We start from the raw sequence: 227,262 nt of genomic DNA on the forward strand, positions 1-227,262 counted from the left end.
CATCACAAATCATGGAAGCCATAAAGTAGCTTCTGCCATCTCACTGTTGTCTATCCAGTATCCTGCCATTTCCTGTTGATCACTTAATATGGACTCTTACTCATATTTGCATCTACTTTTTGCTGCCTTGCCACCCTCTCCGACACACAATGACTCACTAACACAGCCAAACGTCAGTGACCACATCTATCTTGTCTCCTCTGTCCCCAGAGTATTTGTGAATTAATAACGAAAAATTAGAACAGGAATTTTTATGCATAGGTGTTTATTGCAATAATACAATATTTAAACATTGGAAAGGAGAAAAATTGTTTAACAATAGATGAACTTCAAATAGTAGTATATTTATACCTTATTATGCATTCATCAAAATGCTATTTTAATAATGTTTTCAAATAGCAAAATATTTAAAATAAAATTTTGGAGGAAAAGGAGGGTTAAATCTGCATAGACATAATTGTGGTTATATGGTATACATAATTATATGATTAGCATGTAGCTATATACTTAGCATATGTATAAGACCATGAGACAGACAGTATGAATGGTCAGAGAGGATGTGAGCAGACGTCACATGCACCAGTATGGACCCCGGAGTCAGGCTGCCTGAATGTGAATCCCAGTTTTGCCCCTTAATGAGCAAATTACTTAACCTTGCTGTTCCTCAATTTCCTCCTTTGTGAAATGGGGAAAATAAATATACGGATGATGTTGGGATTAGATAAGTGAATTTCTACTTAGAACAATATATAACAGAGTAAATACACAATTCTTAGCTATTATGATCATCTAAATATACACACATGTTGTAAGTACACAAAATGAACTTAGGCATACACACAGACAACTGCAAAACTATGCAACATTGAGCAAAATGTTATCAGTGAGTATTTCTGACTTTTGAGATGGTGGAAAAAAACTTTTGTGTTTATTTACTTTTTTTTTCCTTTTTTTTTTTTTCCATTTTCTATATCTTTCTGGAATGAGTAAATGTTTTTATAATCAGAAATAAAAAAATTTTTTGTATGGTATTTAAGAACAGATGAACTGAGTTACACACACATATAATACATATACTTAAAATACAACATCTTATTAAAATATAACATTGCTTAAAATAGTGCTCAGCACATAGGATGCATTCTTGGAGCATTTATTAAATTAATATAAATGGTAATTGAGGAACTGGACACAGTAATTAGTAACTAGAGGATATTCAGCCCAAGAGATTTGCGGGAAAGGCAGTTAAAGGAAAAAAGTGAAATTGTAGAAGAAACAGTATCAGTCTAGCAAAGTTTGAGTTCTATAATCCTAAGACTTAGGTATGTTTGATAGGCAGCATTGAAGAAGCCAGTACAAAAGGAAAGTTAGAAAATCTATGAAGTGAGGAAATAGGCTTCATGGCCAAATTCAGATTCCAGATAAGCTAGGGAAAATAGAGTAAAATAGGATAAATTTGTTGTAAAGAGGAAAAACTTTGACACGATCCTAGAATAAGGAATGTAGGGCTGGGTGTATGTATGTAAAAGTTTGTATTTAAAAAAGCAAAAAAATGACAGTTCTGTTTTTGAGTTTTTGAGGAAGCTTCATACTGTTTCCTGTAGTGGTTGCACCAATTTACATTCCCGTCAACACCCTTTTCTCCACATCCTCACCAACACTTGTTATTTCTTGGCTTTTTGACAATAGCCATTCTGACAGGTGTGAGGTGACATCTCATCGTGGTTTTGATTTGCATTTCCTTGATAATCCAGTAATTCCACTCCTGGGTACCTATCCAAAGAAATTGAAAACACATTCAAAAAGATATATGCATCTCAGTATTCATAGCAGCATTATTTGCAATGGCCAAGATATGGAAGCAACCTAAGTGTCCATCAACAGATGATGGATAAAGAAATTGTGAGATACACACACACACACACACACACACAATGGAGTATTAATCAGCCATAGAAAAGAATGACATTGTGCCACTTACAACAACATGGATGGACTTAAAGGGCATAATGCTTAGTGAATAAGTCAGACAAAGACATATGCTATATATTTTTACTTATACATGGAATCTAAAAAAACAAACGAATATAACAAAACAGAAGCAGACTCACAGATACAGAGAACTGGTGGTGACCAGAGATGAGAATGAGCGAGGGGAGGGGCAAGATAGGTGAAGAGAATTAAGAGGTACGAACTACGAGGTGTAAGTTACAGGGAGGTACTGTACAGCACAGGGAACACAGCCCATATTTCATGATGACTTTGCATGGAGTAGAATCTATAGAAGTATCAAGTCACTGTGTTGTACCCCTGAAACTAATATTGTAAGTCAACTATACTTCAGTAAAAATAAATAGAAAATAAAAGGCACACATTTAAAGCAAACTTTGCTAGATTTTAATTGAATTCCAGCCTGATGGCTCTAAGTAACTACTGTGGGCAGTGGGCTAAGTAGTGGTAAAGACCCTCATCTATAAAGGTCCAGTGCTGACACTGGTCTAAACCAACATGCTTCAGAAATGATAACTCACGGAGGGGTGTGTGTGTGTATATACATACATATATGCACATACACACACACCACACACACGAAGAAAAAACATAAAAGCAAGGCTGGAATTTCACAGGGTGCGTCATTTAGGAACATTTCACTCCCACTTAGATTTCCCCAATACAGTCCTTCTGTAGCCAGTTACATAACTGTTTTCAGACTCAAATGATTCAATTAAAATCTAGCAAAGTTTGAAACTTTCTCAAATGATGATTATAATTCTAATAATTGATATTAGTAATAGAGTATAATATTTTTATAACAAGCAAAGAATCTATCCATGTATTTTACATTTAACCACCCCCATCCAAATAAGTTTCTCTAACGTGACTAATTAGGAAAGAATTTCAGGAACTAAATAAAAACAACAGTAGGACATCCACAAGTACCAATATCCTAATGTTATAAAGTCGCTTAGTCTCCTAACCAATGTTAATTAGATCTACAAATACAGTGCTAATAAAATCCACCAGACACCCATGGGCCCCTCACTGAAAATATTTGTGGGAATTCTTGTGTCCATGATGTCTGCAAATTTTATTAATGCTAAGTCAACATTTCAAATTTTTAAAAATTTAATAGTTTTAATTAAAAAAACCCATATACACTAAATTTCAGATTCTGTGGGAAACCCCTAAATTTTACCCTCTGTGGCCAGAATTAATATTTGACTATGTGATTTAAATTAAGGAAGACATTTATTTTTATATACCCAGAGGTAATAGACTCACTTGAATAAATCTAGTAAATAAAGCTAACTTTGCTAAAATGTGTCTTTAAAAGAGTAAGAGTTCAGGTGCACTTAATGGAATGACATGCACTATAAGCAGAAAATTTAATAGTGTAGGCTGATTTTAATTCTTCACTTTACTATCTTAAAGGATTTAAGTAAAAGCAACTTAGCAAATTTTTTCCTTCCTTCCTTCCGTCCCTTCCATCACCATGCTCTATTCTTTGTTTCTGCACTAGCAATTCTGTAACAGATAAATGAGGCATGCATATTATAGTAATTTGGCTGAATTTATTTTCCAGAAAGAGGTAAGAAGTAATAAATATAATAAAATATAATTTTGTGGGAGTTCTACCACAAATCACTTCAAGTTTGCATGGGTCACCGAGATTTTTCTTTATTGCTTAATGTTCAACATGCAAATTCTGTCAACTTCCTGCTTACACACATGCATATTTGTCTATATAACTTAGACTACTTTCTTTTTACTTAATACCAACATTTTTCAAAATGGGAATTTCTAAAAGTAGAAGACATTCTTAAAAGTTAAATGTATGTTACCATTAATTTTTGCTATTTGAGGTTGTCAACTGCATATGCCATAGAAATGACTGTCAAAATTTAATCATCAGAAGTAAACAGGGAACATCAACTGTGCTACTAGAAAATCATCTGTGATCGAATCAATATTTTTGTCCTCATATCTGACTGTGTAAGCAAGTTTTACAGCCAGAGTTCTATAGTGTTCTTGACAGACATGGCAATAAGATAACATTGCAAATCTTTAAGAACTGTGTGACCATTCTACTCAGTTTTCTTAAGCACCAACTCATATGTGCCTACTGATGATGTAAAACTCAGAAACATAAATTTGTAGTGGTGTAAATATCAAAGTTAAATATTAAATCATGAAAATACACCAACAATGGAGATCACTTAAAACGTAAAAATCAACAGATATTTTAGTTCATTGATGTAATCTGCATTTTCTCGTAATCAGGACAATTTTAGTAGAAATATTTAAATGATAATTGAAGTTATTTAACAGTTACAGCTATGGTAGGAGGAAAATACCCTCTATAAAATATTTAAATAAAGAAGTGGAAATCTACACAGAAAGAGCATTTTCAAAGTACAGAGAATGTATGGAATTTATCAGGAATATAAAATAAAAATTTATAGAGCTTCAGCTTAATTTTTGAAAGACAAAATATAATGAATAGATATTCACAGATATTATACAATAGATTACAATTTAATAATATACATTCTAGATGCCTTAAATAATAATAGAATATAATTGGGTGTAAATGGTTTCTTTGTATTAGAACAGAAGAGCAACATTGAATTAAATTGTTCTATACTCTGCATAATTTTTAGTTAGCTTAATCTGGTTATTGTGAAGGGCTAGACACTTACCCTTGAATTCAAGGCCATTTCTCTTGTCCTTAGAAATCACTGTGGGTATAAAAATGGGGAGATACTCCTTTAAGTCAATTAAATGCCAGCTTTCTTATGCTGAAATATATTTCTACGTAAAAATCTAGCAGTGAGCTAAGGTATTACTTTAAAATGATGAGGATAGTAGAGAGAGCAGAATTTAGAGGACACAAGTAAACAGGGATACCAACCAAGACAAAAACATGAATGAAAAATTAATCCATCTACAGAAATGTAAATTGTATACAAATAAACATGTGTGAAGATCTTTAGTTAAGTCAGTATTTTACCTGCTTCCTATCCCTCAAGTCTTTTTCACCAAATTATACTTAACTTTTGTATGTTAAAAGAACAGAAGTAATGACTGCATGTGTGTGTATACTTTTATGTCCGAAACCAGAACATTGAAAGGTGTTCTGGGGGGAGGGTATATCTCAGGGGTACAGTGTGTGCTTAGCATGCATGAGGTCCTAAATAAACAAACAAACAAGCAAATAAATAAATAAACCTAATTACCTTCCCCCACCAAAAAAAAAAAAAAAAAAAAAAAGTGTTCCGGGTAGCTGCATTAAGAATGCTATTAAAAGTGTAGCTCATTGTAACTGTGATTGTGAGGTACTTGGCAATCCTATAAAATAGCAATTAGATAAAATTTAATATGCAATGTGGTTATTCATTCATGGTTGATGAAATTTGGTTTTAGTTTCCTTTTCCCCCTGTACCATGAAGAACGAAATAATCATAGGATGGTTTTACATTTTATAATCTCATTCATAGAAAAAAGAAAAGATTTAGAAATACAGACTATATAGAAAAGAACAGATTTGTTCATTCACACTGAGATTTGTCTTCTCTAAACCCAAATAAAAGATGAAAGTCTATTGAGAAATCATATAAATCAATATTAAATGCAAATAAATATACGAAGTGATTACCAGATCATATTCTTGTAAATAATGCAAGCACAGGTGTGCAAAACATACCCCCAAGAAAGATTAGAATGTTTGTTTGCTGTCTTGGAATTCCATCTTTCAAAATGTCAGAGCTTCCCTTACAATATTCACCTTGCCTCCAAAACTTAAATGTAAGGCTTTACTGACATCTGCGCTTGGATTCTGGGCTCAGAAACAAAAAGGACAGAAATGGTGCTTCTGTTTCTGCAGATCTTGTATATACCATTACATTTTTCATCTGAAAAGTGTATGTTTCAAGGATTTATTAACTTACAAGTCTAGAAAAATTGGCAAACTAATACTTAACATTTCCTTGTTTCTACTTTCTAAAATGTCTTATTCAGTTTCCCACCAAAATACCTTTTGCAAATTAATTTGAAATATAAAAAATGACCCTTTTTACTTATTTGCAACACAAATTATCTAATCCAGCTGCCACGATAGTGAGCTTTTAAATAAAGGGAATACAGTTAAGAGGGGTACATACTTTATTTCTTTAATGAGAAACTAGTATTTTTCACTAAAGAAAATATTTCCTACACACATGGTATGTTCCAGACATTCTAAGTGTTGGTTATAAAGTTGAGCAAGACAAACAATATCCTTGACACCAGGGAGCTACCTTTCTGTCCGTCTGTCTATGTATCTATCCAACTATCCATCTATCTGTATCATTTATTGTAACTATTTTATCAAAACAGTCAACACATTGCGTCCAGAAAAAAAGACTATTAGTATGTTGGTATTTGGTTACGTTCGCTTTGTTAGTTCATTTTAAACGTAATATAAATCATCAGAAGATGCAATGCTCACTGCCTGATCTTGTTTTTAAATGTGTGATTTCTAAAATAGCTAAAAGAAACGTTCCTAGGGAAAATGTTACGGGCATTCTTTGGATGTATTTAACTTAAATAGGAAATACTAGTCAAAGGATGTTCATGAATAAGTTGAACACATTCTACTTGCTTGCTATACAACTTTCCACAAGATCAGAACATGATATAATATCTATGAAATCAATAGGCACTTGAAGCTATGATAGTTAAGGTAATGGCTATCACTATCTGATGATTGAAGAAATCTTTTTTTTTTTTTTTTTTGCTGTCAGAAGTAGCTTAGCTATTCCTAGAACCTTATTCTCTTTACTCTCTTCAATGTGAAAATCAATACAATTGGACAAGTTTCATGCAGATTTCTGTTGGTATCCTTATGAGAAATGCATACACTTAATTATTAGTCTGGAGACAAATGACATCATTATTATAACATATTACCCATGAATGTATTATAACTCCTTTTTAATTCAGGGCTCCTTTCAGGACCTAAAAGAACTTTATAAACTTCTCAAAAGGAATTTTGAATACTTGTTTTGATTTATTCAAAGATGCCTTCTAAAATTTTTGGAATTTTATGTCTTTAGTTTGAATTTTATCAAGAAAATTTATCTAAATTATTATGTTTTTATATTAACTGGGCTATACCTTGTCTTGGGTATGTATTTTGTCTGTACATAATAGCAAAATTGTCTCATTTTTCCAGTATTTAAGCTACTTTTTTCTTGCCTATTTACAATCTAGTGATACAAACTGAATAGCAGATTTACTGGTTATCTTTGTCTTTTGTTTCTGAACTCAATGCTTCCCTGTGAAGAATGGTATTTGATATGTTTAAAGTAGAAATTCTAAGTAGATAGTGGAAGTTCTTTATGTTCCTAGTTTTGATCATGAATATGGGTTAATATTTTTTGTTTTATTATTTTATTTCTCTCAATTGGTGTGTATATTAATGCATTTCTGATAGAGAACTTCTCTTACATTCTCAGAATAAACACCGTATGGTCATGATGAATATTTTATAACACTTCTAGATTCCCTCTGCCAAGATTAGCACTTAGAATTTTTCACCACTCAATCACAGATTAATCTATAATTCTCTTCTTTTACACTATTTTCATCAAGTTTAAGTTTCAATAATTTCCTATCTCATAAAATATCTTAGGAAATATGCTCTTTCAAACTTTCCTAAAACGTATTTTTTATCTGTTGCTGAAAGTTTTGATAAAACTCACCTATGAAAATTAGCTATAAAACTTGGTTTGTTTGTTTCAAGGAGGAATACGGAATTTGATGTGTAAGTTATTTAATAGCAATTACTCCGTCAGCTCTTTTTTTTTTTTTTTTTACTTTTTACTGAGTACTAGAAATTATTTTCTAGAAAATTTCAAATATCTCAATTTATAACTTCAATGGATTCAAGTTTTTCAGAATCTTCAATTGTATTTTATAAATATCAACTATAACTCTAGTTGTTTTTAAAATTTTTTAAATTAGTTGGTGTTTCCTCTTTCTTATTGATCAATTTTGGTAACAGGTTTTTGATGTGGTGAGAAATTTGGGGGATTCTTTGCTGTAAGGAATGTCTTTTTTCCCCTCCCTCCCTCCACTTTACTTTATAAATGGTAAGTTTGGTTTTTGCCACTCAGAGTCATACTCCCAGTCACCATGGACCACATTTGGATCCAGAGCCAGGCAAACTCTTGGCTGCAGCTGCACTGCTGTTTTGTGTTTCTGTGTTGTTTCTGGCCAGTGAAGAGTTTTATTTGTACCACTAAACATGCTTATGTTTCTTAATGACTTTTTAAAAATAGGTCTTATTTCTTACTGCTGCTTAGAGTGGAGGCAGGACAATCAATGCATCATCTCACTGTATCATCTTGACAAGGATTGCTTATATACTCTCATGTCAGCAATCATTTTACTCTGAACGTGTAAATTATTTGTACCATTAGATTGTAGTCTGATATCCAAAATGCCATTACATCATATGGTTTGTTTTTATTCAGCCAGAATCTTAAAAAGATTGGATAATTAAACCATCAAACAGTTCCATTTTCTCAGATGAATGATGATCCATTGGCAGCATTTTGGAAAGTGTAACTTACTGTGCTGAAACAATAACTCAGATGGTGGTATCTGAGTGACCCATAAAAGTTAATACAATTTTTGGAAGGGTCTAATATAGTCCCAAAGAAGAGCTGGGAGAAAGTAGGTCACTCTGTAAGCAAACCTCAACATCCCAAAGAATAGTGGAGATAAAAAATGATTCAGAAACAGGAGCCACAGTAACAGAATAATTCAATTGTGCAAATTGCTTCAAGCATAGAAAAGCAAGCAACTGTGTCTAGTATTTATTTTAGAAAATGTACCCCAGCTCTTTACCATTATTTATGATTACAGTGGGCAGTATTAGATCATTTCACTTAAAAACTTTTAAAGTGCTCTCACATGTATTTTCTCATTTGATCATATTACAGTTCTGTGCGATAGGGTATAGATATGTTTCTAAACCTACACACACACACACACACACACACAGCTAAGATGGGTAGATAGATGTTACATGAGTCTCCTCATTCAAAACAATTGCCCTGTTTACTATAATGCAGACATACACACCAAGATTGTCATTTCTTTTTTGACAATAAGAATTAATAGGCAATGTGAACACCATAAAGAATGTTTTGATGTATCTTTGTTAATGTTAGCTAGAAGAGAAAACATCTTTCCCCCATAAATTTTTTAAACATCTATATTTGATTTGAAGAAATTCAAATTTCTTACTTGTACATGCAAATCTGGGTCATTAACCATTCACAGGGATGAAGAAACAGGCCTAGTATACAGCTTACAGAAAGCCAATGATGATAGAGCATGCAACATGGCATGTCATTTTTTAACACCCAGTGAAATGTAAGAATAATTTTTATTTTTAATTACATCTTTGAGTAGTTTAATTTCAGAAGAAATCACAAAAGGAAAAAAATGTATCATTGTCTTCAGAATTCCTTTGGATAAATAAAGGAACTCTTGTTATAAACTTATAAGTTTAGAAACAATTCAATATTAGGCTTAAGTTATATTAAATGTAATGAGAGAAACTTTTTTTAAACAATAGGAATTATCAAAAAATAAAATAAAATTCTTGGTGAAGTAGTGAATTCCTAATTCTGGGATGATTTAAGTGCAGGTGGTTTACCAGAGGGATTATGACATCAACTTGATGATTGTGTAGGTGATCTTTGTTTCTTCCAATTTCAACTGTCTAAGATTCTTTGGAAATGTTGACTGTTAAACCTCCAGATGTTAATTTCGGAAACTCCTCCTTTTTGAAGTTAAATATGATCTATTCTTTAATTCAATGAATCTTTGTGTAACAACTAGTATATACCATGTACCACGCAGACGCACTGGGCATAGAGTGGCAAATAAAGAAGGACACGATCCCTGCCCTCATGATACTTATATCTGGTAGAAAATACAGATGTCAAACAAAAGCACATACCTGGATACCAGCAGGAAATCATATTTTGATATGTGACATGAACTAAAAGGTCAGGTTGCTATGAGATTAAGGGTAAAGTTCTATATGATCACGAAATGCCTCACCAAGGGAGTGACACTGAAGCTGTCACCTAAAATAAGAGAAGGAAGTCAGGCGAAGAATGATGAACATGTCATGGTCATAAAAAAAACCCAAAACAGGCTGTGCTAGAGGATAGTACGTGGGTAGAGCTTTGAAGATTGAGAAAATTTTAAAAATCAGTTCTTCTGATACATAACAGATGTGCAGAGAACAGCCTTGAGAATGCTGACATTGACCCAAGTGTCATAGGTCCTTGTAAGGAGTTGTTATTTACTGTTGGTTTAATGAGAAGCTATGGAGAAATTTCACCCAGAGAGGGATAGAATAAATACTGTGTTTCTAGAGTTCCACTCTTTAATGTGGCGTCTGTACTGAAACCGGAGAGGTGAGTTGGAAGCTAGGGTAGGAATCCAGGGAAGAGACTGTGATAATCTAGACCACAGTAGTAGCGGGCAAGTGGGGGAAAATTTAAAGATAAAAGGAGATTTAATCGAATTTTCTGATTTATTAGGGAGTGGCTGAAGTCGATGTGAAAAACTAATGGTTTCTGAACAAGACAAAATAGCTGCTAACAGACTTTTCCAACTGTGGTAAACAGTTATAAAAATGGGACAAAATGTATTTAAAAAATGTATAAAAACAAGTTTGAGAGAAATGGACCACACTGAATTTTGAGAAGAGAAGCAGATTAAACCTGCATTTCTCACTGGGGACATTTTTCAAACCGCTGTACAGAGAAACAGAGCCAGACAGAGAACCCTGGTCTCAATGAGTGAGGAAACAGGTCAGAATCTGGGGCTGTTGGAATGGCTGGGATTTAGAGAGTATCAGAGAGAAGAAAAGGAAAGAGAAGCCCTGCAAACATCTGCACAGAATATGCCCGAGGTCCTGTGGCAGGCCCTAAGCTGGCCATGTGCAAGGCAAGAATCTAGAAGGTTCCAGCGGAGAACAGAGACTGAGAAGCTTGAGAGGGCTCAGTACTGGGCAAATGCCGGGGTCCCTTCCCGGTTGTACTTGAGGCTTTCAGTTGAGACTCCAGAAATACTATTCCCTACAAGTAAAATCATGCCTTAGAGGTAAGAGCTCTGCTCTACTAGGGGGATAAGTTAAAATACATCTGTGCTAAAACGGATTAAAACCAAGCCCCAGCAGTGTCTCGGTCTGTTCAGGCTGCTGAAACAGCATACCGCAGACTGGGACGCTCCTAAACGAGGAACGTACATACTGAGGTAGCCCATGATGTACGAACATGATACAGTTGGAGGGGTATGCAATAAAATGATGAAATGGAAAATAGACTTAAATTTGAGTAACTCACAATTTAAATGATAATTCTGCATTTAGATAAGTATTTGTAAGCAATGTTCTGTAAAATGCTACTGATGTGTATAATTTCCTTTTCCATGCAGTATATTTCTGTTTTTCAGAAAATAGATATTCCAGAAATTCACTTGTCACAACTGAACAAATTAGAGCAGTGTTACAACTGATAGTTTTCAACAGAAATATAAGTAATCACAGCCTTTATTTACATGCTCCCATTTTGGAGGGAAGGCCCTAGAGACAAACCTTAGAAAAACGATGGTGGATGTTTTTAACCTGTGGCTTTGGGTAGAAAGTGACCATTGTAAGTAGTCCAGATGGAAGCCAAAAATAAGAATAATTAAGGAACATAAAATTTTAAAAGTCAGTCACAGCCAATAAACTTCCCAAATGTGAAGGATCAGGTTGTCAGACTGTGAGTCTCTCTTACTTCATCAGTCCTTAAATAAGGCAAAGTTCAGTTAAATCTGGATAGCTTAACAGAAAATGTATTTTTACTTTATATCTTAATGAGATCCATTTAATGTTGGTGAAAATACTTTCAACAGAAAATAATTAAGGGAAAAACCTGTAATAACATGATATCCAAAGATATATTCTAATTATGTTAAATAATTATTGACCCAGAAACTTATATCCCACATAACTAATACACAAAAAGGAACCAAAGACAATATTTTTCATAAATTCATTCATTAAACATTATTTTTTCAGTTGTTCTGAAGGTTATTAACATTAATTTATGAAGACATTGGTTCATTAGCTCAATGCATAGCCAACAACAGTGATTGCTATTCCTTGATTATTATTATAATTAATTATATATGAGATTTTCAAATGTTTTTCTACTAAAAATGCCTAGAAATACTATAATAATGTCAGAAAACCATTTAGATCTTATTTTTATGCCTAAATAGTATTCCACTGTATATTTACATAAACCACATTTTCCTTATTCATTCATCCATTGATGGACACTTAGGTTGTCCCTATGTCTTTGCTACTGTAAATAACGCTGCAGTAAACATGGGGGTTGCAGATATTTTCTCAAGTTAGTGTTTCCATTTTCTTCAGATAAATAATGAAGTGAAATTGCTGGATCATATGGTAGTTCTATTTTTAATCTTTTGAGGAACCCCACATTATTTTCTATAGTGGTTGCACCAGTTTAGAATTCTACCAACAGTGCACGGAGTTGCCTTTTCTCCTCATCCTCAGTGGCATTTGTTATTTCTTGTGTTTTTGATCATAGCCATTCTAACAAGTGTGAGGTGACAGCCTCATTGTGGTCTTGATTTGCAGTTTCCTGTTGATTAGTGATGCTGAGCATCTCTTCATGTGCCTGTTGGCCATCTGTATGTCTTCTTTGAAGAAATGTCTATTCAGATCTTCTGCCTATTTTTTAATTGGATTTTTTTTTTTTTGCTATTTAGTTTTATTTGTGTGTTTTGGTTATTAATCCTTAACAGATTAATGATCTGCAAATATCCTCTCTTGTTCAGTAGGTCATCTTTTTACTTTGTTGATGGTTTCCTTTACGGTGCAGAAGCTTTTGAGTTTGATGTAATTCCACTTGTTTGTTTTTGCTTTTGTTACCTTGCTTTTGGTGTCAGATCCAAAAAATCCTCGCCAAGACCAATGTCAAAGAGCTTACTGCCTATGTTGTCTTCTAGGAGTTGTATGCTTTCAGGCCTTACATTCAAGTCTTTCGTTCATTTTGAGTTAATTTGTGTGTGTGGTGTAAGACAGTGGTCCAATTTCATTGTTTTGCATATGGGGGTCCAGTTTTCCCAATACCATCTATTGAAGAGAGTGTCCTTTTCCTGTTGTAAATTCTCAGCTACTTTGTCATATCAACTGACCATCTATGTATGTGTAGGTTAATTTCTGGGCTCTGTTATCTGTCCATTGATCTATAGGTCTGTTTTTATGTCAATACCATAATTTTTTTTCCTCCAGAGGAGGAAACGAAACACCTGGATGGTGCTTGAGTTTGCTCACTCAGGTTCTGCCGCTTCCTGACCAAACCCTATCCTCTCTCCACACCCCAAAATTCCAGTATATTATTTTCCAGTGCTGCTGAATATTTTAAGACTTTGCAGGTTTAATAGGTATTTTAATGGGAAGGTGTGAGAGCATTTCTAATATTAACACAGTGCTGCCAAGTTGTTATAGATCTCATTGCTGAAAAACCAACATCTGGAACAAATTTTATTCTTACCCTTAGTCCCCATGACTCACTGTCTAAGTGGCCAAGGTGACTGTCATTTTGTTACAAGTATGAGCTAGTGATGTTTTCTTTATTCTATTAAGATCATGTATTACGAATGCTACAAATGTTTTAGAAAGTGAATTGGTAATAATGTAGGTGATTATTATGACTTGAATAAATCTCTTGTATAAGAAAAACTAAGTAGACAAAACACTTAGCAGAAAAAAATAGCAAGGGCATTTTATCAAAGAAAAAATATTGTATCAAAATAGTACTGTGAGAAGTCAGAATAAAGTAAGCCTCCAAAGAAAACTTAAAATTTGAAATTCTATGTGTGTGGGTTTCATTCTCCTACAAGATGTAATGTGAAATGGCCTTCAAGATGGGGGCATGAGATACTAGTCATTAAGTAAACATAACTTCTTATAAAGTGAAAAAAGAGCTAACAAAAGAGAAAGATAAAAGGAAACCTGTAAAAACAGATATTAAAATTGTCTTGAATGCAGAGTACTAGCAGCAACGAAAAATTATTAGACATGAAAAGCTACTGCAGAATTCAGAGGGAAAAAATACCTAAGAGTTTAAAATGCTTGTAGATAATATTGATGCGGTGAAAAAAAAAAAAAAAGCAGAGCAAACAGGTATTGCCTTTGCTGAAGGAATAACTGATGATCATGAGGAGGAAAGAAAACACAATAAAAACATGTAAGAAATCATAGTGCATCTGGAATCTTCCTCGACTGAAATGTAAAGGCTTGAGTGTAACAGATTAAATGTACTCTTCACAATTACATCCAACTTATTTGCTACGTATTTACATTAGGATCCTTTCTGTTCACATTCAAAGTCAGACTATGACTAATTTTTAGCACCTTTGTAAGAAAAAAGTGTACTGTCAAGTACACTGATGGCAGATAGCTCTTCTATGACACCAAGATGGTAGAGCAGTGTTTATTGTTGGCCAAAATTTGTGAGCCTAGAATTGTGTGTGATCCAAGTTCTTCACATGCCAAAGCAACATTGGACAGAATCACTGAAACGTGGATACGCATTGCTGAGTGAGGAGCCAAAATAAAGAGGTCACTATAGCAAGAGATAAAGTGTCAGTGAAGCTTTAAAACTAACTAAGAATTCAAATAAAAATACCTAAATATGCTTTCACTTAAAAATGCAAATACGAAAAAACATCTTAAAATTATGGACAACAAAGAAAATACTAATTTAGGTCTAATCCCTGCTAAATAAATGGATAAATCTGAATTGAGAGCATGACCCTTATTGTAAACTTAAATGTATAAGAAATTATGACTTTATAATTAGCTGGATGGAGGAGATAAAATACTCAAGGAATTGTCCCCCACACAAACAGACCTCAGTCACCTTAAAAGTGACATGAATTTAGGGATTCAGAAATAGGGAAAGGGGAATATGGGTTGACTACAAACAGCAAAGATGATTAGTCATTGATTTAAATCTAAAGCGTAACAGTTAAAAACTGGAAGTCAGGGTGAGTAGAATGTATGTAATAAAATGATTTCTACCTCCAGTTTATACATTTTTACTTCTGGAACTTGCAGAAGGGCAGGAAGAACAAAAGCAAATATTAAGATAAATAATTCTTTATATAGGAGAATAAAGTGTAATTTTATGCCTCATTTTAATTATAGAGATGTAATTAAGAGGTTCAAGATGGTAAAAATAACTTGAATGCCTCTTAGTGGAAACAAAATCAAGATTGTAGAACTCCCAAATCGGGGGCAGAAGATAAAACACAGAAGCAATACCGCACAGCATGGGCCTTATAGGCAAGCCCAGAATGCACAGGCCACATCAAGCAGGCAAAGGCCATAAAGAAAAGAAGGCATACTAAATTTTTATTTATGACAATTTTGTTAATATTTTAAACCTTTTTGTGAAGAATGAAACATTGACGTAAAGTAACATCCTTTTATATTCTCTATAAAAGAGGCATGGGTGTGAACCTGGGAAAACAGAAGGCAGTTTGAGCACACCCCGGTGCTGGTTCTTATCTCTGCCCTGCACCTGCTCCTCTCCTGCTCCAGACCCTCCTCTCTGCTCTCTGTAAAAATGCAAAACTGTGGGCGCAGATATGCAGCTCCCAGAGGATCTTCTGATGTTTTGATTTCTACCAGAATCAGGGGAGTGGAAACCTGTATGGGACCACGCGGTGGACGGAACTGGACCGATACAGCAGGAAAAAGATGCAGAGTTGTCTCTGACGGGGATTTCGGTCCCTGCAGCAGGTCCCAGCTCGGCCCCTGTGCATCCCTTAGTGGAGCTGTGTGTGCGCCTCACTGTGCCTCGTATTCCTAAAGGGTCTTTCTTATCCTGAGGGTCTGGTGAATTTACGGAGAACGACATTGGATGTTTGCTTGTCTCAGCGTCTCTTGGTTGGGAGATACAGCTTGAGTACTGGGGGCCGGAGAGCAGAAGAGCTTTCTCCCCGCAGCTCCCCAGCCTGAGACCTCCAGTATCTCCAGCATAACACAGAGCAGAAACCCCTGGTCAGTCCACGAACATCTGATTTGCCGCAGCTGAGGGACTTTAATATTTTCAAGGGAATAGCTACTGAACGGACCAAAAAAATCAATTCCAAATGGTGATCCAGAATAGTACTCTGATCAGAATAATCCCATGGGGATGAAACCAGGGTTTAAACATTATATTTTGTAACTAAAAAAGTGACAGCATTTTATAATTTTAAATTTAGTTGATGGGACTTCTGCTTGAAAATAAGAGATAAGAGATCACCCTAGGCTGATGCTACTGTCAGCAACTAGAAAAAAAGGCCAAATTTCAAAAATCATAACTTTAAAGGCATATGAAATGTGTAGACATAACAGAACTAGATGGACTAAACTCTTCAGAGAGGAGAGAACCATTTGGATGTGAGCTGATGACCATCTATTATTTTACTTCCCTGGAGAATATGCCACTTCTGCTGGCTTGACTCAGGTGGAGCATGGCTGCCGGGGGCTGTGGCCGGGAGGAAACAGGTGATGTATTTAGGGACCACGAGGGGCTGCAATGACAGACGCAAATAGAAGGCCAGCTTTCCCAAGACATTTGTGAATTCTGAGGGTGTTTGGCAGGCTAAAGAATTAAGCCAAAAGCTTCTGAAAAGAAGGGAAAAAAAGTCTCCTATTTCCCACTAGAGAAAAAGGCCTAGAAATACGGGAGGCAAGAGATGAGCGCCTCAGCAAAAGCCGGGAGTCACCCGAGGGCACGTACCAATCCTGGATGAAGACAGAAGCCTGAGAACAGCAGAGGCTAAAACCAACCAGCAGGAAAACTGCAACTGGGCGGAAACAAGAAAAAGAACAGGATAAAGGAAAAGTTAATATTTACCTCTTATCTTCAAAAAGGTCCAAAAGGACAAAGCATCCATAAATTAAAGATGATATTAAAGAGGGCAAGAAAAAGCTTTAAGGATTAAATTTTTTACCTTAATAACATCATTTTATTAAGCTATGAGAAACATACTATAATAAATGAATAATTAAGCACAAAAGATACAGACAAGGAATTTAAGAATGTTGAGAAATGGAACTTCCAAGATAACAGAGCTATGTCTAAATAGGAATCACTCCCTATTAGTTTACCAGATACCATTATTCATTTGGAATTAACTTACTGAGTCATAAAGGTGGCCTGAAGAAAAAAAATTAGATAGGTACACAGAAAATTATATAAGTAAACAAAAACAGGCAATTATTAAATGTTTAAAAAAGGAATAGGGGCACACAGAATGCTATTACAGTACACCACGGGGTTCTGCAGTAAACCACCTTAACATTTTCCTGAAAAATATAACTATTTAACTCAAAATGTGGCATAAACTATATTGACATGCTGAAACAGGTGAAGAGCTGCTGAGGCTGTGGCAATGTGAGAGTCAAGTCTTCATCCAGGAACCAGTTCTCAGAAATAATGTGAAAAGAACAGCAGGGAAAGCAGATCACGTAGAAACATGAGCAACTAGCAGGAAAAGCACCTCATGGACTTCAGAGCAGTTGGCGCTGGGGAATGAGTCTTGATTAAAATAAATTTTTAAATTTCATGAAATCAAATATGTCATAAATTATAGCTTCTGGGATTTGCGTTTGCTTAAAAAGGCCTTTCCCAAATGACAATAAAACTCTCACGTTTCCTTATAATACTTTCACCATTGACGTCTGTTATCTCTTTAAATTCTACCTGTAGCTTAATTTCATACGGTTTGTTATTGATGCTTTAACTAACTTTTTATCTACTTTCAGATTTATTTGTAATGTTGCTGATTTAGATAAACTCAGGTAGAGAGCTAATGGACTCATTCACTGTTCAGAATCTTAACTTCGGTATGTTATCATAGGGAAAAAATATAAAATTTATTTTTAATCTTTCAACGTTACTATAAAGTTACTAAGTAACGTTGAAATATCACAAATGCTACTGTCATCCCCAAATAGAATTTTGTTAAAGTTAACACATATTGTATACTTTTCTACTCTTTGTGGTTATTACAAAGTTTGAACTTTTAAAACAAAGGAAATTTCATCCAAGAGGAATTAGTAATCCTTCCTCAGTTAAAGACTTAACCATAGCTTTCAGTGGACTACTTGTATAAGTTTCTAGGGGGACTGTGACGTGTGGACACATATATTTTGTAGCCTCCAAATAAACTTTTTTTTCCTTTTCTAAAATAATGAGTCAGATTCTGGAAGCCTTAACCCGCAAACCCCACTGCAGGAATCATTATTAAAATTAAGTATGAAAACACTAAATTCTATTTAACAATTAAGCTGAGTCACTTCTTAGATGCCACATTTAATATCAGAAGATGCAGTCCAAAATATATCTCATACTTAGAGAAATTAGGCTAATAAGATCTATATATGAAAGCTGTATTTCCATTCAACTGTAACATTCTGAGTTATTGTCCACTCATTCAGAGAATAAATAGACCTAAAAGCAAGCTAAAGAGAACTGATATAATCTGATTTTATGTAACTGAGTTAATCATAAGTCTAAGAATATAACAAAATGTTCTTTCACAAAATTCCAAGTTACTGATCTGATTACTTTTATCTTTTTTTTTTAACACTTTTATTGTGATTATGATTCCTGTACAGTAAACGACACATTTCAGATGTACAAATTGATGAATTTTGAATGCTGTTACCTCTTTATCCTAAATTACAGCTTGATGTTAAAATAAAATGTCTTACTTTTTAGTTTTAAGTTCATATTCGTCTACTTAGTCACCTCTTGCTACTGAACAATTTGTTGGATGCTAACAGTTAAATTGGAGCAAACGTTAAAAGTAACAGAACCTTAACTCTTTTTGGGAAATATTCTGCACCCTACTCATCACTGCCATTCCTACGATCCTTCATTTGTAGTGACAAGAACCGAAAAGTATTGTCAGATTTAAATATTAAAGAAAAATATATTACATTAAATGAATAAATTGAAAAAAATTATGAATGAAATCCTGGCCAATGAGAAACACTTTATTGGTGTATTTCTCTTCTTTATTTAATCTACCCTCAATTTAAGCCTCATAAAATAATCATTAAACATGTCGGACTTCTCTGAAATGGCACTATTAATCTACACTAAATTGTAAGGTATGGTGGCAAGCTCATAATTAAACAGGAATTGTTAACTCCATGTTACAGGTGAGAAAACAGACTTCAAGGGATCAAATGAATTGCTTAAATGTCTTATGCATGTCTGGAAGTCTCCAAACCTCTTCCTCTGTAATTCTGGCAGATCTAAAGTGACAGGTCTTTTCCCATCCACAGACATCCATATGACACTTAGGTAAATATAGCTATTGAAGCCACTATTTCTCACCTGTAAAATGGAGATTCTAATTTCTATCCTATAAAGCAAGTAAGGTAGTGCCCACATAGAGGGAAAAATGAGATCCAATGTTAATATTATATGTGTTCCAGTAGCCCTTTCTTATATCACTATGTTTTTATTATGTGAGTTGTTCTTTAAAATTTTTCCTAATCAACTACATTCTATTTAGAACCCAATTTTATTTCTACTTCTCTTCTAAAATAATGTAGAATTATATATTTGCTTTTCCCTGCTTCTTTATCCGAGTCATCAGCGTAGCTCCTGAATAGGACAGATTTCTTTCACGTTACTTGTTGTGTGACTGTGGGATTGACACCTCACTCCAATAATTACGGTTCAAGTTGGACTCAGGAATATTTTTTTCCAAAGAGAATACATACAAACATGAGATATGTTCAAATAAGAACAATATTACATTCAGCACAGAAGCTGTTTTCCTATTTAAACTTGCCAAGCTGTTACTGCAGAAAATAATTACATTGGTCTGTTAGCATTTACTTTTGAATAGATCTTTGTAGTGTTCTGGTTTCTTGGTGGATACAGTGTGTACAGATGTATGAACACGTCTCTGAAAATTATTCTCTTCTTAGGAGCAGAATCCTCCTCAATGAGCAGAAATTTTCAAATGTTCTTTATTAGTTATGTCCCCAAGTGAATATAAAATTTAGCCTTCATTTGAAGATACAGAAACCAGATATTTCAAAGTGATTTCAGAAAACATTAGTTACTATCTTCCCAACAGTATAACAGAAAGAAAAATACTGTGTGTACTTCTTTAGAAATGGCTCATGCCAACACGTTGAAAAGACATTAAGATTAGAAATAATACTAAGATTAGAAATGAGCACCCTTCTGCTTTCCACTGCATCGGGCGTGATGTACCCGAGGTTCAGGCACCGTGGAGAGAGCTGCACGCCCACTACCAAGGTGAGAATGCTTTGGAGGAGATTCCATTTCCCACACCAGTCACAGCCTACAGCTTTATTCCCAGGAGTAAGGGAGCGCCAGGCCGGGTGGGACACGGAAGGCCTTTGCGTTCTGGAGGGAGAGTGCACAATGTGTGCTACCTCAACGCTAATCTTTAAGTCTGTAACAGCTCCCCTTGGGATGTGGAGATGACACCGTATTTTCAACAGTCTGACTTAAAGTCAGCTAACAGCTCCTTTCTTCCATGTATTTTTATAAACCTTTGTAAGAGCAGCAGTCATAAAATAGGCATTACTTTTTCTGTATCTATTCCTTCATATTTTACATGAATCGGTGGCACTTTGCAGTATAATACCAAACACTCCCCATTGTGGTAGCATTTCTTTAGGTGGTTCAATATAAAGTACGCATAAGTTACTATAGTTCTAGTATAAGATATTTCTGTTTGAAACTGGTTAATATAACAATGCCGAGGGGTACTTAAAACAGTATTGGGGTTTCTTGATTAATGTGGTTATGAGTATTCTCGTTTAAGAAAATATTTATATTTATATTTTCTTTTATTCTCAGAGTTTTCTAATATTTATAATTCTAAAGATTTTCTTTAAAGTGACACATAACATTTAAAGACAAAAAATTTGACATTTAATTTACTGGTTAATGATTATCTTTTTATATCACATTTTCCCTGACTTTTTTTAGTCTAATATAAAGGAGTTTTGGGTGTGTAACGGCAGGATTATAAAATGCTGTTTAGTAGAAGGTGTAAATTATCTTACCAAGAGATTTTAAAACAGATAAGAAAACATACCCAATAGGAGGTTACAGGTTTAAGGAGTTGAAGTCAAAGGCAAGTATTACAATTCAAAAATTTTCTGGGGGGCATTTCCAAGATTTCTTTAAAGTGATTTTTCCTTTTTCCACAGAAAATTTGCTATCTAAAAGTGTTTGCTTAAAGGAAATTACCTCCTAAAAAGCAGAATGCAACAAATAAACTAATATGTGTTGCATATTTATTAATGTCGTTTGCTGTGTCAGACACTTACACGTTCTTTCATCCGATCTTTATTAAGGGAGTATTATATAGTTCTACAAGTAACATACTCAAGGTCACAGAGATAATAAGCAGCAAAACCTCTCTTCTGACTTAGCTGCAGAAATAGGGGTCGGAGTAAAGCCTAATCAAAAGTCACTGCGTTGGTGGTACCTGCATTGCCTACAAAGATGATGACAGCAATCGTCATGTTTGTAAAAGACGTGAGCAACGGCTATGTAAGGTTATAGGGTGTCTTCTTTTTTTTTAAAGTAAATTTCTTTATCTTAAAAACTAAAATATGAAGCAGTAAACTATACTATATAAAAAGGTCTTAAATAGTCCTCTACATACAATTTTATATTTTGCTTTGTTCATACAACTCAAAGGAAATCACAGCTTTATTTCCACCTGATTTATACTTAGACACTACTTTCCAATGCTCGTGGGCTTTCCTATGACTTTACTGCAAAATGTCCATTCTTAGTTTCTGAGGTGCTTGTTGCTTTTCCTTAACTTCAATCCCAGGCAATCTGTTTGTATTAATTGGAGAGCAAATCTTAGCTGGGTCTCCTTCAGTCTCCTTATAATGCAAACCATACTGTTTGACACTTCTGCCCACTTGTGCCTTGTATGAAGAATTATGCCAAAATTATTGTTACGTCTCTGGGCTGAAAACATTTTCCACACAGCGTGCCACCCCTACCACATAGATTTGTGCATATGTGATTTTTTGCTTATCAATTACTTAAACCATTACTTAAGTAAGGTGATTCTCTTGTCAACTACCCAGCAAATTGTATGGTTTACAACATATATTTTCTTGCAGATATTATAACTTTTAGCTCTATATGAAATGTATTCTGAAAGCTCCTTTTGCCTTTCAGAAATTTTATACCTTTAGAATTAGTTGTTCTTAAATGATATTTAAATTGTCTTTATCATAACATGCAGTATTTATTGAGAAATAAGAGCTAAGAAGCCCCTAAATATAAGTATTTTGTACCTGTAAGTTCGTTTTGTTAGTATTTCTAGTTAGCAAAAAGGTTATGGATATTTAAGAAAATATGAGGGGAAACAGGACATCAGGGTTTCCTTATCTAAGGTCCCAAGCTTGAATTCAACACATTTTGTGAAATAATTGCCGGTTTTGTTAGTGCCTGAGTTTAATTTCCAAGTTTTCATTTGTTTCTTTCTGTTCATCTAAAGATCTCTGGAGCTTATGAATCTGGCTCAGGAAGTCATCAAGCTGAAAGCAACATAGAAAACGCTTCAGTTAAGATGACTTTCAGATGATGACTTGTTTTCATACAATCTTCTAAAACTGGACAATTTGTATTAATGTAAAAATATGGCCTCATGCATTATATATATATATCGGGCATGTTTAAGTAATTTGCAGGTACTTCTATATTTGATGCTCAAATTACCTCAACTTTATTCGATGACGTCTGTAAAATATACAGTGCTATCTCCTTGGTTTCTTCTTTTTTTTTCTTTTAGGTCAAACAGGATCCCTTCTAACTGCCTTTGGGAGGTAAATTAGTAAATAATTTTACAAGATAATGCTTTTATGTACATAATCCAAGTTTACTTTCTTACCATTAAAGTTCTCCCTCATCTAACCTGTGCAGGTTTTTTTAAACTTCACTTTCCTCTAGTCTCTACTTTAGACCGATAAACATGGAACTAGAATTTTTTTTTTACAGGTCTTGCTATTTTTTCTGCATTTGTTAATATATTAGGCTTAAGTTGCATTGTAATAATTATACTTTACTTGAAGTTAGCTATTCAAATCAATGTCTACTTTGTTAGATGTTACAGAAATATTTTAGAATAAAAAAGTATCCCATATAATTAAAAAATTCCTGTAAAATTCTCGCAGGCTAAGCATACAGACTGTTTTTTCTTCTTGGGGTACAGTCTTGGATCCAATTTCAGTATTTGGGGAGGAAGCAGAATGCTCAACATTCATGGCTCATTAAAAATTAATTTTCAGAGATAATTTTATTATATACAATTCAAGATAAAAATTAGAAGAAAAAGGTAATAGGCTAATAATCAGGTTTGGCTAATATTCTGGAACAGATTATTTCACATTTTCATCATCTTTCAAGTACCTACAAAAAAAAAAACAACCCACTTATGTGGCATTACAATGCCAGGACCTAGAACAGTTCCTAAATGATTTAATTAATGAGAAATGTTATCTTTTGGGGTTTTTTTTCTTCGATTTATATATTTTCAGCTTTTATTCTATTGTTTTGGATTTTAATATAGGAATACCAATATGGGATATACAATAACTATTTGGAAAGCTAAATCACAGATAGGTATTTAAGAACTATTTGGTACAACTAGATGAAAAAGAGTTTGAGTAGAATATGATACTTAAAATAGGCTACTTATTATATTCAAAATTGGAATAATTGGACTAAATTTCATAATGCATTTTGGAAATGTATACCAAAAGTTTTAACATTCATGTTTTGTAATGTCTGAAAGATAATATCAAAGACACATAAAACCTCTTTTTGCACAAATATTTTTCATTACGTTCACGAAAAAGTCAAATTGACCTGAATGGTTACTGAAAGTTGTATGTTTAATTACAGTCCATCACTCTGATAGAACATTCGGCAGACATTAGAATGTTTAATTAGATTTCATTATGCTGTTTTACGATATTTAACTCCAGAAAAAAGGCTCACGGTAAGTAAGGGGTGACATTTCTGATGTAAAATAATATATAAGGAAAAAGAAAAATAACACCAAAATCCTGGTGGAAGTATTTTTTTAAGGTTTTCCTATTTTCTGAATTTGTGTTAAACTTTTATAAAATTTACAATGAAAAAGAAACGAACTTTGAAGTTACCTGTAAGGATGTTGTGAATGCGGTGGAAAAGGTGTAACTCAGGCCTTCACAGTCTCTCATCTGGGCGCCCCAGAGACCTGGCTGACATCCAGGTCTGATTATATCGCCCACTTGACAAATCCCTGACCAGCTCTCAGTGCCCAGAGTAGCACATAAACCCTCCTTAATTTCCTCTGTCGTATCACCTCCTTCCACAGTGATCCTAGACTTTAGTTCAACCCTGAACCTTTTAGTTTTCAGGCCACAAAAGACTGGGTTCGGTGGCAGGGCTGGTGCTCATGTGATTTGTTTCTTTCCCATGCCTTTGCTCACATTCTCTTTTCTCTGGAACGGACCACCCTGCTACTCCTAAAATCCTGTAAAACCGGCTTCTTAAACTCTAACATTCTTATGAACCACTTTAGAATCTTGTTAAAAATGCCAATAATGATCCAGTCGGTGCCATGCAGGGCTCCAGACTTTTCTACTTCTCAAGTCGCCAGATGATACTGATGCTGCCGGCCCCGGGAACACACTGAGCACGGGTCAGTACAACTGCCCTGTCTCGAATGATGTAGCTTTCCTGCCATTCTCTCTCTCTGTTTTTTTTTTTTTTCCCCCTTGAACTTAAACTTACCAGACTAAATTATAATAGTTATTTTCTATCTCCTGTAGATGGTGAGCTTCTTGCAAATGCTACGGATACATATACACACAGGCACACACTTTAACCTTCCCTGCCCCTGCTCCTGCGCCAGATCCCAATCTCCATCTACCCCCTCCCCCAACCCCCGGCCACCACGCAAGGACATACAGTGTATCCTCTGGTTTCTTTTTCTCTTTGGTCATTTCCATCACTGGCTTTGTACCGACTGTGCTTTCTGCCTAGAACTTTCTTTCAACAGTTATCTGAATGATTAACTTTCATTAACATCTTGCATGTAATTTATTCAAATCTGAGGCCAGACACCATACTTAATATTGCAACCTGTTCCTAAAGCAAAAACATTGTTCTTTGCTTTTTTCTACCAGTTCTATGACTTATATATTAATTGTCTCGGTCTCTCACCACTGGAATGCAAAATTCATTTTATTCATGCATAGGTTTCAAGTGCTTGGAATAGTATCTGCATTTTTTTCTTTAAATGGATACTGGATAGGCTGAAGCAACAGATGCCCTTCCACTTTTGCTAAATATCTTTGCCAAAAAGCAGGCTGTAATTGGAAAATTTCTATACCAATAGTATCTTCAAACTTTCATGTGCCAGATAAATCCAATTCAATATTTACTGTTGAGTACAGAATAATTGCTTTGTTCCTATTGCGACTCTGGTAAGATCCCAGCCAGTCTGGCTGAAATCTGGGTTGATACCCAAAAACTTACGATTCAAGAAAAATAGGTATAAACCATATATAATAATCTGATCAGACTGGCAATATAATAAGGATAGTCTAAGACTTGCTGACATGGAGACAGTGACTTCAGCCAAAAAGGAGTTGTGATTCCTGAAAAATATTAATCTCCATCACTGAAAAGAATGGAAAATGAAATAAGAAAAGACTAGAAAAGGAAGGCCCTGTTAGATGCTACAGACAAGAGCCCATAAACTCACTTTTATCATAGATCCTTGTCTAAATCTAACTGGAAACCACTGACAATAAGTTCTGATACATCTTTTCTATTAGCAACTGAGCAGGACCCATCCCTGTCCCAGAAATTGAAGTGCCATGTTTAGCATCGGCTATTCTGGCAACTCCTTCTGGCCAGTCAGCTCCAACTCTGCTCCAGGGCGTCCGCAGTGGGGAGCCTTTATCGTCTCTTCACTTCGGAATCTGATTAAAGTAATGAGGAGTGATGGCACAAATGCAGGTAAGCGTCCTGTTCACAAGTCCCCTGAACCCAACTCACGTAACACAGAGCCTTTGTAAGGAGTAAGTGAGCGTGACAGCTTGCTGACTTCAAGTGATTAGTACAGACTAATTTTGCACAGATATTTTTAATTGGAAGTGAAATATTCTGAACCATTTTATTTAGGATTATAGCACAATATGCTCTTCACCGGAAAAAAAAAGTCACAATCACTAGGAGAATTTTACTAAAACTGCCTGGTGCTCTGATGGAAAGTGGTTGCCTTTGGAGAAGTTTGCTGAATATACAGAGTGTGCTCCACGATTCTACACATTTTTCAATGTCAGAATTAATTTCACACTTTTAAATATAGTATCTTATTGCTACCTATATGGAAATTATTGGACAAATACATATTTAATGACTCCAACTAATTCTAAGATATGCAAAATTAAAATGAGATCTCATCATTAACTGGGTAGAAAATGTCCTGTGGTCTTGTGATCCATGGTAAGTGTGATTTATCAGAATTACTTACTAGTTTCCTTACTGACCTTCTTTCTAAATACACGTCATTGAACTTCACAGGACTTTCATGAAACTGGCTGCTAAATTTCTTCCAAGTACTTTCCGTTTAAAGTGAGTAGCTTTATTGCCTACCAGACAATTGTTAAAATGTTTAAGAACTGTTAAACAAGCAAGCACTGTATAAATATTGCTGAAGTAATTTATCGAGCATTGAGATCTATAAACTAAATTTTCTAAACGGTAGCAATGTGATTGTTACAGTTACTGGGTTAATGAAACTCCTGTGAGTATATCTTGGTTAAATAACTGGGTCAAATTCTTTAGAGCAAAAGGAATATATTTTGCCTATAAGTGAATGGTCTAACTGAGTTATTCTATAAAGAATGACACGAGGTTCAAGTTGGAGAGTTTCCCACTTTAAAACAGCTATATTTTGGGAAAACTGGAGACAGTTTTTCCTAAGTGGACTTTACAGTGAATGCAAAATAAAAATTACATTCCCAATGATCTGAATCAATGATTTCCCCTGAAGTCCTTATTGTCATCTTAAAGACAAAAAACAAAAAAAAGCCAGAATAATTTTTCAAGTGGCTGTGTTTTAGTGCCAGTTTTTCTTTCACTTTGGGAGCACATGTGGATAAATCTGATGAAAGTAAGAAGTGAAGAATTAGAAAAGAATAAATTTGGGGAATTAATGCTTCCTAATTTCAACACCCACTAAAACTACAGTTTTAAGACAGATGTTTAGGTCAATGGAATAAAAGTATATCTAGAGTCCAGGAAAAAAAACTGTTACATTTAGGGTCAACTGGATTCGAACGTGGATGCCAAGACACTTCAATGGGCAAAAAATCCTCTTTTCAACAAATACTTCCAGGACAACTACATATCCACAAGCAAAAGATTGAACTCTAGCCTCACTTCATTTATAAAAATTAACTCAGAATGGATCACAGACCTAAATAAAAGATCTAAAACTAGGGAACTCTAAGAAAATGTGAAAGTACATTTTCATAACATTGAATTATTCAGTGTTTTTTAATACAAAACACCAAGAGCACGAGCAACGAAAGAAAAAGTAAAATAATTGGATTTCAATTTAAGTTTTATCCTTCAAATGAAACTATCAAGAAATTGAGAAGATAATATACTTAATGAGAGAAAATATTTGCAAATCATTTATCCAAGAAGGGACTTACACCAAGAATACCCAAAAAACACAACTCAGCAGTTTTTTCAAAAATGGGCAAAGGACCTGAATATATGTCTTTTTCCCAAGAAAATATACAAATGGCCAATTTTAGTACATGAAAACACGATCAGCATTATTAGTCATTAGGGAAATTCAAATCAAAACCACAAGAGATAGATACAGCCATCCTCGTGGAGGACAAGTGGTAATAGAAAAGATGGACTCTGACAAGTGTGGGTGAGAATGTGGAGAAACTGGAACCCTCAAACATTGCTTGTGAGAGTATAAAATGGTGCAACTACTTTTGAAGAGTTGAGTAGTCGTTAAAAATGTGAATGTAAGGTTACCATATGATCCAGCAATTTCAAGGGAAATAAAAACACCTACACAAAAGCTTGTACATGAACGTTCACGGTAGTGTTACTCATAGTAGCCAATGAATGCAAACAACCCAAACACCTGTCAACTGAAAAATGAAGAAAAATATGGTCCAACAATACCATGGAATACAAAGAATGAAGTATTAATCCCTGCTAAAATGGGGATGAACCTTGAAAACATACTAAATAAAAGAAGCCAGTCACAAAAGGCCATATATTCTATGAGTCCATTTATATGAGATGTCCCAAAACAGGTAACTCCAGAGACAGAAGGTGGATTAGTGGCTGCCGAGGGCTAGGGGTAAAAGAAGAATGCAGAATGACTGCTGATGGTATATGGTTTCTTTTTGAGATATTGAAAATATTTTCAAATTAGGTTTTAATTGTTGGGACAACTCTATGATTTTACTAAAAACCAATGACTTGAACACTTTAAAACAGTTTTATAGTACAGTGAGATCGCCATGATGTAAAAATAAACAGACAATAAAAGTAAATATGACATATATTTCAGTTGCTATAACGTTTATATATTAAGCCAGATCAAGATTAATTCTAGGGTGTCTTCAAAAGAATTAAGTCAATTGAACATATCCAGTGATTCCAAAGCTCTTAAGAATATCTTAAGTAACTGTATCACTTGAATCTAGAGTATTTCATTGCTTTACCTCTATCTAATGAACTTGTGAAATACTTTAAGAATTGGATGGACATTGGTGCCTTCATAAGTCTAAAAATTACTGGTATTGCTTTAAGATGCTCTAGATAATCTGAAGTGACACTACTGATATTTATATACAAAGCATGCTGTTAAACAGTTGATTTCTATCAGAGCTATTTTCCTTTTCAATAAATTAAACCAGCACTGTGGTCAGTGGGAACTAAGTACTTAACATCCTACAGCGCTGATGATTCTTAATTTGTGCCCGGAGGGACTAATACCGAAGACTTGTTCTGGGTGCCATAGCAACTGCAGAATCAAAGCAATGATGTGATGAGGCAAGTTTGTAGATGAGACAACACTTCAGGATTCCACTGGGTCACCTGGGGCAGCAAGATTGCAAGTGTTTCTGCTGTGGCGTCTTGATAAGGGACACTTAATTGGTGTTAATTTTATCCAAATTAAAGCAACTATAGAGCACCTCTTTCCATAGAGTAGAATAGTCCCATGGAGATGTGTGATAAAGTGCGAAAGGTGTGTGATTTGTAACTAGCATCTCCCAAGGGTTTTGATGTGGCTCTTTATTAAAACTGACTTCAAGTTGCATTAACCTGACCGATATGCTGAAGTGTCTGTGCAGAGAATGAGGTCTTGTCCAACATCAAAGCAAGACAGAATACTGTCAAATATTAATTTTCATGACAACAGCACTTGTATTCGATCAGCACATGGCACGCACACTAGCACATTCCTCTGAGACTGAATAGTGGAGAACACTGACAGAGCACCCAGGGAACGGGCAGCCTTCCCTCCCCTATTTTATTTCACTCAGTTAACACACAACAGATGTCTGCCTTCAGAGGGAAGCTGTTTAAGAGCAGTGGGCTAAGTGCCTCTTTGCCTTTGGATATTGGAATGAATTCCAGCATCATGAAACTCGGCGCAAGAAATGAAATTGCCATTTTTGTCCCAAATTACAATTTTATCACAGGTCTCGAATCACCAGGCTAAATCTCCAACTAATGTTCAAGATGGGTATAAAATGCCCTGTTTCTCATCATTTTAACCAAAAGAAGAGGAAATTGCAGCAACAGTCACAAAAATGCAAAGATGAAAACCCAAAGGAATGTAAACATTAAGAACAAGAGAGTTCAGTAAAAGACTAGTCAGCTTTACTTATTGTAACATGATTTGGAAATTCTTCCTCATGGCTCTGTGCCCTGAAAATTCAGCCCAGTTATTGAGACAGTGCCTGTCACTCCCAGCCAGCTACACAGGTGACAATCTACTAGTGAGTCAGAGAAATCTGCTTCCACAAAGATACGGTGAAACCTTCATAAAACAGAGGAAATGGCACTCTTATTAAAAACCACAGGACCTGCATCCAAGAAACCAAAAACAAAGGGAAAACAAATTAGGAACTAAGGGAATATTTAAAAACCAACAAGCTTAAGCTATGATCGAAACAGATACCCCAAATTAGAAAGAGAAGCAATGCTATTTTGAAATAAAATTCATAAGTAGAGAAGAAAAAGTCTTCAAAAGATGTTTTATAAATAGACCATAAAAATACAGTATGAGATATAAATTGAGAGGAGAAATAAATGATATTTTTATGATTGGCTTATAAGGACTAATGCTTAATTTCCCACAGAACAAAAGGAGGGTGTCATAATCTAATCTTTTTTTAATTTGGAAGAGAAACATTAAGTGTCTAAAAAGGACTACAATGATATGAGGGCTAACTAATGATAAAAGGAAGAAGTGTTTTCCTCTGATACAAATATCTTTCCAGATTACAACTGGTATCTTAGCTCTTTCTCCCCTGTGTGTGACTATGGTCGTGCCATTTACCTACTCAAACCTCAAATTTCTGTAATTACTGTAATTATAGTACCTAATTTCAGGGTTATAGTAAGACTTACATGAGGTAACATAATTACATTAATTTTTATATTAATAAATTACTGTCATAATAGCCAACAGTTACAAGTTTATAATAAAGATTAAATATTATAACATTATGTTGAATACTGGAACATTCCATTAAGCACTGAACATTCAATCTGAGACCTAGGTAGATTAAGTCTGCATAATTATCATATTTTAAGATACAGTTTCTTTACTTTCCTCAAAGGTTTCATTATATCAACTCCACACATTTTGGTGGTTGAATTTATGTAATTCCACACATTATTCATTTTACAGATGAGAAACAGATAACCAGAGAGGCTAAATGTTGCCAGCAGTAAATGCACACATCAGAGCTTACTTCCTGATCTGACCCCAGGCCTTTATTTTGCCCACTCTACCAGACATTGTGTCAAATATTCAGAAACTAGATTGAGTTTATATTTTTCACTTGCCTTTTCTAACACTGCTGAGTCATGTTTACAGATCAGAAACATATTACTTAAAGTATGTCCTGCATCTGTATCTTTTTTCACTCAGCATGATTTTTAAGATCCCTCGGCATTCTGATGTGTTTCGAAGTCTGTACAGTAACCCACGGTGCACATCCTTAGATGGGATCCATCCAGCCTCCCCATCACCAAAGGCCCAGACGCGGCCACCTCTCAGCCCCCAGGAATAATCCTGCATCTGATACCCTGTACCTGTCCCCTTATTCTGTGTGAGAATCTCCCTGGGATGTGGACCAGGTACAGGGTTAACAGAAATGAAAACATGTAATTAAACATGTACACATAAAACAGAGACCATAATGTGCAAAAACACATTTGAACCAAAGATCTCCTTCAAACGGCTGCACTTGGAGAGAGGGGGATGGGAGTGGGATGTCAGTGTAAAAGGGAATAGAGAAATAAGGAGAAGGGATTTGCATGAAGGATGAACGGTGCCAGCAAACAAGTGCGATTAACTCAACTCAGCACCAGAACACCAAGGAGGAAAAGAAGAAATATTCTTTGCTGAGTTGCCTATTGCCAGTTTTTTTCCTGAGGTTTATATCACTTCCACTTTTCAGAGCATAAATGAGTGGAAAGAGAACTGATGAGGAGAGGGATTAAACGATTAGATATCATTCAAAAGAAAAAATACATACTGTAAAAGTTAAAGGATGGTGGTCTAAAAATGTTGCCTAGAGTTGAGAGAGGAAAAACTAACAATGGAGCATGCTCTAAACCTGCCCTGAACCCCACCAGAAACAATGTAGGTGGGTGGTAAAGGAAGAACAAGATCATGATAACTGATTGCAGGAAATGGTGCCCTTCAAGTCATCCACGGAAAGTGGGACAGAATTGTTAGGGGGATTTAGATTAGCTGAGTACGGAGACCAGGTTGCTGGACTTCTGCTCACGGTGTCCTGCTATCACCTCTTCTGTTCAGGGGCATCTGAGACAGCTCTACTGAATGCTGGCACAGACTGGGCTGGTCCTAACTGTGCACTCCAGTCGGGGTGTCAGACAACAATTTTTTTTTTTTTAAATACAGTAATTACAACTAGCCCTTAAGCACTGGAAGGAAAAGAAACATGGCAAATTGTTTCTGCTGCACCCTGTGAATACCACCATCTTGACATTTATTTTGCTACATTTAACTAAATACACCTGTTTGAATATCCCCTGCCATACTAAAAACCTCTTCTTGGGAAGAACTCAAATATATTCTCACATATAACCTCTAACATAGAGGTTAGGAAGTAATACATATTAAATGAACTGGGCTGGCTTTTACAGTGCAATTCAGATCCTGGGTCTGGTGTCCCCAGGTGAACCTGGCTTCTTATTTATTTTTAACCTTAACCTGAAACACTTACCACATCTTTTTCATAGATAAATGTGAATTTCAGTCTATCGCTCTTCTCACAGTCTTAAAATTAGCAAGGTGTAAATTGAGATTTCACCAAATTGTATTTAGGGCTAGGAAAGGATTTCTGTGTCCTTCCAAAATAAAGGCTTGTTTAAAAATCAGCTGTTAATTTGGATAATTCATGTTCTGTAGGTTTAAACAAAGTGTCTCTCACATTCATTATTGCTGATGATACCAGACTTTTTAAAATATTCACCTTTTTGACACCAGAAGCATTAAAATGTGAGGACAGAATTAGCTAAGCTGTAATAAGGTGATAATTGCTAAGTGTAAAGCCACACCGCCAATGCATTTAGCAAAACACTAGCGCTTTTAGTGTGAAGTTACACGGCTCAATCGTATCTTATTCTTTCCATCTGTTTAAGTAACTCTTCATCTTTTGAATTTTCCTCAAAACAAGAAGACAGTATCAATTAGCTTTGCACATTACCATGCTACAGATACAGGGTACAGCGGAGTGAGAGGCTCACTTCTGTAGCAAGCCATTTTATTTACACCCTGCTGATAAAATCTGTTATCATGAATACATGTGTTCAGTGGGGCCAGAATTATGATTGTGAGTCTCAGTGGTGGCAGCCTTTTCTCATGAGACCAGTGGTTCTGTATTTCACTAGACATTAGAAGCATTTGGGAAGCTTTTTAGAAATACTCGTGCACCGGCCCCACCGCTAACACCTGATTGGACTACTGGAAACGAGGCTTGGATATTAGTATTTTTAAAATCTTCCAAAGCATTTCTATGGTGCAGACAAGTGAGAAAAATCATCGAATTAGACTTTGACCCTTATGTTGGGAATGTATTTTATCCATCTCTGTATTCGATGTAGAATTGTACTGAGCGCTTAGATCAATCAATCTTAGTTCAGTGAAGAAATCCATGAGTTACTGAAAACATGAATGTCACCTCAGTTTGGTGGTTCTTCCTTTCCTTACCTTAGAACTTTTATTTGTCAATTATTATACGCGAACCCATCATCTGCTGCTTCGTTTGCGAATTACAGGCATCAAAGACCTAGAAACTACTTGACCTCTGATTTATATCTTTTAACACAAACACTGAATATTTTCAAAGTCCTCTTATTAATAGAAGCTATTATGAAAATTGAAATAGAGAAACAAGAGTAGGTATTGAGTTACACTAAGGGAAACCAGTTGGGCCCACTGTCGTCCTTCAAAGTCTGGCCCCCACTTCTGGGCTCTTAGATGTCTGCCTGTGATCCCTCTCAGATAAAGTTCATTCTTTACTGGGTGTGTTTCCTCTGACAAACCAATAGCTGCAGGTAATGCCTACCTTTATCAGAGTCAAACCCCACCGCCCTTCACAGACCCTAAACCTCTGACCTCACCTACAAGCAACCAGAGACTTGCCGACAAGCCGATCCTACCTGATGAAACACCCCAACAACCGGCCCTCGGAGCTCATGCAGGCACCCCTCGCCTGGTGGCCCCTGTTGTCTATGGCAGTGCACCCTGATAAACACCTTTCTATTCTTATACTTAATCTCTGGTAAATTCTTTTACCAGCCCGTGTGTCACTGGCTCACCAACCGGCCATCCCGTTGTACCACACAACAAAAATAGTTTAACAAAAGGGAAGAGACTGAAATTGAAAGTAAATCCGATTAACAGCCCAGCAAACTGAGTGATTTAAGCTCAGCTTTATAAACAAATCATTTGAGTTTTAACTTACTTTCACATCAGTTAAGATGCAGTTAAGATTTTGCATTTATCATGAGTCAACATTTCCATGATTTGACCTATCATTGCAAAGAATAGAAAATTGGTAATTCTGTATATACCATATTATATTCATATCCTTTAACCAAATAATTCCACTTAGAAAACTTTTTTTTCCCCACTGGGCAAAAAAGGTCTCTACAGAAGACCATTGAACAACTTGGGGGTTAATCAGCCTATAACTAACTTACAGTCGGCCTTCCCTATCTGCAGACTCAAACAACCATGGACTGTCTACGACGGTAATATTTGCTATCGAAAAATATATTTGTATCAGTGAACTTGTGCCATCCCACGTTCAAACCCACGTTGCTCAAGGGCCAACTGTACAACAAAGTCAAAGTAGAGTTAAGTTGGGGAAGAAAAATAAATTTATATCCAAGCAGATAAAGAAATTTATATCCAAGGAGATACACCACATCTTGAAATACCAACTATGAAAAGTACATATCAGCCTGAAAACTGACTATGGAAACTGATAAAGCAGAATGTATTATTTGCAAATACTGACTGCTATTCTGCACAAAATTGCCTAGGAATTTAAAGTCAATGTACTAAGCCACATGATACAATGGTGAGTGATAGTTAATTTTTTCAATTTATTTTTTCTTCTTTATGCGATATGATAATTGCTTTATAAAATTTAAAATATTCTTTGGCAAACCATGTCTCATTCTGTCTTTAGTCTTCCTGAGACTAGCTGTATAGTGTGGAGCACCCTGTGTCTTAGTAGATTATGCTCCTCGCTTCTTAGGTACTGGAGGCATCAGCTTGTGAGTTTCAGTCCACATCCGTCTCTACCCACTTTGCTTACTGCATTATTACATTATTCATTAGACTGTTCCTACTGTATCTATTAAAGTGGGTCGTATTTGGCATTTTAAGGGATTACATGTAATGGTTCTTACGGTAACTCTCAATAAATTTTGCCATCTACTCTATACAATCACAGAAAGACGTCAGAATATGAAAAAGATGTTTAACTTCTAAAAATTAATCAGTTAGATTTTTATGTAAATTGGAAAGCACTAACAAAATTTTTTAACTTGCTCATTTCTCTAATCAGACCTGAGTTTTCTCTTAGGAGCCCCCAAATATCTATTTCTCTCTACAGTATAGAGGATTAATATCTCATTTTCATTTATTTAAAATCTGTTGGCTTATGGGAGTTAGAAATTTTGTATTTGACATTTCCAATTAAACCGTAATTTCAGCTAATTGCAATTTGAAGAATTTGCTACTATTAAAAAGCTCAGCAATGAAACTGATAGCATTTTCTTTGCTTCTCAATGATAGGTGAGATTATCATGTTGACTGCTATCTAATGCAAAACCTTATTTCCATGAGGGATATTTGCATTCCTAGCCACCAAAAAAGAGTAATGACCTTGAATCTGAGAAAAACTGAAAACTGACAGCTACAATCCAGATTATAATACCCATATGAGTTGATAATGCTTTGGCCCAATCTTGTCTTATGATCAACTGATTGGATATAGAGGTACAGAACATTAAAATATTTTGTGTGTTGTACATATACTTCAATGCACCTATTTTTAAGCTTTAAAAATCCACAGATTGCCAGCTTTTCTGACTGAAGCACCGTTCCTTTCTACAGACACTTGCCTCTTGATGGCCGGCTTTTATGAGCGGTGAGCAGCTGAACCTGACTTCAGTGACACACACACTCCCTCACTCATTCATACTCTCACACGCAATATAACACAGCCCATCCTCGTGGTCACAAACTGCTTGTTTTTCTCCCTTCATTCAAAATTTTTCACCCTTTCCCCATAACAAATTACCCAAGCAAATTTCCAGTCACAGCCTAGGTCTCAAAGATCTCATGATAATACCGACATCAGAGCTCAGTATGTCTTCTCTTGCTCAATGGAAATCTATGTACTCAAAAGGCAAGTAATCTACAAACCCCCCAATAGACACTCAGTGTGCTACAGTGAAACTAGAATAAGAAAAGTGCGATAAAAAACTTCCATGTAGAAGAGAGAAATAGAAAATATTTATGAACTCTAACTTGGCAGGTGTTGCAAGGGGCTCCTATTCTGTTCCTGGACAATGCTCCTTTATTTGGCCCGAGTTCTGCTGCCTGAGAATAGTGGCCTAATCTGCAGTTTTCTATGGTCCTTGGCTTTGTTCTCTAGGTGGTCTGATTTTTATTATATTCCGTAAGATAGTCCATCATCTGAGCTACTTGCAGCTATCTTGAATTTGTGACAAAATCTCATTCTCTTCTCCCTGTGCCATTTTGTTCAGCCTCAAGGATTTATAGAAAATGACCCTAATTAAGAGTTTTTAACAACAGACTTGGTGGTTTGATTTGATCACTGATTTGATCCTTGCCTAAAAGCTCCACCTTAATTGATGTTTATGTTCAAAGCATCCTCAGTTTTATGTATTACCATTTGCAAATGAAAACCAGACCCTGGAAGTTACAGAACTGCTTAAATTTCTGTGTTACCTTATGTATTTCTTTGAAAACACAAGTCTTTTCTGAGTTTATCTTTCTTTTAAGCCCTTGTCAGATGCACCGATAGCAAACAAGAAATACTAGCTACACACCTCCTAAAAACCACAAGCTCATTCTGCACATCAGCTTTCCAAGGTGTTACAGGAAATAATGTACTAAACTTCTCAACACTCCATTACAATGGGCGGCCCCCATTCTAAGCTCCAGTAAGTCTTCTTACCACCTGCTTCTGGCACTGGAGCCAATGTAATTTCATATAATTTTAAAATGTTGTTTTGTTTGAATAACCGTACCAATCAGTTTAGCTAAGTTTTCCTATAGCAACGAACAAATACCACAAGAAATAGTTGTTTTTTTTTCACCCACATGGATCCATTTGAGTCAGCAAAGGCTCTGCTCCATACCCTTTTCACTACAGAATCCATGCTGAGAGAATAAAGTCTGTATTGGACCTGCTGGTGTCCCGACATGAGACGGGGCAGAAAAGGAACATGGGAAAAGGGGCGGCCGAGCCCTCCCAAAGCCCCAGATGCCTGATGGTAAGTGGCGCACGTGGTGTCTGCTCAGCAGGCTGTGGCGAAGCCATCGGCACACGTGCCAACGCTGATGACGATGATGGGGGAAGGATGCTTCTCCTGCAGGGAGGGGCAGTAGCATAATAGACCACGGCCATTCTTAAATGCATGATTACATGGCTGAGTCAGATCTTTGGGATCTGATACCTCATTAGTCCTGGAACCCTGCATAATATCACAATTTTCCTTCCCAAGCCTGTGTTGGCAACCACAGAGGTTTACTTACCACCGCCTCCAACAAATACTTACATATCAAAACTGTTCACAGGAATAATGGTTATAAAATAAAAACCCAGAACCGTCCTCTCGAGCCTTCCTACCTTATTGCTTTTCTGACTTACACTTCCACAGCCCAGCCTCACTGCACGTGAACATCATTAAAAAGTGCACCTGTGTCTCCATTAACAGACACGTCAGCGCTAATACTATCAGGGGACAATGCCTGAGCCCTCACTGGTCAAGTGACTCTATTTTCACGTGATGTTATTAGATAAGAAAATCTGGTTTGCTTGACTGGAAAGGTTTTGACGAAAATTAAATCTTAAAATGTGGAATATGTCCTGTTATTGAATTACCCCTGGGAAAAACAGTTCTGTTTTCTTTTTTAAATTTCTGACTGTTTGGCATTATCTGGAAACAGTCTTTCTAGCCAAGGAACTAATTACTTTTGCCTCAAAAGTTGTCCAACAGGAGCAGATGTGGTGCCTGGAACACCGATCGGAAGTAACTGCTGCGCATGGGGTGACTGTCGCTATCACGGTGACGTTTGAGGCTCTGTTTCTTTCAAGAAAAATCTCTGTTGTTGGTAACTGCAGCTGAATCATACCTCCCTGTGGCAGGTGCGCCAAGGCATCACACCCAGACTTCGACCTTCCAGAAACCTCTTAAGCATGCCATAGACCATTAGCAAGTTGACCTCACCCCACAAACAAGATGCCTGCACTCCTAACACCAGAGAGCCCTGAGGAGAGTATGTGTCACAACATATATCATGTTTCTCCACTATACAGGAGTAAAGCTTAAAACACCAAATTTTAATTATACCACGCCCCCTCCCACACACACACTCACAGGACCAAGCAGAAACGTATTTGGAGCTTTAGAGAACAACTTTAAAAATGCACTCTCAGCCCCGCAAAGATGAGTGCGTTGTCTATGTAATGTTTTCCCTCTTCCCTTACACTTAGGTTTTTATTGATTTTAGTTTTTAAAATGTGAAGATTTTAATCTCAACGAACGCCATATGATAATAAAACAAGAAAACTCTCTATCTGTGCTCCTAAAGGTGACTCTGAATCTATCCAACACATGCTCTGTTGATACGGTACCTTGTCTTCTGTTTGGTGGAGCCCCTGTTTCAGTTCTTCCACGCGAAGTCTCAGTTTCCTGACTTCGGCCTCACTTTGCCCCATGAGGTGGTGTGCATGGGCCAGGTCTGCTGTTTTTGCCTGGTGCTGTCTGCTTAGCTCATGGTAGGCGTGTTGAAGGTCCAACAGTTCCTTTCAAAAGAAAACAGGGATTTCGTTATTTATAATTTACTCTGATAAAGTCAGAAGAATGGCAACTTCTTCTGACAAACTAGAAAAGCGTCTTAGGAAGAATTCAGAGGAGACATCTCTTCTTCTGGAACTCTACACTTCTGCAGTTAAATAATTATATAACATAAAAGTGGAAGCACGTCACTCTGAGTGGAAGATGCATTTGCGTGTGGCTAAAATGGCTGAAACACAACGTGACTCTTTATGTGCTTGAGGGAATGACCCATTTTTCATGTTATGCAAATTGAGTTTTTATGTATGCTTTCCAAAAAAGGAAACCTCAGATCCATAAATGGAGAATAAAGTAAAATAAAAAGAATTGCAAGAAGAATTGTTTATCTGTGAAATCAGCATAAGAACTAAAAGTGAAGCAGGCTATCTACTTTTAATTATTTTTCTAAGAACAAAGGTTTTAGGCTGTGAGTGACCCCCTTCTGAAACCACAGGAGTCTGACCAGGAGACCCAAATAAGGAGCCCATCCTGTCAAAAAAACAGAGTGACTGCACCATGAAGGGACTGGATCGCCAATCTATCTTGTTATAACCACCACCACACAAGATACGAATTAACAGGTTACATTAATTGGCCTCAGATTATAATTAACATCGCTTCTCATTTTTAGTTAAAATTTGCTGTGCAAAATTAACAATACTATCATTGTCGAAAATATATTTATTAAAACTATGAAGGAAAAGAAAACCTCTATTTCCTCATAATGTTCTAATGCTTTAAGAAAGTCTAAGGATATTTCTTTAATTTCCTGAAAAATACTGTCATAATACTTTATGTATAAAAAAATCACAGAAAATGGCACTAGTTAAAAACACATAGTTAAAATTTTGGGGGAAAACTAGGTAGACAATTGGAGATGAGATTTTACTCCCTTCTCATACTACTACTATTACTAACAGCAACAATAAGAAAAGAATCAGATTTAATGTAAAAAAATAAAGCCACAAATCATTGAGAAATACTGGGAGACACCCTAACGTTCGTGCTCTACTGCTTGGTCTTTTGCTCAGGGAAGGTCACCTTATTTTCAGGCCCAGGAAGTAGGTATGTGTTAGTAAAATTCTATTCTCTGCGAGTGGTCCCCAAGCATGCACCATCAGCATCGCCTGGGAACTCCATCCAAGACCTACTGATTCAGAAGCTCAGGGGCTGGGCCCAGCAACCTTGGGTTTAACAAGCCCTTCAGATGCTTATGATTCGTGGTGAAGTTTGAGGACCACTCGCATATGCCAATCATAGTGAGCTTTACTCTTGCCAGTGATTGTTTTAGGAACGTAGTTGTAATCTAACCGAACAATGACATGTGAGAAGTCTTCTTGGGTGGGAGGAGGTGGTCTAAATTTTTTTTTGCCCTTAAAAATACACAAGGAAGACTGTGCGCCTGGAGGTACAACCGTCTGGGCCAACAGGGGACTCCTGCTTACAGCTGAGCTTGGCAGACCTGGGCTGGGCACATTTCGTTACAAGAAAATACATCAAATTTTATCTATAGCCAAACATAGTTTAATTATATTCATAGGATACCTTTTACTTTCTATTCTAAAAAGATGAAAACTGCATTTCACTTTAGGAGAAAAAAGTTATTTCATTAATAAAGATTTTTTAAAAAACAGGTTAGGGTGAAAGGGCTTAATATTAGCCAAGTATCTACCCTCACTAAATGCTTCACATACTTTCTCTCTCTCTTGTCTTTTCCCCATTCAGTCTCAGACGTTATGCAAATTGATTATGGCCAACCTAGCTGTAAGGTACTCCTGCTCTTTTCATTTTATCAAAACAATATCCCATGGCTTCAATCTTGTTATCAGGCCTCGACTTCTAAGACTTCACAAGTTGTTTGACATATTAATCCATTAATTCATCAACACCCCTATTTTACTTCCTGGAGAGAGATGGATCTCTTCTTTAACTCTCAAAGCTATGGCCTTTGCTACCATACACTCATTTTTGTTGTTGTTATTCTTGTGATGAGATCAAGCCTCCCCAACACACGCATACTTTTCTTTGAATACATGTTACAGTAGAGAATAAAGGCACTTAGGATCACAAAACGTAATCCCATGCATATCTTTAATGTTTTCATCTGAAATTCAATTTCCCCTGTAGCTTAGTTACAGACCTCCTGTTGGAAGGCATCCAAATGGATGTTCATTTAAAGAGTTAAAATCTGCATTTGAGAAGAGAATTAAGTAGATAATAAAGATCCATATGGACTTTTAGAGCAAGTTTATTCTAGTATATTTTTAATGGTGAAATACATGAAACTATGTGATATATTTGTATTTTACTTTGGCAGAGAAAAATCTGAATATAAATTAAACATATGTATAAATAAATAGTACTAAAGATTATTTGTTAGTGTGTAATCCTCTATAAATCTAAAGCTATTCAACTGAACAGTAAAGAGACTTCACAACCTTTTTATAAGTCGATACGAATAATAATATTGGGTCTTGGTATAGAAAATAAACGAACAGATATTTTTGGTAGGCTAATATTAGTTCCTCAAATAGATCAACTCTGTTTTTTAGTGATGTAAATGAACTGAGAGCAGGTTTTAAGTTTTGTATGTGGCTCATGAACTCATGCATTAGTTTACGCTTTTATAAGTAAGGATATTGCTTTCCACCTAGAATTAATATTGTAGCTGATACATCAAGTATTGAAGCGTAACTGATTTTGCTTGTGCCAAGCTGACAGAACTAAAATACACTTTCTTACAATTTGAAATGACGGAACGAAAGGCTGGTAAAAATGAATCAAGTAAGTTTATATGTATCTCTTTGAAGGAAAAACAAAATGACATAGAGGAAATTTAAAAGTATTATTATATGTGTTATTTCTGTTTGTTCAATTTTTAAAAATCCTGTATAAAATTAGAAATTTCCGCATCTGTAATTTCAAACCTGCATAACAATAGTGTATTGATATGGGAGAGAACCTAAAATTCACAATATATGATTCAACTCTATTTAATGGAGAGAAGCACTTAGAATATTGGAAATAACTTGCTCATGGTCTGTTGATGGCCTCGTTAGACTCCAGCTGTGAGGGGCAGATTTTCTCTTCTGCCAAAGTTGACTCAGACACATTGGATGGTTATTACAATCAGATCTGTCTACTTGAATACATTAAAGAACTCAGTCTCATCCAGATTAAGCACATTATTAAAATATCCTGTACTACCTGTTTATTTATTAGGATAAATGTCAATATATATTTATATCATCAGTTCTGACCTCAAGAAATGCAGAAAGCAAAGGAATGTATAAGAGCTTTAAAATGAGTATTCTGGTGACCTTAAGTAGCAACTTTAAAGGGTTTATTCAATATCTTTAGAGTAATTTTAGTGCCAGCTATAGAGATGACATGTTATTAGTCATCCATTCAATAAGCATTTGCTGAAAGTCTGCCATGTGCCAGTGACAGGGCTGTACATGCTATACATAAAAGTAAACAGGACACAATCTTTAAACGTACAGAGGTTAGACTCCAGTAGAGGTAACAGGTTGAAGACTATCAAACAAGCAAGTTTTCCTACTGTGGCAAGTACTAAAAAATAATCAAATGAGTTAACACGATAGGGAGTAACTCATGAGGGTGGATGATAAGCAGGGGACAATCTGGTTGAGGGGATGCAGCCCTGTGCCCTCCAGATCCTCCTTCAGGAGGGAGGATGTATTCCACCAGCTGCTAGAAATGTCTGGTCACAACCCTCTCCCCCAGGCTGTAAACAGCCTCCTTCCTGAGTCCACAGCCCCTCTGTGAGGCAGCCGGGTCATTTTAGAAGTACGAGGACTGCTCTTCTTACTGCACTGCAGGACGGCCCCAGAGAGCCACCCCAGCCTCACAGGTACCCAGAGGCACAGCTGTCATCGCTGCTCAGCAGTCCTACCTCTCCCTCTGCCCTGTGCTGCTGGTCCCTCTCCCACAGGTGTTGCAGTCTGTAATGAACACCCTGCATGTTGATACCTGCCTCAGAATCTGCTTCCCAGTAGCACAAATGGCAACTTCCAGTGTCCCACGGCTATCACTTGGGGAGGTCTAGCCCACAAAATTAAATAGCAGAAATGCCGTGGATGGAAAATAGATGATGGAAACTTTACTGAGAAAGTAACATAAAAAGGGCACAAAGCCACAACATTGTGACTACCTTGTGGCATTTATATTGTGTGTATATGTGTGCGTGTATGTGTGTGTGTATATATATATATATAATTCCTAAGTGATTAATGAATATACTTGAGTTTGTGGAAAGCAATTTTTGAACACAAATTATAAGAATTAATTGTCATGCTAAGGCACTTGAGAGTTATCCCATAAGCAGGAGAGTGTCAGATTTTTGAGAAAGAATAAAATAGTCACACCAGGGTTTCAAAGATAAATCTGATGAGCGGTTGAGGTGAACAAAATGACAATAAATATATACCTATCAATAACTGGCTAAATGGCCCCAATCAAAAGACAGAGTGGCTGAATGGATACAGAAACAAGCCCCACGACGTATCCTGCCTATAAGAGACTCGCTTCAAATCTAGAGACACACACAGACTGAACGTGAGGGGATTAAAAAGGTATTTCATGCTCATGGAACCTAAAACAAGCTGGGGTTGTAATATCAGATAAAACAATTTTTCTATTTCTTTAATTTTGTATCTGTATGAGATCATGGATGTCTAAATTTATTGTGGTAATCATTTTATGAGGTCTGTGATTCACATCATTATGCTGCATGCCTTAACCTTATACAATGTTGTATATCCATTATATCTCAATAAAAGTGGAAGAAAAAATACATATTGCAGTGGTCAAGGTGAGAAATTATAAAACAGTCAACTGGAGTAGGAAGATGTAGGTAAACAGCAATGGAAAAATATTAGAGATGTTTTTCAAGGAAAGTTTCACAAATATGTTGGTTAGTTTGGGGTAAAGGTGTCAAAATTGAATTTCTTTCCTATAAGATTAGGAGGAAGTTGCTTAAAATAGCTCAGGCAAAAACAGTCTTCAAAGAGGTATTTTGAGAAAAGGTAGTGAGTTCAACCTTGCCATGCTGTTTGAGGTATGGCTGTTTACATACATATTTATGTCAAGAGATAGGAATTCTCATCTTTAATTCAGAGGACAGAATAGGAAGAGATAATGCTTAAATAGGTGTGAAGTGAGTATGGTAAGCTGAAGCCCACAGACTGAAAATCAAATGTGGGAGTTTTTGTTTATTAAATGCCATTTGTGTTTTTTATTCAGTGCTTAGACAACTAAGCAACTGACCAAAGAAGGTTTGTTCAACTTGACCCACTAATGTCTTACAGTCAATAATGTCAGTTTTCCCACTAATATTTAAGTTTTTAGAAAATATAAAAAAGCTTCACTAACATGAACTTCTTTCTAAGTCTCATTTTCCTCATCCATTAAAATACACATAATAGCAATTCCACAGAATTGTAACCTTTAAACGACACAGTATGGGTAAGTCATTTCTGACACGTTAATTTAACATAACAATAGACAGGAACTGGCGAGAATAGGTTAGTTATTTAGTTAGTTAGCTTTTATCAAATGCAGTAATCAGTTAAGGTGTCAGTAATCCAGAGGAAATAGATCGTCTCAGCAAATGCCACCAGGGACTGGGCTCTTTTCATCAATCTGCTCTGTTACCCTTAGCTCGTATGTGGTCTTTATCCTTAAGCTTGATGTGTTACAATCACAAATTATCTGCTGCATCTTGCAGAGAAGGAAGTCGGAGGGGAAGGAGCAGGGATAAAAGCAGTATTCTCCAAGGGGTGGGGGTTTGCATTTTTGTTGATAAGGCAACCTCTCAATGCTATGCTATAGGGAAAAAATGATAAAAGCAATACACAAAATATTGAGGATACATAAAACTATAAAAATATATTCAAAGTCAGACATATTGTAAACATATGAGAAACAATAAAGGCTAAGAAAGATTATTAAAGCATAGATTGTGGGAAATGAAAACATATAAAGAAGTGAGCTAACAGAAACAAGAAGAAACAAGAAACCTTATTAAATACAGTGATGTCTTCAGTTGCTGAGTAACCTAGAATTGTAAGCCCAGCTAAACTAATATGTGCGAGGCAAGGCAAAATCCATCTCTGTTTTAGGCAGAGGAAGGATCTTCCATTCACATAATCTTGATGAAAGAACTCAGACAGGATATTTTTCAGGAATTCATCTTTCTACAGTTCTTTAAATTCATCAAATCCTTTCCTGTCTCAGTATTCAGACGTGCTTTTCCTTTTGCCTACAAAGGGCTTTTCACAACTCTACACTCATCTGATTCCTAATTATCATTCGGGTCCTAGTTTAAATATGATTTCCTCTGACATGCTTTCTTGATTACCCACATGTGAATAATGATTCATAGTATTATTTTTAATTATCTTTTCATATACCTGTTCATTTCCTTCATAGCCCTTATTGAATGTTGAAATTTTTTACCTGTTTGTGCATTTACTTAAGATTCTTTTTTCCTACTAAGTACTCAATAAATATTTCATGTACCTATATGTGCAGAGTCAAAACAATTTACAGTCATGTGGAAATGTAAAAATTAACCTAACTGGTTGTCAGGTCAATAGAAAACTAGAGCTATTATTGTAAAATTTTGGAATCATAATGAAAATACAGTATGAAATTTAGAGAAATAGTCAAAGCTGTTATTAGCAGAAAAGATCTCAATTTATCTACAAAAAGATATATACAGATACCTCCTCTATATAACAAGCATTCAAATCAAGCTGTTGGGTGAAGCATACCAACGCTATCTGAGGAAAATTGCAGGAATGAATTATTAAGGATAGAAACACTTTACTAAAATATAAATACAAGAAATGAACTGACGAAGAATGTCTTTTGGAAAACAAGCAGAATATTGCAGAAAAACTATGAGCTAGCCTAACAAAGAACACCTTGAAAAAGTACAGAATTGGACATGAATTAGTATTGACATCAGATTAGTAAAACAGGAGTAGTTCTGTTAGCCTTGCCTTTCAACAGGACACGGAGACTGAAGTCTGGCCAATGGAAGGTAGGAAGACCTGGATTATATCTTTTCTAGACCTAGCAAGCAGACGTTCTATGGGAACTTCCGTGTTGTCCCATTTCCTTATCCCAGTGCCTGTAAGGAAGGACTACAAGAGGAAGCTACAAGCTGAAAAGTATAAATCTCTGAGTCACCACATGGAGAAGAAACACTAAGGAGAGCCTCCTGGCTGCACTGGATCAAGAAATAAGCAAAAAATAAACTTGTGTCAGCTGCAGAGTTTGGGAGTTGGTTATAGTAGTCTATCCTTACTAATAGGCTAGTACAATTATATTTAACATGCTAAAAAAAATTGTTTTGATTAATTCATTGACAATTTTAGTTTACTACACCAAAGGTTACTGGTCTTTAGTTTGAGTGGTAATCACTTTTAAATTGACTTTTTCTCCAAAAAAAAGATTTTTCTTTGTCTTTCTGATATACCATAAAGGCTTTTTTTTTTTTTTTTGTCTTTTTCTTTTAACTGTATAGTTCATTGATCATGTGAAATGTGTAAAATAGTGCCTGGAACATTGAAGGTGCTCAATAAATGATCATTGAATGTATGAATAAATGGATATATTTATAACATGTCATTGATTGCTGAAGCAAACATGTGTCTATGATTCTAGACCGTATGCAGGCTAGACTGCACACTGCATGGGAAAGGGAAGAGGTTTCTTCAGAGAGTGTGAAGCAAGTCAACATGGAACCAGTTGTTTGAAAGAAGTGAATTAAGGACTGGAACTCAGTAAATGATAGTAGAATGACAAACATATTGGCCTATTTTCAAGCACCATATTTATCAAACAATTATTCTGAGGCTGATCACTTTTACAATTTTCCAGTATATAATTTAATGTTATTGTCTAAAGTACTGATTATTTTTTGCTTTTTAAACTAAACTTACTCTTAAATTTTGCCTATCTGTTCTCAGTTGTCCTAATTTTGGAATTACCTAAAAAGAAATTTTGAAGTCCATGACTGTTTACAATTACTTTAAATAGTTATTCTTTTCCAGTGTCCAAAATATAAATAACATTTTTGAAATATGTTTTTGGGTAGAAAAACTGAATTATGATTTTTCAGATAACAAATGAAATGAACAATTATATTGATTGAATTATGTCCTTTGTGTATCATTTAAATCACCATACATCATTGAATTCCTACTAAATTATGAAATCATAATAGTATTCTTTTATTGTTACATATGAATTATTTTGGCAGGTTCTAGAGTGAATTTGATCTAAAATACTGTCTTCATGGAAAATATGTTGAGATAGATGCTTGGGTGGGGTATATTCTTAACACATATTTTTTATGGATAGGCTTCCATTAGAAGGCGAAAGGCTGGAAGACAGAAATGAATACAAGATGACATGAAGTAGACATACTGGAGGGAGGGAGGTATTACAGGCATGTAGGAGAGCTTTCAATAGAGTGAAAAAAAAACAGCATTAAGTATGGAGGAAATGGAAGAGAACAAGTAATATAGTTATGGGCAGACTGGGTAAAGGTCTTAAAATCCTGGTATCAAGAGACAAATTCTAATTTTTTGTTTTAATGGTGTGATAGGGGCATGGAAGGTAAAGGAAAACATTGATCAGAAGAATGAAATACAGTTGATTCTTGATTCACATGGGTTTGGACAGCGTGGGTCCATGTATACAGGGATTTTTTTTCAGTAGTAAATACTACAGTGAGACGTGATGTTTTGGCCAATTCAAGACATAACCTATATCGCTACTCCCCTTCAAAGCAAAACTTTCTAAAAGAAATTTCTGTGGTGGTTTTCCCTACTTCTCCATCACCAACTATTTAATGCTTTCCATTATTACTTCATCACATGATTCCAGAGAAGCCGCTCATGTCAGGGTCACTGATGGCTTCCAGATAGCCAAACACATTGCTCCCCTCTCTGCCTTTATCTACCTTTAACTCTCAACAGTGTTCTCTATTCTATAAGGATTATGATTTTATTATAATATATAAAATACTGAATGCCAACTCTAGACTCATATACCTGACTACCTACTTGATATCTACATTTGGGTGTCTAATAGACATTTTAAATGTAATAAGATTTATTATACTAATAATTTCAATTACATGGGAAAATTAACCAACACCATGTTGCTACCAACACGTAGAAAGGACGTTACAACCTGAGACAGCAATGAATAGGACCAAGATATAAACCCTAACATTTATTGGTTGGATTTTAATGCTCATGTTAGTACGGGAGATATAATATTAAGCCCAAGTGAAAAACCAAGCTTGCTTTTACCCACAACAGAGTATAGACAAATGACTTTCATTAAAAAAAAAAAAACCTGAAAAATTAGGGTGAGCGCTGATATGGAGGAGCTAAAGTAACCACTAAACTGGAAAATCTACCTAATTGCCGAGTGAAACCGTTAGGTATGCAGAACAAATGCCCAGTGACCCAAAAGCCCAGGGTACATAGGTTCCCAGAAAAATCAATCCGACAGGAAAACTCACTCAAAAACAGCTTTACATCTTAAGAAGTACTGATTTAATGTGAGGAGGAGTAAATAAACACAGTAGCAAAATTAGCGTCTCAAGAGCTACACCAATCTGAAGATGCTATAAAACCATTATAATATCATTAAAAGACAAAAGGTCTTTTAATTATAGTAAAATAACAGTAAACGGTGAGAACAGAAGAGGCAGATTCAAAAAATAATCAAGTAGAACTTGCTGAAAAGCCAAGTTAAGTTTTAGAAATTAAAAAGTCAATGGATAAATTAAATAGAAGTTTAGGTACTGCTGAGGAGGAAATTATCTAATAGATCATAATTAAGTTACACAGTAAAGGCTGTGAAGAAATTGTAACTAGGATAGAAGGGTTAAGAGACAGTTACTTAGGTCCAGACTTACATACCCCACTGTCTACTTGATACACACACTACAGTAACATTTTACAAGCCCACAGTACCAGGCCTGAAGAGCAGGTCTCTCTCACCCACATTCCTTTGGCCACAACTCGGGCACATGGTCACCTAAAGTGAAGGTGACTGGGGGATTCAAACCACCTCTGTGCCCAGGAAGCAGGGGAAACAGGTTCTATATGCACCTACCAGTCTCTGTCAAAAAACAACCAAATTAAATAGTAAATATATGGGAGATCTGAACGGCAATTTGTAAAGTCTGATCTACTATAAAATATATGTATAGATGTGGGGATATGTCCATATATCTCCAAAACTTAACCAATAAAAAGGGAATATATTCTTTTTAAACTGTATTTCAGTTCATTGAATATCTACAAAATTGTCAATATAGTCACAAAGGAAGTCTCAACAAATTCCAACAAACTTCCATCTCAATAAATTTCAACAAATTGTAGATGACATTTTACAGTAACAAAGTAATTAAAGTTAGAATTCATTAAAAAAATTTTTTTAATTATTTGGAAATTTATATGCCTTAAAGGAAATCACAATGAAGGTTACAATAAAAATTCTATATACACTCTTTAGGATTCAGGTTTTAGAGGCCAACGTAGAGCATTGGATATATTTAGTGAATGAAATGAAGACTGAAAATAAATGAATTAAATTAGAAATCATGAAACCTGAGACAATGAAACAATAGATTAAAACTGGAAACTATAAAAATAATAAAGGACAATGATAAGGTGAATAAACAGACAAAAAAGTTATTTTGAAAATTACACAGATATTGGGTAAAACACTATTAATTTGAATAAATGAGACGAAAGAATAAATGATGTCAGGAATGGATGTAAATATTGATAAATGATTTGAGAGCATTATGAAGTACATTATGCTAATTAATATGAAGACATAAAACAAATGGCCAATTTTTAGGAAAATATACTTTATCAAAAATTGAACTGAGAAAAATTGAAAAATTAGAATGAACTATTTAATGACAGCTAAAATGTTAAGCAAGTCTCAGGAAACATTTTTAGTTAGGTTTTACCAAACCTTAGAGGAATAGATAATTTTGCTCCTATATAATCCTTTATAAATTATTTCAGAGACTACCTAAATATCTATAGGAAATTATATTTAAACTATATATACACATAAAATATTTTAAATACCTGTCAATATATTTATATGTAGGTAGATATAAAATATCTATAAAATGTTATTTAAAATAGAATAACCAGTGTGGATGCACACTACTGGGATGTAAATTGGCATGAGATCTTGGGGGAGCAGTTAGGTGATGCCCGTGACCATATCTGAAGTGGTACTTACACAGCAGTTTGCAGGCCCAAGTGAAAAGACATCAGAAGAAGCAGAAATGGAAATACAGAGTCCAGTCAGAAGGCTTCTGAGCTAACCTAAGAGGTGACTCTGATCATCTCCCTGAACTCACGATCGGTGTGTATTTTACTTGGATTGGCAAAAGGATAGTGACTGATAACCATTCGTTGTCTGCATGAAAGAAACAATGCATGAGTGTAACGGTAGTCTTCAGGGCTCTGTTCCACACAGTGGAGTCCAAATGGGAGGTCCCAACTCCATACCCAAGCAGCTGCACATGTAACTTAGATGTTGGTACGTGACTGCTGATTATTTCCTTTTAGTCAGAGAACCAAATCAAGGAGAAAGTAGCAAGAGGGAAAAAAAAAAAATTAAGACATTCTATCTGGCAAAAGTAAGACTTCTGCACTGGTGTTCAAATGTAACCCAGAAAAGCTGCAGGGAACAATTGTAGGTCAAGTCAGTAAGAATGTACTTCTTTCTACATCGCCTTTATGTGTTTACATATGGACATCCTGAGTGTATCTCAAATGTAGCTTGTGCACAGATATACATTAGTTCTTCTGACATAGGCTAAGCAAAAATAATGTCTCTTTAGACTTCTTTTCTTTGATTAATAGGCATCAGTCACCAATTAAGCTTCCACATAATAAAGTTCTGTAATAGTAGGCAATACGTTTCATCTATTATAATACATATCCTGACTCTGATATTTAAAGATTTCTAAAGAATTGCAAATATGGCTATTAACCCTACAGCTAAACCATAACTATAAGTTACAAATATAATTTAGTACTCATGTGGCATTCTGTGTCTCTAGAGAACAGACAGATATTAAGTTAAACCCTTAATGGTTAGTCACCAAAATTGCAAATGGAATCAGAAGTTCTTTTTCTATTTTACAGGCCCCCATGGGGGAATAAAGAGAGATCACTGACTCACGCTCAGTGGGGAAGGCATCACGCCCACACAGTTCTTCTTAAAGCCACGCACACTTAGCTAAGTAGTGCTTTATAACTAAAGCTTCCAACCTTCTCTCTACCCGCACTCAGAGCCCTGTAACTGCGCAAAGCTACAAACGTTCAGAGAAAACTTTTTGTGGAAAATGCTTAATTGCTTTTGATAAATCAGGTTTTTTCCACATCCTTCATGCAGCCTTTTAAGATGATAGTGGCAGCCTTTTAAGATGATAGTGGCACTGCACAGAGCAGACTCTCCCAGTAGATAAGGCTATTTAGTGTTTTTGCTCATAATTCTAGAGGAATAAATAATTTAAACAAAATAGACTTGTGTATTGAGTTTTACAGACCCAATTGCCGAACAATTCCTACTTCCATTCGTGTAAGAGAAAGGGCAGGAGGGTCAAGGGGGAAAGAAAAAGTGATCAGAAAGGCCAACGGAAATAAAACCACAGTAAATCATCACAAAAATTAATAGGAAATAATCCAGAGGTTAAGATAAAGATAGACAAAGGAAAGAAAATTGTCAGAAGAGGAAATACAATAATCCAAGAAAGAAAAATATCTTAATAAGACTGTCGATATCAAAATGGTAAGAAAGATGCTCTCATATACTGCTGAAGGAAAATATGAATGTTCATGACACTTTTGGAAGAGAGGATAATTTACCAAAATATATCAACAGTTCTTAATCTGTACTAGATTTTACAAATTAGAAGAAATTTTGGAAGAAAATTATTCTAGTAAAATATCAAGATACAGATATATTTATACATATATATATGAATTAAAGTTTTATGCTTAAAAATATTCACTCTGCATTACCTCTAGTAACAATACTGTCATATTACTGCCATAATCTATATGATTGGGCTCTGACTGAATGCAGTATAATTATTCCTTATATTGTAATATTTTAAGATTTTAAATTATGTGAGAAGAAGTCTGATGACAGAAAAATCTTAAGGCTAATACAATGCGGGCTAACAAAGCACCATTTATTTCAGTTATGTACACCACACAAACACACACTAACAAGATCTACAAGAAATGGAGTTTTTCTTTTTGTCGCGTTTTACCTAAGACCTCAACACTGAGAACAAAGGATTCTTAAGCTCTTCTCCTTCTAAAACAAATTAAATGATGACCAGAAAGAAAAGTAAAAATGCGAGAGGACAGAGAAATCTGGTCCTGCACCCACTGGGCCTTCCGGATCTGGAGGGCATGTAATGGGAGGAGTACAGGTGGACTGGGAGACGGTGGGAACCCCAGGTCAGTTTCTCTCCTCTTTACTAAGAAACAGAGTGAAGTCACCTGCCTTGGAGCTTGAACCTAAATCAAGGGGGGCCCAGAGAACTATCTTAACCTGTGTCATCTGGAGTTTGGGGGACAGACTGATGCCCCACTCACACTAAACAAAGTAAAAGCAGCCTGTGGCTACAGAGCAGGGAGTCGGGGCTTCACTGGTCATTGCCTGCACTTTCAGAATTTCTTGGAAAAAGGCATGAATGAGTCTGAGTGGATCCTGCAGAGAGAAGCTGGACTTGCATCATTTCAAAAAAAAAAAAAAAAAAAACAGCCACTTTAAAGGACCAGTCAGATGGGCGAGAGGATACCCACAGCAGCATCCTCTGTGGAGGGGACTGTGGGAGGACTTGGGGTGATGCGGGCGTGGTCCGCGGCTAACTGAGGAGGAAAGCTGTGGCAGAAGGAGCCAGCCAGCGTAGATACCCACGGCTGACACAGCGTATAGGGCTTCTCCTTCCTCTTCCCGCTCTTCCAGCGCTCTACTCCAGCCCTGGGAAGTGTGAGCCGTGGTGAGTGGGGGACGGAGCGGGCAGGCAAGGTGAGAAGCAGGGACGCAGCAGACTTGGCCCACTCCCCCTGCGGCCCTCCCCACCTGACGCCAAACTGAGGAAGCGCAGAAGCGTTGACCCAGAGGCCTACGAACAGTGGGGATTTTACAGAGCATTTTCCGCCTACTCGGCTGGGCCCTCAGGGATGCACGGTGCATGTTTTCCAAGGGATGTGGTTTCCTGTTGTTCACTTTTGTATCTTTTCCAGCACCTACAGTGTATTACATGTGGGTGACATTTCAAAAGTAGCATCAAGTTCAAATATGAATTGTTGATGCAGAAAAGACTGAAAAGGGTTTCTTGCGACCGCATTCCTAAAGATATTGTGCAATTTGTTACTAAATAAATATTATCCTCTGAAATTTTACTCTTCCCTAGAAGATGAGAGAGCACAGGTGTACAGAGTTTGCTTTTCAGCCTTTTACTTTCTGTTGAAATAACTAAACTTAGACGTAGAACCACAAAGCTTCTTCACTTTTCCAATCTGATCTGAGAGAGAACACATTTCATTCAGAGCCTCAGATTGTCTCAGGACTCAGGAATCAAATACCTATACACAGCATTTACTAACATCTAATTCTCCACATAGCCTCCATCTAGAGGAATCAATATCTATTACTTATATGAAATTATTGAAACTACCCTATAGGTTAACATTAATTGGCACATTAAGCTGCTCTCGTAGGGAGTCTGGAAATATAAAAGAGTTTAATGTGGTGATAAATTCAGGCACACAAATAAATCCTTCAGTGTGGAATAATTGAATTTCATCTGTCCCTCTCATTCTGAGAGAAGCATTAGAGGCCAAAGTGAGGTAAAACATTAAATAAAATTGAGAAAACAAGTAAGTTAGTTTATCTAAAAGTAGCCCCATACCTAATACCAAAGGCTGTCTTTTGTACCAAGTGGGTGCGTTGTGGCTGCCTTCATTGGTGATGAATTTAACAGTGTGCTATTGCATGGGTTAAGGAACAGAGTTTCTCAGGGAAAGAACCAAGTTAGAAAGCTTGGATCAGCAAAAGGAGAAAAGGCATGGATCCGACATACGCCCAGGAAGACCTCCAGGGCCGACGCGCGGCCAGAAACACTGCTGGGACCTGTCCTCCGGGGACGCCCTGCCCGCTGCTCCTTGGAGCAGTGTCTGGAGGTCAGAACTGTGTGCTAGCTGTCCACGCAGATTGTAAATGCCAGTTGCTTGGAACCTGGAAAGTCTGTGTGGCTCACAGAGCTTTTCAAAACGTAGTGAGCTCCTGTGTTACACGAGGAGCACATTCCTGCCTTGGGAGCCCACGTTCTGCTGGAAGAACTAGACGGGTTCACACGCTAAAAGGGCATGTGATGGGCGTTCCGTCAGGGCGGGGAATGTCTGCTAGAGAGAAATACAGTCGAGAAGATCTTAGCAACCTTCCTGCACAGAGAACTGGTTCTAGCTCTGTTATTCATGTGAAATTTACTTGTGTGACAGGTAGTAACTATAATTTCATGTGTTCTTTTTAAAATTCTGATGCTGAAATGGGAATTCAAGAGACTTTAACATCTGCTCTCCCTATCTGACAAGAACATGTACCAAAAAGGGACATTTATCATCTTTGCAATATGAACAGGCCTGAGTCTCAGGAAGGAAAAAGTGAATCTACAAATATATTCTTGATTTTTATTGGCAACTCTACGTATCCTCCCAACTTTGTAATGGAAAATAAGGCCACGGATATTGTTTTTATACCTTTTTGTATTTTCATGCTATGGCTATTCAAGAAAAATCATTCCTGCGAAGCTTACATAACATACTTCTAATTAAAATCCTTTGCATACAAAGTTGATAGGTTTAAAGTGTCTTACATTAAACATTACACAAAGTACTCTGAGCTCTAGATATTGCTTTATCTACTTTGTCTATATGGCATATCTTAAATATACACTGCAAGAAAGAGCTCCTTCCACCAGGAAAACAGTGCATTTCTGCCAAAGGCACAAATGGAATTACAGATGCAAAAGTAAAACAATAATAAATGTAATTCTGTTATACAAGAAGGCAGTTTTCTTCATGTGGAAAATTTTCTTGAAAATGCTATCAAGTCGGTATCATTGGAATTTGTTTTGATTATGACTTTGTACTGTTATCCAGAATCATTTTTCCACTCCTTAAAAATACAGCTGTAATTGTTCCCCAACAGCTAACTGCACAAGATCAGTTTCATACCATCTGAAAATCAGACGACTAATTATCTAACATTTTATTAAATTAACTTCAACCTGTAAACATGAGATAAAGTTCGCCTTAATTCAAAAAAAAAAATGAAAAAGTTTCCTCTTATCAAAAATAAATATTAGCTTCTAGTAAACACCTTGTAATGAATATTTTAGCTGATATCTCCATAAAAGACTTTTTTTTTTAACATCAAGTCATGTAAGTAGAGGACTCTGTTATTATGCTGTTGCACACGCAGTTGAGAAAAATATGCATATTGTTGCATATGGAGTTGGGATGGATCCAATCCATCTGATCACAGGTTTGTAAATTAACAAAAGTTGAGCACAGTTGTTTGAGTTCAAATGCCCAACCACTCCCATCTTCTGTGAATTTTATAGGGTCAGTTCATCCAAGGTGAATAAACTAGCCCTGCAGTTGCATCAAACTATTTGGTCCATTAAGACTTTACTTAAGCTGCCAAGTGACATTTTTCCTTGCATAATATTGTTTGGCATCTGCATTGATCAAATTAACTGGTCACTTGCCAAATGTCCACTTCACTTCGGCATATAGATAAAGATTATGAGAGTGAATGATTTACTAAATGTCTATAATTTACTCAGTGTCTGAAAGAGATTACATATTCACCCAAATTATATAAATTATACTCAAAAATAACAATCACCCTTGAGTGTTACTCTCAAATTTATGAATACTTCCAATAAGGAAAAAAATACTAAAAATGCAAACTGAATAATTTAGATACAAAAAATCAGATGATAAAAGCACTTAATTTAAAAATTTTATTTTATTGCTGGTGCAAATCTTTGTGGTTTGTGATGCTAACTAGAAAAGACAGGAATGCATTTTAAACTGTCTCTACAGAATAGTTATGTACAATTTTGAAAGAAAACAGATGTATAAGATACATTACATTTTAAGATTAAGAAATACGTTCTTAAATAGTTACTGTGGTATTTTACAAGGTTCTTAGTCACTTAACAAACGTTTTTCATTGGATACTTTTCTCAAGACACTATTTATTCCTTATGGAAGGACAATCTAGTCTAGAAGGAAAGAGAACATATTCTAATGACTAAAATACAAGAAAAGCAAATTGGCCTTGTAATGAAAAGGACGTACCATTCTTATCCATACAAAGTTAAAGTATAACTATCTAGTTTTAATTAAAAATAAAAATTTTAAGTGCACTAGAAAATTTTAAAAATTGCATTAATGTGGCTGGAGAAGAGAATTAGATACATCTGTTGTCTTTTAAGGGGGGCATGTGGTCCAAGGGAGTGTGCCTGGTTATAGCTGGAAGAAAACATCACAACAAATGGGTTTAGATGTGTGCATCTAAAGTAATGTGCACACATACGTCTATATATATGTGTGTATATTGACTCTGATATTTCAAAGTATCCATAGATTGCATTTAATTTTTTCTTACACTGTTGGCAATGGATGAGGATAAGGTTTTTGAGAATATTGGACTATAGCCATTAAGCATCATGTATTTCAACCAGAGAAAAGTTTGCTTGGATTATCCTCTAGAATAGGCTGTAATCTTATCAGCAGATAATGGTGGTATCTCACACCTCAGTACCTCTAGTTCACTGGCTTTGTTTTTCATACTCAAAAGAATCTTCTGTTGAAAAGTTCTTTGATCTACCCCATTTTTTTTTCCCTAAATGATTCTAGACCCCACTCATTCTAGAGCTCCAGCTTAAATGTCCCTTTCTCGCCTCCTGGGCAGGAGGAATAGGTTAGGATAAAATCTCAGAAATCTCTGCATTGGTTCCGTAATACACCAATGAAACACGAAGCCTCATGAAGCCAAGGGTCTCGCGTGTTCCTTCACTGCCAAGTTCCTTTGCTGCCAAGTTCTTTCACATAACACAGAAACAGCTATTACAGGCACTAAAAGATGCTTGTTTTGTTAATGAGTTAATGGCTTTGTCATAATAAATCTTGATTTCAAATTCCTCTGGTCAACAGGTCCTAACTTGAGTACAGCTTGTCTAGAATTCCCACGTCAGCAGGTTTCTGTCTGTATCAAGGCCTCCAAACCATCTGTCAATAATCAATCATTTTTCCTTTAAGTCCCTGTTACCCTCACATCTCTTCTTAACCAGCAAAAGCACAAATTGGTTCAATAAAACTTCTCCCTTGCAAACAAGGTTTTTCCCTGAGTCTTTCTCACCACTGGTTTCACAAAATGTCCAACCAACTGCACTGAACACTATCCACTGCATGTTACTGGTAAACACACCTCCTCAATTTCTAAGACATTTTCTCATCAAATCTCCACTCTCACTAATCACCTAACTGGATAGATCACAGAGGAACGGAAACAGACGAGAAGGACCTCATCTTCCTGCCCTTCTCCTTGATTTCTAGGGCAGCTCATTTGCCTAGTTTTTCTCTGTTCCCACGTTCCTTTCCCATTTGCTCTTTATTCTTTCTCTACCTAAAATAAAGGTTGCAGTGCTCACTAAATTTCCCCCCTTATCTCGCAGTCAGTCGGGGCATCTGACCGGCCTGGTCTCATGACCTGTCAGCCTGGCTCAGAGGCAGGTGCCTGCAGCAGGGAGCCCGGAGGAAATGCTCAGACGGTGCAGCTCAGAATGGAATGGGGGCCCCTCTCACAGGGTCCCTGAGTGAACTGAAGAAACAGGGCCAGCTTCCACAGTGAGTGTTGAGTGAGCAAGAAATAATCCTTTGTTCTGGTAAATCTCTGAGATTCTAAGGTTGTTATTATTATTTTTTTTTTTTTACCAGCACAGAGGGTGTCATTACCATATAAATGGCTAAGTTTTGTGGTAATTGCACTTAACTGTTATTATAAACTTCTCTCATCTCTTCCCTCCCTCCTTCCTCCCTTCCTCCAGATGCTGTTAAATTGGAACAAAATCTTCCATTTCCTCCAGCCATTTCCCCTCTATCTTTAACCAGCTGTAAATTTTAATTCACAAAAGTACTGTTAGTATTAAGGAAAGCATGACTCTTGTAGAAAATCTGAAAGCACAGAAAAGTAAAAACAAGAAAATTCAGTCATCTGCTGATAACCAGGGTACCTCCACTGCTGTCACTCATCCTGGCTTCCAAGCTCTCCCCCCAAAAGCCCAGATCCCCACAACAGCCTCCACCCTGGGAGTGATCTCAGCTGGTACCCAGTTCTGTACCATGACCACAAGGCTGGAGCTGCTCACTCCACAGTGCACTCCCAGAAGTGGACTAACTCAGACACCTCCTCAGGTAGAAAACGGACTGCACTTCTCGTTTATGCCACACCAGCAGCTTTGTGGCTTCCACTATTTCCATTTGGGCTGATCCAGACAAAACAAAGAGTGACAGATGGCACAACAGTGTGCTTTCACTAGATAAACAAGTGACAAGATCCCTCAATGCCCATTTCGAATTGTACATTATTTCAGAGTTTAACTGCATCTATATTTTCATCTAAAGCAATTGTAAGTTCCAAAGTCCTGTAGCTAATCATAAGAGTCTAAAGAAAATCATGTTACATTAATTCACTAATTTACATGAAAATCAAATCATAACTCTCCTTTTCATAAAGTCTTCAATAGATTAAGGGGCCAGTATAAATAGCACCTTACACACTCTCACATCTGGAGTAAATCTGGCTGTTAATGTGGTGATAAAATGCATTTTCTAAACTATTCCACAAATATTTCAATACAAATAAGCTTTTCAAACTGTATATGGAAGCAAATTAAGTATAAATTGATAAATTCAAGCTAAAACAGGAGCAAATTAAATTCATCAGGAAATTAATATGAATAATAAAACATGACAAAGAAGCACTTACTCTCAGACAGAGGTTATTTATATAACGTATCCTATCAAATGCTAAATGTGAGGAAAAAATTCTAAATCTTCTTCACATAAGCCCAGGGGCTTTTGATTACTTTTTAAAAATATATTCTAAAAAGTAAAAATTCAGTCAATTAGAATGAGCAGGATATTCAGACTCACATGGTCGCCATGATCAATCACCATCATCGTCACTGTCATGTGTGTTACGACATTACACCTTGCCTGCAAGATCAGAGCAGAATCTAGGGTGCCTGTTTTCAACCCTATTTTCTAGTGCTGCCATTTAAAGTTTGGCCAATAAAGCATTTAAAAAGATTTAAAAGTTACAAATATTACAAATATGGGGACAAAAATCACCATTCTTTGCATAAGAGTATAAACAAGCTAACTTTAAGATTATAAACTGAGTAGCATGAAAACACATTAGGGACAATCTGGTTATATGCCACAAAATAAATATATACAAAGCATAGCATTTCTTATAGTCCAGAGTTGACCCGAGAGGAGCTATAAAACACGATCCAATTAATAGAAGGTAAAAAAATGTTTAAATATCTTAGAATAAACTAAGTAGGAAATTCATAGGAAGTTTATAAAGAAAATAAAGAAACTTTTCTTAAAGGAGAAAGACGACCTGAATGGTGTAAACTTATCAATTATACATTCAGCTAATCTCTGAATTAATTCACAGATTTAATGTCACTTCTATCAGGAGACCATAGTAGGATTTCTTTAGAAATATGAAACAGTAATTTGAGAAGTTAGCTGCCAATATGAGCGTGATAAAAGAACCAAGAAAACTTGGAAAATAAATACACTGCAGTCCTCGCTCTACAAAGTACAATATAGTGAAGTTACAGTATTAAAACCAGGTAGTATAACAGAAGTAAACAGATGAGTTTAAAGAAGGGAGAAACCCAGAAATATGTCTAAATAGTCATAGAATTTGTAAGTCACTTGTCCATTACTAATGATGGTAAATTTATACTACTTTCTTTGAGATAATGTTGGCAATGCAACTATAATAATTAATCAATAAAAATAAAGAAGGCATGCATTAAAAAAACAAATACAATAATTAAAATGTGACCAATTTTTGACCCAGTGATTGCAAAAGTAATCAGGCATGTGCTAAAGGTAACCTAAATACCACTTATTGGGCCTAGTTAAATACATTACTCTGTATACATAATTCATCCATTAAAATTATTTTTAGAAGAAAATATGATTTTATAAAATATTCCTTTTAATGTTTGTGATATTTTCTATATTTTCCAAAATTTCTTTGTGAATTCACATCATTTTTGTTGTCAAAATAAGACCATTTAAGAAGTATTTTGAAATAATTACTATTCTGAGCATACTTAATTTTTAATATTGACACTTTATAAAGATTTGTAAAAATTTGTTAGATTCTTTGTGCAATTTTGAGTTTCATTAGTCAAATAGTTGGGATTTTTTTGGTACAGATTATCTACAAATAAATAGGAATCTAAATATCAATTACTTGAAGTCTAAACCAAACCTAAGAGAAAATATTTTATACTTTATAAAATTGGGTATAATTTTAGTAATGAAGAGAAAATGCCATTTAACTGAGAAAAGGAAATATTCTCTGGGCAGTGTCTCTTCAAAGCAAACTTCTCTGCAAGACAACAGGATATCTATTGAATCCCATGAACATAAAACTTTAATTATTGCTAAATATTCCTAGGGAAGAGAAAGAAATACTGATTGGGAGAAAGTCTGGAGAGCTGAGGTCCCAGGGGGTCGGTCTACACAGATTCATGGAGGGACATTTTAAAAAATGAGTCACTGCAGAAGAAGGGCTGGCTTTTCCTCTGCACATGAAAGGTACAGGGTTGTTGAATTATTGGATGAAAGAAATCACTTGTAGAATGGTCTGAGACAGGAGAGTGCAAAGCTCTAGGCAACTGCTTATGAAGTCGTATTATTAGGTAACACTGACGGTACACAGAAAGCCAACCAACCTCAGAAAATACTCTCAAACCACGTACATCAACTTGGAAAAAGACCTGGAGCTCACTGCCTAATTTAACATTTGTTTGTATCCTCTCAATGAAACACACACCCAAAATATCCAAGCGATAACACTTCCAAAGACTCAGAGTCAATTTGACCATCTATGACAGTAACTGCTGGAGATTAAGTTAGAAAAATTAATTCACAGAGAATTCTCAACCATTATTACAGACTACACAGGAGATACCAGATTTCCTCCTCCAGTATTTGGTGAGAGTCCAGATATGCAATGAATTGCTCTATAATCTCATTGTTTCCTTAAGATGAAAATAGTAAGTGAAATATTTAATAAGCAAACTTCTGCTTTCCCTTGACCTGTTGAATGCTCATAAGAAAATAGCCATTAGAAACCTTAGCCATAGAACAGGGGCATGCAAAATCCCCAGAATAATTAATCATGAGAAATTAATCTCAGAGTATAAAAGTGTAGACAGAGTCGGCCCTGGCGCCTTGGGTGGAAGACTACAGTTCCCGTTTGACTTTGGGCATTGCTTCTTGGAATCTTTTCCACAATGACATGTTTTAAATTCTCAACTAATCTGTATGTCCCTGGAGTGACTGTGATGTCCTATAAATCTTTACATTTCTCATAGCTTTTAGCACAGTGTTTTTCAGCATAGTATAGGGTTGAAGGAGATAATTTTCACAGATTATATTTTTGGTTTATTTCAAAAAAAAAAAGCTTAGATAGGTTAAATGTTTTAAATGATTTCTGGTAAATTTTATATTTAATGATGATTTTTGGAGAAATATCTGATAGTCAATTTATTTCAGGTCAACAACTGTAACATTTTCCTTTAAAAAAAGTTATTTAGGAGTTGAATTTTATTTTAAATTTTTTAAATCAAATTGCCAACATAATTGTTAATGAAAGTTTGTAAAATCACTAGTGATTCATGGTTGGTTCCTTTATATCAGCTTGAGTATTTTTTGTGTCATTTACATGGAGTGGCTCAGGCCTTACAAAGATTTGATGCTGTGGAAGTTAAAGATGCAACAGATTGAAAGTTTGTGGATTTTGCAAAACAGCGAAAAGCAAATCTGTGACTATTCTGTGTTAGAAAAAGTATCAGTCAGCATTTAAAAACCTAGTTCCAAAACAATAAGCATCTTTTCACGATTTTGAAGTTGTTTTTTTCTCAAAAAATTGCTATTTATGCAAAAATAAAAGGGCTGAAAGAATCGTAAGTAGTATATACTTGTGAGAGCTAACAATCCAATGTCTTGTGAAATAATAGTAAAAAGGTTTTAATGGTGCTTTATAATTATTGCTAAGAAAACAGTAGTGATTTACTATTTTGTGGCTGGGTAACCATTTATATGTTTCCGTGAACATTTGATCCTTATCTTCCAGTTTGCTTTGTATCCAGAATTAGACATGGTCTGAATAAATATTTGTTTTGAATTATATGTGCATTATATAAATAGCCAGGCTGTTTCAGGTTAGGCACTTCATGTACACTGCAGCAATAAGCAGACTATGATTTGAGTGTACTGCCAGGAGACTGCCTACTATCCAAATCTCACTAAAAGAACATTAGAAGTCTACTACCTGGATAGGTAATCCTTCCTAAATGAAAGCATTCCAAAATTGTAGAATAGATAAACAAGATTATACTGTATAGCACAGGGAAATATATACAAGATCTTATGGTAGCTCACAGAGAAAGAAATGTGACAATGAATATATATATGTTCAAGTATAATTGAAAAATTGTGCTCTACACTGGAATTTGACACAACATTGTAAAATGATTGTAAATCAATAAAAAATGTTAAAAGAAAGAAAGAAAAAAGAAAGCATTCCATGACTGAGGAACTCATGAATGTCCTATATGAAATTGCAAATAAATGTTCCTTTTTCTTTACAATTGCAGATCTTTAGAAGTTATCTTTAACCTTTAAACAAAGCAAAAACATTTTTGTTCAAAGAGCTGAGAAAACTACAAAGTAAAAAGATACTGCTTTCAAAAAGAGCACAATTCACTGTCAATACTTCTCTTTAACTTTGAATATAATCATTAAAGAATCCCTAAAATTCTCATTATTAACAGGGAGTTAAACTTACAGTAGTATGTACTGTGTCACAATGTCTAATGTCTTTTCATGCACGTTTCTGAACCAAAGGTCAACTTTCTGAAATCTATCAACAGATTTGTCCAAAAATATTTACTAGCTTCTGTTAACTCTCTTGGGGATTTTTAAGGAGTCTAATGATAAACTATTTTCCAATAGTTCAGAGCCAGTTGAGACTGAAAAATTTGAATAAATTGAAATCAAAATGTTAGAGAATGCTGGTAGGGAACCTGGTGTAGCTGAAGGACAATAATAGAATTCCCAGCATTTGTGGAAGCTGAAGCCCAGTGTTCCCTTGATCTCAGGGAAGTGTGAAGGCACGCCCCCTTCCAGCACAACCCAGAGCTCAGCGGGTGGGGTGTGTTCTGCAGGCACGTCACGGGGAAAGGCAGGGACTGTGGGTGCCTTTTCCTCCTGCCAAAACCCATCAGATTATCCTTCTCCTCTTCTATGACTGAAGAAACTTACATGGACACATAAAGCAAGAATAAAGTCCAGACCCCAAGTTCCAACCTTGTCTTTGAAGAAAAAAAAAATCAGGATATAATTCCAAAACCTAGTGTGTTTTTTTAAAGAAAATATCTACCTTTCTATTTACCATTCTAATATTTCTAATGACTTTGCTCTGTTACTAAAGACAAGCATCACCTGGATGTTGTCTTGGCCTCAGGTAATGGACACTAATTTTATCAGGTATATTTGGAGGAGACAATGTAGTGAAAGGAATAGAAGAAAGAGGAGAGGAAAAGATAGAAAAAGAATAAGTATTTTTACAGCAGGTGATCATATATCTTAATAATTGGCCAGTCAAATTTCAAAGTATTGACTTTTGCTCTATAAAAGTACTTGTGTACATTTACATGCGAATGTAACTTCACTAGATAATTGCTGCGGGGACAGGGAGACAAAAATGGATGAACATGTGAAAGAGGAATTGTGAGGGCGTAGAACTGAACGTAAATCTGTGAAGTGACAGTGAGTGAGAACCAGATGCAAAAAGCAACTGTAAGATGGAGAAGTGATTCTAAATTCTATGTAATTTGAAACTACTTTTGTGAGCATAGATTTAGGTCCATATACCAGTAGAAAAAATGAGTACTGAAAATTTGGAGCTAATCAAAATGAATTTGATAAAAACCTTATTGAGAAAATCTCATAAAAGATATTTTAATATGATTACTATTCCTAAACAAAGTGTTCTCCCTGGAAGCAATGTTTTTGTGTTCTACATACATATTTCCCATTGTTTTCTTGAATATTGCTATCATAACTATAATGAAACATTTGTGTTCAGATTTATATATCTATATTTTGCTGCAAAATAAAACCACATTTAGTTTACTTATCCCTTGAGTCAAATTAGGAGACTCATGTACATAACAAAATATTTTTAATATAGCACCTTTAATCTAGGATGAAAGCAGTACCCTAGGTAACAACTACCAACATTACTACAAGTTCCACACATTGCATTTAACTTATTGAAGTGTTTCACATTAGATAATTTTAAGAATAAAGTGTATTGCATTCAGAAAATGTTAACATCAATATGTTATTAATTACCACAGGCTAGAGGCTATTCTGTGTTAAGAACAAATGTGAAATCATCTAATACTCAAAAAAAAATCCAGGTACTATTGTATCACTATTATATCATTTTACAGATGAGGAAACAGGTAAGAACAAGTTGCATGTTCCCAAAGGCACACTGCAAGTATGTTGGAAGGATGGGACTAGAAACCAGGCAGAAAAAAATAAAAGTAAGTAATACAATCAGAATGATGGAGTCCATGCATACATATTTTTAAACAGTAACATAAGAATCTAAGCAGATCATTTTCCCAAGTCTGGCGTAAAGCAGAAGCATCAGTTGTTTTCCTTACAAGTTATGGAAAAATATTTTTAAAAGAAAAATTATGTAAGACAAAAAAAATGAATATTTATGCTACTTCTAATTTATAGAAGTTCTTGTTCTTTGTTTTGATTTATTTAATCTAAAAATAAACTCCTAGCTATGTTCTTCTCGTAAGACAGAAGTGATATCTGAAAAATTTGAAAGAAAGAATTAAGTGCTCTTTAAAGATTTACTACTAACGCTGTATCTCTGTTGGCTGTTGAAATACAGTCAGTCTATGATTACCACAGCAATAAATATGCTAAATATTTCTCATTTGCTAATATATTTTATGAAACTCTCTTATTCTGACAGCTTAAAAGGAACCTAAATTTCTCATTCTCAAATTCAATAAGGGAAGTGGCCAGGATTGATGGATTTACATGATGTAAGATTTGCTGAAAAGTAATGAAATTATATTTCAAGGCTACATAATTTGCTCTTACCAGAATAAATATGTATATGTAAATTACAAAATATTTTTACTCTTGTTGAATTAAATAATAATTTTTATAACCATTGATAATGGAGGGTGCTAATATTTTGATAATTATGCTTCTCACATTGATAGATGAAAAAGGAAAGAGTATCAAAAAAAAAAAAGCCTTGTTATGCAAACTGATCATGCAGAAAAAAATTCTAGTTTAAAGTACTAAGAATAGGTTTTGTCAACCTTATGCTGGAAAAAAACTAAGACCCTGAAAAATAACACCAAAAAAAAGTGTATTTTGTGGCACATAGCTTATCTTTGTGTTTATCATGGTAATTAAGATATGCTGTTTATTTACTAGGTCAACATTTTCTAGCAATGACTGTGTGCTAGGCCCTGTGTAGTTATGAACAAAATATAGAAAATGACCTTATAGAGCCAATGTTTACTGAGAGGGCATCAAAAAAAGAAACAAAATGAAAAATTCTGCTCCTGTGGGAGAGGCAGGAATACATGCTACGTCCGTCTGGAGAAAAGGCAAAAACCCTTGAAAAGGCCACTCCCCTGATACGGAGTTCACGGTGCCTGCCTGGGACTGAGGCTCAATCAGAACATCCAGGAATATTTCACTCTTCCATCCCTGAACGCTATGCTAACAAAATAACAGTCAAACACAGCAGGGGGCGCTCCAGGACACAGATTCTCCGTGGGGAGCAGTGCAGCGGGATGAACCAAAGTCGAGTCAGTCAGATGTCGAGGTGAACCCTATGCCACATTAACCAGCACCCAAAACACCCCACATCAGGTTAGATGAACACTAACTCATACCCTAAAGGAATGACCGAAGGAAGGCCTGCTCACCTCCAGACACAAACAAAACCAAACCAAAAACATATGTGTTTATTGTGCTACACAACTTGTCCAGCAGTCAACAAAAGACTATGATGTATACAGAATGGCTAAAATGGCAAGAAAACACAGTCTGAAGTGAGAAAGCAAGCATGAGAATGAGACTTGGCTATGAATGGCTGAGTTATTGCAACTCTCAGACAGGGACCGCTGGTAGACTCTGCACAGGTATGGAGAGAATCATGAAACGGAAAATAGGTCATTAGAAATTAATTGAACTGAAACAGAACGATTTAAAAATCAGACTATCCAAGAGCTATTAGGAAAGCATCGAACAGTATAAAACCACCCCAGATGTCAGTGGAGATCACAGAGAATGGTATGTAGTAATAGTGAAGCCCCCCACCTGTCAGTGGGATACCACAAGAGGCCGACTGGGGAGCCTGAATTTCTACCCCTGCCCAGTAGTAATGAGGAACCCGTGGGTGATAACAAAGGCTGAATGGGGAAACTGGACTTTCGCCAAAACTTAGACATACCAGGATGGTATACCCCTCTACCTCCTGAGATAGTGCCAGAGAAAGCCAGATAAAATAAAAGATTTAAATGTGATCCAGAGTCTTATTATCTGATACCTCAAATGTTCAGATTTCAATAAAAATTATCCATCAAACCAAGAACCGAGAAAACTCAACTTGAATGAGAAAGGGTAATTAACAGACATTAGTCCTGGGATGGTGAAGATGTTGGAATTGTCTGACAACGACTTTAAAGATACCATCAATAAAAATATTTCAGTAAGTGATCACAAACACTTGAAACAAATGAAAAAAAATAGAAACTCAAGAAACAAAGTCTTAATAAAGAAATAAAATATGTGAAAAAGAATCAAATAGAATTGTAGAAGTGAAAAGTACAAGTAAAATTTAAACAAAAAAGCAATAGGTGGGCTTGATAGCAGAATATAGGGGACAGAGGGGGGAAAATCATTGTGCCAGAAGACAGAACAATAGAAATTGTCCAAGGAACCAGAGAGTGGATAGACTGAAAAGAAGTGAACAAAGCCTCTGGGACTCGTGAGATGAGCATGGAAGGTCTAACATTTGTATCACTGGGGTCGTAGATAAGAGGGGAAGATCAGAGCTGAAAAAGCGCTAGAAGAAATAATGGCAGAAGTCATAAACTCCGATTCAAGAAGCAGAGCAAACACCAAACAAGCTAAACTTAAAGAATTCATGCCAGGACGCATCATAGTGAAACTTCTGAAAACTAAAGGCAAGGAGAAAATCTTGAATGCAGCCACAGTAAATAAGCCCTTGCCTCTTGGGGAAAAACCACTCAAATGACAGCAGATGTCTCAAAAGAAACCATTAAAACCGACAGGATACAGCTCAGCATTCTTCAAGTGCTGGGAAAAAAAAAAGACTGGTCAGTCCAGAATTCTATTTCAGGCAAAATGATCCTTCAGGAATGATGAGGAAATGAAGACACTCATAAATAAAAGAAAACTAAGGAAATTTGTCAGCAGCAGACCTGTGCCAAAAGGCGGCTAGTGAAAGTTCTCTGAGAAGAAAGAAAAGGATTTAAGAAAAAAGAAATCTTAGAATGTGAAGAAAGAAGAAAGCAAAGGGAAAAGTGTGAATAAATACAATAGACTTTCCTTTTCCTTTTGAGTTTTCTAAGCTGTGTTTGATATTGCGAGCAAAATTATAACACTGTCCAGTGAGGTTCTCAACTATTATAAAGAAAATATTAAGATAGTTCTATTATAAATGGATGACAGTACAAGATGTAAAGGTGAGGTTCTGTATCAAGTGGACTGGTTCAACAGTGACACCAGAAGACTATGTCATGTCGACGTGGTTTTACTAGATGGTAACACTTTGTCCTCCAAGTGAGGCAGTTCCCATTTCTCTGCATTCTCATCATGCTTGTACTGCTAGCCTTTTAATTTCTGCTAATCTAATAAGTATGGAAAGATACTGCATAATTATTTTAAGATGCACATCCCAGCTGACCACTAAAGGTAGGCACCTTTTCATGAGTTGGTTGGTTAGAGTTTCCTGTCATGCAGATTCCACTTTACAAAACATGCTGAAAGGGTATTTGTTGCCTGGGTGCTATCAACGCACTGGTAGCTCTAAGATCTGAAAAATAAGTTTGGGATTTTTAATAATTTGCATAAAGTTTTTGTAACCCTGAACACCAGGGCACTGTGCCTCACACTGGGGTTCACAGCAGCATTGCACATTTCCTGACGAAACTAATACTTGAGTAAGGTTACATGCTTCTGTTGGTTAACAGATTATTTTTTAATGCTGTGCAAATTATAGTACAACCTATGATTAATGATCCTGAAGAAAATGAAGGAGCTGGAGCCCTGAACTGGTGGTATCACAAAGAAAACAGGCATGGTAAATAGTCTAAGCTTATTGATTAAAAGAAAATATTATTAGATTGGTTACAAAAGCATGTCCCAAGTATATGATGTCTACAAGAAATTCACCTTAAATATAAAGACATGGATAGGTTTAAAAAAAAAAAAAAAGGATGGAGATAGAATGCCACAAAAAAACTGAGCAAAAGAAAACTGCAGTTAGCTACATTACTATCACCCAAATAAGATCGTTATGAACTGAATGTTTGTGTGCTCCACTGTCCCAAATTCATGTGCTGCTGTCTTACCCTCTAATACAATGGTATTTGGAGATGAGGCGTTTGGGAGATAATTTGGGTTAAATTAGGTCATCAGGGTGAGGCCTCATGCTGGGATCAGAGGCCTTATAAGGAGAGGAAGATCTGCCCCACTCCCTTTCCCTCCCTCCCTCCACCTCCCTGAGCACAGAGGAAAGGTCACAGAGGACAGGTCACAGAGGACACAGGAAGGCAGCTGTCTGCAAGGCAGAAGGAGTCCTCACCAGAGCCCAGTCATGCTGGCGCCCTGATCTCAGACTTCCAGCCTCCAGGACCGTGGGAAACCAACTTCTGCTGTCTGAGCCGCCCAGTCTATGGTACTTCCTTACGGCAGCCTGAGCTGCTTAAGACAATGACATAACTGGAAATCTTAAAAACTAAACTCACAACCAAAATTCAACAAACAATTAAGAAGCTCCAAATCATATAAAAGCACCACATTAAACAGAGTATTCCATTCAAAGAAATAGAATTAAAAGAAGGACAAAAATTCAGGTATTATTAATAACCTCAGGGAAGATGCAAGAGAATTTTTAATCAATGAAAAATGTTAACCTGAGATTAGGGAAATTAGGATTTGGTCACAGTGATTAAAATGATACAGTGAAGTGAGCGGACTAACCAAGTGTTCACTCAAGTATCAAGTCAAGGGGCTCCCCTAGAAGTACAGCCAATGACAACCTAGAGAAAAGCGTACAGGAAAATGTAAAAGAAACTGAGGGCACACAAACAACTTTAAATGTCTACCTAGTGAATTTCCAGAAAAAGAAACATCTGTGGTTACATAAGACGTGAAGCAATCGCGATGGAACTTCTAACTGAAGACAGACGTTTCCTGCTCTGAAAGAACCAAGTTCCAGATGTGACGTCTCCGCTGCAACATACCTGGTCTTCACTCCCTAAGAGTCATTAGCCCTCCCTGCGGGTTCTTGGAGCTGTCATTCATTTTTTGGGGGTCAAAAAAGAAAGACCTTTGTAAATACATACATTATTATCACACAGGGTAATACTATCTACAAAGTTTATCCAGAAAAAGCCAAAGAAGATTTACTGAAATAAGCATATGTGTACGTGCGTGTGTATATATAGATCACCAAATATAGTCGTGAGATATTACTGAAACATCTGCTATTTTTTTTTACTACTAAAAAAATACTCTCTAAGTAGAATCCCAGATGATCTGATTATGGGAAGCAGCACAGAACAGATGGAGACAGGAAAGGGGAAGACGTGAGGGTTGTCTTGATGGGCAGGGAGTATACATATTAATTAACCTGGGGTAAGAAAAATATACCTTTTATATTAATATTTAAAGGTTATCGTGTGTATATATATATATCATATGCCTGTTTTAAAAAAATCTATTCTATTCCTATCTTCTTTTCTGGTTAATTTATAGGAATTCCCTATAGACTTTTCTTACTGACTTTAAATTTGCAAACACCTTGTCCCAATCTGAATTGTCCTATAACTCTCACTTAAGTGTCCTCCATCCAAAGAAAGCTTTCATTTTTATTCATACAAATAGACCGTGTTTTTCTTTTGATTTTTGCTTTCGAGTTTTAAGAACTCCCTCCTCATTACAAAGCCATGAACATATTCACCTAGATTTTTATAACATAGTTCTGCTGTTCATAATAAGGTCCATGAAAAATCTGGATTTTTATCTTCATATATTGTCTGACTTCTTGTATTTTTCTCCACACCATCTATCAAAGACTCCTTTCTTTCCCCATTTCTGCAGATGGGTAATGATTTAAAATGATGGTACACTAATAACTAAAATGTTTTGAATATGGAATAAAGGAGACTATTACTGCCATCGAAAAGGATGTTTTGCTTGGAAATAGAAATAAAGAGTAGACATTGTACTGAGATGTTAGTGAGTCATCCAAGGGCATTCACTTCTTGGATAGTTGGAGGCAGAAGGCTGAACCAAACATGAGAGAACCAGGCTAAACACATAGACTTAACGTTGCCCACGTAGAGTCCAGAGCTAAATCCAAGTAGGCTCAAGAGTGAATGGAGCAAAGCTGTAGTTGCTTTTCAAAACTACGTCACAGAACTAAGGAAACATATTGCCTCAACATAATTAAAAGACACTAAAGTAAAACAAATCTAAGGATGGAATATATTCTGGAATATATTAGAACATATTATGATTCTTAGGATGATATTTCCAAATACCAATTTGGCTCCTCCTTGGAAAAGCAAGAACTAATTCTCCAGGATGCATTAGCAAAAACATCTAGCAAAATAAATGTTTATTTTATAAGATATATATCAATATACAAAAATAACGTCTGGAGTAAAATGCTCAGAGAGCCTATATCTTATGAAGTTAAAAAAAATAAACTTATAGATGCCTACAGAGAATGGATATATAAAAGCAGGTACAATTCTATTAAAATCCATAAAGAGGTATGCTAGTTGGCATCAAATTATACCCTTTTGGAAAACTTAAATTACCACAATATTTCTACAAAAATACAATATTTATATGTGCATACACATAACACCACAGGCACAGAGCATCTAGTATGAAAAAAAGCTACAGCTTGTAGAATGATAAAGTGTAAGATGAATTTCAAAGCTTCCTCATTCATTTCAAAAATGTATTTTAATTTTGTTGGCAGAATAGTTTATTTTATAGGTATGTTCTAACTTTTTATAGTAAGTGATATCCAAAAAATTCTTATAAATACAATCATATACTAAGAAAGTATGATGTAAAAAGTGTTAATTTTAAAGAAATATAATATTTTGTCTTAATAAGTGTGAACATTTATAATATCTAAAAAATTCTCTCAATCCCATATCTAATTTTGTTTGAAAACATAAGATCACCATTGGTTCCACATTAATGTGAATTATTTTGTATATAAAACAATTCTGTATGAAAAATAGTCATTTCATACTTTAAAAGTTACGAGAAAATCCAAATTTGCAATTGTGTCTATGCGTGGCCACTTACACATCCCTTCTAAATTAACTTTAAAATACATTTGTTTTAAACCTTATAAAGCAGTTAATTCATTTGTTTGTTTTTAGTGTTTCAAACTGAGATAAAAACTTTCACATCTTAAAAGGCAACAGAATAATTGTTACTGGGCTTAGCTCAGTGAGGTGAACTTTGAAAAAGGAAAATGGTGTGTCATCATGTTTTCCTCCACTAATGGAAGATATGGTCTTGTGCTCCTGCGATGAGAGGCAGGTGAGGGTCAGTGTCCAGGAGAAAATTCAAAAGCAGGCATTTCTGTCAAGATCCAGGGCAACGCAATATTCATCACTAACGGACCCAGCAATTTAATTAACATTTCACTTCAAAGATGTTTCAAGAGTTCAGTGAAATCTATGAGAATATTTTCCATTTAAATAAAAATGTAAAAATTACCACAAAACCCTAACTAAATAAAATATCTATTATTTATAATATTCAAATATAAAAAGTTGGGGGTAGAGACCTGGAAAGAAGTGTTAATTTCCCACATACGTAGCCAACTAGAATCCATACGTTCTCTACATGAAACTTAGATGTATGCCCTATTGTATAAAAAGAATTGGTAACTGATGATGTTATACACATGCAGGTTTTTAATAATATAGAAAGCTGACTGAGTCTAAATTTTAAAAATATTTCTCATTGATTTTAGACACATTTCCCTCCACTGTTCTTGACATCTTCCCAAGTACTCAAGAAAGCGTTACAGACAGAACTCACACTCTTCTGGAAGAGCACGACAGCGTGGACAATGTTAAGTGCATTTAACTCCATTATATACTAGCCCCAAATGACCAAGGATTGCTTTTCCAAAGAAATAAATCTCCTGTTTTCAAATCAGAGACAATAACTCTAACCCGCCAACAGAAGCAAGCTGTGAGGTAGTTCTATGCAGTGTGTTAAGAAGCAGGAGTTTTCAGAGGCTTCACAATTGCCGACATATTAAGAGACTCGGCAGCAAGAAAAATAGTGGGTTTTTTTTGTTAGATTCCACGTATGAGTGAAACTGACAACACTGTAAACTAACTATACTTTAAAGAAAAGAAAAGAAAAATAGTCTGTCCTCTGCCTGGAAGCTAATGGTTTACCTTCAGCACAGACAAATCACTGAGGGGCCAAGGATCAACCTTTTTAGTTACATCGAACATGAAAGAAAGAAAATTAAAACTGCTGCTTCCAGCACGCGTTAGGTAGAGAGGAACAGAATAAATAGAGGAAACAAGTAACAGAGATGAGGAGGCAAAACAGTAGGATACACTCTTCACCACTAGAAAAACAGTGAATGTATTTTAAGTTCACCAGTTTACTGAAACACACTCCACTGACTTTCCTGCATTGGCTTTAAAATGGGAAGTAATCACCTCTCTGCCACCCTCCACAATCTTCTGAATATATATAGATTTCTATGCAGAATGTTTGCCTAAAGTATACCTCTGGGGGAATGTCTAGCTACAGGGTCCCTATTAAGTAAAATCATTTAAAAATAACATTCATTTTAAACCACTGATAAAGGGGCAACGTGTGCTTTTAAGAAGGTTTCTAAATCAATGTTTGCTTTACAAAGAGGTGACTTTTCTAATTCTAAATTTCCAAGCCTGATACTATCAGCACTGTTTTTCTGATGAAAAAGAGGAGAGAGACTGCTATTAGAGGCATTTGTTTATTTGTCGTACGTAAATACAAACTAACCTAAGATACAGATACTGGAAAAGTATTCTATGCAGCAACAAAAATATCCTCACAATGTTCAGAAAGAAGATAGACAAATTTTGGTCACTAATATTAAAGTCTTCATAGATAAATTATGAAGTCTTTCTTTCATCAGCATTTGGAAAGGCTGAACTTTAACAAATGGTTTCCATGGTAGGATAGATGATAACTAAAGCATTAAAAAAAAAAAAAAAGCTGAAGAAATTTAAGTTTCAGAACTCCTTAATGAGAAGTGAATTCCAACAATGTACATATCATGCTCATGGAAATGGCCCGGATGGTTTTCTGTGTCCAATCTCTTCCCTCAATGGCATGGTGAGCAGAATCCTAACTGGCTTTAGTAGGAAAGATTTCATTCAAATTATTACTTTTTCCACTGTGTGACTGCTGTTGGCTTAGGTCATTAAAGTCTCTCAGTCTCGCTCTAATTCTAGCACATGTGCTGCCGAAGCGAGCACTAAATCTCAAGTGTTCCTTTTGTAAATCAGTTATACTAGTTCTACAAGGCTGCTGTAGATTCGTAAATATTAAATTATGTATGTAAAATGCCTAGCACAAAACATGGAAAATAATGGATGTCTGAAAATGTGTCTTTTAATTTTTTCCCCTCCTTCCACGTAAACACTATTTTTTATTATTGAAATGTAAATTTGCCTTTGTTATTATCTTCATGCCTACAAAAGGAATAAATTAAGGTTTGTACTTGAATAATTTTAAGCTAAATATAAATACAAATAAATGTATGCAACCATTTGAAAGCAACTATATTTGATGTTGAGCGCTGTAGCTATTGTCCAGCGTGCTTTCATTAGGTAGTTTTCAGACAAATGAAAAAAGCAAGATAAAGCTGTGAGAGTAGTTCTTTCTCTTGTTGGTTTGAACAGCTGGCAGGATGTTTCTGTAGATGAGCCTTTCTCGCGGCTGCAAAGCGGTACTTCGCGTCAGGCCTGTGTCACTGATGAGACTGTACCCGCAGGGTAGGATGTTTTCATACTGAAAAGGTACATAGGTGCCACTGCAAATATTCGAGGAAAGAATGCCAAAGACGAAGTGATGCAGTCCTCAGTCAGACGTTAAAGGAAGTAATTTAATGAAAATACTTGAGCATTTTAATGCCACATAAATAGATGCAAATAATCCTCCAGGAGTTATGAAATTATCCTAAAAGTCAGTTTGCTCTTTAAAGCTTTCATGAAACCCCCAGTGCTAAACAATGGAAGATATTTGCAGGAAAGTAAGATTTCTTCAGGTGTCACTGGGTATCCTTTTCCTTTGCATGTGATAATTAGTTCTCTTCAGGAAGTATTTTTATGTTCACTTAACTAATTCTGCACTAGCAAATAAAGGAATGCAAAAGAAGATTTTTTAGACAAAAATTATAAATCCTGCTGGTCTAAGCAAAGCCTATAATATAGATCCCAGAACAAGCCTTTTAATTACTTATTTCATTCTGTTTCTTTCCTTGGACAGGAAAATTGCTCATTTAAACAAAAATCGATTCCTAAATTTAAGCATGAATTCCCTTTAGTAAAGACTATTACCCAGTAAATGAAATTCTCTTTCTTCCACATAAAATGACACATAGATTCATACAACAGTCTCACGGCATTTATTGTGACACAAAACTCATGTAATTTTTCATCTCAATTTTTAATGTGATATTAGATTTTCTTCAAAATATTTGAAAAATCTGAAGCAATAATGAAATGAATATCCATGACCCAACAAGGAGACCTAAGAACTAGAATGTTACCAATCCTGTTACGTCCACCTGTCTGTTGTCCCATATCGTGTCTGTCTGCCTTCTCCCAAAGTAAACACAATATTGACTTTTATGTTTACCATCCTTAAGGGTTTTTTTAAGCATCAGTTAATCTCATATGTACATTACATGCTACCAATATATGTTGTTTTGACTTTTATTTGTCTTTGATATTTGTAAAACTAGAATTATCCTGGATGTGGTATCCTGAGACTTGCTTTTTCACTCAGTATTATGTTTCTAAGATCCATCCACATTGGGCTATTTTGTACAGTATTTCCAGGACTTCTGTCTCCACGTACGAGGGTCTTGGCTTGATGTCTAATGCTAGAATTGTTGATCCATGAGTAATGCAGATTCAAACAAGATAATCCAAGATTTCTCCCAAAGTGCTTGCACCAATTTAGCTTCCCAACAATGATGTGTGGCAATTTTTTGTTGACATAAATCCTCACTGGCACTTATCAAGCTTTATAATTTTTACCAAGTAGTGAAAATACTGTGGCTCACTGGGGTTGACCAGGAGGTTACCACTGCCCTTTTTTTTTTTTTATCCACTGAACTTCAGCTTGAGCAAACTTCAGTCCAGATGCTCTTGTCACTGCAGGCCCTTAAACTTGGGCTTGTCACCAAATTTGATCAAGCACCAAATCACTAAGGGGGCAGATCAACCCTCCACACCAGCTCATCCTAAGAACTTTACCTCTTCCTTCCTGATTCATTTACACCAGACAGGTATCTAGTTTATCATCTATTCCTGCTCATTCTTGCCAATGTCTTAACTGGTAAGTAATACAGTGATAAAGGGCTTCGAAGTACATCAAATGTATAAAATCTTAAACTTCACCAAATAGTCATGGAAAGAGAGAAAAAATAAAACCATGAAAACCACTAAGAAATTACTCTGAAAAAAAATTTTTTAATCTATAGAGTGGTTGATATTTCTTAATAATGGAGTCCAGTTGTTAAGAAGATTGATAATCAGTATTTTATGGGTTGATGAACCTAATCCTAAAATGAATTGGGGTTAAACAAATTGCTATTAAGCAGGAAGACACTTACGTCCTCTTTTTTATCAAACTTGGTTAATTTCCAGTTAGGGGAAAAAATGCACACAGTATCCCTTTAAGAGAAGTTCAAGACGACCTCAATTTTTCAAAAGACGAGCTAAAATTATAATCCAAACTCATATACAATAACAAAAAACTGGTGGGAAGAAAGGGGTTTACAAAGGGACCTTGTTCTTTCCTTAATACTTTTGCAGTTTAAAATTAAAATTTGGATATTTCAAATTTCTGAAATTGGGGTGATGAAATATTTTCTTTGCACACCTAGAGAGTGACCTCATCACTATGTCAATCAGACTTCAGATTTAGAAGATGAAAATTGGTCCAAGACCCTTAATATAGAATATTAAAAATTATTGGGTAAAATGGATCCAACATCTAAAACCTAATTTAAACTATAAAATAATTTTTATTTTATAAAATTTATAATTTTCAACATATTTTAATTATTTATTAGATTGTCAAAATTTTGAAGAGTCTAATTTAGTTGTGATTAACCCCATCTTAAAGAGGAACATACAGTTTGCCATCTTTAAAGTTACATAATTTGCCAAAAATCACTTCATGAGTCAGTGGAGATGCACAATTGAAAACCGAGCTGCCTGCATTCAAATCTAATTGATCCATTACAGAGTAGCATAACAGAAAATAATCTTTTTCAAGTTTACATATATCTGTGGATACTGATGGAAAGGAAATTAAATGGTGAGAATCAGTGCCTTCCTCTGACCAAAAACCAGAATTCCAGTAAATTTGTGAAGAAACCTGCACCCAGTGTTGCCTTACACGAGTAGAAAATTACCTGTGAATTTTATGGTATAAAAAGAGAACATTAAATATTTCACTTGAGAACTATTTAATCTTTTCAAAAATGGGGTGTCAGGAGACTTGAAGTCATCCTTGTTTTAAAATATTTTACCCTTTACAAGTGAACCACGTTGAGTGCTTCTGAGTGCTGCATCCACTAAGTGGATAAATAAAAATCTGAGGTCTGCTTACCACTCAAATTTCATTTCCCAAGAGGGACTCTAAATCCTCAGCCAGGACAAAACCCTCAGTCAACTGCTTCCAAACGTCCTGTCTGAATTTCTCACTTCGGCTTCTTTCCTTGTATTGTAAGTTATTTCCTGGGACCCTCTTCCCATCATCTGTGCTTATTTAAGTTCTATGTACCCCTCAGGCACAGCGAACACTGTCTCCTGAACAAAATGTTGCAGCTAACTGTGTGCTCCTTCCTTCCCTCCCATGTTTGAGCTCCACGCCATTGATCTCTCTCCATCTCCATCTGACTAATAATTCTTTGAAAATTTTAACCCCATCCCATATGTTTACGTTTCCAATACGAGGACAGTATCTTCACCTAGTTAATGAGGATGTTTTTCTATCATACACTTTATTCTGTGAAAGTACATAAATAACTTGAATTAGCTTACGCCTTATGTCCATAATTTATCATTAGCATGCTTAATTTTCGCATAAAAACATACTAATTAAAAAATGAGTTTGTTCTTTTAGGTGATTAACACATCACTTCCATAATAAATCACCTAAAATCTGTTGTTATATTAATAAACATATGAAGTTTATGGATAATTTTTTAAGTAAACAGGCTGCAAGGGAGATATTTCTTCTTTTACTTCTCCCACACATTTCTTTTTAAAGAATATATACATTCAAAAATTACATAATCTATAATGCAAAATAATCTGAAAAAAATTATATGTAACTGAATCACTTTGCTGTACTAGTGAAATCAACACGATATTGTAAGTCAACTATAATTCAATAAAAAGTATTTTAAATTATTGTGAATGTTCTCATCATCTAATGAGCCACGTAGAAAACTGATTTAAAATAGTGAAAATGCCATTACATCGAGATATAACAGAAATTCCAGAAAAGACCAAATTAAAAAGCAAACATTTAAAAATTATTATATAGTTCAAATACATTTGAAAAAATCTGGCATCTGTCTAATTGTATATATGATGTTATACTTTCTTCAGCTTATTTTCATTTTTTACTAATTATATTACGTAAGTTATATTACTAAAACTTAGTCTCCTGGGTATAAAGTAGAAAGAAGTTCTGCAATTTTCAAATGCAGTGAAAACACACAGAAGCTCAGGTCAAAAAGCCTGTGGACTGAGGCTTGTAGCTCTTGATATTTTGAAATGTACTACTTCACACACATTAATACTTCTGCACATTGCGATGTGTACATTCTGAAGTACTTCTTGAGTTTGTAAAACGTTCTCATATCTATGTTAGATAAAAATATTTTAGAATAAAGATACGAGCAAGAGTGCCCAGAACGTTCTAGGCACACTCCAGCCCTGGAAGTCAGCACTGTTAAGACTTTCTATCTTACCTCCTGCATAGAAATCAACAACAGACAACTGTGGAATCCACACAGAGCAAGGGAACTTCTGGATTAACAATCAACCAAAGAGGAGTGACCACCTCTCCTGCCTCCCTTTATTTCTCAGCTTCCTAAGGTAACTGGAATGCCCGTCAGCCACCGCATCTTGGGCCCTGTGGGTAAGCACTGGGCATACGGCAAACAGGAGCTGCAAACGCCATTCAGTCTCCGACCTTAAATCTCTTTCCTTACTCCACTTATTCTACGACTTGATTACCTTTATCAATAAATGTATGTAAATGATAGGTAACTACACAGATGAGACAGCTGTGTCAGAAATTGAAGGTCACTGATACTCTTTAGGGGGAAATAAAAACACCCTAAGGTAATGGAGAAATAAATGCTTCACTCCACATAAAAATGGTACACCCATACTCACTCCTTATCTCAAATTGTTTCAAAAGCCAATGTTAAAATAATGACTACTATGATTACATAATACTGTGATTTTTTTTTTTCTTCCTGAAACACACATCATGTATCCAATTCTCCATTTTCTGTACAAATATTGCATTGTGTACTGTTATAAGAACTTTGCTGGCACATGGTGCATCCACTGGGGATTATTACTATAATAATTAAATACATGGACACAAAATTACTGAAGCACGATTCCAGTCACAGAACAATGCAACTCCCAAGTAAATGTTGTATGACTGGGTGGTCCAATTTGGAATGAAAATCTTTATCCCGGCAGTTAAATTAGTTTTAAGAAACCATACTGAAATACAATTTAACAACTATATTACCCTCCAAGCTCTTAAGTTTGACTAAATAACAATTTATCAGATGGGAACACTTTACCACCAGGATATCCAAAATGTAATTTTGCCATGCTTCAAATAATCAATAATATCTCGTTTCAATCAATGATACAAAAAATTAAGAAATTCATCTCAATTACTTAGCTATACACAATCTGTAATTTATAGATTGAGATAGAAAATTATTTTAAATGGTATTAAAATAAGATGGAAGATGATGTTTATGTGTATAAGTATATATGTGTGTGTGTGTATATGTGTGTGCTTGTGTGTGTATAAAGCACTCACAATGAAGTAGACGCATGAATCATGGTTACAGGAATGTGTGTTGCTAAGTAGAAAACAGAGGCTCAACTTTACAGTGCTTTTTGACCATGTGCATGTGTACATGAGAGATAATCTGCATGCATAAACACAGAAAAAGTCCTAACAGCGTCCATAACAAGTTTAACAGTGGCTTGGTCTAGATGGTAGAACAGTGGATGAATTTCAGTTTCAGTTTAATATATTCTGATTTTTCTTTTGGATTATGAAAAATAACAAAGCTATGGAAAAGCTACAAAATGCTTAGCAGCCAATGATATTTAAGAACAACTAAGCCACTAAAACAAAATTTCAATAAAAGGTATTGGGAAAAAAACAAATAGGAAAATGAATACACACAATGTATGTTAGAGAAGCAGAAAATAAAATGATCATTTTGGAGAAGGCTGTATTTAAAAATGCCTTTCCTCCAAGGCAATACTATGCAAGGTCAATTGTTTTAATATCTATGAAACAGATCAGAAAATGTCGTGGTATCAGCAGTAACAGGCTACAATTACAATGTCAGCATTAAAAAGGACAATTCTTAAAGGATCCTATCATAGGAACAAAGTGTATGGACGTGCTCTCTGGGGAATGAACAAGGATAAATTGCCTTACTGCTGTTCTACAAGAGATTTTCCACAACATTTATGAGGGATACCTTGAGGTTACATTGTAACTGCATGCTTCAATAACCAACACTATTAAAAACAGTTTCAATCCATTATCTACTAAGAATCAACAAACTATAAAATACTCTGCCAAGCAGCAAAACAAAGTCAGGTCAAATAAACTAGGTGGCTAACTTTTACATGAGTATTTGTTAATTGTGGAACTAAACTTGTCAGTAAGAAATGATTTGTTCTATATCATAAATGTGAGTGATTAAATGAGGATAGGATAGCTTTTAAGGTTTTGATTTGCTCATGATAAGAAAACCATACATCTTTTGTGACCTTGAAAGTGTTTATTTTGCAATTTGAGTTTGGTTATTTAAACTGTTTATTAAATTTAACTTAAACTAGAGCTTACAAGGTAGACTATACACTGAGTATTTTTTTTTCTTGAAAAGAAAGTAATTTTATCATGTTTTCCCAGGGTAAGTAAAAGAAAGAAGTGATTGACATTTATTTTCCTACTTATTTAAATCATATAAACAAATGCCCAAGCTTAGCTGCGGGGGCTGGGGGGTGCTGGGAGCTGGGTGAGCCTGGGTGTTTGCATGTACACCTATGAGAGACAGCAGGACCTGGAGAGGAGGGAGGGGAGTGAGAGGGAGACAGAGAGAAAGGGAGGGGGTAGAAGCAGAGGGGAGAGAGAAGGGGAGGGAAAGACCAGCATCTGTGGCTTGTGTATCACTGTTTGTGAAACCAAGACTTACTGCAGCCTGGCAAGTGCCCCTAGAGGGATCAGAGAAATTTGGTGAAACTGGAATCACCAGGTATTGCTGGTGATGACTTTTATAAAGCAGGATGGAGAGAAAAATGAGAATTCTGGTCTACTTAAGGACAGGCTCTTGGGGAACTGGTCAGGACTAGAGGCTTTGGAGTCAGAGATGGGTCTAAATCTCACCTAACACCTGCTTTAAAAGTCGTATTTGCTCCTAAATGGAGGTTAGGTAATAGGCCCATGTTTCTAGGTTTTTATTGGTTTATTTTTCTATTTAAATTAGATATAAATATACATGAAATCAATTCTAAGTGTAGGCTACTGTGACTAGTGCTATTACTTGATGCAAATATTTCCTCCAAGTTTCAGATTTATTTGTTAAATGTAATATGCTTGTAATGATTATAATGCTCTCTGGTCAGAAAAAAAAATGACTTTTTAAATTGTTAATCTAACCTAGATGAATCATTAATTCCTTGAAAATATGGTTCATCCTGGGGAAATACACTGACCTCTGAGGTCAGTTTAATTCTGTTCATTCAGTTACCTGTGCCTTCTAGTGTCTGTAAAGGGACTTCATTAACTACTATACGCCAAAGGAATTGCCCAATTTACAAGCCTAATAAAGTTGGATTGTGTACTTTGAATTCAGCCTTCAATATTTTTAGTGCCTTACATATCTATATGTGTGTACAAATATATATATACACATACACATATTTTTGTCATTATAAAAGTCAGTGCATATCCTGCTTTAAATCCTGGCTTACCTACAAAGCTTTTTCAAATACCTAAATGAAATAATAGTTAAGCTTTCCTCCAAGTGTATAAAAGCAAAGAAAATTCTTATGTAATGAGGAATGTGATTAACTCCTAATGAAAACGCATTAACTGCTATATCACAAGCTTCTTTTCTGAGACGTTCCAGAGCAAATTTATATATAATCAAAGAGTTAGTAAGCATTTCATGTAATGGACCATGAAATAATGTTAGCTTTCACAAGACGATTTTCCCTATGTGAAATGTGATTCATTAATGTAAAGGAACAGTCTTGCAGAAGGATGGAGTCATCTACGGGTTACTTTTTGGCTGCTGCGGGAAAAAAGGACAGAAAAGAAAGAAAAACAAGTATGACAAGCCTTGTTTTCTGCTTTACTTGTAGCACATTTGAAAATTCAAACACTTCACAAGTGTGTATTTCAAGTAGCAAATATTTATGATAATAAAAGCTTAACAGCTAAAACTACATATTTTATATACCAAGCAAATATTCAATAAATCATGACTGAATGTACTCAAGAAGAAAACATTATGGCTTTTTGTAGAATACTTATGTCACTAATTTTTTTCAAGTATTTCTAAATCCCCTTAGTGTCATCTTTTTTTCTCTATCCTCCAGAAAGATCATAATATCTAAAAGATGGAATACTGAAAAAATAGTGTTTCAGATTTGACCTGGAAAAAACAGAAACCAAACTTATCAGAGTATGTCCGAAATAATGTTATCAATAAGATCACTGAATAAATAGATACATTTCGTGTGAGGCAAAAAAAAAAATACACCCAAATTGATAAGCCCTCATATTCAAATGATTCACTATCACTCGGATTTATGTATCCTAATGGAGTGAATTATTTAATATTGCCACTTAGAGAATATTGAGTCTGCAAGTTGAGTGCATTGGGTTAATTTCCTTAGAGTTTTAATTTGTTGAAAAGGAAACAAAAATTAAAAAATAGGACAAGGAGACATTTCAAACTCATGAATGACTGCCCCAGTCTCAAGGCCCTGTGGATTTGGCTACATAACCCATCAAAATTAATACGCTTTCCCAAGAAACTCAAATATTTGTTCGCTAGTCAAAATTTTAAGAGAGAGAGAAATTTCTTATGAAGAAAAACTCAAAGTATAGATTATTATGTTTAAAATTTAAAACATTTGGTCTCCAAAAACTTTGGATAAAAATGATAGGTAAAAATGAATTTATCTCCTTAAAATTCAACTTTAAATTGTGAACATATTAGCAAAAAGAAACATGAGAGTTTTCTTTAAATGCTTACAGCAAGGTTATGGGCAAACAATTCAGATTTATGGGTGCAGTGACCTTTGGACTCAATCAGCCCTGGAGCCAAACCTCACTCTCCTCTCTCAAGCTTTGGGTCTTCCTTGCACCTCAGTTTTCTCCTTCATAAAATGGCAATGGTCAAAGAACGACCTTTCCATAAAGTTTTGTTAAGAGTAAGTAAAATTAATACTTTTAAGTGCTTACCAGTAGAACTGAGGAAATTTTAATCACTCCACATACATTGGCAGAAATGCAAAATAAAAAAGAATGGACACTACATTTTTAGCTGAAAATACTGGAGTGAATAACTCACTCAGGAAACAAGACGAAGTGTCTCTTTGCAAGATGCCTAGTGGACGTTAAGCTTATTTGTGTTATCATCCTAGAGCAGAAAGGAGATTTAGAGAGAGGGGCTTTTCTGTATCACTTGTCAATAAAGCAGAAGGGATTATAAAGTTCACCCAAGGAAAGCCCTCCATCTATTTGAGGAAATTAAGACAGAGATTTAATGATCTGTATGTTTCATGGTGAAGAAAGGGCCAGAACCAAAGTTTATTGCTTCTCATAACAGTGCTATTTTTTTCCTCCCCAAAACCCATTACCTCAAATCTCATCCTGAACTAAATTTTTTTTTTTGAAGTGGATAGGATTAGTCTCTAAAATTATTTTTGGAAGATTGTATTATGTAAAATAGAATAAAGGAGCAAGAAATACTAACCTAAGTAATACATTAGAAGTAACCGAATGTACCAGTTTGCATTTTAAGGTAGTCCAGGTGTATTTATCCACAATCTTCTCCAAAATAAGCAATCCAAAACTACAATGTAGTATAGAAATTTTTATCATTTGGTTATCATAAAGTACTGCTTCTCCATTCAAAATAGTTTATTCTATGTCTACACAAAATTATTCAAAAAGTATTTTTTAAAAGAACTTAAGATGTTTTAGATTAGTAATAAGAGAGACTTTATATAAGATAAATTCATATTTAAATGTCAAAATAATATCATACAAAAAGAAAAGACACAGTAAAAACCTAGACTAAATTCATAGAAATACAGATAAATTATGTAGTATCAACACTGAATAAGGAAGAACCCCATAAAGATAAAATGGACTCAGTTCTCCATAGTTGGTCAAAAACCCACTGACAAGATACAGAGCTGGGATCTAAATTATCTTGGAAGGAGCTGACACAGATCTGCACATCAGCTCAGGAATATTCACTGAACATCCACCCTGTGATACGTACATGACTATGAATTAGAATTTACAGACCGCTAACTACTCACTAAATTCTGTTTTTGTCTTGTTCCTGCACACAGCTAGACTACATTTCCCAGCATCCCTTGCACTTAGCTACAGTCATGTGACTCCATTTTAGCCAATGGTACAAGTGGGAGTGTTTCCCACCACTTCCCAGACTGGTCATAAAGCATTTCTACACATACCTCTCCGCTCTCTATCATCTTCAGTCAGATGGAAGCAAAACAAAAACAAAAAGCCAAGAGCAAAGCCCTAGGGTATGTTCTGCAAACACTCCTTCCCATTATTCCTTCCCCCAAGGAACATTTTCTTTCCTGATCCTCCTCCCCTAGGAAATTTTAATACTATGGATATACTATAAATCTGTTTATATACTGTGACTTTTAAGGGTCACAGACTATCATAATATCTAAAACTGTTTTCACTCCTGCCCCGTGCCCCCCCCCAAAACCCCCCAAAAACCAATTTTCACCTCCTTGGGTGATGTCCATGTTGAGAACACATACTTTAGGGAATCATGAAACCACAAAACGGAAGGAGTCAGAGTTCAAGTTAGATGTCTATGAGCATGACACACACCTCAGGACTTTAGGTCCAATAATGTTATAGCAGCATGGCCTATCCTAAGTAATACAAAGGTCTTTAAAATGTGTTTATATAAAATGCAACAATATGCCTTGCCTGCTTAGCTATACAATCCAGCAGTTGGCCAGAAATAAATGGTAAAACCTATATATACAAAACGAAAAATTAAAAAATTTCTCTAGGTAATACTGAAGTGATTTACAAGTCATATTTCCCATTAAAAGATAAAGTCTGACCATAATGTCATCAGGCTATTAGTTGATCCATTTAAACACAGAACTCCCTTCAAAACAAACATATAGGGACAGGGGAGGAGCAATGAAGGGCTTAATTACTACTGGTAACCTTATTAATCTCACCGTCCTCAGAGCTGTCTCTCGAGAAAGCTAATCATCATTTCACACAGTATCCCAAACCCAAATATTTCTCACTTTAAACACATAGTAACCATGGTAGTAAGAACATTCTCCAGTCCAAAATAGTTCACTTTTGTGCTTTCACAAAAATATAGAAGCTTATCAAAATGAAGTAAACTTAGAATCCTTTAAGTTCACATTTATATTAGTTTTGGAATATAGAATAAATGCAACATTTTATGTAGATTATATAAATGCAGAATAACATAATTATTTTTATTTTAAAATTTTAAATTAAATTGTATGATATAAGTACAATGAATGCCTCCTGAATACCTCCTGTCCTCTGATTTATTTAACTAGGTAATGAAATATTACATTATAATTCTTACTACCTTTGACAATAAAATTTGTTATTAACATTTTCCTCCAATCACTTTAACTTTTCATATATATAGGCAACTGAAATTTCAGCTCAAATTCTTTCAACTAATGATAATATATGCATTTTTTTTAATTGAAAGAGGGATGGCAGATTTCCCAGTTCATCTTTTATGGCTTCACGAGTGTGAAAAACATTGAGCTTAATAGCATGTGTCACTTAAGGGACCAAATTTATTGAAGAAAAGTGATCCTCTGATTTGCCAAGGATACAAAAGTAGTGTCAGATTAAAATAAGCATAAGAAAAGTCTCTACCAAAAATTTGCATTATGACTAAGAAAACTAATAATCTCAAAAACAAATTGTAAAGTCTATCTTAAATTTTAAGATGTCTGAATTACTGGAATGCAAAAAATTAAATTTATTGATCATGCTTCTAAATGAGATGTGATGTAAAGCAAGATGAGAGTCATTGGAGGGTTCTCTGGCAGCTGAAATAAAATAGGCTTCTCAAATAAATCACATGTTTATTTGAGGGAAAAAAGTCTTGTGTTCCTGCAGACAATTGCTAATGTGATCTTGTGATTTCTATAGATTTCTTGACATTGCATCTAAGCAACATTTACTTTTTAACTAGGCTTTGCTAATACAATATCCCCAGATGTAACGAAATAGGCATTTGTGGGATATAGAAAATTAAGGTAACCATCCAAAATGCCGATTCCTGACGATTTTCAAAGGAAGTCCCTTAGTCAGTGCTAAAATATCTTGACCCTTATATTTACACAGTTTGACAGTTATGGCAGCTAGGTCACATGCTGCCTTCCCATAGATTAAAAAAGTTTTCTCCAGCAGATACAGAGCAGAAGCTCAGAGTCCATGACAAGAGGAACTCAGCACATCCTTAACTTCAGCCCACTCATTCTCTGGTCCAGGCTTCCTTCTGCATGATCCAATCAGTACAGCTGCACAGCTGACCTGACTGCTTCACATCGTCACAGATCTACAGCAGTGACATTCACTGAACTGTTTTCCTTGTGATATTTACTGTTACTGATTTATCGTGTATCAAACTATTAGGGGAGTAAGTCAGTGAGATTTGCCTTTACTAGTGTCCTGAGAACACCTATAATAAAAAATAGCCTGTAAAAATATAGGCTGTAACAGCTTGCATACTTAAATGCCACGTAAACATGAATCAAAGCATCTGGGTCCTTTACAGCTTGCATTGCCCTATGTTTGCCCGTAGATCTTTCCAGCAAGGACCTGTGTGATTATCACACCTCAGTCCTAGGAAACTTCTGATGTTTGAGGAGAAATTAAAGAAAACAAAATGAAAACCATAAACTAAACAAGTAAAAAAAAAAAAAACTAATGCTGATACAGGAGACAACACAGTTACTCTTGATTTTCAAAACTGTACAGTAACTACAGTAATAAATTTTGTCATAAAACATTAGAGTAGATTTGGTGACTCTAGGTATGTTACATACACAGACACACACACAATTTGTTCACATTTAGTAGCCAAATTATGTTCCATATACTCCACCTCTTGGTGTGATAAAAGGTAGGACCCCCAAAATTTTTATCAAATATCAGAAACTCATTCTCTGAAACACATAGAAGCTATTGAGATGATTCATATTCAGAAATTTAAAATCAAATTAAGTCAACGTAATAGACCCATTATTTTCCAGAAATTCTCAAGCCAGTCAGAAAGAAGAGTTTAAGCTGAAATACCAACTTAAATTTTGTACTGTTTTTAATGCTGAAAATGCTCAGATCCCCTCATGTTTCTGCCTTGCTCAGAGGGGAACGGAAACTTCGGAGAGTCCACCAGCAGGGGCTTCCCTAAAAGCCACTTTCTTGTCTCAGTAAAACCAATGCAAAGGCAGTCTGATGGAAAACTAATGCTTTTGTAAAACGGAAAACTCAGCAGAAGGTTAAAATTGTTCCATTTCAAGCAGAAAACGCTACACAGCCTTTCTACCCATTTGGTCGAAATTGAAGTTTTTAGTCTTAGGAGACACTGAAGGGTGAAATTAAGGCTTTGCTAACTTTCACAGCCCTGCTGTGTGGAATTTCTGAGAGAGAAAAGGTGCCCAGTAGGCCACATGTCCTGCTCAAATTAAAGACTTCTGCTCCAATCCAATAAAATTGACATCGAGTTTTCAGTGGCTTTTCCAGTGTCCTTTACAGGTGTGAAATATCGATAACTTTATAACTACTAATCTTTAGTTGTGATGATTTAAAATGTATTTGATTAAAATCCTAAATAACTCACTAATCACAAATTCCTCATCTTCTGGCTGATCCGCTTTATTGCTCCCATTACCCCCACCTAAACACACAGCTACTCTGCCATTTCCTCGTAACCTCCAGCCCATCACCTTGTAATTCCTCCATCACTTCCTTTTCCTGGAATCAGTGTTTTCCAAGCAACGCTACCTTCTCAGAGTTTCTCCTCCTTGCCTTGATGCTCATTCTCAGCCTCCCTGGCCAGCTCCACCCTCTCCAACTATGTATCATATATGATTTCTATGGGATCAGTACCGCACTCTTAATCTTGCTTCTTCCACTGTCAATTATTAACCTTTTCATCTTCCCACAGAATCGATTATCACCTGTGAGTCCAACATTCTGAAATCTGTGCTTATAATCCAGGCAGTCCTTCTGATGTCCAGGCCCACATAATATTCATGATGGTAACTTAGTCACTGAAATGTTTTGAGCCCTCACTCTGCGCTAACCTTGAGGATAAGCACTCTGAATTATCTCATTTAATCCTCATGAATGCCCTATATGGTAAATGCTATTATTATCACGACTTTATAAATGAGAAAACTGAGTCTTTGATCAAAGAGGTCCTCAAGGCTACACAGGGAGCTGGTGGAAAAATCAGAATTCCAACAGAGTCCCAAGTTAGAGTTCTTAACATTACCTAACTGCCCACTTACTGTCTGCACCTGAGATGCTGGGTGCGCTCCGAACCAGACACACCTGAAAGATTTGGTGAATTCCTTGATTCCCCGTTCCCCATTCCTTCAGAAAAGCTCATTGCACACCCAGCTCTCTCCAACACAGACCTACTTCTAGTCCTTCGATCTTCTGCAATTATGTAAGACCTTGCTTCTCCAGCAGGCTTTATAAACCATTAGGATATTTTCTGTCCTGGTCACTATTGTATTCCCAGAGGGAGGGGAGACATTTAGAATTATTTGACTTCCAAAAAAAACTAGTTAGCTAACCAATGCGCTAATTGTATTTACTATTGATGTTATATTATGTGTAATTATAGAAATTTAGAACGGCAAACCTCTTGTCATTTCTGAGAGTTACCAGTCAGCTTCTCAGGTAGGAAAATTCCTACTCAGTATATTATATACTAGATACAACAGACCAGTTACATGAGGACAGGGAACAGGGGAGGTAAAAACCATTGAGCACCAGCATCTAAACTCTGTGAAGCAGACTCTAAGTTTATCTCAGTAACACAGGGCTTTTTGTGCCCACCAGAGTGCATTTGAGGTGCTCACAAGATATTTGCTGAATAAGTGAATAAATGTTTAAATAATTCGGTGAAATGACTTTCAAGCATTATCAGTGTGTTACAGACATGATCTTATTTAATGCTCACAATATTTTATGAGGATTTTAAATCAGGAACCAGAGCCTTGATGAGGCTTAAAAATCTATCCAGAACCAATATATACTGTGTGTATGTATGTGTATATGTGTATGTGTGTGTGTGTGTGTGTGTGTGTGTGTGTGTACATATATACATATTCCAGAACCAATATATCCCTGACTCTGAAGTCCACACTCTCTCACACACCACACTGCTTTCTATTCCACGCGCTGACTCCATTTTAGGCTCAAACATGCCCAGGCAGTATGAACGGCTGACGCCTCAAACACACTCTAACTTTTGTCTCATTTATGGTGTGAACTTTGTACGCTACCAAAATAGCTGAATTATTAGAACAAACACGTGTCCACTGCAATGATGCTCCCCAGTTTACCCCTTTGCCAGGGGGCTTGTGGTGGGGGATGGTCTCTGGTAGGTGTGCTTAAAAACCAGTGTCCTAACTCCCAAACGTCCTGGCTCAAAGGGACATCCTCCTGCCAGTTTTCAAAAATGAATGCCGCTCATCTGAATTAGTCACCAAATATAAATATAAACACAAGAGGAAACAATGGATGCGATCGCCCTGGAAAGCACTGGCACAGTCGCTGCTTAGGAAGCAAAGCGATGTTACCCACACGTCGGAACAGGAGGCGGCTTTGTGGTCAACCGCATCCTGAATAGAAACCGGTGCGAGGGGATGACTTACCTGGAGCTCCACTTCGTTTTCTGACTTGACGACACCGCCATCCCCCAGTGGAGGATGCGACGAGGAGAGAAAAGAAACCCCGGAGAGAAATGAGCGTCCGGAGGAGCCGGCTGGAGAAGGACGAAGACGGAGAGCCGCGTCCCCAGCCCTTTCAACTCCGCCCGCCCTCGCTTCCAACGAGACCGGCGGGTATTCTGATGGGCGTGGCCCTGGGATTGTTAAAATCACAAACAAACGGAGGCCAGCCTTGACAGCCCCTTGAGCAGGAGAAAACAATTGAGTCATTCAGAGAGGCTTAATGCAGCCTATCTTGCCAGACCAACTTGACCTGGGTCACTTCTTGTTTACGCCTCCGGAACCCATGAACAAAACTTAGACTGTTCCCCAAAGTTGGTAAGCGGTAACCGCTAACCAGGTCCCTATCATTTAAGAAAATTCTGATGTTACCACCAACCGCTGTGAAGAATTTACAGTCACTGCCTCCTTGCTAGAGCTGCTTTCTAACAACACCCCCCTGAGCCTCGTTCCATGTTTGGTTTGAGGGCTCCTGGCTCACAAACTGTCTTTTTGGGGTGCACACAATAATCTCTCACTAATCACTACTTTGCTGATGCACAGGTTTTCTTCTGTTTCTGAACTTTCCACCTGATACGTGCTTACATCTCAGGTCAGCTCTACACTGAGCAGAGGGGTAGAGTCACATCTTGAAGTCACTCACTGTATCATCATTTAGGGTAGAAGCATGTCTAGGCAGAGAATAAAGAAACAAGTGAACAGACCCTCAGCTTGGGGAAACCCTGGCTCTTTGGGCCAGTGATGGGAGGAGACCATAAACGTGCATCCGGAATGAGGGATGAGAGGGCTGGTTGCTGGATGCCTGCCTGTAAACTGAGGTCTCCTTTTGGGGGTTTTCAGTGGTTCTACATCCTGGCTGCAAGCTAGAATCACTTCAGTGGTGGTAGGGGTGCTTTAAAAAGAAGGATGCTACCACAGCAGGCCAGACTGATTTGATGGGACTGGTATCTGATACTTCTTAATCATTTCTCCAGGTGAGTCTAGTATGCAGCTAAGGTTAAGAACCAACAGCAGACAGTACTTTCTCAGAGAGGCTGTGGGCGTGTGTAGGGTGGGAGGACCTATGGAATGCTTACCCATAGAGGATCAGAGAACTGTCATTTTGGGGAACATTTGTTCTTCCCAATTTTTCTATGCTTCCTTTCTCAGTACTTCAGCTAAAACAGCGGTTCTTAATGTGTGGTTTTCAAACCAACAGCAGTGGAACCACCTGGGAACTTGGTAAAAAGGGAGATAATTGGGCCCTGCCACAGGCCTACCCCATCAACCAATCCGGGAGGGGGATCAGTGATCTGTGTTTTAACAAGCCCTCTGGGTGCTTCTGGCAACTTGCTAAAACGTGAGAACCACGGGCATCAGTGAGCTGTTGCTACAACTCAGCTAGGTTGAGGGGGTGGTCACAAGACTAATTCATTTCTTCAGTGCTTGACCACAGCCTTAGGCTACAGACTAGCATGAGCCAACAGGCAGACGGCGGAGGGACTCAGTGGAAGAGAATACAGTGGGGGCCCCAGGGGCGAGAGTCAGTCCACCTGCTTGCTTCCTCTCGCATGAAAATGTTCTTTCCAACTTGAAGACCTGCAGACGCTGCACATTTTGATGCTGTACTTTTGTTGATATCTCCAGCCAAATCTGGTGTGCAAGGAAAAAGTGAGGGATGGGTCAGAGGAAACAGAGATCTGGTAAGTATTGGAGGGCAGGAAGGAGATGGCAGGGGGTGGCGGGGGGGAGACTGTACCAGAAGCTATAAGACTAATTTTAGTAAAACAGAAAGTTCAGTCCCTTCACTCCTAGGAGAGATCCTTGGCTGGTTATGATGCCACCTACAGCAGTAAACATGGAACAAAACAAGCCTTCACAATGGTAGCTCCGGGACCAGCAGCAGGTTTTGCTGATAAGCGCTTGTCATAGTTAGTAAATTAAAAGCATCGCCCCAGCCCCCTGCCCCCAGGGATCCATTATCACGATTCATTATCACCCATCCATCCCCAGCAAATGCAGGCAAGTCATGTCCCAGGGTGCCAGGCACTCTCTGTTAGTGGCTACTCGTGTGGCATTATTTTCTAGGTGATATGAAGACTGAAGCTTGATGCAATTCTGTTTCCAAGGCTGCTTCTAGTTCTTTAATTTCTGGTTCCCAGGAAGGCAACATGATTCAAATAAATTTTTTTTTTCACCTTTCAGTGCAAATCTGTATCTGAATACAGACTCTCTTATTTATTGGCTGTGTGACTTAACCTCATAGGAATTCACGTTTCTCAGCTATAAAGGGAGAATGATAAAAACATCTATCAGCAGATTTGATATGATGCTATGTGTGCACCGTACCGAGCCCAAGGCGTGGGACATACTATGTGCTCAGTTAGTGGAAGCTGTTTTCTGCATATGATTTTAGCATCGTGTACACTTTGTATAGTTTGCTATAAGATGTATCTTTATTGTGTAATACAGAAGTGAGTAAGATCTAGCAAAACTATTTTGGGAGTCAAATAAATTATTAAATGATCCCCTAAGTTTTTATTAAAACAAGACAGAATGGGGAAAAAAGAGAAAGAAAATGATGTGTGGTTTGTATTTTTTAATTTAACAGAGACCTCCTACCCCATTTTCCTTTCTTTGGATTAGAAGGCTGTATGACATTAAGGATGGGCCATGGGGTTTTGAAACATATAGATATGTGTTGGTCCCTGACTCGGTCAGCTTAATACTTAATTTCCTGACTGGGAGCTGATTGCAGAGACTGGAAGCCTTGGCAGCACCAACCTTGAGCCTCTGGCTTTCAGCATCTGCTTTTGTAAAATGTCAATAATAAAATCTCTATCTCCAGATTATGGTTAAGGTAAACGTACACTGCCAATAGAAGCAAGTGGCACATGGCAGGTGTTTGGTAATAACCTTCCCCCCATGGGAACCTTGTTTGTGCTCCAGCTCCCACAACCCCCGAGTCAGCTGGACAGAAGGTGCAGGTGCAGGAGAGGGATGGTTGGCCGGAGGGGGAGGTAGCAGTTACTAGGTTTGGCTAAGTGGACTGTGTGGCCCGGGAGAGCAGCGACCCCAGCACCTGGCAGGGAGGGAACACCTGAGACCGCGGAGGTACAGGAAGGTGGGGTGAATAGCCCCACTGCAGCCTCGCAGAACAGTCGCCTGGTCCCCAGGCACCAGGCAGCAGCTGCAGTGACACCTGACTCACTGCAGGGTTGTCTCCTCATCGCAGACCTACGGGAACAGAAAAGCCCGGCGGGTACAGCAGGACTGGCTGAGCCTGATGCCCTCAAGGCTGTCCGGGAGTGCAGACCCCCTTGTCACGGGCAAGTGCACAGGCTGGGATGACTGTGTTTCATTTAGACTAATACCAGTTCAAATACTTCTCCTGGCCCCCAAGCGGCCTTGAGTTTTGCAATATGTGGCTATGGAAGCTGCAAAAATTTGGTGACTGCTCTTGTGGCTTAATCAACCAATATAAAACTGATCCAAAGCCAGTTTAGCAGCAAATCCCAGACTGAAGTAACCTGTGTCCCCAGTGAGATGGCACAAGCCCTAAAAGATCATCAGCTCTTGTATGAGTTGTAATGATTAGCCCTGAAGCTACGTCCTGGCTGAACAAGAAGGAGGTGTGGGGGGGCCGACACTTCTGTTGTGTCTGGATTAACACCACTGTTGGGCTGTAATGATGCTGTGATAAAAATGGTTAAATGCTTATCTGAAATAAGACCCACTCGTGCCCTCTGGGGCTGATTCAGTAGGTGGAGGGGGAGGCTGGCATGCATGGCTGAGGTCACCACTGCTGGCTGCCCTCATCCTGCCTCCTGGAAGTCTATTGATAACAGGACTAATCAACTGACATATGAGACAGGTTGGATGGCACTGACCCAGCCCCTGTCAGAACTCAAATCTGAGTGCAGTGTTAGTTAGCATGGTGTGAGTTCCCTGTTGTTGCTGTAACAAATTGTAGCACACTTGGAGGTTTAAACAACACAAATTCATTATCTTAGAATTCTAGAGGTCAGAAGTCTGACATGGGTCCCACTTGGTCAAAACCTTCACTTCGAACTTCTAGCCTCTAGAACTATGAGAGAATAAATTTCTGATGCTTACAAACATCAGGTTTGTGATGATTTGTTATGACAACCCTAGAAAAGGAAGACAGTCTTCTTTGGAATTTTGTTACTGCCTGGCTATCCTACATGATGTTGAGGTTCTTCCTCACAAAGAATACACACTTATCTACATATCGTATGTCGTTATCTCTACTGCTCACCACAGGGCAACATCCGTGCAAGTAGGGATTTTACTATTATTTTTATTATTATTTTGCTTTTCTTTCTACAGTACTTACAAGAAGAACTGGTGGCTTTTTAAATGTCTAATAATATCATTCCTCAGGACACAGCATCATTCAGATTCTTGCCAAAATTCAACTACATTTTTGAAATACCCATAACCATCTTGGTAATGAAAAACTTGTTATAAAACAGTGCAGGGATAAATGCAAAATTTACCACAACAAACATTGAAGTTATATTCCCTTTCATATTCTTTTTCATTATAGGTTATTATGAGATATTGAATATATTTCCCTGTGTTATACAGTAGAACCTTGTTGTTATCTATTTTATATATAGTAAATAGTATTTGCAAATCCCAAACTCCCAATTTATCCCTCCATACCAGCCCCATAATCTCCATGGACTACTACTCAGCCATAAAAAAGAATGAAATCATGCCATTTACAGCAACATGAGTGAATCTGGAGATTGTCATACTAAGTGAAGTAAACCAGAAAGAGGAAGGAAAATACTATATGATATCACCTATATGTAGAATCTAAAAAATGACACAAATGAACTTATTTACAAAACAGAAACAGATTTAAGACATAGAAAACAAACCGATGGATGCTACCTGACTTTAAATGAAATTTATTTTACTAGATAAGACAATTTGAACATTTTATAAAAATTATGTCTTAATATTCTTTTATTCTTCATAAATTACATGTTACAAATACATGAAATAAGTAGTGAGATGGATTATGACATGTGAAAGCTCATACTGCCTACATCACAGAAAAAACTGAAAATCCGTTTAACTCATTTTGAAAAAAATTCTTCCTTTTATACTTCCTTTATGACTATTAAAACTAAAAGTGCACTGAAATTGATTTTTTCTTAAAATAGATTACTTATTAATAAGCAAAAAGTGGATAAGACAAATCTAATAAGAAGGAAATGAAAGAGACATTTCTAATACATTACAAGTCAGGCTAATAAGCAGTGACTCATTCAAACATAAAGACCAGAAAACATTAAAACTCAGAGAAGTTTTAATGGAGGGAAGGACACGTTTGGGTTTTAAAAATTTGTAGATCCAAATTTTCCTTCTTTTTTTCCTGTATTGTATTTAGAGCCAAAGGACGTAACACTAATTATAAGATGCTCATTAGTATGGGTAAAACCTTTCCAGCTACATTGTCCCCAAATGGTGCCAAATAAACAGTTTTGGGGGGAGAAACTGAATTAATTCTATCTGGCTTAAGGTAGGATAATTAATTTTAACTGGCTTAAGGTAAAATTATTCTCGTAATACAGACTCAGCCAGCTAATTATTTCTCCATATGTTACTGCCCCCCCACACACCTGCCTCGCCTTGGCAGAGACCTCTCACATTTCTCCACTCATCCCCCACACTGCCAAGGACATGCCACTAAAACAGACACCATCCTGGTTTCAGTGTGATAAGAACGGCTAGTGCAGAAGATTGGAAAATAAATTTCATTTGTGATATTAAACATCCTGGAAAATAAATGATTAAAAATTACTGTTAACAAAAGATGTTTATCCTAAGCCCTGTCCTCCCCAGAGTTACGCACCACCCACACCCTTCAATGACGCCAAATCAGAAACCACCTGGAGTCATTTACAGATATCGCAAACATATTATAAAGTATTCTGGGAACACTGATGTTAACTTGTGGTTTTTCAAATTTCAGTGCACATAAAAATCACCTAGTTACTTATTTTAAAATATATACATTCCTGGTTCCCAAGTTACATGCCTACTAATTCAGAAGTTTTATTTTCAGACAGCACCCTATTGGGTACAGAGAGGAACAGGATCCTAACTTTAAGAAACAGTGCTCTAGGAGATCAGAACATCTAATCTATTTTTAAATTCCTTCATTTCACCACGTAATTTCTACCACACATACGTGGAGTAAGATGCTTTCAGAATAATGGAAAAGAAGCTGAATAGGGAACGATGAAGGTGATTTGTAATTATTATTTCTTGTTTGATTTCCTATTCACTTTGCACTAAAATAGAACCATGTTCACAAAAGAACAAAGAGGAATCATGCGATGGAAAATTAAATCAACACTGGTGAAAAAGCAAAGAGATGATTCTTGTTAGCTCCTGACGTATCGATGCTTCCTCTCCTCTGTTTGCCTAGAATTTAGACAGAACTAGAAAGGCTGCCGAATGCTGTGGAGATTTAAATACCGTTAAATTAAGCATAATAAAATGATAGGGAAACAAAGTGATGGCCAGTAACAGAGAAATATGAAATGAGAAATCCCTCAGTTATGCCAGCAACCATATTAAATGTAACTGTGTGAATTAAAAAGAAATAACTCCAGCAAGTGGAAAGAGTACAGTAAGCTGGACCAGGAGCCAACAGCTATTTTAGTGAAAATAGACTGAAATTCCAAAGAAATATTACAGTGTCCTCATGAACCCAAATTAGTGTCTTCATTTAAACCAGTAACTAAATTTTGGAAAATATAATAGGATCATGGAATTTTGGTGCTGGAAGAATCTCAACTGTTTAACCGAATTCTTCTTTTAAAAATTAAAAAGTAAAGCACAAGGAGCAGTCAGCCAAAATCACTCTAATGTTGAGCGTGGATCCAGGATTCGAGTTTCATTCTTTCATTCTTTAACCTCTGGTCCTGTTTTCCTGTTACATGTGAGTTGAGCCGCACCTTTAGCAGTTACCACTTTCATTGACTAATAATGCAGCTTGCTCTCCGGACCCTCTTTCATAAAGGCACTAACTGTTCATGGTGGCTCTGCCCTCAGACCTAGTCACCTTCCTGGAGGCCTCACCTCCAAACGCCATCACATAGGTTTTAACGTCTGAGTTTTGGAGAAACGCAAACTCAGCAAATCTCAATGTTCCCAAAAGTCATCTATAGATTCAACAGAATCCCTATCAAAATCCTTATGGCAGTTTTTGCAGAAATGGAAAAGCTGATCCTCACATTCACAAGGAATTTCAGTTGGCTCTGAATGTCCAAAATGATACAGAAAAAGAGGAACAAAGTTAGAGGACCCGTGTTTCCTGATTTCGAAAAGGTAGGTGAATTCTCTGGCAGAATGATAAACACGTAGACCAATGGAACAGACTGGAGAGTCCAGAAAATAAACCCATACATCTATTAACAGCTGATTTTCAACAAAGGTGCTAAGACCATTCATTATGGAAAAAAGTAGTCTCTTCAACAAGTGGTGCTGAGGCAACTGGAAATTCATCTGTAATATAAAGAAGCTGGACTCCTATCTTTCAACCATATACAAAAATTAACTCAAATTGGATCAATGATCTAAATACAACAGGTAAAATTACAGAAGTCTTAGGAGAAAACATAGAAGTAGATCTTCATAAAGTTGGATTTAGCAATTGGATTCTTAGCAATGACACCTTAAAATCACAAACAAAAAAAGAGAAAATAAATTGGAATTTGTCAAAATTAAAAATTGCATGCACCAGAAGACATTACCAAGAAAGTGCAAAGACAACCTAAAGACTGGTAGGAAATGTTTGCAAATCATAAACCTGAGAAGGGTTTAGTACCCAGAATATGCAAAGAGCTCTCATAACTCAACAACAAAAAGGCAAACAACCCTTTAAAAAATGGGCTTTGGGCTTGAATACACATTTCTCTGAAGAAGACAGACAAGTAGCCAAGAGCACACGGAAGATTTTTCAGCATAATCAGTCACGAGGGAAATGCAAATCAAAACCACAACACGATATACCACCTCACACCCACTAGGATGGGTATAATTTTTAAGATAAAGAAAAAAAGCCTGAGAGAACAAGTGTTGCTGAGGATATGGAGAAATAGGAATTCTCATACATTGTGTTGGAAAAGAAATGGTTCAGTCAATGTAAAAAAAAAAAAAAAAGTTGGTCCTTCCAAAAGCTATACATAGAATTATCATTTGACCCAGAAATTCTAGATATATACCTAAAAGAATTGAAAACAGGTACCCAAATAAATACATATACATACATGTTTAAAATGGCACTGTTCAAAAGAGCCAAAAGATGGAAACAAGCTAAATGTCCATCAGCATATGAATGGATGAACAAATACATCAATGCTATTCAGCCAACAAAGGAATAAAGTTTTGACGCTCGCTGCAATGTGCACGGACCCTGAAAACCCTATGTTACGTTAAGGAAGTCAGGCACGAAAGGTTACTTGCTATATGATTCCATTTATATGAAATAGCCAGAACAGGTAAATCCATGGAGACAGGAAGCAGACTTGTGGTTGCTGGGGCCTTGGGAGGGGGCAGAATGAGAAGTTACTATCTAATATTTACGGGATTTGCTTTGGGGATGATGAAAATATTTTGGAACAGGTTAGAGGTAGTTGTACAACATTGTGAATGTGTTAAATGCCACTAAGTTACTCAATTTAAAATGGTTCATTTTAGGTAATGTGATTTCACTTTAAGAAAAATAAAGGGGAAAAAAAGAGTGAGTGTCTCAGATCTATTAAAGTTATCTGAGTTTTTCACTAATCTTTCAGTTTTATTTAAAATTTTAATTTTAAAGAAATATAATCAGAGTCTTGTCATTTTAAATAAGAAGCTAAATATTTTTTATCGCTGCTTTAAATCAAGCTAATATAAATCAACTGATGACACCTGGGGCACTGCCAGTCATTTTCTAATAATACAGTGAATTATTAGCAGCATGCTAGTCATATCAAATACAAAATGAGGTATCATTTCATATCTGAATATCATAATTTATATTATAATATTTCATGAAGTTCTAGTTCTGTTAAATATAAGTGACCTAAAGTGTCAAAATTTGCATCTTTGTTTTAATTGGCGGTGGGATAAAATATCCTTTATCTGATACACGTGAAGGAGATTTTAAAAGATAAGCCTCCAAAAACCCTACAGAGTTTCTTGCTCTCTAACATTTGCCTTGTAACAGAATAAAAGGGAGAGCATAAGACTGAACCATAAATCAAAATGTACAATGCAGTTTTAGTAATGAAAATCAAAGCATGAACACATACATTTAATTATTAATTTGATTATGAGGATGTGCCAAACACTATAGTAGGAGCTGGGATTTAATATTCATCTTTTTAATTTAACAAGACATGACAGCATTCGGGGTTTAGTAAGAGAAAGTGAAACTCCATCCAGCAATAATTTATGCCTAGAAATAAAGCTTCGTGCACACAAATCTTACTTGTGTAACGTTGCTCCAGTGGAGAATCATAAAACAGGAAGAAAAATAGTACTTATTTTAGAATTAAATTTGTAGAAATCAATTCATTGTGTGTGTGTGTGAGAGAGAGAGAGAGGAGGTTAATATTAAAGTAAATGTCACCCTATTTTGCAGCATATTGATTTATTTCAATTCAGTTGGGGAACTTTCAGTACATACCTTCCTTATGACATCAGTGAATGGTACTTATGTGTCTTATCTCTGTTAACTTTAGAAATTCTTCGGCAAAAGGACATTGTTCTGCTCAACCCACACAATCCCATCCACCTTTGTTAAAGTTTGTACAAAACCATGATGTGTTTCTAAGTTTCATGAAATAAACAGCTTACTTTGAAGAACATCTTGTGTGAAGCCTAGTGTTTTGCTATAAGCAAGACATTCTTCAAAATTATTCTTATTTTTATAAACAAAATGTTTCATTTATAAAAAAGGGTTATTTTTTCATGTGTCTAAAAGTACAGTATAAGTTTATACTAATCACTACATTAAAAATGGAAGTTCCTAGTGTATCTCAGAGAGCAAAGCTATGTAAGAACAGTTGGGGAAAAACATAAAATCACCCTGTCTAATAACCCCAAATTATAGAATTCTAAATTTTAACTATTACCATTTTACAACAGTAAAAGAATAGATACAATTATTGTTTATTTGTAAATTATTCAATAATTTTATGAGTAGAAGAACACCTTGGAGGAACACTAATGAATGGGAAAAAGTTACCAAATCCATAGGTTTGCCTGCTACACCACTGAATAGGAATTAAAATATTTTTGAAGACAAAGTTACTAACCAGAATAAATATAATGTCATTCCTATTCAAGGAGTGGACACTGGCAGTAAAGTAAATTCATTAGGAATTGACTTTGATGGCCTTTCCACTTTCAGATTAATTCATCATTTTCCTAGAGACACATCAATTACTACTCTGTCACATTAACTTTCTGAGAATGACCCACTAGGTGACCAGAATGAAGGGAATCAGATGCCAGAATGACTTGGGAAAACAAGCTCCCCAAGTGTTTCAGTGAGAGCCATGTTGACGCATTCAGGGGGCTTTGCTCAGTGGACCACTGACTGCTTTTTCCAAAACCCTCTCACTTGAAACAGAATTGTTTGCAATGGAAAAATACATGCATTGCCTATCAACAGAATCAAGGCTTTGCAAGCACAGGAATCTGCCCCATACACTGAAGAAAGCAAATCAGCATTTATAGGGTAGATATCATATTTTTTAAAAATCATTGGGAATTGTAATTCTACTTTCCCCACTACAGCAAAATCAGGACATATTTTGGTAGGTATTAGGTCATACGTGTTTGTTCCGTCCTTGGTTATTTGTTATGTTTTATCACTTTATGGTGAGGTGAGCACAAATCCCACTTTTCACTTCCTTTCCTCTCATTTGTGTTCTCTTCCTTTATCCTCTGTCCTGAAGTTCAGAGAGGTGAACAAAAGGAGGAATGGGAGAGGTCAGAAAGGGGTTACAATTAGGGAAGTATTTACAGTTGTTTATTTTTATCTTTATCTTTTCACTAAGCCCTGGGGAACATGTTCTTTTTTTAGCCCCAAGATTACATTCTTTTCCCAAACCTCCCTTTCCTCTGTGCCTCTCATAGGCATGGTCCCACTTCTCATAATGAATATGAGATGTCTGTTCATGCTGATTTCTAGAGTCTAGCTTTCTTTCTCTTACTGCAAATTTATAGAAAGCTCATCCGCCCTTAAATCTCCAGGACTATGTTTCAAACAGACAACCTAATGTACATATTACAAATTCCTTCATTCTTTCTTTTTTAAATTCACTCATTTCATCTTACTATTAAATAAAACAATTACAAAAACTGCAAGAGAGATCTGATCTAGTCAGGAAGATCAGAAAAGGCTTTCCAGAGGAAGCAGAACATAGTTAATACCTGAAGAATTATAATGACTTAAGAAAGCAAATGGGAGGTGGTGAGGGTTGTGGGGGGGCAGATTGTAGCAACTCGAACAAGGAGGGCTGCTGGAACCTGAACCCAGAGCAAGTCTTCACACAGGTACACAGGCTGCAGCTGTCGGAGAGCGCTGGGGTCAGAAACACTGTATGCTGCCCCATGAAACATGGTGCCAGCTGCACTTCAGATGTATCCTGTTCAGCTGAACACAGTTATTTAATATAACTATTTATTTTGTATTTAGGAAAAGGGCCTGAATCTATCTAGAGGTTGTCAAAGGGAGAAAGTGGCTCAAAGCACTGGCCAATATGATGTTTTAAGACTGAGAGAGACCAGGAAGATGTGCTGCCCTTTGAATTTCCCATCTCTGCACAGTTGCAGTGTTGCCTAAATGGATATGCCTACACATATCCCTAAGTTCACTGTTGGCTTAACTGACAGGTGTGTAAGCTTGATGATCTCAGAGAAATCTGGTGATGGAATAAATCTACATAGGAAATGAGGGTGTTTCTCCCTAGAGTGAGAATTCTATGCAAAGGTCCTGTGGTAGGAGAAAGCGAACAAGAAGTTCAGGGACTATATACTGAGAGCAAGTAGAGAAAAGTAAGCAAGGAGGAAAAATAACTCTGGTAGTAGAATTGAATCCTAAGAGGGTGACTGGCTACAAGGGTGCAGAGAAAGCATGAGTAACTGCCGCAGACCGGGTCCTCGCTCCTCACAAGTGTGGTCTGTGGAACAGCAGTGTCCGCATCCTCTGAACGCTTCACAGAAATGCAGCATCTCAGGCCTCACCCCAGACCCACCAGGATCAGAAAGAATCAGAAACGTAGAGATGCTTTTTCACTAATTTAAAATATACAATAAGCCATCATATAGTGGAAACTTCAAAAAGTGTGAGCTAAAAATAATGTATTTGTCATTTCTTTCCAGACCACAGTGTATCATGAACACCCCACGGTAGCTATCACCATAACTTTTAATACACTTCAAATTTTTAGTGACATTGATCATGTGAAAGAAAAAGAAGAACATTTTTTAACAAACAATTCAGGTAACTGAATTCAAATTTGCTGAATGCACTGAAGATGTTTTTAAAAATATGAAATTGCATTACTGATCCCAACATGTATGTTTCTGCATATTAATGAGCATAAGTGGATTTTTTAATGTTGGGTGGAGATGCACAGACTAATGATCGAATGTCACCAGTATAACTAACTACTGGCTGTGAAGTCAGAGTTTCAGATGCAGCTCCATTGCTCTCCTCTTAAACCATACACTGATTCCTTTTCATTTTCCAAAGCTATTCTCAAGCATCTTTGCTGTCAATTTAAAATGCAGCTTCATTCTGAGATGAGGACTGAATACTGCCGCAGAAGTTCATCACCAGACGTCAGTTGTTCTGATTATATTAACGTCACAGAACGGTGCCACCACTATCCAAAGCAACAACAAACCAAAAGATCCACATGTTGAAGCTGTTCTAGAAAAGTCTATGGCAGTGGTTTATGGTTTAAAAATAAACTACCTCTATAGTGGTAATCTGCCAATCAATCCATTAAAAATTCAGGTGCAGTGCTATTTTCTTTTTAATTGTAGAAGACGGATGCACACACAGCCTTAAGCATAAGCTGTAAAAGCAACTACCAGAGATTTATGTGATGGAATCACTCGTGTGAAGAAGAATCTTTGTCTTTAAATTAATAGTGCAATTTAAAATTGAAAGGCATTTTCTTTGCAAATGCATTCCCTATTACGCTAAAGCCAAAAACACTGTGTAAAAGTCCTCCCCCAGGAATTTATAAAAAATTTCATTAAACAAGGAGATTGTTCAAACTCAAGAAACAATCAGTCAATTCATTAACAAAATGAACTAATGTGGAGATTTCTATGAGCAGCAAATAGACTTGTGTCTGCCACAAATATTTGCTAAAAGTAACGTGGTAAGACACTTCACATCTCTTCTGGAGGCTGACGATGAGTGGTGTTTACAGTTCTGTCTCCTACCTGCCAGCACCTGCTTCTCTGGCCTGGCACATATGTAGTAATTTTATGCATACAGATATCTGGTACTTCTAAATGGTAATTATATGCTTGTTACTTGTTACTCCTATGTGGTACTTATGCACATAATTTTTATACGTATAGATTAGTTTTTATTGAAATAATGTTAAAAGTACAATTCCGCTTTGTGTATAATAATATCCTCGCTATTCCCTGGAGCTTGGCATGTTCTACATGCAGCTTTGATCAGTCTGCATCTGGGGACATCTGAATCTTGATATTTTGGTCTGTGGGGCTCTCTGTGGCACTAAGGATTTTGACCTGCAGCTCCTCCATGATACGTAGTAATTATTTTGGTTCAAGTAGTGGGTCTGAATTCTTAATGAAAGGGTAAAAGGTCACTAGCACCTCCTCCCTGCCATTAAAAGGATGTACACTTAAGGAACATTCTTCCGATTGATGAGCACACTCATCGTTCAGACCTTAATCTCCCCAGTTCTCAAGTTCTGTCTAGTTCTAGGCAAAAGAACTGCACTGGTCCCAAAGAGCCCAGGTCAAAACTTGCCCTGTTCGCAGGACAAGCCTGCTGACATATGCCGGCTCCAAACAGCCGCCAATCAGCCCTCGTGTCTCCTAACTGACATACTTTATGCCACAACAGTTTGATACGACTAGAAAGTCATCAGAATGGAATAGAGTAAATTACTCTTTCATCTGTGTTCTCATTCCACTTTATTCTTAGCAAATCATCGCAACGTATTACTGATAACAACTTCCGTGTTCATCTGCCTAGACAGACTCGAAGCCCGTGCTGGGCAGGGATGATGGCTTCATTCGTCTTTCACGTCACCAGCAGCTAGAGCAGTGACTGAACAGAGCGTAATATAAATAAATGCCTGTTCTGTTCAAGGTGAATCAAAGAGAAACAGACATTTTGATGATCACAACTTGTTCCATAACTGAAATAGTTTTGTGCTTTCACAAGTAGCAATCTGCAAAAAATTCTCTATACATTTATTATTTGTGTATATGTCAGAACTAGAAGCCATTATGGATGGTTTATGAATCCATATAATAGAAAATTATGATCACTCACTATAACATTTAACTTTAGATATTTGCATTGCCAAGTCATGAAACACTAATGCAATTTAATCTTGCATTGGCAATAAATCCCTAGAATCACAAAGAATAGGGAAGAGTGATACGGAATTCAATTTTTCTGCCTATTTAGCTTTTAGAGCTCATATGAGTATTAACTACTTATCTGACTCAAAAATACGAACTTTTCAGACATATTTTTAACTTACTGTTAAAAGAATTGAGTGAAAAAATAGAATTGTGCATTAAGATACTACAGATAGTTTAATGGAAGAAATGGAAATAAGATGAATATGTTTTGCAGTATACTGACACACACATAAATTATAACTGCAACTAAGAGAATATTTTAAAAATCTAAAAGCCATTTATCAAAAAAAAAATCCCATTGATAACAGTAATTTATGTCTATTGACTTCAGGATAAACAATTCCAAAACAACCTAAATTTCCCGAAGTCAAAATTTGCATTTAATTCTAGTTTTAACATTTATTGCCGTAGCCTATAAAAGCTATTTGTAACACAATGTGCTTAATTGCCTCAAAAATAATTTTTCTGAGGCTGAAAAGAAACCAAAGAGGAGTAAAACCAGCTACATTTAAATGTTTACGCAGATAACCATAGTGGCTGACAAATGCTTATTGTCTCGTTGCCCAAACTAATGGAAAGACAGACTTATCGAAAATAAGATCAATTGTCACTTTCTCTGGAAAGCCTTCCCTGAAACCCACTCCACACCCAGACTCAGATCTCCCCTCTACCTCCTATCAAAGAACACTCTATTTTTCATCATAGAATTGGTCATAACTGTAATTAAATAAATATGTGCATTAAAACTTAATGCCTTTCTAAAAAAAAAAAAGAAAGAAAGAAAGTAAATAAGATCAATGGCTTAGAAAACACAAAGACAAAACTGTAACAGGAAACCAAAAACACAAAAGTCCATCCCTTCGTGTTCTGGAAAAGCTTGAAACCATCAGATTGTCATATTCTAACAGTTTCATACAAAATTCATCACACTCTCCTATGCATGAACAGCGTTTTTTATGTCTCTTTACTACAGTGGGAAAGATTAGGCTGTCAGATATTAGACAGCACAACAGGAGGTACTCAGATGTGAGGGGCGCAGAAGCGAAGGCAGCACCCAGGAGACGCCACGGAGGGAACGCACAGGAAGTGGCAACGTTTGCTCCCAGGAGCGCCCGCCCGCAATACACTCATACCTTGTTTTTCTCCTGCAGTTCAATTTGTGATGTCTTGAAATCAGGACCTTGAGAGTTTGCGCTTAATCTATTTTTTCTGTCCAGGAGCTCTTCCATTTCTTTCACCTGGACCTTTAGCCTTCTGTTTTCTCTCTCCAGTCCTCGTCTTTCTGCTTCGAGTGTTTCCCTCTTGTCCGACTCCGATGTATTTGCAGCCTGCAATCTCCCCAGCTAAACACAGGAAACACAGAAAAGCAGTGTGTAGCATTTGTAGTCGCCCAAAGGCCAGGCACCCAGCAAACAGGCCTCCACTAAGAAAGGTTCATGGATATGTCCATTTATACAATTTTTAAAAAGAAATTCTATTTATCTGAAAAGTTGAGAACAATACAAAAGCCCTAAGACCAGACCATGCCCTGGATAAATACACACCTGTCTTCCTGGTTCATTTGACTATCTCTAGAACCAAACAGCCCAAATTTGTCAAGTAAATACGTTAAGTGAAAAACTGATGGTATTTTGCCAACAATCTGCACTCAATTGATGAACATGTCTCAGTTGAGAAGGCACAAAATCATTTCTTGGGCAATTTTGGTTGGATGGATATAGTTCATGTATTCATTTACTCATTTATTCACTTATTTACTGTACCTTTCAACTTCCAGGCACTATGCTAGTCTCTGCAAATAAAGACAAGTGAATGTCATAAAATATCATATACGCTGTGATTAAAGTACTATACAATATAGTCAAACTCACCTGAGCGAATGGCCAATTTGATTTTCAGGGAATAGAGGTTGGCAAACCATGGCCAGTGAACCAAATCTGACCATCGATTTTAGTAGGTCCCACACTAATGACTGAATAAAAAAATCAAAAGAATCCTATTTCAGACAATTAACATTATATAAAATTCAAAATTCCGTGCCACAAATAAAGTGGAATTGGAATACAGCCATGCTCATTTGTTCACAGATGTCTTGTGACGGTTTTCACGCCATGTCAGCAGAGTTGAGCTGTTGGGACAGAGACTGTGCGACTGGCAAAGCCTAAGATATGGCCCCTTACAGAAGACTCGCTCGCCTCTCCATTCCTTCCAGCGTTCCCAGCCAAGGCTGCATATGAGACTCTCTTAGAGAGATGTTTGTAATGACCAGAACTTGCCTCTAGAAGTTTTGATTTAATAGATTTGGGGTCATTTCAATATCTCCCTGGGTCAATTTTTATTATGTTAACATTTTTTGTATTTAGATTTTTAAGAGGCAATAACAAATGCGTTTATTTTCTGCAGTGTTGTTACGTTTTAATGTTCACTTATTATTAAAGTGAGGTTGAACTATATTTGCCTGTTCCCATCTTCCCCTTGCTCTGGATGCTGTAAGTAGACGTGATTAATAGCTCTAACTGCTCATCCTGAGCTCTGAATTCTAGTCCTAACTTCACTATTGATTCTTTGGGTAAGCTCAGGGAGGTAACTTCACCTCCCTCATGTGGACAATTTACTCTCTTACCTGATAGGATCTGTGAGAAGTAAAATTAATTAAATTGATGGGAAAGCATTTTGTATAGCAATGTACTACTTAGAGAAGAAACACCGTGGTGATATAATTTAAGGAAAAATATACGTTTATCCCCTTTGGCATATGTATACCCAAATGTCCAGGTAACTTGTGGCATTAATCTCTCCAATGAAGCCACTCTTCACAAGAGAAAAACTAGTGGAACCTAGTTCTGGTTCTGTCACTTACTATTGGTTGATTCTAGACAAGACATACACCTTCTGTTCCTCAGTTTTCTGAATAAAATTAGAATGAGAACACCAAACCCACCAAATTCAAGTTATTGTAAGAACTGAGTAAGATCAATCATTTAAAATGCTTCCTAAACTACATAACATGATAGTTATGTAAAACTATTTGTTACAGATAAAAATTGGAAATTACTTATTTTTACATTAGTTGGTTTTAAAACCTAATGGCTAATTTAGTTTAAAGTACTATTCAAAGTATTGAATAGTATTATACTGTTATAAAGTATTTTTATTGACATTTTAAGTTCTAAAAGAGAAGTCAGCATTAAGAAAATGTTAGACTTCAATAATATCATTGGAAATGAATTTTGATTTTAAAAATTCTAAAAACTGCTTTTTCATACGGATGTAATTGTGCTATTATTGTAGAAAATGTTCTGTTCCCAAATCTAAGAGAGGCTCCAGCTTCTAAAAAACAAGAAACTAAAATTACATTCTTGGCACTAGACCTTGTTTATCAATTAAATATAATAAACTAAGGGATCAAATTTTAGATGATGTGGTTTTGACATTTGGGGTGCCTATTTGGGATGTGAGGTGAAAACAGTATTTCACAATCCAATTTAGAACATGACATTACTTTAATTATTAAGATTAATGCTTAAACTTTTTGACTAACAGCACATCACTTATCAGAATGAAAATAATAAAGCTGGAATAAAAAGTCATCAACTTTGAGATGAAAAATTAATTTTAGGAGAATAAATGTATTTTTGGTCAAGGACAAATATGATGCTGTGTCAAGTCTTTATAAAACTGTAGGCATTTAAAAGAAATTGCTGAAGTCAATTTTATACCTAATAACAGATAACAGGTAGAAATAAGATTTTAAATATGTAATAGATGGTTTGAATGAATAAATTCTAAATCTTAAAAAAAAAATAATTGAAGAAAGAATTCTTTTAACAGCATAACAGCAAAGCTTAAATAATGATGTGTGATTATTTACTATTTGAAGATTTTTGTTGCCATACCAATTACCTGATAAATTAAGGTATATAACACACATTAAAAAGGTAAAGGTTCTGTGAAAATTGGATCATAAATATAAGCAGTTTTGGTTTTGTTTTCATTTTATAAAATTATTTTCTGTCAGATTATTCTTTTCCAAGAATCATATGAAAATGTACCACCTTAAAAGCCATTCAATTAACTGCAAGTTAAAATGATGAAAGAAAGATCAGGTAGTATTTTAAGCTATCAGAGTTTACTGTAAGCAATTCTAATAATGATTGTATCAAACTGAAATAGAATTCCATTGATTTGCTTCCAATGCTCAAGGAAAAAATCCTAAAACATTTTAATTTTAACTCTAATATACTGTGAATTTTAACTAATACTGGGTACTAGTCTTAAATGAATTGCATGCAATACAGGCAGTATTGAAAAATATTTTCTAAAAATTTTTAATGTAAAAGTATATTCTAACCAAGCAAACACTAAAATATTTATTGATTTAATGACCTCCAATTTTATGCATATTAAACATTGAGAAAAATATATACATGTCCTACTATTCAGCTATTTAAAGAGTAGTTATTGAGTATCTTTCAGACACTGAATATACTGTTGTCAAAATAAAAATAAACATAAGTATAAATTGGGCAGCAACTCATAAAGGAGAAAAGCTGCCGGGTGCTATGGGAAAGACTTGCAGTGCATCAGGCAATCAGAGGAGGTTATTGGAAGAAACGATGTTTAAGCTGAAACCTGAAGCTTAAGAAGGCAGGGGTTAGAATCAAGGCAAGAATGTCTCAGTAAAGAGAAGCAGGACGTAGTTTTGAATGTAAGAGCCAAGAGCTCGATCATGAGGTGTTAGGAGTTGGGGAGAGTGAAGTATGAAAGCAAGTTAAACAAGTAGACACTGGTTCTCAAACAGTTCTTAAAAGCGCATATAAGAATTGTTTGAGTTCCTTGTGAAATATGTCGTAATTATTCCTAAGGATAAATATTGGGTCATTTCTTTTACTTGTATATTTATGCATTTATTTACTTCCTTCCTTCCAGTTTATGGAGACAGAGCTGACATACAGCACTTTATAAGTTTAAGGCATGCAGCATAATGACTGGGCCATTTCTAAACATACTCATCGGCCAGCTCAGTCTTCATCGATTGTCACTGCTTGACACTGCTCAAAGGATGTCAATGACAGGTTGCAATGAGTGTATATTATCTAGAAAGTAAGTTTTACAAAACCGGAACGGTGTCACCTGACACGTTCTATGTAAATGTTTTGTAAGGACCCTTGGAGGAAGGAGTAAGTACCTAGCAATAGTCTCTGGGAAAAAGCTTCTCTGTATTTCAATTAAATTAGGCACAAAGTGACATTAAGATAGCAGCCTAGAAGAGCCAGAGATTTAACTCACCATTACTGAACATCAATAGAATTTCTCGGTACATTTACTCTTAACTCTCTTTTGCTGTTTTCATAGCTGCATTGCATCTTGTGATAGGTGAACACAAGGGAGGTAAAGAGAGGATTTTCAGTAAAATGACCTAGAGTTGAGTACCAATTCTTTTTATCCCGGGAGACTCCATTTTTCATTTATAAGATACGAAAAATATTTTCTACAGCCTACGGTGTTTTGAGGTAGGAATTATTTAGTAGGGGGAAGTTATTAAACTTTCAAACTCAACACAAATATTTCTTGTCATAAGGGTTTTTTTCTAAAGAACAAAACGCATCAACGGCCAATTCAAATAATGACAGGAGGAAACAGTGTATTATTTTTCATCATGTTTTACCAAGATAACAATCATTTTGTAAATGGACCTTGTCAACTGAGAAAAACGCCAACAAGATGCACTATGTGGCATTCTGCAGGCCAGCAAAAAGTCACCTAAGATCAAGGTGGATGTTCCAGGAACAGATTTGCAAATATTTACAATTTTCATTTCAGACAAGTCAGTCATAATAAAACCCCATGACAAGCACTGCGATTTTGGAAGTAAGAGGTAAAAAGGCAGGAAGCTTGTTATTTCCTTGCAATGAGAGATGAGTATCCTTTTGCAGAGGACCTAATATATTCCTGGTAAAGAGCTATATAGGTTTTTCCTATCTTTACAATACTCCTGTAAGTTTGTTTGTGCTACACATGAGGAAAGTGTGGTTCTGAGAGTAGAAATAATTCTCAAGGTGGGCAAACAGTCCAAGGCATGGTTCACCTAGAATTCGTCTCTGATCCCAATCCTGAGTTCACTCCCCCAACACCAGGCTAGCAGAGAGCCAGTGATGTATAACATATTCATTTGCAATAGCAACCTCCACATTCTGGATCCATTGTACTACACTCTACCAAAGGTTTTGTTTATGTTTTTATTTTGTTGTGATATATTTGGGGGCGGGGGTTGACCCTTGCTTCGTCTCAACTAGCAAATTAATTCGGAGGAGAGGTGATTCTGACTCACATTGAAAAGTCTGGCAACTGAAACCTAAATGCAATGTGTATATTATTGATATCACCCCCCACCCCTAGATCTTTTAACACTCTTCCTCTAACCATGTCTTGGAATCAAAAAGTAAGAACTGGAGAAATCCCTTCCGAAGTCAACGTCTACTTCCCTCTCGTCCAGAGTTAATGGCAGCTCAGTGATAGCTCACTCCTTCTTACCAGTAGTCAACAGAGCAATGAATGGTTTTAATAATAGACAATGTCACATGTATTTTAGTTGCTTTAATTAGTGAAGAGTCCCAGAACTAATTTGAAACAAAATGTGTGCGAAACTTTAGTACAGGAAGAGGGATCCACATGAAAATAATAAATAAATAAATAATCTAGACGCAGACACTACATCCTTAACAGAAATCAGCTCAGAATGAATCACAGACCTGGATGTAAAGCACAAACTATAAAGCTCGTAGAATGCAGGTAGCCTAAGAGAAAATCAAGATGACCTTGGGTTTGATGATGACTTTGAGATGCATCACCAAAGAAATAATTGATAAGTTAGACGTCATCAAAATTAAAAACCTCTGCTCCGAATAGACAATGTCAGGAGAGTGAGAAGACAAGACACATACTGAGAAAAAAATATTTGCAAAATATGTCTGATAAAGAACTGCACCCTAAAATATACCAAGAATTATTTAAATTTATTTAAATTCAACAGTAAGAAAACAACCCAATTAAAAATGGGTCCAAGATTATGGATAACAGACATCTCACCAAAGAAGATATAAAGATCTCAAACAAGCATATGAAAAAGATGAAGTCTAATAAAAAAGTTCTAAATAGAAATTTTTTTTTATATTTTGGATACCCATCTTTTATCAGATATTATGTTTTTGCAAATATTTCCTCCTAGTTTTTGGCTTGTTTTAATCATCTTAGCAGTGTCTTTCACATAGTAAAAGTTGCAAATTTTAATACAGTCCAAATTAACTTTTAAAAAAAGGAGGCCAAAACACTGTGTCTCAGACTGAGCACGAATTGAAAGCAATGCAAGCAAATTTAAAAAGGACAGTGAGTGCATTTATGTCTGCATCAGTATATATTATGACAAACTGAATGATAAGAATGAAAGAGACACATATTTATAAAGAGCTTACTTATGCCCTGGTAGGCAATACTTATAAACTTCACAATTAAAACTCTAGATGGTTATTTTGGATCCTTGATTTTGCAACAGCCAGGCAGTCTTAAAAATTCTTAATGGTATTACAAAAATTTCATACGTAAATATTTTTCTCACTTTCATGTAGAAGTTAATAATCATCTATATATCTCCTGTGGTTATTACGATAAAAAATGTGAATGAACACATTGCTCTTATCCCAAATGATGGTAATTGTTTTACAAGTGTGTCCAAAACAACCAGAGAAAAGCTTTAACGTAAAACCGAAACAGTGAAGACATGCTTTTCTGCAACTCTCCTGCCAAAACTTAACATGCTGCAGTGTATTTATTATAAACTTAGTAAGGCATGAAACTTTACAGAAACAGTACTTACAGAATTTGAGAAGTGAACCACAATAGATGTTTTAAAATGTGGATCTTGTTCTAATGATACTAGGAACCAGAGGTTTACATATGTAAAACCTACATGTAAAATAAAATAGGAATTACTTTTGCCATGTGCTAACTCCATCCTCAAGTGTCCTCTACTACTAGGAAACATAAAATGCTTAGTAAGATCTGCATTAGAAAATTAAGCAAGCCATAAAGGGTAGACCCTCTTTATTTTCGAAATCTCTCCTAAAAGTAATTTTAACAGTAGACAAACTATCGTGGCCCCAGGGGTGGTCGTCTCAGAGACTGCCAATGGCTCTCAGTATCTCAAGCACATAAAATCTGCCAACACTAACTAAAGAAAGGTTTCCCACTCAACTGAGATTATGTCTTGTGTTAATCCATATATTTACTTTTTCTAAAGGATTAACAACCATTTTAATTAGAAGTCATATTTTCTAACTGTGCTGGACTCTGATGATTCAGATAAAATAGAAAGTTAACCTCAATTATTAACACCGAGCTGTAACTGAAGGAAAAGTACATATTCCATGATTTACAGGGGGAGAGTGAATTAGATCTAGAGAATGATGATGAAAATGAAATGGTTGCAAATGGATTAAGGAGAGCCCCCTAAACCAACACTTTACATCCAGAATGGCTTAGTGTGACAGTTTTATGTTTTAATGTTGCTTTTCTTAACATCTGATTTTGGGGGAAATTTGACACAAGAGATATACTGATGAATCGTTTCAAAAAACTTACTGAAGAATAAAAAATCACTTTGTATTGTTGATCCAGTCAGAATCACAGAAAATTGTGAAGCATTAAAATAAGATTTTTCATTAAAGAGATTAATATTACAATGAAGCAGGTTAATCCCTTCCATTCATCTTTAATCTGAATTCAGTAGTTTTACTGGATCCTCTACTTACCACTGGCTTCCAATGACAACTCTGTTGATAGAGCCACTGTCCCTAGGTGGGGGACTCTGATTCTGGGCTCTTATTCTGTTGTTTCTTTGGTCTACCAATCATTGTACAAATACTACCCTATATATAACACATATATATTAATGTATAAATATAATTTTTTCTGGTGTATACATATTTGATTGATCATCTACCCATCAGTATCTGTGAACTGTGATTCCTAAGTGTGCTGAAATGTTTTTCCCTATAATCACAAATTGAGTTGTAGCAACTGTTTTTTCAGCAACCTTGGAGCTAATCACACAATTGATTTTTTCTGGTACTCTGTTTAATGTGCTGACTTACAAAATAAGTGATGTAATGTTATAGTATACTTTGCATTCCTGTAACAAATCAAAATTTTTATTCGCTGTGAGATTGAGACTACTTATATTTGGTTAACATTTTGCCATTATATTTATGTGTAAGTTTGATTGCAATCTTCCTTGCTTATATGATCTTTGTCTAGATGCATAATAAGGATTAAACTAACACAAAGGAAAGAATTGGGAAGTTTTTCCTCTTCTCTAGAAGCTGTCCTATAAAACTGGAGTTATCTAGTCTGAATTGTAGGACTTAACCCTAAGGCATCCTGATGCTAAAGTTTTATTATAAGAAGAGTTTTAATTCATTAATTTTTAATTTACTTTACTTAATGTTATAAATCAATTCAGGCATTCTATTTTTACAAGAATCATACTGGGTAAGTTATATTTTCTGGTTCACTTCATGTAAGATTTTATTTTTATTAGCATCATCTCTTCATAGTGGTTCCTTATCTCTGTAAACCTCTGCTCTATCTAAAACTGTGTTCCTTTTTAATTCTTAGTGTTTTCTAATGATAGCCCTTAATTAATTTTGCTTGAATTTCACTTTTTCCCCCAAAGAACCAACTTCAGGCTTTGCTGACTATCTGTTATAATTTTTTGTATTATATTAATTCCTAATATTGTCTTTCCCTCTTTCTACATTTATTGGGGTTTTTTTTCTTCTTCTAGAATTTAGCTTGCTATTTTTTACTCTGTTATTGTGTTATTCTGTTTACTTTAAGAAGCAACTCTTAACAATCTGCATTTAAAGTGTAATAGATTTATTAGGGGGAATGTGAAGAGAGGCGGGCTGATGCTAACACAAACTAACGCTTAAGAGTTTTGAGTAACACAGTTACTTCCACTACCACCAGCATCGCAGTCTTTGGTAGACTGTATTTTCTCCAACAAAAGCTAGTAAAAAATTATGGTTAGAGAAACTAAACTTAGCTAGCAAACTTTTCCAAAGACCCAGATACCAGGAAAAGCTACTGCTGTTGAGATATCTGAGCAAAGGCATTTTAAATACTTTATTCCACTCCACGTAATTCAAAACCCTTTCTGAAAAAAATACAATCTCTTACTCAAGGCACTTAATGCTTCCTGGATAAATGACTGCAGGCTTTCATCTTTTATTCAGTTTTAAATTTATCAGTTTTCTGTAACTCTAGGACAAGTGACAGGTTTCATCTTGGATAATTGGACTATTTAGACTTACATTTGTCTAAATGACCAGAATGCATATCTATGTGTGACAGTTGATTTTCACTTTCCCGAGAATATTATTTTTCTCTAATGGTTTACTCACATCAAATATCTTTTTATAGATTGTGTTTCCTGAGTTTTGTCAATATGAACTCAGAATGTGCCAAAATGCTTAAATCCGTATCACTAACAGACTTCTAAATTAACCTGCTTGGAACCACCAATATCCTGTTTCAAAGTTATACAACCATTTCCAGTACATTCATACGATCCTCAGTAATCTCTCTGTTAGAACACGTAACGTCAATACGAACTATGAGGGACAAGCGATTTAAATCAATTCAAATCAACACCTATTGTGGCAATTTCAGAAAATTAAATTATGATGGTACTGGATTTCTAATTATACAACACCTTCTCACTAAGGAAGATTCTATTTAACTACGTCAGTAAATAAAACCTCAGGTATCTCTTCATTCAAAATTTCTGACTGGGTCAACTCCCCCAGCGTCGTGCACAGCTGCTGGGGGCAGCCCCAAAGCGGTGAAAACATGCAATTAACTGGATGATTTTTGATGGCTCCTGGGCCCCTCACTGAAGGCAGTTCTCTGAGGGTAAGTCCATTTCTACTTTGGACACTACTGAATGATTAGATCCTGGCATGGTAGGTCCTACACAATATTTGCAGAATTAAAGACTGAATTTATAATATAAGAAAACACCTTGAAAACATTTTCTCTTTTTAAACAGAGAAGAAAACATTTTTCTGCCCTCTATATTTTCCCCCACCTCACCCTAAAAATCATATCTGGTAATGAATTGTTCCCCGTTAGACTATGTTGCTTTTCAAGTGATCAAAATAGTCTCCCAGATCGATGGCTCCTGTTGTCCACTGCTGAGTAAGAGGGGAAGGAGGAAGTTTTGGCTTTATTGTCAATATCCCACTATTTAAACAAAGAAACAAACAAACAAACAACCTTTTCAATATATTCTCCTACTCAACAGAAATGCTCTAAATGTTTTTTACAGGTCAGACCTTTCTTCTTATTGAATTGACTTTCTGGTAATACTACACTCTCTAGCTGTCTCACCTGCTACTCCCTTGATCCCGTATGGTCCTTACCTCTCCCCTTACGTGGCGAGGTGCTGTTCATCCTTCACACCTCATTCTCGACATCTTTTCTATGTCCTTGCGTAGATCACTATACTTCACCCATCAAAGTACATGCTGTATTTAACCATCTGGGTTTGTTTGTTTATTTCCCGGGTGGCCATCACTCTGTAGAATCCTCAGTGCTTAATTCTTGTACCAAGCACACTGCAGATGGCTGACAAGTATTCGTTGAATAAATGATTTAATAAGACAATGACTACTTATTTTGTTGTTTTGTTTTGTTTTTCATGTCACTACCATTTTGCCTGCGCAGAGAATCCAGTTGGAGAAAAGTTTCCTTAAACCCCAATAATAATACAATTTCTGGGTATGAAAAAATTTGTTACAAAAATGTTTATGTTTTATCTTGCATAAGCAAAATAAAGAGGACTACTATACAATCACAAGTTAAATTTAACATGTTACCCATCTGGGTCTTTTTTGTTCTTAATTAGGAGGCAGAATTTTAAAAAAGTGAATAAATATAGACATTCTGAAAGAGAGAAAAAATGAATATACTTGGTTCTTTCTTAAATTTGGAAATTTTTCACTCTTTATTTCTTTGAGTAATGTTCAGCCCCACACAATTTCTCCTTTCAAACTGGCCTCCAGTAGCATCAGTGTTTGATCTTTTATTATCATCCCACAGGCTCCTACCTGTTAGCAAAGGCTTTTTTTTTTCTCCCCAGACTATTTTCTTTCTGTTACTCAGATTGGGTAATTTCTATTATTCTATCTTCAAGTTCTGTTGTTCTGTCTTCAAGTGCTTTCCTCTGTCCCTTCCATTCACAATTTTAAAACATTTTACTTATTGTGTTTTTCCTTCTTAACTTTTTCATTTTTCTTCTTAGTATCCTCTATTTCTCTGCTGAGACTTTCTATTTCCTTTACTGAAAATTTCCAGTTTTTTTCCCACTCATTTCAAGCATGTTCACAATTGCTCGTTAAAGCATTTTTATGATGGCCACTTTAAAATTACTGCCAAGAAATGAAAACTTTCCTGCCTTTTTGATATTGGCATTTGTTGATTGTCTTCTTTCATTCACTTTGAGATATTTTGGTTCTTGATATGATGAGTAATGTTCTACTGTGTCCTGGACATTTTGGATATTACATTATGAGACTCTGGATCTTATCTAAACATTCTGTGTTTGGGCGGGTTCCTCTGACACCCCAGTCTGGAGGGTAAGGGGCAGCACTGACTTGTTCCTTCCAAGCTCCTCACCGACCCCCCCCGATTCCCAGTTAGAGGTGCTCTTTGCTCCTGCTGGGTGAGGATGGGAGCTCCAGCTACCCACGAGACCTCCTTAGTTGGCAGAGCGTAGAGGTGAAAGTAGAGACTCCCTGTGTGATTTCCACCGACGCCCTGAGGCCTAGGGGTCTCATTGCTGCCCAACCGGGGTGAAACTCGGGCTCCAACTCAGCCTCCTCTCTACCATTTCAGAAGGAAGGACTGGGCCCCTCTCTGCTGCTTAGCAAGGGTGGAAGTCTAGGCTCCCACTCAGCTGTACTCACAGGAGTTGGGTGGGGCACCACTGCTTTCTGGAGGATTTGGCTGGATTACAGCAATTATTGTCTGAGAGTTTTTTTTTTTTTTTTTTTTTTTTTGCTGAGCTGACCCATCCCTAGTCCTTTGAATAGAGCAAGCCGACTTTGGTTGCATTTTGTTTTTGTTTTTGTTTTTATCTGTGCATGTTGGTGTTTCCAGGCTGCTGGCATCTTCAGCTGTAGCTCTGGGATTTATGCAGCCAAAAGAAAACTCAGGAGACTCACCACCATGTTATTTCTTAGGTCCCAAGGTACCCAGCTGAACGCCTCTTCTCTTCAATTTTGAGAGTCCTTTTATGTTTGCTTTACATATAATATTCTGAGATTTTAGCTGACTTACTGGATTAAGTAGGGAAAAGTCTGTCCATCCCATCTCTCCAAAGTAGAATAGAAATAGGATACAAATGTGTGGATGGGTGAGAAGAGAAAAGAACAAAATGCAGATAAGAAATAAGAAACCAAAATTCCAGACAATTTGATACTGTAATGATATATATTTTTTGGAATAATACCAGAAAAACTAATTATCTCCCCTTGGAAAATGTTTGTCCCAAAAAGTCTGGCCCCTAAAATGAGTGTTTCCTGAGTATGAGTTTGCTTTTGAGCAGCAGTAAGATTGTAGAAAGAAGTAATGATTTCTTCACTCAGGATGCCAGTTCATTTCCATTCTAAATAAGCTCATTTCCAGTTCAAGGGGTCTTGATCTTAAATGTGGAGAAAAGATGAAATGTGTCCGCTGTGCACATGCGTATATACGTATGTTGAGACATATTCATCTATCAAGTGACTTCCTGCTTGGAGAATTCACCTCATTACCATTGGCCAGAAGAGTGAATTATTTAAATAATCTGGGGCCTTTTTTTTTTTTTCTATCAGACCTGCATTTTGAATTTCCTTGACCAATCAGATTTCCCAAATGGGAAGATAATCATCAAACTACTTCGGAGACAGGGCAGTTGAAGAGATAAGTAAAGCACACTCTTCAAGGGAAAAGTCTTATCAATTGGTGGGTGTTAGTAACAGTTTCTAAAAGGTATCCATGATGTATGGAGATCATCAATGGTTAGAAAATTGTAATGTTTGATATTAAAGTACCATTTAAAAATATTCCAGCTATATTGTTTGAAAATCTATCACATTTCCAGAGTCGTCGCCTTCAGTAAACCCACAGGGTGAGGGCAGACCAAGGTAGTGACATCAGATAGTGACTGTGGCTTCGGGATTTCACTCATGACCTGGGTGCCCTTTGGTAAGTTGCCTGCTGAACAATCTGAACTTGAATGTGTCCCTCTGAGAAATTGGAACCCAATGAGAACATAGGTAAAATAATGTTTGAGGTTATTTTGTAACCTTGAGCAAGGTAAGTTCTCTAAGATTCTTTCCATTAAATGTAGACAAGAATACACAGATCATAAGAATGTCAAAATATTAAATGAGATTTTATATTTCAGTGGCCTGGAAATGTATATGTGATGTGTACTGTAAATCTCAGTAAATGGTAGCTATTATAATAAAGATGATATGAATAAAAATGAGCAGACAACTAGCAGTGTATGTTTAGATCAATAAAAAACAAATTAAAATGATTGTTTTGCCTATCAGCTAGGAAAATATTAAAAACAGTAATATATACTGTTGGCTATAGAATGAGCATGTTTATACATTGCAGGTTAGTAAGAATGTAAATTGATACAATTTTCCTAATGGACAATTTGGCAGTGTATATAAAATGTTAAAAAACAAACATTCTCTTGAAAAAGCTGTATCATTTCTAGGAATTTACCCTGAGCCATTTTTAAATGTCCAAAGATGTATACGCATACACGTATTTACTGCAGTGTTGGTTATAGATCTAAAAATAAAAGTAAACAGATTTTTAAAAATAGGTTACATTTTAATTAATTTATGACACAATTGCCCAATGACTTTTATGCAAACATAAAAAGCTATAATATGATTTTAAGACCTAAACATAACCGGTATAAAAAATAAAATAATGCCAACAAAGAGTATATGTTATGTTTTTCCCCCCAAGGAAAGGAAGTAGCTTTTATCCTAATTTAAAATGTAAATGAACATATATATTCACATATACAACACACACAGAGACACACACATGCAGACACACACACACACACACACACACACACACACACACACACACACACAAGCTTACTGTTTCTATAAGAATTTGTCCCAATATTGGTTTTCTTTTGAAAAAAGCTTTCTTTACGTAATTTAATTCAATTTAATGTACTATTCAAGTGCACACAGTAAAAGAGAGCTAATTCATGTTTACATTTGCTTTCAGTGTTCAGTGCTTCACTAAGAAATTTAAAAATAGGAAAATTATGTATCACAGTGCTTGAATGTCTTATGGAAGAGTGACTTTAGGGGGGTAAGATGTTTGTATCCTAATTTAAAAACAGAATTGAGCTCTATAGATATAAACTAGCTTACTCAAGGTCACATAACTAATAAATGAGTCTCAGAACTTTTTACTACATCAAACTAAAAAAGTCGCACATCAGAGACCCTATGTTGCTATTGCTCCCAATGTATCCTAAAAATGATGACATGAGACAATGCTCTCGACTCTGGGGGACAGTAATAACAGCCATATGTACCTTTCTCTGTATTTGTCTCTATCTCCCAAGTAAGCTCGTATACAGCATGTTGTACGATGCTTTATCAAAGATGCTTCTCAGATCTCAGGGCCAAGAAAAAGCGGTACCTACCCTGATGGTTTAGTTCCTCTTAGAAAACGAAAGATATATGAGCACTATTTTTTCCCTTTTGACTTAATTGTTAGGAGAGTTGATTTCAACAGTTCAATCTTACTCATCACCAATCTCTCCATACGCCCACCCTCACCTTTATATGACTCATAGGGAAGAGCCAATTAGCTCAGGAGGAGCTAGTTCTTCTGAACATCTTAGCTAATTCCCAAAAGTAAAAGCACTTTGCCTCAGACAATGTTTCCCCTGAAGTATGTAATCTTTTCAAAAGTCTTGTGTGACAACTAGTATTACTCTTCCTTCCACTATTACAACCTGTAAACTGAGCCTCAAGAGAGGCTTAACGAGTTGACCAGAATAAAGTAATCAGTGAGTGATGAGCCACTTCTGCTCCCAGATCTATGCATTTTCATTTCCACTATGTTCACCTGATATAAAACATACTGTGGTGTGAATTCAGTCCTTGCAGAGTTTTATATGGAAGAAACCTTCTAAGACAAAGTACTTTCCTCTCAGCTTATATTTTTCCTAACAATTCCATTTCCTGAATTGTTTCTGCACATTTGTATCTAAGACATCTTCCAGAATTATCTGCTACAAAATAAATAATTTATGATTTTCCACGTTTAATGCACTAATACAATGTTCTAAAAAGTACAAATAATTCAATCCCCCTCCTATCTCCAAGGACGGTAATTTCTCCTTTATCACAAGACAAAGAAAACAGAATGTACAGTCTGTGAAAATTAATTTGTTGTTGTTATTGGTGGGAGTGGAAAATAGATGTTTCCACTATTTTGGTCGATATACCTAAGAAATGAACTAACTATAACAAAAGTGCGGTTGCTCTGCCTGCGGCTAGTTGCCAACTGCCATGTTAATTCAACCAGGATCTGCATGTAACAAATCTTGGATGTCATTGTTCCTGATTATAACTTAATTCATCAGATCCAGCAGCTAATTAAACTTTAATAAGTATGTATTCATAGTAACACTTGTATCAGCTAAAGTGTGCTTTTTCAGTCAAATAATATGTCTTTATAATACTCAGATAATTCAGATATAATATTGGACCAATACCATTCCATAGCATTTTAAATCCTATGTAATCTGATTACATGATTTTTGATTTTCCACAGCATTCTTTAAAAGAAAGTAACCAAAGATTCTCCAGTTACACTTCTTAAAATAGTATACCATTTAATAACCTTCAAATACATTGTATTACTCTTTATCCAATATCTTACCTCTGCTCTTAACTCATAGATCACCCTGTCCTTGGTGTTTTGAGATTTAGGTCCTTCCTTTATATCTCCTGGTATTTCTTCCATTTCATCTTTATGTTGACCATGAAGAACGTTAAACTGAAAAAAGAAAGTTAAAGTTATAGTCACATGATATTACAAAGCCTGGCTGCAGGATAATTCACATTAATTAGTCTTTCATTTTGCTTTCAGTTATTTTTGTTTCTATGTGGAGTTTGATAGGTTTTGTTGTTGCTGTTATAACTATTGTAGTTGAACCATGTATTTTTTTTTACACCTGTAGTTGAAAAAAACCCTATGTTGTTGGAAGACAAATCAGCAAATCTCCATTAATCCAAATTTGCCAATTGAAAATTGGGCAGAGGTGGGTTACCTCCACAGATTCCTAATAATTAGCCAGTTGGATTCTAAACTAATCCAAGTAATTGTGGCATATGGGGGCATATGGGAAATCTATGTACCTTCTATTCAATTTTGCTATGTACCTAAAACTGCTGTAAAAAACAGTCTATAAAAAGAAATGTAGGAATGAGAAGAATCCTGGAAATGCAAATGGTGATTTTCCCCCAGAGCTGTTCTTATGATTGGAAGTTTTCAGTAGAACCACGACATTAGACGTGTGTGTGTGTGTGTATGTGTGTGTGTGTATATATATATATATATATATATATATGTATATATATAACATAAAGATAAATACCCATATGCTATTCTGTTTTCTTAACTTATGTTTTTTCCCCTAAACTATGTAGGTGAATGTTTCCAGAATTAAAATTATGTAACTTGTATGTAATCCTACAATAAATTAGAATATAAAAGCTATCACTATACCATCTAATTAAAATTTTAAAATAATATTACTCATGTTATTATCGTTAACCGTAATATTAAGCATGTGCTAGTCTCCAGGAACTGGACTTGATATGTATTTCTTTACTCAATGCTAACAGTAATCCTATGTGTTAGGTATTATTATTACCCCAACTTAAAGGAAAAAAAGCCGTATTTTTACTAGGCTTAAGTAACTTTCTCAAATTCACAAAGCTAATAATTGGAGAAAGAAAATTTGAGAACATTCTTGAGAAATTCATTACTTGAGTTCTTAATCATAAACCAATACTGTATCTATAATAATAAAGCTAAGTGGCACAAAAATTTTCTGAAAGGCAACAAGCTTACAGAAATACATAACAGAGGGAGCATAACAGAAGATACCACAGCCCCAACACACTAGAAATGGACCCGATGGCGGGAGGGGCTGATTTGCCAGCTACATAAAGGCTCCATGTTCAGAATGGGTAACGTGGAAAAAGGTGGACATCACGCCACAAAATTCACTGAAAGGTTGACTATGCATATTTCACTTTGTTTTCATGTCAGTTAAATAGACAGTGTGGTGTAGAACTCTGGCCAAAAGAAATCGAAATAAAAGTTACTTTGCTAAGGAAAATAATGAATTACAAGGGTAAAATAAAAGCAACAGGTTTTAAGTTGGGCTCACCAAAATAAAATTCACTCATTCTGGTAACTGAATGCCCTGAGCTTAATTTCTGAATCTTGGTCATTACTTCTTAGAGAATTAGGTCAATAATAAACTCGTCCATTGTCGACAGAACTTTCAATAAACCTCACCACTCAAAGGAGAGAAGAGGCAGGAAAACAAATTTTCCTATACAAATGGCAGAGAGAACCCACACCAGTTACCTTAAATAATTCCACTTCTTACTCATCATTGTAAGTGGAAAATCAAGGATCTCTGGACAAAGGGAGAACCTCAAGAATGTGAAAACTATGACCAAGATTAAGTAACAATGTCTGATAGGAAAAAAAATGAAACAGAAAAGTGGTGCAATTTAAGATATGAAAGAGAATTTTTTTTCTTTTTAAATCTAATCACAATCTTCAGGAAAAATGAATATATAATTGCATTCACAATTTAAGGACAAAGCAACTTCAAAATTTTAAAAAACAATAAAAGGAAACTTTAAAAATGTATCTATTCATCCTTCCTTTAGAAAAACTTAACTATAAAAGTTAGAGGATAGAATTGAATGTTGGAGGGGTACCTGTTCCCTTGATGCATTCACTCCTTTGGACAGCTCGTGTGCACCCATAACTATAGCATTGCATAGGAATCAAAATTCTGACAACCTCCAAGTGTCCAGTTCCATCCTGAAGGTCTCCCCTGAACTCCCTGACCCACATACCCAACTTCCTTCACTTCTACAGGCATCCAAAGCTTAGCAAATTGAGAAGACAGATTGAGTACTTCTTAAAATCTGTTTCTCTGCCAGTCTTTGCATCTAACAAATATCAACTCTTCCTTCCCTTTGATCAGGCCAAAAATATTAGTCTTATCCTTCACTTTTTTATTCTCTGATATGCCACATCCAGACTAAAAACAAATCAACTGAACTTAGCCTTCCAATGATTCAATAAATCCAACAACTTCACCACCTACACCACTGCCGCCCTGATCAATGACCATGATCTTAGTGACTTTAATAACTTCCACACTCTCTACTTCTCATCAGAGGTCTGGATTCCCTTTCTCAAAACAGCAGTCAAACAAAGCCTTTTGATCATGCAATGTCCCTGCTCAAATCTTTCCAGGGGCTTCCCAATCCATTTAGAGTATAAATCAAAGTCCTTATTAGCCGCTTGGTCCTATAACCTCTCAGTTCTGGTCTCCTATTCCTACCCCTATTCTAAGCCAATCCCTCTGGCCTTCCCACGGTTCCCACCACTCCAGATAGGCAAAAGCAAAAGAGAATATAAAAACAATAAATTAAATACCGTACAGCTAAAGCAATTAAAACAATATAACAGAAAAAAAAATTGATGAACAGATTAATCCAATATACTCCCTCCTACTAAAAACTGAGTTATTTCGATCATTTTCTAAATTATATTTTGAAGTCAGAAACATCTAAATGTTGCCACTTACCTCAACTTTAGTTTAGATTATGGATGTAATTAAAATCTGTTTAGCAACTGAAAATGTGAAAGCCATGGAGGGGCAGATGCTAAAGATTATTAATTTAGCAGAATTATAAACATCATCCATAAATGATGTATACCACATTAGTTAAATTGAAAATGACAGAAATAGGAAGTATCTGATAGAGTGAATGAGTCAGCATTAGAAAGCATTTTCCAAGTTCATGTCCTTTTATTTAAAATTCATTTAAGTATAGTCTCTTGCAATGCTTTTTTTTTTAAATTGCATCATAATATAATTCCAAAATTCCTCTTTAAAATTCCTCTTTTCGTACTGCAGTATCTGTGAAAGGTTAAGCCAGGCAACTTGTCATATCTCTGACTTCAGAAATATCTGCCATAATTTGCTTCTGGAAAATTAGTAACATTATGTGTAAATATTTCCTTTAATACATTTAGACTAGGAAAGAGTGGAAAAATTTTCTAGAGATAATGTCTAGAAAACAAAAAAACTGTGTAACAAACAAAAACATTTTCTTATTTAATCAGATAATACAGGAGAAGAAAAATGCATTCAACATTCAATTAATCACCAAGCATCATGATCTTTCACTTGTGTATTTCTCAACTCTCCAGATCTCTCCACAGTCTCCTACCAGTCTTAGAGCAGCTGATTATTTCTTTCTGGACCTGGATTACCATGACAGACTCATAACAGGTTCCTCATCACCCACACCCTGACAAATCTTTTATTTACACCGAAGTTTCAGTCATTTTTTTTTTTATTGTAATCAGATTGACCCTGGTCAACACACTTCAATGGCTTTTCCCACTGCCTTCATCTGGAGACAAACATTTATAATTAGGTTTGGGGATAAGTATTGACTATCAGTTTAGAATATACGACCAAATGTTTAAGAGTCATGCAGGTTCTGGTAGGGATACCATATTCCTATAAAACGTGAGGACTATATGAAGAAAATGGGCCCCAACAGAAGGCTACCCAAATGCAGAGAACCCAAGCAGAGCTAACAAGATTCCATTCATTCAAATACTTTGCATTAGCTGTAAGTGTACAGAGAAGCCCCCAAAACTTCATCACTTACAGCTCCAAAACTTAGCTCAAAATTTTTTTCAGTAAACTTTACCTAATTCCTTCCCTCAACCTTACAGAATGGTAGTAAAGACACTAAAGAATATTTCTACTATGGTTAATGCAGATTTCACTGTATCCTTCAAGCCAAAATAAAAACACTAAATAACTGGCTTTTCATGGCCTTTAAGCTCTTTTGCTTTCTTGCTGATGTATTCTTTACCTTTTTAAAGTTTGTCTTAAACTAGTATATTTATTTAGACTCAAAGAATAAAATTCCTGGTGAATTTTAAATATTGATACTTTAAATAAAATAGTTCACACTTTATGCAATGATATCTAAAAACCATAGAAATGTGCTATTCACTACCATCTATTCAAAAATATGTATTGTTAATTTTATTTCTTGGATTTTTATTTCTATTCTACCTCCTCCATATCATCAAACTTTAATATATGTTTATACTTGAAAACGTTTTTACTCTATAATATACAATAAAAATATGTATATAAAATGTAGGTATATATTTAGGCTGTAAGACTCCAAATATTTAAAAGTTTCTTTTAGATTGAATTGTCTTAACAATTATTACGTGTACGTGGTTGCTTAAAAATAAGACAGGACAGCACATTTTGTGGTAGGTAACTGTTAAATACAAACTAATCATTTGCTGGAAATGCATCTCTTAATGAGATGGATAGATACATTTTTTTCAATTAGTTTGCGTATCCATGGATGAAATTACTTATTGATAGAATTAAATAAGAATTATGTCAGTTTTATTTATTCTTTTTAAAACTGTGGGCACAGAGAAAGTGGATCACACATGTTGACAGAAATAGAAGATATTTTGTTATAGTAGTCATTGTGTTATTTTTTAATATCCTACTAAGTATATGGCAAAGCCACACTTTGATCTTATACCAAAATTTGTTTTTTATTATCTAAAAACAGGCCAATCCATTAAGCCCTATTCCAGTATTTTTATGAAAAGGAAAAGTAAAACCCTCTCAGGTGCAAAAGGTTTGGGGACCCATTAGTAGCTGGTTTCTCAACACCAGTATTTAAAAATATCTTGTTTGGTTCTCCTTAGTTTTTCTGACTCTGGAAAAATGCTCTAAAATAATACTGGGGTTTGGAAAGAAATATGCCTTTCACTTGCGAAGTGGATAGAAAGTAACGTGGGAAAAGACAACTTGCTTGCAAAGTACTTCCTCAGGCAGATGGATTTTTAAAGGCCACAATGGAAGTTGGAAATCTGGAGTTGAAAGCCACACTGCTATCTCTGCAGGGAATGTGAGAGGAAGTCAGTGGTGTGGTGGTGGTAATTATTTTAACGATTGCAAACCTCTCCATGGAAACAGACACAGCAATGAGAATAAGAAAATAAAAAAATCTACAGATGCCAATAGTAAAATTAGGTGACGAGTCTTCCCGGTGAATCCTAAGATACAAGTGGGTTAAGACAACCCACTCACAGATTCAAAAATTGCGGTTATCAGCACCTTGCTTGAGAAAATTAAAGGGAAGCACCAAACTTCCCTTTGGTGAACAGGAGAACCCCAAACTTACAACAGACATTACCTGGAAAGTGTGTTGGGTCAATGTAAAGACAGTAGATGAAACTAGGGGAGTTTTACAAATTCTGCTTGGGAAGCGTATGCAAGGGGCCCATTGTAAAGTCTGAAGAACTGGAGCAATCTCTATCCTATGCACTCTTAAAAAAAAAAAACCCAAAAAAACAAAAACAAAGCTTCTTTCAAAAACACTCTACACTCAAAGGGAAATGCTGAGAACACAATCCATATTGAGAGGAACATTGGCAATAAAGGCAAAGAATGGATCCTTATAAATATGGTCTAGGAACAGAGCCCAGAGTTCTGGGGAAGGACAAGACCATAATCTGGGGCACATTACACAATGTTAAGAGTAGTGAGCACTAGAGAAGTGAAGCTAGAAAACATTTCTTTATTCACCCACTTTCTATTATACATACCAAAAAACACCTGAATCCGTTTATGAATGAGCAAGAGGATCATAGCTGAATCATCTGTAATAGTATATAAGGACAGAATAACGAAATAATCTTAAATACAATGAGAATATGCTATAGATGAGAACATTCTAGAAATACATGCCCAGTAGAGAAAAACCAAACAAAAATCAAATTTTTCAATGGGATCTAAACAACATCAATAAAATTATAAATAACATGAAAGAACAACTCAGTCAAGAACTTAAAAAATTCAGAAAAGTTCAGTAAAACAAAACGACAACCTACGGAATGGGAGAAAATGTTTGCAAATGATGAAACCGACAAAGGCTTGATCTGCAGAATATATATGCAGCTCATATGACTTAATAAGAAAAAAACAAACAACCCAATCCAAAAATGAGCAGAAGACCTAAACAAGCCAATTCTCCAAGGAAAACATACAAATGGTCAATAGGCACATGAAAAAATGCTCAATATCACTAATTATCAGAGAAATGCAAATCAAAACTACAATGAGGTATCACCTCACACCAGTCAGAATGGCCATCATTCAAAAGTCCACAAATGACAAATGCTGGAGAGGCTGTGGAGAAAAGGGAACACTCCTACACTGCTGGTGGGAATGCAGTTTGGTGCAGCCACTGTGGAAAACAGTATGGAGATTCCTCAAAAGACTAGGAATAGACTTACCATATGACCCAGGAATCCCACTCCTGGGCATATATCCAGAAGGAACCCTACTTCAAAATGACACCTGCACCCCAATGTTCACAGCAGCACTGTTTACAATAGCCAAGACATGGGAACAGCCTAAATATCCATCAAGAGATGACTGGATAAAGAAGAGGTGGTATATTTATACAATGGAATACTATTCAGCCATAAAAACTGACATCATAACGCCATTTGCAGCAACATGGATGTCCCTGGAGAATGTCATTCTAAGTGAAGTAAGCCAGAAAGAGAAAGAAAAATGCCATATGAGATTGCTCATATGTGGAATCTAAAAATAAAAACACATAAATACAAAACAGAATCAGACTCATAGTCATAGAATACAAACTTGTCGTTGCCAAGGGGGCAGGGGGTGGGAAGGGACAGATTGGGATTTCAAAATTTATAGATACTGACAGGCATATACAGAATAGATAGACAAGATTATACTGTATAGCACAGGGAAATATATACAAGATCTTGTGATAGCTCACAGCGAAAAAAAAAGTGAAAATGAATATACGTATGTTCATGTATAATTGAAAAATTGTGCTCTACGCTGGAATTTGACACAACATTGTAAAATGACTATAACTCAATAAAAAATGTAAAAAAAATTCAGAAAAGTAATTGTATTCAGGAAAGAATTAGAAATAAAGGAAAAATAATTTCTGAATAAACTAAGAGAACACAAGAGCAAATTAATAGGTGCAACAGACAACGCCACACGAGACAAAGTAAAGAAAGACGCTCAGTATCCAAAAGTAATGAACCAACTGTGACAAACAGAGGAGAGTGACTAAGATTCAAAGTATTTATAAATTTCCCAGTTTTCCCCACTGCAATGGCCTGGAAATAACGACTATCTCAGCAGCAGTGCCCTTATTTAGCTATGAACAGACTGTGGTCTTGAGGTATTTCCCACTGTAAGAATCCAGGACTCTGAAGTCTGGCTTGTTCTAGATATAAAACAAGGATAATCCTGGTATATCTTGACATACCACGGATTACGGAAACTATAAAGGTCTGCAAGGATTGTGTCACATGTCCTCAGCGCCAGCACAAAGAAGCTTCTGTTCTCTAAATATCGGGATTTTTGAATATCAGTAGGGATAATTACAGTAAGTTAAAGCACACTCAATAAGCTTAAGTTCATGAATTCATAATGATACAAAAAAAAAAACAAACCATAATTTGATTAACACTGGGGAATGCTAGTGAACTAATTCATTATTCTGTAAATTGGTAAAGGAAGGGAAAATAATCTGTCTTGTGTCCTGACCATATAAAAGCACACAAAGCATCACATAAGAGGAGGTTCTCTTCATATAAATATTCCAACGAACAACCTCAGCAGAAATAACAGAATTAGAACATCACAACTTTGCAGCTCCTAGTTGATCATTGGTTCTAGGCAGTGAGCACCCATCTGCCAGCACCACAAAGAGACACACAAACACCACGTGCTTCTTAGCAGAAGAACAAGTCATCTAGGAAAAAGCTCTGAAACTGAATCACATCAAACCTACAGATCCAGATACCATTTTATGGGGAATAGAAAGGACAGAGACATACTGAATCACACCCTAGGCTGCCGTCTCCAAAATCCAAAATAAAACTTCACAGGGCAAATGCCTGGCTTTTTTTTTTTTCCTTTTTTAATAAAGGACAGGAAGAAATAAATATAAAGAAAAATCTACATATTAAAACTTAAAAAGACATATCCAATGAAAATGTCTAAGCTTTATTTGAATTTTTATTCTAATAAGCGATCTGTGAAAATAAAATTGATGTTTATTAGAAAATTAGACCTTTGAACACTGAATACTTGATAAAGCAAATTATCGTTAATTTTTTTAGGCCTGAAAATGGCATTACTATGTTTAACACAGAGGAGTCCTTATGTTTCGAGATACATATGAAAATACTTCCAGATGGAATAATGCAAAGTAGGAATGGGGATGGGGAAGTAGGGGTAGAAAAGATTGGCCAAGAGATAATAATTATTAAATATAGCTGATGGGGTTCTTTGGGGCTCATCATAGTATTATTTCTACTTTTGTATATAGCTGAAATTTTCCATAATCAAGTCTAAAAAATAGCAGTCCCCTTGCTTATAAGCTCTATTTCCTGCCCCTGTGCATGAACCTACTTGGAAAGTAGTCCAGTATAAGGATTTCTGACTTCTCTTAAAGTACAGACTCTATTAATCAATAGTTTTCTTGTTGTTAGTAATTCAGTAGCAGAACCTGTATCTAGTAAAGACATAATCAGTCTTTTATATGGAAATCATGAAATGTACATGTAATGGGAAGCTGACTTCTTCTTCTGCATATGGTTGTGGGTGTGCGGATGACGATGAATGGTAGCCCATCCAAGAGTTACATCAAGTCATAAAATTATAAACCGAAAGTATGAAAAAGAACACATCCCTATCGTGACCATTGGAAATTATTCAAAAGGTCATTTTGGAAACCACCGTTTTGTCATACAACTTCATTCTCCCAGTAGCATTTCAGTGCAGGCTCAGTACTTGCTTCAGTTATCCAAGGTTATACCCTTTAGCTGATAGCTGTTTTCTGTCCACAGAGTCACTCAAAGGCTAAGGGAAAGCCAGTTCGAGTCCCAAGGAATTATTTATTATTTTTAACATTTATCCACGAGGTTATAAAGGATATCGCAGTGGTCAATGGGGGATTAGTCATGACTTGCAGAGAATATTCATCTGAGAAATTTAATTTGTATTTCATGAAGAGGTTAACTAGCATATTTTAGTTCAAATAAAACACCTAATAAGAGAATACAATGGAGTATAATTCTTTATGTGGGTATTTTTCAATCTGTATAATATATATGTAGAGAGAGATGTTTATGCCAACTTGTTTGATCAGTAGAAAGAAGTTATTTTGTACAATGATTGACAAACGGGAATTGGTCACTTTCCTTTATTCCATTTTCAATCTAGAAATGTTTTCCTTTTTTCCCCCCTGACTTTTGAGTTATCCACTTCTAACAACTTCAGATACTAAATCAAAACAAAATAATTGTATTTCTTCATCATGTAGGCTCCAAATACAATTTCTAGCCTTTTTATGAAAGAATAACAGCAGAGTGATCAAAAAGATACTGGAAAAGCATCAGGAAAGCTGTGTTCTGGACCTGGTCCTGCTAAGCTTTTCTTAGACAGTCTTTCAGGTCTCAAATTATTTTATTTTATGTAAAAGGAGGGAGATACACTAGATTTTAATCTAAGTAACCAATTTGACTATTTATGTGAAAGACTGAAATTATTTCCCTCTTGATAAATTAATAAAAGGAAGAAAGATTAACAGCTTAGAAATCATGTGAAAAACAAAATATTACAGGACGAAAAAGGGTAATGTCCTTTGTTCTCTTAATTCAGTAAAATGGAAAATATTTTTAATAAAAATATAAGATTATTCTTTTAAAACAGATTATCATGACTTATCAAAGCATTCACAAAGCACATATAAACCCAAATTCCATATAAAAACTGCTTTTTAAAATATTAAAAGGGAAAAAGATGAAAAAATCATATTTCTAATATATAATCAAAACAATACTGACTGCTGGCTAAGATGAAGTAACAATAGCCAAATTTGCCCACCTGAAACCACTAAAAAGCAAGAAAAATAGAAGAAATAATTGTAAAGACATTGATTATCAATCAATCCCTGAGGAAATGGAAAGCAAACAAAAAAAAAAAAAGCCCTAGAACTGCCCAGTTTACTACGTGGAAAGAGTTTCAGTTCACAGAGTAGGGAGGGAGAGCAAGGAAGCGGCTGATGGTCTCCCTGAGGTTGGGTGGAGCGGGGAGCCATGGGCTGAGGGTTACCTCCCACAAGAGCACCAGAGAGGAGGGAGCAGAGCGGAGGGGAAGCCTGGAGGTCTGCGGAGGACTCACCAGGGGGTGATCTGAGCATAACTGAAAGAAAGCTAAACCTCAAAAGAATGAAAAGAAGCACTCTCAAGAACTCAGATATGGCCAGTAATAATTCCCATTCCCAACTGCCGATGTGGAAGTTCTCATAATTCACATTTCCATTAGGAAATGACTCAGAATGGTTTGCCTTCGTAGGAAAATACAGCCCTAGACGAAATGCTCCTGTGGTCTCACCTAACAAGGCTTAAAACCTTAAAGACAAGAAAACATAAAAATATCTCCAAGTGAAGAAACTACATCTCAGGACAAAGCTCAAAAATAACTTTAGAAAATTAAAACATTCAGCACCACCCACAAGATATATTTTCTAATGACAGGAGTCCAGTCAAAAACTGCACGTCATGCAGACAAACAGAATACAGGGTCCCTAAAGAGGAGAAAAATCAATCAGTTGAAACTGGCCCAGAAGTAACAAAGACGACAGAATTAGAAGGGACCAAAAGGGCTTAACGCTTCCCTCAGCCTGACTAAATTTTAGAAGGCTTTATTTGTGGCTACTGGTTCTTGGCTTTCATTGTCTTAGAGTGTGTTTATTTTGAAAACAACCAAAATGAATAGTGATTGTAAGTTCTTTCTCAGCCCTTTGAGATATCAATCTTTTCCCAGGCTTTTGCCAGCTTTATAACCCAGGGATGTGCTTCTTTAGGACCTGCAAACTCTCTTTGAAATAAAAGCACTGAAGGAGACAGCACTTGTCCAGTCTCTATGGGAAGGAAATTAGCAAACACTGATAATCTAATCAGAGAGAAGAACATTTGAAAACTCAGGAACAATCAAGGTGTTCCATGTATGCCCTTCCGAGCCCTCCAGCACATTTCCGCAGGCGCACCCCAGCAGAACTACAATGGGAGCCAATTAGCAAACAGTGGGACAACTTCAAGAGGCTATTAACAAGTTTATAATCCGTGTCTCTGACAAAGAAGTGGAGACAAATATTTGAAAAAAAAAAAAATGACTAGAAAATTTCCAAATTTAATAAGAAGTATGAGCACATAGATCTAAGAAATTCAACAAACCCCAAGCACAAAGATAGATAAAGAGATCATATCCATACACATCAAGATCAAATTGCTCAAAGCAGGTAATGAAGAACAAGTCTGTTTTTTCCATCATTTATAACTATCAAATGTGCCTTAAAGTTTTTTTGTATATTTTTCCAGTTTATTGAGACATAATTGACATGTAACATTGTATAAATTCAAGGTGTACAGTGTGATGATCTGATACATATACATTTTGTGAAACGTTTACCATAATAAGATTAGTTAACACAGCCTTCACTTCACATAATTACCACCTTGTTGTTATTATGGTGAAAACATTAAAGCTCTACTCTCATGGTAACTTTTGAGTATACAATATTGCTAACTACAGTCACCATGCTGTATTCCAAAGTGGCTGTATCATTTTGCTTTCTCACCAGCAATGAATGAGAATTCCTGCTGCTCCACATCCTTGCCAACATTTGGTGTTGTCAGAAGCGTTCTGGATTTTGGCCGCTCTTGGCCACTCTAACAGGTGTGTAGTAGTACCTCATTATTACTTTAATTTGCATTTTCCTGATGATATAGGGTGTGACAGCATCTTTTTCATATGTTTATTTGCCACCTGCACATCTTTGGTGAGGTGTCAAAGTCTGTGGCCCATTTTTCAATCTGATTTTTTGAGTTCTCATCATTGAGCTTTAATAGTTCTTTGCATATTTTGGAAAATGGCCCTTTATCAGATGTGTCTTCTGCAAATATTTTCCCCTAGTCCTTGACTTGTCCTCTCCTTCTCTTGACAATGTCTTTAGCAGAGCAAAAGTTTTTGATTTTAATGAAATCAGGCTTATCAGTTGCTGCAATCAAAATCATGCTTTCGCTGTATCTAAAACAGCATTACCATACTCAAGTTACCCAGCTTTTCTCCTACGTTATCTTCTAGGACTTTGATAGTTTTGTGTTTTACATGTAGGTCTATGATCCGTTTTGAGTTAATTTTTGTGAAAGTTGTGAGGTCTGTGTTTAGATTCTCTTTTATTTGTTGGCACGTGGATGTCCAGTTGTTCCAGCATAACAGGTTGAAAAGTCTATCTTTGCTCCATTGCTTTTGTTTCTTCTCAAAGATTAGCTGACGATATTTAAGTGGGTCTATTAAGTTCTCTATTGTATTCCATTGATCTATTTGTCTGTTCTTCTGCCAGTGTTGCACTGTCCTAATTACTGTAGTTTCCTAAGTCCTAAAGTCAGGTAGCATTAATTCTCCAGCTTGATTCTTCTCCTTCAGTATCGTTTGTCTCTCTATATAAACTTTAGAACAGTTTGTTGATATCCATAAAATAACTTGCTCAGACTTTTATTGAGGATTGCATTGAGTCTATAGATCAAGTTGGAAAGAACTAGCATCTTGACAGGATTTGAGTCTTCCTATCCATGAATAGAAGCATCTTCAAGATATACGTTTGAATGTTATACCATTGTAATCATTCCTTTTAAGCCTTTTAAAGTTCACAGAATATTGTTCTCTAAGTTCTCTCTCTCTCCGTTTCTGTTTCTCTCTCACACATACACACACTCAAAGAGTCCCAAGTCCTTTAGTTCACAAAGAACGAGAAATTATAGAACATCAAAGTTCTTGGGGAAAAATATGTGTTTTCAATTTTTACTTTTAGAAAAACAGAGTTTTTAAAGGATTAGCATGGTTTAATTCTTAATTAAATACTGCCTGTAGCTGCACATAATTACTATAGTATAAAACTAGGAAGAATTAAATACACATGTTTGCATACATTTTATTGGAGCTAAAGTATGTGATTGAATGTCACCAAGTAAAAAATTAGTGCCAACTTTGGTATTAATGAAAGAATGTCATATTTCTGCAAAACCTTAGAAATGGAAATGCTTTTGTTATCCAACTTAGTTTTAGTTTCTTAATAACCTGCCCTTCTATCAAAATCAAAGTTTCATTTAAGGAAAATATTACTTTAAAGTGTTTACCTCTTGCTTCAGACATGCATAAAGCCCCTAAATGTTAATATTTTTTATTATGGGAAACGGAAAATTACACGTCCTAATATGTTTCTTTTCCTAAATGAGGTTGCCATAAAATAGTTAGCATGTTTATGTTCTTAACCAGTTTGGGACAGGAATAGTTGGTAGGCTGGCAGATTATGGAAACTCTACTCAAAGACTTACATAAGTTGAAAGAAGCCAGTCACAAATTTCCACTTATACGAAATGTCCAGAATAGGTAAATCTATAATATTACATTCATGATTACTAATAAGTAATCACTAATACATAAGAAATGAATGCCAAGGGATCTAAAGTTTCTCTCTGGACAGATGAAATGTTCTAAAGGTGACTGTGGTAACCGTCACATAGCTCTGTGAATATATTAGAAACCACTGAATTTTACTCATTACAAGGAATTGTTTGGTATGTGAACTATATCTCAATAAAGCTGTTAAGATATGCAAAAAACAAAGATTATTTGAATTAAAAGAATGACAGCAATTATGCCTTCTAATTTAATTTTACATCACAAAGGGTTTCTGTTAGGAGTGTCCTTAATCGAACGATCTGAAGGACAATGTAAGCTCTCACCTTGTAATTTGTCTCCCTGGAACCCTTATTCTGGGAAGAATCAAAAATCCTACTCACTCACTCCTGTGTATTTCATAATTTAACAGTGAGAATGTGATTCCAAGTGAATCTGAGCATTTCACACTTAAACTCTCTCTGTCAATACTGGTGCTGGAAGTAGGCATACGATGCTGTCTGTAATGTAATTAAGTTACTCTTGGAAACATTCCATCTTATATGATTTTCCACTAATTTGGTGACTTGAAATTTAATACACTCTTACTCTTCCCTAACATATGGCGTTCTCTAAATCATTGGAGATTGGAGCCTGACCTGTACAAACCTTTCCCACAACCAAAGAGCTGACAGAATTGCTTTTCTTCTTTGGGACTTTGTGCCTTTTTTGTGCAAACAATGCAGTATCTAGAATCAGCAAAAGCCATCTATACAGTGAAAAAAAAGTCAGAACAACGGAAAATTGGCCAAAAGTGAGCAAAGTCATAAAATATATAAAGTATTACACACTTCATTTGATAACTGATATTACTAACTAGGAGTACATATAGCTCATTTGGTGCCAATAGTGCAACTGGCAAAAGGGGAAAAAAATCATTGAGTGGAAAGAAACCAGGACTTGCAGAGAGCAGATCTGGTCAGGTTATGGCTTTTTCAGTCAGGCTGGTGTATTAAGGTTCTTTAGAGAAACAGACCAAGATACACATAATTTCATATATTTTTATTTTTCAAAAAGATATTTATCATAAGGAATGGGCTCACTTGATTATGGAGGCTGACAACTCCCAAGATCTAAGTCTAGTCAGCAAGCTGGAGACCAAGGAGAACTAGCAGTGAAAGCTCTGGTCTGAGTTAAAAGACCAGAGAACCAGAAGGGCTCACGAGAGCCCCAGTCCAACAGGCTCAAGAGCCAGGAAGAGCTAATGTTTCCATTCAAGTCTAAAACAAGGAAAAAAACTGATGCCCAGTTCAGAGACACTCAGACAGAAGGAATTCCCTAACACTTACACAGGAGTCAGACTTTTTGTTTATTCAGGCCATCAGGTGATTAGACGAGGCCCACCCACATTAGGAAAGGCAACGTGCTTTACTCAGTCTCCTGATTCAAATGTTAATCTCCAAAAACACCCTCACAGACACACCCAGAGTCATGCTTGACCAGATATCTGGGCACCTGGCGGTGGCCAAGCCAAGTTGATCTTTAACATAAAATTATCACAGTTGGTTTTTAGGGGTTTCCATGGTCACCCACCCCGTCTAGCTCAAGTTTTAGAGCAAAAGTATCAATTTAAGGTGCACAACAGAATAATGAGCTAAAAAAACACAGATAAGGAATAAGCACTCCTAACCAATTAAATCAAAATCTTAAAGAGAGACCTGGACATGTATATTTAACAAAAATTATTTTCAGTTGAATCTAATGGATTCTGTGAATTCAGTACAACTGCATTAAAAGATTATTTACTATTTTTAAAATAATATTCAGATGATCCATGTGAGAACTCTCATGAGATTTCATCAGCACCTCAGTTTGTATGTATTAGAAGATATTTCGTGTGAATATAGAATTATATCTTCCATTGGCTTTGATTGTAACCTCAGAACTATATTACAAAGGAAAATTGCCTCAAGTGACAATTACACATTCTAAAGTGCATTTCAAAGAATACTCTGTTCCAATATGTCATCTGTGCCTTTTCAGTTCTCCCATATGATCCTTGTTAAAACACCAGCTAAAGGAGCCTTCTGTCTTTATGATTTCCTAGCTCTCTTTAAAACTCCTGGTACTAATCAGGAAGCACCACAGCCCTGGAGAGGAGTCAGTGACACTCCGAGTCTCCACCACATCCATCTTCAAAGCAGCTAGACTCATTTCCTTCCCCACAACTTGCTGCACTTGGAGCTGCTATCCTGGACACAATCCCAATGATGCCTCATTGAGATGCTGCTGTCTAGAGGGTGCTCAGTGATCTATGAAATAATCTAAGACAGGAACCCATTTCAGCAGGGGGTAATAATTAAATGAAAAGAGACTGAAAACCACACAAAACCCTGCACATAGACATTTATGGCAGCCTTATCCAAAACTACTAAAACTTAGAAGCAACCAAGATGTCCTTCAGCAGGTGACTGGATAAACATGTGGTACATCCTGGCAATGAGATATTCTTCAGAGCTAAAAAGAAATGAGCTTTCAAGCCATGAAAGGACATGAAGGAAAGCATATTACCAAATGAAAGAAGCCAGTCTAAAAAGGTTACATACTATATGATTCCAATTATATGACATTCTAGAAAAGTCAAATCTACGGAGATAATTGGAAAAAAAAAAATCACTGGCTGCCAAGCATTGGAGACAGAGAGGCACAAAAAATGATTAGGTGGAGCACACAGAATTTTTAGGACAGTAAAAACACTATATGATGCCATATCAGTGGAAATATATCATTATACAATTGTCTAAACCCACAGGATGTACAACAACAAGAGTGAATCTAAGGTAAATGGTGGACTTTGGGTGATCATGATGTGTCAGTGTAGGTTCATCACAGGTGAAAATGTATCATTCTGTTGAGTGATGTTGACAGTTGCGAAGGCTTGTGTGTGTGTGGTTAAGGGGGCATATTGGAAATCTCTGCCATAGAGAACAGCATAGGGGTTCCTCAAAAATTAAAAATATAAGTACCAAGTAATCCAGCAATCCCACTTCTGGGTATATAGCCCAAATATCTGAGATCAGGATCTTTAAGAGATATCTGTACCCTCACATTTATTGCAGCATTATTCAGCAGCAGTATTATTATGCAGTCAAGATATGGGAAACAACCCAAATGTCCATTGACAGGTGAATGAGTCAAGAAAATAAGGTATATCTATGCAATGGAATCTCATCTAGCCTTAAAGTAAGGAAATCCTGCCATTTGCAATAATGTGGATGAACCTAGAGGAACTTATGCTAAATGAAATAAGTCAGTAACAGAAGGACAAACACAACATGATACCACTTGCGTAAGGTATTTCTACAATCGTCAGATTCACAGAAGCAGAGGATAGAATGGTGGCTACCAGGGGCTAGGGGGAGGGCAAAACAGGGAACCATTTTTAAATGAATACAAAGTTTCTGTCATACAAGATGAGTAAGGTTTAGATATCTGTTGCACAGCATATTCCTTGTAGCTATCAATATGGTATTGTGCACTTTAAAATACTTGGAACTCCCCCCAACCCCCAAAAATGCCACTACAAAGCCCCCAAAATCATGAACTCCTAACTCCAGAGTCCTTGTCTTTATATATTTGGAAGAAAAATAAAAGGGTTGTTTATTGAGTGAAAAAATGATACACAATGTATATGAAAAGAATGGACCATCTTAAATTGATCATTCCAGGTTTCTTATACCATAGAGAATTTTTTAAATGGTGTCCTGTACATTCCTATTCTACAGCGGGTTCTCTCCCTCAGGTGTGTACACTCAGCACCTTTGGTGTCAGTAGACGGCAGGGGTGAGGTGAGCAGAGTGCCTTGATCCAATCTCCTTTTCAACATGAAAACCCTCAGGCAACAAAACCTAATGCTGTCTACTGAAAGGAGGGTCCTTATCTCCAGAATGGTGTTAACTGAATATCTTTGTATAGGGATCTCTCATAGGAAACGATAAAACCAGAATCTTTGGATTTATGAGGCATGCATCACCAGAAAATGTCCTACAAAATGTCCTGGAATTATAAAATAAAGATGTTTCACAGACAGAACGTCCCCCACTACGTGGAGCCATCACCATTGTGTAACTCCCATGGAGACCTTATCTTTTATCTCTTTTCCACTTCCTTGTATCATCGTTTTCAAACTATTCATTTGATAGATTAAGTATCAGCTGACTCCTTTGTGCTATGTTTTACATTTTAAAACGGTGTTGCTTAAACTAAACAGGGGCTAAGCCATCCGACTTCAGCCGGTCTTTTTCTTTATCGTTTTATGTTTCAACAAGGAAAGTGGACTCTGTAGCCTAATTTCCTTTCATAGTACTTACAAAAGCCTTAGAGTTAAGTAAGCCATCTCGGTGTTCTTAGCGTTACCTTGGCAATGTCTATAAATTACCCACTAGTAGTTCAATTAATTCTGACGTAGATAATTTAGTGCTTACATTATTCTTAATTACGTTTGTTTAAAAAGGTCTTGAAGGCACTTGTGTTAGCAGAGCGATGTCCCATATGCTTCATTGTTCTCCTACATTTATAGAATTCTAATGTGGGATTTTATCAGCCTCACTCTTTGGCCTGATAAGCTAATTTATGTCTTGCAAAGAACAAGCTGAACGGATTTTCAAGATGAATAGGATGTTAGGGGTGAAGTTCACTCCAGTGCCCTGGAAAATCTAAAATCCTCAGGGATGTGGAGCTGTGGCCCCATCAGGTGATAAAAGACAAGACTAGGATTTCAACGAGAGCCATAGCCATGATTCAGAAGTATAAGCATACAGAGCTAGAGACAAAAGCGCTGGTCATCACAAATTATAACCACGATTGTCACACTGCATAGAGGGAAATGGATAAAGCGGATGTGACCTGTTTCATCGTGAAGCTGACAGTTCAATGGGAAAGGCAAACTTAGCAAACACAAAAATAACTACCTGGTTGATAAGGTCTTTTGAAACCTTGTGCATTTCCTTGAGGGAAAATAGTAAAGGAAGCTTTTTTGGATTAAAACCATTCCTCTTTATAAAGTGAAGCTTAAATTGAGGTTAATGGCAAGATGTGACTGGTGGACGGGGGTGGAAGAGTTGCTGTGTGACTGCTGTAGACCGAAAAAAGCCAGCACGGACCAGAGGTATAATTCAGGGTTTCCAGGGAAACAGAAAATATAAACACAAACACACACACGTACGTATATGGAAATGAGTACTTGCCTGTGAGTTATAAGTGAAGCAGTGTGCACTACTCCCAAGCTGGACCCGTGTAAATCATCCCCACAGGACCCCCTATTCTTTCCTTTTTCTAATCTCTGGTCTGATGCAGAGTGTCCAGCTGCACGACCTCTGAGCTCTCAGGGGAAGCAGGGTCACTGGGAGAAGGAGAGGCTGTTCTCTGAGAAATCACGTGAGTCAAAAATAATTGTCAGCTGGGTCCTGTCTGCTGGAATTTGGGGCAGTGCATGTTAGAGCAGTTGGCATAGAAAGCGGGGCTTCATTATCAAGTGCCCACAGATTGTAAACATCCAGTGGTTTGGCTGGCTGGACCCGGATTTCCTTGGACTTCCAAATTACTAGGAAGACATCCATGCTCTACAGAAAAGTCACTGAAATGATATTATGATCTGATTTACATTTTTGAAACATCACCCTTGATACTTTGGGGTGGAAAAATGAATAGGTCTGCAGTGCTGAGCAAGAAACCTGGAAGGAGAGGAGATGGGATGGCTCCGTCTTGGGAAGGGAAGATGGGAGCTACGGTTTGGAGTCAGAATTGACAAGAGGCATTAATGGTTTTCATCATTTGTAGGGAGTATTTCCTTTAAGCCACACACACATACACACACAAAAGCAATATGACACCGCTTTTAACTAGCTTTGGGCTAACAACTCTACTAATATTCTACCATACACCTATTTTAAGTAAGTATCTTTAAGGACCCTCTCTTTACCTATGCAGAGTAGCTCCCATAGGACACAACCTTTTTTAAAGTGAAGGCAACTGTGTCGAATTTTAGCTACATGTAACTCTTAAGTCTAACCTTTTTCACCCAAATCAGAAAAGCGTTTGCGGTGTTTCAGGTAAGGCTTTCATGTCAGCTATTAGCACCATAAAGAGGCCCCATGAAGCCCGTGTCTCCATGTATATTTAATATAAATATTTATTTTAAAAAGACAGTAAATTTTAAACTACTAGGAACATTGTTATTATCACAAAAAGATAGAAGATTTCTTAATAAAATGCTTAAAAGGATATCAGGTACAAAACAAAAAGCACAACATATTCAAAGAAAGATTTAAGAGTTACATTTCATTTTTTAGCTTGAGACCAATTTAAAATGTTAGCAGTATTCTCCACATGTGATAAAAAGAATCTTTCATTATGTAAAGAATCAGTCATTTATTGTTAAAGCAAGGTATCATAATTACTTGTAATCGATATTACTTACCTGAATATTTGATTCTCTAGATCATGAGATTTCATAAAAATGATCATTACAGTGCACCTGGCATTCATAATCTAATTCCAAATCAATATTTACAAACTTGCAAAGGAAAGGCTGATTAAGTATTAAAGTCCGCATGGGAACAGCGTTTTGAATATAACCATCTCTACTACTCATTGTCTTGGTTGAATTTTGAATACTTATTAGATTTTACAATTAAATTCTCATATTTACTCTTCTCTAAATGCCAGTGATTTAATATGAATGATTCCCCTCTAAAGAATACCAGACTTTCAAATACATTTTTAAAAATCCTGGTCTATTAAGCATATCTGTTGCTAATCTTTCCATCAGAGTTTTTAGCCAGGCATGTATTTGTTTGTAAGTTTCAGGCATCTAAAAGAAGAATTACACTGCACTCAAAGATTTTTGTAGATGAAAAACTACAGTGAAAGGAAAGGTCATTGATCAGAATTTTTGAGAAGCACAGAAAGAAAGAGAATTCACATGAAGTTCCAGAGGATTTATTATGACAATATTTTCTGATTGTCAACCCACTGGATGGGAATTTTGAATACTTCACACCTATAATTACTGTACAATGCCATTTCTAAATGTGCCATAAGATCCTTGTTCTCTTATAATCTATTCTAAAACAATTAAACAAAGCTATATTAAAAGTACATGTGACTAAGTATTTTTATTTATTGTTTAAAAAATTTAAAGCATTCCATAATATCTTATAAACATAGCTTGAATATATGTATCTACCATGTATCTTCTAGAAGGTTCTATGACTATCACAAATTCCTTTCTGGAAGTGGAAATAAATACTTTTAATAATATCACAGAAATAATTCAAGCAATGATTTTTTTAAAAATTTCTGTTAAATTAACTTTCCATCATCTACAGTAAAAACTCTTTCTCACTCATTCTCACTTTTATTCATTGTTCAAAGTTGTAGTACATCTAACTGAAACATGCATTCAAAAGTTTAAATAATTGACTAAATTTCCCACAACAATTTTGAGGTTTTCTGTGTCCCCCAAACCCTATCCTTTTATCTAGTAAAAGGATCACATATGCATTAATATATATTCCTATATGGACATCAAAATATATACCTAATTTACACTGTAAAATGCTATGTTTGTTTTGTTTTTTATCATCTATAAAACTTTTTAAAGCAATTTAAAGTAGACATTTACCAATTTGAAACCCCAAAATATCATCTTTGAATAGAAAACATTTAAAAATATACATACCGATTTTTTAAAACCAACTCAAAAACCATGGCTTCCCGTTGCTTCGGAAATGTTAAATTGATGTTATCAAGTCTGCACTGCCCACTAGTGGCAAAAGACTGTAAATACATGATTTTAATTAAGATAAATTCTATCTTAAAAATTACTTTTCTTAGTGAGATTTAGAACCCGTTATATTGTAAAGAAAATACACATATAATCTAAGCATAACATCATTTTTGTGTTGGGAACTACTTTTCCTGTGTAACATTAATTTACTGTCAACGTTCACACCCAAAGACATCGTGTTCAGTATGGTACCTGTGAATATAAATACCATGAATCCATATGTAAGTGCAAATGTGTGTGCATACGCACGCATTATATATATACCAATGTGTGTTCACACACATTGGTATGTATATACCAACACTTCAAGCTGGAAACAAAAGCACTCTGACAATATAACATGAGTCCGTAAGTGAGAAATAAACTTATCTAGCTTGTTAGCTTTGTTTAATTTCCCCCTCATTGAGAAATGTTCCCAAACTAACCTTGAGTTTTTCTCACTGAAATCAACTTTCATTAATAAATGATTTTTAGGCAGGAGATATTTGTCTAAGAGCATTAGGAAAGTTCCCCCTCCTTTCAAGTCTCAGTGGTCCACAGAGTCGACACAGCTGACTAGTTCTGAACCCGTGGGTGATGGTTACTGTGCTCTTTGAACACTGCGATGCCTGCAGAGAGCCATCGGTAAGGCAAGTGCTGGCAACTAAGGTTCTTGAACACTTCCTCATGTGGTTTCAGCAAACTTGAGTCCATGACTCTACACTGTATCACTTGCTGGAAACAAACCTGAAGCAGCATTCGTATGGAACTTCATAAACCAAGATGCACACCACTTACCACTGTTTACACAACTGGTGGAAGAGAGTTTTAGGTTAAGGCACAACGACATGATGGATTTAGATACACAGCTTCTTTAGACAGCTGTCAGCATTCATACGGTTTGCACGTGTGCATACATGTGTGTTTACACATGTATGTGCGTATAGAGCACACACACAAACTAAACAACTCATTTGAGAGTGTTTAGCTTGCCATTATTTTTGCTCAGTAGTGTGCTTAGCTTTGCTCACCATTCTATCGCATAAACTAACCTAGCACAGTGCATTAGAGCACAGAAAACACACAATTAATATGTTTAAATAATGAAGATTAATAAATCATTGACATGGAAAGTGCTCATGACAGCATTTTATCAATGAAAATGCAAAGGAAACATACAAAGTCTAGTGGCTGATCCTAAGTAACTATAATGCCAAAATGCAAAGAACCGAAATACACCTAAGATAAATGAGTACTTTCAGGATGCTCTATAAAAGAATGAGAAAAAGTTGTTTATCCTAGATGCTATGATATAATGACATGTTCTACTGTCTGTCCCCTCACATATGCCTGGAACGGACGGTTAATTGTGTCATGCGGTTGATTGTTGAAAATATGTGTTAATTTATATATAAAAAACAAGGATTTGCTGAATAGCATAGGAAACTATAGTCTATATCTTGCAATAGCCTATCATGGAAAGGAACCTGAAAAAAAATATATATATATACACATACACATATATATGTATAAATGAACCACTCTGCTGTACACCTGAAACTAACACAATATTGTAAACCAAATATAGTTCAGTTTTTTAAAGTGTGTTATATAGAACAAGATTTCTTATGGCCTGAGTTTGACTGAGTCCACTATTGATATGTAACATCAAATATTCCTCTTATGGGGAGAATTCAATCTTTTAACCTCCTTTCCTCTTGTCTATTCAGCCCTCTGCGCACCAGGTCACACATCTGAACAGAGAAGCAGCTTTGTGCTTTCTCTGTGTCGCATGTCTCCGTACCTCCTTCACATCTGTTGTCTTTAATTCTTTCAGTTCTTCATACCTCCATTTCCACACAGACAAAGCTGACTCCAGGCGCTCGATTTCTTTTTCCAAAGATAAGCGCATCCTAAATTGAGAAATTAAAAGCAAAAGAGCCTTACAATTTAAAAATAATTTTAGGAATGCAATCAATTCTAGGTTTTTCTTTTTTTTAGTTCTTTTTTAGATTTTCTACTTTCCCAATTTTTGATATTTGCATATGATCATCATCCTGACAGAAAACTTTTTCCAGCTTACTAAAAATTACAAATATTAGAGTTGGTTTAATTTGCTATTCTGCTACTTGGCTTTACAGTAGCTTAAGCATATTTAATTCAGCTTTGCCAGTAGCAAAATAATGGGCTTTCTGCCTGATTTCTCGTGTATTATTCATGCATTTTTTTCAATGCCTCTTATTCCTATTGTTTCCTTACATAGGAGGATATTTATGTTTGCAATTTTAACATGGTTTTTATCCAACTTCACATTGTGACTGTATGTGAATGAAGAATCCTTTGATACAACAGAAAGACCAAGGAGCCCACCTAACAATTTAAGGAGTCAATCATTTATTGGAGATATAAAAACACTTTTTAAATATTTGCAATTTTGTTTGAAGAAAGCGATTCCACAGCGATCTTTATTTCAATTATTTAAAATAATTGAAATTAATTTTTCTATTTATAGAATAAGTGTCAGAACTAGGATTAAAATCTAGTCCTTTAATATCTCAATCATTGATTTTTTTTTCCCATGCCCACAAATCTATTACAGTGAGTCACTGAAAATAATTGCTCATTTCTGGTTGTTATGAGCATATATTGACCTTTGCAAATGGCCAGTCCTCATCTGTGTGGTAGACTAGCTTACTGTTAGAAAATACTCATTCTCTTTCCTCTACTTCCGTGGACAGAGCTGCTTTCCCCATCTGTGGATTTTAGGCTTTGACAACGCGACATTAGCCAACGTGACAGATTGCAGAAGTCTGAAAAGAACTTGTGTGGTGACGTGTCTCTTATGCCTCAGCCATTAGAGTGAAAACAGTTTCTCCCAGGAACTGCTGTCCCCAGATAAACATATGAAGCAGATCTGAGCCCAGCCTCGCCCAGGAGCCAAGCCCTGTGGAGGTCAGCCGACCGGACCTTCCCTGCAGCCACCTGGGCAAAGCACACGGTTGTCTTAAGCCACTGGATTTTTATTATTATTTTTTTAATGCAGCAAAAGATATCTGATATAGAAAACGATATTTAAAAGGGGATGCTGCAAGAACAAAAATGAAAGATACGTAGACTTAATTTAGAGACCAGATGGTGGACAGGGGCTGGAAAAACACAGTGATAAAATATAAGAAATTAGTAAAACAGTGATACATGTTAGTTAGTGGTGAAACACATGGTGAAATAGAAAATGTGCCTGACGTTACCAGTGAAATGCCAGTGGGTGCAACGTGGCCGAAGGCTTGAAAAGCATTTGTGCAGCTGCACTTACTTGCTTATATTTAGGCCATTACTATAAGAAGTACATACCCACGCTGGCCCATTGCTCCCCGGGGGAAGGAAAGAGCCCTGAATCATAACTGAGTTTCCCCTGCAGGACCTCGTTCAGAGTATCCAAACCTCAGAGGCTCACAGGCTTCAGCTCAATAAATTCTGATTGTTACATGTCTCTAAGAGTCTGTGGTTGTTAGTCACAGCCTTACTGTATTTATAATCAGCTGATACACACATGGATCTATTTCAATGATTACGTCACTAGAAAGATCTTAGGAACATACCCACCAGGCTAGAAGACACACCCAGAATCAAAATTGAATGCCATTTGCATATTTATAAGAAATATGAATCTTCTAGGTAGCAATTGTATGAAAGTAATTTAAAGTAGAATTAGGCTGCAAATATATTAGTTTAATCCAATTGACAGATAAGCAGCCCATTAAGGTGTTACATAATTATACTTGCATGAATCAAGCCATAAAATTGAAAGGGGATAAAAAAGAATTTGTTGTTACAGTTTAACTTCACGTCAAAAGACCTGGGTTACAAAAATTACCAGCACTGTTTATAGGACCAGAATTTGGAATCCCTTACTAACACAGCAAATGTATCAGAACTAACAAAGGAAAGGCTCAGTATAGAAGTCTAGGTTCTAGGAACACTCTTGTAGGAGTCCAAGCTCCAGGCTAACAACCGTGGCCAAAAATTCTGACAGAGAAACAAACTCAGCCAGCTGATGACATCCCAGCTGCTTCTCACGGTGTGACTTTTGTCCTGAGTGACTGTGTTTGGGATTTCAAGAATTAAAACATTAAATATAGAAACAGTGAAGAAATTGGATTAAGTACAGAAATAATGAACAGCCAAACACTAACATTTTGTGTTAAATATAGAAAGAATATGTAAAAGCTATTGTACATTAAAATACGGTTTATATTTGGCATTTGATTTTTAAAGTTTTGGATAATAAGGCATATTTGAATATTTAAAAGAAATTGAGTATTGACCTGAACTTGTAAATTCAGTTGAAAAATATAACAAAATTGTACTGTTTGGGACTTCATTAGTATGTTTAAGAGTCACCGTATTTATGATTTTGATTTATTAGAATAACATGAGCAGAACAAGATAATTTTTTTGTTAGTGATTGAAAATCTTAAAAAGGAAAAGGAATATGTTAAATTAATAAAATTATTTTATTAAAGGATATTAATCAACTACATTGTGTAATGAAGGAAACACTGATAAATCTTCTCAAAATTAATTTTTAGAATTATTATATTTCTAAATACACTAATATAAAAATATACTGGAAAATATGAGAAAAGTCTACATTTTAAAATTTACAAATTCAAAATTATGCATGTTGAGAAATCAGTGTCAAGTTTTTAACATTACACGCTAATAAACCAAATGATGTTAGCAAAAAAGCTGAGATTACCATAAAATGATTTATAATTACTGTAGGATAAATGCTGATCCTCAAAAATGTCATCAGAATTACTGGGGTAACTATTCCCTCAAGGGTTTTATAAGAAGTTCAAGAAAAAAATTTCAAACCATCTACTAAATTTTTAATTTTAGTTACATATAAATATAGATACACTCTAAAGGTATAATTATGTCTAGATTCCATCTAAACTTAGACTAAGTATTCAAAGCCAGTTCACAAAATAATAATAGAATTTTGCAAAGTATATTCAAGTGAACAGATAATCAATTGTATTTATTGAAAGGAAAATTAGTAATATTTAAACTATAGCATTATTTATCTCTTTAAGCTCACATCTTAATAAAATAACATTGATTCGTTTACTAAAAGAAAATTATGCATTTTATTATTTAAAATGGTACAATTTAGTCAGAGAGTGACAGAATGGTCAACTCATAAAAATGTATTTAATAGCAACATGATGCATGGATGTTTTTTCATACAGCTTTATAAAAAAGGTTTATGACTGTTTATGCAAGGAGTCATTAGGACATAAATATGCTGCACACTTCAATTTATGCAGCGGAGGGCACTCCTAAATCCTTAATTTTGGTCTAATAAATTTATTCTACATTTTAGAGAGATTTTCAAAATTCATTAATTATACAGTTAAGTTTATAACTGAAATTTAAACTATCACCATATTGTTTGAACTACAAGAAGGCAAACAAAATTTTACTCTAAAGGACATTGAATATTTTTTGCACAGTTTCTTTAAAAAAACAAAATTACTAAGACGAAGTTCAGAAAAAATAGAATATTTTAAAATGATGATATAAACTTTTAAAAAATTCTTGAAACATTATTATCTGGCAATAAATATTAATCATTTTGAACTGTGGGAAATTTCATTGTAAAATATCTAATCTTTATTTTCTTAAAGGTCTATTAATGTCAAATGCTTTTGCCAGACAAAAATAACTAATTTATAGTAACATCTAGATATTCATTTTTCTGTTAGTCCAAAACTTAGTTAGTATTAAATGATAACTAATAATTTTTTTACAAATATATTTTTAATTAGCAACATACTTGTCATTTTGCGATTTCACTCTCAACTATTTACAGCTACATCTTTCAGCAGTAAAGTCTTTCAATGTCTTTCATTTTCGGCATCCTTCAGCATTTTCAGCATCTTTCAGCAAATTTGCCAAAGCCATACATAGTTAATTTAATTAGAAAAGAGATGACTTTAAAGAATACTGTTAAGCTCGTAACAACCAAAAAAAAACAAAAAAAAAACAAAAACAGGTTTTGCACAGAAAAAGAAACAATTAACAAAACGAAGAAGCAACTTATGGAATGGAGGAATTATTTGCAAACCATATATCCAATAAGGAGTTAATATCCAATATATATGAGGAACTCACACAACTCAATAGCAAAATAAACAACCCAACTAAAGAATGGGCAAAGGACTTGAACAGACATTTTGGCTAACAAGTATATGAATAGGTGCTCAACCCCACTAGCCATCAAAAAATAGCAAATAAAAACTACAATGACCTCATACTTGTCAGAATGGCTGTTACAAAAAAGACAAGAGATAACATGTTGGTGAGATGAAAAGGTAGGAATATTAATTGGTACAACCATTCTGGAAAAAGGTATGGCAGTTTCTCAAAAAGTTAAAACCAGAACTATCATGTGATCTAGCAGCCCACTTCTAGGTATGACAGCCAAGGGCAATGAGCATCTCCATGTTCACTGAAGGTTTAGTCACAATAGCCAAGATGTGGAAAGAGTCCACTTGTCCTTCTGAAACTAAATGAAGAAAATGGAAAAAAAAAAACTTTCAGTCATTAAAAAAAAGGAGGAAATCCTGCCATGTGAGACAACGTGGATGAGCTGGAGGACATCAAGCTAAGTGAGAAGCCAGCACAGAAAGACAAGTACTGTGTGACCTCACTTACATGCGGAAGCTTAATGGTGGATGCCATGGACTGGAGGTGGGGAAAGCGAGGAGACACTGGCCAAGGGGTGATGAGCGAACAGCATGGTGACTGTAGTTAGCAACACAGTACTGTATACTTGAGATTTGCTAAGAGGGTAGATCGTAAGTGTTTTTACAACACACACGCACAAATACCTATATGAAGTATGTGTTAATTCCCTTGACTGTGCTGCCCATCTTTCACAACGTATGTGTGTATCAAAACATCACGTAGTACACCTTAAACATACACAAATTTTATCTGTCAATTAGATTTCAATAAAGCTAGAAAAATAAATAAGTACTGCAAATGATGTTTTTAAAATGGCAAAGATTTACCATCTACACCATTAGTAACAGTGAATAAAGTAGACCCAACTTTCTAGCCTTTAACCACGTTAAATCAAGTAAAATTAACCAGACTTGCATGCAATTTGTTCATTATGTTAACTGAGGTATGTATTATTTCTATCTTATGCAATCTATGAGTATTTTCAATTTGCTGTACCGTCCAAGATTTCAAAATTTCACTTCATTGAGAAAAAAAAAAAGACACAACATTTAGTGAAGCGAAGCAATTGAAGCTTACTGCTCTAATACCGAAAACAAATTAAGAAAATAAAATTGAAGGAGAGGTTAAAGCTTAGATTAACTGACACAAAGCAAACATTTTCTAAGGGATGTGAGTATCATCTGTAGTTTAATTTTAGAACTAATTCGAAATGTTGAAAGAGTACATCAAATCAGTTTACCTCACCGTCCTCCTTCAGATCTGATCTGGCCAAAATTCCTCTTCCTAAATGTTTAGGTACACCTGGCTCTATAAGAGGACCAGTTTTCACACCCCCACATCAAATTTTCTACCTGGGAAGTCTTCTTTTTTTTTTTTTAAGAGATAAGGAGTACACACATTCTCCACACATGAACAGTTTCCAGATACTGGGTAATTATTCACCACACTGAACACTACTCAGAGTATAAACCACAGATAAACGTTAGTGTTTTCGATGAGGGGGCTGGTGGAAATGATTCTCTGAGTTCTCGAGGTTGATTCATGTGCTCTAGTCAAGAGAAGTTTCCCACTAGCTGGGAACAGAGGGAAAATTACATTCACATCTTCTCAGCTCCAGCCACCCACTTGCGGAGATTCCAGGGGGAAGAATTGGAAAGATTAGACAGATTTATAGAAGCAGCCCATACTGTATCCTTGGGAAACATCCTCTTGTGATAGAAAAGAGGCTTTCCAACCGCCTCCTGTGGGTTGCAGGCTGATGTTAATTCATGGACACGTCACACCCGTGGGACTGTTTCCTAAAGAGCGAGAAAGCGAAGTGGAAACAAAGGGCCCGTTTCCCTCTTATTCTCAGCCCATCTATGGTTTATGCACTGAACTTGCTGAGAACTGGAGGAGTTACTTACTATGTGAATTGTTCATTTATTCCAAGGAAGTCAAATACACATGTCTGTGTCCATGTATATGAGTCAGAATGTAAAGATACATGTGTGTATCATTAAAACTGGCTCCTTGGGGAGTTTACCCATAGGAAATAGCATTTTCACCTTGCTCCGATTATGTTATGTCAGTGTTGTGAAGAGTGGGCTGGAGAGAAGTCTGTAACTCCTAAAAAGTTAAATCCTTCAAGAAATGAAACCCAGAGGTTAGAACTTGACTGAGACCTGTAGTTCCAGATAAAATTAAGTGTTAATATGGGTACAGGCATAAAATTGAATATGTTTTTGTTCTCTTTTCTACTAATGGTGATTGCCTCTTTTAGGAAATTTACACTTGATGGCAGAATAATAAATATTTATTGTATACCACAGACGCTTGTGTTACCACAGCCTGTTCACATGATGAAGCAGAGACGAAGAATCTGAAAAAGGAAATTAGTGGCATGAATAAATTTCAGGGGGACTAGTGAGAGACTTCTGGCTAACAGAAGAGAATTGGCAGATAAAGAGCTTACATTGGGAAAGGCTTGTGTGCATACCATCACTATTTCAATCCACTGGAAAGCTGAAGCCATTATATAATATATAATTATATTCATGCTTTGTGATAGATATCCATCACTCCCAGTTTTTTTATTCTGCCCCTTAGAAGCCTTATAAATAAGGAAATGGACAAATAATGATTTTCAGATTTGAGGATCATATTTTGAAGGACATCAAATATTCTACACAATGCCGATAATTTTCTAGGGAATCATGAAGGAACAACAACAACAAAATAACATAATAAGTAATTCATATTAGTGGCCACTTTCCCAGACATTGTTTGTGTTTGATCCTCATGAGAATTCAGTGAAGCAGGCCAAGTGATGCTATGGGACTTCTGAAGCAAGGTCATTAAAATACCATATATTTCTCTCTGTGCTCTTAAGATATTCACTTTTAGCCAAACCATGATGCTGTGAGGAAGCCAAGTGGCCACACAAATAGGCTACATGCAGAGGTTCTGACTGAGACCCCAGATGAGAAACAAGATGAACTGCCAGACACGGGAGTAAGATGGGAGTCAGATGATAACGGCCTGACACCTGAAGTCATGCCCAGCCTTGAGCCATCCCAGATGAAGCCACGTGTAGCCAGAGATGAACTGTCCGCTCAAACACACACTCAAGATTCATGAGCGGAATACATGGTGACTGCTTCAGTAAAAGCATTGTTTGGGAAACTTTGTTATAAAACAATAGATAATTGGAAAACAGTCATCACTATCCGTATTTTCACACAGTTGACAATAGTACACTTTTGGCCAAACCACTATCATAGCTAGAATATGTTAGAACTAAGATGAATATCCAGGTGATTTAATCTCAAGTCTAGTTCACCTTCCTCTATAACACAAATGGTCTATGAATAAAGCATCTTTTTTTGCAATTAATACATTGCAAAATTGTGAGCTGTCCTTTATGAATATTAACATATCTACTCATTTTTATTGACTCACTGAAATCTACTAATGCTGTAAAAGTTAGATAATACACAGGCTATTGAAACACATACATTAATATTTCAAACATAATAAAGGTGAAGCTACCAAAGATGATGAGAACAATATAATGATAAAAGAATGATTAAACACTAGGTATTATAAGTTACTTTTTAAAATTAAAAAAGTGAATATAAATTTCAAACTCATTTTTAAATATTAGTACTTAATGACTAACTATAGGTGAAATACATTATCAAAGGTCCAGTTTACTAGACTTAACAGTTTCAAGTCTGAAAGTCAGACTTAGTTACAGAAGACAATGATTAGTGCTTACTCTCTTTCTTTCCATAAGATTTGTTGGAACTCATCCAGGTGCACCTGCAAAGCCGAAATTTCAGACACTCTATTCTCCAGAGGCAGATTTATTGCTTGCAGTCTTAATCCAGGTCTCATTGCACAATTTTCAGAACCACCATTCTTGAATAAATCAGGACAATCTAGATTGAGTTTCATCTCATTTAATCTTAGTGGGTCAATAACTGAAACTTCTTCCTGAAAGACAAAAAATACAAAACAAGTTTGTTGAATTTAAAAATCTAATGTAGAAAAGTCATGAAGAAAACATATTTTTGGCAGAAAATTAAATGTAATGATTCGGAATCAAATTCATATTTTCATTTATTTATCGTTCTCGAATAGTGTTGTATGACCCAACTTTAACTTATATTCTTCAGGCTCTTTTTTCCTTTCTATGTTCTACTTTATTGTAATAAAATACAGCTCCCTGCAGCCTTTTAAAATTTTTCATTTACAATGGATCTATGTTATAACTACCATAAATCCCTTACATCACGGAAAGGCTTAACATTTTAGATGGAATTATATAAGAGCAAGATACCGATTTTATGTTTTTACAGATGGAATTAAATAGAAAGGGGTAAAAATATAAACTAATTTAAAGAGATAACATGAATTCCTAAATTTTGCAAAGTATATTTCATGAGTTGTTAATAGTATTTACAAGATTTTAAAAAAATATATGGCGGATGTTTCATCAACAGATAAACGTACAAACTGCTAGATTAAAGTTTTAAAAATTCTATCGTGTACAAAACTCTCTGAAACTTCAAGATTCAAAGTATACCAAGAAAATCCAGGAGTGGATGGTGTGAAGTGTTCCCTAGATGCATTTGCCTATGGTATGCATTTGCCTATGGTACCCATTTTACAGGAATTCATTGTGAAGCCAGAGTCCCAACCCTTGGGAGATGTTTAAACTACTGTATGGATAATTTATTAACAGTAGCTTACTACGATAAACAGAGAGAAATCTCTTTAAACATTTTCTTCTAACATAAAAAAAAAATACAGGGTTAATTTTGGCTAAAATATTAGTGATATCAGTAATATGGGCTGAATTCTGTCTCCCCTGAAACTTACACATTAAAGTCCTAACCTCCACCCTCCCCATCCCGTGCCTGGAAATGTCACAATATTTGGACATAGGGTCTTTAAAAAGTAATTAAGTTAAAATAAGATCATTAGGGTGGGCCTAGTGATGGTATCCTTGTAAGAAGAGGAGATTTGGATGGCGACATTCACAGAGAAAAGACGACGTGACAACACAGGGAGAAGACGGCCCTGCTGACACCTGGATCTCACACTTCTAGCCTCCAGAACTGTGAGAAAATACATGTCTGTGGCTGCCCAGCCCGTCCGTGGTACTTAGCTACCGCAGCCCAGACAGGCAAGCACAGCCAGCGCTGGATGGCTGTTTCCCTCCCCTCCCCGTTACCACGTGTGGCGTTCAAATACACACATAGTCCCTGGGTGCCTCTGGATTTTTTTCTGACCTTACTATTTGTGTTCTCCTTTGTAGGAAATTCTCTCTTTCCCAAACACTCTCTGATGGACTCACACATTTTGGGACCAATTTGAAATGGGTCTCTCTGTGCATACGCCACGTCTATGAAACTAGCAAGCTTCGGATCCTGGGAAACCCTTGCTTCCAACTCCTCCTTTTGATGTGATGGACTTTGCTGCTTTTTCAGGGCACTCAGTTCCTTCATGGCCAACTCTAATTTCATTCTGAGTTGTCTTCCTTCCTCTCTGGCGCTGTTCCTTTCAGCTCGAACTTTACTCCACTTTTCTCTCCAGTTGGCAGTGCAGTCTGACCACCACCGCATGGTCTTCTCCATCTGAGCCGCTCTGGCCTTGACCTCCTCCAGTTCCCGCAGACGGAGTTCTTCACAGAGATCCCAGTCGCTGGTGCTGCACCAGCGAGCACAGAATTTGTGAGCGGGATGAGATTGCAGCCCATAGAGTGGGAAACAGGAGCTACAGGTGTCCCTGGGGGATGAGGCAGGCGCTACCAGGTCACAAACTGGCTTAACTGATGTTGGCTGCATCTGGAAGATCCGTGTCTCCTCAATTAACCGATGAATGGAATCTAAATTCATATTTATCTTCTCAGGCCTAAGAAAAGACAGAGAACATAGTTACATCTGAATTTCCTCTGCAATTATAAGAGCAAGCCCTACATTTAAAAAAGAAAGCTGATGAAAACAATGCATCTTTTCAATATTGCATATTTTCCTTCCCACTGGAACTAACAAGGTAGAGCAATTTATGCATTTGCAACTAGATGCAAAGAATCAGAAATTGCTCATATTTAATTTTGCCAAACAAATACAAATAAATATATAAAGATGCAACTGGGGATAGCATATGACATGAATTATTCATTTTAACAAATATAGTTCTTCCCAGGTAAATATTTATTGCAACACATATTGTCCATTAACTACTCAATGGTCCCATTCCCCCTGCTAGCTGAAGCACAACTTGTTCAGGTGGAAGGCAGAATCTGTTGATCTCTGGGAGGATAAACCCCTATTCCCACCCCAGGGGCTAAATCGTGATTGTTCTAAATCTTCCTTGATTCCATTTAATTCACCATTTCCTTCCTCCCTCCATTTAATTCACCATTCACTGGTCTTAAAGCAGCATAGGACCTGGTTCTGGCTGACGACATGTGAGGGCAAGTCTACTAGAGAAGTTTCCCATCTAGCAAAATGTGAAAACTTCAGAATAAAAAAACCCTTTTTTCTCTGCTTTCCTCCTGCCCAAACAGAGACACGATTCCAGAAGAAGGCAAGTGCAACAGCCACCCTGTAATGTGAGAAGTGGTGAAACGGAAGGATGCAAAGAGTTTGAGGGCCTGGGTTCAATTTCCAGTACTGCCATTAAAAAAATAATTAAATAAACAAACCGAACTTACCCCCTCCTTTCCCCTCAAAAAACAAAACTAGAAAAAACAACAAAACTAAAATAAGCACAAACGCAAACATTTTAAAACATGCATATTTATGTTTTCCAAGAGTCATTATTGAATTATAAATTGCATTTATCCCATCAGATAGAAATTATCTTTATCTTAAAGAATTAGCATGGAATTCACGTGATAAGCCCTGCTTTTTTCTTTTAGCTGACTCTTCATTCCTTATCTCTTTAACTTATTATTATTGCCAACAATTGTGGAAGCCATGTATCACTGTTTTAAATCAATGTGATGTTTTTCTTTAGTCTAGGTTTTCAGGAAAAATTATTTGAGAAAAAATAATAGTTTCTTAGTTAATGCTCATTAAAAAATTAACCTCATTTTTTATAAAATAAACTATTTCAGAATAATCTCTCCTCATAGCATCTTGATGTTACCGCTACCATTTCCAGACAATAACGTGTTTTCTATACTTCAAGAAGCTAAAAAGAAAAAAGGTTCACTACATTAAAATATTAACCTTTTAGGTCATAGGTAAAAGTGATCAGTCTTACTTCTTTGGAATATGAGTAAAGGAATAAAGAAAGATCCAAAATCCACAATCCATTTTATTAAGTACCAATGTATCATTTGCAATGAGCCTTAGAAAAATAAAATTTCTGTTTTCTGGCAGGCTGATCATCTTGAAGCTTTTATAGTGCTTTGCCTGCCAACCACAAATTTAGGTTCGGATAATTTAGAATTTCTTGGAGGATGTAACACAATTTAACTGCTCTTATGTAGTACTTGGGGTGGCAATCAAGTTCAAGAAATTTCTGTTTAAAATATCCCTGAAATGTCTTACCACTGAACAAATATTAAGACATAAAGATTTTTATCCAAGATTGGAGTTTACAGCTTAAGTATATTTCTTCTAATAATACAGATTAAGTCTATGTTACTTACTACCCGTTTGTATGGAAGCCTGGCACTTGCTGAATTCCTTAGCATTTTTTAATATTTATGTTTATTTCAAGGATTCAGTGAACAAGGCCACAAACTATTCCAATTTTCTCATGCAATCTAATACAACTTAATGGTGCCAAGTAAGTATGCCAAAATATTCCTTGAGACCTTAAGCCAAAAGTTGAAATTAGTATTAACTGTGGTGAAACTATAAAGCCCAGTTGAATCTTATTTTCATTTAAGAATAACCTTGCTCCTATTTCCAGGTGCCTAAGAGTCAGAGCACACATTTTATTGGAAAAAATAAAGCAAAAACCTGGTCATGTCAAAGATGTTGTCACTTCCCCGATTCGGACAGGTGATCCTGCACCTGGAATTTACATGGCTAGGTATATACCATTTTGTATAATTTCATAGAGATTAAATAATATAGAGAAGAATGTAACTGTATACATAAGTACTAGTTAAAAAGAAATAAATAAAATTCAGAAGAGCACATAGCCAACAACTCAAAATTGTCATTAAGTCAGAACATGAGGGCAAATTACCCTGTGAAGTAATTCCTGTTGCAGTTGCACAGCAAACCAAGCAGCGCTAAGTGAGAGGAGCTATTATGCTTTTCATGTTCCCCGCTTGCTCTTTACATAAAAGCTGTTCATTTGTTAAAATCATAGATTTTCTTTAATATTGAATTCATCAACATTTTCCAATATTTATGTCCACTTTAGGGTTCTGGTGAACAAAACCACAAACTATCCCAGTTTTTCTGTGTATTTCCGGAGCAGAATTCCTGAGCCATTTATCCCATTCACACTTGCTCTTAAAGAGCGTGCGCGGCTAAGTCAGAAGTTCTCCATGGATCTGGCTACACTTTGTCCTGAACCAGAGGACGCGTTTTCATGTCAGTGTGACTCAGCCATGTTTTCTTACACCCGTTTGATGGAACCTGTGCAGTCACCCAGCTACTCTGTGTCAGCTGACTGGCAAGTGTTCACAGGCTTAACAATGGAGTTTGGAGAATACAACCCAAATGACTGTCATATTGACTTCTGAAATGCGATTATAAAATTTTTTAATACGGATATGCATTCTAAAGTTTTGTTTGATTTTCCCAACAGCACGTTCTTTACATTAACAATCCAAATTGGCTAAAATGTATCCCACAACAAAAAGCAAAGAGAAAAAATTGAAATCGGAAGCAGAGATGCTATAATTAGAAGTTTGTGAGTTGTATCTATGCATAATATTTCAAATTCTTTGCCTCATTCACCCTACTTCTTACTGAAGCAAAGAAATATTCAAATAAAGGCATATATGATACTGTTTGTTAAGCTTTATTTCTTACGCATGATCTGGAATTTAAATTTTAGTGTAAAGACTAATACGGGGTCAAAGATTAAACTCGCTTCAGTTTCACATGGTCTGGCACCAGCCTCCCTCCCTGACCTGGATTCCTACGCCTCGTCCCTTCCTTCCCCCACAGCTCCAGTCATGCTGACTTTCTTCTTGTTCTTTGAAGTGGCCAGACTCATTCCTGCTTTGGGACCTCTAAGTGGAATTCTCTTCCCTTGGTTCCTTGGATTTCAACATGTTCTTCTGCTCTGAATATTTAAAATTGTAAAGGCACTGAAGGTTGAAACTAAGAGGGTAAAATGCTAACAGAAGACGTTCAAGCATCAAACTCCAGGTCTATAATAAAATCTGTGTAATGAAACTATTTTAAAAACAATTTTTAATGTATATTTTACATGATGCTCATGGGAGTGGGTAGGTATGGACCCTTCTTGTGCTTCTTATAATAGAAAAATCTAAAAGCCAGGCAGACTGGGTAGAGAGAGAAAGGTAGAAAGGTGGCAGGAACACTCCATGCCCCATCCTCACATTCTTAGTCTCAGAACAAGGTTTTCTTTTGGAGTCTAGTTTTCCCCCATCGATACAACATTATATAGCTTGTCCAAAAGGAGAAAATCAAAGAATTAAGGTCTTAGTACCCTACAGGTGCCTTCTCAAGCCACTTCAAAAAATATATATATGATACATACATGAGTATGTATGTATATACATGTGTATATGTGTGTGTGCACACAATGTATGTATACCTATACACATACAGAAAACACATAATTTAACTGGGTTGTATATGATTTTAATAGTATTATTTAGCAGATTGAACTGCACCTTGGTGTATATTTAGGAATGTCAACAGCACTTGGAGAAAATAATTCCTTCACATCAAATCACTTCTCTGTTTAATCTGTTTTTGCTACAATTACACAGGAACAAAGACTTAAGAAAAATTAGTTATTTTCAATGTATTTTGGATGTGAATTTCTTTTTCACTATTCTTTCCAAGGTTCATGTCACATGTAGAGTTTTTTTTTTCAGATTCAAAAAATAGAAAGTATCTGCATAGCTTATCAAATTCTCAATAAATGTTCATTTTGTTGCAGACTATAAATTAATCATCACTAACATATGTTAAGATTATATTTTTACATCCAAATCATACATGTTTACTATGCATGGTTTATGCTATGACAGAAAAGAGCAGGGCCTATTTTTAAAGTCTAGACTTTTAAAAATTATTTGACAGATTTGGTGAAGTAGAGGAAGACATGTGGTAGAAATAGTTCATTGAACATTCACTATCATTAAATGGTAAGTGGTAAGGTAAAAAAAATGTGAAGAATTACTAGGAATACTAACAATGTTCCAAAATCAAGTACAATTTAAGAATAAGACAATTAATTGACTCTGAGTTAACATTAACCAGAATTATTTTCAATGTCCTTCAATGCCACTGAGTAATCTGAGTAATGTCACTTTGTGTTTATGGCATTTAGATTTGAAATGAGAAGACTTTTTGGTATTATTCAGAATCTACCCATTATTGATGTATGTTGAAATCCAAACTGAAATTTTGGGTTTGTAACTTAGTGTAATCTTGCCAAAAGTTCCCTGAAAGAAGCAGCTCAAGAGAGTTCTCGGGCATTAAATATAAAAAAGAAAAGAAGAAAACAGCCTAACATATTAAATTATAAACATATGTTTGGAATTTCCTTTGAATTACTCATGAGTCTAAACCTTAAGGGTAAAGAATTTAACAAAACACATTTGAGGTTTCTGTAACGCAAAACATTTGAAAAGTTAGCCAGTGAAATCAACCACCCCAAAGGCAGAGGAGATTTCTACTCTTAATATTGAGTAAACTGAAACTTCTCCCCTACTACTGTGAAATATCTGTACTGTACAATTAAAATGTCCATCCTTGTTATGTACCTTTGTAATAAACATGAATTAATCCATATATTAGACAGTTGAAGGTGGAAGACAGTTGAAGATTTTTGTTCGTTTTTACATTCTGTAGCCAGAAAAACTAGGAAATCAAGAGAAAATGCAACATAAGAAAGACAATATTTAAAAATAGGAATTCTCCTAGGCTTTGACTTACCCTTTCTCACCTAAACCATAGCAATTTTTTGTATGATTGTGCTGTTGACTAGTATTTCAGAGTACACAGGTACCTAGAAGCAAGGGACATTGAAATATTATTCAGAAACTTAGTGCATTTTTATGCTCAAATTCATTGTTTTTTCCAATGTTTTTCTGGTGTTATCCCCAAAATAATCATGTTTTTTGAACAATGCCTATCAATGTTATTAAATAATAATTTAATTTTAATGTTGAAAAATATAGATAAAATATTAAGGTAGCAAAAGTTGCATAAAAATATATTTTTACCTACCTAATTTTGTTTTGTTTTGTTTAATTTATTTTTTTAAACAATTTTTTATTGAGTAATAGTCATTTTACAATGCTGTGTCAAGTTCCAGTGTAGAGCACAGTTTTTCAGTTATACATGAACATATATATATTCATTGTCACTTTTTTTTTTTGCTGTGAGCTACCACAAGATCTTGCATATATTTCCCTGTGCTATACAGTGTAATCTTGTTTATCTATTCTACATTTTAAAATCCCAGTCTGTCCCTTCCCACCCCCTGCCCCCTTGGCAACCACAAGTTTGTATTCTATGTCTATGAGTCTGTTTCAGTTTTTTTTTTTTTTTTTTTTTTTTAGATTCCACATATGAGTGATCTCATATGGTATTTTTCTTTCTCTTTCTGGCTTACTTCACTTTGAATGACATTTTCCAGGGACACCCATGTTGCTGCAAATGGCGTTATGTTGTTGGTTTTTGTGGCTGAATAGTATTCCATCGTATAAATATACCACCTCTTCTTTACCCAGTCATCTGTTGATGGACATTTAGGCTGTTTCCATGTCTTGGCTTGTAAATAGTGCTGCTGTGAACATTGGGGTGCAGGTGTCATTTTGAAGTAGGGTTCCTTCTGGATATATGTCCAGGAGCAGGATTCCTGGGTCATATGGTAAGTCTATTCCTAGTCTTTTGAGGAATCTCCATACTGTTTTCTGCAGTGGTTTTCCTTGCTTCCCTCTCCCACTGTTAATGATTTAGATGTCTTCTTTTACAATTTTGTGTTTATTCTGTTTGTAGTTCAGGGAGTTATCACCTTTCCAGTTATGAGTTTCTCATTTTTGTAGAATCTTGCTTCTTTTCTATTTAGAGTTCACCTGTTAATATTTCTTTTAGCATGGGTTTAGTGTTGCTAAACACTTTTAGTTTTTGCTTGTCTGTGAAGTTCTTTATCTCTCCTTCTATTCTGAAGGATAGCCTGGCTGGATAGAGTATCCTAGGCTGCAACTTTTTTTCATTCAGGACTTTGAATATATCTTGCTGCTCCCTTCTGGCCCCTTAGTGTTTGTATAGAGAAATCAGCTGAGAGCCTTATGGGGGTTCCCTTGTAACTCACTCTTTGTTTTTCTCTTGCTGCCTTAAGGATCATTTCTTTATCCTTGACTCTGGCCATCTTGATTATGATATGTCTTGGTGTGGGTCTATTTGGGTTCTTCCTGTTTGGGACCCTCTGAGCCTCCTGTACTTGGATATCTGATTCCTTCTTTAGGTTTGGGAAGTTTTCAGTCATGATTTCTTCAAATACCTTTTCAATCCCCTTTGTTCTTTCTTCCCCTTCTGGAACCCCGATTATGTGTAGATTGGCATGCTTTATATTATCCCATATGTCCTTTATATTGTTTTCATTGTTTTTTATTTGTTTTTCTCTCAGCTGTTCTGATTGGGTGCTTTCTGTTGTCCTGTCTTCTAGGTCACTTAATCGTTCCTCTGCATTATCTAGCCTGCTTTGTACAGCCTTTAGGTCAGCTCTCATCTCAGCAAATGAGTTTACTAATTCTACTTGGTTCTTCTTTATAGCTTCTATTTCATTTTTGACATATTTTATATCTCTAAACACTATTTCTTTTAGTTCCTTCAGTACTTTGATCACTCCTTTTTTGAAATCTTGATCTAGTAGGCCATCAATGTCTATTTCCTTGATTGTGCTTTCAGGGGATTTCTCTTGATCTTTTAATTGGGAGTGGTTCCTCTGCTTCTTCATATTGCTCATATCTCTCTGGCACTGTGGCCAGTGGGCAGGCGGGTCTCCCCCCTCCCGATGCTGCAGTCAGATGCTGTGCTCAGGCGAGGCATTACCTACCTAATTTTTAAAGCAATTGTAATTTCAGTAAAAAAAAAAAAACTTTGAACTTTTAAGAGTGATTATATCTAGATTCTGTGTGATTTAATTTTCTCCTTTATACTGATTTCTAATATATATAGTGTATTTGTTCATATATATAAACATACAGGCTTATGTATATATGACCGTACATTTTCATATGACTTTATAAAAATAAGTTGGGACGTATTCCTTCTTTTACTTTTAGGAAGAGTATGTGTAAACTTGGTGTTGATCCTCTAAATATTTGGTAGTGCTGTGGTCTGAATGTTTGTATCCTCCCCAAATTCATATGTTAAAATCCTAATGCCTCATGTAATAGTTTTAGGAAGAGAGGCCTTTGCAAGGTACTTAGGTCATGAGAGTGGAGCCCTCATGAAAGGGATTAGTGCCTTTATAAAAAAGACCCCAAGAGCTTACTCACCACTTCCACAAGTGAGGACACAGTAAAAAAGCACCCACTATGAACCAGACCTGATTCTAATGAATATAATATTGCAAAAGTGATGGGATGTCATTTCTGAAATTAGGTAATGAAAGGACACAACTTCCATCTTGCTAACACTTTCTCTATTGTTCCCTCTCTTGGTCATTCTGATGAAGCCAAGAGCCATGTCCTAAGCTTTCCTGTGGAGAGGCTCCTGCGGCAAGAACTCAAGCCCCTCATCAACAGCGTATGAGAAATTAAATCCTACCCACAGCAATTGTAGAGAGCTTGGAAGCAGATCCACCTCAAGTTGAACCTAAAGACCACCAAAGCCCTGGCTAACACTTTAACTGAGACCTTTGAGGGATTCAGAGACAGGACCCAACCAAGTCACACCTGATTCCTATCCTACAGAAACTAAGACAACAAATGCTGTTTTAAGTCACTAAATTTTGGTGCCATTTGTTATGCAGCAATACAGAAAGACAATCCACTACTCTTAAAATCCCTCCCTCAAATTATCAGTTATCATTGCCACTCATCACAGTTTAGTCTAACTTAACACAAAAGTGTGAATATTTAAGAAATAAGTGTTAAAAGTTACAATTAAATTCATACCAATGGAAAAGTTAAATGATATAAAAACAGGGGATAGGAAACAGTAAATCTCAATCCAAATGCCAATCACAGGATTAAGAGAAAATAAATTTTATGGTTTCTTCAGATAATGTTAAAATGTAAAAGGTACATGGCACTACAGACATGCAGCATTCCAGGAAATAAGTGCAAAAAATATTATATTATCTTGTTTAAATTAGCTATGTTGGCATTAATCAAAATTGGCTAGTCTTTTTGAGAGCCATCACAAGAGAAAGTTACTCATGCCATTAATTTATAGGAAGAACATTGTGTAACCAATCCAAACAAGTAGAAAACCCTCACAAACCAAGCAAATGAAATATGTAATTAGAGTGATCACCACAGATTAACAAAATTACCTTTCATTGGTTTTGACTATTATACTTAAGCTAATTGAAATTCAAATACAACTCTAGAGTTTATAGACAGCTTCAGGTTATTAATTACTCTTCTAAAATTTTGATATTATTTTGACAGCAGAGAAGGTTCTTTACAGATTATGCTGAAATAGCTAAAAGACTCCAGTTACCACACACACAAAATTGAATTTTCAGAAAAGTCCATTTTTAGTCTCTGTTGATATTTGGGAAATCAAAAACCACAAAGGAGAAATCTTTTGGGTTTTCATGAGTATATTTTGGCTCTTTCAAGAGGTAACAGTAACAGGAAATATAAATTGACATTCAACAACGCCTTTAACAACTTAAAATTAGAAAATGAGGACGGTGTATGATTCACTTTCCTAAAATGCTTCTCAAGAGCACATGACTATCTACAATTACAGAAGACGTGAAGTTGCTCTAGCATGCTTAATTTATTGCATACGATTTTCCTCTCTAGTGATAAGTGAAAATGAGCATGCTCATTGTTGTTAATTTTTACATTTTAATATTCTGATAGATTAATTTATATAAAAGTATTTTTCACAACTTACAGCAAGATATTGCTTTGCTTTTGGAAAACTGAAAACTGTCTACTAGTTATTTAGAAATTTTCTTTCCCATTTTTGAATGTGAAGTACAACCATATGAGAAAAGCTTTCTATTCAAACAGCACTATATTGAAGTTCACTAGTGCTTATCTGGGACACATAAGGTGGTGTTAAGATCATGAAGTCCTGCAATTTCATCAATCAGATTTGACTTGAGGATGATTTGGTTTTTAAGTGCTTATTAACTAGTATATTTTATAAAATTTATATCTTTAGATAAGAATAATTTCTGCAAATCAAGTGATAGATAAACAACTGTTTGCCATCTTAAATTGAAATTTGGAGACAGAGAGAGAAAAAGAAAGAGTGAAAGAAATTGTCAAGCATTTTCCTAAGCATTTCATATATCTTAACCTTTTGACTTCTCACCATAACCCAAGAGGTATGTCTGGTTGTATTTCTGTGTCTGTGCCTCTCTATTTTCTATTTATTTTGAGTCCGCATGTGAGTGTGTGAGAGTGTATATATGCATAATAGACAAATACATTCTTCAGCTCAGCAAAAACCTATCTCATATTTTTATTATTATATGTTATTTTTATAAGTTGTAATTTCACAGAGCCTCTGGCCTAACAGAAGAGTTTCAAATATTTATAATTCCACCTTAGTCTGGTTATTCTGTATTATTCAAATGATGACTTGTGCACATTTCACTGTTTTCACTTCTCTGGGTATATTTTTCCCAATAAAATCTATTTTAGGAATGTGATTAAAAATCATTTAAAAAAAATTCCCATTTCAAACTAAAATACCAGTTTGACATGTTAAACATTTATCCATTTGCATCTGTAAAATCTCAGTTTTAAACAATAAAAAATTCCATCGTTGGAAAACTTTACAGCAGTTTTTGTGATATTTAGAATGGGTTCCAGTTTCACAGTTTTACAACTTTCTAAGTTGAAGTGCTATTTGACCTAGCATACTTGGTAAAACCGCTACACCCACTATGTCCCAAGTAGAACTCAAATCTTGAAACTCTTTGACAGTTGACTCCTAAAGGAATTTTGAAATTATTTTTGGATATTTTATTTTTACCCAGAACTATATTAAACAGTGTTTATTTCTTACTCAAAATGGTAGATTATGTGTTTTTAAATTTAAAATGGTGTTATTTATTAATTAAATACTACTGATTTTTCCCTAGAAAATAAAAAAGGAACTTGGAAACGTATTGTGTGTATTAGCCTGCTGCCTGTATTTGGCATGGTTTCACATTACACTAGCTAGCTTCCCATCTAGAAGACTTCTTATTTTTCATTATCGAGAATAATTTGGAAGAAACAAGGTTTGTTTTCTCTCTAGGGTATTCAAGTGCTGTATTTGAGTTCAATAAAAGAGTTAGGAAAGAGATTATAACAGTGCATTCCAGCAACAGTTAATGTAAGTTATAAATATTATATTTATGAAATTAATACATAAAAAGTTTATAAAGTACAACATCCTGGAAAGTGCAAACTTAAATATATTTTTAAACAAGTAAAAATAAGAAAAATGACTACACTGAATTTAAGACAAGCAGCAAGTATTTAGTTTAGTCATTGCTATTAAGGGCCCAGTGAGGCTTGTTATTGCCTGCATTTTTTCTTTTTTGACTTAAACATGTAGTCTTTGTGCCAGATTTTCATTTAGTGTGAAGGACAAAAATTTGCTTCTGGAAACTTCTTTAGGCTGGGAGATCCTCTACAAAACACAGAAAACGAACCACATTGGATAGTCAGTTTTTCTCATTTACTTCATTCTAACCATATGAATCAGATGTCAGTTCTAATGAGAGAAAGAAAATTAACTGATCTATTTCTGACTATTAGCTTCCTCAGGAAGACTCTATAATCTTGACTTAGATTAGGTCCCCCTGCTGTGATCTCTAAACGCTGATACTCATTCTTCATAAATGTCTAATGGAGTTGTGATCCATGTTTTAAAATCATTTGATTTCTCTCTATCTCCCCCCCAACTAGCCTGTGAGTTCAGCGTGGGTAAGGACCATGCTTGCTTTTGACCACATTCCATCCTTGGGGGCTAGCACAATGCCTGAGTTAGAGTAGACATTAAGTAAACATTTGTTGTGTGAATGAATGAATGAGAGATATATAAGAGAAAAGAGCCTCTAAAATCCAGCAAGGATTATTTATAAAGAATTTAAAAAGAAAATATTTTCTTATTACCAGGAAATTATACTAACTTTTCATGAACTTCTCCAGATAAAAGAAAATAAGTGAACATGCCCGAATTTATTTTATGAAATCAAAACCTTGATACTAACAACTGATAAGAACTTTATGACAAATATCTCCCACTAACATACACATAAAAACATGAACAGAAACACTAGCAAGAAAAATCTGGTGGTGAAAATGATTAATGTAACACAAAGGAGTTGAATATTTCCAGGAATTTAAAATTGATTCAGCGTTTCATTATCGATCATTGAAATTCACTTAATAAACTATATTAAAATAAGAAAAATATCAGTAGATAAATAAAATGCATTTGAAAAAAAACTGACCAGTTTAGAATTTTTTTTAAAATTTAGCAACCAAAAATAGAAGGGAAAATTTGTGGTATGATAATAGTTATCTGCAGAAAACCTAAAGTAATAATTCCTAGTGGTGAATTATTAAAAGCTTTCCCCCAATCAAATCATAAATTAGAAAAGGGTAACTGATAAAACTTCTACTGCTCAGTATTGTACAAGAAGAGTGGTCTTAACCAATGAAAAGGAAATTAAATTAAATAGGAATAGAAAGGACAAAATAAAACTGTCATTTTCTTACAGTATGACTGTGTAAGTAGAAAATTCAAATCAACCCACAAACTATTAGAATTAATAAGTGAAGTTAGCAAGGTTACTGGGTATAAAGACAACGTACACAATCATGTTTTTCTCTATCTTAGAAACTAATAGTTACATATCAAATATCACATGTTAAAAATGAATGCTATTTTGTAATGGCATTAAATACATCAAAACAGTAAGGGCTGGAACAGAAGACAGCTAAATTGTGTTCTATAAACTACAATATGTTACTGAGAGAAACTAAAGAATAGCTAAATAAATGAAGGGATATATCATGTTTATAAATTGTAAAGCTCAAATCTGTAAAAATGGTGCATTTATACAAGTTGACCTATAGATTCAGTGTAATTCTAGTCGAAAACCTCAGGTTTATTTTCTGGAAATTGAAAAGTTTGTCTAACATTCATTTGGAAATACCAGGAGTCAAAAACAGCCAAGAAAATGTTAAAGGAGAATAAACTTAGAGGAATTATCGGACTGGATGTTAAAATAATATAAAGCTACAATAATTATGGCAATGAGGTGCCGGCATGAGGAGAGACAGACAGACTAATGGAAGAGAACAGAGTCCAGACCCAAACCCACATCAGTGTGGTGGCTGATTTACGACGGTTCAGGATGGGAATTTTCCCCCCTTTTTTCAAAAAACAAAGTGCCAGCTCAACCATATATCCACATGGAACTAACCGCTACATCACACCATGTAAAAAGATCACTTCCAAATAGAGCTCTGACATAGGTAAGTGTACGACAGAAAAATAAAGCTCTAGAAATTAACTAAGAATAGTCTCTCATTACCTTGCAGGAAGCAAAGATTTCTAATCAGGACAGCAAATATTGACCATAAGGTAAATAGTTATAAATAGAACTTTATTAAAACTAAGGATTTCTGTTCAAGAAAAGACATCATCATTGGAATGAAAATGCAAATAACTGCATGCAAGAAAGTGTTAGCCATATGCACATTCACTGAGGATTCATATCTAGAACATACACAGAATTATTACAAATTTTCAAAACAGTTAACACCATTTTTTAAAAATGTGCTAGAAATTTTAAAATGTACTTCACGAAAGATAATATTCACACAGTCAATAAACATGTGGAATGTTCTTAGATTATTCATTATCAAGGAAATGCAAATTAAAACCACAATATAACACCACTACCCATAAAAATTGTCATAGCATTATTCCGAATAGCTCAAAAGCGAACTTGTCCATTGTCTGTAAACTAAAAACGGATACATGAATTTTGCTATAGTCATTTGATTAGAATGCTATATAACAATAAAAATGGATGCTAGAGAGAGATGCATCTCCAAAATGATGACTGAAAGAAGCAGGTACAAAATGACACATTTATAATAAGCTCAAAAACAGGCAAAGCTACTCTCACAATAGAGATCAGAACAGTGTTTACCTTTGGAGAGAGTGGTAATGACAGGGGGCAGGCATGAGGGAAGCTTCTAGAATGCAAACAGGGCTCTATCATTTATTTGACCTGGGTGGCAGCCACATAAAATGTCCTTTCTATACGTCATGAACTGTGTGCCCTTTTTAACAATTCATTGAGGGGCTGATGCTTAACAGTTTGTTCACTTTACATGAAGCCATCAAGGCTGAGCCTCATCACTTAAATAAGCAGAAAGCAGCCCGTTGGCAGGAGCTGTCTTTACAAATATTTCATCTACCCCGAGGTCTACCTGTCAAGAAGCTTTCAGATTAGGCAGGTGAGGAGACAGGATAAAGAGGATGCAATCATCACAGTACAGTAACACGCGCTCTGATGGATGTACAGAGCACAGGGGGAGCAAAGGAGAGGGGACATGTCACTCTACTTAGTGGCTGAGGAAAACATATTATAAGAAAGAATGTTTCAGTCACACAAGGGGGAAAACATCGTAACACGGACGGTCCGTGTGGTTCATGGTGCTCAGCAAATCGTAGATCAACTGGCTCTGCTTGACAGGAGATCTGATCCATGGAAAGACAATACCTTGCTTGAACTCAATGATTCCCAATTAGTTGTGGTGAAATAGAATGGTGTATTATGGTGATATTAAATGGGCTTAAAATACGTAAATGTCCAGTAAAGTCACTGTGTTTAATTCCAATAAAGCAGTCGATAAAATTTGCACATATAATACGTAATTACAATTTTAGCTTTTTTTTCCCTGATTATGTCTGTTTACTACAAGGAAACATACCATAATGCACTAGCTGATTCATACTTTAGTTACCCAACCACTCAGATAAGTTCTCCAGAAGTTTCCTTGTCTTATGAAATTAATGCTAATTAAAACAATCATGTTCAGATCATCAGAATGTCATTATCAAATATACTTCTCAATGCAAAGGCATGAGTCTCAGCAAACAAATGGTTTGTAAAGCCCTTAACAAGTCTAATGACAGAATAGTTCTGTTTGCGCGCAGAAACACACACACACACACACACACACACACACACACACACACACACATCCCTATGATCATTTGCTTGATAACATCTCCATAGTCATCTTTCTTGCATTTTTTAAAATGCTCAATTGATAACCAACAAAATTCTCTGGGCCTGCTTCAAAATAATGAGCATTAACAACACAAAGATAATCGGACTGGAGGGAAAAAGAAAAATGCAAGCTCCACTACTTCCTCTACCTTCTTTGAACATATTTCCATTTTCAAACATTTGGGACACATAAAAACAGAATCAAGATAATTATTTTGCTATTTAAATGTTGAAATTAAAATGGAAAATGTGAAAAAGAGAGTAACTGATATTTTGGAAGAAGGCTAAATTCAAATGTCAAGTTCCGCTTGTTCATTATGTTTACGACAGCCAGACCTACTTTTAAATTTCTAACAATCGTTGGCAGCATAAAAGATCTGACCTCAGAGTCCCAAGCCTCCCATAGCTCTGTTGCATAAAATCTAAAACAAACCCATATGCAAATTTCTTTTATATTTTAAGATTATCTGTACCATTATAAGTGAAAAGAATTCTTAAATATATTCATGTCAATTAAGCATTTCATAAAAGTAATAATAAACTGAAATAATGGAAAAACACATGTAACATTTTATAACAGCAGATTGTCCCTAGTAGTAAAAGTAAGTTGAAGATAACAGTTTTTTTTTTTTTTCCAAACAGCAAAGGAGTAAGAGTTCTGATTTCCTTGGGGACTGTTCTGGCTTGAATACAACCCACAGCCTTTTTTCTCCCACGATAGAAAAGACAGAGGAAGCAAACACATCTTGTTAATCATAGCAGAAGTTAATGTGAACACAAAAACACTTTCTTTCTCATTTTGGTACATGTTAAAGTAAAACAAACTTATCTTTCTTTTTTCCTATTTTCTGCTTTTAGCCATTATCCCTGATTTCAAAACAGGGCTAGTTCTTCAAAGAAAATTTCTGTAATTTCTCTTGTTACTCTAAAAAGTAAGAAGGAAATAGGCAGAAAGGTATAGTGAAAAGGGATTTGATTTAACTTCTGACCAGGTATAAGAGTGTGCAGAAGTTAACTTGTCCCAGAGTCAGTTTTAACAATAAAGCTGGAGTAATAATGCTGCCTACCTTATTAGTTTGCTGTGAGCATGCAAGGCTATAATATACATAAAGATCTAGGCACGATGTAGACATTAAATGAAGAGTAGCTGTCATTTTATGATTCTTTTCATTACATAAAATGTCCTTCCTGTACGTCATGAACTGTGTCTGAAATTAAAATAGCCAGTAAAAACCAACGTTCACACGTTTCTAATCATGAGGACCAAATCTTCAGTGAAGCTAGGGGATATTTATCCTGAGAATCAGCTCTTTGAACAATCTGTTTTCTATCCCCTCTTTGGTCAGTACAGTATCTGCTAAAATGAAATCAAGGGAAATGTGATTTATTAAAACTTAGAAAGTGAAGCACGTAAAGATAAAAGAAAGAACAAGATAGAGGAATGTAAACAACTCCACTTCCAAATTATCTGAAGCTATGAAGACAATGACGTGATAAATTGAAGTAAACAGCTCAAAGGGATGCCTCCTTGGTTCCTGCCCACACAGGATGCACATTTCCCAGAGCCCAGAGAGACAGGCAAGTCTCCTCCAGCTCTGTCCTCAGTCTTAGCTTACACCTATAGTACTGAAAGCAGCTTGTGGCCCCTTTCCTGTTTACCCATTTCTGATATAAAGAACCTAATTATAGGAATGAGATCATTAAGCAATTGAAACTAATTGCTGACTTATGCTCTCCTGTATGCACACTGTACATTGTCTAACCTGTTGATTCTTTTCCTTAAAGAAGTAGGAATGAAGAATTAAGCAGTTAGAGAACGCCTAGCTCTCTGTCCCCACCGGCCCATTTGGCAATCCTGCAGGCAGCTCAAGGGGCAAGATAACATCTGAAGAGACAGTCAGCCGGTCTGCTCACAATGGAGATGATGCATGGAGATGATGCAGACCCTAACCTCCCGCCTCAATGATTCACTGAGATTCTTCCCCCTTTTTTCCCTTTAAAAACTGTCCTGGCTGAGCAGAAGCTTCGGAGTTGGTTTCTGGATAGCAGTCCGCCAATTCCCCAGATTACTGGTTTTTCTGATGAAAGCACTTTACCTGTCTATTGACACTTGCCTCTTGAATTACTATTTTTGAACAACAAGCAGTCAAACCTGAGTTCGGTAACAGTATATGAGGTACACAATCCAGATAAAAAGAGATCTTATGCCTATAGAAAGATGGTGTAGAAACTATTTGAAAACCAAAATAGAGTTCGATTTGTTCATCTGTACGTGTGTGTAATATGGTGAAGGCTGGTCAATAACGAAAGAATGATAGATATACACTATGCTTCCTTCTCAGTTTGTTCCTCCTTTATCTGTGGCCCTGTGCTCTGGTTAATTAATTTATTCTGGATTTATGATACCATATAATAATTTTAATATATCTGTTTTTACCACCCATCTATCAGTTTGCATCTTATTTATTTTTCTTCTCACAGTGACTATAACATAGAAGACACTCAATTAGTTAATCTAGAGGGAACTAAAACTACCATTCAGTTAAAATAGAGTTTACAGCTGCCAAAATGCATACGCATGCAATTGTGTTTATGTATGTCCATTGTGCCATAACAAATTAATCTTATTTCATTAATCTGGAATCCTCAGGCTTGTTGGGAATGAAAAGTGTATTTGTCATGTGTGTATGTATGTGTGCACTTATGTGGCAATGGAAAGCGTGAATTTTGCTGTTTCAGGGAATTTAGAGGAAACTTTATATTTCTCATTCTGTAGAAGATTAACTCTGGCTTTACTCCATTTTTCCTATTAATAAAAGTCACCAATATCCTTTCAGTTGTATAAGCCCAAAATTTAGGTTTTCCTTACTAATCATTCTTCATCATCCTTTGTATTGAATCAGTTACCAAGTCCTCTTCATTTTATGTTCTAAGAAGTTTTTAATCTATGTTCACCTTTCTCCATCTCAGCTCCCTTAGTCCAAGCATAGCCATCTTACTCTTAGATAACTGAAACAGGTTTCCAACTGTTCTCTCTTCCACCACCGTTCACCACGCAGTAACTGGAGAGGCATTTTTATCTTTTTCATTTAATTATTTCATCTTTGCTGAAACTCTTTCAAGTTGCTTTCCCATTATTCTTAGGATTAAGTTCAAAGTCCTCATTACAGCTGCACCAGTCTTACCCGCTGGCCTCTCTCTACTCCTCTCCTTTTCAGCATGCCCAAGTTTCTTCTGCTTGGATACCTACAAACTTTAATTCTCATTCTACCAAGCTTTTAGTCTTGGATTACCAAAACAACTTCCTTTGGGTGTCAATACTCTATTCCTACATGTCAGTTCTTCAGAAGGAATATTTCTTCCCTGAAAAATGCAGAAATTCCAGCTTGAACTAAAATATGCACATTTCATATTTTTAAAATAGAAAAAATAGAAAATTATGCATGGATATGCATAATTGTTGCTTTATTCTTGCTTTTATGCGTTTCCCCAAATATTCTGCAACAAACAAAACAGTAGAAAATGCTTGAATATTCATTAGTCTGAATTTTTTCTTCCTTGTGTGTTTTCCTTCCTCCTGATTTATTCAAAACATCAACCTACTCAATATTACTGAATATCTGAAATACATAACTTAGGGTCTACAGATTTGTAACACTAACCTATAGAGAGGCTATTCATATTTCTCATTATGTTCTTTAAAAATTCTTCTATTAATTTTACTGAACTACCACATGAAAGTTGTTTTCTACTGCTTTATAACTTCCATCATCCAGTGATCACACACAACCACAATTTCTACATGATTATAAAGCTCAATAAACCTAAAAGGAAAATTTTTTTCTGAAATAAACACCTTGGTTAACATTTAAATGTTTATCATAACATACATTTAAAAACAAATAACACTTTTTGTAAAGTAGAACAAAGACTATTTGACATGTTACTGCATTGTGAATTTTGAATCTTTTTAAATAAAATTATTCAAACATATTTTCCCATTAAAATACTGAGAAGTCCTAATGGAAATACGAAAAGCTTATTTTCCTTTCTGTAAACCCCAACCATGACTTAAAGCTTTTGCAATCTCCTTTATTTTCAGCAATAGAGTATTTAACAATAAAAGATCAAGCACTCATCACGTAAGGATGAAAATCTAACATTGTAAGTATATTTTTGCTTATATTTTACGAGAGTTTAACCTCATTCAGTGCCAGGAGGAGAATCTTAAATTTATTTCCAATATGTAAAACTTAAAAGTTACCTGTATTTGGTGACTGAATCATTTCTCCATTTAAGTGAACATGCTCAGCTCATTAAAGCCAAACTCAACATTTGTCTCTTCCAGATCCATTCATTTTCTAACTCAGCTTCTCTCCATGCCTGTGAGAGTCAGACAGCTGTCCTTCACACTTCATGAAACCCCAGGGTCATCCCTCCCAAAAGTCCTTCTACCTTTCAATCACTTAACCACCTGGGCGATGCCTTTTAAAACTCCCTTTTTCGTAAAACTTTTCCTGCCTGCCTAAATTACTCCCTTTTCTTAAAGTTTGCATCACATCATCACAGAGAGGAAACTGTTTTCTTGAATGCTTCCATGAGGCTCAGTATGCTTTTATATGTAGTCTTCTTAATTTACAAAATTATTAGAATGAGTCTCTAAAAATCGCTAAATTTACAAATACCCAGAGAGTAACCTGCCCTCAGCAAGCATCCAAAAATAATACCGACTAACACACACTAACACTAAAGGTTTTATTTTCAAGATTGTTAAGGCAGATTGGGGTAAATTTCTCTTTAATTTTTTTTTCTAATGGTGTAGAGTTGCAAAAACAAACAAAAAAGTTCGGGGTTTTCTGTTGCTGCATTTTAATTTTAACCAGACAGAAGTCATATGTGTGACGCATAGCAAAGTACACCTGACCAGGGCTTTACCACCTGCTGAGGAAGTTGATGCAAATGACTGTCCATTTATGAAAGTTCTGCAGTTAAGTTTACAAATAACTTCCTTCCTGGTTAAAAAAACAAAAACAAAAACAAAATGGGTAGATGGATAAAAGAATCTAAGTCATCTGAAAAACGCTGCTCACTACCTCTTTCTAAATTTTTGGTCCTATTAGGTTTTTGTTTTTTTTTTGTAATTTTTCAGACCAACGTCTCTTGTACCTAATGCACCCTGTTTCAAGATGAACACTCTCTTGAAAATCTCAATATAGCTCTCAGTTGGACTGGAATATTATCCCACAAACTAAAATATACAATTAAAGACAAGTAGTGTTAAATATCTAGTGTTAAAAGAGAAAGTGAGGCATATATTAAAATTTTAGAAGTTTATTTCAGCAAAAATTGATTCCAGTCAGGTAGTGCCAAACCAGACGTGGTTAAGAACACTCCACTGACAGGGGCTGAGGGGAGACTTTCGCAGAGAAAGGTTGGCAGCAGAGCAAGGAAATGATTGATCAGCTAGCTTCACCCCTGGTTGGCCGCTTGTGATTAGCTGCCCTTAGGTTTCAGTTTAGTAACCTTGAGGCACCTGTGGGCTTAGGTTTGGTTTTGTTTCCACAGACGACCACAGCATTAGCGCCACCTCAGTCTAATGACCTCCTTATTTAATTAATTTAACAATAGTAATTTTAAGATTTTAAAGTATCTATATTTATTTCCATTTGTCTTTACTTTTATTTTCACTCAGTTTTGCATTTTAAAATTATGCCTGCAACTCATGTGAAACAAAGGCAAAAAAAAAAAAATACACAGTTCAGGAAATGCATATGAAACAGTATATTTTGATGACCATTTTATTAAAAACATACACATGCCTATATGATAATGTTTACTCACTTCTGCATGTTGCTAAAGTAGAATAAGGGTAAACATCTCTTAGCTTTTGAGTCTTGAATATTCATGCATTCATTCAACTAGTATTTATTGAATTTCTATTATGAGCCAGGCACATTGTTCCAGGGGGTGAAGGTGCGTCAGTAAATAAATAGATTTAAAGGTCCATCCTCATGCAGCTTACATTCTGATTACATGTGAAATATAACCCACAGAAATTCAGGTCAGATTCAAATATATTAAACATTTTTCTCCAAAGGTTCCCTTGTAGCAAATTACCTACATGTTTTCACGTTTTTAAATATAACAAAAATTGGGTGATGAGTCAAACAAAACAAATTACTTTGAACTAAAAATAAAAGAACTGCACAAACTATAACACAGACTAACCCAATTTTTGGAGTTGAATCACATATTCCTGATTAATCTCCCAAATATAAATATTTACACATGTTCAACTCTTCTTCCTTTATGGAAAATGAAGGAACTCTGGGCTGAGAGTGAATTGGACTTTCTAAAAGTCCTCAAAATATTTTAAACAGGAAACCAGCTGCCTCCACCCACCCAGGCAAAATGTCCAAAATGCAGAACTGCAGGAGCCGAGTCAAGCTCTTGACTACTCCAAATTACTACAAGCCAGATTTAGTCCTTGAATTATATGCCTGTGTGAATATGATTGAAGAGGACACTGAGAAAATAAAGTGATTAGTGAATAAGGACCAACCCAAGTTTCACAATTATGTTTTTTTCCCTTAAAACACATGATTAATCTATTTTAAAATCACAAGGCTACCTACCTCTGAATAGGAATAGGAATAGCGTAAGTTCCAGAAAGCATATTTTACCTCTTATGACATGAATGGAAAAAATATAAAAGGAACATGTAAAATTGATTTTGTGTATAATTAAAAGTATACATTTCTAGTACTATAAGGATATTAAATCAATTATTTTCTCTTGCCTTCCCCCCCCTCCCCCGGGGAGGAGGTAATTAGGTTTATTTGTTTATTTAATGGCAGTACCAGGGACTGAACCACGGGCCACGTGCATGCAAGGCATGTGCTCTACCACTTGAGCTATACCCTCCCCTCTTGCCTTTTTTTAGTGGAGGTACTGGGGATTGAACCTTGGACCTCATGCATGTTAAGCATGCACTCTACCATTGAGCTATGCCCCTTCTTCGCCCCCCCCCCTTTTTTCATTTTCTCTTGTCAAGGAACATTTTTATTCTAAAAAAACTGAAATGAAATAATATAGAAAAAGCAAAGGAGAATAAAGAAATGGTTCAAAACTGGCTATTCTTACGTAACAAAAGGAGAAATATTTATACATACATATCATCACACATTACCAGAACACTAGCTAATAAGATGTTAATGTTTAGACAAAATGTTGACTTCTTATCTCAGTCACTGACACTAGATTTACAGCCAGGTTACATTTCTACGGACTCTTCTAAAATAAAAATAGTATCAATTATACAAGTTTTCTAATTCTTTAAATTTTAATTGCTATAAAACAAGTAATCAGTTTTCAGATATATCACTGGGAGGAAAACACCTTATCCTAGAAAACAAAGATGGTGGTTGTAACTTACTTAAGATACTTCTTATGATAAGAGATGCAAAATCTTGATTTCACTGGAAAAATTTCATTTGTAAGGTTTTATAATCTTAAGAAAGAAAAGACATGACATATTTGAAGATGTCAATGTTAGATTTTGATTTGAATATCAATTACTCTATGTGCTAGTGAAATTTCTTCCCTGGCCATACTTCCTTCATTTTAGCCAAAATGTATTAGTAATTTGTTTAGACATAAAGTCTCTCAACTTCTCCAGTCATCTTTTTAAGTGTTGATATTCTGGCTTTTGTCCTTTGGAATAAGAATAGATAACACTAAAGAAAAAAGCAATTTAACTATAAAGCAGCACTCTTAACGTAATTGCTAATTGATCTGGAATCAGTTTTCATTTGTTTGTTTTTATTGTAGGCACTGTTTTGTAATTTCCTTATTAAAAGCAGTTAAGGAATTGGATTAAAAATGTCAAAATAACAGGAAGTTAATAGCCAGTGTTTATATTTCTCAAAAGATAAGGCTTTCCAGACCCTAAAATAGAAAATGTAAGTCATGTGCAAGGAAAACGGCAAAGAGCTGAAGACCAGATTAAATTCAGATTTTTTTAAAACTCACTTTGTTTTTATCTACCCTCCCAGTTGTATAAATATTTTTTCTTCAACTCTTTCCCAAGTAATCCCTATAGTGCCACAGTTTCAAAGCTTTCTCAAAAACGTTATTTTTACTTTTTTTCCTCTCTCTGCACTCCCAAATTTGTATCTTTTGTTTAATTCATAAAAAAACTAAGAAATTTGTAGATTTCTAGAAATTGGGTTTTATCATTTTCATCATTGCCTGCTTTTCATAGCAATGAGGTTTTCTTAAATTATAGCTGGGAGAGAACCTATTGGTGCCAGTTATTTCCACACGTCACCATAGGTCACATATTCTCAGTATCAGTATAACAGAACTGTATTAATTTAACATCATCAGAATGGTATAGTGGAACCCAGAGAACTCTGGGTTCAGAATCAGAAAATCTGGGATTACTCTGCAACTTGGGAAGGTTGCTCAAACACGTATCTTCGTTTACAACACGTAGATAAGTATCATGCCTAAATATGATCTATGGTTGCTGTGAGAATACTTTGTAAGTGTATATATTTTGGAGCCTGTGTTGTCCAATATGGTAGTCATTATGCAGATGAAGCTAGTGAGCTCTTAAAATGAGGGTGGTCTAAACTGAGATGTGCTGCATGTATGAATCAGGCACAGTATAGAAAATAAAATGTAAAATATCTCATTAATGATCTGATATTAACTAAGTTTTGGAATGACAATATTTTTAATATACTGAATTATGTAAAATAAATTATTAAAATTGATTTCATGTTTATTTTTAACTTTGTAGTGTAACTGTAAATTGCATGTGCTGCTTGAATTATATTCCTATTGGACAGCTCAACTCTAGAATATTTAAAAAAATTATGGGGGTTTCTTTTTATAGAGAATTTTACAGAAATAGAAAACCATGTTTTGATTTTTTAAAACAAGTTCTGTGCGTTTTTGCAATATTTCTTGTCTCTATTTTACAGAGGCTTTCTATTGGTACTTCAAATTAAGATGTTTATTAGTAGCATTATTTACAAATATATGCTTGGCACCTGCATTTTACTGACTGGAAATACAGACCACAGTAGTCATGCCTGTTACTTAAATATAAACAACATGATATTTTAATTCTCTGCCTCCTGGTCACATAATGCAGAAGAGGTGACGCTGCACTAGTTGCACCAAAATAGAATGGACATCATTCAAAACATGGGATATATGTCTGGTCAACCTTCTCATCTAAGCTTTAACAAAAAAAATCCATTTGAATGTCTTCAGTCACTTGCCAAAAAAAAAAAGGAAAACAAAAGAAATCCGATTAAAATACATTTGAAAATATATTTGAAGCTATTTAGAAAGCTTGGGTTTTTAGACAAAAATGATTCTTCTTTTTAATTGATCAATAAACTTTAATTTTTAGTATAACATAGTGTTTCTTCATAGAAATACAAAAATGATTCTTAAATTTAAAAATACATGTAATTGCTAAAATATTAGTTGTATTATAAACTGAAGCCCAAGAATACTAAATAACATGATTAATTATGTAACTTTATTTTATTTTTATCCAAAACATTGGCAAAATAAGAAGCATCTAGAAAAATTATGGGCTTACAATTTGTTAGATGTGAAAAATTGTCTAGATCTTAACTCTGCCTAAAGATTGTTCTCTTAATACAGTCTGTAAGACCAATCAAAGCATCACGAAAAATAGTAAGAAGGCAAATGAATAAAATCACAAACAAAAAATTAGTCTCAGCAGGGGAGTGAGCATTAAAATGAGTGTCTACTTGTAGATGTTTATGTTTTGCCACAATAAAAGCTGTATATATATATATATATATTACATTATGCTTTTCTATGTATTTTTATGAAGACTGTTTTCCATATTTAAATAAATTTCAAAGTATTTATTAATAAAAAATAAAATAAAATTTATTTAGTAAAAACAGTTGTTAATTGATTATGCAGTAGAGGGATGAAATATGTTTTCAGGAACAAAATCTTAATGTCCAAAATATTTTCACATGCATTATCCTCACAATATTCTCATCTTTCAGTCCCGGTTAATTCCAATGATTTTACCTCACCCAACCATTGGTTGCTTGTGTATCCTAGAAGCCATGACCGAATTATCAATTCTTCCCCATTTAAATGATAATCACCTCTCTGATTATATTCTACTATTGTCCCCATAACTCTCTTCTTTGACCCAACTTGGACCTCCTGTAAATCAATTCTGTTGCCTTCTGTTTCTCAGCTGCTTCATAGAGACGCTGCCCTCCCTAGTCTGTACTCCATTATTAGCAAATTACTGTCAGCTAGAATGGCGCCCTCTCCACTTTACCTTCCTATAAAACTCTAATTCTGGTTAATTCCAGCTACCTTCCTGTTTCACCTATGTACCTGGTCATACTTAGAGAAAATATACCTTGCTATCTGGTCTCAGTTCAAATTCTTGACTCTGATATCAAGCCAGCCTTTAGTGCCGCCACACCAATTGGATCAATTCACACTCCCATTCTTCTGAACAACCCCACACATTTTCTGTCTTCAAACTCGCCATGTCTTTCTCAACTCCTCCGTCTCTCCTGATGAACTTGTTTTTTCTATTCCACTAAGGAAAGAAAAGTTACCAAAGACAACTATTATCCTCTGGTTCTACCAGACCTGTCAGTCTCATTAAAACCCTTACACTCTGCCTGTTTCTGTGGAGGGATCCTTCACACCCTTAAGGCCAAACTTCCCATTTGTATGCGCCATCTAATTGCATCTTATATACTCATGATGATGGCTCCTCCAAAAACCACCCCCTGTCTTCCCTTTAATAAGTTTACACCTCTCTTCTAGATCATTCTCATCAGCAAATAGGCATGCTGGGATACCTTCGACCTTAAAAAAAAATTATCTTGATCCCCATCCAGGGGCCATCCTATTTCTGGAATTTTTTGTAATGAAAATCTTTACACACATTTTCACTCATGCAATTCTCTCTTGAACCCACTGTATCAATATTCAAACGTAGGTCTCTATAAAAACAAATAATCAATGACTTCTACATGGCTAAATCTAATTAATGATTAACTCCTAGGCTTGATTTTCCTGTCTTATTGATCAGCCAGTAGCATTTACGTAACTGGCCATTCCATTTTTCTGAAATCAGCCATTTACTTGGCTTCTGGGAGCCTCCTCTCTCATGGATTTTCTCCTACCTTGGTCATTGCTGCTTCTGATTCTGCTTCAGTGGCTCTGTCTCACCTCACACCTCTGATATGGAAGTGCTCTGCTGCTCAGTCTTCACACAGCTTCTCTTCCCCAATGGTAATCACTCTGACTGAATGCATCCAGTCCCTTTCCTTCAAATCCACCTATTTCCTAATGTTTACCAAAATTATCTCCATTCTGAAATCTTCCTTTAATTCTGGACTCACATATCTGGCTGACAACGTAACACCACTACTCCAAGATCTAATTGGCATCTCAAATTTCACATGTCCAAAAACAAATTCTTGAACACCAGCCCCCAATCTAGACTATTCCTCCTACTGGCCTCCCTCTGTCAATTAACAGACATTTCATCATTCCAGCTTCTCAGATCAAGCCAAGAGATCCTTGATTTCTCTTTTTTTCACATTGCTTATCATCATTGTTGGAAAGTTCTATCAGCTCTGGCAGGGAAATGTGAAATGTGTCCAAAATCTCATCAAATTCATCTCTATTATCCATCTCAAACCTCCATATCTCTTGTCTGGACTGTCGTATTTAACCAGTCCTCCTGCTTCAACTTTTTTCCTACTCCAATGTTTTCTCCACAACACAGCTGGAGTGATCCTTTTAAAACTTAACTTATTATGCCATATCTAGGTTTCGAGAATGTGTCATTTTCATTAATTTATACAAACACAATACTCAATAATACCACTTACAGCCACACGGTGGACAAAGACTGCCCACCTCTAAGGAATATATGGATATAAAATTTAGGAGCTGAATTTTGTTGTCAGCTGGAAGACCCTGGCCTTCTGTGAGGATCCCATTTCTAAGACAGTGGTCCTGGAATCTTTCCTGTCAATCTGCACTTGAAGGTCAAATTTATTTCAATCCCATATTCAAATTCAGAAGCCAGAATGTAGATTCATATAGCATCAACACCTTTATAGAGTCCATTCATTACATGTCGTAATTGCCACAATCTACGTTTTCAATCCACACAATCGTTAAAGTTTATAACTCAAGCCTTGTCACTACAAAAAAGAACAGAGAAGCTTGGGCAGCATCAGAGAATGGGATGAGAGCAACTCAAAGCTGCCTGGCTTTGGCCGGACTCAGTCCTGCTGTGGAGTTTACCCACAGGAGACTCTGAACTAGAGATGGAATGAATCACCCCGGAGCCCTTAGACAACCCCTGTGATCACTCCAGCTCCTACCGAATAGCTTACACACAGAACCTTCCGGAACTACATTGAACTCCAGTGGATCGCCTGGCCCGTCCACCTCTCCTCCTCCTCTCCTTTGCTATCGAGTGTTACCATTCCACTGAGTGCTTATAGTTTGTGAGTTATGTTTTCACCTCGTTCAGATGATGAGTAAACAGAAGACAGGAAATCTAGGAGTATATGCTGAATTATAAAGCCAGTTCATCTTTTGCAGCCATCACAAATTCAACTTTTGACATAAGGCCTTCATAATCCTAAATTTACTAAGGGAGGAAATGAATGGTTCTGTGAAAAACCCTCAAAACTATTTCTGTAAAAACTAGTCTAACGTTGCTTCAGGCTCTTCTTCATTGAAAAATGTTGTCACTTTGCCTTGTGGTACATTTTTAAATGGTTCCTGCATCTTAGAAACATATGTTTATGAGTCAGTGACTGAAAGACTTACTTCTATGTTTTTTAAATTTAATTCTACAGATTAAAAGCAAGCATTCTGATAAAATAGCATTTGTAAACTCTGCAATGAGCCATGTTTTCTGCCCAATACTAAAGATATTTCTATCTTCAGCTACCAAAAAAAGATGCTTCTATCAGAATTTTAATATCAGATATCTTTACATCTTTGTTACACATAAGAGCACTTCTTAGTAAATATCACTGAATGTAAATCACCCAGCTAATATTTAAATATATAATAATATTAATAATCCTCTGTGAAGCTATGATTTCAATGGAATGGCCCTGAGCTCAATCCATCTTCTTTTTGATGAGCTGATTTCCTCCAGTAAAATATGTATCTAGTTTTCCTTTCTAAAGCCAAAGTCTGAAGTTCACACTCGATCACAGTTGAGCAGCTGTACTTGGTCAGTGCACTGAGGACTGGGCACTGGGTATACAAAGTGCCCTTTGGATACAGTCTTTAAATTCAGCCTAGATCTATTTAATTAAAATAAAATGCCATAAGATCACTGACCAAAGTATTTGAAATGACAAATGTACTTAACTCTTTTAGTAGTGGGAAGTTTAAAAGGATGAATCTTTACATTATCTGTTTGGGTGCTTTGCAACAGGCATTACTCCAATAAAGCCTACTTAAGTGATAGTAAGCTTCTAAAATAGTAGATAGTACATTTCCAAGACGATAGCAGAAAAATTATATATGTATTCAAAACTCATTATTATAACAAGGTAATTTTATACTTCTATTTCATTAAAAACATTGAAAAATAGAAAAGAAGAAAATGAATGCTATTTCAGATAGTAGTCCCATTCTATTTAGAGGAAAAGCAAAATAATGTGTTTAAAGCTTGAATATTTGAAGGGGAAAGTGTTGATAAATAGGTTCTATTTTTTTTTACTACAAATATACTGTTCTCAACATCACCTATTAACAATATAAATTTTATATGTGCTCTTCACCCATTGAAATAAAACTTATGTGATATTTTTCTTTGGTAATAATTGAGTCTTCCCACAATTTTAAGAAGGCACTCATTCATACTACACATCAAAATAAAACAAAGGAATGCCAGTGTGTTTCCAATACCATTTCCAGTCACTTTACATATTTCACTTGTGAATAAGCAATATGAGGTGAAATTTCCTTTGAGAAATCAAAATATATCTTCTTTGAATATGAATACAACATTCAAGAAAATAAAAGAGAGAGGACAGCATAAGAGTTGAATATGAGAACAGCCAATTTAAATGTAAAAACTGCTTATTTTCAGTAGCAGTTTCTTGTTTCTATTCCCAAAGGCAGGAGTGGACCACCTGAGAGATGTGATTAGCTGGGATTTACAGATGCTGGAATTGATCTGCCTGTTGTCTTACCGCCTCCGTCCTGCACTCTATCACCCCAATGCCCATTCCAAACCATCCTGCTAACTCTTGCCAGATTCACATTCCTAAAATACCAGTGCAGCACAGTGGAATGGCTCTCGAACCAGAAAGACGTTGTTTGGAATCCTGGCTCCACTTACTATATCTATGGCCTTAAAGAAATCATTTCACATTTCTGAACATCAGATTCCTTTGTGTGTAAAATGAAGACAATATGTAAAATGAAGTTCATTTGATTGCACAACTATCAAAATTGTAGATGTATGTAAATTATCTTGTACACGGAAGCACAATTATGTGTTGACAGTACGACCATGATGAAGATGATGATTATGAAGAAGAATAAAATGATGCAGGAAAAGGAGGAGGAGAATGACGATAAGGAGAAGAAATACCCTCATCTCTTAAGAAACTTGCAATTGCCCCAATTGCATAATATAAAAGGACAAAACGAATCTGTGTGAATTTCAAGACACTCCATGACTTTGTCCTGCTCTATCCACTGAGCACAGTGTCTGGAACTCACAAGGTGTATTTTTTCTGCTCCAGGCTTTACTTCCTATCCTTCCTGGCTTTACATTAATTTATGTCTCAAAACCCTTTGCTCCAACTACATCTACAAAATAAGAATACTCTTTTTGCTTTTCAGCAACTATCCAAATTTTACCGATTTGTTTAAAGTCTCAGCTCAGGAAGCCAGACTTTTCTTTCAAGCCTTCTCTAAAATCTTGTTAAGAAGGGAACATTGAAGGTTTTATCATTATGGCAAAATTCAGCTGACCTTGTAATATAAGCAGAGGAGATATGATGTATCTTCAAATAGAAATGGCCTGAGATCATTTTCAATTTTAAAGAATTACTTCCATTATATGTGTGGCTCTAATAATAAGATGAAACCCTCATAAATGTCAAGGCCACACCCATAGTGAGGCACCAAGAAGCTATGTCCCAGTGATTAAGTAATTACTGAATCCAATGAAAACATATGAGGAGTGCAAAACAGAAATTACTCAATGATCTTATTTTACAAGAAAACTATTTTTTTTTTAAGTTTTGGGGGAAAAAAGCAATTCATATAAAACATTTTTCTAAATATTTAAATAGACTTCATATTTTAAATTAATAGTGCAAAATCATACACAACTTCGACAAATACCCTATCACCAGCTTTTCAAGATTCCTTTCTAATCTAATGCTTATGTAAAAATATGGAGAAAAGTAAGGATTAAATAATATTTAACTTATATGTGAGGATATTTGACAATAAAATGATTAACAGAAAAATATTTAATCAAAAGTTGTAATAATACCTTATCCCACAAAAATATTAGCAAAAGTATATTCAGATGATTTTAGCAAATTAGAAAAACTCGTGTTTATGTAAATGAGAATATCAAGAAATATCATTGTATATTTCAATGCCATATGTTACTTACATGTTTCCAATTACATTTTTTAAAGACTATCTCCCTTATATTTTTATTTAACAGACTTAGCCACTCAACATTCATTTTATAATTTATCTTTGCAGGAAACATAAGCAAATACTTCCCAATGGTTTCCAGAGATTTTTTTTCTTCCTTTCTGTAATTAATTTCTATAGAGTAGAAAGTATCTCTTCCCTTTTATTATGTACAGAATTTTATTATTTTATTCTGTCTCTTCCCTACACTACCTAGGTTACTTATATAAAGAAATTAATATTAGTGCTAAGTTTGAAGCATATTTTTCTGTCAACATAAGGACTAGCACAATGAAAATAGCTCTAAATGTATGAAGCATAAATATGAGGGTTTGCAAAACAATTCTACTATTTTTTCACTCTAAGAATATAGATTACTTCAAACACATTGACTAACTCGTATTCATTTGCAAATACAAAACAAGGTTTTCTTATCAACATATGACATTACTGTCTAAATTTAGAGTTGAAAATCTTACCTGAGCTTTGTTAGTATACAGCTGTTTTTTTAAAACACAGGAAATGTATGACAAGCTGTCAGTATAAATAACACCAATGTGGAAAATGCAAAAGGGAGGGAAGAAATCAAGTCCATTTTAAGAAGAAATTCCAAATCCCTCAATTTCCCAGACTTACAGTAGATTTGTTCTGCATCTTACAAGCAACTCTATTTTTCTTTGCTCCGAGAAGAATACATGCTTTGCCCCAGCAGGAAAATATAAAAATTAAATAGAAAACCACAAGGTTATTAAGCATCTTACCCTCTGGGCTTGCTGGGCTGCTCCAGCGGCTCAGTGTTACAGGCACATGTGTAAACAACAGAATTTCCTGCATCCTTTTCTCATCTGTGCAGCTCTGGGGTCCTGGCCAACAGGATTATTTCCAGTATTAAGGCCAGTCCACACTAACTCGAAAAAGATTCCTATTGGTTGTGAAGTTTTATCAAAACCAATACCACAACACCCTTTGTGGATCATAAGTGAGCTATCCAAAATGAAATCATTTTCACGTTCTCTAACTCAGTGTGGTCATCCAACACGTCCTGCACAACCTATCTGAAACTGTGCACTGTGAGTGATAAAGGAAACACCCACCCCTTTATACACCAGTGTGTTGAATGTTTAGTAACAATTTGTATAACTGGCAATCATAGTAAAAAAATGGCAAAGCAAAAAGTACTAATAACGTATCTATCTGCAAAAGATTTAAAGAAAGATTACACTACAGATTACAGGAACAATAGGAAACATCATTGGTTTAACTCGACTTTTATTGGATTGCCCCAAAACAGAAAAAGAAATGATAATAAACTATTTGGGTACAGAAATCAAGATACAAAAACTGTATGTCAAAACCTTTGATTTCAGTCATGTTGGCAGGAATTGTGAGCTGCAGTGTCCAGGGCCTGCAAACAGAGCTCTCTGGCCCTTTTCCCCTGGGGAAAAAAAAATGAAATGACTTTCCAGTGACATGATGCAGCTGTCAGGAAGTGTTCTGATGAATGGGTGATGGCAGGCCACATAAAAACGCCTCTGGTTGAAACTAACAGCACAGAATGCTCAAAGAGGAACAGGAGAGGGCAGAAGAAACGTAATCACTATGTTCCTTATAAATAGCACGAGAACGGCATTTGAAAGTCAGAGGGTTAATGTCTTCAAATTATTTTGTTCTTCCTCCCTACTTAATTTGGAGGAATATTCTTAGCTGAATTACCTACTTGTCATCAATTTCTACTCAACAGCCTCCTTTCCTCACTTCCTGCTGCAATGGCGAAGGTGACCATCCCCTTATAGAAAGTGAACTAACCCTCTGACGTTCTCTTTTGTTTTGTCTTTTCAGAAAATGTGTCGGTCACCATACTCTTTTCTCTTTCTTTGAACTCTCTCCCTCTTGTCTGGATTTTCCCCATGAGACTTCAAACACCATCGGTTCTTCGGTCAGTTTTAGTTTTGCCAATGAATCTCACTTTCAGTTCGGTCGTTTTCGCCTGTAGGTACCATTCTCTTCTCCTTTGGGCTCAGATGTCTGAAAGAGTTCTTTCCAGCCAAGAACCCCATTCAATACTCCAAAGTGATTGTCGCTGAAGACACACACTTGCACACACACACACACACACACACACATTCACACATGTGCACGTTTTGTGTTTTTTTAAGCTTACAGAACCTTCTCAGCCCTCATTCTACTTGTCATCCATCTACGCAGCCTTTGATGCTGTTCACAACCCCACTGACGTGAAGACTCTCTTGTCTCTTAGCACTACGTCCTCCTGGTCTTCCTCTTGACCACTCACCCCTTCTCCCCGCTTTCTGGTGGTTCCTCTTTCCCCTCTCATCCCTCCATATACATCAGGTATGTCCTCGTGTAAATCTACTGCCTCTCAGGATAATGCCACCCATTCTGATGGTTTCAATTATCACCTTTCTTTTCTGATGGTTCCCAAATATGCACAGTTGGATCCAATCCACTTCTGAGTCTCAATACTATACTCTGCTACTAGAAAATAGGACAATACATCCTCAAGATATTTAAAACTGAAACCTCTCCATGGTCTTGCTGTGTTGTTTACCTCAGCAATGCCAACCAGTCTCACACTTTGCTGAAGGAAAAAAAAAAAAAAAACAATTCTGGAAGTCATCCTTGACTTCTTTTCTATTCTATGTTCAATCCAGCAATCACTTCCTTCTGATTTTACTTCAACGATCTGCCCAGTCCTCTCTCTTCCCACTGCAACAATCCTGGTTGAGGCATCCATCATAATCTATCTGGATCACCTCAGTGTCTTCCTAAATGACCTTCTGCCCCCAGACTTGTTCTTCCCCATCGTTAGTAAGAGTTACTGTGGTTGATTTCCAGTACTCGTGCTACTTGCAATTGTTGAAGATTTTTAACCCCCTTATCAAGTCCCTTCCTTAAAATACATTTGCCAGGATGCAACTTTCCTGGAGGATTTTTTATGACTTGTTGACCGTGTCACGTCCTTGTCCCCTCTTTTATTACTTTGCTCTCCTCTCAAGGAGGAATCTGCCCAAGGGACGATCACTGGTCCTGTTCTCACTCCACATACATCTGTTTCTGTGGCTTCTCTTGCCATGCATATTACAGTGGCCTGAATTATGTTCTCCAAAAAGATTGTCAAAGTCTGCACCCTTGGTAACTGAATGTGCCCTTATTTGTAAATAAGGTCTTGGCAGATGTAATCAAGTTAAGATGGGGCCATCCTGGATGAGAGTGGGCCCTCATAGAATGACTAGTGTCCTTTTAAGACAAGGGAATTTTAGACACAGAAACACAGGGGAGAACACCCCAAGGAGACAGATGCAGAAATTGGAGTGACGTGTCTATAAGCACAAGAATCTAGGAAGGGGCAAGGAAGAGTCCTCCCCTAGAGCTTTTGGAGAGAAAGTACGGCCTTGATTTTGGGCTTCTAGCCTCCAGAACTGTGAGACAATAAATATCTATTGTTTTAAGCTAAGAAGTTTGCAGTAATCTGTTAAACAGCCCTAGCAAATATACTAATATATAAATAATTCCCAAACATATATGGCCAGCCCGAAGCAGTTTATCAACTTCAGATCTGTATTTCTAACAGTCTGATGAGAATAGACATTGGGGGCCATTTAAATCTCTCAATAATCTCCAAACACCAGATCTGTTATTCTTCTTCCAAAACCTCCTACTGGGCTCTGTGTTATCAGTCTTAAATATAGACACCATTATCCAGTCTCTCAGGCTAGAAATATTTTTTATTATTCCTGAGTCCTCACTCCTCTTCACCCTTCAAATACAATACCTCATTTTTATAGTAAAATCTGAAAGAATTGTCTGTTTGTCTGTCTCCACTTCATCTCCTCCATCTCTTTTGAACCCACACCAATCAGATTTTAGCAAAACAATTATTTACTAGCCAGTTTATAAAGTACTGATCAGTAAAATCTGGTTATATAGAGAGGGCATTGTCTCACTTAGAACTTTGTCCAACAAAGGCTATTTTTTCCCATACAACCCTACTTCCCCAGGGGTCAGAAAGTGGAGTAGGTGTCCTGTTCTGTCCTTATTGCCAAATCTGGGTCATAAATGCTTTGTTGATTGACAGTGTGGTACCTACTAGCATCATAGAAACAAAGTTATCCCCTATCTCCATCTTACTTCAAAGGGTACATTGTCACTGTGACTTATAACACACACACACACACGCGCATAAGTGTACAAAACCTTCGTTCCATTAACACTCCATATCCCATAAAAAGGAAGAGGCACATAAGAAAAAAAGGAGGAAATTCAGCCTTGGAGTTTTCATAATTTGTTGGCAAGTTCACAACAGCTTTAAGCACTCAGCACACTCAATGCAGGCTGGTTTCTTTGTGAGTGTTTATTCCAATTTCACTTTCTATATTAGGTCCTCCCTGTGAATTCTGATATTTGCTTACGTAACAGTACCATTTCTCAACTTCCTCCCTACAAAGAGAATTTTTATTTTTGTTTGGGGAAACAATGTATTCAGCGGAAAAAAAAAAAAAGAGTATGTTACCAAGACTCCCAGAGAAGTTTTGTCAGTGAAACATAAGTGAAAGCCTGATGGGCATCTTTGCGAAGTTTTGTCTTCCTGGTCTGGATGCCTCTCCATCTCACCTCTTTCCTCTTCTCCTTTCCTCGAACAAGGGTAGGAGGCTGGAAGTGGAGAGGCATTTAACCTAGGTCATAAGGTCACGATTCAGATGGAAGCCGAGTGGAGAACAGCAGGAGGAGCTGGGACCAAGATTGGCCTCGAGCGGACTTTGGTGACGGGAGGAAAAGAGAATTCAGCTGGTTCAGCCACTGTCATCAGGGTTCTCCCGTGGCTTTATTTATTAAAGTGGGAGCTGCAGGCCAATAAAAAGTTGTAACAGTATCTTACCGCAGAAACCGTGGGGAATGAATATTAATCAGAACTGATTTTAGTCTAGATCCTTATCACCTAATTGAGGAACCCTGAAGGAACCGTGACATTGAAATCTCCCGCAGAAACCTTTACTCAGTTTTACAGCTATTTCGCACCGTCTCTGTGAGGCTCCTCCTGATTCCCGCAGGAGTTAACGCTGCAGCCAAAGGTGATATTCATGTACTTAGTCTCATGTCCGTTTCCTCAGGGAACTGTACATTTCTTAAGGAGATAATGTTGTATTTGTCTCTGACCTTTTGCAAATGAGCAAATTAAGTAATGAATAAACGAATGAAGGTGTAAATAAATAAATATATGAATGTTTTAGGAAAGAAATGAAAACAAAAATAATGAGAGTATCTTAGAACTGGACAAATTTTAGAGAAGGTAACTTAGAAAGACATATTTTAAAACATTGGGTAAGCGGTGAATTTAAAATTTCTCCTAATATTTTCCCCTACTTTTATAAGTTGAAAGAATTTATAGTGCCAAACATTACACATATATGCCTTTCACTGACAAAGTAAGAAAAACAGAAATATTAACAAAGTAAGACAAGTGGAAAAGATTTTCCTTGGATCTTACTATTTGAAGTCAGCTGTTCTGTTAAATTTTAATTGCTACAATTTTATGACACTAATAATATTTGTTGATTATTCTAAAGAAACGTAATTGTGTCAGTAACTGAAAATTTTTTGCAAGGAAGCCAATTTTGGTTTTGATTGAAATGCACTAGGTGATTTGAAATCTCAGATTAGAAACATGTACACACAGACTCACGGAGTACATTGTGATTTTACAAACACACCCTTCATCAATCAAGAGACCAGCTGGGAAGCTACGTCTTTTATTAAACTAACTTGTGCCTGTTCACATACATCAGTTACATAAATCTGAATGTCAATTCGTGAGTCATATTGCAGTGTCACAGAAAATATTCTTCTTCTTCTCTCACTCTTTCAGAAGTAGGAATTACTGTCTCACAGTGTCCAGAATTTCTTTACAAGCACAATGTATATTTTCTATGAAAATGTCTAAGTTGTAACACAAAGCTAAATTGATTTATATTTTGTCAGTTGATGGAAAAGTTAAGGAAAAACTGTAAGAATCATAAATCTGATCCACAAGAGAGCATATGTTAAAAAGAAGAGGCCCTGATCTCAGGTAGACGTCAGAATCACATCCCTGAGCCTATCAGCCCCTTTATTTATAAACTAGATGTTATAACCTATAGAGAGATGCCAAGGGTTAAGATGGATATAGGAATACAATGTGCTTATGTATCTGGATATAATGTCATTATATAATGGATATAAAGTGCTTAACAGAGACCTAAAATTAAATAAATTAAAGCTCTCATTAGTAGTAATTATTTTTAAAAGTAGTATGTTAAATCATGTCCGAAGAGATCTGGGTTTGCTCTGGATCTCAATGTGTTGTCTATGTTAGACCATGTATTTTACTTCAATGAAGGAAAATCAGGGAGGCAAAAATGTATATTGAAAATTATTATTACTTTTCTCATGTTATAAGTGTCTATATAAATGGCAAAATATACACTTTAATGAAAACTCTATCAAGTCTATCATAACTATGAATTCTTAACGTCCAGTATTCAGTTAGCCTTTAAACTGTTTGCGACATGTGTTATCACAGTCTTAACTGAGTCTGAAGTCTCTTAATATTTAAAATTCAGAGTATATTTGAGGTAAACCAATGCAGTCTAAGAATTAAAAATTCCTACGATACGGAAAAACATAATCACGATCATCAGAGAATCATTAGAATAGCTGTAAATTTTCCTTTCAAGAAAGAACAAAACATGGAGTTTAGTCTTCAGTATCATGTATCACTTTTAAAACCTGGAACAAGACATTTTGTGAAATTTCTAAACATCAAAAGTATATTGCTTCCATAAAAATTTTAGGTTTATTTGTTCTAGTTCTATGAAAAATGCCATTGGTATTTTTATAGAGACTGCATTGAATCTGTAAATTACTTTAAGGTATGAAAACGTCATACACACACACACACACACACACACACACACACACACACACACACAGAGGAATGTTACTTAGCCATAAAAAAGAATGAAATCTAGGGTATTACACTAAGTGAGTTAAGTCAAACAGAGAAAAAAAATACCATACGATTTTACTTACATGTGGAATCTAAAAAGCAAAACAAACTAACAAAACAAAAGCAGACTCACAGATACGGAGAGCAAACCGGTGGTTGCCAGAGGGGAAGAGGGAGGGGGAACAGGCAAAACAGGTGAAGGGCATAAAGAGGTACAGGATTCCAGCTGTAACATGAGTAAGACGCAGGGATGTAATAGGCGCATCGGGAATACAGCCAACGACATTGTAACAAGTCTGTATGGGGACAGATGGTAACTGGTCTTATTTCACTGATCATTCCATAATGTATGGGATATCGAATCACTATGTTGTACACTTGAACTAATATAATACTGTATGTTAATTATAACTGAATTAAAAAAAAAGCATATTGGATCTGATGACAGGGGAACCAATGCAGGGAAACTACAAAACATAAGATCCAAAAGAGAAATCTGCCACAAAGTAAAAGTTGATCTTCCCAGAGGACCCAGGAGAAAATCCAAGCACAGTGTAAACCTAAACTGATGGGGTCTTCATAACCAGGGTCATCGCTGCACAACTGCCTGACCACAGGGCCTTGGGAGCTGGCCTCTCCACAAACACACACACACACACACACACACACACACACACACAGCCAAGGCTGCCAGGAAGACAGAGTCGAATGCCTGAAGAAACCACTTTATGTTTTAATTGAGGTGACATTGGTTTATAACATTGTATGTTTCCCGTGTGTACACTGCTACCTCTGTACACACTACAGTGTGCTCACCCCCAAGTGCAGTTTCCATCCGTCACCATATGTTGACCCCTTTCCCCATTTCACCCTCCCCTACTCACCTTCCGCTCTGGTGACCACTTCTCTGTTCTCTGCATCTATGTGTTTGTGTGTTTGGTTTCGTTTGTTTGTTTTATTTTTTAAAACTATTTCATGTATGAGTGAAATCATACTGTATTTGTCTTTATCTGACTTTTAAATAAAGTAGTTCATTTCCCCGAGGAGGGCTCCTCGCGTGAGCCCCAGGGGACAGGGAGAGAAGTGTAACAGAGCTTCAGGAAAATCCAAGACCCTGAAGGGTCAAGAAAAGAGACCCCACTGGTAGTGAGGTACACTGAAGCAATCCACTCAAAAATAAAAGACTAAAAAAAAATGTGAAGAAAGGCTATCTAGAGCTTGCTTTCCTGCTCTACACCCACACACCACAGTGGGAAATGCCTGGAAACAGGCTCACCAGCCCCTTGACACGGGTCCTTTCAGGGGCCAGGTCAGCTGGGTAAACAAATGTACCCACTACAGCAACCTCCCCTGGGCACCGGGCACCTCATCTGCAACATGTTATCGTAAGGATTCTTTGGAATCTGCAAAATACACTCCAGAGTCTGGCATCCAGCAAGCACTCATTGCACGGCAGGTGTGCTAATAACAGTGTCATAACAGTGATGTAGATTCAGATTCATTTTAAGAAATGAATGATATTCTTTTTATTCTAAGCACTTAAAAGGAGTAAACCTCCCTCTGGATTTTATTTAATTCTGGCTAATTAATATTGATGAATTCAAATCTTTTTTATTTCCAACTATTGTAAATTAGAGAGTTACTGAGGCATCTCTGAGCTGTGTGTGGGGAACACACCTCTGGTACAGACTGAGCATGACTGAGAATACTGAACTCTGACTCGAAAGCAAAAGATAAACAAAAACATTGTTTTAACTTAAACAAAAACGATTCACCAATTAAATAAAGGCACTAATATTTTCAAAACATATCTCCCACCATCCAGGCATAACTGCTACTGACTTTGAAAAGCTAGGAGAGAAAAGAAACAAGGAATTGAGGTCTGTATTTTTCACTATTTTTGAAAGGCGATTTTATTTTGATATATTCCTATACAGTAAGGACATAGAGATGTACATGTTTATTTTGCATGAATTTAAAAATTCCCCAAATTAATAAAAATGTAAGTAATTTGACAGTGAGCCAAATAAAAGTGTATAGTTTCATCCAAATTCTGAAAGTTCAAAAATAAAAATGTGCTAAAATTGGGCCTATAAATATTATTAAACATCTCTCCAAAAGAATTCAATGGTGATAATGTATTTGGTACGATAGGAAAAAAATAGCACTACAATTGTTTCTTCAAGCAGAAATTGCAGTGTTATTGATTTAAACTACTGAAAATTTACCTTTCTGGTTAAATGATAGAAATTAACACAAAGTATCTATAATAAAGATCATTTCTGTATTTACAATCTCTTTTATCTGCTGATTTTTAGAAACCTTCAAAAATTCCTCAGTGACTATTCTGTTTATAATATCTTTTAGACCTCAAAATTAAAATGAATGTATTTGTCACTTTACCTGAAATAACTTACAAAGGCTTGGCACTAAATGTTACTATGAAAACTTAAATAATACCCACACCCAATACTTTTTTATTTGATTTATTTCTCAAATCATTGCACAGGCCAAACTCAGATGACACTGTAGGCAATTTTTTAAAAAACAAAATAATAATTATATTTTAATATTTTGACAGTTTATAGTCCACGTTAACCTAAGAAATTATTTTTCACACTGGCTTTGAAAATGTTTTTAAAGTAATGGAGCCCTTTCTTTTAAAAATTAAAAATATAGGATATATTACACAGAAGTCTTGTATGTCAAAAGTGGAACTTCTCCCATTAATGCTTGGAAGAGGGCCTGGATACCTGCCCACTTGGAAACTCTCTTTATATCTAATTTCCTCCAGCAATGGCCCTTGGAGGTCATCCATAGACTCCCCAGACTCTAAGGAGCACTTTGGAAAATGACTAATATAATAAAGTCATTATTTTACAGATAAAGAATCTTAACTTCAGTGAAGAAAAATTGTATGTCCAAATTTTTTGTCCACCCACTCACTCTTCTCTTATTAATTTCTTGAGAACTTAAATATGTTTTTGTCTAAAAATGTATATTACATAATTAATAGATACTTCTTTTTAAAGAGATCAGAAAATACTAATAAGCACAAATAACACTATTATCCATGACTCCCCATGATCAGAATAGTAATGAAGACATCTTGTGTGCCATTGATGATATTATTAGTTAATTACTACAGATGACCAGTAGATAATTTATGCTTCCTTTATCATGGTGGGAGGTACAAGATATACAAATCTGAATATGTTACCCTACATACCTAAAATTTTACTGGTTTTACTTCCACTTTTGCAGGGCATGTGTCTTTGCAAGGCCATCAATGTACTAGCTACTTCTTCCTCATCCTCATCTAGTGTGATTAGCATTAAGTCATTTTTCTGACAACACTCCAGGTATCTTCAGAACATAGTATGACAAAGAATATGAGAGTTAACATGGATTGGTGGCAAGACTGTCCATTCCAAGTGAATGGAAAATATTTCTGATCCAAATCACATTAGCAAAAATGGTGCAGTAGTTACCTAATGGAGCTCAGAAACAATTAAAACTTGTTAAAACTGTCAGAATGCGCTCTAGAAGATAGGCGAAGGCTTTTGGTAACCAAGCAAATACTTATCCAGGAGAAAGTCCACTGAGACAGAGTAGGAGATCTTTGTGGCTCAAATCAGTAAACTAACATTACTCCTTAAGGAACTATATAAAGAAAAGAAAACTAAACCCAAAGCAGAACAGAAGGAAATAAGAAAGAAGAAAGTAAGAAAGATTAGATCAGAGATAATCAGTGTAGAGAATAAAAAATAATACAGCGCATGAACAAAACTCAAGTTTGCCCTTTAAAAGATCGACATAACTGACAAGCCTTTAGTTAAAGTGAGAGAGAGAGAGAGAGAGAGAGAAGAATTATATTAATGGAATAGAAATAAAAGTGGGAAAATTTCTATCAATCTTACACAAATTTTAAAAAAGGATTAGAAAGAAAATACTATGAAAAATTGTACATCAACCAATTAAATAGACGAAATGCTCAGATTTTTAGAAACGCACAAACTACGAAAACTGACCCAGGAAGCAGTAGAAAATTTCACAGACCTATAACAAGTAAAGAAAAATCAATAATCAAAAAACCTCCCAACAAACTAAGGCCCAGGACCAGAAGATGGCATCACTGATGAATTCTAAAAAACACTGAAAAAAGAGTTAATATCAGTCCTTCTCAAACTCTCCCCAAAACAGGAGAGGTAACAGTCCCTGATTCAAGGATGCCAGCATTACCGTGATACCAAAGCCAAAGACATCATAAGAAAATATAGGCCAATGTCCCTTATAAATGAGTGCAAAATTCCTCAACAAAATTCTAAAAATAAAAAAATAGAATTTAGCTGCATGTTCAAAGGATGGTATATAAACAAGTGAGCCATACCCCAGGAATGCAAGGGTATTTCAGTAAGTGGACATCAACCAATGTAATACACCACTCTAACAGAATGAAGGGAGGAAATGCGCATGATCACGTTAGCAGTTTGCAAAACTTAACAGCTTTCTATGATAGGAACACTCAGTAACCTAGGATAGAAAGCAAGGTCCTCAGCATGATAAAAGTCCATATGAAAAACCCATACCTGACATAAAACTCAATGACAAAACCCTGGAAGTTTTCCCCCTACTAGCTCTCTAATAAAGCGAGGAAGAATGTCCACTTTCCCCACTTCTGTTCAATATTGTACTGGAAGTCCTAGCCAGAGTGATAAGGTAAGAAAAATAAATTTGAAAGCATCTATATTGGATATAAACTATCTCCATTCACAGGTAAAATAATCTTATTTGTAGAACATCCTAGAGAATATATATTAAAACTGTTAGAGCACATAAGCAAATTCTGCAAAATTACAGATTACAAGATCAACACAAAGATCAGTTGTTTTTCTGTATACTAGCAAACAGTTTGAAAGAATATTAAGAAAACAATTCCATGTACAATAGTATCCAAAAGAATAAAATATCTGATAATAAATTTAAGCAATGAAGTGCAAGTATTGGACACTAAAAACTGTAAAACATTGATGGCAGATGTTAACAAACACACAAATGAAAGCAGAGGTACCTCATGCTCAAGGATTAGACGACTTAATGCTGTTAAATAGTGATACTTCCCAAAGGGACCTACAGATTGAATGCAGCTACTATCAACATCACAGCGGCCTTTTCCCTGCAGAAACGGAAAATACAATCCTAAAATTCGTGTGTAACTTCGAGGTATCCAAGCAGCCAAATAATCTTGAAAACGAAAAACAAAGTTGGCAGACTTAGATTTCTCAATTTTAAATTCACTACGAAGCTATCCGTATCAAAATAAAGTGGTCCTGGAATAAGGATAAAAATACAGATCAATGAAACAGAATTGAGAGTCCAGAAATAAGCCTATACATCTGTGGCTAATGATTTCATCAAGAGTGCTAAGATCATCCAATGGAGAAAAAGCAATCTGTTTGACCAGTAGTACTAGAATAACTTGCTATCCACATGCAAATAAATGAAATTGGACCTTTATCTCACATCAAACATACCAAAAAAAAAACCCTTCAAAATGTATCAAAGACCTAAATTTAAGAGTTAAACCTATAAAACTCATAGACACAAACATAGGGACAAATCTTCATTACCATAGATTTTGGTAGTGGTTTCTTTAACATGACACTGAAAGCACAAGAAATAAAAACAAAAAATAGATAAATTGAACTTAATCAGAACTCAAAATTCTGTATGCATAAAAGGACACTACGAAGAAGAAAAAAGAACCCAGAGTAGGAGAGAAAATATTTGCAAATCACATATGTGATAATAGCCACACATCCAGAATAAAGGATTCTTAAAACTCAACAACAAAGAGATGAACAACCTAATTAATAAATGGTCAAAGGGCTTTAATAGATATATCTTCAAAAAAGATATATACATATACAGATGGCTAATAGGCACATGCCAAGATGCTCAGCATCTTAGTCATTAGGAAGTGCAAATGAGAGCCACAATGAGATACTACTTTACATCCACTGGGATGGCTATAATCAAAAAACATATAATAGCAAATGTTCTCTAGGATGTGGCAGAAATGGGGTCCTCATCTGTGTCTGGTAGGAATGTGAAGTGGTACAGTTGCTTTGGAAAAGCCTGCCAGTTCCTTAGAATGTGGAACATAGAATTTCCACGTGACTCAGTGATTCCACTACTAGGTATATACGCAATTGAAATAAAATCCTACAACCACACAAAATCTTGCACTCAAATGTTTATGGCAGCATTATTCATAACAGCGAAAACTAGAAAAAGGGCGATGCTCATTGACTAATAAAAGCCTAAATAAAATGTAGTGTATCCACTTTTAACTTTAAAAAAGAATTTATTTGATAGCTTCCTAGAAAATATAAATCAAGACACATTAATATCAAAAGAAAAAGAAGCCATAATAACATACATCTGTCTTTGTCTCTTTACTAAGAGTAAACTGGGAAATTGTATGCTAAAGTCCTGTAATACTGGACTATTACTTAGCAATAAAAAAATAAAGTGCTGGTACATGCTATACCACTGAAGAAGCTTGAAAACATTATGCCAAGTAAAAGAAGTCAGAAAAATACAACATATTGTACGATTTCACTTACATGAAATGTCTGGAACTGGAAAACATACAGAAACAGAAAGTGGATTATTGTTTGCATACAGTTGAGGTTGGAGGGGAATGGAGAATAACTGCTAAAGGGCACAGATTTTCCCTGTTTTTCTCTTCTTGTTCTAAAATAAAATGATAAAATGTTCTAAAACTGATTGTGATGATGATTACACAACTCTGTCAATCTACTAAAGCCACTGAATGATACATTTTAAATGGGTGAACTGTTTGGTATATGAATTGTATCTCAACAAAGCTGTTTTATTAAAAAAAAATCAGCCCATGTGTAAGGCAGGAAGTTTGCCTAAGTTATCAGAGCTCCTTATAACCAGTAACAGGGCTCTGTAGAATTACTAATATAACTCATCTCACAGTCATCTATATTTTTTACTGCCTTTTTCCTTCCCTCACTGCATGATTTTCTGCTTCTCTACACTGGTAGTCTGCAAGCATTTTTGATTATGCAATCATATTCAGCAAGTCATATTCATTATGAACCCACAATACATGTATTCATTTATAAGATAAAATGTTTACACTATTATACCTATGTATATTATTAGACTACTATGACAAGACAAATTTAAGAAAAATGAAATTTTAAAATGTAAATAATTATAATTCTCTTTCTACTTTCCAACTGCCTTAGGCAATCCACCTTCATAGTATGTGGAAGAGAAATAAGTTCCAGGATGCTCAGCTAGCAGGTATCTTGTTGTCATACTCCCTTATAATTCTTTTCTGATGAGGACTGAACCTTTCACTTCTTGCTACCCTGCCAGCTCACACACCGCTATAAAGACACAAACACATGCAGGTGCACAAAAATTTCCTGCCGGAGTAAATTGTTGGCCTTTGCGTTGGTTGTTTGATAAAGTATGGGGGGGGGGGATGAGAGCAAGGTATTTGGGAAAACATTTGTCATCCCTCATTGAAAGACTTGTCAACGTGGGCTGCCCATGTCTCTGGGCAGTACATCATTAAACGGGAACATGTAAAGTATCTTCATATTACTGTTCAAAATAAACTCTACCAAAATTTAGAATAAGTCAGATACTGACAATTAGTATTTCACATCCTAACCCTGTCTGCCTTATAATTGTCTTCAATTCTTCAAAATTCTAGCATTAGGTTTTCTCAGTCTTTGTTTTGTTCTGGTGTTTCCTTGAGTTTTTTTCTTTTTCTTCTTTGCAATGATAAATTTTTAAAGGACGCATTGAAGGCTGTAACTAGAAATTATTTTGACCAGAAGTCCTAACTATTTCTTTACAGTTATACTTCTCCAATCCTGTGAATTCCTTCAGAGCAGTTTCCAGGCTTTGTTCACCTTTTTATTCACCTCCCCAATTTCCAGCACACTGGCTTGATAAGTACTAGGTTTTTAATAAACACAGTTTGAATAAGGGTATGATTTACTTAATCAGTTATGCATCAGGGATTTGGATAGGTTTTTTAAAAATATAAACATATTTCAATTAATTCACTATACCATGAAATAGTTCTGGCAGCACAGAGATCTAAATATTCCCTGAAGACTCTATTAATGATAAGATTTTAAATAGCTGGTATAAAAAGAAATGATACTTTGCTAAACTGCAAAGAAACTAAGAAATACTTGGCCAAATGTGAAGTGAAAGTTGGACATCAAGAAGGAAGACAGTACTAGAGTCAGCTTTCATTGTGAGGTTATTTTCCTAAATCGGGAAACTTGAGCCTAGAACCTGTCAAGGTAGAGGGTCTACCGGCATAGACCCTCCTGACTGAACTGCAACTCCAAATAGCTGTTACTTAAGCACAAAGGTAAACACTCAATTAGCCTGCTGTAGAGAATGTAAATGATCGATGAACATCTGCCTGTCTTGAGCTTTTGTTGAACATTGGAGGTGGAAATACTTCCTGAACACCTGCAGGCAGAGCTGGGCGTGTATGGGTTTTGCTGCTCAACTTGCTGTGACCTGCTGAGTCTAAAAGTTCTCAGCAAATTTATTTTAAAATGGTCCTGACTTGAAATTACTCCCAAGACCTCAAACAACTCTCACAGACTAAGTTCCAAGGAAAATGATCTGCATACACACATACACACATGCGCATACAGAGGGCACACTACGTGAGTGTACGTGATGTGATAAGTGAAATCAGGAAGGTGAGATGAAGTATGACAAAAACAAGAAAGATTTCACACAGTAGAATTATTGAGACAGACCAAAACCAAGTCTGTCCAGGTACATCAATGTCTAAAACATACAAGCATAATCAGGAGCCATGAAAGTTGTCCAAGTAGTTTTAAAATAAACAGAGACATTCTAAACATAAAAACTAAATGGCTGTAAATTTAAAAATTCACTGAAAGTGGTTAATCAGCAGATTAGACTCAGTGGAGGTGACAATTAGTGAACTTACAAATAGAAGAAAAAATCTAGAATGCATCCCATAAAAAGAAGATATGGAGAATATGAAGTAGAGGTTAAGAAATATGCAGGGTGATATGGAGATATAAAACTGACATCTAATCATAATTCCAGGAAGAGAGCACAGAGAGAATGGGGGAAATAAATAATCAAAGATATATTACAATAGAATTAGAGTATCATTCTATGTATTACTAATTAATAATGAATCCAGGGAACAGTTATCAATGGCTTTCAACATCACAACATCATACAAAGAGAGCCATCCAGCTATTACATGTCTCCTCATGGAAGTATCCAACACCTCTTGTATAGAACTTTTTGTCACTTCGTGCCAAAATAAAAAAGAACCTAAATCAAATCAAACCTCTAAATCAACCGATTAGTTTATAAGCAGCACAGGGAAGAGAAGAAAATGAAATTCTACACATGGTTATGTCAATAAAGGAAAAGGGGAAAAGAAAGAACAGAGATATATAGATTAAAAGAGACTTAAAATATGTATCAACCAAACGCAATGTATTTATCTCATCTAGATTGAATTCTAAAGAAACAACATAAAAATAAGCTCATATATAATAAAAGGAGCTTGGCACTATCTAGCAAGATTAAATATACCTTTTATCTTTTCATGCAGTAGCAATGCACCTTTTAGAAATATATAGCAAGAAAATACAAAAAGACAATGTACACAATACCATTAATTGCAAGAATAATTTTAAAAGCATAGATTGGAAACAGCACAAATATTTGTCAATATTAGAAAAGATGAGTAACTAGTAATATATTAACACAAAAAAGTACTCTCCAGGTATAAAAAGGAATGAGGCATACTTCTTTACATGACTGTAAGGTGATGTCTAGAATATAGTGTTTAAAAAACAAAACAAAGCAAAAATCAGAAAAGAAAGCAAGGTAAGCTACAATTTACCTAGGAAAGATAAGACATGACTATATACGTGTAATTTTAATATATATGATAAGTTTAAAATAAATGATAAACTATAAAATTTTAAGTGACAAAATATGAGTGGTATTGATTATATAATCAAATATATTAAACATTAAAGGATAAACTATAATAACTTTTCAGTGACAACTATTGGGGTTATTGGATCAAGAGAACAGGATAGAAGTTAAACTTGTTTGCATTTTCCTTGTTTAGTAAATTCAACTTTGGGAAATTAAATAAAAATTAAATTAAAAAGTAATCAATCTCAAAAATTCCAAAATAAAATGAAACAAGTGAATTAATAATCTATATCCAGTTAGTGGCATAAACACACAGTGATGTTCTAAATTATTTAAAGCATGATAATCTGACCAAAAAAACCCCTGCAAAAATGTTTAAACTATTTTCAGTCTATATATTATATACTTAGTGGTAGTGTTGGTATTGTTATTCTGAGATTGTTGAATATATATTGTGAATAAAGCAAATGAAAACTTATGTGATCTGCAGTATGTTTATGTTGTCATTCCCAGTGTCTTCAAGACCCAGGGTTTGTAACATGGGAGAAAAGAGATACAGACAGAAGATGAATGAGGTTAACAGAAACCCTAGTCCTCATTGGTAATTGAAGTATCAGTGATAACTCATTCTGCATTTTATGTAAATATATATAATGATTATATATAACTACATACAAAAGTACATAGAGAACTATATCGTTTTATCCTAGCTTTGTTAAATGAAAGGACCTAGGCATAATGGCAACCCTGGTAGCAAAGGTTACCCCTGACAGCAGAAAACGGTCTTCAAATACACTTTCCCACTCAAGGGAATCAGTTTTAAAAATGAAACAATTTAAGCATCAATAAAAATAATAACTTTAATGTTGCCTGTTGAAGAAGACTAGTGAACCACCGGCCTAATTTTATATTTTGTTGTTTCTTAATGTTTCCTTTTTTTTTTTTTAATCAGATTTTTAAACTAGTAACATTATGGCCACTTTTAATTTATCCTTCAACAAATAATAAGTACCATTTAAAGACAAGGTATACGTTTTTGCAAACATGTTTTTTCTCTTAAGTGCAAGCAAAATTTACACTGAATTCATATAATACTTGGCTACATTAATTGTGGTTTTATTCTTCTCATTGTTCACAGAAAGGAATGAATGTTTGAAGAAGAGAATATTTAGTCAAAACAGTATGTGTTGATGTGAAAATCAATTCTGACATCTTAGTGTTTTTCCAAATATTTTAATACCAGTCACATCAAACATGCTTATATTTCAGACAACTATCTTTAAAAATGAAACAATGTTTTACACCTCTCAAAATCTTCACCATAATGATAGCCAATAAATAATATGCTTTATATTTTTATATACTTGAAAAAAAACAATTTTCATTAGAGAAAACTTTATTCAACTTTAAGAAATAAAAATAACTTCTAAGCAAAGCTGCTTAAAGACAATCATACTTAAGTATTAATTTACTATTAAGATAAATTTATATTAGGATGCTGTGTAGCAAGGGGTTTTAGTCATTTAATTTTTTTATAAATTCCAGTAGATACATTTAAATAAAAACTTTATGGAAAAAATTAAGATATAGAAGATTAACTTTGAAATCCTTTATCTGGGGTCGATTTGTATCTGCTCTGTCCTGCATATGGTGTAAACTACCTTCTCGGTACTGCGGGACACATCAGCAATAACCTACCCTTTCTCCCTGACTCCTTTCCAGAGTCACCAGTACTTAATGCTGCCTCATTCTCACAACTTTTGAAGTACAAATTATTTACAGCTGTAGACGGCCTCTGACATTGAAAACAATGACCAGGTTTAGCATTCAAGGGAGCAACTCAATCTGATTGCATTGTCTGGGCATTTTTTTTTTCTAGTTATAAAGAGATTATTTTCTAAGAATGAAAACATACTACATTACTTCGGAAAAGTCCTTTTAACTAATGATACATTTTTTAGTGCATATCAATATTGACTCAATCCTTTTCCTCACTTGGTAATTCTTTTAGAGTCCACCTTTCATGGTCTGTGTCCCAGAAATCAAAATCTGTTAACATTCATTTGCCCTTTTTCCACTTACCAGAGAGGTTTAACTCCTTTTCCAGACTTAAGCCAGTTTTGTCTCTCTCTCTCTTTTAAATATATTTTTCATCTCTTTTATAGTCTTTCTTCCAGAATTTTTTTCTGTTAAACTATTGAGCGCTCTGGCAACGTGTACTAGCTAGCTCTCCCAAAGAAAATATTAAGCCTATTCTTTTAATTGGTCTGTTTAGAGTAATCAAGACAAATCTGGCTATATTCCAGTGTTAACTTTCCTTCTTTCCTTGGACTACACAAATTATTTCCAAATCTCAATTTCCAAATAAACATAAAATTAATATTTTGATTATTTATGTTATTTATCAAGAGACAGTATATCTCAATGACTAATAAACGACTTGCTAAATAGTGCAGATTTTCCAAAATTAAGAACAAAATTATCCGGTTTCTGAGCAGACCAGAGTTTGCCCAAGTCTATAAAATACAAAAGCAAAATGGAAAGTTGGCCATAATGCTTGTGGAGAGAGCCAAGCCAGACAGTTTGGGTCAAAAAGTAAAATTTTTACCCAATGCTTAAATAGTAGAAGTTATTCACAGCTGCAGATAATTTGTACTCTACAAGTTCTAAGGCTGTGGCGCTGGATGTGGCTTTGTCCTAATTACCTGGTTTGGCTGCCTGTGCCGACCAGCTTTTCAGGCTTATTTCCAACTTTCCATTTCACCTTGTGCTGGCAACAACAACAAAAACTGTCAGTAAAATAAATCCATTTGAGTGAACAAATCTCCATTCTGTTGAACGCTACTAGATTGTGTACACGGCCCTGGACGGCTGTTACTTTGATAGTGGAGCCAACAGTTTGCAAATTTGGGGTTAAGAACTCTTGGATCTTTGGCTGATATCATGGGAGAAGAATCTGATTCTGCTCCTCATTACACGGGACTATGTACTTTTTACATTAATCTCTAGACTTAGAAATGTGTAGAACTGAAACAATAAAAATCAAAACAACTGCATGGTGAAACAATAATTTTAAAGCATTACAAAACAGGACAGACCTATTTACCCTAAGAGACGCTGACCAGACATTTCAGAACTAAGCACCTTGGGAAATCTTACTTGCAAATATGTGTATGTTTATATTTCATAGTAACAACTTATCTGTGCAGAAATTTCCCTCTTATGAAGAAACTCAACTTCCAGGTGACCTCAATTTTGACCTCTACTTCCACTGATGGCAGAAAGCTCTTATTTTCCCCCAATTCAAGGTAACTCAGTAACTTCTAGGTTGAAACTTTAGATTCTGTTGGTCGATATCCAAATGTATTCACAGCCACAGGTCTGCACAGCTCCTAAGCTCCTGCTCCCCTGACACCACCGCCCCTCGTTCTGCAGAGCAAGTGATCCCATCACCCGTTTTACATGATGGCCCCATGTAACACAAGCACTTTTAAAAATGTATCCAAGATTTCTCCAAGTTTCCTTCCCCTTTCCTTTTTCCTAGGGGTTACCTAAATCACAGGGTGCAAGAGATAAGGAGAGGCAGTCGAGTAAAGGCTGTGTGGCTTACATTTCTCCTGAACGGAGAGCACTTTAGTTATGGCTCTCTTGTGCCCTGATGCACTGCATCCTTGATGACTTTAGGTATTTAGAAGTGGTACCTGCCATGGGTGCCACTCCTCCCTTATGGCTGCTCATCTTGACTTGTCATACAGTCTACATTTCCACATTCTGATTCAAGATCTCTTCTAAGGACTTCTCCCCTTTATGGGGCTTGGGAACTCCTTGGCCACTTTGACTGCATCACCCTGCAGTACACTAAATCCTAGGAGGCTATCTCCAGGCCCTGTTGCCTAAACACCATCCCTCAGCTGCTGATCATTTAAACAGATTTTGCTTTGCCCCTTGCAGTCTGGAAAGCCAGGCACAAAACCTCTGATCTATGAATCCCCCAAATCTATCATCTCTCCACTCACAGCATTTAACCTACCAGCATTGATATCAGTCTAGGTACCCTCAGAAGCACCTCATCTAACTCACTGACTGAGCTTTTCTTTCTTTACGGTAAAGCAGTTAGTATTTTACAACAACAAATATCTTTCTTTCTGTAGCGTAGAAGTCTGTGCTCAGTACTCTGGGCTTGGCGCTCAATTTTTAAAGCTTGGCTTTTTAAAAATCACACAAAATTCTTTCTGCTTTCTACAAAGCCTGTCTCCTACGAATCAAAATATACTTGTCTTTACAAATGTCATTAGAGCTCTGCAGTTGAGAAAAACCTTACAAAATTACAGTCTTCTCTGTGAAAGAATTTATCAACCATCCCTTTAAGGAAAATGTACGTAAAAAGGAATCACCTTTGACAAGTTTGCCAAGAACTGGAGTAAAGGGAGCTGACAAAGTTCTTCTGGGTTGAATGGAGCAGAATACAACCTAGTTTCATTTCTGTGATAGGCTGGCTATTAGCCACAGTCCTCCCTCCCCGATAGTGGAGGTCCGCACCCACAACCTCGCCTTGGCTCATGCAGAGGACATACCCTCACCTCACAGATGCTAGTCTTCACCTTGCCAGCTTGCTTTGTCTGGTGGAAAATGGGAAGGAGCGGCCCTCTGCCACTTGTAAGCCTCTGAAACATGAGTTCATTCTTCTCGTGCTTCTGTTGCTGCCATGGAAGGGCTTTCCCAGGGTAGCTGCTGGGACAGCAGTCCAGGCTTCCTGGTGATGATTCTTCATGCATCACACCTGAGGCTAACCCTCAGCGGGCTCCAAGCCCAGTCAGATGTACACCTTGAAGGAGAAACCACCACAGCAGAGCCTCGCCTAGCTCCACTGACCCCCAGCTGACACAGGAATGCATAAGACATAAACACTTTTGTTGCATGCTACTGAGATGTTGGGGTGTTGCTAAGCAGGCTGATGATACTTTGGAATGGAGAAATATGGGTATTGTTTTCCTTGTATGTATCAACTTGTAGAAATTTCAAAATAAAGGAAAATTAAGGAAATCATGATTTTTCATAAGCAGTTCCTTGCTTTTTAGTGAAATAATCAGACAGTCTTTCAAAGGATATTCAGAGGAGCCACTATAGTCAACTGATCAAATCTTCCATTGAACCCTGAAACATTCTTTTTAAAATTCCAGGCAAAGTTTCTATGGCCTCTGTTTCCAATCAACCTCCTAGTCCAAGCTACCAACTACCCTTTCTCACCTGGACTAATGAAATAGCCTCTAAACCCATCTCCTAGCATCCATTCTTGTCATGACTACCCTTCTCTAGTCTGTTCCTCATGCTAATATGTTCAATGCAAATGGGGCCATATTGTCCCCCAGCTTAAAATCCTTTAATGCCCTCCCGTTTGTTTTAGGAGAAAGACCAAACTGAAACATGTTCTACAAGGATCAGCATAACCTGGCCCCATTCTATCTCTCCAGCCTCGGTTCTTGAGCTCAGCCATGCCCTGGGCAGTCCAGCCATAACAATTACTGTCGATTCCTGGAACAGCATTTGCCTCTTTTTGACTCCCAGCCCTCACTTACCACTAGCCACAGTCTTCTTGCTCGTTGGCCAGTGATTTGCTCAATTCCAGTGCCACATCTTTAGTCTGGGTTCCCATTGAGAACAGAACTTGAGACCAAAGTTTGAGTGCTGTTAGGTTATGTGGGGATGATTCCAGGAGCAAGAGTAGGAATAGAAAGAATGAGAGGTGTAAAACGGAAAATAGGATGTGCTATAAAACAAAATGTGTCCCTTTCAAAACCCTTGTGTTGAAGTCCTAACCCCCAACAGCATCTGGAAATGGAGTCTTTGGGAGGTAATCAGATTTAGATGAGGTCATGAAAGTGGGTCCCTTATGATGTGATTAGTGCCCTAATAAGGAAAATACAGGGGAACTTGCTTCTTTTCTCTCTTTGCCATAGTAGGACACAGCTGGAAGAGGGCCATCAGCAAACCAGGAGGAGGGCACTCACTGGGGAATCAAATCACCCAGCACCTTAATTTTGGACTTTCTAGCCTCCAGAACTATAAAAAAAAATATGATCTTGTTGTTTAAGTCATCTAGTCTATGGTATTCTTTGTTATGGCAGCCTGAACTGACTGATACAGAGTGCTGTCAAATTTTTAATTGTTGAAAATCCGGTATGTTTTTAATATTAATACATTTATCAATATTTTCTTTTCTGTTGGAGATTTTTATGTCTTGTTTAAGAAATCCTACCATACCTAGATGTGAAAGGGTTTTAGTTTGGTGGTTTATATACATGCCTGTATGCTACCCAGAATTTTTTTAAGATGTGAAGGAGGAGTCCAATTTCATTTTTTTTTTTCCATATGAGCATTCAGTTCACTCTGATATTACTCCCAACAAATTCATTTACATACTGCTCCATACTAGTTATCTAGCTATAAGCCTTACCAGGTTGCTCTCATAGTTAAAAACCTTCAGCGTTCCCTATTACTGATCAAATCAGGTCCAAATTCCCTGGAATTTAAGGTTGAGTACTGTGACAGCTCCCGCCATACTCTTCCTGTTCCTTATGCTCTGTGCACACTTAGTTACCTAATTTCCCAAATACAGTATTCTTTTCTCAGTGAACTTATCCTTGACTCATCTTCATTTCCACCTTACAGCTTGTCTCACGTATGTTACCTTCTACTTCAGAATTAATACACGTCAAACTTTGAACACCCTCGGTCTGTGATTATTCTCACTCCGTGATAGTTTCCACCCACTTCTGTGCTTGTAGAAAACATACTTATCTACAAAGTCCATCTTTACATTTTATCTTATTTCTCTTTATCCAGTTAAAATTATGCCTTTGTAACTTCTATTGCATTTTATGTTGCTATATTATAACTTCTATTGCATGTTATGGTGTTACATTGAATTCTTCATGCATGTTTTCCTCTTTCGCTTGAAGACTCCTTGAGGGGGATAACACTCTATCTCATATGTTCATTACATATTAGTATAATAAGTATCAATTAAATTAAGCCAAAAATAAATCTGAACATATCTAGTTCTATTTATTGAAACTAGGAGTACAGGTTATATGATATTCTGAGGCAGGAAAAATAGATAGTTTATATATATATTTATCTTGCATTAACAAAAATACTGACTCACCCCTCACTGAACTTTCATGCTTTTTATTTTTGCTCCATAAGTTCTTCCATTTCCCATTCAATAACCACATGTTAAATAATGTAAAAAAGTGTGCAATATTCCAAAGGAAAGTCATCAGTAACACAAAATAAGAGGATATAAGACCAGTGAGGCACTCAGCTTCTTGACTCTGGGTAAGAGACAGAATAAGGCCATGACTGTATAAGTCTAGGCATAGGAAGGTTACCTTGGGTAATACTCAACAGCTGCTTTTCCTATCTGAAAAGGACAGCGTGAATTGGGTGAGATCAAAAGAGAATTGTCTTGCCAAATATGAGGTTAAACCCTGGATAAAGCTACCATCGAGGAGCAAATATTTTCCTTGTGATATAATAAAACCATGATTGCTGGCTTAAGAATAGTCTTTAGAAGCAAGAAACTGGACCCATCGTCCTATCATACAAGGGGAGATGACTTCACTCCTTAAAGTCTTTCTTCTCTGACTATTAATCCCTGTGGACTCCCGTTAGACTGTACATTTGCCATGCTATCAATGTGACTACCAGTGGTAATAAATCAGTCTGATAGTTGAAATTGCATATTGATCATTGCAAACCACAAAGAGATTCAGAAAAAGATCAGTCTCCAAAAATAAGTGCTTATTTAAGTACTGCCATTTTTATTTTGGTATATTCTTAAAATATAGACAAATATAAAAATGATAACTTGGAATCTCAATTTTTAAATTTTATATAAGTTATTTAAGGTTTACCTTTAAGGCAGAGCCAAGTATAATAGTTATTGTTTTTTTAAATAAAAGATGAAAATCTTGTAATGGTATAGAGTCTGTGGGACTAAAAGGAAGATAAATAAGCAGGCATTTTTTTTTTATTTTAAGATAAATAAATCAGCAATTTAGGGCTAATATTCATAGAATGAGAGTATAAAACCAGTCAGAAGGAGAACTGCAGAAGCAAATTTTTGTCTATAGATATAAAAGTTTCATGACTACATGTATCTTAAGATCAAAGAAGATGCTGGGTTATCGCTAGTCCTGAAGCCTTACCATCACTTCTGCTCCTCAGAATTGGGGGGTTAGGGACCTTGTCATTCCATTGTGCAATCTCAGTATGGTTTGGATTAGAAAAGAAGCATATCACATCGGGTAACAAGCTGTTTAAGATTCCTTTCTGAGAAAAAGTTAATAAATCTTTCAATAGTCCTTTGAAATTTCTTTTTGATAGAATAGGATTCCCAGCTGAAAACACTTAAAGTGTCTTTTTTAGTAAACCCAAGTGTTTTATCGCCTCTTCAGGTGATGAACTGTATTCAGAAATCATTAAAGTAAGGGTAACTCTCAGGGCCCAGAAATGATGCAAAGTTTGGTTCTTCTGAAAGGAACTCTTAAGATGGTAGTAGTATATTGAGAGACTAGTTTCCAAGCATGTATCTGGTGTCTCTGCCTAAGGGTTAGGACAAGATGTAGTACATCGTATTCATATTTTTAAATTTGCTATAAGTTAGTAAAAACATTAAAGGTCTGCTTTCTTCCTGTGTTAGGTAATTCACACGACAGTGTAAACAGTATGACCGAGTGTATGAGATAAATAGAGGAAATGTCTCAGCATCTCAAGGAAGCCCAATAAACAGCAGCGTTCATCCCCACCTGAGTTCTGAACGTAATAAAAATTAGACTAGGAATGCGGCTTGTGGACTCATCCTCTCTCTTATTCACTAAAGTCATGGTGCAGGAGATAGTACACAGCAGGGGCCGAAATAAGCTCTCCGACCTGTGGACTGTAGTTCTGGTCACAGAAGCAGCTGCAATGCTGCAGGCTTCCCTCACAAGGGCTGGGCCCCCTGAAGGTAGGATGGGGGTCAGGGCAGCAGAGGATATTGCCTGTGGTCAGACTGGCTCCCAAAGAAGAAAGCAGATCTGCACTGAAGCAAGCACATGTGGCCCATTTCTTCTCAAATTTCCAAGTGTATCTCTCCCTCCTGCCTCTGAGGGAGGGAGTGAGGAAGAAAGGGACTGGGAGTGTTAAGGAAAGGCTCGTCTCCTGACTCCAAAAGTCACGAAGGACAAGTCTGCCCAAAACTGCTCAGCTGCTCATTCTCTCGGCTCACTGGGCCAACCTCATGGTCAGTCGGGCTGTGTCTATTCTTCCAGAGGAAGGAGACCAAATGTCAGTCAGGATGTCCTCCTTCAGCCTGGATCAGATTGCACCCCCCATGCCAGCTACTGCTCCCCAGGTAGACGTCTGAGTCCACGTGCTGGTTGTAGCTGCTGCATCACTGATCCAACACGGCTTTCCTCACGCTCACAGAATGACAGTGTGGATGTGTAATCTCTGCTTCGCCTTCTCTGGGGCCTTGACCAGGGCAACTCAACAGCTAAGGGGAAATGGACAGACAGCTGAGGAATCATCTGGAGGCACCTTCACATGCGTGTCTGGTGACTGACACCCGGGGGTAGAAGCTGGTGGAAGGGGCCTCACTGACTGCAGCTGTCAGCTGGAGCACAGCGCACGGCCCCTCCCTGTGTCTGAGCTTCTCCACTCGGACACCTCGGTGTGGCTGGGCTTCTTACAAAGCAACTCAAGGCTGCAAGACAAGTGTCCTAAGAGAACTGGATGCAAACCGTACGGCTTTCCCTGGCTAGCCCCAGAGTTTAGGCACTTCACTTCTGCTGCATTTTATCTTTATAAGCTGGTCACTAAAATGGCCAAGAGGAGGGAACAGAAACCGCCAACTCTCAGGAGAGGAGTAGCAAAAGGCTTCCAGGGACACTGTAAAGTCCTCACTAATCCAATGGTTGCTAGTGGCGACTCTGTCTCGTAAGACCTGAAATTAAGCAGAAGAACATATTGACTCCAAGACAAGTCTGCCACCAAGCCTGAAAATTACCTCTCTGTTCTATTTCGTATCTAAAGTGTGTCCAATTAAGTAATTAGACAGAGCACATCGGAAGACCTTCAATGAAATTAAATGACAACAAGGTATTTCAATAATAAGTTGCATAAAGATACTCTGATAATAAAATTCCAACAATATAGAGATGTTCCATATGTTGAATGTAGTTTCTTATTAATAAAATTCCCAGGAAGAAATTAAACGCAAATACCAAAAAGTTTCCATTTCAAAGACTTCAAAATCTGAAAGAATCAACACCCAAAATAAAAACTTCTTGCACTTGTAAGTTAAAGTTCAAAGAAATTAATTCCTTCTCAATTTCTTTCTCTGCTCAGTCTCATCTGAAAAACGATCCTTAATAACTGGATAGATCGGAGGTCCTTTCAGCAGCAGCAGCAGACCAGACAATCACTCCCTGAAATGACCAAAGTTCCCTCTGGCTTCAAAGTTATAGTAGGTCAACCCCAAGTTTTCCATCAGCCTCTACGGAGATCTGAGAAGTTCAAGTATCCAAAGGGACACGGCTCCACAGAGCTTACTCAGACGAGGCTCTTAGTTAAAGGCCAAGTGTATGCTCCACTGAGAAACAGAGAAAGGAGGGCAGGCAGCACTGAGGCTGCGAGACACTCAGGTGCTGACTCCCCAGGGTACCTGTTCGCATGCTGACATGCTCTCTGGATCGACCCACCAGTTGTGTGCAGTGAATCTAGGCTTCCGTGAGCTCAGGGCAGGAGTTCCAAGAGAGATTTTTTAATGTACCTTTGATCGCGGAGTCAGGTCAGATTGCCTAACCAATTATGCCAGTTGAAAATCATGAGTAAACAAACTAGCCCTCGGGGTCAGAATTTAAAACACCACATTATAAATTCCACCACCCTTCTCTTGGCCAAGAATCAAAGCCCTCCATCCAGGCATGCCGGAAATAAAAATAGCACCGTTATAGACCAGCTGTAAAATTCCTTAGCCTACACAGTCTCTCCTTTAAAGATTATCACTACACTGTCCCTACACCCGGCAAAGTTAGAGATCAGAGCAACCTGTGGCCCCTAAAGCAGTTAAGTAAGCAAAATTTTGTTCATATTACTCAATACTTAGTGATGCCAAAGAACATAGCAGAAACTCAATGGCATTGAGGGAAGGAGGGTGAAGAAGACAAGGATTGCTTTCAGCTCTATCCGGACACCCTCCAACCTGAGGTATGATCCATGAGCAATTAACTTAAACTTACAGTAAAGATAAATTAGCCATCAAGAAGTGAATTCTGTCACTGTTTATCTTACAGCCAGGCATAAATCACTTCTATCAAAGAGTGGCATATGGAACTGAATGGTCTTTGGTGAGTTGAATTGCATCTCCAAAAAGAAATATTGATATCTTAACCCCTGTTATCTGTGAATGTGACCTTATTAAGAGACAGTCTTTGCAGAAGGACCTAAGATGCTAGTTCAGATGAAGTTATACTGAAATAGGGTGGGCTTTTAAACCAACGTGACTGGCGTCCTTATAAGAAGAGCAGACGAGGCAGAACTGCAATGAGAGTGCCATGTGAAGAAGAAAGCAGAGACCTGAGTGATGTATCTGTCAGCCAAGGAATGCCAAGGACTGCCAGCAGTCACCAGAAACCAGGGCAGAGGCATGAAATGGATTTTGCCCTAGAGCTTCTTTACGGAGACAACCCTGCACATATCTTGATACGGGATCTCCAGCCTCTGTAATTTAGAGACAACACATTCCTGTCACTTTAAGCCTCCAGTTTGTGGTCAACTGTTACAGCCGCTCCAGAAAACGAATGCACAGCCCAGCTCCAATGTTTGATGCTTAACTGCTGAAAGGTGTTAAGCCCCCAACCCCCGTCTTCCTGCCCCACACCTGGGAAAGCAGGTAAGAATGCTCAGCTCCTCCCTCCTTTCGCTTGGTGGGAACTTTAAACAGCCTGCAGGAACCCTAGCTCTGGCCTCACCCACTAAGCACAACAAAAAGTCTAGTCCAGTCTCCCTTCCCTGCCCTCTCAAGCCGTTTCAGACCTGATAAAGTCACCCTGCTCTCACCAGAAAGCCTCATTATGTGAGTAATAAACATTTTTACATTTTCTTTGCGTGTTTTATAGAGTCATCATTCTTGACATCTGGACCAAATTTGGATAGGGGTCCTTTTTCTTTCTTCAGGATGGCAAACGTGGGCCATACCTGCTCGTTGCAAAGCTGGGCCATTTGTGACATGGGCCATCCTATCCCGAGTCTCGTCTGTAGCGCAGTTCTATCCCTTTCACCGTATTCAGAGCCTCTGCATTCCCCCTCCCCCTTAGAGCCCATGTCTCTGCTGCCCCAGGGCTGCACTGGAAGTGGGTTCTGTGTAGTGACAGAAGCATCAGGTTCTCTTATGAGGAAGAAGTGTAATCTCTGGTTCAGTCCTGCCTCTTCAGGAAAGGTGGATCCGTTGGTTTAGCTCATGAACGTTTGCCAGGGCGGACTTGCCTCCCTGGGTCTAAGTGACAGCTTTGGAACCAGCTCTGCAGCAGGACTGTCCTTGGTCCCACTCTCCCCCGCCCACTACAGTGTTCCTAGAAAATGTAACCAACTAGAGTCCTAGAGAATCAGAGCCTGCCCTGAAAGAACTTAATGTGAGACGCAAGTGTCCGTGAACGGTGCTAGGGACTGGAGTGAATACTTTGTTGAACACCCAGGTCCTCTTCATGGGCAGGATACTCATCAACCATCTTGCAAAACTCACAGATGATACTTTTCCCTGAGAATTGCCCTCAGCCAAATGGGAGTCACTGCCCCTTCCAGGCTCCTCCTCCCAACCCTCTGAAGGCAAAGTATAGCCAATTACCGGCTGAAATGAAGGAGGTTGCAAAGATTGACTCCTTTGTCTCAAGAGAAGGCCAACCTTTGTGCAACTGATGCCTAGAGCTGTGCTGTTGAATATGCTGTTCAACATTGCTCCTGCATGTGGCTACTGAGCACTTGGAATGAGATACGCTGTCTACACATGGGGTTTCAAAGACAGTGTGAAAAGAAAGTAAGATATCTCATCAATACGTTTAATACTGATAGATGCTGAAATGACAATGTTTGGTTTAAGTAGAATGTGCTTAAACCATGTTTCTTTTTATCTTTTAAATGCGGCTACTAGACAGTTTAAAATTACATGGACAGCATGCAGTATGTTTAATCTATTTCTTCTGGACAGCATTGCTCTAGAGCTTTCCTGTGGGATCAGTCTGAATCTCGTCTCCAGCTAAGACCACGTTCTTGCTTGTCTGAATTCCCTGTGCTGTCCTGACTCCCCCGGGGCTCTTCTCTGGAGAACGCCCCCTCACTAAATCATAGAAAGAGAATCCTGCCCCAGGCTCTGCTGGGACCCAAACCTAAAACACTTTGCATGAGTTAGGTCTTTGCTGCTCTATAAATAACCAGATACGATGTAAATCAACAAGGTAAAAATACATGAGGAAAACACAGTGCAACCATAATAATTAGCACTATGGCATCAAGAAAAGGTTCCCTGAGAATGATGTGCTTAAACCACAGCACTAGGACACGCTGCTAAGTGATGTGCCCGGCGCGACGACATTAACAACGGTTCTCATCAGAATCCTGGAAAAACACTATTTAAATAAGACAGATATTACTTTGGCTCATACTCAGTTTATATTAATTGACTCTCAACATGGGGAGAGATCTTTGCATTTCACAGACGTCTTTCCTGGGCTCAATATTTAAGATTATCACCACCGTTTTGATGAACAAATAAAAATTCACATTTGAAAAATGTAGGAACTCATAGAATAAGATTAGAATTCAAATTTTATTACCTTAAATTTAAGACTTTCTCAAAGATGACACCCACTGGAGAGTTTTGTACTTTAGATTGGTGTTTGTCCTAGGACAGATTTTAGAATTATTATTCCAAATACTTATTTCAATAACATATTTTTAAAAATTCTTAAAATTCTTGTCCGATTTAACTCTACTATATTGTAATAAAATATTGTTTAGGTATTAAACTGTACGTGTATTAAGCATAAAAGAGTTATTAGAAAACGTGTATCTGGTCAGATTTTTTTTTACCTTTTTTTTGTACTTAGTTTTTTGTTTTTTTTTTAACATTTTTTATTGAGTTATAGTCATTTTACAATGTTGTGTCAAATTCTAGTGCAGAGCACAATTTTTCAGTTATACATGAACATACATATATTCATTGTCACATTTTTTTTGCTGTGAGCTACCACAAGATCTTGTATATATTTCCCTGTGCTATACAGTATACTGTTGTTTATCTAGTCTGCATATGCCTGTCAGTATCTACAAATTTTGAAATCCCTGGTCAACAGATTAAACAGGCAAAGTTGCCAACAAGCCTGACTGCATAACCTCATATGACCACATGATGTCGCTCTAATGCAAGGTTCTAAAGATGGAAAAACCTTTAGAAGAAATTGTCAAAAGACACACTTTGCAGATAAAAATGTTCATTTAGAATTATTGTGAGCGACATCAATTTTACAACATTAGGCTTTCTAGTTGGTGAGTTTATACATAAGATAAACACATGTACCATGTGTCACTTTTCAAAAAAAGGGCTTCCTGTTGGAGAGTCCTGGACATATGGCATCTGTAGCTTGGTGAGGACCCCTGGTGAAGTGTGAGTTCAGGAAAGTCAGGGTTGTGCGTGCACCTGAGTCTCCTTACCACATCTGCATTCATGCCACACAGGTTATATAAAGAACCAAAACAAACAAAAAAGCTACTCCTGAAAATGCTGCAGTAAAATTTAAGTCCATCAAAGATATAGATAAATCTATAAGGCTTGTATTGCGTTAGAGCAGATCACCTGCAAAGAAACGAGATTCAGAAAGACATCAGGCATCACAACAAAAGTGGATGCAAGAAAACAAGAAGTAGGCTTCAGAAAACTGTCTAAATAAAGAAGTACTTTGTAAACACTCATGAAGGAAATGCTGAAACGAGTTGCTTCAAGAGACAGGGGAATGATGATCACAGGACACCATAAAGTACTGTGTAGTCTAAAAAAACAAATGCCAAACAAATTCGAAGAAAGAATGTCCATAAAAACTCTTTTAGATTCTAGAAAATATGAGCATGTAGGGGAGGAAGAAGACAATGTAAGTACCCACACTTTTCACGCACTCTTTGTCCTGCCAAGTTGTGGGAAATAAGACGGAAAATGTCTACAATGATCATGTGTTTCTTTCAGGACATGCACTTATATGGTTGTGATCTTTGGTGTAGAAATATCTGAAAAGGTTGACATTTACTAAAGTCTACGTGGAGCTAAACGGGAGAAACTCATTTTCAGAATACTGAATTAGGAGGCATTCCTTTAAATCTGAAGTAGTCTGAAAAGTGTGACATTTTGAGTCACTACACATAAAACCCTTGGCATTTGTGGATTCCTACTTGTGGTTTAAATATATATGATGCATAAAATTTCCCCCTAAGCAAGGTGATGACAGTCATCTCTGGCGACTGTTTTGTGGCATTCAAAACACACTGCATCATGCTGAGTCTAAAATGCAGGTTGGGTTTTAAAATAATACATGTATCAAAACCCTGCTCTTCTGGCTAATCTCTGTCTCTGACACTGCAGCCTTGTGTAATAAACACACTTACAGAGGACACTCCTCTAGCTGTTTGTCTTTTCCAAGTTAGGGCTCTCCTGTCGCCAGGGGCCTCTTAATGAGCCCTGGAACCAACTTCCCCAAGGGCAGCAAACTATTCTTTTCTGTTCTTCCCAGAGGACAGGTTTACTTTTGCGACCATAGCAACCACTGCTGACTCCTTTCTCTCCGACTTTTTAAGCGTCTTAGTAATAGGAGTCTCCTTCCAGAGACACAGTAGAAGCCTTCAGCTCTTTCAGAATCTGGCCTTAAAAAGCCAGGCTTTGTCCGTAAGACACCTTTATTATAAATAAAGCGTGGACTTTGTTATTCTCCACTTGTGTGGGTATCTGTAACCTCCCCTGGGAAATGCAGGCACGACTGCGCCAATCGCAGGCTTCAGTTCTCCGACCTAGTTCTTTGATGCTGAAACCAGTGGCTCCAGCTGAGGTCGCCATGCTCATCACTAACCAAAACCTGAACCTAAGGATCCTTCCGGGCTGACAGAAAAAACCTTAACTCCTACGAAGGAAATAGTACAAAGTAGAAGTGAACACATGCAATCAAGTATAAATTTTCTTTTTTAATAATTGAAATTATGGAGAAGACCTCTTAGGTAAGATCTCATTTTAGGCAACTTATTGGTGGTGTATTTCCTAAATTGCACTGCATTTATCTACAAAGATTTACCAATTTTTAATACTTAAAGTTGTCATGAGAATGTCATAGAGTAACGCATGCCATGTGCCTGACATGTACGCCTTTGACAAATGGAAGTTTGCTGGGCTTCAAAAGTAGGATTAACAAGGCAAGGCCAAATTATGAAGAACTCGACCCCTAGGTGGTCAGTAGTTTGAGCAACACAGAGTCTCAACAAAATCATAATTCCTTAATATTTTATTAGAAAAACTTTATGACACCATTGAAATCTACATTTTCAGCGCCTCTCTCAAAGAACTTTTTGAAGTTTCCAAACTTATGACTCAAAGTTCAGCCTTCCTTTCCCTCGGTGACTGTCACCACATCTGCTCTTTCCTGTCTGCTCCAGTTAACCACAAGATAATTCTCAAAGGGATTTATACAACCAGATTTGTCATTTTGATACATTAAGGAACCAACATATGATGGATATTCCTCTTCTTACCTTCATTTATTTCTTCATGTGTTTCTTAGTAAATAATGCTGATTTTTAATTCTGAGTGTGTGATCGTATTTTCCAGGACAAAGTAGGCCAGAGGCAAGAGTAACTGGTATTTTCTTTTCAGACCCATCTCATTATCCCCCCTTCACTGCCGGGGCTGGCCTGGCTGGCCTTTGGTTTCACTCCTGAGCTGCTTTAGTTCAGAAAGACTTGTGAGTTCACATAAGGATCATAAACTGAGTTTGTTTTAGCCTCTGCATAACCTTTTGCCCAGCTCTTACATCTCTATATGGTTCTCCTTATAAAACGGATGTCGTCCTTTTGTCACAAGCCTGCATCACCCTAGGGAAGGTCCTCAGTCCAAAGATCAGGAAGGAGGAAGACCCTGACCGTGTGCCAGTGATGGTAAATCTATATGGTGCCAGGTCTGCAAACCTGTGACTGGCATGGCAGGGATGACTCAAAATTATGGTTTTCTATGATTCTGGGAGCCATGATATTCTGAAATGTTAAAGAGAAGACTGGAAAACTTCAACCCTGAGTAGATGAAATCATATTATCTGTGGGCAGGTGAGAGTTACAAAAGAAAGATAACCAGGAGACGTTCTTAAGAAAAGTCCCCAAGAAAAGCCAAACACCCAATTGGAGGAATATGACCTCAAGGTACGATGACTATTTCCTGAGCTCTCTGTGGGGTCCATCTTAGAAACACCAGAAACACTTAAAATACACAGGCTACGCACAGAAAAGCCCTGAACTCCAGTAACTCTGTCTGGTCCACATAAAGGAGACTCACAATTCCTTCTCCAAAGCAATATTTTACGGAAATTAACTTCCACTCTCTGAACTTTAAACGCTTGGATCAAAATGGAGAGAGTTCCTCCCATTTTGATCTGAGAATACTAAAGTCAGAGGATTGAGAAATTATTTTCATTTGAAAGAAAAAATAGCAGGAGATGTATATTTCCTCTAAAAAGAGCTTGAGCTACACCAATTCCCATAGTTTTCTGAATTTTAACTGAAGTGGGAATGGTGTTCAGAGACTCAGAGTCTTAAGAACAAATGTCTGCTTTAAGAGCTTTCCTCCAAATGAAACTGACAATTGATATAGACCTGGATTAACATTATTATGCGGCATATTACATAACAGATATATTTACACATACATAATTATTAATAAAATTGATCATTTCTCCCTCTGTCCACGAGAAGTGGCCTGGAGGCAATGGCATCTCAGATGGGACCAGTGTAATATGGAAGGTAAAGCCCAGATTACAGTTTCCAAAACCAGCTTCCCATGAAAGGGAACCAGGGCCTTTTGCAAGGATAACTGATTGCAGGTCTGGGGAAGGAAGGCATGAAGAATGTAGAGCTTCGTTATCAGAAGTCAGGGTTTTGTTCAAGGGTTAGTGGAACCAGATCAAAAGAGAACAGGAGCCAAAGGTTTGGTTGTGACAACATGAGCATCAGAAATGGAATAATGATTGTGGTTAACTGAAATACATTAAATCTATTAAAGTCCTGAGTCCATGACACACAAAAAGATAAAGATTAATTTAAATACACCGAAGAAAGTCAAAAGGTCAGAATATATTCCTACTGGATCTTATTACTCAGTCCTTTTGGTATTGCTGACACACTGATCATATTGATGAATGATGCAGAATCTAGTAAGCATTAAATACATCATCTAAAAAACATTTCTGACTCAAGGAAATGGCCTCATACGTGTGACAACCAGTCAGATTGAAGACGTGAGGCATCTCTAATCAATCAATCATTTTAAAAATCAGTCATATTTGCATGCTTTTAAGAATATGAACGAGTCCAAGATTGCATTAATGTTTATAAGTCCATAAAATTCAGAGGGAAAGATTTATAGATCTAAATGTTCTAATCAGCTGTTTATCCTGGGTGGAGCTGCAGACTTCTATAAGCAGACAGAACTATTAACTGTTACCGTGAGTCACTTCTCTGTTGAAATTATGAAAAAATTTTCATTATAACAAAAAGTTTTAAAGTGTTTCTTCAGGGTCAGAGACAAGAATCTAAATTTATTCCCCGGGCTAACTCTCTGGAAGTGAATAACCTAATTAACTGAACCATTAACTGACTTACATAATTGGGTTAGCACCTTTCAACCCTAGGGAGACTTACAAGTAACTATAGATGTTTTTGTGAAAATGAAAATAGAGCATTGATATTTTTGCATTTTTATCTTTCTAATGGGCAAGAAAATCTGGCCTATTACAATGACTGCCTGGAATCTAATCTGAGATATGTAATCAAGGAATTTATTTAGATGAAATCTTACATTTTATATATAGTATTAAATATATGAGAACCTCAAGTTGAATGTATTCATAAATATGATGAAATCTTACATTTTATATATAGTATTAAATATATGAGAACCTCAAGTTGAATATATTCATAAATATAAATTTTACTCACAAAGTGTGAGAATTTCCAGTGTTCCACAACCACACACCAAATGAAAGTCAAATGGTATGCCCATAAAGTTAATGCATTTTTTACTGAAATAGATTATTTTGCATATCATTTGATATTTGAGTTTACTTTTCTGTAAAATGCCTTTCATGTGTTTTGTTCATTGTTCTGTGCTTTTTTTTTCTTATTGATTTTTTAACGAATTCATCCTTTACTAGTTACGTCTGTTGCACGTAATATTTCCAACTTTGTTGCTAGTCTTTTCACTTCACTTTCTCTGTGGTGTCTTTTAACCAACGTCTCAGTGTCGTCCTTTTGACTAGCAATTTTTGGGTTTAAGAAATCCTTTGAATCAAAGATGTTCTCTTCTACATTCATCTAAAGATTTTAATATTTTGCTCGTTCATTTGTCTTCTTTCGGGCTGGAATTAATTTTTGTAAATGGTGTAAGATTTGGGTCCGAGTTCATTGTTTTGTCTGTATGGATTTGAATTGTCTCAGCATGGTGTGTCCTTTTATACCGTTTTCTTCTCTGTCACATGTCACATTTCCTTTTATGCACAAGTCTGTTTCCGGGCTGTCTATTCTGTTCCGCAGGCCAGTCAGTTTGTCCTTGTGCCAATACCGCACTGTCCTCCTTAGCACGGTGTTATCTACCAGAGTAAGTTCTCTCATCTTATTCTTTTTCTGTGTGGAACCAGAGCATCAGTTTGATTCCAGTCACCTTCAGAACCAAAGTGAGTTCTTGGGTGAGCAAAAGGACCTTGTACTTTGATTTGCACTCAGGATTGCCAGCGATGTCTGAAGAACAGCACCTGCCCCAGGGGTCCCTTTGTCATTAGGTGTCTATAGCTCACTTGCCAGACCAAACTGCAAGCCCATAAGCAACAGTCCAAGAGTCAATAGCACGAAACGGCCAGGATTTTATTTGTGTCCAGATCTCTTACTGCCCAGGAACGGGGCCCGTAGCTCAGCCTGCGGGGCCGCTGACTTGCTTTTGTCTTCTTCCGTGAAGGCTTTGCTATGGGCTGGACTCAGGACAGCGGCTCTCCCTTGGAGTCACAGCTCTCCACTCTGCAACTGACACCTGAGCCTGGCCAATTCCCTTGTGTCCCAGGGAGACTGCTGGAATGGCGAGGCCCATCAGTAAGAGCAGCAAGGAAGTCTTCAGAGGGCTTTTTCGGAGGTCCTAGTGGAGAACGGGCTACTTGCTCATGAATAAGTTAGGAACAGATCTGGTCCCACGGTACATCACGGCAGAGTGCGTCCGTAATATCATTTCCATGTTATGATGGAACTCTTCGCCATTTCCCTTCTTGTTGGGATGCTTTTTTGATATTACCCATGACATGAGGGGTAATTCAGCCGTTGACATAATTTTATGTTACTCAGTTAATGGGGCTGTCCTAGCAAATGCCCAATCACTAGCTAGTAACTGTTTTTAAAAGAAATACACCACAGGACAGTATCAGATCATTTTCTGGTCAAAAAACCCAAAGGTCATTGATGACCATGATTACATGCTTTTGCCAAAAACACTTGAATTTGCATGAAGGCAGGTGGCTGGCACTTTGAAGATATCAGCGTTGGTATCTGTATTAGTCAGCACAGGCTGCTATAACAAAATACCAGAGACCGAGTGGCTGAAATGACAGACATTCATTTCACAGGTCTCGAGGCTGGGAAGTCTGAGATGGGGGTGCCAGCATGGTTGATTTCTGGTCAGAGCTCTCTTCCTGGCTTGCAGGTAACTGACTTTGGGTTTCCATGTGACTTCCTCATGTGGGGGAAAGAGAAGGCGTGCTCCTACTTCTTCTTCTCATAAGGATACCAATCACAACAGGGGAGCCCCAGGACACCTCATCTAAACCTAATTACTTCCCAAAGACACCATCACCAAATACCATCATGTTAGGAGTTAGGGCTTCAACATACGAATTGGGGGGGTGGGCAGCACAAACATTCCATCTATAACGTTATGCCTCTGGATCCCCCAAATTCATGTCCTCCTTGCATGCATAAACAGTTCCCAGTACAATAAAATAAAATGAACCTCCCTTTTTGTCTTTTGTGCTTCCCTTTTTTTTCTTTCTCCCACTTCTTAAGGAGAATATTTAATTCACCAATTTTCATTCTTTTTCTCTAAAATAAAAAAAGTGTTTGTTTATAAATTTCTCTAAATGTACAGTCTCCTGCATCCTGCAATATTAATAGGCATGTTTTCTTTTTTGTTTAGTTCTAAATATAATTCAGTTCCTATTATTACAAAGGTATTATGTGTGTTTTAAAATTTCCAGTCCAGATTTGGGGAATATTTTATCTTTTATTATAGACTTATAAACTAATTGTGTTGTGATCAGAGAAAATATTGATAATACCACATTTTTTTCAACTTGCTGAAACTTACTTTATGATATTCTAGGTATGTGATTTTCTTTTACCTTTTCCAAGTGAATATACTCTCTGCTTGTTGAATGCAGAATTCTGTAAGCATCTACTTTGTTTTTAAACTTTTGGTCTCAGGACCTCTGTATATTCTCAAAAACATACTGAGGACTCCAAAGATCTTTTTAAAAAAAAATGTGGGTTCTATCTAACAATATTTCCCATACTAGAAATTAAAACTAAGACATTTAAACATATGCATTATCACTTAAAATTAATAATAAAACACATTATACATCAAGCAATAACTATAAAAATTTAATTTTTCTTTAGTTTTTTTCCTCATGTATGTTACACAAAGCAATCTGAAAAATGAACAGTATTTTCTGGATTTATATTCCCTCAACATCACTAAATGAGATCTGCAGACCAGAAGCAACAGCATCACCCAGGAACTTATGAGAAACACAAATTCAGAACTGCTGATTCAGATGCTGTAAGGAGTGGTTGGAAACAGTGTTTTATCAAGCTTTCCAGGTAACTGTTGCTAAGCACATTTGAGAAGCACTGCTTTAACATTGTGTATTGATCATCTTTCCATTAAAAAAACATATAGTTTTATTCTTATTTTTAAACTTTTATTGTTAGAGTCTATACACAGAGAAGTACACAAACCACATGAGCAGAGTGCAAGGCATTTTCACAAGTGAACACATCTGTGTAACAGCACTCAGATTAAGAAATAAAATATTACCCGTACCCCTGACTTTTAATACTATTGATTAATTTGCCTATTTTTTGAGTTTTCAGCTCAAATCATACTGTGAGTACCTTTCTTTGGTTTCTCACTTTTGCTCAACATTTTGTTTATGAGATACATCCATGAGTTTCTTATACAAAAGTCCATCCATTATCATCCCTAACCTGTGCTAAAAGCACAACCTAGTATTCTGCTATTAGACATCTGCGTTGCCCAGTTTTTCACAATTACAAACAGTCCTCCTGCAGACCTCTTTGTACATGCCTTTTGGTGAGGATGTGTAGGCAAATATACAAGGCATATATATGTATAATATTTAGTTCATCTGAAAGGTTTTCTAAAAAATGTCACATGTAGCACAAAACCTTCTAAGTATCAAGGAAATTTATCACCACTGGAGACAGATAAGCAGGAAAAACAAACTTTTTAATTAAAAAATGTATCCCATATTGTACTATGAATTTACTAAATACAAGTTTTAGCATTTGTAAATTTAGCCTGTGTTCTGTACAAAAGTTTTTAAAAAGGTTTTTCTGTTTTGACCATTTTCAAATGAATGCTTTATTCTGATTATTTTCAGTTTGTCTAGGTCAGTGGTGTGCAACAGAAACATAATGCAAGCACATATGTAGTTTTTAATTTTCTAGTAGTCACGTTGAAAGACAGAAACAGGTGAAATTAATTTTAAAATATTTTATAAACTCATACCTAAAATAATTTCAACATAATCAATATTTTGAGAAACTTTACATTCATTTTATACTGCCTTTAAAATCCAATGTATATTTAGGTTTTTCAGCCATACTTAAACATTTTCCAAAACTGAATCAAGTATCAGTTTTAAAATTAAATAAAAATAGTATTCAGTAACTCCATCACACTAACCGCATTTCAAGGGCTCAGTGGCCATGTATGGCGAGTGGTTACACTATTGGAAAGCACAGGCCTAGGTCAAGAGTGGTTTTTGT

The 227,262-nt window shown here is 36.0% G+C and overlaps 1 protein-coding gene across 2 annotated transcripts; it reads right to left on the bottom strand.

The window, feature by feature from the left end:
- Window positions 1–1,713: 1,713 nt before the first annotated feature.
- Window positions 1,714–187,869, bottom strand: CCDC102B (coiled-coil domain containing 102B). 2 transcript variants are annotated; one of them, XM_014565855.2, is made up of 9 exons: window positions 187,619–187,867; window positions 155,777–156,398; window positions 154,258–154,475; window positions 146,047–146,155; window positions 122,449–122,565; window positions 106,539–106,748; window positions 38,885–39,055; window positions 4,701–4,739; window positions 1,714–1,773 (listed from the first exon to the last, which is right to left on the bottom strand). In XM_014565855.2, exons 2-8 carry the CDS (start codon window positions 156,380–156,382, stop codon window positions 4,737–4,739), a joined length of 1,434 nt encoding a protein of 477 aa, XP_014421341.2. In that variant the 5' UTR covers window positions 156,383–156,398; window positions 187,619–187,867; the 3' UTR covers window positions 1,714–1,773; window positions 4,701–4,736. The 2 variants fall into 2 exon arrangements, with proteins under 2 accessions (XP_014421341.2, XP_032326539.1); XM_032470648.1 differs by lacking the exons at window positions 1,714–1,773; window positions 4,701–4,739 and adding exons at window positions 9,737–10,145; window positions 16,884–16,950 and having other exon boundaries at window positions 187,619–187,869.
- Between the last annotated feature and the right edge of the window lie 39,393 nt (window positions 187,870–227,262).

This window comes from Camelus ferus, chromosome 30 (assembly GCF_009834535.1).
Source record: "Camelus ferus isolate YT-003-E chromosome 30, BCGSAC_Cfer_1.0, whole genome shotgun sequence".
Taxonomy (NCBI): Eukaryota; Metazoa; Chordata; class Mammalia; order Artiodactyla; family Camelidae; genus Camelus; species Camelus ferus.

Excerpts from the sequence above, each read along its gene's own strand:
- CCDC102B (XM_032470648.1), bottom strand. The coding sequence starts at position 156,382 with ATGAATTTAGATTCCATTCATCGGTTAATTGAGGAGACACGGATCTTC. Across the intron at positions 106,749-122,448 it reads TCTATGAGTTAAGAGCAGAG|CTGGGGAGATTGCAGGCTGC; the intron begins GTAAGATATTGG and ends TCCTGTGTTTAG. Across the intron at positions 16,951-38,884 it reads TCCACCAAACAGAAGACAAG|TTGCAGTTTTCCTGCTGGTT; the intron begins GTACCGTATCAA and ends GTTTCCGCCCAG.